The sequence below is a fragment of the Talpa occidentalis genome, unplaced genomic scaffold (assembly GCF_014898055.3).
Source record: "Talpa occidentalis isolate TD23 unplaced genomic scaffold, MPIMG_talOcc4v2.1 talOcc4.17, whole genome shotgun sequence".
Taxonomy (NCBI): Eukaryota; Metazoa; Chordata; class Mammalia; order Eulipotyphla; family Talpidae; genus Talpa; species Talpa occidentalis.
Genome location: NW_023601754.1, coordinates 47,954,452 through 48,164,705, shown reverse-complemented (window position 1 = coordinate 48,164,705; position 210,254 = coordinate 47,954,452). Strand labels below are relative to the sequence as shown.

General features: G+C 56.3%; 11 protein-coding genes, 1 long non-coding RNA gene and 1 pseudogene across 29 annotated transcripts; 9 read left to right on the top strand and 4 right to left on the bottom strand.

Annotated features, from left to right (window-relative positions):
- Nucleotides 1-2,478: 2,478 nt before the first annotated feature.
- LOC119249697 (uncharacterized) lies at nucleotides 2,479-6,012 on the top strand. The gene is made up of 3 exons (XR_005126203.1): nucleotides 2,479-2,545; nucleotides 4,984-5,016; nucleotides 5,841-6,012. It is a non-coding gene; the product is annotated as an uncharacterized LOC119249697 (long non-coding RNA).
- Nucleotides 3,165-61,319, bottom strand: LOC119249630 (zinc finger protein OZF-like). 12 transcript variants are annotated; one of them, XR_005126171.2, is made up of 11 exons: nucleotides 61,215-61,319; nucleotides 46,728-46,818; nucleotides 42,746-42,916; nucleotides 27,855-28,023; nucleotides 26,968-27,094; nucleotides 25,829-25,921; nucleotides 22,531-24,198; nucleotides 20,474-20,582; nucleotides 14,395-14,578; nucleotides 7,083-7,233; nucleotides 3,166-4,027 (listed from the first exon to the last, which is right to left on the bottom strand). XR_005126171.2 is itself a non-coding variant. In XM_037517070.2 (5 exons), the coding sequence occupies exons 2-5, from the start codon at nucleotides 27,858-27,860 to the stop codon at nucleotides 22,781-22,783; spliced, it is 1,644 nt and encodes a 547-aa protein (XP_037372967.1). In that variant the 5' UTR covers nucleotides 27,861-28,023; nucleotides 35,684-35,805; the 3' UTR covers nucleotides 20,589-22,780. The 12 variants fall into 12 exon arrangements, 1 of the variants encoding a protein (XP_037372967.1); XR_008552564.1 differs by lacking the exon at nucleotides 61,215-61,319 and adding an exon at nucleotides 48,092-48,210; XR_005126164.2 differs by lacking the exon at nucleotides 42,746-42,916.
- LOC119249640 (zinc finger protein OZF-like) lies at nucleotides 7,150-10,758 on the top strand. Its single transcript, XM_037517092.2, has 3 exons — nucleotides 7,150-7,282; nucleotides 7,609-7,716; nucleotides 8,394-10,758. Exons 1-3 carry the CDS (start codon nucleotides 7,249-7,251, stop codon nucleotides 9,638-9,640), a joined length of 1,389 nt encoding a protein of 462 aa, XP_037372989.1. The 5' UTR covers nucleotides 7,150-7,248; the 3' UTR covers nucleotides 9,641-10,758.
- LOC119248702 (forkhead box protein J2-like) lies at nucleotides 40,576-42,372 on the top strand (annotated as a pseudogene).
- LOC119249643 (hyaluronan synthase 1-like) lies at nucleotides 53,210-59,858 on the top strand. Its single transcript, XM_037517099.2, has 6 exons — nucleotides 53,210-53,833; nucleotides 55,943-56,168; nucleotides 56,742-56,769; nucleotide 56,885; nucleotides 57,108-57,211; nucleotides 58,962-59,858. Exons 1-6 carry the CDS (start codon nucleotides 53,225-53,227, stop codon nucleotides 59,635-59,637), a joined length of 1,644 nt encoding a protein of 547 aa, XP_037372996.1. The 5' UTR covers nucleotides 53,210-53,224; the 3' UTR covers nucleotides 59,638-59,858.
- A 1,099-nt stretch (nucleotides 61,320-62,418) lies between the features above and the next one.
- On the bottom strand, nucleotides 62,419-68,847 carry LOC129144621 (zinc finger protein OZF-like). The gene is made up of 4 exons (XM_037517065.2): nucleotides 68,809-68,847; nucleotides 67,915-68,041; nucleotides 66,418-66,513; nucleotides 62,419-66,239 (listed from the first exon to the last, which is right to left on the bottom strand). Exons 1-4 carry the CDS (start codon nucleotides 68,812-68,814, stop codon nucleotides 64,819-64,821), a joined length of 1,650 nt encoding a protein of 549 aa, XP_037372962.1. The 5' UTR covers nucleotides 68,815-68,847; the 3' UTR covers nucleotides 62,419-64,818.
- Nucleotides 68,848-68,942: 95 nt separating this feature from the next.
- Nucleotides 68,943-125,834, bottom strand: SPACA6 (sperm acrosome associated 6). Of its 7 annotated transcripts, XM_054697351.1 has the most exons (11): nucleotides 124,742-125,834; nucleotides 124,331-124,408; nucleotides 118,932-119,000; nucleotides 118,433-118,456; nucleotides 118,072-118,149; nucleotides 117,870-117,976; nucleotides 117,530-117,686; nucleotides 117,163-117,373; nucleotides 99,337-99,427; nucleotides 87,344-87,511; nucleotides 85,410-85,442 (listed from the first exon to the last, which is right to left on the bottom strand). In XM_054697351.1, exons 1-10 carry the CDS (start codon nucleotides 124,938-124,940, stop codon nucleotides 87,440-87,442), a joined length of 1,086 nt encoding a protein of 361 aa, XP_054553326.1. In that variant the 5' UTR covers nucleotides 124,941-125,834; the 3' UTR covers nucleotides 85,410-85,442; nucleotides 87,344-87,439. The 7 variants fall into 7 exon arrangements, with proteins under 7 accessions (XP_054553324.1, XP_054553325.1, XP_054553323.1 ...); XM_037517068.2 differs by lacking the exons at nucleotides 85,410-85,442; nucleotides 87,344-87,511; nucleotides 99,337-99,427 and adding an exon at nucleotides 115,430-116,982 and having other exon boundaries at nucleotides 117,870-117,971; XM_037517069.2 differs by lacking the exons at nucleotides 85,410-85,442; nucleotides 87,344-87,511; nucleotides 99,337-99,427 and adding an exon at nucleotides 116,901-116,982.
- LOC119249642 (hyaluronan synthase 1) lies at nucleotides 107,065-112,644 on the top strand. Its single transcript, XM_037517098.2, has 4 exons — nucleotides 107,065-107,688; nucleotides 109,213-109,438; nucleotides 110,012-110,144; nucleotides 111,922-112,644. The coding sequence occupies exons 1-4, from the start codon at nucleotides 107,080-107,082 to the stop codon at nucleotides 112,595-112,597; spliced, it is 1,644 nt and encodes a 547-aa protein (XP_037372995.1). The 5' UTR covers nucleotides 107,065-107,079; the 3' UTR covers nucleotides 112,598-112,644.
- A 23,662-nt stretch (nucleotides 125,835-149,496) lies between the features above and the next one.
- Nucleotides 149,497-150,519, top strand: LOC119248701 (sialic acid-binding Ig-like lectin 14). The gene is made up of 3 exons (XM_037515575.1): nucleotides 149,497-149,548; nucleotides 149,612-149,986; nucleotides 150,137-150,519. The coding sequence occupies exons 1-3, from the start codon at nucleotides 149,497-149,499 to the stop codon at nucleotides 150,517-150,519; spliced, it is 810 nt and encodes a 269-aa protein (XP_037371472.1).
- Nucleotides 150,520-151,335: 816 nt separating this feature from the next.
- On the top strand, nucleotides 151,336-153,253 carry LOC119248700 (sialic acid-binding Ig-like lectin 14). The gene is made up of 7 exons (XM_037515574.1): nucleotides 151,336-151,393; nucleotides 151,456-151,830; nucleotides 151,990-152,265; nucleotides 152,456-152,503; nucleotides 152,658-152,915; nucleotides 152,994-153,129; nucleotides 153,238-153,253. Exons 1-7 carry the CDS (start codon nucleotides 151,336-151,338, stop codon nucleotides 153,251-153,253), a joined length of 1,167 nt encoding a protein of 388 aa, XP_037371471.1.
- Nucleotides 153,254-155,022: 1,769 nt separating this feature from the next.
- Nucleotides 155,023-167,599, top strand: LOC119248698 (sialic acid-binding Ig-like lectin 5). The gene is given in 11 exon segments (XM_037515573.1): nucleotides 155,023-155,598; nucleotides 157,358-157,418; nucleotides 157,483-157,860; nucleotides 158,011-158,190; nucleotides 158,193-158,285; nucleotides 158,474-158,521; nucleotides 158,694-158,951; nucleotides 159,022-159,306; nucleotides 159,474-159,576; nucleotides 160,125-160,200; nucleotides 167,267-167,599. Coding segments are annotated over 11 exon segments (2,391 nt in total).
- A 4,265-nt stretch (nucleotides 167,600-171,864) lies between these two features.
- Nucleotides 171,865-173,807, bottom strand: LOC119248697 (cytoplasmic tRNA 2-thiolation protein 1). Its single transcript, XM_037515572.1, has 2 exons — nucleotides 173,300-173,807; nucleotides 171,865-172,406 (listed from the first exon to the last, which is right to left on the bottom strand). Exons 1-2 carry the CDS (start codon nucleotides 173,805-173,807, stop codon nucleotides 171,865-171,867), a joined length of 1,050 nt encoding a protein of 349 aa, XP_037371469.1.
- A 16,822-nt stretch (nucleotides 173,808-190,629) lies between these two features.
- On the top strand, nucleotides 190,630-194,684 carry LOC119248696 (sialic acid-binding Ig-like lectin 6). Its single transcript, XM_037515571.1, has 9 exons — nucleotides 190,630-190,693; nucleotides 190,765-191,133; nucleotides 191,250-191,528; nucleotides 191,640-191,687; nucleotides 192,161-192,418; nucleotides 192,491-192,784; nucleotides 193,138-193,214; nucleotides 193,447-193,540; nucleotides 194,566-194,684. Exons 1-9 carry the CDS (start codon nucleotides 190,630-190,632, stop codon nucleotides 194,682-194,684), a joined length of 1,602 nt encoding a protein of 533 aa, XP_037371468.1.
- Nucleotides 194,685-210,254: the final 15,570 nt, after the last annotated feature.

Genomic DNA, 210,254 nt, shown 5'->3' with positions numbered 1-210,254 from the left:
TTGAAGCAGCCGGTGAGGGGAGGTGCTAGGGGTTTCTCTGGAGCTCGATGCTCGCCAGCTGATCTAATAAAAGTGCTTATCAAAGACTCGGTCTCTGTCTTTAGCGGTTTTTCGCTTCCTTGGCATGTGGCAGGCAAAGAGCCCAGGATATCCTGGAGCAGAGAGTGGGGCTCGTTCTGGCCACCAGCCTGCTCTCACCCTGACGCTGCCCAGGGCGCCCCGGCCACCACCATCTCGTTCGCATCGAAAGACACGTATCACCCCAAGTATCCCCCCACCCGTATGCCAGGACCAAACAGTTTCCTCACCTCCAACTACAGCGGCTTCGAAGCTTGTAGCAAAACTCTGCACCACCAGGTTCTGTGCTGCCGGTTTATTCAGATTTCCCATCGCATAAGCTAATTAACACCTTTCCTTCCCTCAAGCCAAGCCAAGAGTCGCTTGAAAACGACCCTTACTATTAACACAGTAAAATCGGGGAGAGACAAGATCCTGCTTGAGAGCAGAGCCGCTCGAATTTTCTTGTAAGAACCACCTAGTATGAGAGCCTTGCAGGTAGTAGGGAGCCAAGGGTGGCAAGCAGGGAGGGCAGGGCCAGGGCCCAAACATTTCTTGCCCCCAAGGGGCAGGAGCAATCCATTTATCCATCAGGGACCGTCCTGATAAGAGGTAGTGTTGGGGGAAAAGGCTGTCCTAAAGCTAATCCCATGCAGGCTTTGTGGACTCCACCCCCACCCCAGGCCAAAGCCAAAGACACTGGGAACTCCACATCCCGTCACCACCCAAGGGAAGGTGGCTGGGACCTGAGGGTGGGGTTAAGCAGCCAGGTTGGTGATATAAAGCCAGACACGTGGGCTTCGGGGGTCCCCCATTTTGGCTCTCCACCAGCTCGCAGCGTCCAGTCAGCTCGGAGAGTGCTTTTTGGGTTTCCAGATCATCGGATCGGGTAGGACGCATTAAAGACTTTATTTCCCTATTTTCTCCCTGCGTTGTCCATTTTCCTTCTTTCCTTTTCCCTTGTAAATAAACCTTTTATGAACCTGTTGTGTGCGCCTGCAGTGGAGTATTCATAAGTCCCTTGTAAGCGCGCGGGTGGGGACCCACAGCCGGGCAACCGGTTCCATCTCGGGGCTGCCCTGTAACAGTAAGATGCACGCGCAGTCAGGAGGCAGGCGTCCTTCCATTCAGTCCTTGATTCTGACGCGTGCTGAGTGACCGCGGGCGCGTTACTTCACCTCTCTGAGCCTAGTGTCTGAATCTGTGAAACTGAGGTCTCAGCAAGCGTCTGGACCACCTGAAGGGCTTCTTAAAACTCAGGCTGCTGCTGCCCTGCCGCAGAATTTGTGGATCAGTCTGGGGCCCGGCCTGGCAATCTGCATTTCTACAAGTTCCTAAAGGATGTTGGTGCTGCAGGCTCAGGCCCCCCTGAGTAATGATTCTTGAAGGACCCTCTTCCAGCTGTGCTCCTCCCTAGAAGGGAAGAAGCCTGGGCTCCCAGGGCCGTCCTCCTTGCTCCTTGGCCACACTCTGGGTATGCAGAGTCCCAGGAATCCTTTCCAGGCAGCCAGTTTTCAGGGCCTGCGTGGGGTCTGCTCACACAGAGTGGAGAAGGCGAATGGGGGAATTGGATCTCTAGCTGCAGAGTCTGCACATTCTATGAAATCCTTGAGGGTAATAGGGAGCCAAAGTTGTTAAGGAGGGAGGTCAGGAGCAGGGCTCAAAAATTTTGAGCTTCCAAGTTGCAGGTGGAATTCATTTTACCCCTAATCAAATCAGTCCCTAATTGATTGCACCTGGTCCCGGTACCTAAGAAATTTTTAGGCGCTGGCCCTGACCTCCCTCCTTAACAACCTTGGCTCCCTAGGACCCTCAAGGATCTCATAGAACGTGCGGACTCTGCAGCCAATGAGTGGGCCACAGGGAGTAGGGCGGAGCCGGCGCCCACCACAATGGCGCCGAAGGCAAACGGCACACCACACGCTTCACTGGGGCTGTGATGCAGTGGTGATCTCTGGTTTATTGGCAGTACGTCAGAAGGGCAATATTGGGCAATACTGGGACACGTGAACCCAGCACCCCATAGCAGAGAAGCCAAAAACTATGCGGCCAATGGTACGGATACATGCATCTCTTCCAAAATGGCCGCACCCATTGTACCGTAATGCGCTGCCCAAGGTCGGTGACCTGCAGAGGCGGCCATCTTTGGGCTTGATACGCGTACGGAAAAGGAGACGCCCCAGATCACGTGGGCTCCAGAGAGCGCATGCGCACTGAGCTTTGGGCGGTAAAACAATTGTACGGAAAAATTTTCTAAGATGGTGGCTCCCACGTGACAGCTAACAGGGCGCCGCCATACTTCCTGAGTGTCTTTGTCTAAACCACCGGAAACACAAACGGAGCCTCCACTAGTACGCCCGGGGCGATGGTTGACCGCCTGCATCCTCGGATGCTACAAGGGGCTGAGCTTAACCAGTGAGGTGGAACCGTCGGGTTTGTTAGTCTGAAGTAGAATGATGGACGGTGGTTCTTTCCACCCGCCCAGGCGGTGAGGGCAGTGAAAGGTTCGGCGCGGTAAAGAAAAGGAGAGCCAGGCTACATTTCTCAAAGGGAGGGAAAGTTTATTGCGCCCCGGGTGGACCTCACAGACCCAAGGCGGGGGTCCGTGGAGTCGCGCACGTTGTTAGGGGGAAGCAGGGTTTTATAGGGTGAGGAGAGGTCAGGTGGGTAGTTGGGCTCATACGGCGGGAAAAGTTTGTAGGGCAGGTAGAGGTTCTTTGTCTGAGATGGAGACTCGTAGGGGGAGGGGGGCGGCTCATTGTCTGAGTCCTCCAGGCAGGTATCCGCATTCCGGCCTGCGGCATGGACCTTTCAGGCAGGATGCTTCAAGGGGTCCTAGTTTTGCGTTAGGAAGCGGAATCAGGTTGAGCTGGGTTTGTAGAATTTGGGGGCCTGTGCTAGGGAATGGCTGTGGGAGTGCACGAGGGGAGCAAGCCGCTGTGGGAGGGGGCGTGCCCAGGGCTGGGAGGCCCTGGATTGGGCTCCGTGAGGCCTAGCGGCGTTGGGAGGGGAGGGCGGGCCTGGGAGGCATGGGAGGCAGATCCACCACTGGGTGTCAGTGGTGTTACAGGGCAGGGAGAGAGGCAGCCCAAACCCCTGCAAACTTGCCTATTCTAAATGGGTTCTGCCATCCGCAGACTCAACACAAAACATATGAGACTTTAATGGGAAGGAACTTTAATACAATTTGGAAACAAGACAGGAAAGAAAAAGAATCTAGTTTCTAAATCAAGCACCCAAAGTTACCCATCCCCTCGTGGGTAAAACTCCATCCAAATGGTATTGGCCCAGAGCAAGGCCCCAAAGCCTGCCCCAAGTCTAAAGCATCTTCCAGTGGGGACCCACAGAAAAGGGTTAGAAACAACCAGACAAGCCCGGAAGGAAAAGAGCAAAATTAAAATCAAAATAAAAGCTGCCATTGTCACCTCCCCACGGGTCTCACCCACATCTGTGTCACCCCGTCCACAACCAAAAGACAAGCGCAGTTTCTTCACGAGTCTCTAGGCTCCATGCGCCTCCTCCGGATCTCCTTCTGGCTCCATCCTGCTTCCTTCCTTCCTCAGTCTCCTCTGCAGCTTCTTCTCTCCCTGCTCAGCCCCACCCTCCCCTGGGTGGGGCAGGGAACCTGGAACCTCCCCCTTTCCTGGGGACCACCCTGTTACAGTGGGAGTGGGGGATCAGTGAGTGTGGGATGCTTGGGCATAGCTTAGCATTCTGGTGGAATGATAGCAAGCCAGTGATTGGGGTATGCTTGAAGGATGTCACAAACTGGGGTGTCTGAGCTGGTGTCGGTCCTTCCAAACGTCTTTTGGGGGAAAATCGGCTCTCGAGTGACAGCCCTGGCGGGAGGGATGTCGCCCCATCACGGGAATCCTTGGGCACAAAGCAGCAGCTGGGAGCCTTGAGAGGGATCCTCGATTGGAGTGTCCAGGGGTGGAGGTCAGTGATGGACGGTCCAGTCACAAGGTCCCTGGAAGAACCACAAAAATGAAAATGCTTAGAAAAGATCAAGGTCTAAGAAAATCTGCAGTAGAAGACTTACCATTACCAGCAAAGATGTGGTGTCTGTCTGGCCTCCTAGTCTTCAAATTTCTCTCTCTGGGGTCTTCCCTTTCGGGTCCCTCTGATATTAAGAGACATTTCAATGTATGTTCTTTTCCATACTCTTCTGTGATTACTTTTAAGGCAAAGATGTGATCATGTTGCCTACATAGTTTATAATTTACTTTTTACAGAAACTTAACCTGATATGGATAAAGTTGTTCCAGTAGTACTGACTTTTGGTACAAAATCTTGTTGATGTCTTCATAGTATTTATAATGTCAATTTCCTCGCAGTGCTGGCTAAAGTTACATTCAGTCTTTGCAATAATCTGGGGAGACGTGGCCTATTAAAATATTCATCTAAGTCTGGGCATATTCCTATATCTCGTCTATGTTTGCTACCACTGCAAACAGCTTCTTTTTCCTTTGAACTTTTTTCATTGTTAAGGATTTTCTGGCAGGTATACACGTCACTCATCTTAAAAACAATTTCTCCTTCAGGGCCTCCCCGGTGGCGCAGCGGTTGAGCGCTGGGTTGCGAAGCTGCCCGCGGCCTCTGTGGCGCCGGTTCGATCCCCGGCTGCTCCCCGGCCTCCGGAGGAGGGTCCCACATGGCGCGCAGACCTCTCCTGCCGCCCGCTGCTCCCCTCAGCAGTGTACTTCGGTCCTTCTGCCTGCTCTGCTCCCTGCTCTGGCGCTGGTGAATTCTCTCACCCTCCCGTGCGTCTGACTGTACCCAGTGCATGTATAAACAAAACAAACAAACAAATAAATGAATAAATAAAACATGCCTCTATTAAAAAAAAAAAAAAAAAAAACAATTTCTCCTTCATTTCGTACTGAGCTATTATTATTACTGATGTCTTTCAATTGGCTCTTGTAGGTCTCCCCGGTGAGCTGTGTCAGATCATCTAAGGTAAGCTGGACTGAGGGAAAAGAACATGGACTTTGGACTTGGGTAGACATATGTTTTTATCCATATTCTGCCTCTTACTATGTGGACCTGGGCACGTTTCTCAACCTCTTTGAGATTCTCTTCCCATTCATCTAAAAAAATAAATCACTATGACCTTCTCATATAATTAAAGTACTAGCACTTAGTAGTAACCCAAGATAGCTTAGTAAGCATAAGCAGTACTTACACCTGTGTTCCTGGATATTATAGGCTTTAAAATAATTCTTGTGACTTTTTCCTCTTTTGTTTTATAATTATCTTTCTTTAAATGTACATTTAGTTTGGAGCCTTGACCACAGTTTTGGTAAAATTACAAAAATTGAATGAAAATAGCTTTGTTTTCTGTGTTTATTATAAAATAATGACTGTAAAATAAACCATCAGGTAATACATAGGACTTTTTTATCTTCAGACTACGTATTAACCTACCACCTGAAGAAAATAGTTAAAATTTTCGAGATTTCAGGCATCCCACAGGGAAGGAGGAGGGAGATGAATCAGAGGGAAGGGGGGAAGAGCACAGTGCACTATGGTGATGGTGCACAGGTGCATTAAAGGAAATTCTGTGGGGACTACACTTGAGAGAGTGGCGGGGAAGCAAACACTTTAAAAATGAACAATTATGTGAAAAATATATAAATAAAATTTAAAAATTAAAATTTTTTTTCAATATTTCTATCTGTGGGTCTCCCTCTCACACACACAATCACACACACACACACACACACACACCCCTAAGGACTTGCAGAAAAATCTGTTATGCACGCAGTTACTGTTTATTACAGCAGTGAAATTCTGTAATTGCCTGGCTTCCTGGGACAGAAATGTGGAGACATCAAGATCAACACTTCTTCCTCGCCAGAGACCTCATGCTAGAACTTTCCAGAAGAGCTGGGGTCAACAGAAGAGCAGATGTTAAGAGTGGCTGTATGCCAGGACTCCGGAAAATGTCCAAGTCCCAGGTGAGGGGCTGTTTATGCTTCCCACTGGCTCCCCAATGGATTTGAGGGGCTTTTATAATACATAGACTAGGGCCACCCCGGTGGCACAGCGGGTTGAGTGCAGTGCTGTGAAGCTGTCCACAGCCTCTACAGCACGGGTTCAATTCCCGGCCAGCAGGGGAGATTCCCACATGGTGGAGCAGACCGCTCCTGCCTCGCCCACTGCTCCTCTCAGCAGTGTATTTCGGTCCATCTGCCTGTTCTACTCCCTGCTCTGTCTCTGGTGAGTCCTCTCACCCTCCTGCACCTCTGGCCTATACCCCAGCTTTTGTATAAAAATAAATAAATCTTTCAAAAATAATAATAATAATAATAATACATAGACTAGAAGTATTTGTGAGCGCACTCTATACCAGATCCAACATGAAGAGACAAATATGAGAATTTAGAGGGAAATTCTGATAGCGCCCCATTTCACTAATATACAAATGATTAACAATTTGCATGGACACTTTTACTTTTAGCACATGGGTTAGTATTTCTTGGGAAATACAATTGTTAGGTGGAAGTGAGGGTGTATCCGAAATTGTCCGGTATTGCAATGTTGCTTTCCAAAGTACTTCCACCTCTCACTGTCCTTTTTCAGAAAACTTTATTTATTATAGTGAGGTTGCATAGGTTTAAACCACTGTATCTGATTTTTCCAAATCCTTGCAGGTGATTTTTGCATCACGTGGTATCTTCCAACTTCTTAATTTCTGCCATTCCAGTGACTCTTTGTTCCATCTACCTCATTGCCTTCTATCCTAAATCTTCGTATTGTTTTCTTTTTTAAATTGTTTTCTAATGTAATGCATGCTCATTGCAAAGAATGTGCAAGATACAAATATGCAAAATCATGTTTTCCACTGTCATCCTACCATTGTGTGGGCACATCTGTAATCATGAGGGTTTCTGAAAAGGCTATCATGTGTGTATCGAACGACTGGACAGAAGCACAAATATCTGATATTTTAAGTTAAAAATCAGTTCTTCCTACCAAGCATGATGTAAAACCAGTACACCAAAAGCAGGCAAATGACTTACCGTGGGAAAATTTATTCTAAGGAATTTCCATTTACCAGAGAGAATCTCTGCAGAGGGTGACCTTCTGTTACAGGACGCGCTGTCATTCAAGGATGTGTCTGTGGTTTTCACCTGGGAGGAGTGGCAGCTACTGGACCCCATTCAGAGGAACCTGTACCAAGATGTGATGTGGGAAAATTATAGCAACCTAGTGTCAGTGGGTAAGCAGTTCCCCTGGTGACACAGGCCATCAGGCCATCCACTGCCCATCCTTTCTCAGCAGTGAAGGAGGTGGGGCCTATCAAGTGCCTCAAGTTTTAGCCAGGAGTTTGATACAGCAGAGGTGTCAGCACCCTTCTGCCTCCAACAGTCTTTCGCTCATCTCCAAAGTAAAAAGCCTCTACTTGGCCAAGGTGCAAGCTGTCCAGCAGCCTTTTACGTGTAATATCTTCCCCATCTGTCAGAGGCCCTGCAGACGGGACGGGATGGGACGGGAGGGGGGGGTTGGGGGGGGGGGGGTGTCACATGTCTCTATCTTTTCCTTTAGTAGGGTATCAAGTTACCAAAGCAGACGCTTTCTACCCCGCTTTCTACCCCACGGAGCAGGAAGCATCAAGGACAACAGAGGGGGAAGCCCACAGCCAGATTCATCCAGGTGAGTGAGCAACAACTACTCTACTCGGAGGAAGATGCAAAGACATACCAGCTGCTCAGACACAGGGCGGCACCTCTGAAATGTCAGGGGAAATCTAGAAGTTTTTCAACTCTGAATGTGACACAGAACAGCTGACATCAGTTCCCACTAATGTCGACTCTGTTTTTAATCTCTCCGTATTAGAAATTCTTTGTTTTTTCAAAGAATACATTGCCTTCTCTTATGTAGCTGATCAGATCCCTCCCCAGTTCATCTTAAAACCTGCTCTCTTAATTCATCTTTCTCCTGGCCTTCTCAGTTTTCCTGCTTTCTTCCTGTCCCCAGGCCTCCAGTTCTCTTTTCTTGCATGCTTGGATGTTCATGAATTTTCCCCCCTTCTCATTTTGTACCTCTCATACCTCTGGTAGTTTATTCCATTTTTTTCCTCTCCTTCCACTTATGAATGTCTCAGACTTTTGTTCTATACCCATCATCTTCTTTTCTCTTCTCCCCTTTTCTCTACTCCTTCTGCTACATGGTTATTGTTCATTAATGGGTCTCCTTTCTAGAAGATACCGGGCAAGTTGCTAATCATACAGACTAGCACTCACAAGTCGAAGGCATGCTGGAGAGTCAGCACAAAAATAATATATTTGGAAAAATATCTTATCTGAGCTTAAACCTCTGTGTTTCCTTAGCACAAAGACCTCATGCACTTGGCTCGCTTGGGAAACATCCAGAACCTCACTTAGAATACATTATTCAGAATCAAAGGGATGTCAGAGATGAAGCTGAATTTAATGGACAAGACACATTATTTGTTTATACGAAGGATGAGGACATACATACTGGAGAAAGCCACAGTGAGTATAATGAATGGGTAAAGGCTTTCAACCGGAAGTCACATATTATTAAACACTGGAAAACTCCAACAGGAGAGAAACACTGTGACCACGGCAACTGCAGGGAGGCCTTTCCACAGAAGCCAGACCTCACAAAGAGTCAGAGAACACACACAGGCAAGAGACCCTATGGGTGCGGCAGATGTCAGGAAGGCTTCGGCAGAAAGTCCCACCAGAGAACCCATACAGGAGAGAAACTGGACGAGCGTGACAGAGGTGCGGAGGCTTTTCCAGACAAGCCATGCCTTAATAAACACCAGGGAAGACACACAGGACAGAAAGGGCTTGAGTCCTCTGTGTGTGAGGGGGGATTCAGCAATGAGCCACAACTCACTTCACATCAAAGAACTCACACAGGAGAGAAACGCTACGAATGTGGCGAATGTCACAAAAGCTTCGGCAGTAAGTCACGGCTCATCATGCACCAGCGATCTCACACAGGCGAGAGGCCCTACGGCTGCGATGAGTGTGGGAAAACATTTCCCCTTAAATTTAGCCTCATTTTACATCAAAAAACTCACACAGGAGAAAAGCCTTACCGGTGCAGTGAATGTGGGAAAGCCTTCATCCAAAGATCTGAGCTAAGCAGACACCAGAGGACTCACACTGGAGAGAAACCTTATAAGTGTAGCGAGTGTGGCAAAGGCTTCAGTGTCAAGTCTCTCCTCAATACTCACTGGAGGATGCACACAGGAGAAAAACCCTTTGGGTGCAACGAATGTGGGAAAATGTTCTCCATCAAGTTTAACCTCATCCTCCACCAAAGAACTCACACTGGTGAGAAGCCCTATGAATGCAGCCAGTGTGGGAAAAACTTCACCCAGAAGTCACACCTGACTATCCACCAGCGGTCTCACACTGGAGAGAAACCTTACGAATGCAGTGAGTGTCACAAAGCCTTCAGCCGGAAGTCCTACCTCCTGGTCCACAAGAGGAGTCACTCGGGAGAAAAGCCTTACCAATGCCTAGAATGTGGAAAAACCTTCTCCCACAAGCTTAGCCTCACTATTCACCAGCAAATCCACACAGGAGAGAAAGCCTGAGTGTGATGTGTGCGGGAAACTCTCCCTATTAAATTTAGCCTTGTTTTACACCAGAAAACACATACTGGAGAGAAGCCCCACGAATGCAGCAAATGTCAGAAATCATTTGCCCAGAAGTCCCATCTTATTATCCATCAAAGAATTCACACAGGCGAGAAACCTTATGGATGCAATGAGTGTCAGAAAAGATACTCCCACAAGTTCAGCCTCATTTTACATCAGAAAACCTATGGAGGGGAGAAATGAAGGAAGCTGATATCCAAAAGTTGTCATCGAGGGGGACACACTTTCTTTTCAAACCCACACTTACCAGAGAATGCTGCTGGAAGAATGCTGGACAAGGGGAAACACTTTTTTCAACAGGTTTCCACTGAGTGTGGCCCTGAGGGGGCTGACAGGAAGGGACAGCCTGGCATGTATCGACTGTGGGGTTGTTGGCACGAAATGCAGCTACCTTCGCATCACAGAATTGACACTGAAGGAATTCCTTCAAGGAATCTGGGGGATCTGGCTTTCATGCAGTGTCACTGCTTGAAGGGCATTTTTTTCTGTTACTGTGAAATAATAGATTATGGAAAGCATCAGAGATTACAGACAGTACTAAAGGTGTAAATCCAGGGCCTCCCTGATGGCACAGGCGGTTGAGCGCAGCAGTGTGAAGCTGTCTTCAGCCTCTGTAGTGCGGGTTCGATCCCGGCTGGCCGTGGAGATACCCACCTGGTGTGCAGACCTCTCCTGTCTCGCCTGCTGCTCCCCTCAGCAGTGTATTTCAGTCAGTCTGCCTATTCTGTTCCCCGCTCTGTCTCTGGTGAATCCTCTCGCCCTCCTGCACATCTGGCCTATACCCCAGTTCTTGTATAAATAAATAAATCTTTAGGAAAAAAATAAAGATGGACATCTATACCTCTGTCGGAAGACAAAGCAAATATATCAGAACGATGTGAAAATACTTAACTGTTTTATACCTATTTTTATGATAATGGTTGTTCATATCTGGGAACTGCATGAGCTGGCTTAGCAACTGTCACCCCCAGTCTATGTGCTTAATGTACATGGAGCCTGCCCACAGGATATGTGCACTGAATCTTATGTCACTACGTGATTGAATATGACACAAACCGAAATTGTAATTGAACAATGTGGTTCAATATTTTGATAAGAAATTTAACAAAATGCTGAGACCCCCCTGACAGTCTGTTTACTATCATGCCTGGAAGATTTTGAGCTCTTGAGTAAAACTTGTTTTCCTTCAAAAATGGAAACATTTCTCCCCATATCAACAGTGAAATGAAAATGTGGCATACTTTGGGGCTTGGAAAGCTTGGTACATAAAATAATGGTGCATGACACAAGTTATTTTAGACTGAATGAACTTGAGTGAGGCTATCATCTTTCTAAAGAAGTTGGTTTCTTCTAAACCAGCCAGCTATTTAAGGGTTGAAGAAGACCACATACAGACTTTATACCCCTTGAATCCTAATCATTTTTGAGATGATCCCTCATATAAGAAGATGGAAATTTAAGTATTATTTTGAGCCCTGATACCACTTGATTGGTTAACATGGTTTGTTCCTATGGTCAAAAAAGTGGCCTGCTGCTGTGGTGTTGCTGATGCTACCATGTCTCATACGACCAGTTATTTCATAGACCACAATTTCAAATGTCCACATTTGGTGTTTCCCAAATAGGCCTTGAAACAAAAGGTGTCATTGGATAGGTTACAGGACAACCCCAAGCCAAAAGGGGAAACCTGGCTGTGAGTCCTCACCCGTGGGCTAAGGGCAAGGCACACAGAGAAAACTGACAGGGGAACTCCCTGGTGGTGCAGCGGTTAAAGTTTCAGCACTATCAAGCCATCACCAGCCACTGCAACATGAGTTAGATCCCCAGCCAGGGAGATGACCCACAGTAGACCTCTCCTGTCTCCCCACTGCTCCCCTCGGCAGTGGATTTCAGCCGATCTGCCTGTTCTGCTCCCCACTGTTTGACACCCCCCCACCTCTCACTCCCCACACCTCTGGCCTAAACCCCAGTTCTTGTATGCATAAATTTTTTTTTTTAAAGACGTTCACTTACAAAGGAAATGAGAAGAGGGAGAAAACACACACACACACACACACACAGGTCAATGTGTCCTACCAGTAACACCTTCTGTGCCGAGATCGTGGGTGCTCCCTGAAAACAGGAAAAGCCAAAAAAAAAAAAAGCCAAATCCTACCTGCGTTGGGTTTTTATTCCAAGCGCGGCTGCTGAAATCCACCCTTAGTTCCCAACAGCAGCCCCGGGAGAAGGTCAAGAGTCACAGCAGCTCCACGGCATGCCGGGAGTTGTAGTTCCTGGCACCTGGCGTCTCTTTGGCTTGGAGATGGGGGTGGAGTTCATTCAGGACATACTGTTACCCCAGCAGATTTGAACCTGTTATGTTGACCCTCACTCAGACCTAAATGTAACCTCACAGGCTGAAAGGCAGGGTCTATTCTTTTCCCTTTCTCGGGAGCATTGTTCTCTGCGGTACTCACTCTTGAAATTCCAACTTGGTCTCGGTGGAAGAATGTTTGCCTTGTGTTAGCCACCCCTCCAGCCCCGCCACAGAAGGGTTGAGGTGCTAGGTGAGAGAACCCCTAAGTGTCTCTTCACTACCTGGAGCCATCCTGTTCAGCGGCGCCAAAACACCTCTGCAATCTGCACTGTAAATATTCAAAGATGGCTGCCCCAGGGGAGGGCGCCGCCATATTGTCTCGGGAGGCAAAGCCGCCACCTGGATGTACGGCAGTGCCTGCGGCGCTGGGACGGCCTGGTCCCTCCTCGGCTGCCGTAGGCGGGTGCCTCTGTCTGACTTAAACTGAGGTGAGAGAAATCTCCAAAGGTCAATCAAATCCCCGGGAGAACGCAGCGGGATCGATAGAAAATCAGGTGGCTCGCAGCAGCTCATTACCTATTCTCTAGTTTCTCTTGGATTCCTGAGACTTTTACTGGATTCTGGAGGCTGTATCTGAGCAAAAAAGTTCGATCCATTTATAGAAAGACCCTACAAGTATGTCCTGGGAGGAATAAGTTTGCATCGAGGTTCAGAATCAAGTTTTCAGAGTTAAGACGATAGAGAAATGACTTCTGATGAGTTCAGCGGTCAGTTTTCCAGACTGCGCATGAAGCTTCCCACTCTCAAGCCCCATACTATGGACATAATTTATGTGTGGTGACAAATCTTAAAAGAAACCCCAGAACTCACAGGAAGGGAAGCCTTATGAATGCCGTGAGTGTCCAAAATCCTTCAGGTACAAGTCAAAGTGCGTAACCCACCAGAGAACTCACACAGAGAGAAGCCGAATGGATGTGCGGAATGTCACAGAGCCTTCAGGACAAAGGATCACCTCGTCCTGCACCCCAGGACTCACACAGGAGAGAAACCCTATGAATGCAGAGAATGTGGGAAAGCTTACAGGGAGAAGACAAGCTCAGATTACATCACAGGGAGCATATAGGAGAGAAACTTTCGAGTGCAGGGAATGTGAGAAAGGTTTTATGCACAAATCAAACCTGAACACCCATCAAAGGATTCACACAGGAGAGAAACCCTACGAATGTAGAGAACATGCAAAGGCTTTCTGTGGTCTCAGCTTGTTCATCAGCGAATTCATACAGGAGAAATAGCTTATGCATGTGTGGAATGTGGGGAATTCTTTCGTAAAAACTTACACCTCCTAAGACATCGGAGGAGTCATGTAGGAGAGAAAACTTACGCCCGCAGTGAAAGTGGAAAAGTTTTTGTACACACATCACAGCTCATCCTGCACCAGAGAAATCATACAGTGCAAAGACCTTAAGCATGCAGGGATAATGGGAAAGCCTTTAATAAAAAAATCACACTTCGTAACACATCAGAGAATTTGCACAGGAAAGAAGCCCTATGAGTGCAAAGAATGTGGAAACACTTTTATAGATAACTCCCAGCTTACTGTTCACTGGACAACTCACACAGGAGAGAAACTGTATGAGTGCAGGGACTGTGGAAAAGGTTTTATAGACAAGTCACACCTCACTGTCCATCACAGAACTCATACGGGGGAAAAACCACACGAATGCAAAGAATGTGGGAAAGCTTTCATTCGCAAGGCCATGCCCATCATACATCAAAGAATTCACACAGGGGAGAGGCCCTCTGTATGCCTTGAATGCCAGAATGCCTTTAGCGGTACAGCAGTGCTCAGAAGGTACCAACTGGTTCACATGGAGAGAAGCCCCATGGATCTGATAAATGTGGCGAAGCTTTGCGCCAAAAGAGCCCACCTTATTACCCATCAGCAATGCCACACTGGAGAGAAACCCTACGGGTACATCCCCTGAGGCGAGATCTTCAAACAAAAGTCACAGATAGGGCCTCCCTGGGGGTGCCTATAGTCGCAGCACTATGAAGCTGTCTGCAGCCACTACAGCCTGAGTTCAATCCCTGGCCCACAGGACAGGGAATGACCCACAGGGCACAGCAGACCTCGCCTGTCTCCCCGCTGCACCCCTCAACAGTGTATTTCAGTCAGTCTGCCAGTTCTGCTTCCCACTCTGTCTCTGGTGAATCCTCTTACGCCCACCCCGCACTTCTGGCCTGTACCCCAGTTCTTGTATGCATAAATAAATAAGTAAATCTTTATAAAAAAAAAAAAAAAGAAGTCCAGCTCAATAGACATCAGAGACATCACACGGGAGAGAGTCCCCACAAGAGTGCTCAGTGCAGGAAGGCCTTTTTTGAGAAATCCTACCTCCGCATCCACAAGAGAAGTCATGCAGAGCAGAAAACTTAGCGATGTAGCATGTGTGGGAAAACATTCTCCATCAAGTTCTTTCTTGCTTCCCATCAGAAGATTTACGCAGGCAAGAAGCCTCAGGAGCACAGTGAGTGCTGGGAAGATGCCTGGGCGATGCCCAGTTCTTCCAGGAAAGACCCTGTGAAGACAATGAAAATTAGGGTGATTTCTGTTCATTCTGGGCTCTGTAACTCTCTGTGCATTTACCTAGTAGTGGACCCTCTGAGGTACAGTGAATAAAAGAATGCTGTCCAACCAATGTCATCTCATTTCACAAGAGAAAGGCAATAGGAATGAGTCCAAAAAGTCATCTTTTCTTGAGAAATCCAGATCTATACTAGACAGAAAGGAAAGTTCTGGGGGAACTTTTTCACGGAGGAAAAAACTCCGGGATGTAGGGAACACTGGGATCATTTCCAAACAAATGGGTGTTTGTACTGCATGATACAGGTGACAAGAGCTGTAATAAAGGAGGCCTTTGGGATGACACCTAAACTTACTGTGCAGCAAATAACGTTTTTTTAAAGATTTATTTATCCATGCATACAAGAGCTGAGGTGTAGGCCAGAGGTGTGGGGGTGTGAGGTGTTGAGAGGATTCACCAGAGACAGAGCGGGGAGCAGAGCAGGTGCATCTACTGAAATACACTGCTGAGGGGAGCAACAGGGAGACAGGAGAGGTCTGCTGTGCCATATGGGTCACTTCCCTGGCCAGGGATCGAAGTGGTGCTGCAGTGGCCGCCGATAGCCTCACAGTGCTGAGATTTAATCCCCCACCCCACCAGGGAAGCCCTCAAATACCGTTTTCTAAGGAGAATTAGTAGAGTGCCCAGAAGGTAAGGAAAATGGTTTCCAAACAAACAACTTTATAATAATAAAATTTCTCATCTGGTGCCATTACCACGTGTATGGATCAGGTCTGAAGATAGATCAGTTTCACACACAAAGGATAAAAAGTGTATCATCAGAGCAGGAAATTAAGTTCCCAGATGTTTGTATTTGTTGTATGTTCATAGAATAAATGATTTTCAAATTTCACAAAATAACAATTGCGTACCCAAAAATTCTTGTTCCAGTTTGACATGTTGACATTAAGTTCCTGAATATCATAGATTGCACGGGGAGTGAGTGGGAATAGGATTAAATAAGGATCTGAGAAAACACCATTTGATTGACTGGTTTGTTTTACTGCTTACTGGTGTACATAAGCGCATCTGCTCCTTTAGCATGTTATATTAAAAAAAAAAAAAGTGGGCCTCCCCAGTGGCGCAGGCAGTAAAGCGCAGAGCTGTGAAGCTGTTTGCAGCCTGCGGTTCGATCCCGGCCTGCCGGCGAGGGTCCCACATGGCTAGCAGACGTCTCCTGTCTTGCCCGCTGCTCCCCACAGCAGTATTTCGTCGGTCTGCCTGTCCTGTTCCCTGCTCTGTCTCTGGTGAATCCTCTCCCCTTCCCACGCATCTGGCCTGTACCCCAGTTCTTGAATAGATAAATAAATCTTTAAAAAAAAAAAAAAAAAAACTGGAAGAAAGCACGAAATCTGGCTACAGAACCAAGGCTACCAGAAGGGGCGGCACGGTGGGGGCAGCAGAGGAGGAGGGGGTTCAGTGGTGGGCCTGGTGTAATAACATTCACAGACGGGTGACCCTACACCCCTAAAACAGGGTTGAAGATCAGCGTTACCTCAATAAGCATTTTTTAAAAATCGATGTTAAAGAGCAACGAGGAATCAAGTTTCCTCTTCCTCCAACCGAGCTCTGAAAAAATAAGAGACAGCTACTATTTTGAAAGGCATAAGATGAAAAGGTCCCTTTGATTAGTGCTCTGCCCGCCTTGGAGGGGCGGCTCCCACCTGCGGCCACACGAGGGCGCCACTGCTTCCCAGGGAGGCCAGGGAGCTGAGCCACATGGGGCAGCAGACCTCTCCTGTCTCCCCGCTGCTCCCCTCAGCAGTGGATTTCAGTCAGTCTGCCTGTTCTCTCCCCACTCTGTCTCTGGTGAATCCACTCACCCCACTCCTGTACCTCTGGCCTGCATCCCAACTCTTCTATGCATAAATACATAAATCTGTAAAAAAAAAAAAAAGGAAATGGAAACGCCACTGCCCTGAGGCTGCCACAGCAGTGACAGAAAACCTGGGAGGCCTGAGTAATTCCCAGGAAATGAGGAAAGAGCCGCTGACCACGAGGGGCCCGGGCCCCCACTATCTGAAGGCGCCCTCCAGCAGCCTTCTGCACTGCCACTGTCTCCCTGCTCCCCAAACTCGGCCGGCTCCCTGCTATGCGAGCCCCTAGCAGTAACCCTGTGGTGTCTTCTCGGCCACCCTGGACAGGCGAGGAAGCCGGCCCAGGCCTTCAGCCCAGGCACTTGCACCCAGTGGACAACCCTGCTCTGCAGGTGAGGGGAGGCCGCCCCTCCTGGCTCTGTGAGCCAGACCAGGGCTCCTCCTGCTCCCCCTAGGCTTTCACAGGTGAGGCTCAGGAAGAGATGACTCTCCCCTCAAAGGCCAGGGCTGCTCTCTACTGTGTGGAAGAGCCACCCCTGACTAGCGACAGCCTGCCTCACAGGTAGCGCAGGAGGTGAAGGGGGAAGGAGAGGCCAATGATTGACGGGGTCCTGCCACCCACCGGCTGGACCCTCTTCCACTTGCCCCTCCTCCTCATTTTACCCAGAGGTGCTTCTACTCTTTTTTTTTCTTTTTAAAGATTTATTTATGCATACAAGAGCTGGGCTGCAGGCCAGAGGCGGGGGTGCGTAACAATTCCCAAAGATAGAGTGGGGAGCAGAACAGGCAGATCTAAAATACCCTGCTGGAGGGAGCAGCGGGCGAGTCAGTTAAGATCTGCGCCGTGTGGGCAGCTCCCTGGCCGGGTATAGAACTTGTGCTGCAGTGGCTGCAGATGGCTTCAGAGTGCTGCTGCTTAACCCCTGGCAGCACCAGGGAGGCCATCCTCCCCGAGACGTGTTTCTCCCGTGTAACTACTTCACACTTGCGGTGGAGACACCCGGACTCAAAAGGGGCCTAGGGAGGGGGAGGAGGACGCTAAGGCCAAAGCCCGACGGTGTGGCCAGGCCCCACAGGCGATCACCCTCTACGCCCTCCAGCCCCGTGGGGTCCCTGGGAGCCCCATCCCCGCACACCAGCTTCCGGGACCCCAAAAACCCCTTCAGGCGCCGCCGCCTAAACGCCTCAGGTTCGCTGCCGCCCGACTCCCCCGATCCCACCTCCGGACCAAGCGCGCCCCGGTGTCCGCATCACAACAAAAACCCCCACTGTCAAAAGCCAACTTCAGGCTCCAACCCGCGCACTGACCGACGCCCCAACACCCACCGCCGGGCCGAACTCCACAGTTCCGGGGCTCAGTCAGATGACCAAGAAGACCCTGACGGAGGACGCTCCTACGGTGGCCGGAGAGACCCAAAGGTCCTGTACGGACAGACAAGTGCATGCCCGGACGTCCGCAAGAGGCAATATGTCTGCGTCCAACGCTCGCAGTCATGGGGGTGGCCATGTTGGAGAACGGATGTACGGAACCGCGAGGACAGCTTGGGGGTCAGGGGACGTAAGTGGGCACCGGGGAGAAGGGGCAGCAGTGAGCACCTTTCCCAGCACCCGGGCTCCTGCAGAAAAAGCACCTTTTCAGACTGTCCCGCATCACAAGGTAGACGTGGGAGCTCTATTATTTTCGGCCAGTTCGGCAGAGGATATTGGCAACGCCCCAGAATTCACTTTATGTGTCTACACCTGCGCTCCGCCTCCCCTTCCAGTGACCCAGGACAAATCCCGGGGGAACAGGTTTGACCTGTTCGGTGGGTCCTCACCCTCGGAGGCCTGACTGCGGGACGCGCCCCAGAGCAGACGCTCCTGTGAGAGAGGAATGAGGACGAGGATTCACACAGGGCCCTGGACGGAGACGGAGGGGCGGAGACGGAGGGAGGGGCCCCTGCCCTCCTCCAGACGACGGACTGAGCGGAGACCGAGACCAGGCTGAGGGGCGCCTGGAAAGCGGGCGCCAGGCCCCGGGCACCTGCAGCCAAACGCCCGGAGCCCCACGAGGCCCCACCGCCAGGCGGCGCCAACCCCAGCCCCGCCCCTTCCCGTAAGCCCCGCCCGTGAGGCGGAGTCTGGAAGCCCCGCCCGATTCCCACCAGCTTGGAGCCCCGCCCACTCCCGGCCTCCCCTGGAGCCCCGCCCCTGGGGATGTGTCTCCCCGGGGTCTCTGACACCCAGGCGCTACCAGGGCCTCAGTGGAGCAGATTCCAGGAAATGACGCAGAGATCAGGCGCTCGCCGCGGGCACAAGCTGTCAGTGGAGAAAGGGCAGACTTGCCACCACGGGGTGCGAGGAGCCCGACAGTCCAGACTAAATCCAACCCTGCAGACACCTGTCGCGGGGCCGCGGACCCAGCAGAGGACTAGGACGCCGGGCACTGACTTCCTCGTGCAGTGCGAGCAGGACACAGTCCCAGCCCACCCGCGCTGGGCCGCAGCCCGGGGAAGCAGCTGAGGGTGGTTCCTGTTTGGAAGCTGGTGTTACGGGATGTCCTGTGAGGCCAGGGAGGGCCACTGCGGCCCAGGGGCGGGTGTCACCTCCTCCACAGCCCACCTGCATAGCCCAGCTCCCCCGTATGCCACGAACTGGACGGCGTGGGGGAAGGCTGGGAAGGCAGAGGGAGCAGCCTTGGGAAGGCAGAGGGAGCAGCACAACAGGTTGCCCTACAGGTGTTTCTGGGCTCATCATTTTTTTTTTCTCCCCAGAGTGCCCTGCTCACTGCTCAGCAGAGGCAGGTGGGGACAGCAGGGAGGGGGCTTCTGCGGCTTCACAGCCCACTCCTGCAGCCCTGCCAGCAGCGTCCTTTCCTGGCCAATGTACTCTCCACCTGCCCCTTTATTAAACCCCATTTCCGCTTTCAGGGCTTGTGCTTCGTTCCTGAGTGTGGCGCCAAGGACTCACGTGGAGGGTACTCCCAATTATTTGCAGGTGCCCAGATATACTAAGGCTGGTAGCACCTGGCATACACAGGGGCTACTAGTCCTGGGGTGTCAACTTCTCAATGGTGGATTCCTCACGTGTCCCCAGAGCTCAGGGCAGCCATCACAGGTCTGACCAGTCCCAGCAATTAGCAGGCTGACACCAAAAGCAGGATGAAATGAGACAAGGACAACATGAGACATGAGACCTGCTGGCTGGGGGCACTCAGGACAGACCCCTCCCGGGACAGGACCTGCCTGGGTCATCCTGCTATAAAGTGAGGGTGATGATGGGGGACTTAGGCAGCCATCTTCAAATCTAAGTGGGTACTAGGCTCTCATTTGAAAGAGTGTCCTGGACGTCAGTGCTGACATTCTGGCTTAGAAGTTCTGGGGTGACTCGGGAACCTGCATTCTTTTGTTTTACAGAATACCTGGGACAGGAAGCCTCTACAGAAAATAAAAAATCGTCCTGCCGCATTCTCTGGCTACAGTAATTATAGTGGGAGACCATGTTCTTCATTCTTGTTCAAATTCTAATTCTCCAAAAAAGCGCAGAGGTGGGCACGGTTGTCTGGTGACACGTACCGATCACATTACCATCCATTCCCGGGCGGTGCCTTTTTCACAGAACTTGTCACTCCTTGCACATTAGATTCCTTTTCCTTCACTCTCTCTCAAATTGAGTAGCATGTATAAAGCCATTCTTGGCCTGTTTTATGCAATATCTCCTCACAGTGTGAAGCACACAGATGGTGCACAAAAACAGATAGGCCATTACTCAATCACCCAGGATTTCTGACTGGAGACAGCCACCATATGGTCAGTTTCCAGGTCTTTTCCTACAGGAAGATTTGGACAGGTCTCGTGGGCAGGGAACAAGTAAGGAGAAATAAGCAGAATAGTGACAGGCCCAGGGACGCACTCCCAGGAGACAAGCACTACAGAGAAGGTACGTCTCCCTTCAGGCCTTAACAGTGGAGCTCGAATCCTCTGGAATGGTGGCAGGTTCAAGGGTGACAGGTCTGAGGACAAAAATTTCCCAGAATAACGTTTGGGGATCTCACCTGCAATCTCCTGTTTTCCTCCATTCTCAGGGAGTAGATTCCGGTATCTATGTATTCTGAGGATGCTTTTCCTTTTCTGCTCTGCCCAGTTTATATTCTGTTCTTGAGTCTGAAATCATCAATATGGGGGAGACAGAGTTCTCAAGGAGAACCGCCTTCCCAAGGCCAATTCCATCAGTAATAATAGTTGAGGCCGTGTGCTCATTCATTTTCCAAATCAACGTAAAATTTTGTTGAGAAATAGTCACGGAACCAGCGCTTGCAAAGATACCTTTCAGGGATGACGTAGACAGTTTGGTCAGAACATGCGCTTCAGCCATTTAATTAGCTACAAAGTCTGGCTCCTTGCCTGACTTAGCCACACATGACCCGGGACACTTAGTTTTGAGATGTGACTTAGTGAAACTGAGGAAATGTTTTTGTTTATAAGATATTCAAAGAGCCACAGAAATAAGCAAGGATTTTTTTTTGTAGTCTACTTGGCGAAACAACGTGAAATGAACGAAACACATGAAAAATGAATGAAACATGAAAAAGAACAAAACACGTGACTTTCAGGTGTTCCAAATCCCTTACAGGAAATCCTTCACCCTGGAAATAAGTCCCCCGAACAGGAGATTCTTACTAACTTTTGAAGCAACTTTTCCGTATGTCCCATGAAATCAGTATTTGCTTTCCCCAAAACCCAATGTTGAAAGAATCTCAAATACAATGCATGAGGTGGGACTTGGGAGAGGTAGCCAGGTCAGAGGGTGGAACCCATGTCAGAGGAGTTTTTTCTTCTTGGAAGACACGGCAGACAGCATGCCACACTGTCCCTAGGTGAGGACACTGGGGTGGCTTCCATGAACCAGGAGATAGGACCTGGAAAAAGCCCAAGTCTCTGGGGGTTTTCATAAAAACTTCTCTGCCTGAAAGGGTGAGAAATATACTTGTCCCCAAATCCACCCAGGCTATGGTATTCTCTGGTTGCAATCAAGCTAAGACCAGGCCTCCCTGGTGGCGCAGGGGTTAAGTCTCAGCACTATGAAGCTATCTGCAGCCACTGCAGCACAAGTTCCATTCCCAGCCAGGGAGCTACCCACATGGCACAGCAGACCTCTCCTGTCTCTCCACTGTTCCCCTCAGCAGTATAGATCAGGCTGTTCTATTCCCCACTGAATACTGGTCACTCTATTCGCTTGCTTAGGACCATAGGTTTGTTCTGTTGGTCACCACTGAATTCCATCCTCCTGGAACAGCACCAAGTACAAAGGTAGATTTAATGAAAGAACTGACCAAACTAAGCAGTTTCTACTTTCTTCTCTTTTCCTTTTTTTTTCCAAAGAATTTTGTGGGGTTTTTTTCTTTTCTTTTTTAAATATTTATTATTTCCTTTATGCACAAAGGAGCTGGGGTACAGGGCAGAGATGTGGGAACTGTGAGAGAGAATTCACCAGAGACAGAGTGGGTAGCAAAACAGGCAGACTGAATGAAATACACTGATGAGGGGAGCAGCAGGCCAGACAGGAGAGGTCTGTTGCACCATGTGGGTTGCTCCCTGGCCAACGGGGGATCTAAGTCGTGTTTCAGAGGCTACAGATTGCTTCACAGTGCGGTGCTTAATCCCTTGAGCCACAAAGGATGCCCAGATTATTTTATACAAGACCTGGAGTACAGGCCAGAAGTGCCGGAGAGTGAGAGGATTCACCAGAGACAGAGCGGGAGCAGAACAGGCAAACGAATCAAAGACACTGCTGAGGGGAGCAGCGGGTGAGACAGGAGAGGTCTGCTGCACCATGTGAGTATCTCCCTGGCTGACCAGGAATCGAACACACACTGCAGAGGCTGTGGACAGCCTCACAGCGCTGTGTACAACCTACTGCACCACTGCGGAGGCCCCAAACTAAGCAGTTTCATAAGTTTCTCTGCATGACAGAAACCTGTAAGACTTAAAGGATGTATCTACTTTTCAGTCAACCTTTCACAGATATAAACACAACTTCCAGGCCACAGTTGCAATCATGGCATTTGTGCGGTTTTGCATTTTATAACAGTCCACACACGGATGGCCTTACCTGCTTTAAAAGCTCAACTGCGTCACCTATCACTCAGGCTCCCTTCATTCCAGTGACACATCAGAGCAACTGTGTGCACATTTGGGATAACACCACATGCCACAGGGTGCCAATGCATGTATTTAATAGGGTGAGTACAGAAGGCTTCTCAGGTGCTGCATTTACAGAACTTCTCCGAGTTTATTCTTTTCACATACTGTGACCTAGAACTTTAGCACACCACTTCCCACAAAGAGGTGTGAATTCCTTCTTACTGGTTTTCTACGACATAACATAGGACATAATGGGTCCCTGAAGGCACCATCACATTCACTGCATCCGTGAGGTTTCCGTCCCATGCAACCCAGCTGTTGTCTCCTAAGGATGTGCCACTGGCCACAGGCTGGCCCACTAGGACCACATTCTCATCTGCCAGGAGCCCAAGGACATTTAATGATGTCTCAGGGGCCACAGAAGACACTGGCATAGAAACAGAATTGGCAATGTTTCTTTCCCTCAGGACAAGGCTGGTCTGGGATGTGCCATGCCTCTCAGTGGGGGGATTTTCCATCTTGACCAAATGTACATATTTCTCTCGATGTATTTGCCTATGATAAAAAAGACAAGCCACATAGGCAAAAGCTTTGCCACACTCACTGCAGACACAGGGCTTATCTCCTGGAGGGTTCCGTTGATGCAGGCTGAGCTGCTGCCTACTAGGTAAGGCTTTCCCACACTCACTGCAGGTGTAACGACTCCCTCCTGTATGAGAAATTCGATGGACATTGAGCGTGTACTTTGTAGGGAAGGCTTTCCCACATTCCTTGCACATAAAGCGACTCTCTCCTGTATGAGAAAATCGATGCACATTGAGCTTATAATTTGTAGGGAAGGCTTTCCCACAGTCACTGCACATATAGCGACTCTCTCCTGTATGAGAAATTCGATGGACATTGAGCATATACTTTGTAGTGAAGGCTTTCCCACACTCACTGCACATATGGGGTCTCGCTACTGTATGAACATTTTGATGGACGATGACACGTTGCCTTGTGGTGAAGTATCTCCCACACTCGCTGCATTCATAGGGCTTCTCTGTGTGAATTCTTTCATGTCTAAGGAGACCTGACTTCTGAGAAAAGTATTTTCCACAAATACTGCACAGATATGGAGTCTTTCCTGTGTGAACTCTCTCATGGGCTATGAGGCACATCTTCTGGCTGAAGCCTTTCCCACATTCACTGCATACATAAGGTTTCTCTCCTGTATGAACGCGCCGATGTACAGCGAAATTTCCCTTGTGGTTGAAAGTTTTCCCACAGTCACTGCACTTATACGGTTTCTCCCCTGTATGTGTTTTCTGATGACCTTTGAGCGCTGATATGTGGAAAAAGAATTTACCACAGTCAGTACAGTCATATGTATTTTCTCCAGTATGAAATCTCTGGTGATCAGAGAGCATGGCCTTCCTGCGAAAGGCTATCCCACGCGCACCACACTGATGAGGCTTCTCTCCTGGGGGAAGGCTATAGTGGTCACTAAGCAAAGATTTGCTCCTGAAGGCTTTTCCACATTCCCTGTACACATGAGGTTTCTTTACTTTTTGAGTTTTCTGGCATTGTTCTACTTTGTTCTCCACATTCCCAAGCTGTGACGGCTGTGGCAGATAATCTTCAATTGTTGAGATTTCTGAAAAGAACAATGAATCTCTTCATCATCATGCCTTGGCATAAAGATATTTTGATTTTTGTGTATTTTTTTAAAAGATTTATTTTATTTATTCAAGAACTGGGTACAGGCCAGATGTGCGGGAGGGCAAAAGGACTCACCAGAGAAAGAGTGGGGAACAGAATAGGCAGAAGGACCGAAAGATCTGCTGAGGGAAGCAGTGGGTGCGACAGGAGAGGTCTGCTGTGCCATGTGGGAATCTCCCTAGCTGGCTGGGAATTGAACCCACAATGCAGAGGCTGCGGACAGATTCACAGCACTGCGCTCAACCCACTGTGCCACCAGGGAGGCCCGGCATAAAGGTATTTCTTTTTTTTTTTTTAAATTTATTTATTTAGGGCCTCCCCTGGTGGCGCAGCGGTTGAGCGCTGGTCTGCAAAGCTGCCCGTAGCCTCTGCAGCGCCAGTTCAATCCCCAGCCACCAGGCGAGGATCCCACGTGGTGCAACGACCTCTCCTGCCGCCCGGGGCTCTCTTCAGCAGTGTATTTCGTCAGTCTGCCTGTTCGGTTCCCCGCTCTGGCTCTGGTGAATACTCTCACCCTCCCGCGCTTCTGACTGTACCCAGTGCTTATATGAATAAATAAATAAATCTTTAAAAAAAAAAAAAGATTTATTTATTTATACAAGAACCAGTGTACAGGCCAGATGCGCAGGAGGGTGAGAGGAGTCACCAGAGACAGAGCAGGGTACAGAATAGGCACACTGATGAAATGCACTGCTGAGGGGAGCAGCAGGCGAGACAGGAGAGGTCTGCCGCGCCATGTGGGATTCTTGCCAGCCATTGGGATCGAATTGTAACAGGGTGGTCCCCAGGAAAGGGGGAGGTTCCAGGTTTCCTGCCCCACCCAAGGGAGGGTAGAGCTGAGCAGGGAGAGAAGAAGCTGTAGAGGAGACTGAAGAAGGAAGGAAGCAGGAGGGAGAGCCGGAAGGAGACCTGGAAGAGGCACATGGAGCTGAGAGACACGTGAAGAAACTGCGCTTCCCTTTGGTTCATGAACTGGTTGAAACAGATGTGGGTGAGAGACCCATGGGGAGGTGACAATGGCAGTTTTTGTCTTGATTTTGCTCATTTCCTTCGAGACTTGTCTGGTTGTTTCTGATCCTTTTCCGGGTTCCCCACTGGAACATGCTTTAGACTTGTGGCAAGTTTTGGGGCCTTCTTCTGGGCCAATCCTGCTTGGGTGGACTTTTACCCAGGAAGGGACAGATAACTTTGGGTGCTTGATTTAGAAACTATATTCTTTGCCTTTCTTGTACTGTTTCCTAATTGTATTAAAGTTCCTTCCCATTAAAGTCTCATATGTTTTGTGTTGATGCGGCATACCTATTTAAAGCAGGCAGGTTTGACGGGCATGGGGGGACCCCACTCCCTGCCCTGTAACAGAAACTGCACTGCAAAGGCTGTGGACAGCCTCACAGTGCAGCGCTCAACTGACCACGCCACCTGGGAGGCCCATATAAAGGTATTTTGAAAACCACCATAAAGATCACTTTTTCCTGATGACTCTATGAAATGAATCTAAATAAAACTCGTGGTTCTCTGGCCTCAGGGCGAGGTCTTTATACCTGCCCCAGCTGCTCCTCACTCACCTGAGCCGGGGAACCTCTGCATTTCCGCTTCCGGTGTCCATGACAGTTCTTCTTCCACCCTGGAGAGTGTGTCAGGTTGGCAATCTTGGTAACCTGGTCAAGGGACATGAGAGAGAGACACATTGAGGGGTGTGGGCCGTGGGACCATGGGATGTTTTATGTGAGGACCAAACACTTTTCACATTAGAAAGGGGAAGCAGATTGGGGATCCAGCCCTAACCCTTGCCATGTGGGTTTTTGACACACCCAGGAATTCTGTGACAGCAATGGATGGTGTCAGAATGTGCTACAGTTTACCTCAGTGTGACAATTACCACCCAGAGGAAGCAACAGAAGGGACAGGTTAGGGGTTCAGCCCCACCTCACCCCCAGTTGAGATACTAATCTCAATGAGGCATTTACTAAGCTTCTCATTGACCGGAGGTTCCCATGATGCCCTCTCAGCTCCAATTAATTTGCGGGCAGGGCGTCCAGAACTCAGGAAATGTTTGGTTCCCAGGTGACAGCTTATCATGAAAGAAAACGCTGCAAACGCCCCAGGAAGAGTAACAGTGGAAGTTGTATGGACGGGGCAGAGCATTCGTGGTGACTGGACACCCCACTCTCCCAGCACCTCTCAGGGTTCCAGTGCTCCCAAATTCTGTCATTTGGGTTTTCGGGAGGCTTCACGGAGATCATCATCTGTGGGTGACCAGGCTACTAACTCACCCTCCACCCATTTCCTGTCCACCGAGAGTCTCATCCCCATAAACATGGTGTGTCCCTGGGCAGCAGCTACCAGCCTGAGGTGACCTGAGGCCCTGGAAATCCTCCTACTCATCTCAACCCAGAGGTGGCTAAAAGGGGTTTGCTGTGAATAAGGAAAGACAGCGGTACACCCTCCTCTTCTTATCACATGAGAAAGGTGGTACTGGACCTGTGCCTGACCGGACACGACAGCCACCTGTACACAGAGGCTCCTGATATCAAACACTCACATGCACATAGGAAAGGCTTATCTCCCCAGAGGAGAAGAGAACAGCCCTTCTCAGGAGCAGAAGGGGACTGAGACCCTCCCCCTCACAGCACCCGCACTCCAGAGCCTTCCCAGGTCCAGCAGAAAAGGCCCTGCAGGCCCCCAGGCCAGGCCCCGTCCTCACCCACGGACACCAGGTGGCTGTAGTTCTCCAGCATCACCTCCCAGTACAGGTCCTTCTGCGCGGGGGCCAGGAGCCGCCACTCCTCCGGGGTGAAGCCCACGGCCACGTCGGCGAAGGTCAGCGGGGCCTGCACAGCACAGGGGGCGCGAGAGGCCTTGTGAGGACACGGGCGGAACCTGACACGCTCTCCGCTCTGTGCATTTTATAGGCTCGAATGGATCCCCCAGGCGCATGCACAGGCATCACGTAAAGCAAATGCCCCCTAAGACATTCTGGGCTGAGTCTTCGCGCTCGGACCTGGCGTCCGGTCGGAAGGTTTCCTACTGCGGGAGGAGAGATCTGCCCGGAGGACGTTCTCACGAGCAGCTGCTCTTCAGGGACCCCCCACCCTGTCACCTCCAGGAGGGACACAAACAAGGTCCCAGAGCAGAGACCAGGAGGGACCTACTTCCTCCTCCAACCCGAAATCTCACGAAGGTACGTTACTTGCGGGGCTGACGTCAGAGACATCAGATGCACCCGCAGCGACGACCCCTTACAACCCCACGCTCACCCCCAATCCCGCCTCCCGTCACACGCACCCTGACACGGCGTTAACAACTCGGTTAACTTCTCTCAGGTCCTGCTGTCGCGGTGCCTACTCTTCAGCGCTACCACTTCTCAAGAGGCCTCCAGACTCACGGCCACGCAGCAGGGGAGGCGCCGGGTCCAGAGGGAAGGCCTCTCCCTGCTGCGCCCACCTTGCCGGGGGATGTGGGGCCTTCAACCCTGTGTCCCCGAGTCTGTGCTGGGAACCTTCGTTTCTGTCCTCCCATCTCTGCCCTAGCCCTGGGGACTCAACAAAACAAACATGGAACAAACAAAAGAAGAAAACAAAGCAAAGGCACCTCCATCACACCCAGGCCTCAGAACCCGCCGCGCGAGCTGTTCCCCAGCGTGTGCTCCGGGTCTGCTGCACCTGCTGCCCCGATTCTCAGTCTTCCGTCAAAGGCTAATCTTGGGGTCCTGGGTCTTCTTCCTCCTTCCCTGGATGCTCTTGCTCCCCAGAGTCAGGACCTGTGGGTGCAGGAGAACCCCATGAGTGGCACATTCCCTCCAGCCCAGGCCACCCTGCTCCCCCACTCCACCCTCAGTACCCACGATCCTGCCCAGGACCATGACTCCGTGTCCCAGGACGGGGTCTGCTGGCCTCAAAGCTGAGATCCGGGTGGGGTGCAGGTTGCCTTTACTGTGTGAAGGTTGCTGCACCTCCCCCTGCAGTGACGTCAGGGCTAATGGCTGTTGCCATGGTCCCTGAGGTCCGGCGTGGGCAAGGAACCATGCGCACAGGGGGAGAACAGCAAACTCCCTAAGATGCAGAAAAGCCGAATGCCTGCCAAGAGATAACGACCACCAGAAGCCGCCACAAAGATGATTAAAAGAAATGCTGACCACCTGGAACCTTATCTCGCTTTCTCAAGGCCCACAAACTTTATTCTGCTACAACTGTCTTTCTAAAATCTTTCCTTTTTCTGGTCATTGATTGCTAATTAAAAAACAGACATAATTTAATAAACAGGCTAATGCAAATAAAACATTATTAAACACTGTGTTATAATAGAATTGTTGGTTTAATAATCTTTCTATTATGTGCTTGACTTTAGTACCTTTGATATTAACTGCATTATAATATAAATTCACCCATGATAATTAATTATGAGTAAACATGAGTAGGTAGTAGTAGTAGTAGTTAGTACAACAAGAATATAAAGAGTTAATAGCCTGTCTACTTAGGAATGCGGCTAGGTCCAGATGTATTTTGGACCTAAATCACTGCCCTGTCAATGATAAGCTAAACCTATGAGCAAGCTGATTTCTTTGATGTTCACCGATCCTATGCCTTTAGAAAAAAACATATGTATACTGACCACTGACTCAAATAAAATTGCACTCAGATTTACACTTTCTTGAAGTGTGTCTGTCATTTCTTTAACCGAATCCCTGACCACCCTGCGCAGTCTCTCAACCCTGAGACGGCCTCATCGTCTACTGCTGTGCTGGTCCGCGGCAGAAGGTGAAGTGGGGTGACTGAGAAAGGACACGAGGGCATGAGATGCACCCCAGCCCCAAGCTCAGGAGCAAGTAGACCTCTGGCAGATCGGGTACAAGAGGGACACCGTGAGGAAGGAAGGGTCTGGGCGCTGTCCCCCAACCGTGCGAGCGGCTCTCCTGTTTCAAACAACACGCCCTATGGACACAGGCCCGGCAGCGGGAGAGCCAGGGAGCGCGAAAGCGTGGCCTTAAAGGCAACACTGACTGACATTGTCTGAGGAGGTTTTAACGCACAGTGAACCGAAGTGCACGACACTGTAAGTCAGACGGTCATCGAGGCTGACGTGCTCCTCCCTGCCTGGAGAAGCGGGGAAAGTGCTAGTGAACACAAGAACCGGGCAGGTGAGGCCACATTCTCTGCGCCCCCCTAGTGTCCTGGGCAACAGGAACAAATGTCTTCTGCACACACTGTGCTGCTCAGGGAAGGGAAACACAGCGACGCCGGGACACACAGCCAGCCCGAGACTCAGCCACACAGGGCAAGTGTGGGCTTTACAAAACGGCGCCAGGCCTCCCTGGTGGCGCAGTCAGTTGAGCGCCGCACTATGAAGCAATCCGCAGCCTCTGCAGCGTAGGTTGGATCCCGGCCGGCGGTGAGAATCCCACATGGCTCAGCAGAGCTCTCCTGCCTCGCCCGCTGCTCCCCTCAGCAGTGTATTTCAGTCGTTCTACCTGTTCTGCTCCCTGCTCTGTCTCTGGTGAATCCTCTCACCCACCCGTTGCATCTGGCCTGTACCCCAGTTCTTGTATAGAAATAAATCTTAATAAATAAATAAATAATGGGGCCGAGCCCATGACATGGTGGGCCAAAAGGGAGATGCTGAGCCCCTCCTCACTACCCCCACAAAAATCATTTTGGGGTGCACCTGCCAACCACAGAGGCAAACGCACGGGACTTTCTGAACACAGGAGCATCTCCGCGCCGTCAGGGCATGGCCGGCACAAAGCAAGCGATATTGTGCCGGAGGAACCAGAAACGGCGCAGCCACTCTGGACAGCGTTTGACAGCTGTGTAGGTGGAAGATACATACACCCCGATGAGAGCACCCCCAGGTCCCTCGTAAACCCGCACAACCCGGCGCCAGGGAACCTGAGATAAGCTGAACTAGAGAGAAGCTGACAGCAGTAAACACTCCCGAGACCCCTCTGGCAGTAGGGACGCCCGCCGCACGCGCCCCATAAAGACCCGCTCTCCCCAGTTCAAGGCCCGAGTCTCACTCTGCAGCCACGGAGAATCGCCCCTCACAGGCATTCGTCCAATAAAGCCTGCTTCGATCTGATGCCCTTGGCCTGCTCTCTTCCCAACACACCCTGAGACACAGCAGTTTCGCTTGGGCTCTCTGAAGCTGGTGACCGGGAAAAGCAGCCTGGGGGGTCTTAGTATCGACCTTCTGCTCAGTTCCTGGACGCAACTTGGTTTCTGGTAGGAATCTTGTCAGATGTTAACCATGAGGCAGGATGGACCTGGGGGGTCCCATGACTACTGACTCCTGACTTACTCCTTGGTATACAACTCACTCTTGGAATGCAGCCACGTCCTATCTGACCATGAACAGCTGCCAAGGCAAACCCACCCGGAACCTTGTAGAAACTGAGAGTGTCTATGAGCCCTGACTTCCTATAAAGGGGGCTCAGCCTTGGGATGCGAATCCACCGAGTCAGCACCGGAGCATTAAACCTGCTTCCTCTTGGCCCTGCTGTCCAAGTTTTCTTTGTGCCGAACAACAGTACCTCCAAGCTACATGTCCGCCCCCACCCCCATATAGGCCCATGCGCAGCAGAAGACAAGGGTGAGAGTACTCACATCTGAGTCATCCGTAACTGTCCAAACTGTAAACACTTTTCCTTATACATTGGAAAAGCTGCCATCTACTCCCAACAAAGAGCAAACAGCACCCGTTCCCAAAGCCTGTCCAGCTTTGCAAGCTAAGAACAATTTCTACATGTGGAAGGCTGGTAAGACAAAACACCAAAACCCTAAGCGAGAGGGGGGCTGTGGCCTGCAACGCCCAACACATTTACTCGGAGACACTCAGAGAACAGGCTGCACAGCCCTGGAACAGAGAAAAACGGTCTGTGCAACGATGTGATTCTTGCAAATAATGAACAAAAGAGGAGTCTGCCTTAGGAAAATGCACTATGTTAAATGACACTGGCCTGTGGGGACCAGATGTACTAACCCAGAAGGGGTTCACCCAGCACCACAGGGGAGCTGACAATGAACAGTTTCTTTGTTTAAACATACCCATTTGGGTTTGAGTGGAGCAAAAAAAAAGAACTGGGGTCAACAGACTGTAAGAAATTAAGCCGAGACACCAATGAAGCAGACATTTTTGGGTTTTTTTTTTTTTGGTCTTGAAGGAATAGTCTGAACTTCATGTCACTGAACTTGAAATGCTGGATGAATTCCAAGCCCCAGCACCCTACTCCCTCACACAAACTCCAGGCAACACAGCAGCTGAATTTTATGCGCCCACTAATACCTACCTACTTTCTACCAAGTATTGAGAGTAGAGGCCATACAGTGAGCTCAGAACAAACTTTATTTTTTTTTTTTTAAATAGAGGCATGTTTTATTTATTTATTTATTTATTTGTTTTGTTTATACATGCACTGGGTACAGTCAGAAGCGCGGGAGGGTGAGAGAATTCACCAGAGCCAGAGCGGGGAGCAGAGCAGGCAGAAGGACCCAAGTACACTGCTGAGGGGAGCAGCGGGCGGCAAGAGAGGTCTGCACGCCGTGTGGGACCCTCCTCCAGTGGCCGGGGAGCAGCCGGGGATTGAACCGGCGCCGCAGAGGCCGCGGGCAGCTTTGCAACCCAGCGCTCTACCGCTGCACCACCGGGGAGGCCCTCAGAACAAACTTTAAACAGTAGAAAGTGAACAGAAAAGCAACAACGTTGAGGCAATACCACTGTCTTCATGGAACAAGGATCCCAGTCATTAATGATTTAAGAAGCTAAGCTCCCCCAGAAATCACGAAGGAAATGTGCAGATGCGTACACCTGGCTAGGGCAGCACCACGCCCTTAACTCCAGCACGGGCAGCAGGAGCTGGCACTGATACAGGAAACGCCAGTGTGAGATGGGCTGCTGTTGGGAGCTGCTGCCCTGCAGGGAGCTAGAGTTTTGGAGAGCACCCGTTTACTTTGCATATCAAGTTCCAGGATGTTAGAAGTTTTGCAAACATTACTTCTTCCCAGAACTGACTTCTGTTCTCTGAGGACGTGCTGGCTTCTGCACATGTTTCCCACTAACCAGGAAAACTTGTTTTCAGCAGTAACTTATTCATCAGTATAAGCAAAACATAATTGCGTGCTATTTTCTTGTTTCTTTCTCCATATTTTTTTTTAAAGATACAATAGCTGGGGTACAGGCCAGAGGTGCAGGAGGATGACGCAATTCAACAGAGACAGAGCGGGGAGAACAGGCAGACGGACGGAAAGCACTGCTGAAGGGAGCAGTGGGTCCAAAGGAGAGGTCTGCCACGCCATGTGGGAATCTCCATGGCTGGCTAGGAATCGAACCAGTGCTGCAGAGGCTGCGGACAGCTTCACAGCACTGTGCTCAACCCTCTCGCCAACCACTGGGGAGGCCCTCTTTGTTCTTATCTTTAATAAAAGCTCGGGCTGGGAGAGTAAGAGGCAGAGCTGCTCTAGATGGCTCTCCCCAGCCTTCCCCCCGCTGCAAATTCACTTAGACTCTTGAGTCTTCATTAATGGCAGGGAACTTCCTTGGCTGTCCTGTCTGCAGCAGGCTGCCTGACTGTGGGTCCTCACCCACGCACTTAAAAGGGGCTTAAAATGAGACTCAACTGCAGACGCTCACAAAGGTTCATAAAGGGTTCATTTACCCAAAAAAAAAGGGAAAAGAAGAAATGAGTAACTCAGGGAGATAGAGAGAGAAATAAATGGGTGAATGTGTCCTACCAGTTCTGCTGAGTTGGAACCCCAAGAGCACCCCAAGAGCTGAAAGGCGGAGAAAAACCAAGACCCCCCAAGGCCCATATGTCTGGTTATATACCAAGCCTGGGGGCTTAACTCCACCCTCCATTCCAACCAATCCTCCCTTCGGTGATGAGGGCATTATGGGATTTGTAGTCCTTGGTGTCTTGGATAGCTTTGGTCTGTGGTGGGGTCTGGGAAACCTATTTGTGGAGTTTGCTTTAGACATTCTTTCCCCCCAACAGAGCCACCAGGACATAGTAGGAAACTGGAACATGGGTCACTTTACCAGAGGGAGAAATGCAGCCACTCCCTTTTGTTAGGGGAGATTCTGTTAGCAAAGCCGTAGGAAAGTTTCTCAGGTAGTAAGCGAGTGCTCACCCCTGAATGTTAAGAGGGGCGTGCAGGGACTGGCAAACATTTTCTGCAAAGAAATAGATATGTCACATGTTTTACTTTAAGGCTCAAGGTCTCTGTCAAAGAATTCAGTTCTGTCTTTGCCATAAACTTTGCCTAACATGGGCCTCCCTGGTGGTGCAAGGGTTACGAACCACAATTGAAGCAAACTGCAACCTCAGTGGCACAAGTTCAATCCCAGGCCCGCGAGGGAGCTACCCACATGGCGAGGCAGACCTCTTGTGTCTCACCTGCTGCTCCCTTTAGCAGTGTATTTCAGTCAGTCTGCCTGTTCTGTTCCCCAGTCTGTCTCTGGTGAATTCTCCCCACCCCCATCTCTGACCTGTACCTCAGTTCTTGTATGCATAAATAAATAATCTTTTTTTTTTTTTAGTCCCAGGTCCACCTTTTTTTTTTTTTTTTTTTTTTAAATAGAGGCATGTTTTTATTTATTTATTTATTATATTTGTTTGTTTTGTTTATACATGCACTGGGTACAGTCAGAAGCGCGGGAGGGTGAGAGAATTCACCAGAGCCAGAGTGGGGAGCAGAGCAGGCAGAAGGACTGAAGTACGCTGCTGAGGGGAGCAGCGGGTGGCAGGAGAGGTCTGCGCACCATGTGGGATCCTCCTCCGTGGCTGGTGAGCAGCCGGGGATCCAACCGGCGCCGCAGAGGCCGCGGGCAGCTTTGCAACCCAGCGCTCAACCGCTGCGCCACCGGGGAGGCCCATAAATAAATAATCTTAAAACAAAACAGGAGGCGTGTCTGCATTAGTCAATCAGCCCTTGGAGAAAAGGCTAAAACCCAGAATGCTTCAAATCACGGAATGGGCTGTACCGCCTCAAGCCACACACCAGCCGGGGTCCCAGGCGTCTGCACAAGCCTCTCTGCACCACCCACCAGTCAGAGCGTGGCGTCACCCCCAAATCAACGGCAAAGGGCCCTGAATCCATGAACTGGAGGTACTGGGAACCAAGGTCCGAGTGGGCCCCATGTTGCCCAAGTCACCTCCCTGACTATCCATCTACTTATCAACCCGAATCCCGGGGCGGACACCCCCCTATGACGGTCACCCAACCCCACCCAAACTTCACTGAGCCCCACGTTAAGCCCGAACGGACCCAGGCACACGGTGGCCGTGGATGCGCCCGCTGCCTTACAGGGCGACCCGGTAAGACCTCGCCCCCGGACGTGGGGCAGGGTCGCCGGCGTCTGCCGAACCTCAGTCTTTTTTGCCGACCCCCCAGGCTTTCCCCAACGCGCCAATAATTCCCCCCTCCGGTCGCCAGGCACCCAGTGAAAGACAAAGCCCCATGGAAAAACAGAACAAAACAAAAGCAACAAAAACACTTGCAGGGACAAGAAGAGATACCGACCCGATTTCTCCCCAGGCCCACGAGCGCCTAAAGAGAACACTTCCCGGCCTCCCCCGTGGCGCAGCGGTTGAGCGCTGGGTTGCGAGGCTGCCCGCGGCCTCTGCAGCGCTGGTTCGATCCCCGGCTGCTCCCCGGCCACGGGAGGAGGGTCCCCCATGGCGCGCAGACCTCTCCTGCTGCCCGCTGCTCCCCTCAGCAGTGTCCTTCGGTCCTTCTGCCTGCTCTGCTCCCCACTCTGGCTCTGGTGAATTCTCTCACCCTCCCGCGCTTCTGACTGTACCCAGTGCTTGATGTTTGTTTGTATGTATATGTGTATATATGTATGTACGTATGAATAAATCTTAAAAATATATATTGAAAAAAAATAAAGAGAACACTTGCGTGAACGGCTTCTACGTCGGAAATTGCACGTATTACAGTCAGCGTACGGTGGCCGAAGAGGCGCAAACGCATTTGAAGAAACGCGACAAGCGTCTTCCCCGCTCGGTGTCAGGAGGCAATATGTCTGCGCCCGTGCGCCGTGAGCCCATGGGGGCGGCCATGTTGGCACACCTGACGTACAAAAAGCCAGGGGCTGGTTTGGGAGCCGGTCGCCAGGACGGCGGCGAGGCCGAGGAGCCAGCGGGTTGCTCTCGTGGCCCAGAACTCTCTCTCTTGCGGAAAAGGGCAGCTTCTCAGAGACCCGAGCGTCGCGAGGAAGCGCGGCCGGCGGGACAGAACAGCACCCTGCGGCGCGCGGATTAGCCGCCTGGTACTTGTCAAGTAAAACTGTTCCGGAGCAACCCCGACGTGAGCCGGGCGCCCGCCTGCGGGCCCCCACCGCGCTTAAAAGGGACAGAAGAAGGGGAAGGGAGGAAATGAGTAACTCAGGGAGAGGGGGAGGGAGAGAAGCTCGTGAACGCGTCCTACCGGTGCGCTGACCTGGAACCCCGGTGGCCGCTGAGAGCCTGGAAGAGCCTATGGAGGGACCCCGGCCCACATGGCGGGTCTTATACCCGACATGGCCGCTGAACCCCACCCTCAGGTCCCGGCAGCCCCGCCTTCCTGGTCAAGGGATTCGTAGTTCCCAGTGTCTGGATGGCTTCGGTCTGGAGTGGGGGTGGAGTCCACAAAGCCTGTAGGGAGTTTGCTTTCCCCCAACATCCTTTCCCCCAACAATTCCCTCCTTTCACTTTTTGCCACCCTTTCTTTGGTGCTGAAGATCAAATGTGTGGGTGCTGGGGTGCAGCCTCAGATGAAAATTTTTCAGGGTTCTGTTAGGGGGAAAGGATGTCCTGAGCTAATCCCATACAGGCTTTGTGGACCCCACCCCCACTCCAGACCAAAGCCATCAAGACATTGGGAAAGACAAATCCAGTCACCACCAAAGGGAAGGTGGCTGGGACCTGAGGATGGAGTTAAGCAGCCAGGTTTGGTATAAAAACCAAACACGTGGGCCTTGGGGGGCTTGCTCTGTCGCTGGCCTCCTGGCTTCACAGCTCCTGGCTCGCAGCCAGCTCTCAGAGTGCCATTTGGGATTCCAGATCGGCGGATCAGGTAGGAGGCATGTAAAACTTTGTCTCCCATTTTTCTCCCTGTGCTGTACATTTCCTCATTTCCCCTTCCCTTGTGAATAAACCTTTTATTAACCTTTCGTGTGTGCCTGCAGTAGAGCATTGATAAGTCCTTTTAAGCGGGGACCCACAGTCAGGCACCCTGTTTTGTATCGGGGCTGCCCTGTAACAATTGTAGTTGGAAAGAAAACCAGTCTCTCCGGGTATTGTCCATGCGAAAAACAAAAGTCCTGCATTCTGGGAAAACAGTTCATCAGTCCAAGCCAAAAGAAAAAAAACAACTGGAGGCATTAGCCAAAACAAGACAGCAAATAAATCAAAATCACAGGAAGAAATAAAATCTTAAAATTGGTTCAACTTTTCTAAAAACCAATTCTCTCCATCTTGATCTCAATTTTTTTAACAGTATTGCAAAAATTTGCAACCTCAATTTACTTTCAGACTATTTTACCTATTTTTACATAAAATATAGAGCAGAATAACCAAACAGCAATTTCAGCTGGCTTTGTTGTAACAGTCCATATAGGATTAGAGTGAACTCTTGGCATCCAGTCCAGAAGGCTTCAGGAACAAAGTTGGTCTCGCCAGACTCCACCTTGGCTTTCCTCTTCTCGAGGGTACCAGGACTTTTTCTTTTTCTGGGTTGTCCAGGCCTACCTACCGAGGCAAGCATCCTCGCTTCTTTGGAGGTCTCTGGAACCCTGCAAACAAAGTAGCAGGTCTTCCTCTTCTTGGTTCAGCTCTATTTCAAGTTTTGGGAGGAAGTCCACTCAAAGCCACACAATGAAACACGTCTCAAAGTTATGGAAAAACGGACTCTGACTGTGATTTTGATATATTTGCTGTCTTGTTTTGGCTACCACTGTTTTCATGCTGTGTTGGTATCAAAGGGAGAGAAAATGCAAATAAAAGTTAGCTCTGCTGGGAAAAAAAAAAAAATGCAACATTGCTGCAGGTCCTGGTCAGTCAGAACAAGAAAATGTTCTTTGAATCAGAAGAAAATGCAAAAAATTGCCAGTGTTATGTCAAACAAAACTTAGTAAAAATCAAGTGTATCCCCAGGTCTATTCAGTCCTTTGTAGGAAATTTTTACCATCAAAAGTTCCATCAGGGCCTCCCTGGTAGCGCAGGCAGTTGAGTGCCGCACTGTGAAGCTGTCCGCAGCCTCTGCAGTGCAGGTTCGATCCCGGCCAGCGAGAGTCCCACAGAGCGAAGCAGACCTCTTCTGTCTGCTCCCCTGAGCAGTGTATTTTGTCAGTCTGCCTGTTCTGCTCCCCACTCTGTCTCTGGTGAATCCTCTCACCTTCCAGCACATCTGGTTTGTACCCCGGTTCTTGTATAAATAAAAAACTCTTTAAAAAAAAAAGTTCCATCAATAGGAATCTGTTGTGGCCTCTTCCCCCTGTTTTTCTCCAGAAACAATTTCTGTAGGTATTAAACCACTGAAGTATCCAATATAGCAAGGCAACAATCACCATTGCCAATTTACATACATATCAGATACTGAAAGGTTTTATACACAATTCAGAAAGCAAATGTTAACATTTCTGTACATGCCAAGTTTTACCTTTTTTTAAAAAAAAAAGATTTATCTGTTTACGCCTACAACAGCTGGAGTACAAGCCAGAGATGAGAGGGAGTGAAAGGATTCACCAGAGACAGAGCGGGGAGCAGAACAGGCAGACTGACTGAAACACACTGCTGAGGGGAGCAGCAGGCGAGACAGGAGAGGTCTGCTGCGCCATGTGGGTTTCTCTCTGGCTGGCCAGGAATAGAACTCATGCTGCAGAAGCTGTGGATTGCTTCATAGTGCAGTGTTTAACCCCTTATGCCACCAGGGAGGCCCAGTTTTCCCATTTTCTAAGTAACAATGCTTCCCTTCTAGTTTTACCTGTAGGTATACCAAAGAGGACAAATTCATCTAATGCCTTTCCCAGGAGGAAAGGGAGAAATTTGTGGAGTGTCTCAGGAGCTCTGCTGAGGTTCCACAAAATTTCCTTCTATCGACCAAATGACAGACTACCAAATTTTTCATTGAATTTAGATTTGGGGGAAGCTTTGCCATAAATATTAGAAAACAGCAGCAACAACAATATTCAATCTCTATGAAAGCACCGGCTCAGTTCAGTAGTACAATCGTGACAAACTATAACCTTAGTTTTTTCCTCATAACTGGAGACGTTTTTCAATGTCTACAGTCACCATGGATACCAAGTTTTCCACCTCTAGAGGCCAAGACAAGGACACAGGCAAGGACAGACAGACATACAACACAGAGACACAGAGAGCTCTTTAGTTATCATTTATCACGTGTGGGATATCTCCTACAACTGCAGTTTACCCACAGGCCAAAATAACAATAACAGAAAAAATAAGCAGATAAAAACCCTCAAAGTTAAAAAACAAAAGTTAAGGGCCTCCCCTGGTGGCACAGCAGTTGAGCACTGGGCTGCGAAGCTGCACGCAGCCTCAGCAGCATCGGTTTGTTCCCTGGCCACGGCCACGGGGCGAGGGTCCCACATGGCGCGCAGACCTCTCCTGCCGCCCGCTGCTCCCCTCAGCAGTGTCCTTCGGTCCTTCTGCCTGCTCTGCTCCCCGCTCTGGCTCTGGTGAATTCTCTCACCCTCCCGCGCTGCTGACTGTACCCAGTGCTTGTATAAATAAATAAATAAATCTTTAAAAAAAAAAAAAAAGTTAAAAGGAAATGCCAAAATCAAGATTGAAAGCCTTTCTGTGTAATAAATACTCGAATTATTAAAAAACATACTGCCAGCAAATGCCCGATTCTGCATGGTATTTCACGTCTCCAAAACTCTGAAAGGAAAGAGATTGGGTAGAGCATGTGACTCATCTCAGGGCTTCCTCAGAAAAGTGAATCCCGGGGTGTCCTGCTACAACAGCTGCAGCGGGAGCCAGTAGCATTTAAGTTTTTGTCTTTTTCTTAAATAAATATCTCAGGTCCTCGATGGGTTCACAAGACCAACGGGATTTCATCTCTGGGTCAGTTCCTTCTGGGGCTTTCTTAGCTCGGGAATGAGGTACCCAGGGTCTTATGCCTGCAAGCTAGAAGCAGCATGTGTGCTTAGTAGAACATCATATGGAGAGCGGAGCCGAGCCCGAGCCCAGCCCTGACACCGGCCGCGCGCCTCTGGCGCCTCTGGCTCCCCCGGAGCCCCGACTGGCCGGAGCGCAGAGATGGCAGCGCGGGGAGCATCCCACGGGACGGGATAGCAGGAGGCGCTGGCGCCACAGCAGCCTGAGCCGGGAGTCGGGGAGCCGCGGCCTCCCGGACCCGACTGCCCAGGCCAGCTCCGGGAGCGTGGGGAATACGAAAACCCCACCCTCGGGGGCACCCCAGCAGCGGAGGCGGGAGCGGGGACGGGTGCAGCCTCTCTCCCGCTGGGAGAGAAGACCCTGGTCACGCGGGCGAGGGAAAGGGACCCCTTCCCGGGGACGCTCTTGCCTTCCTAAGGGCGAGGAAGAGCCCCATCCTGGCCCGGGAACAGACCTCCAGAAGTAGAAAGGGGGGGTCCTTCGGAAAGGAAGCAAGAGTGAGCGCGCCCCAGCGTGCCTGCACCCCGCAGGCACACACTCAGGACTTCTGAGGCAAAACGAGAGCTGACCCACATGGCGCGCAGACCTCTCCTGCCACCCGCTGCTCCCCTCAGCAGTGTACTTCGTCCATCTGCCTGTTCTGCGCCCCTGCTCTGGCTCTGGTGAATTCTCTCACCCTCCCGCGCTTCTGACTGTACCCAGTGCTTGTATGAATAAACAAATCTTTAAAAATAAAATATAAAAGAACTAAGCTTGCAAGCTTTTAATTAAAACTAATCACTCTAAGTAAAATATTAACAAAATAATAGTAAAACTAATATAGAAGGCTAGATTTCCAGTAGTAATAATAATTGCACTAGGTCATACATATAACTAGTTAAACAGGTTTGGGCAGGAAATATACTTGAATCACAGAAACTGTAATTCATAATCAATCATTAGTTAAAATGTAACATTTTGAAATACTAAACCTATGTCATGATTATATCTTGTGATTATGTTATGTTGAGAAAAATGTTAATCATTTCTGCGATTATTTCATATGATGTAATGCATTAAGAAAATGTATAAAAATGTACAATGATTTCGAGCACATTACATTCAGATCTTCACTCTTGAAGTGTGTCTGTCATTTCTGCACCGAATCCTTGACCACCCTGCTCAGTCTCTCATCCCTGAGTCGGCCTTGCTAGTCTACCGCTGTGCTGGTTCGCGGCAAGAAGGCACCCTCCAGATGATGATTTATCCCAAGACTCACCAGAACAGGAGGCAAGCAAAAGCCCCCGGGGAGGTGTGCCAGGGAGTGGAGAAGCCTCACTGCCTCCAGAGGGTAATCCTCAGATGTCACTTCAGAACCCCACATCCATCACCAGCTACACCAGAGCACAGGATCTGTGGATGGTGGAGCAGTGGCTGCAGGGGCTCCAGGTCGAGAGCGTGCTGAGGGCCCTCCCCGCTGTATGGCACCAATCACGACTTCAAATTCTCCTACTCAGAGATCAATTTTCAGGACCTGAGCTGGTCCTTCCACAACCTCTATAAATCCATGCTGGAGAAGTCCTCTTCCTCCTCCCAGCCCGGCTTTTCGTCTCTCCTGGGGGACATGTCACCCTCCAACAACTACTACATGTACCAGCATGTACCAGCAGCAGCAGCCGCCACCTCAGCAGTAGCAGCCGCCAGCACAGCCACCACCCCAACAATCACAGCCACAGCAGCAGCCAGCACCAGCCCAGGGCCCCGCAACTGTGGGCAGTGCTCCTCCGCTGCACACAGCAAGCCCAGATGGTTGTACCCCTCCAGGGGGTAAGCAAGCTGGGGCTGAGGACTATGGGCCGCCCCCTGTGAGGGCCATGCATCCGCCCCCACTGCAGCACGGAGGCTACCATCCCCATCAGCACCACCCCTACTCCCACCCTGCCCAGCAGCCGCAGGGCCAGACGCCTATCAACAGCCCTGGTTTTGCCTTCCCACCTGACTGGTGCTCCGATATCGACTCCTTAAAGGAAAGCTTCAAGATGGTCCATCGGCTCAATTGGCCCAGCATCGAGCAGTCACAGTTCTCAGAACTGATGGAGAGTCTGCGGCAGGCAGAGCAGAAGAACTGGAGCCTGGACCAGCACCACAGCGCCAATCTGTGTGACTCCCTCAACCACTTCCTTACTCAGACTGGTCATGTGCCCCCCCAAGGGGGCTCCCACCGGCCCTCAACCCCTGCCCGGATTGCTGACTCCTGTGCCCTCACCAGTGGCAAACAAGAGTCAAGCATGAGGGCCTCCCCTGGTGGCGCAGCGGTTGAGCACTGGGCTGTGAAGCTGCCCGCAGCCTCTGCAGCACTGGTTCGATCCCCAGCCCCCAGAGAGGGTCCCACATGGTGCAACAAGCCTCTCCTGCTGCGCTCGCTGCTCCCCTCAGCAGTGTATTTCGTCGGTCTGCCTGCTCTGCTCCCCGCTCTGGCTCTGGTGAGTTCTCTCACCCTACCGTGCTTCTGACTGTACTCAGTGCTTGTATAAATAAAGAAAGAAATCTTTAAAAATAAATAAAATAAAACCGGAAAGAAAAAAAGAAAGAAAAAAAGAGTCAGGCATGAACCAAGTCAACTCTTACGGGCACCCGCAAGCCCCCCACCTCTGCCCTGGCCCATCACCAATGTACCCGATTCCTACGCAGGACTCAGCAGGATACCATCGCCCCGCACACCATATGGTCCCTCGGCCATCAGTTCCACCTCCTGGCGCCAGGGAGGAGATCCCGGATGACTTCGACTGGGACTCGATCACTTAGTGCGTCATGGAGTGTGACCTCAGCCTCGGGCTGGGTGGTGAAGTCTAGCAGTGGGGAAAGAGGCCCTGGCCCTGCCCTTCCCTTCCCCCCTTGCTGTATATAGATATATATCCTCTTTTTTTCCTTTCTCTATCAGAGAAGCCACCGCAAGATACTGCCGAAGTTAACCCCCTCTTTTCTGGCTCATTCTTCCTCTTCCTTCTTGTTTTTTCCTAATTCTTTTATTGTTATTCTTACATTATTGTTATTATTGATTATTAAAAAAAATCATATGGACCAGTCCATTTTCCTGACAGCTGCTTTTGGGCATCCCCACTCTGCCAGGTCTTGAGTAAGACCCGATCTCCAGGTCTGCAGGGATGTAGTGGTCACTCAGGAGGCACAGAGATCCTCGAGGTTGCAAAACTGTGGATCCCTGCCAGAACCTCCTGGATAGGTTTCACATATTGTGTGATCCTGCAGTCTTGTGCTATTTCAGAACTGAGGGCTGAAAGGGTCTTCTGAACACAATTTCAAAGGGGCTTAATTGTAGCCCACTTTTAGGTGCCACTCTTACCCGGAGGAGGGCGAGGGATAGTACCTGGTCCCATCGCAGTTGTGTTTCTTGGCACAGTTTTGCCAAGGTCTTCTTTAAGGTATGGTCCATTTTTCCAGCTTGTCCCGAAGATCGTGGTGTCCATGCAGCACGCAATCTCCAGCTGCTCTGCAACGCACTGCTTCCGCATGAGTGATGGCTGGGACGATGCCGGCTCTGGATGGAGTCGGGCAACCCAAAGCGAGGGATTATCTCCTTTAGCAGCTGTTTTGCGACCTCGGAAACTTTTTCTGCCTTGGTGGGAAATGCTTCCACCATCCCCAGCACGTGTCCACAAAACCCAGTAGGTATTTGAAACTGCCTGGCTTGTGGCATATTCTCAGTAGGTGAAATAGAACATTTGCCTCTCATAGAACCAAGAATACAGCTGAGATGAGCCCCGCTCTCCATCCACGAAGGTGTCCTGGGTTTCTTGGGGGGGGGGAGGGTTTATTCAGAGGACCCCAGAAAACTCTAGAGAATTGGATGTGGTTGGGGGGTGGAGTCTCCTAGACCAGCTTGAGGTCCAGCAACACCCGGGCTTCCTCCATGGTGTCATAGCTCCAAGCAGCCACTAGGTGGGGCTGAGCCCCAACCTGATGCTCCTTAACTGGGGACCTTCCAGGGGGCCAGAAGCGGGTCCCTATCAGGCTGCAGCAGTTGCTTTACTTTTTGCATATAAATAGGCTGACCTGCTCCAGGCAGCGGGACCCCAGAAGGTGAGCTGCTTTAGTAAAGGGCAAGACAGATTTATTCCAAAAAAATACATTAATCCTTTTGTTGTGAAAGAGAAATATGCCACAGAGGGAGCAAAATGTGAACACACTGCTTATTCTGTTCCTGTGAAAGAAACACAGATGTCCCTGCACAGGCCAGGAAGTAGGAACCTTCCAGCACCTGGACGCTGCTGGCAGCCAACCCAGACAGCTTCTCGCTGCCTCCCCTCTGGGGTCACCGCCTGGCTCCTGTCTAGAAATTTCCATGTCTTGAAACATTTCTCTGAGCACCTAACTCTGCGGACCTAAGGCATTTGCTAATCTTACCTTTTATTTATTTATTTATTTAAAAATTTATTTATTTATGCATACAAGAGTATAAGAGCTGGGGTACAGGCCAGAGATGTGGGGGATGAGAGGATTCACCAGAGAGAGAGTGGGGAGCGGAAGAGGCTCCACAGGGGAGTCTGTGAGGCCTAGCCACACCATTGGGCTTTGACCTTAGCCTCCTCCTCCCCCTCCCCGGGTCCCTCTTGAGTCTGGGTGTCTCCACCACAAGTGTGAAGCACTCTGGGTCGGAAGACTCAGCCTGAGGAGGAGGGACAAGAGGGAGCAGGTCCCGCAGTGGGGGGCAGGACACTATACTGGCCTCTCCTTCCCCCCTTCACCTTCTGCTTCACCGGTGAAGGGGGCTGTCTCTGAGGTGAGAGTCAGCTGCTCCTGAGCCTCACCCCACCCGACTCACCTACACCCCATCTCCAGTCAGGGGTGTCAGCCAGGTAGGGGAGCCGGAGGAACCCTGGTCTGAAATTCAGACTGACTGAAATCCACTGCTGAGGGGAGCAGCGGGGAAACAGGAGAGGTCTGCTGCACCATGTGGGTAGCTCCCTGGCCGGGGATGGAGCTCGTGCGGCAGAGGCTACGATTGCTTCATAGTGCGTTGCTTAGCCCCTTGCACCACCAGGGAGGCCCTAATCTTGCCTTTTAGAAAATGTTCTGGAAATGGGAGGTAACCTGCATTCTGAGGGATGTGACTTTCATGTCCTTGCAGTCAGCGGCCCCCTAGTAAGTAAAAGGCCCCCTGAGTCCTGGGAGCGGCTCTGGCAAATTCACTGAACCCCAGGCAGGGGACCAAACAACCTCTGATTCATCACCAGTGGTGAGAAGCACAGGTGGGTGCTCCCCCCAAGTGAAGCTGGCTTAGGGGTATCCTATCTGGGCTGTTGAGGGGTCAGGAGGGCCCCAGTTCCTGTCACTCAAGAACCCCAGGTCTATTTCTCCTCCTTGTCCCCCTGCTCTGCTCCTTTGGGAACCACTGAACATAGACCCTCCAGGGGTAGGGAGCTGGGCGCTGGCCTCCTGGGGGGCGAGCAGGAGTCCACAGGGCTGGGGGCTGGGACCAAGGCCTCATCTCTCAGGCCTGCTCTTTTCTCCTTTGTCAAACGGAGCAGTGACAGACCACCAGCCCCCACAGGCCTGTCTGCACAGGGAAAACAACCCAGTGTGTTACACAGGGGACAGGGAGGAGGGGGAGGAGGAGGGAGGAAGGAGGAACAGAGAGGGAGAATGGGGGGAGAGAAGAAAAAGGGGAGGGGGAGGGGATGGAGGAAGGAGAAGGGAGGGAGGGAGGGAGGGAGGAAGGGAGGGGGACAGAGGACCTAGAAGGGAGGAAGGAGAGCCCTTTCCTACTGAGCCGACTTTACCCTGAATCTGGGCCTGGGGAGGGAGAAGGGAAATGCTTTCCCTGTGACCCATGCTGGACCCGGCCCCGGGACAGGAAGGCCCACTGAGCTCCCAGGCAAGAGCAGAATCTGGGCCACGCTCTGGGCTGGCCCTAGTTGGCTAGGCCCGAACTCATCCCCACAGCCTGAGGCTCACAGCTCTGGAGGCTGAGACCCTGACCTGTGAAGGTGTGGGCCGGTGGGTCCTTCTGCAGCGAGAGGGATCCCTTCCCTGCTTCCTAGTTGCTGGTGGCTTGAGTGGCGCCCCCCACCAAAGTCCTAAGTTGAAGCCTCAAGCCCCAGGAACCACAAGGGAGCACCGACTGGGAGAGGAGTGTTTGCATGCAGAAGGGCTGAAATTGAGATGAGGCCCCTGTGGGGCAGGGGTGGGGCCATCCCCAGCGACTGGATGCCTCATAAAGAGAAAGATGGGGGCCTCCCTGGTGGCACAAGGCATCAAGACTCAGCGCTATGAAGCTGTCGGCAGCCACTGCAGCAGGGGAACAATCCTGGGCCAGGGAGCTGACCCACAGGGCGCAGCAGACCTCTCCTGTCTCTGGGCTGCTCCCCTCAGCAGTGTGTTTCAGTAGATCTGCCTGTTCTGCTCCCCACTCTGTCTCTGGTGAATCCTCTCACCCCCACACCTCTGGCCTGCACCCCAGCTCTTTATGCATAAATAAATCTGTAAAAAAGGAACTCCACTGCCCTGAGGCTGCCACAGCAGTGACAAAACCTGGGAGGCCTGAGTTGTTCCTAGGAAGTGAGAGAGGAGCCGCTGACCACGAGGGGCCCGGGCCCCCACTATCTGCAGCCTCCAGGCGCCCTCCGGCAGCCTTCTGTGCTGCCACTGTCTCCCTGCTCCCCAAACTCAGCCGGCTTCCTGCTATGCGAGCCCCTAGCAGTAACCCCGTGGTGTCTTCTCAGCCACCCTGGACAGGTGAGGAAGCCGGCCCAGGCCTTCAGCCCAGGCACTTGCACCCACACAGTGGGTGCCCCTGCTCTGCAGGGGAGGGGAGGTCGCCCCTCCTGGCTCTGTGAGCCAGACCAGGGCTCCTCTGGCTCCCCCACCTGGCTGACACCCCTGACTGGAGATGGGGTATAGGTGAGTCGGGTGGGGTGAGGCTCAGGAGCAGCTGACTCTCCCCTCAAAGACAGCCCCCTTCACCAGTGAGGCAGGAGGTGAAGGGGAGAAGGAGAGGCCAGTTCAGGGTCCTGCCCCCCACTGCGGGACCTGCTCCCGTTTGTCCCTCCTCCTCAAGCTGAGTCTTCTGACCCAGAGTGCTTCACACTTGTGGTGGAGACACCCAGATTCAAGAGGGGCCTGGGGAGGGGGAGGAGGAGGCTAAAGTCAAAGCCCAATGGTGTGGCCAGGCCTCACAGACTCCCCTGTGGAGCTCACGGAGGGGGTGGACCTCAGTGGTCAGGGCCCGGCCTCCTCCCACACACAGGGGTGCAGATCCAGGATGCCTTCTCCCTCGGAACCCAACGTCCAGGCCCCAGCCTCCTCCCTCAGGCCCAGCCTGGGCCCTTGACCCCACATGACCCTCTCACCTGGTTCTGAGGCTGCATAACTCTGGCTGGGAAACTGCTCTTCTCAGGCCTCAGTTTCCCTGTCTGGCAGTGAGACGTCTCTCTGGCTTCCCTGAAAGAACATGGAGCTGCTGACAAAGGAGGTTTCTTTCTCCCCCTCTCTGACTCCCTCAGCTCCCTCAGGGGGGAGGGTGGGGCCATGGCGCAGCCTCTGGAGCTGAGGACCAGGCCGTGGCCAGGCCAAGCTACATGGGCCCAGCTTCCTCCCGGACCCAGACAGGGGACATTCAGTCATCGCTCCCTCCTCCCTCCCAGGATTTGCGCAGAATCTTGGAGGCCTCGGCGTTTCCCAGAAATTGGGGTACGGGAGGCAGGGCCCTGGGTGTCTCCTGTCCACCAGCTTGGGTGGGACGCCAGACACATCCCTCTGAGTTCCCGGAAGCCTAGTGGCGTCAGCTGCCAGGCTCAGGGCCCTGTGGCTCCCGGGTGCCCCCTGCTTCCTCGGAGCCCCACATCCTGTCCCTCAGAGGGGCTGCCCGGGGGCTGGGGAGGGGAAGGGTCCGGGCTGCTGGGCTCTGTGCCTCCCACCTCTCTGCCTTTCTCCCTATCCCTTCTCCCCCTCACCTCCATGCATCTCCTCCTCCCTCCCCTCCCTCCTCCCCCCCCTCCAGCCCCTGGTTCCCTCCTCCCTCCCTCCACAGAGCTCCTCCCTCCTTTCCACTTTCTCTTCCCTTCTCCACTGCCCTCCTGCTTCTCCCTCCTGCCTCACTGGTCCATCATCAAAGAGCCTCCCTCTCCAACCCTTCCCTCCTCCCTCTCTCCTCCTCTCCCCCCTCCCTCCCCCCAGGTCTCCCCTATGCTCCCTCCCTCCCCTCTCTTCTCAGTGTCTCCCACAGCACTTCCCTCCTCCCAGGGTGCCCTGCAGAGAACCATCCCCTGGACTCAAGCATTTAACAAAGCACAGGTGGCTTCAAGCCACTTCCTGGCCCCAGGCCCAGGAGGCAGGTCCTCGCTCCTGCCTGAAGTGAGACAGAAGTCCCAGGACCCTGTGGGCTGGCAGCTTGGGGCAGCTCAGGGCCAGGAGACTCTGCTGCTCTGCTGTGCCCTGCCCTGCCCCTGGGGTGTTCTCACACCCCCCAACCCATCCAGGCTCAGCTGCAGCATCATCCCAGCCCAGAGAGAGCCCTGACATGACCCCCACCGCCACCGGACACCCTGACCCCAAGCCTGTCTCTCCACCAGGGTGTCCCTCCTAGGGGCCCCATGGGCCCATCTCCCTGTGCCCAGCCCTCCCTGGCTCCCCAGTGGCCCCAGGACACCAACCTGGCCCTGGAATCTGGCACTTAAATCCCTGCTCCTCCCCAAGCCTTGTGGGGCCTACTTACTGCAAGAAGCTCCTGGAAAGGAGGCTCCCAGCTCTGGCCAGAGGGCAAGGCCTCCTGCAGGCTGAGCCCTCAGACAGCCCAGCCCCTGCAGGAGAGCCACTTCCCCCTCCTGGGCCAAGGGGCCTGAGGAAAGAGATGGGACTCAGCATCCTTGAGACCTTATTTCCAGTTATCCCCCAACCATGCTTCACCCTCTTTGCCTCCACAGCATCCACCTGCCTGTGGTCATGCCCTGCTCCACCATCAGGCCCCTGGGAGGACCCGCAGTCCACACCAGCCCCCCCCCCCACCTTAAATCTGGCTTTACTCCTCATTAGTCACCCTTACTAACTCACCCTGGCTAACTTGTCATCAGTCAGGACTCCCTCGTCTAGACACCATCTCCTCCAGGAAGCCTTCCCTGATTGCCGGTTTGGTTGATGCCTCTGAGCACCAGTCTGTGGTCCTCTGGGTTTTGTTTCTTTTTTTTAAGATTTATTTTATTTATACAAGAGCTGCGGTAAAAGCTAGATGCACAGGAGGGTAAGAGGATTCACCAGAGACAGAGCAGGGAACAGAACAGGCAGACTGACGAAATACACTGCTGAGGGGAGCAGCGGGCGAGACAGGAGAGGTCTGCTGTGCCATGTGGGATTCTCGCCTGCTGGCCTGGATCAAACCCTTGCTGCAGAGGCTGCGGACAGCTTCACAGTACGGAGCTCAACCGCCTGTGCCACCAGGGAGGCCCTGTGGTCCTCTGTTTACACAGCTGTCTCCTCCACCAGATTGGCATCTCCTCAAGGGCAGGTCCAGGTCTGAGTCATCTCTGTGTGCCTGGCACTGCCCAGCCTGGAGGCCAGCCCACCCGCGGAGGGAGGGTCCCCACAGTGAAGAAATGTTCTCTTCCCTGTTTCTGCCTGATTATCTCCTCACTCTTGAGTTCTGTGTCCTAAGTTTTCCTGAAACATACCCTGGGGTTTTCTGATGATAATCAAAATCATACAAAGGCCCCTGTGGGCAGGAGCAGGGGCTGGAGGTGGGGCCCTGGAGTGGAGGGTTCTGGGAGACCTGACTGTGAGTGAGGCTAGCAGGTGCCCCCACCCACTGCCTTGGCCCACCTCCAGCGAGGGATGCCTCTGTGAGGTGCCCTCTCCCTCAGCTCTGGCCTTTCAGTTCCCCTCTGCTCCAGCCTGGAGCACCGCTTCTGTCCTGCACGGGCTTCTGGGGCCCTGGACACAGGTGTGAGGGAGGAGGGGGCTGGGGGCATGGACCCCAGCATCTGAGGGAGGGGGCTGGGGGCCTGGATACCCGGGTCTGAGGGAGGGGCCAGGGGCCTGGACCCCAGGATCTGAGGGTTGGGGCTGGGGGCCTGGATACCCGGGTCTGAGGGAGGGGCCGGGGGCCTGGACCCCAGGGTCCTGGAGGAGGAGACCAGCGGGGCTCAGAGCCCTGTTTCTTCCTCCCTTGTCCACACTCTGGTTTTAGAAACATCTGGTTTTATACAGTTGCTCCACCCTGGCAGGGCGGGGTGGGGGCTGGGCAGCCAACTGCCCAGCTTCTGAGTGGAGCCTGGGCCGCCCCCACCCGCCCTCCTGCTCTGGGCGCAGCCCCCACCCAGGACCCATCATCCTGACACAGCCAGACACCTCCTGGCAACTGCGTCACAGATGCTGCCCCGCCCCGGAGGGCTGGGCAGGGTGCCCCTCGCAGGGTCCCTGAACCCGCCTTCTGCTCCCCGAAGCCCTGGGTCAGCCTGAGGCAAAACCTGACAGGGCCCCCTCCCCCCACCAACGCAGCGGGGAGCCAGGGAGTCAGCACAGCCCCCCCCCACCAAAGCCCCAAGGTAGACTGGGGAGCTGCAGCCTAAGGGGAGGGGACAGCCAGAGAAGAGGGGCCAGGGGGAGGGGGAGAGAACGCAGACGCGGGAGGCCTGGAGAGAGACAGACAGGACAGAGACCCAGACAGACAGAAGGACTGAGGAGCAGCGAGGAGACAGACACCATGGGGGGGGGGTGCAGAGGGAGACACAGCGGGAGTCACCGGGCGGGAGAGCGGAGCAGCCAGAGTGCAGGCCGGGACAGACGCCTTATCCGCTCAGGGGAAATGAGGGAGAAGCCCCTGGACAGATTTTTCCATTTTTAAAAAACTTGAAGAATCAAGGGAAGCAGCTCCCCCTGCCACCCCCCTCCCCGCCCCCCAGCCAGGGTCTCAGCTGTCAGGCTCTCCCAGCACCTGGGCCTGAGGTCAGCCCCGCCAGGGAGGTACCCGCGTGGCCAGGCAGACCCGCCCTGTCCCCCGCTGCTCCCCTCCAAGTGTGCCTCAGCAGAACGGCCTGTTCTGCTCCCCACTCTGTCTGGGGGCATCCTCTCACCCCCACGCTGGCCCACCCCCCACTCCGTGCAGGAATGAATGTGTCCCGGGCTGAGGCCGCCTGCTGGGACCCGCCACCCCTTCCCGGTGGCCCCGGGTCAGGCGACCCCACCTTGATGCCGCTCAGCTCCCGGCGACTCCCTGGGGTGCTGACCAGCCACAGTCAGGCTCACCCCGCCCCGAGACGGCCCCCCGCCCGGCGCAGCACCCCCCACCCAGCGGCCCCCGGCCCCGACCAGCCACTGCCAGCACGTGCGCCCCGACTCCCTCGGCGCCGCCAGCGCGGGAGGGGGACACGGGGTCGGCGAGAGGACCGGGCCGCGGGGAGACGGAGGGAGCCGGGCGGGCAGTGCGGAGCGGGGGAGCAGGCGGGCGGGAAGGGAAGGGGAAGGCGCGCGGCAGGAGGGGAGACGCGGAAGAGGGGTAGAAGAAAGAGCGGGCAAGGCGGGAATGGGGGTGCTGGGGTGCGGGAGGGGGTGGCCGCGGTGCTGGGGTGCGGGAGGGGGCCGTGGGGCTGGCGGGAAGCGGGTGGGGCCGCCGTCGGGGGTGACCTCACGGCCCCTGGCCCCGCTCGGGCCTGACGTCAGCGCCCGGCCCGCCCCCGCCTGCGCGGCCTTCAAATGCCCCCTCCAGCCTCGGGGCGCAGAGCCGGCGGGGCGCGGAGGACGGGCGGCGATGCGGCAGGTGAGCGCGGGCGCGGCCAGGGGCGCGGCCGGCCCGGCCCGAGGCGGCTCTGGGGCCGTGAGGCGTCTGTCCCTCCGGCAGCGGTCCGGGGCGGGGGTGGGGGGCGCTGTACTTGCTTGACAGGCTCCGACTTCTCCCGAGTCCCACCCGCCTGAAGTGGAACCCCCTGAAAGCGCGGAGCCCCCGCTTCTGCCTGTCAGGCGACAGCTCCAGGGACGCGCGTCCCGCTCCTAGTTCTTCCCGCCCGGCCCCCTGGGCGGCAAACATGATGTCCCTGGGCACCGCACTGGGGTTGCGGGTGCTGGAGAGGGGCACGTGTCCCCCAACTTCAGGGCATGGCTGCCAGGCTCCCTGTGGGCTGAGAGCAGGTGCCTGCTCACCTTCTAGAACGTGAGCCTTGGGCCTCCCTGGCGGCACAGGGGTGTAGGCACAGGCTATGGGGCTGTCCATAGACACTACAGCATGAGTTCAATCCCCAGTCGGCAGGGGAGCAATCCACAGGGCACAGCAGACCTCTGCTGCTCCCGCTGCTCCCCTCAGCAGTGTGTTTCAGTCACTCTGCCTGGTCTCCTCCCCACTCTGGCTCTGGTGAATCCTCTCACCCCTTTGCAACTCAGGATTGTACCCCAGCTCTTGTATGCATAAATAAACGAATCTTTAAAAAAAAAGAATGTGAGACTTGCCCTCTGTAGGCGCACCTGCGTGTCACCTGTCATGAATATATGGGTACATGTGTGGCAATGTGGGGTGCATGTGAATTTGTGGGTTTTGATGGGTGGATGCTCCCCAGCATGCATGGGCCACCCCCAGAAACTCACGGTAGGTTTGGGGCCAAGGACCAATGGAAGACAATTCCAGAGGAGCTGGTGATAATTTTTTTTGTAAGATTTATTTATTTATTTATTTATACAAGCACTGGGTACAGTCAGAAGCCTGGGAGGATGAGAGAATTCACCAGAGCCAGAGTGGGGAACAGAACAGGCAGACTGATGAAATACACTGGGAAGGGGAGCAGCAGGCGCATATAGAGAGGTCTGCGCGCCATGTGGGACTGTCACAGGAGGCCGGGGATCGAACCAGCACTGCAGAGGCTGTGGGCAGCTTCGCAGCTCAGCGCTCAAACGCTGCGCCACCAGGGGAGGCCCAGGAGCTGGTGATAATTGTTCAGATCGTGATCACTAGCTCTGGCACAGCTCTGTCCTAGTAAGCAGAAAGTGAGCTCATCCTTGAAGTTTTCTAGTTGTCACATTTTATTTTTTTTATTTTTTCAAAAAAATTATTTTTTAAAGATTTATGTATTTATGCACATAAGAACCGGGGTACGGGCCAGATGTGCGGGAGGGCGATAGGACTCACCAGACAGAGTGGGGAAGAGAACAGGCAGACTGACTGAAACACACTGCTGAGGGGAGCAGCAGAAGAGACAGGAGAGGTCTGCTGCGCCATGTGGGTATCTCGGCTGCTGTCCAGAATTGAACCTGGGCGGTAGAGATTGCAGACAGCTTCACAGCGCTGCGCTCAGACCGCTGCGCCCCCGGGGAGGCCCTCTAGTAGTCACATTTTAATTTATTTTATTTAAGACTTATTTATTTATGCATAGAAGAACCGGGGTACAGGCGAGAGGTGCGGTGGGTGAGAGGACTCCCCAGAGACAGAGTGGGGTGAAGAACAGGCAGACTGATGAAACCCACTGCTGAGGGGAGCAGCAGGAGACAGGAGAGGTCTGCTGCTCCATGTGGTTAGCTCCCTGTTGGGGAGTGGGGGGTGCCCAGGGGTTTCTGAGAGCGGCTAAAATGCGCGGGGAAAATGGCATTAGAATCAACATCCTGGGGCAGGGCTGTCGGCCTCAGCTACTGTCACCGGTGGACATAACTTGACCATACGGCTCGCTCTTCCTTACAACACGGGGGGGGGGGAGATCTCTGAGCGGGGGGCCGGGAGCGCTTACCTGTCCCCAGGGGCCCTCAGGGCCCCTCCCCCTCCGGACCGCCTCTGTCTCCCCCGCAGGACCTGCTCAAGCCCAGGCGGGGCGCGCGCCCCTGCTCCGGCCTGGCCCGCCGGGCGCTCACCGTCGCCTTCGCGCTGCTCATCCTGGGCCTCATGACCTGGGCCTACGCCGCGGGGGTGCCGCTGGCCTCCGACCGCCACGGGCTGCTGGCCTTCGGCCTCTACGGCGCCTTCCTGGCGGCGCACCTGCTGGCGCAGAGCCTCTTCGCCTACCTGGAGCACCGGCGCGTGGCGGCGGCGGCGCGGCGGGCGGCGGCGCGGGGCCCCCCGGACGCGGCCGCGGCGCGCAGCGTGGCGCTGACCATCTCGGCGTTCCAGGAGGACCCGGCCTACCTGCGCCAGTGCCTGGCGTCGGCGCGCGCCCTGCAGTACCCGCGCGCGCGCCTGCGCGTGCTCATGGTGGTGGACGGCAACCGCGCCGAGGACCTGTACATGCTCGACATGTTCCGCGAGGTCTTCGCCGACGAGGACCCCGCCACCTACGTGTGGGACGGCAACTACCACCGGCCCTGGGAGCCCGCGGCGGGCGCGGCGGGCGCGGGCGCCTACCGCGAGGTGGAGGCGGAGGACCCCGGGCGCCTGGCGGTCGAGGCGCTGGTGCGGACGCGCCGCTGCGTGTGCGTGGCGCAGCGCTGGGGCGGCAAGCGCGAGGTCATGTACACCGCCTTCAAGGCGCTCGGCGACGCGGTGGACTACGTGCAGGTGGGTGCGGGCCGCCCCCCGCCCCCGCCCCGGGGCCCCCCGCGCTTCTCGCCCTGAAGGCTTCCTCTCTCTTCTTTTTTTAAGATTAATTTATTTACGCATACAAGAGCTGGAGTGCAGGCCAGAGGTGTGGAGGGTGAGAGGTTCTCCAGAGACAGAGTGGGGGACAGAACAGACTTAAATCCACTGCTGAGGGGAGCAGCGGGGAGACAGGAGAGGTCTGCTGCGCCGTGTGGGCAGCTCCCTGGCCGGGGATCGAACTTGTGCTGTACGGGCTGCAGACAGCTTCATAGTGCTGCATCTTAATCCCTTGGGCACCAAGGAGGCCCCCTTCCTAGTCCCTCTCTCTGCCCATCCAGTCTAGAGCTCACTCCTTCCTTTATTCATTCATTCAGTGTAAGGTCCCTTCTTTTCGGCATCCTGGGGAGAGATGGCTTCCTCCCTCTGCTCACTCACTCACGCAGTCATCTGTCCATCCAGTGTGGCGCTGACTGCCCGGGTTGGTTCACTTCATGACATGTAGAGACACTCACTCTCTACCCGCTCCCCAATGCACTCGCTGCTGAGATTCCTCTGGGCATTCTCCACCCCCTTACCTAGCTTTTCAATACAGAGATTCCTGTGTCCACTTACCCATGCGTCCATTCACTGGAGAGATACATTCCCTAACGGGCTGTGTTCCTTTTCTTTCTTTCTTTCTTTTTTTTTTCAAGATTTATTTTATTTTACAAGTGCTGGAGTACAGGCCAGATGCAATGGAGGTGAGAGGACCCACCAGAGACAGAGCAGGGAACAGAGCAGGCAGACTGACTGAAACGTACTGCTGAGGGGAGCAGTGGGCGAGACAGGAGAGGTCAGCCACACAATGTGGGATTCTCGCCAGGCAGCCAGGATGGAACCCAGGCTGTAGAGGCTGCAAAGAGCTTCACGGTTCCTCTTCTATGGAGGCAAAATAAAGTACTACAAACTTGGCAGCTTGAGGCAAAACACATTCATTATCTCATAGTTTCCCTGGGTGGGGAGTCTGGGCAGAGCCTAACTGGATCCTCTGTTCAAGCCTCCAGGCTGCAACCACAGCTCCTGGAACTGGTTCTTATCTCAGCATCTGTTCTCATCTCCCACGTTTCCATAGTCACTGACAGAATTCATTTTCCAGCAGCCACAGAACTCACGGTAGCCTGTCTCTTGAACAATCAGAGGAAGCCTGACTTATAGGTCCTCTTTTTTTTTTTTTTAAATAATAAATTTTATTTTTATATTCCCCATACAATTGCAGCCCTCCCCCATTCTGACCCCAATCCCTCCCCTCCTGCCCCCGCCCCCCTAAAAATGTCTGGTTCATAGTTTTTTGTTGATTTTGATTTTCACTTTCTTATAGTTATTCATTTTCCTGGTCCCTTATTTAAGTTTTCTAGATTCCTGCTATGAGTGAGACCATCCGGTATTTTTCTTTTTCTTTCTGGCTTATTTCGCTGAGCATGATCCCTTCCAGCGCCATCCATGTTGCTGCAAATTGCATGTGTTTATCTTTTTTGAATGCTGAGTAATATTCCATGGTATATATGTACCACATCTTCTTGATCCAGTCATCTATTTTTGGGCATTTGGGTTGTTTCCAAAGCTTAGCTATTGTAAACAGTGCTGCTATAAACATAGGGGTGCAGGTGTTCTTTGGAATTGATGTTTCTGTGTCCTTTGGGTAAATATATAGGTCCTCTTTTGAAGGACTCACCTGATTAGGCCAGACCCACCTAGGACATCACAACAAATTAGGGACCTTAATGACATTGCAAAACTGTCACCAATTCCATATGAGGTCATATAATTATGGGGGTTACAATCTATTACTTCTACCACATTCTGTTGGATAGAAGCAAGTTATAGGTCTCTCACACACCCCAGGCAGGTATTGTATAAGACTGTAGGGCTTTGCCGGGGGCCATCTTAAAATGTGACTAGACCATTGGAAAAGACTCTAGGATTCAAAGTCATGTTCGGATTGGCTGTGCAGTGCTGCTCTACCCGCTGCTCCCGCCCCTTGCTGGGCTCCCCTCACACACCAGCCCCCAGCAGGGATCTGGCCTGATCCTGCCCCCCTTCACCCTACAGGTCTGCGACTCTGACACAAGACTGGACCCCAGGGCACTGCTGGAATTGGTGCAGGTGCTGGATGAGGACCCCCGGGTCGGGGCTGTTGGCGGGGACGTGAGGATCCTAAACCCTCTGGACTCCTGGGTCAGTTTCCTGAGTAGCCTACGCTACTGGGTGGCCTTCAACGTGGAGCGCGCTTGCCAGAGCTACTTCCACTGTGTGTCCTGCATCAGTGGCCCCCTAGGTGAGCAGGGGGTGCGGCTTGGGGGGCATGGGTGAGGTGGGAGGGAGAAGAGGAGCCAGATGGTTTGAGGATGTGATCAAGATGGGGACAGAGCTGGGGCTGGAGAGAAGGAATTAGGAGGGAATAGACTGCAAGTTGGAGGTGGGGATGGCGTTTGGTGTAGACTGAGGCTGGAGAAACAGCATGGATGCGGGTGGGGCTGTGGGAGGCTTTGAGGGAGGAGGGAGGATGGGGCTGCTGTCCAGAGCAAGGTTGGGGCCAGGTTTGGGGTTGGAGATGAGTGTTTGAATGGAGATGACGAGGGGAGGGGGCTGAGAATGTATTTAATACTGATGGGCTGGGAGTGGTTTGCTGTCAAAGTGGGTTGGGTGAGGGACGGCTTTGGGGCAAGGTTGGGAACGTATGGGGTTAAGAAAAGGCCTGAGTTGTCATGGGAGAGCGCTGGGACCAGGAGTGAGATGGGGAGGATTGGGGTGGAGCTGAGCTGGGTTGGGAGGAGGTAGGGTTGGGTTAGGGTTAGGGTGGTGTTGACGGCAGCACAGGCTGATGCTCCCTGCGCCTGTGTCCACCTAGGACTGTACAGGAACAACCTCCTGCAGCAGTTTCTTTTTTTTTTTTTTTTTTTTTTTTTTTTTATAGAGGCATGTTTTATTTATTTGTTTGTTTGTTCGCTTTTTTGTTTATACATGCACTGGGTACAGTCAGAAGCGCGGGAGGGTGAGAGAATTCACCAGAGCCAGAGCGGGGAGCAGAGCAGGCAGAAGGACCGAAGTACACTGCTGAGGGGAGCAGCGGGCGCCAGGAGAGGTCTGCGCGCCACGTGGGACCCTCCTTCGGTGGCCGGGGAGCAGCCGGGGATCGAACCGGCACCGCAGAGGCCGCGGGCAGCTTCGCAACCCAGCGCTCAACCGCTGCGCCACCGGGGAGGCCCTGCAGCAGTTTCTTGAGGCCTGGTACAACCAGAAGTTCCTGGGCACCCACTGCACCTTCGGGGATGACCGGCACCTCACCAACCGCATGCTCAGCATGGGCTATGCCACCAAGTAAGCCGAGGGGCCCCGGGGTGTCAGATGTATAGAGGTTGTCCGGGATTTGTGTGTGTGTGTGTGTGTGTGTGTGTGTGTGTGTGTGTGTGTGTTTGACTCTCCAAACCCAACATAACCACAGGACAATGGACTCTACTAGGTAAGACCTTAGGGGGAGAGTGGAAGATACCATGGCGTGGGGGGGGGCATCTTCACTGACTCACTCCACCTCTGGACTCCACCTCTGGACTCTACCAAGTGGGGCAGGGCTGGGGACGGGAGTTCCATCTAGAAAATACAAAGGAGATGGGTTGAGATGGCTTTACCACCCGGAGGAGATTACTCAGAGCGAGGTGGGGAGGGAAAGGGAAATAGAGCAGGATCTAACTAGTAAGAGAGGGAGGAGAGTCAACAGAGAGAGGCGGGGGCGCCCAAGCAGTGCTGATAGTGCTTGGGGCAGAAGAGATCTCATTCAGTGAGGCTGGGGAGTAAGGTCTGGACCAGGTGAAGTTCAGGGCAAAATGATGTCTACAAAGCTAGACCCACTGGACTTGGGGTATGTCAAGGGGACCCCTGCATTCATTTGCTCAACAAATACTCATTAAGTGCCTGCAGTGGTTTATGCTCTGGGGGTGCAGCAGTTAACCCGAGAGTCACAAATTCTTGCTGACATTGGATGAGGAGGCAGACAACGGATGCGATAAATAACTTGAACGTACAGTACGTTCGATCATGACATGCTATGGAGAGAAATCAAGCTAGGAGTACAGGATGTGTTAAATAGGGTGCCTGAGGGAAATAGGGAGGAAGCGTTCATGGGGGGACCACTCCTGAAAGGCTTGTAGGCCGGGGTAAGAACTTTAGACTAAGATGAGGGTGCCCTATAAGGGTTTTCAGCAAAGGGTGACATGTTTTAATAAAACCACCTCTGGTAGCTACTTTCAAGTAGACGTGGCAGGAAGCAGAGGCAGAAGTGGAGAAGTCACTGAGATGCCAAGTGACACAGGAGGAGACATGACACTGTCAAGGTTATGGGGATAGAGGGCTTGCCCCCTCCTAACTAAATGAGCCCTGGCGGCTACCTGATGATGCTCCATAAAAGGACTTGTTGGGTGGGCTTGGCTGAACAATGGGCAGGCATTGATTAGTGATGTCTGCCTGCAGATGACTGTAGAGATTGATTAGTGATGCCTGCCAGGGCCACAGGAAGGGAGCGTGATGGTTCGTCTGAGAGGCTGAAACACATGGACACCCTGGGCAGGAACCCTGCCTGGCTTCTTTCTCACCACAGGGTCTGTTAGTAAGAGTAAGCCCAGGAGTATTAGTCATAGATCGTAATCGTAGCAGTAATAATGTCAGTCACTGAAATGATGAGTAAGACAATAGTGTCATTAATCATCGTGGAAATAGCAGCAGCAGCAGCTGACGCTGATTGAGCAGGTACTGCCTCCTCGGGGTAAGCACTCGGCATGTAAGCCTAATTCGACCCTCACACAGCTCCATGAGAGGAGAACCGTTATGGACTCCATTGGACAAGTAAGATAGGGCTGGAGGCTGAATATCATGCAGGGGAGTGTCAGGAGAGCGGTCAGAGAATTGGGGGGTCCTTCTGAAAGGCCTGCAGGCCAGCCTTTGAAGTAAGAGGAAGCCCTGGGAGGCCCAGAGAGGTTAAGAAACCTGGCTCCCTGGCCTTCCAGAAGGGGCCCTGCATCCTGTCCCCACCTGGGCAGCAGGGAGAGCCTCGCTGACTGCCGCTCCCCGCCCCCAGGTACACCCCGCGGTCCCGCTGCTACTCGGAGACGCCCTCGTCCTTCCTGCGCTGGCTGAGTCAGCAGACGCGCTGGTCCAAGTCCTACTTCCGCGAGTGGCTGTACAATGCGCTCTGGTGGCACCGGCACCACGCCTGGATGACCTATGAGGCGGTGGTGTCGGGGCTCTTCCCCTTCTTCGTGGCGGCCACCGTGCTGCGGCTCTTCTACGCCGGCCGCCCGTGGGCGCTGCTGTGGGTGCTGCTGTGCGTGCAGGGCGTGGCGCTGGCCAAGGCGGCCTTCGCGGCCTGGCTGCGGGGCTGCCTGCGCATGGTGCTGCTCTCGCTCTACGCGCCCCTCTACATGTGTGGCCTCCTGCCCGCCAAGTTCCTGGCGCTGGTCACCATGAACCAGAGCGGCTGGGGCAAGTCCGGCCGCCGCCAGCTGGCCGCCAACTACATCCCCCTGCTGCCCTTGGCCCTCTGGGCTTTGCTGCTGCTCGGCGGCCTGGTGCGCAGCGTGGTGCAGGAGGCCCGCGCCGACTGGAGCGGCCCCGCCCGGGCCGCAGAGGCCTACCACCTGGCCATGGGGGCCGGCGCCTACGTGGGGTACTGGGCCATCATGCTGACCCTCTACTGGGTGGGCGTGCGGAGGCTCTGCCGGCGGCGGTCAGGGGGCTACCGCGTCCAGGTGTGAGATCGGCCTGCGGGGGTCCAGCTCAGGGATCTGCAGGGGAGACCAGAAGCAACGTGCCAAAGGTCTCAGGAGCCATGAACGTGCTGCGTGATCTTCTGGGTCTCAGTTTCCCTCCTCTCGGAAGTGAGGGGATGGCCCGGAGAGCCTTCAGCCAGGACTATTTGGGGGCTGGGACCTCTGTGTCCCTGGGGGAGGGGTATTTATTGATCAGGGTGTGGAATTTGGAGGCAGGGAGGTGCAGGGGTCCTGACAGGCTGTGCCATGACCCAGCTTTCTCCCTGTTTTTATTAAATCTCCATTTCTACTGTGTGATTAGGATATAATAAAGTTTATTTATTTTCTCGAGTCACCCACTTTTGTTTAACCGAGGGGGCTGCACAGTTGAGTATTGGGGGTCTCTGATTCAGTGGGTTTTAGCTGTTTGAACAGACAGGGCACTTCCCTTTCTCAGCGCATCCATCCCTTCAAGAACAGGGATGTTAATTCCATGGGTCAGATTCAAGGTGGGGTGCCGGTTACCTTTACTGTGTGAGGGTGTAGTGGGGTGATTGAGAAAGGACACAAGGGTATGAGATGCACCCCAGCTCCAGGCTTCAGGAGCAACAGACGTTAGGCAGCTTGGGTACAAGAGGGACACTGTGAGGAAGAAGGGGATCTGGGTGGTGTCCCCCCAACCCTGTGAGCGGCTCTCCTGCTTCAAACAATGTTCTGTGGGCACAGGCCCGACAGCAGGAGCACCAGGGAGCTGAGATACTACAGCCCTCTCCTAGAGTCATTGCGGATATTTTGGCGGTTATTATACTCCACACAAATTACCCAAATTATAAATGCGCAGTTAACAGGATTAAGCACATAAAGATTCCTGCTACTCATGTTCACCCCTGCTGATGCCACCTCTAAGCATGCTAACTCCGCAGACATCAGGTGAAGGTGCGGCGCGCCAACACTACACCCTGCATGCCCACAGGCAGGCAAAGGCGAGGGGATGTGCTGAGACCCCAGCAAGTCACCAAACCAGAAGGGCAAAGGGTAGGTGACGATCCTTTCCGACAGATCACCCTCCCCGTGGCGGCAGAGCTTCCATAAAGCCCTTAAGTTAGAAAACTCCAGAGGGGTCGCGTCGACTAAGAATCCCCCACTCTGGGAGCCCAGACGAACCCCCAGGGGCGACCATCCGCCGCCTGCCGTCCACTGCCCGCGAGGAGTCCCAACACCGCCCCAGCCAGGGGTGGGGGCGTCCTCCCCGCACCCCTTATCATCCCAGACCCCTCAGCACCAGCCCCGCCCCTAATACCACCCAAGCCCCAGGGAGGCCCCCAAATATAATTCACCGATTATATTCACCCCAAATATGTTTCCCCGGAGACACCACTACACCCCGACGTCGGGACCAGGGCTATGACCCCCTACGCCCTCCAGCGCCGTCGGGAACCCGGGAGCCCCAGTCCCGCACACGAGCGTCAGGGACCCCCAAAACCCCCTTCAGGCGCCGGCGTCCCCGAAACGCCTCCGGCTCGCGGCCGCCGCCGCGCGACTCCTCCGGACCAAGCGCGCCCGCGTGTCCGCATAACACTAACCTCCACCGTCAAAAGCCAACTTCAGGCTCCAATCCGCGCTCCGACTGATGCGCCAGACACCACCGCCGGGGCCGAACTCCACAGTGCTGGGGCTCAGGCAGATGACCCAACGGACCCAGAGGAAAGCAGCGCCTACGGCGGCCGGAGAGATCCAAAAGTCTTGTACGGATCGACAAGTGCATTGCCCGCAGGTGCGGAAAAGGCAATATGTCTGCGTCCATTGCTCGCCGACAAGGGGGTGGCCATGTTGGAGAACGGATGTACGGAACCGCAGGGACAGCTTGGGGGCCAGGCGCCGGAAGTGGGTACAGGGAGAAGGGGCAGCAGTGAGCCCCTTTCCCAGCACCCGGGCTCCTGCAGAAAAAGCACCTTTTCAGACTGTCCCGCATCACAAGGTAGACGTGGGCGCTCTAGTTATCTTCGGCCAGTTCAGCAGAGTACATATATGTCATCCCCCCAGAATTCACTTTTTGTGTCTACACCTGCGCTCCGCCTCCCCTTCCAGTGACCCAGGACAAATCCCGGGGGAACAGGTTTGACCTGTTCGGTGGGTCCTCACCCTCGGAGGCCTGACTGCGGGACGCGCCCCAGAGCAGACGCTCCTGTGAGACAGGAATGAGGACGAGGATTCACACAGGGCCCTGGACGGAGACGGAGGGGCGGAGACGGAGGGAGGGGCCCCTGCCCTCCTCCAGACGACGGACTGAGCGGAGACCGAGACCAGGCTGAGGGGCGCCTGGAAAGCGGGCGCCAGGCCCCGGGCACCTGCAGCCAAAAGCCCGGAGCCCCATGAAGCCGCAGCCCCGCCCCTTTCCCCGCTCGGGGGCGGAGCCTAGAGGCCCCGCCCAATTCTCACCAGCTTGGAGCCCCGCCCACTCCCGGCCTCTCCTGGAGCCCCGCCCCTGGGGATGTGTCTCCCCGGGGTCTCTGACATCCACGCGCTACCAGGGCCTCAGTGGAGCAGATTCCAGGAAATGACGCAGAGATCAGGCGCTCGCCGCCGGCACAAGCTGTCAGTGGAGAAAGGGCAGACTTGCCACCACGGGGTGCGAGGAGCCCGACAGTCCAGACTAAATCCAACCCTGCAGACACCTGTCGCGGGGCCGCGGACCCAGCAGAGGACTAGGACGCCGGGCACTGACTTCCTCGTGCAGTGCGAGCAGGACACAGTCCCAGCCCACCCGCGCTGGGCCGCAGCCCGGGGAAGCAGGTGAGGGTGGTTCCTGTTTGGAAGCTGGTGTTACGGGATGTCCTGTGAGGCCAGGGAGGGCCACTGCGGCCCAGGGGCGGGTGTCACCTCCTCCACAGCCCACCTGCATAGCCCAGCTCCCCCGTATGCCACGAACTGGACGGCGTGGGGGGAGGCTGGGAAGGCAGAGGGAGCAGCCTTGGGTGCTGGATGGGCGCAACAGGTTGCCCTACAGGTGTTTCTGGGCTTATCGTTTTCTTTTTCTCCCCGGAGTGTCCTGCTCATCGCTCAGCAGAGGCAGGTGGGGACAGCAGGGAGGGGGCTTCTGCGGCTTCACAGCCCACTCCTGCAGCCCTGCCAGCAGCGTCCTTTCCTGGCCAATGTACTCTCCACCTGCCCCTTTATTAAACCCCATTTCCGCTTTCAGTGCTTGTGCTTTGCTCCTGAGTGTGGCGCCAAGGACTCACGTGGAGGGTACTCCCCATTATTTGCAGGTGCCCAGATATACTGAGGCTGGTAGCACCTGGCATACACAGGGGCTACTAGTCCTTGGGTGTCAACTTCTCAATGGTGGATTCCGCACGTGCCCCCAGAGCTCCGGGCAGCCATCACAGGTCTGACCAGTCCAGCAACCCGTGGATGACATGAGACCTGCTGGCCAGGGGTACTCAGGACAGACCCCTCACGGGACAGGACCTGCCTGGGTCATCCTGCTATAAAGTGAGGGTGATGATGGGGGACTTAGGCAGCCATCTTCAAATCTAAGTGGGTACTAGGCTCTCATTTGAAAGAGTGTCCTGGACGTCAGTGCTGACATTCTGGCTTAGAAGTTCTGGGGTGACTCGGAAACCTGCATTCTTTTGTTTTACAGAATACCCGGGACAGGAAGCCTCTGCAGAAAATCGAAAATCATCCTGCCGCATTCTCTGGCTACAGTAATTATGGTGGAAGACCATGTTCTTCATTCTTGTTCAAATTCTAATTCTCCAGAAAAGCCCTGGTTGTCTGGTGACACATACTAATCACATTACCATCCATCCCCTTTTCACAGAACTTACCACTCCCTACACATTGGATTCCTTTTCCTTCCTCACTCTCTCAAATTGAGTAGCATGTATAAAGCCATTCTTGGCCTGTTTTATGCAATATCTCCTCACAGTGTGAAGCACACAGATGGTGCACAAAAACAGATAAGCCATTACTCAATCACCCAGGATTTCTGACTGGAGACAGCCACCACATTGTCACTTTCCAGGTCTTTTCCTACAGGAAGATTTGGACAGGTCTTGTGGACAGGGTACAAGTAAGGAGAAATAAGCAGAATAGTGACAGGCCCGGGGCGCACTCCCAGGATACAAGGACTACAGAGGAGAAGGTACGTCTCCCTTCAGCCCCTAACAGTGGAGCTGGAATCTTCTAGAATGGTGGCAGTTTCAAGGGTGACAAGCCTGGGGACAAAAATTTCCCTGGATAACATTTGGAGATCTCACCTGCCATCTCCTGTTTTCCTCCATTCTCAGGGAGTAGATTCCGGTATCTATGTATTCTGAGGATGCTTTTCCTTTTCTCCCCTGCCCAGTTTATATTGTATTCTTGATTCTGTAATCACCAGAGACAGGGGGGAAGAGAACAGGCAGAGTGACTGAAATACACTGCTGAGGGGAGCAGTTGGCGAGACAGGAGAGGTATGCTTTCATGTTGGTTGCTCCCTGGCCAGCCAGGGATCGAACTCGTGCTGTAGAGTCTGCTTAACCCCTTACACCAAGGTGGTCCAGATTTCTTTTATTTTATACAAGTACCAGGGTATAGGCCATAAGCACGTGAGGGTGAGAGGATTCACCAGAAACAGGGCGGGAAGCAGAACAGGCAGATGGACCAAAGACACTGCTGAGGGGAGTAGCGGGCGAGACAGGAGAGGTCTGCTGCGCCATGTGAGTACCTCCGTGGCTGGCCAGGAATCGAACACGCATTGCAGAGGAAGTCTCTCTACATGACAGAAACCTCTAAGAGTTAAAGGATGAATTTACTTTTCAGTCAACATTTCACTTTCAGAAACAGGACGGATATAAAAAGGACGGATATAAACTTCCAGCCCACAGTTGCAATCATGGCCTTTGTGTGGTTTTGCATTTTACAACAGTCCACATACAGATGGTCTTACCTGTTTTAAAAGCTCATCTATGTCACCTACTCACTCAGACTATCTTCATTCAAGTGACACATCAGACCAACTGTGTGCACATTTAGTTAACATCACATGCCACCGAGTACGAACGCATGTATTTAACAGATAGGGTGAGTACAGAAGACTTCTCAGGTGCTGCAGTTACACGACTTCGTGGAGTTTATTCTTTTCACATACTGTGACCTACAACTTCAGCACACCGCTTCCCACAAAGAGGTGTGAGTTCCTTCTTACTGGTTTTCTACGAAATAACATAAGACATAATGGGACCCTGAAGGCACCATCACATTCACTGGATCCGTGAGGATTCCGTCCCATGCAACCCAGCTGTTGTCTGTCAAGGATGGCCCACTGGCCACAGGCTGTTCCACTAGGACCACATTCTCATCTGCCAGGAGCCCAGGGACATTTAATGATGTCTCAGGGGCCATGGAAGACACTGGCATAGAGACAGAATTGGCAATGTTTCTTTCCCTCAGGATGACGCTGGTCTGGGATGTGCCATGCCTCTCAGTGGGAGGATTTTCCACCTTAACCAAATGTACATATTTCTCTCGATGTATTCGCCTATGATAAAAAAGACAAGCCACATAGGCAAAAGCTTTGCCACACTCACTGCAGACACAGGGTTTATCTCCTGTAGGGTTCCGCTGATGCACGCTGAGCTGCTGCTTTGTAGGTAAGGCTTTCCCACACTCGCTGCAGGTGTAACGACTCTCTCCTGTGTGAGAAATTCGATGGACATTGAGCGTATACTTTGTAGGGAAGGCTTTTCCACACTCACTGCAGGTATAAGGACTCTCTCCTGTATGAGATATTCGATGGACATTGAGCTTATAATTTGTAGGGAAGGCTTTCCCACATTCGCTGCAGATATAGCGTCTCTCTCCCGTATGAGAAATTCGATGGACATTGAGCATATACTTTGTAGTGAAGGCTTTCCCACACTCACTGCACATATGGGGTCTATCTCCTGTATGAACACTCTGATGAACGATGACACTTTGCCTTGTGGTGAAGGCTTTCCCACACTCCCTGCATTCATAGGGCTTCTCTCCTGTGTGAATTCTTTCATGTTTAAGGAGACCTGCCTTCTGAGAAAAGTATTTTCCACAAATACTGCACAGATACGGAGTCTTTCCTGTGTGAAATCTCTCATGGGCTATGAGGCATGTCTTGTAGCTGAAGCCTTTCCCACATTCACTGCATACGTAAGGTTTCTCTCCTGTATGAACGCGCCGATGTACAGTGAAATTTCCCTTGTGCTTGAAGCTTTTCCCACAGTCACTGCATTTATATGTGTTCTCCCCTGTATGTGTTTTCTGATGTCTATTGAGTAGTGTTATGTGGAGAAAAAGTTTACCACACTCAGTACATTCATAGGTTTTTTCTCCAGTATGTAATCTCTGATGGTACGAGAGCATGGCCTTCCTGCGAAAAGCTTTCCCACACACACCACACTGATGAGGCTTCTCTCCTGGGGGAAGGTTGTAGTGGTCACTGAGCAGAGATTTGCTCCTGAAGGCTTTTCCACAGTCCCTGTATATGTGAGGTTTCTTTATTTTTTGGGTTCTCTGCCATTGTTCTACTTTGTTCTCCACGTTCCCAAGCTGTGACGGTTGTGGCAGATAATCTTCAATAGCTGAGATTTCTGAAAAGAAAGAATAATGAATCCCTTCATCATCATGCCTTGGCATAAAGGTATTTTGAAAACCACCATGAAGGTCACTGTTTCCTGATGACTCTATGAAATGAATCTAAATAAAACCCGGGGTTCTCTGCCCTCAGGCACAAGGTCTCTGCACCTGCCCCAGCTGTTCCTCACTCACCTGATACCGGGAACCTCTGCATTTCTGCTTCCGGTGTCCATGGCAGTCCGTCTCCTTCCACCCTGGAGAACGTGTCAGGTCGGCAGACTTGGTAACCTGGTCATGGGACATGAGAGAGACACAATGAGGGGTATGGGATGTTATATTGAGGACCAAATACTTTTGACATTACAAAGGGGAAGCAGACTGGGGATCCAGCCCTAACCCTTGCCATGTGGGTTTTTGACACACCCAGGAATTCCGTGACAGCAATGGATGGTGTCAGAGTGTGCTACAGTTTACCTCAGTGTGACAATTACCACCCAGAGGAAGCAAATGAAGGGACAGGTTAGGGATTCAGCCCCACACTGACCCCCAGTTGAGATACTAATCTCAATGAGGCATTCACTAAGCTTCTGATTGAACAGAGGTTCCCATGATGCCCTCTCAGCTCCAATTAATTTGCGGGCAGGGAGTCCAGAACTCAGGAAATGTTTGGTTCCTAGGTGACAGCTTATCTTGAAAGAACACGCTGCAAACACCCGAAGAACAGTCACAGTGGAAGTTGCAGGGACAGGGCAAAGCATTCATGCTGACTGGACACCCCACTCTCACAGCACCTCTCAGGGTTCCAATGCTCCCCAATCCTGTCCTTTGGGTTTTCGGGAGGCTTCACTAAGCAGCCAGGATTGATGAGATCATCATCTGTGGGTGACCAGGCTGCTGACTCACCCTCCATCCTTCTCCTGCCCACCAAGGGTCTCATCCCAGTAAACATGGAGTGTCCCTGGGCAGCAGCTGTTAGCCTGAAGTGAACTGAGGCCCTGGAAATCCTCATTCACCTCATCCCAGAGGTGGCTAAAAGGGGTTTGCTGTGAATAAGGAAAGACAGCGGTACACCCTCCTCTTCTTTTTTTTTTTTTTTAATAATTTTTTTTTTTATATATAGAGGCATGTTTTTTTTTTTCTTTCTTTCTTTCTTTATTTGTTTGTTTTTTTTGTTTATACATGCACTGGGTACAGTCAGAAGCGCGGGAGGGTGAGAGAATTCACCAGAGCCAGAGCGGGGAGCAGAGCAGGCAGAGGGACCGAAGTACACTGCTGAGGGGAGCAGCGGGCGGCAGGAGAGTTCTGCGCGCCATGTGGGACCCTCCTCCGGTGGCCGGGGAGCAGCCGGGGATCGAACCGGCGCCGCAGAGGCCGCGGGCAGCTTTGCAACCCAGCGCTCAACCGCTGCGCCACCGGGGAGGCCCACACCCTCCTCTTCTTATCACACGAGAAAGGTGGTACTGGACCTGTGCCTGACCGGACACGACAGCCACCTGTACACAGACGCTCCTGATATCAAACACTCACATGCACATAGGAAAGGCTTATCTCCCCAGAGGAGAAGAGAACAGCCCTTCTCAGGAGCAGAAGGGGACTGAGAGCCTCCCCCTCACAGCACCCGCACTCCAGAGCCTTCCCAGGCCCAGCAGGAAAGGCCCTGCAGGCCCCCGGGCCAGGGCCCGTCCTCACCCACGGACACCAGGTGGCTGTAGGTCTCCAGCATCACCTCCCGGTACAGGGCCTTCTGCGCGGGGGCCAGGAGCTGCCACTCCTCTGGGGTGAAGTGCACGGTCACGTCGGCAAAGGTCAGCGGGGCCTGCACAGCACAGGGGGCGTGAGAGACCTTGTGAGGACACGGGCGGAACCTAACACGCTCTCCACTCTGTGCATTTTCTAGGCTGGACTGGATCCCCTGGGCACGTGGACAGGCATCATGTAAAGCAAATGCCCCCTAAGACATTCTGGGCTGAGTCTTCGCGCTCGGACCCGGCGTCCAGTCAGAAGGTTTCCTACTACAGGAGGCCAGATCTGCCCGGTGACCTGGAAGGACGTTCTCACAAGCAGCTGCTCTTCAGGTACCCCTGACCCCGTCACCTCCAGGAGGGACACAAAAGTCCCAGAGCAGAGACCAGGAGGGACCTACTTCCCCCTCCAACCCGAAATCCCATGAAGGGACGCTCCTCGCGGGGCTGACGTCAGAGACATCAGATGCACCCGCAGCAACGACCCCCCACGACCCCACGCTCACTCCCAATCCCGCCTCCCGTCACACACGCCCTGACGCCCTGACATGGCGTTAACAACTCGGTTAACTTCTCTCAGGTCCTGCTGTCGCGGTGCCTACTCTTCAGCGCTACCATTTCTCAAGAGGCCTCCAGACTCACGGCCACGCAGCAGGTCAGGTGCCGGGTCCGGAGGGAAGGCCTCTCCCTGCTGCTCCCACCTCGCCGGGGGGCGTGGGGGCTTCAACCCTGTGTCCCCCAGCCTGTGCTGGGAACCTTCGTTTCTCTCCTCCCGTCTCCTCCCTGGGCCTGAGACAAACAAACATGGTACAGACAAAAGAAGAAAACAAAGCAAAGGCACCTCCATCACGCCCAGGCCTCAGAACCCGCCGCGTGAGCTGCTCCCCAGCATGTGCTCCAGGTCTGCTCCACCTGCTGCCCTGAATCTCAGTCTTTGGTCAACGGCTGATCTTGGGGTCCCGGGTCTTCTTCCTCCTTCCCTGGACGTTCTTCCTCCCAGGAGCCAGGATCTGTGGGTGCAGGAGAACCCCATGAGTAGCACATTCCCTCCAGCTGAGGCCACCCCACGCCCTAGTTCTGCCCTCAGCACCCCAGATCCTGCCCAGGGCCGTGACTCCGTGTCCCAGGACGGGGTCTGCTGGGAACAAAGCTGACATTCTAGGTGGGGTGCAGGTTGCCTTTACTGTGTGAAGGTGAAGTGGGGTAACTTAGAAAGGACACGAGGGCATGAGGTGCACCTCAGCCTCAGGCCGCAGGAGCAGGCAGACCTCAGGCAGCTCGGGTACGAGAGGGACGCCATGAGGAAGGAGGGGTTTGTGCGTTGTCCCCCAACCCTGTGAACGCCTCCCCTGATTCAAACGATGCGCCCTATGGGCAAAGGCCTGGCAGCAGGAGAGCCAGGGAGCGCGAAAGCGTGGCCTTAAAGGAAACAGTGACTGACGCTGTCTGTGAGGGGGTTTTAATGCACAGAGAACCGAAGTGCACGACACTGAAAGTCAGATGTCGGTCATCGAGGCTGACGTGCTCCTCCCTGGGTGGAAAAGCGTGGAAAGTGCTAGAGAACACAAGAACTGGTCAGGTGGGGCCGCATTCTCTGTGCCCCCCTAGTGTCCTGGGCAACAGGAAGAGATGTCTTCCGCGCACACTGTGCTGCTCAAGGAAGGGAAACACAGCGACGCAGGGACACACGGCCAGCCCGAGACTCAGCCACACAGCGAAAGGGTGGGCTTTACAAAATGGTGCCAGGGCCCCCCCTGGTGGCACAAGGGGTTAAGCACTGCACTAGGGAGCAATCCGCAGCCTCTGCAGCAAGAGTTCAATCCCCGGCCGGCCAGGGAGCAACCCACATGGCTCACAGACCTCTCTTGCTGTGCCCGCTGCTCCCCTCAGCAGTATATTTCATCAGTCTGCCTGTTCTTTTCCCCATTCTGTCTCTGGTGAATCCTTTCACCTCCCGCACCTCTGGCCAGTACCCCAGCTCTTATATGCATAAATAAATAAATCTTTATAAAAATAAAAAAATATATGGTGCTGAGCCCATGAGATGGTGGGCTGAAGGGGAGAAGGCTGAGCCCCTCCTCACTGCATACACAAAAATCATTTTGGGGTGCACCTGCCAACCACAGAGGCAAACGCACGGGACTTTCTGAACACAGGAGCATCTCCGCGCCGTCAGGGCATGGCCGGCACAAAGCAAGCGATATTGTGCCGGAGGAACCAGAAACGGTGCAGCCACTCTGGACAGCGTTTGACAGCTGTGTAGGTGGAAGATAAATACACCCCGATGAGAGCACCCCCAGGTCCCTCGTAAACCCGCACAACCCGGCGCCAGGGAACCTGAGATAAGCTGAACTAGAGAGAAGCTGACAGCAGTAAACACTCCCGAGACCCCTCTGGCAGTAGGGACGCCCGCCGCACGCGCCCCATAAAGACCCGCTCTCCCCAGTTCAAGTCCCGAGTCTCACTCTGCAGCCACGGAGAATCGCCCCTCACAGGCATTCGTCCAACAAAGCCTGCTTCCATCTGATGCCGTTGGCCTGTTTTCTTTTTTTTTTAGAGGCATGTTTTATTTATTTATTTATTTGTTTGTTTGCTTGTTTTGTTTATACATGCACTGGGTACAGTCAGAAGTGCGGAAGGGTGAGAGAATTCACCAGAGCCAGAGCGGGGAGCAGAGCAGGCAGAAGGACCGAAGTACACTGCTGAGGGGAGCAGCGGGCGGCAGGAGAGGTCTGCGCGCCATGTGGGACCCTCCTCTGGTGGCCGGGGAGCAGCCGGGGATCGAACCGGCACCGCAGAGGCCGCGGGCAGCTTCACAACCCAGTGCTCAACCGCTGCGCCACCGGGGAGGCCCTCTTTTTTTTTTTTTTAATAGAGGCATGTTTTTATTTATTTGTTTGTTTTGTTTATACAAGCACTGGATACGGTCAGAAGCACAGGAGGGTGAGAGAATTCACCAGAGCCAGAGCGGGGAGCAGAGCAGGCAGAAGGACCGAAGGACACTGCTGAGGGGAGCAGCGGGCGGCAGGAGAGGTCTGCGCGCCATGCGGGACCCTCCTCCGGTGGCCGGGGAGCAGCCGGGGATCGAACCGGCGCCGCAGAGGCTGCAGGCAGCTTCGCAACCCAGCGCTCAACCGCTGCGCCACCGGGGAGGCCCTGGCCTGATTTCTTTCTAACACACCCTGAGACACGCAGTTTCTCTCGGGCTTCTGAAGCATGGTGACCGGGATAAGCAGCCTGGGGGTCTTGGTATGGACCTTTTACTCAGTTTTTGGGATGCAAGTTAGTTTCTGGTAAGAATCTTGTCAGGTTTTTTTTTTTCAAAGATTTATTTATATATGCATACAAAAGCTGGGGTACAGGCCAGACGTGTGGTGGGTGAGAGGATTCACCAGAGACAGAGCAGGGAACAGAACAGGAAGAGTAACTGAAGCACACTGCTGAGGGGAGCAGTGGGCGAGGCAGGAGAGGTCTGTCTTGCTATGTAGGTTGCTCCCTGGCAGCTGGGGATCGAACTCATGCTGCAGTGGCTGCGGACTGCTTCATAGGTTGCGTCCCAACCCCTGTGCCATCAGGGAGACCCTGTTTTTGTTTTTGTTTTTTTTTTAAATATTTATTTATTTATACAAGAACCATGTACAGGTCAGATGTTTGGGAGGGTGAGAGGATTCACCAGAGACAGAGTGGGGAGTGGAACAGGCAGGCTGACTGAAATATACTGCTGAGGGGAGCAGCGGGCGAGACAGGAGAGGTCTCCCGCGCTGCATGGTGTCTCCACGGCTGGAAGGGATTGAACCATTACTGCAGAAGCTGCGGACAGCCTCACAGCGCTCCGCTCAACCACCTGCGCCACCAAAGAAGCCCAGGAATCTTGTCAGACGTTAACCATGAGGGAGGTCGGACCTGTGGGGTTCCATGACCACTGACCGCTGACTCACCCCTTGGTGTACAACTCACCTCTTGGAATGCAGCCACCTCCTATCTGACCACGTACAGCTGCCAAGGCAAACCCACCTGGAACTTTGTAGAAACTGAGAGTGTATATGAGCCCTGACTTCCTACAAAGGGGGTCTGCCTTGGGATGTGAATCCGCCAAGTCAGCACCTGAGCCTAAACCTGCTTCCTCTTGGCCCTGCTGTCCAAGATTTCTTTGTGCTGAGTAGCAGTACCTCCAAGCTACCTGTCCGCCCCCACCCCCATATAGGCCCATCCGAAGCAGAAGACAAGGGCGAGAGTACTCACAGCTGAATCTTCCGTAACTGTCCAAATGTAAACACATTTCCTTACATGTCAGAAAAGCTGCCATCTACTCCAACAAGGAGCAAACAGCACGCGTTCCCAAAGCCTGTCCAGCTTTGCAAGCTAAGAACAATTTCTACATGTGGAAGGCTGGTAAGACAAAACACCAAAACCCTAAGCGAGAGGGGGGCTGTGGCCTGCAACGCCCAACACATTTACTTGGAGACACTCAAGACAGAACAGACTTGCCCAGCCCTGGGTAAGAGAAAAAACGTCTGTGCAAAGATGTTACTCTTGCAAATAATGAACAAAAGAAAAGTCTGTCTTAGGAAAATGCACTATGATAAATGACACTGGCCTTTGGGGTTCACCCACCACCCCTGAGGAGCTGACAACGAGCAGTTTAAATACACCCATTTGGGGGCCTCCCTGGTACGCAGGTGGTTGAGCGCAGTGCTGTGAAGCTGTCCGCAGCCTCTGCAGTGCCGGTTCAATCCCCGGTGGCCACGGAGATACCCACATGGCAGGGCAGACCTTTCCTGTCTCCCCGCTGCTCCCCTAAGCCGTGTATTTCAATGGATCTGCCTGTTCTGTTTCCCACTCTGTCTTGGTGACTCCTCTCACCATCCCGCACATTTGGCCTGTATCCCGGTTCTTGTATAAATAAATTAATCTTAAAAAAAAAAAGTGTTTTAAAAAATAAAAAATAAATATACCCGTTTGGGTGGAGCAAAAGAAAAAGAACAGGGGTAAACAGACTGTAAGATATTAAGCCGAGACACCAATGAAACAGACATTTTTGTTTTTTAAGGTCTTGAAGGAATAGTCTGAACTTTATGTTACTGAACTTGAAATGCTGAATGAATTCCAAGCCCCAGCATCCTACCCCGTCACACAAACTCCAGGCAACACAGCAGCTGAATTTTATGTGCCCACCAATACCTACCTACTTTCTACCAAGTATTGAGAGTAGAGCCGATACAGTGAGCTCAGAATAAAGTTTAAACAGTAGAAAGTGAACAGAAAGTAACAACGTTGAGGGAGTATCATTGTGATCATGGAAAAAGGATCCCAGGGCCTTCCTGGTGGCAGAAGGGGTTGGGTGCCGCACTATAAAGCAATCTGCAGCCTCTGCAGTGCCAATTCCATCCCAGCTGGCCGGGGAGGGTCCCACATGGCGCAGCAGACCTCTCCTGTCTCCCAGCTGCTCCCCTCAGCAGTGTATTTCAGTCAGTCTGCCTGTTCTGCTCCCCGCTCTCTCTGGTGAATCCTCTTACCCCCCACACCTCGCACCTCTGGCCTGTACCCCAGCTTTTGTATGCATAAATAAATCTTTTTTAAAAATTTGGCGAAAAAAAAAAAAGAAAGAAAAGAACAAGTATCCCAGTTGATGGAAGACAAGAGTGAAAAACACAGAAAGGAGGCCTCACAAGACAAAAACCTGGGCCTCTCCTGGTGGTGTAGGCGGTTGAGCACTGCGCTGTGAAGCTGTCCGCAGCCTCTACAGTGTCGGTTCGATCCCGGCCGGCAGGGAAGGGTCCCACATGGAGCAGCAGACCTCTCCTGTCGTGCCCACTGCTCCCCTCAGCAGTGTATTTCTTCAGTCTGCCTGTTCTGTTCCCTGCTCTGTCCCTGGTGAATCCTCTCACCCTCCTGCGCATCTGGTCTGTACCCCGGTTCTTGTATAAATAAATAAATAAATAAATCTTTAAAAAAAAAAAAAAAGACTAAAACCTGACTCATACAAGGAGATGGAGGTAGAGGAGATTAACACAACCATTAACCCACCTGTAGAGGTGGGACCCTCAGGTGCCAGTGCCTTATCACAAGGCTGGAGACCCAAGCAGGCTCAGATGCTCTAGGGAGCACAGACCTGAAGGTAAAGATATAGAGATTGGGCACATCCTGGAATCTCTGGTCCCTTTCTAGTGTTGACTGTTAATCAACATCAGCAATAAGCAGGCCACTCCATGGAGAAATGAGCCCCCTGCCAAAGAGAAAAGAACTTTATCAGTGTACTTTCTGCACAGGCTGAGGGCAACACTCCATCTGCCCACCTGTGACTATGCAGGTGCTTCTTTTCACTAACTCTGTCATCTACAGGGCGGCGGCCTCCTGCCTGCCTGTGACCTGCACCTGCCGGGGCTTCTCCTCACGGACCTCCCTCAACGGAGGCCAATCTCTTCAAGGCCACCCGCTGCGACCACGCAGGCCTCTCTCAGCAAACCTGTCCCTTCTGGGGCAGCTTTTCCTACCTGCTTGTGTCTACGCAACTGCCTTTTACTGTCCTACCCATTTCTAATAAACCTGCTTTTCAAATATAAGTACTGTCTCTGTCTCGTGGAGAAATTTGCTGTGTATCGCTGAAACAGGAGCTCTGGTGAAACCTTTCCCAGAGTGAACCCAAGGACCCCACACTCCAAAAACTTTATCACAGTCTTTAGTTATTTAAGAGGCTAAGCTCCCCCAGAAATCACCAAGAAAATGTGCACATGTGCACACCTGGCTAGGATTGCACCACGCTCTTAACTCCAGCACGGGCAGCAGGAGCTGGGACTGTTACAGGCAACCCCAGTGTGAAATGGGCTGCTGCTGGGAGCTGCTGCCTTGCAGGGAGCTGGAGTTTTGGAGAGCACCTGTTCACTCTGCACATGGAGTGCCAGGATGTTAGAAGTTCTGCAAATAGAACTTCTTCCCAGAATTGACTACTGTTCTCTGAGGACGTGCTGGCTTCTATGCATGTTCCCCACTAACCAGGAAATCTTATTTTGAGCAGTAACTCATTCATCTGCATAAGTAAAAACACAATTGTGTGTTATTTCCTTGTTCCTTTGTTCATATCTTTGATGAAAGCTTGTGCTGGGAGAGTGAGAGGCAGAGCTGCTCTCAATGGCTCTCCCTAGCCTCCCCCACCCACTTGCAAATTCATTTAGACTCTGAATCTTCGTTAATGGCTGGGAATTTACTTGGCTGTCCTGTCTGCAGCAGGCTGCCTGACTGTGAGTCCTCACCCGCGCACTTAAAAGGAGCTTAAAATGAGACTCAACTACAGGCACACACAAAGGTTCGTAAAGAGTTCATTAACCAAAAAAAAAGGGAAATGAAGAAATGAGTAACTCAGGGAGAGAGAGATAAATTGGTGAATGTGTCCTACCAGCTCTGCTGAGTTGGAACCCCAAGAGCACGCTGAAAGAGAGAAAAACCAAGGCCCCCAAGGCCCCCATGTCTGGTTATATACCAAGCCTGGGGGCTTAACGCCACCCTCCATTCCTAGCAATCCTCCCCTGGGTGGTGAGGGCATTATGGGATTTGTGGTCCTTGGTGTCTTGGATTGCTTTGGTCTGGGTGAGGGTGGAGTCCATAAAACCTATTTGTTGAGTTTGCTCAGGACATCCTTCTCCTGTAACAGAAACACCAGGACTTACCAGGAAACTGGAACACAAGTCACTTGACCAGAGGGAGAAACAGGAAACAAAAGGGAGATTCTGTTAGCAAAGCTGTGTGAAAGTTCGTCAGGGAGTAAGCGAGAGCTCCCAGCTGAATGTTAAGAAGGGCGAGCAGGGGCTGACAAACATTTTCTGCAAAGGAATAGATATGTCACATGTTTTACTTTGGGGCTCAAGGTCTCAAGCACAGCACTGTGAAGCAATCCTCAACCAGTGTGGCACCAGACTGATCTCCCGCCCACCAGGCAGCTACCCACAAGGCGGACCAGACTTCCACCGTCTTGATTGCTGCTCCCCTCAGCAGTGTATTTCAGTCAGTCTGCCTGTTCTGTGCCCCACTCTGTTTCAGGTGAATCCTCTCACCCCTTCCCCCCCACCTCTGGCCTGTGCGTCAGTTCTTGTATGCATAAGTAAATATATCTTAAAAAAAAAAAAAAAAACTTTGCCTAACAGGAGGCGTGTCTGCATTAGTCAATCAGCCCTTCGAGAAAAGGCTAACCCAGAATGCTTCAAACCACAGAATCGGCTGTACCCCCTCAGGCCACACACCAGCCGGGGTCCCAGGCGTCTGCACAAGCCTCTCTGCACCACCCACCAGTCAGAGCGTGGCGTCACCCCCAAATCAACGGCAAAGGGCCCTGAATCCATGAACTGGAGGTACTGGGAACCAAGGTCCGAGTGGGCCCCATGTTGCCCAAGTCACCTCCCTGACGATCCACCTGCTTATCAACCCGAATCCCGGGGTGGACACTCCCCTATGACGGTCACCCACCCCCACCCCAACTTCACTGAGCCCCACGTTAAGCCCGAACCGGACCCAGGCACACGGTGGCCGGGGATGCGCCCGCTGCCTTACAGGGCGACCCGCGAAGACCTCGCCCCCGGACGTGGGGCAGGGTCGCCGGCGTCTGCCGAACCTCAGTCTTTTTTGCCGACCCCCCAGGCCTTCCCCAACGCGCCAATAATTCCCCCCTCCGGTCGCCAGTGAAAGACAAAGCCCCATGGAAAAACAGAACAAAACCAAAGCAACAAAAACACTTGCAGGGACAAGAGATACTGACCCGATTTCTTCCCAGGCCCACGAGCGCCTAAAGAGAACACTTCCGTGAACGGCTTCTACAGCAGAAGTCGCGCGTATTTACCATCAGCGTACAGTGGCCGAAGAGGCGCAAACGCATTTGAAGAAACGCGACAAACGTCTTCCCCGCACGGTTTCAGGAGCCAATATGTCTGCGCCCGTGCGCCGCGAGCCCTGCGGGCGGCCATGTTGGCACACCTGACGTACAAAAAGCCAGGGGCTGGTTTGGGAGCCGGTCGCCAGGACGGCGGCGAGGACGAGGAGCCAGCGGGTTGCTCTCGTGGCCCAGAACTCTCTCTCTTGCGGGAAAGGGCAGCTTCTCAGAGACCCGAGCGTCACGAGGAAGCGCGGCCGGCGGGACAGAACAGCACCCTGCGGCGCGCGGATTAGCCGCCTAGTGCTTGTCAAGTAAAACTGTTCCGGAGCAACCCCGACGTGAGCCGGGCGCCCGCCTGCGGGCCCCCACCGCGCTTAAAAGGGACAGAAGAAGGGGAAGGGAGGAAATGAGTAACTCAGGGAGAGGAGGAGGGAGAGAAGCTCGTGAACGCGTCCTACCGGTGCGCTGACCTGGAACCCCGGTGGCCGCTGAGAGCCTGGAAGCGCCTATGGAGGGACCCCGGCCCACATGGCGGGTCTTATACCCGACATGGCCGCTGAACCCCACCCTCAGGTCCCGGCAGCCCCGCTTTCCTGGTCATGGGATTCGTAGTTCCCAGTGTCTGGATGGCTTCGGTCTGGAGTGGGGGTGGAGTCCACAAACTGTATGGAGTTTGCTCAGGACATCGTTTCCCCCAACAATTCCCTCCTTTCACTTTTTGCCACCCTTTCTATGGTGCTGAAGATCAAATGTGTGGGTGCTGGGGTGCAGCCTCAGATGAAAATTTTTCAGGGCTTCACCGGTGGAGGGCTCGCAACCAGCGCGATGGACGCACCCACCAGGACTTCCTAACGCGGGGTACAGCCCCCTCCGCATGGGCGGACACCAAGCAAAATGCCCCTTAGAAAGGAGGAAAGTGGGGGTGCAGCTCCTGCCGGGGCACGTTATCCACAGATAGACACGGTGGGACTCTGCGGCCACAGCAGCGTTATCACACGGGCGAAAGCATCCAAACCCCATACGTCGCCGATGAGTCCCCCTCCGGGAGCCCCGATAAAGCTGAAGAGTTGCTTCCTGATGACGCCACGGGGAGCCCCACCTCCGTCCCAGCCGGGGATGCGGGCGTCCTCACGACCCTCACTACACCCCTTATCACCCCAGACCCCCAGTATGCCTCAGCAGCAGCACCGCGCCCCACGACACCCCAGGAACCTCAAGGGGGTCCCCAAACTCGAGTTACTCACGTTTCCCTGGAAACAGCACTGCACCCCAACGCGGAGACCAGGGCGATGACCCTTAGACCTCCACAGGACCCCGGATCCCCAGCCCCGCAAAGGAGCGTCTGGGATCCCGAAAACCCCCAGCAGCCGCCTCCAGCTCGGCGCCACCGTCCGACTCCCCCATCCCAAGACCGGACAGAGCGCGCCCCGTTTCTCCGCGTCACAACACAAATCTCCACTTTGAAAACCGAACTTCAGGCCCCAACCCGCGCCCTGACACCCACCAGCGGGGCCCAATCCCGCTTTCCTGGGGTCTCCTGCTGCCGCAGCGCGGTCCCGGGACCCAGCCCGCGCCTACGGCGGCCGCGGAGGACCAAAGGCCTGGAACGGCCCCCGACTGCGCTTCCCGCGGGGCGCAAGAGCAGTATGTCTGCGCCCAGGGCGCGTGACCCGGCGGCAGCCATGTTGGAAAACGGGTGTACGGAACCGCGGGGACAGCTTGGGGGCCAGGAGCCCGAAGTGGGCAGCGAGAAAGGGCCGCCGTGAGCACCTTTCCCAGCACCCGGCCTCCTGCAGAAAAAGCACCTTTTCAGACTGTCCCGCATCACAAGGTAGACGTGGGCGCTCTAGTTATCTTCGGCCAGTTCAGCAGAGTACATATATGTCATCCCCCAGAATTCACTTTTTGTGTCTACACCTGCGCTCCGCCTCCCCTTCCAGTGACCCAGGACAAATCCCGGGGGAACAGGTTTGACCTGTTCGGTGGGTCCTCACCCTCGGAGGCCTGACTGCGGGACGCGCTCCAGAGCAGAAGCTCGTTTGAGACAGGAATGAGGACGAGGATTCACACAGGGCCCTGGACGGAGACGGAGGGGCGGAGACGGAGGGAGGGGCCCCTGTCCTCCTCCAGACGACGGACTGAGCGGAGACCGAGACCAGACTGAGGGGCGCCTGGAAAGCGGGCGCCAGGCCCCGGGCACCTGCAGCCAAAAGCCCGGAGCCCCATGAAGTCCCACCGCCAGGCGGCGCCAACCTCAGCCCCGCTCGTTCCCCGTAAGCCCCGCCCGTGAGGCGGAGCCTGGAAGCCACGCCCACTTCTCAACAGCTTGGAGCCCCGCCCACTCCCGGCCTCCCCTGGAGCCCCGCCCCTGGGGATGTGTCTCCCCGGGGTCTCTGACACCCAGGCGCTACCAGGGCCTCAGTGGAGCAGATTCCAGGAAATGACGCAGAGATCAGGCGCTCGCCGCCGGCACAAGCTGTCAGTGGAGAAAGGGCAGACTTGCCACCACGGGGTGCGAGGAGCCCGACAGTCCAGACTAAATCCAACCCTGCAGACACCTGTCGCGGGGCCGCGGACCCAGCAGAGGACTAGGACGCTGGGCACTGACTTCCTCGTGCAGTGCGAGCAGGACACAGTCCCAGCCCACCCGCGCTGGGCCGCAGCCCGGGGAAGCAGGTGAGGGTGGTTCCTGTTTGGAAGCTGGTGTTACGGGATGTCCTGTGAGGCCAGGGAGGGCCACTGCGGCCCAGGGGCAGGTGTCACCTCCTCCTCCACAGCCCACCTGCATAGCCCAGCTCCCCCGTATGCCACGAACTGGACGGCGTGGGGGGAGGCTGGGAAGGCAGAGGGAGCAGCCTTGGGAAGGCAGAGGGAGCAGCACAACAGGTTGCCCTACAGTTGTTTCTGGGCTCATCGTTTTCTTTTTCTCCCCAGAGTGCCCTGCTCACTGCTCAGCAGAGGCAGGTGGGGACAGCAGGGAGGGGGCTCCTGTGGCTTCACAGCCCAGTCCTGCAGCCCTACCAGCAGCGTCCTTTCCTGGCCAATGTACTCTCCACCCGTCCCTTTATTAAAATCCATTTCCGCTTTCAGGGCTTGTGCTTCGTTCCTGAGTGTGGCGCCAAGGACTCACGTGGAGGGTACTCCCCATTATTTGCAGGTGTGCCCAGATATACTGAGGCTGGTAGCACCTGGCATACACAGGGGCTACTAGTCCTGGGGTGTCAAATTCTGAATGGTGGATTCCGCACGTGTCCCCCAGAGCTCAGGGCAGCCATCACAGGTCTGACCAGTCCCAGAAATTCGCAGGCTGACACCCGCAGCAGGATGACATGAGACAAGGACAACAGGAGACATAAGACCTGCTGGCCGGGGGTACTCAGGGCAGACCCCTCACGGGACAGGACCTGCCTGGGTCATCCTGCTATAAAGTGAGGGTGATGATGGGGGACTTAGGCAGCCATCTTCAAATCTAAGTGGGTACTAGGCTCTCATTTGAAAGAGTGTCCTGGACGTCAGTGCTGACATTCTGGCTTAGAAGTTCTGGGGTGACTCGGAAACCTGCATTCTTTTGTTTTACAGAATACCCGGGACAGGAAGCCTCTGCAGAAAATCGAAAATCATCCTGCCGCATTCTCTGGCTACAGTAATTATGGTGGGAGACCATGTTCTTCATTCTTGTTCAAATTCTAATTCTCCAGAAAAGTGCAGAGGTGGGCATGGTTGTCTGGTGACACGTACGGATCACATTACCATCCATCCCCGGACTGTGCCTTTTTCACAGAACTTGTCACTCCTTGCACATTAGATTCCTTTTCCTTCACTCTCTCTCAAACTGAGTAGCATGTATAAGGCCATTCTTGGCCTGTTTTATGCAATATCTCCTCACAGTGTAAAGCACACAGATGGTGCACGAAAACAGATAAGCCATTACTCAATCACCCAGGATTTCTGACGAGACAGCCACCAGGTCTTTATCTACAGGAAGATTTGGACAGTTTCCAGGTCTTTTCCCACAGGAAAATTTGGACAGGTCTCATGGACAGGGAACAAGTGAGGAGAAATAAGCAGAATAGTGACAGGCCCAGGGGTGCACTCCCAGGAGACAAGGACTACAGAGGAGAAGGTACGTCTCCCTTCAGGCCCTAACAGTGGAGCTGGAATCCTGGGGACAAAAATTTCCCAGAATAACGTTTGGGGATCTCACCTGCCATCTCCTGTTTTCCTCCATTCTCAGGGAGTAGATTCCGGTATCTATGTATTCTGAGGATGCTTTTCCTTTTCTGCTCTGCCCAGTTTATATTCTGTTCTTGAGTCTGAAATCATCAATATGGGGGAGACAGAGTTCTCAAGGAGAACCGCCTTCCCAAGGCCAATTCCATCAGTAATAATAGTTGAGGCCGTGTGCTCATTCACTTTCCAAATCAACATAAAATTTTGTTGAGAAATAGTCACAGAACCAGCACTTGCAAAGATACCTTTCAGGGATGACGTAAAGGGCAGTTTGGTGAGAACATGCACTTCAACCATTTAATTAGCTACAGACTCTGGCCCCTTGCCTGACTTAGCCACTGTTCCCCGGGACACTCACTTAGTTTTGAGATATGATTACGTGAAGCTAAGGAAATATTTTTGCTTATAAAATATTCAAAGCCATAGAAATAAGCAAGGATTTTTTTTTTTTTTGTAGTCTACTTGGTGAAACAACATGAAAATGAACGAAACACATGAAAATGAATGAAACATGAAAAAGAACGAAACACGTGACTTTCAGGTGTTCCAAATCCCTTACGCGGAATCCCTCACCCTGGAAATAAGTCCCCTGACAGGAGAACTGTATTAAGTCTTGAAGCAACTTTTCTGTATGTCCCATGAAATCAGTATTTGTGTTCCCCAAAACCCAATGTTGTAAGAATCTCAAATCCAATGCATGAGGTGGGGCTTGGGAGAGGTGGCCAGGTCAGCAGATGGAACCCACATCAAGGGAGTATTTTTTTCCTTGGAAGACATGGTACAAAGCATGGCCTAGGGGAGAGAGAGCTGTCCCTAGGTGAGGACACTGGGGGTGTCTTCCATGAACCAGGAGATAGGACCTTGAAAAACCCAAGTATCTGGAGGTTTTGATAAAAACCTCCCTTACTGAAAGGGTGAGAAATATACTTGTCCCCAAATCCACCCAGGCTATGGTATTCTCTGGTTGCAACAAAACTAAGACCAGGCCTCCCTGGTGGCGCAGGGGTTAAGTCTTAGCACTATGAAGCTATCTGCAGCCACTGCAGCACAAGTTCCATCCCCAGCCAGAGTGCTAACCACGTGGCACAGCAGACCACTCCTGTCTCTCCACTGCTCACCTCAGCAGTAGATCAGCCTGTTCTGTTCCCCACCCTGTCCATGGTGAATCCTCTTACCCACTCCCTGCACCTCTGGCCTGTACCCCAATTCTTCTATACATAAATAAATCTTTAAAAAAATAAATTAGGGCCTCCCCGGTTGTGCAATGGTTGAGCACTGGGTTGCGAAGCTGCCCGCAGCCTCTGCAGCGCTGGTTCGATCCCCGACCACTGGGCGAGGGTGCCACATGGCCCACAGATTTCTCCTGCCGCCCACTGCTCCCTCAGCAGTGTACTTCATCACTCTGCCTGTTCTACTCTCTGCTGTCTCTGGTGAATTCTCTCACCCTCCCGTGCCTCTGACTGTACGCAGTGCTTGTACAAATACATAAATAAACCTTTTTAAAAATTAATTAACTAATTAATTAAATTAAAAAAACATGCCTAAGACCACATGTTTCACCTAGAGGAGCAGGAGTGTAAAGCAGTCACTGGAACAACAGCCACTTCATTTCTTTGCTCAGGACAACAGGCTTGTTCTTTTTTGGTCACCACTGAATTCCTTCCTCCTGGAACAGAACCAGGTACAAAGGTAGATTTGAGAAATACTTGGAAAATGAAAGAGCTGACCAAACTAAGCAGTTTCATAAGTCTCTCTGCATGACAGAAACCTAGGAGTTAAAGGATGACTCTACGTTCAGTCAACCTTTCACTTTCAGAAACATGATGGATATAAACACATCATCCAACCCGCAATTGCAATCATGGCCTTTGTGAGGTTTTGCATTTTATAACAGTCCACACATGGATGGTCTTACCTGTTTTAAAAGCTCATCTACATCACCTATCACTCAGACTCCCTTGATTCAACTGACACATCAGAGCAACTGAGTGCACATATGGGTTAACACCACTGGGGCTATGAGTGGGTACCACTGGGTGCCAACGCATGTATTTAATAGATAGGGTGAGTACAGAAGGCTTCTCAGGTGCTGCATTTACACGACTTCGCAGAGTTTATTCTTTTCACATACTGTGACCTAGAACTTTAGCACACCGCTTCCCACAATGAGGTCTGAGTTCCTTTTTTTTTTTTTTTAATTAAAGATTTATTTATTTATTTATGCAAGCACTGGGTACAGTCAGAAGCGCAGGAGGGTGAGAGAATTCACCAGAGCCAGAGCAGGGAGCAGAGCAGGCAGAAGGACCGAAGTACACTGCTGAGAGGAGCAGCGGGCGGCAGGAGAGGTCTGCACGCCATGTGGGACCCTCCTCTGGTGGCCGGGGAGCAGCCAGGGATTGAACCGGTGCTGCAGAGGCTACACGCAGCTTCACAGCCCAGCGCTCAACTGCTGCGCCACCGGGGAGGCCCCTGAGTTCCCTCTTATTGGTTTTCTACAACATAACATAAGACATAATGGACCCCTGAAGGTACTATCACATTCACTGGATCCGTGAGGTTTCCATCCCATGCAACCCAGCTGTTGTCTCCTAAGGATGTGCCACTGGCCACAGGCTGGCCCACTAGGACCACATTCTCATCTGCCAGGAGCCCAGGGACATTTAACGATGTCTCAGGGGCCACGGAAGACACTGGCATAGAGACAGAATTGGCGATATTTCTTTCCCTCAGGACACGGCTGGTCTGGGATGTGGTGTGCCTCTCAGTGGGGAGATTTTCCACCTTGACCAATTGCACATAGTCTTCTTGATGTATTCGCATGTGATGAAAAAGACAAGCCACATAGGCAAAAGATTCGCCACACTCACTACAGACACAGGGTGTCTCTCCTGCAGGGTTCCGCTGATGCACGATGAGCTGCTGCTTTCTAGAGAAGGCTTTCCCACACTCACTGCAGGTGTAACGATTCTTTCCTGTATGAGAACTTCGATGGACATTGAGTGTACACTTTGTAGGGAAGGCTTTTCCACACTCACTGCACGTAAAGGGACTCTCTCCTGGATGAGAACTCCGATGGACATTGAGCGCATACTTTCTACTATAGGCTTTCCCACAGTCACTGCAGATATAGGGTCTCTCTCCTGTATGAACTCTTTGATGGACGATGACACTGCGCCTTGTGGTGAAGGCTTTCCCACACTCCCTGCATTCATAGGGCTTCTCTCCTGTGTGAATTCTTTCATGATTAATGAGACCTGTCTTCTGAGAAAAGTATTTTCCACAAACACTGCACTGAAATGGAGTCTTCCCTGTGTGAAATCTCTCATGGGCTATGAGGCATGGCTTCTGGCTGAAGCCTTTCCCACATTCACTGCATACATAAGGTTTTTCTCCTGTATGAATCCGCTGATGTACAACGAGATTTGCCTTCTGGATGAAACTTTTCCCACAGTCACTGCATTTAAACGGTTTCTCCCCTGTATGTATTTTCTGATGTTTTTTGAAGGCTGATGTGTGGAGAAAGATTTTACCACAGTCAGTACAGTCATAGGTTCTTTTTCTGGTATGTGTTCTCTGGTGGTGAGAGAGCATGGCCTTCCTGCGAAAGGCTTTCCCACACACAGCACACTGATGAGGCTTCTCTCCTGGGGGAAGGTTGTAGTGGTCACTGAGCAGAGATTTCCTCCTGAAGGCTTTTCCACAGTCCCTGTACATGTGAGGTTTCTTTATTTTTTGGGTTTTCTGGCATTGTTCTGATTTGTTCTCCACGTTCCCAAGCTGTGATGGCTGTGGCAGATAATCTTCAATTATCTCATCATCTGTTGAGATTTCTGAAAAGAAAGAACAATGAATCCATCATCATCATATTTTGATTTTTGTATTTTTTTAATTTTTTTTTTATTTATACAAGAATTGGGGTACAGCGACATGGGGGCCAGCGACATGGCAGGGTGAGAGTGTTTACCAGAAACAGAGGGGAAACATAACAGGCAGAAAAAACGAAAGCACTGCTGTGGGTAGCAGGGGGCGAGACAGGAGAGATCTCACGCGTCATGTGGGTATCTCCCTGTCCGGCCGGGAATCAAATCTGCACAGCAGAGGCTGCAGACAGCATCACAGCGCTGTGCTCAACCCGCTGTGCACCCGGGAGGCCCATATAAAGGTATTTTGAAAACCACCACGAAGATCACTTTTTCCTGATGACTCTATGAAATGAATATAAATAAAACTTGGGGTTCTCTGGCCTCGGGGCGAGGTCTCTATACCTGCCCCAGCTGCTCCTCACTCACCTGGGCTAGGGAACATCTGCATTTCCGCTTCCGGTGTCCATGGCAGTTCGTCTCCTTCCACCCTGGAGAACGTGTCAGGTCGGCAATCTTGGTAACCTGGTCATGGGACATGACAGATAGAGACACACTGAGGGGTTTGCGACCATGGGATGTTATAAGTGAGGACCAAACACTTTTGACATTAGAAAGGGGAAGCAGACTGGGGATCCAGCCCTTGTCGTGTGGGTTTTTAACACACCCAGGAATTCCGTGACAGCAATGGATGGTGTCAGAGTGTGCTACAGTTTACCTCAGTGTGACAATTACCACCTGGAGGAAGCAATGGAAGGAACAGGTTAGGGGTTCAGCCCCACCTCACCCCCTGTTGAGATACTAATCTCAATGAGGCATTTACTAAGCTTCTGATTGACCAGAGGTTCCCATGATGCCCTCTCAGCTCCAATTAATTTGCGGGTAGATCGTCCAGAACTCAGGAAATGTTTGGTTCCCAGGTGACAGCTTATCATGAAAGAACACGCTGCAAATGCCCAAGGAAGAGTAACAGTGGAAGTTGCAAGGACAGGGTAGAGCATTCATGCTGACGGGACACCCCACTCTCCCAGCTCTTCTCAGGGTTCCAATGCTCCTCAATCCTGTCCTTTGGGTTTTCGGCAGGTTTCACTAAGCAGCCAGGATTGATGAGATCATCATCTGTGGGTGACCAGGCTGCTGACTCACCCTCCACCCTTCTCCTGCCCACTGAGTGTATCATCCCTGTAAACATGGCGTGCCCCGGGCAGCAGCCACCAGACTAAGGTGAGCTGAGGACCCCGAAATCCTCCTACTCGCCTCAACCCAGAGGTGGCTAAAAAGTTTGCTGTAAATAAGGAAAGATACTGGTACATTCTCTTGTCACTCGAGAAAGGTGGTACAGGGCCTGTGCCTGACCAGACACGAGGGCCACCCATGCACAGACGCTCCTGTTATCAAACACTCACGCCCACACAGGACAGGCTTTTCTCCCAGGAGAAGAGAACAGCCCTTCTCAGGAGCAGAAGGGGACTGAGAGCCTCCCCCTCACAGCACCCGCACTCAAGAGCCTTCCCAGGCCCAGCAGGAAAGGGCCTGCAGGCCCCCGGGCCAGGACCCGTCCTCACCCACGGACACCAGGTGGCTGTAGGTCTCCAGCATCACCTCCCGGTACAGGGCCTTCTGCGCGGGGGCCAGGAGCCGCCACTCCTCTGGGGTGAAGCCCACGGCCACGTCGGCGAAGGTCAGCGGGGCCTGCACAGCACAGGGGGCGTGAGAGGCCTTGTGAGGACACGGGCGGAACCTGACACGCTCTCTGCTCTGTGCATTTTCTAGGCTCGACTGGATCCCCCGGGCGCGTGCACAGGCATCACGTAAAGCAAATGCCCCCTAAGACATTCTGGGCTGAGCCTTCGCGCTCGGACCCGGCATCCAGTAGGAAGGTTTCCTACTGCAGGAGGCGAGATCTGCCCGGTGACCTGGAAGGACGTTCTCACGAGCAGCTGTTCCTCAGGCTCCCACACCCTGTCACCTCCAGGAGGGACACAAACAAGATCCCAAAGCAGAGACCAGGAGGGACCTACCTCCCCCTCCAACCCGAAATCCCACGAAGGGACGCTCCTCACGTGGCTGACATCAGAGACATCAGATGCACCCGCAGCGCCGACCCCCTGCTCACCCCCAATCCCGCCACCCTGACAACTCAGTTAACTTCTCTCAGGTCCTGCTGTCGCGGTGCCTACTCTTCAGCGCTACCACTTCTCAAGAGGCCTCCAGACTCACGGCCATGCGGCAGGGCAGGCACCGAGTCTGGAGGGAAGGCCTCTACCTGCTGCTCCCACCTCGCCAGGGGGCGTGGGGCCTTCAACCCTGTGTCCCCCAGCCTGTGCTGGGAACCTTCGTTTCTGTCCTCTCGTCTCTGCCCTAGTCCTGGGGACTCAACAAAACAAACATGGAACAAACAAAAGAAGAAAACAAAGCAAAGGCACCTCCATCACGCCCAGGCCTCAGAACCCGCCGCACGAGCTGCTCCCCAGCGTGTGCTCCGGGTCTGCTCCACCTGCTGCCCGAATCTCAGTCTTCGGTCAAAGGCTGATCTTGGGGTCCCGGGTCTTCTTCCTCCTTCCCTGGATGCTCTTGCTCCTCAGAGTCAGGACCTGTGGGTGCAGGAGAACCCCATGAGTGGCACATTTCCTCCAGCCAAGGTCACCCTACTCCCCCACTCCACCCTAGGCACTCAAGATCCTGCCCAGGCCCTGACCGTGTCCCAGGACAGGGTCTGCTGGCCTCAAAGCTGAGATCCAGGTGGGGTGCAGGTTGCCTTTACTATGTGAAGGCAAAGTGGGGTGACTGAGAAAGGACATGAGGGCATGAGACGCACCCCAGGCCTCAGGAGCAGGAAACCCTCAGGCAGCTCGGGTACAAGAGGGACGCCGTGAGGAAGGGGGTGGTCTGGGTGCTGTCCTCCAACCTGCTATCTGTCCCCCCACACCCCCCACCACCGTCTGCACCTCTCCTGCTTCAAATAACACGCCCTGTGGTCACAGGCCTGGCAGCGGGAGAGCCAGGGAACGCGAAAGCGTGGCCTTAAAGGCAACACTGACTGACGCTGTCTAAGGGGGTTTTAATGCACGGAGAACCGTGTAAGTTGGTCATTGAGGCTGAAGTGCTCCTCCCCACGCGGAGAAGGGTGGAAAGTGCTAGCGAACATGAGAACTGGGCAGGTGAGGCCGCATTCTCTGCACCCCCCTAGTCTCCTGGGGATCACGAACAAATGTCTTCTGCGCACACTGTGCTGCTCAGGGAAGGGAAACACTGCGATGCCGGGACACACGGCCAGCCCGAGACTCAGCCACACAGGGCAAGTGCGGGCTTTACAAAATGGTGCTGAGGGCCTCCCTGGTGGCGCACGATGGAGCAATTCGCAGCCTCTGCAGCATGGGTTCAATCCCCGCCTGGCCAGGGAGCAACCCACATGGCGCAGCAGACTTCTCCTGCCTCCCCGCTGCTCCCCTCGGCAGTGTACTTCGGTCCGTCTACCTGTTCTGTTCCCTGCTCTGCTTCTGGAGAATCCTCTCACCTCCCGCATCTCTGGCTTTACCTCAGCTCTTGTATGCATAAAGAAATAAATATTAAAAATAAATAAATAAATAAATAAATGGGGCAGAGCCCATGAGACGGTGGGCTGAAGGGGAGAAGGCTGAGCCCCTCCTCACTGCATACACAAAAATCATTTTGGGGTGCACCTGCCAACCACAGAGGCAAGTGCACACGACTTTCTGAACACAGGAGCATCTCCGCGCCGTCAGGGCATGGCCGGCACAAAGCAAGCGATATTGTGCCGGAGGAACCAGAAACGGCGCAGCCACTCTGGACAGCGTTTGACAGCTGTGTAGGTGGAAGATAAATACACCCCGATGAGAGCACCCCCAGGTCCCTCGTAAACCCGCACAACCCGGCGCCAGGGAACCTGTGATAAGCTGAACTAGAGAGAAGCTGACAGCAGTAAACACTCCCGAGACCCCTCTGGCAGTAGGGACGCCCGCCGCACGCGCCCCATAAAGACCCGCTCTCCCCAGTTCAAGTCCCGAGTCTCACTCTGCAGCCACGGAGAATCGCCCCTCACAGGCATTCGTCCAATAAAGCCTGCTTCCATCTGATGCCCTTGGCCTGCTTTCTTCCCAACACACCCTGAGACACAGCAGTTTCGCTTGGGCTCTCTGAAGCTGGTGACCGGGAAAAGCAGCCTGGGGGAGTTAGTATCCACCTTTTGCTCAGTTCTTGGGATGCAAGTTAGTTTCTGGTAGGAATCTTGTCAGATGTTAACCATGAGGCAGGATGGACCTGGGGGGTCCCATGACTACTGACTCCCGACACTCCTTGGTGTACAACTCACCTCTTGGAATGCAGCCACGTCCTATCTGACCATGAACAGCTGCCAATGCAAACCCACCCGGAACCTTGTAGAAACTGAGAGTGTATATGAGCCCTGACTTCCTACAAAGGTGGCTCAGCTTTGGGATGTGAATCCGCCGAGTCAGCACCGGAGCATCAAAGCTGCTTCCTCTTGGCCCTGCTGTCCAAGTTTCCTTTGTGCTGAATAACATTACCTCCAAGCTACCTGTCCTCCCCCACCCCCATATAGGCCCATCCAAAGCAGAAGACAAGGGCAAGAGTACTCACAGCCTAATCCTTAACTATCCAAACGTAAACATGTTTCTTATGTGAAGGAAAAGCTGCCATCTTGCTGCACCTCCCCCTGCAGTGACCTTTAGGGCTAATGGCTTTCACCATGGTCCCTAGGTCCGGCTGGGCAAGGAACCAGCGTGCAGGGGAGTACAGCAAAGTTCCCTGAAAACATAGATAAGACAGATGCTTATCAAAAGATAACGACCACCAGGAACCACTGCAAGAATGCTACTACAAAAAACCTTATCTCGTCTTTCTAGAACTACAAACTTTATTCCCTTATTGTCTTTCTAAACTTCCTTCTTTCTTCTATAAAGGTCATTGGTTGTTAATTAAAAAATCATATGAAATCCTTAACACAAGGCTGACTCAAATGAAACATTACTAAACCCTGTAATAATTAAAATATAGTTTAGGTGAAAAGTAGTTAGTAAAACAAAAAATGCGATTATATAGTTTAAAAACAAAACTAATGGTTTATCTACTTAAGAATGCAGCTAGGTCCAGATGTAAATCACTGCCCTGTCAGTGATAAGCTAAACCCATGAGCAAGCTGATTTCATTGATATTCATTGTTCCTATGCTTTTAGAAAACATATATATACTGGTCACAAACTCAAAGAAAATTACACTCAGATTTTCACTCTCTTGAAGTGTGTCTGTTTGTCATTTATTTGCCGAATCCCTGACCACCCTGCGCAGTCTCTCAACCCTGAGACGGCCTCATCGTCTACTGCTGTGCTGGTCGGCGGCACCATCTACTCCAACAAGGAGCAAACAGCAAGTGTTCCCAGAGCCTGTCCAGCTTTGCAAGCCAAGAACAATTACCTGTCCAGCTTTGCAAGCTAAGTACAATTTCTACATGTGGAAGGCTGGTAAGACAAAACACCAAAACCCCAAGCAAGAGTGGGCCTGAGACCTGCAACGCCCAACACATTTACTCAGAGACACTCAGAGAACAGGCTGCACAGCCCTGGAACAGAGCAAAAAGGTCTGTGCAACAATGTGATTCTTGCAAATAATGAACAAAAGAGGAGTCTGCCTTAGGAAAATGCACTATGTTAAATGACACTGGCCTGTGGGGTCCAGATGTACTAACCGGGAAAGGGTTCACCCAGCACCACAGGGGAGCTGACAATGAGCAGTTTGTTTAAACATACCCCTTTGGAGTAGGGTGGAGCAAAAGAAAAAGAACAGGGGTCAACAGACTGTAAGATATTAAGCCGAGACACCAATGAAACAGACATTTTCGTTGTTTTTGTCTTGAAGGAATATTGTGAACTTTATGTCACTGAAGTGGAAACGTGGGATGAATTCCAAGCCCCAGCATCCTACCCCATCACACAAACTCCAGGCAACACAGCAGCTGAACTTTATGTGCCCACTAATACCTACCTACTTTCTACCAAGTATTGAGAGTAGAGCCGATACAGTGAGCTCAGAACAAATTTTAAACAGTAGAAAGTGACCAGAAAAGCAACAATGCTGAGGCAATACCACTGTCAACATGGAACAAGGATCCCAGTCATTAGTAATTTAACAGGCCAAGCTCCCCCAGAAATCACCAAGCAAATGTGCAGATGTGCACACCTGGCTTGGATGCACCATGCCCTTAACTCCAGCACAGGCAGCAGGAGCTGGGACTCTTACAGGCAATCCCAGTGTGAGATGGGCTGCTGTAGGGAGCTGCTGCCCTGCAGGTGTTGTAGAGCAACCCCGATACAAAACGGGGTGCCTGACTGTGGGTCCTCACCCGCGCGCTTAAAAGGACTTATCAATGCTCTACTGCAGGCACACGTAAAAGGTTAATAAAAGGTTTATTTACAAGGGAAGGGGAAATGAGGAAATGTACAGCTCTGGGAGAAAAGTGGGAGACAAAGTTTTAAATGAGTCCTACCCGATCCGCCGATCAGGAATCCCAAAATGGCGCTCTCAGAGTTGGCCGCCAGCCAGGAGCGGTGAAGCCAGGAGGCGAGCGATCGCGAGCCAGAGAGAGCCCAAGGCCCAAGTGTTTGGTTTTTATATCCTACCTGGCTGCCCAACTCCACCCTCAGGTCCCAGCCACCCTCCCTTTGGTGGTGATAGGATTTGTCTTTCCCAGTGTCCTGATGGCTTTAGTCTGGAGTGGGGGTGGGGTCCACAAAGCCTGTATGGGATTAACTCAGGACATCCTTTCCCCCTAACACAGGGAGCTGGTGTTTTTGGAGAGCACCTATTCACTCTGCATAAGGAGTCCTAGGATGTTACAAGTTCTGCAAACAGAACTTCTTCCCAGAACTGACTCCTGTTCTCTGAGGACGTGCTGGCTTCTGCGTGTGTTCCCTACTAACCAGGAAAACTTGTTTTCAGCAGTAACTTATTCATCTGTATAAGCAAAAACACAATTACGTGCTATTTTCTTGTTTCTTCGTCATATCTTTTTTTTTAAAGACTTATTTTTTTATTTATAAAATAGCTGGGGTACAGGCCAGAGGCACGGGAGGGTGAAAGGATTCACCAGAGACAGAGTGGGGAGCAGAACAGGCAGATGGACTGAAAGCACTGCTGAGGGGAGCACTGGGCGGAACAGGAGTCTGCTGCGCCACATGGGAATCTCCCTGGCTGGCTGGGAATCGAACCCGTGCTGCAGAGGCTGGGGACAGCTTCACAGTGCTGTGCTCAACCCGCTGCGCCACGGGGGAGGTCCTCTTTGCTCTTATTTTCATTTATTTATTTTTTAAAGATTTATTTATTTATACGAAAGCCCAGGTACAGGCCAGATGCATGGGAGAGTGAGAGGATTCACCAGAGACAGAGCCGGCAACCTAACAGGCAGACTGACTGATACACTGTTGAGGGGAGCAGTGGGGAGACAGGAGAGGTCTGCCCCGCCATGTGGGATTCTTGCTGGCCAGCAGGGATCGAACCTGAGCTGCAGAGGATGCAGACAGCTTCACAGCACGGCGCTCAACTGCCTGTGCCACCAGGGAGGCCCACTTTGCTCATATCTTTAATAAAATTTCAGGCTGTCAGTAAGGTACAGCTGCTATCGATGGCTCTCCCCAGCCTCATCCACCCACTGCAAATTCATTTAGACTCTAAGTCCTCATTAATGGCAGGGAACTCCCTCGGCTGTCCTGTCTGCAGCAGGCTGCCTGACTGTGAGTCCTCACCCGCGCACTTAAAAGGGGCTTAAAATGAGACTCAACTGCAGGCACTCACAAAGGTTCATAAAGGGTTCATTTACTCCCCCAAAAAACAAAAAAAAAAAAAAAAAAGGTAAATGAAAAAATGAACAACTCAGGGAGAAAGAGATAAATTGGTGAATGTGACCTACCAGCTCTGCTGAGTTGGAGGCCCAAGAGCACCCCAAGAGCTGAAAGGCGGAGAAAAACCAAGGCCCCCAAAGCCCACATGTCTGGTTATATATCAAGCCTGGAGGCTTAACTCCACCCTCCATTCCAAGCAATCCTCCCTTCGGTGATGAGGGCATTATGGGATTTGTAGTTCTTGGTGTCTCGGATGGCTTTGGTCTGGGTGGGATCCATGAAACCTATTTGTGGAGTTTGCTCTGGACATCTTTTCCCCCCAACAGACCCATCGGGACTTACTAGGAAACTGGAACATGGGTCACATTACCAGAGGGAGAAATGCAGCCACTTCCTTTTGTTACAAAAGGGAGATTGTGTTAGCAAAGCTCTGTGAAAGTTTCTAGGGTAGGTAAGCAAGTGTTCACCCCTGGATGTTAAGAGGGGGGTGTAGGGACTGGCAAACATTTTCTGCTAAGGGATAGATATGTCATTTGTTTTACTTTGAGGCTCAAGGTCTCTGTCGAAGAATTCAGTTCTGTCTTTGCCATAAACTTTGCCTAACATGGGCATCCCAGGTGGCGCAAGGGTTAAGCACAGCACTCTGGGCAACTTCGGTGGCAGAAGTTCAATCCCAGGCTGGCTAGGGTGCACCCACATGGCGCAGCAGACCCCTCCTGTCTCCCCGCTGCTCCCCTCAGCAGTGTGTTTCAGTCAGTCTGCCTGTTCTGCTCCCCACTCTGTCTACGGTGAATAGCCCCCCAAACTCTGCCCTGTACCTCAGTTCTTGTATGCAAAATAACTAAACATTAAAAAAAAAAAAAGAAAAGAAAAAGAAAACTACGTCTAGCAGGAGGCGTGTCTGCATTAGTCAATCAGCCCTTGGAGAAAAGGCTAAAACCCAGAATGCTTCAAACCACAGAACCGGCTGTACCCCCTCAGGCCACACACCAGCCGGGGTCCCGGGCGTCTGCACAAGCCTCTCTGCACCACCCACCAGTCAGAGCGTGGCGTCACCCCCAAATCAACGGCAAAGGGCCCTGAATCCATGAACTGGAGGTACTGAGAACTGGGGTGCACTTGCAGATACAAGAAGAGCTACTGACCCGATTTCTTCCCAGCCCCACGAGAGTGAAGAGAACACTAGCGCAAACGGCTTCTACGTCAGAAGATTGCGCGTATTAACAATCAGCCTACGGTGGCCGATGAGGCTCAAAAACATTTGAAGAATCTCCACAAGCGTCTTCCCCGCTCGGTTTCAGGAGCCAATATGTCTGCGCCCGTGCGCCGTGAGCACTGCGGGCGGCCATGTTGGCACACCTGACGTACAAAAAGCCAGGGGCTGGTTTGGGAGCCGGTCGCCAGGACGGCGGCGAGGACGAGGAGCCAGCGGGTTGCTCTCGTGGCCCAGAACTCTCTCTCTTGCGGGAAAGGGCAGCTTCTCAGAGACCCGAGCGTCGCGAGGAAGCGCGGCAGGCGGGACAGAACAGCACCCTGCGGCGCGCGGATTAGCCGCCTGGTACTTGTCAAGTAAAACTGTTCCGGAGCAACCCCGACGTGAGCCGGGCGCCCGCCTGCGGGCCCCCACCGCGCTTAAAAGGGACAGAAGAAGGGGAAGGGAGGAAATGAGTAACTCAGGGAGAGGGGGAGGGAGAGAAGCTCGTGAACGCGTCCTACCGGTGCGCTGACCTGGAACCCCGGTGGCCGCTGAGAGCCTGGAAGCGCCTATGGAGGGACCCCGGCCCACATGGCGGGTCTTATACCCGACATGGCCGCTGAACCCCACCCTCAGGTCCCGGCAGCCCCGCCTTCCTGGTCATGGGATTCGTAGTTCCCAGTGTCTGGATGGCTTCGGTCTGGAGTGGGGGTGGAGTCCACAAAGCCTGTATGGAGTTTGCTCAGGACATTGTTTCCCCCAACAATTCCCTCCTTTCACTTTTTGCCACCCTTTCTATGGTGCTGAAGATCAAATGTGTGGGTGCTGGGGTGCACCCTCAGATGAAAATTTTTCAGGGTTCCAGTTGGAAAGAAAACCAGTCTCTCCGGGTATTGTCCATGCGAAAAACAAAAGTCCTGCATTCTGGGAAAACAGTTCATCAGTCCAAGCCAAAAGAAAAAAAAACAACTGGAGGCATTAGCCAAAACAAGACAGCAAATAAATCAAAATCACAGGAAGAAATAAAATCTTAAAATTGGTTCAACTTTTCTAAAAACCAATTCTCTCCATCTTGATCTCAATTTTTTAAACAGTATTGCAAAAATTTGCAACCTCAATTTACTTTCAGACTATTTTACCTATTTTTACATAAAATATAGAGCAGAATAACCAAACAGCAATTTCAGCTGGCTTTGTTGTAACAGTCCATATAGGATTAGAGTGAACTCTTGACATCCAGTCCAGAAGGCTTCAGGAACAAAGTTGGTCTCGCCAGACTCCACCTTGGTTTTCCTCTTCTCGAGGGTACCAGGACTTTTTCTTTTTCCGGGTTGTCCAGTCCTACCAATGGAGGCAAGTGTCCTCACCTTCTTTGGAGGTCTCTGGAACCCTGCAAACAAAGTAGCATGTCTTCCTCTTCTTTGTTCAGCTCATATCAAGTTTTTGGGAAGAATTCCACTCAAAGCCACAAAATGAAACACGTCTCCAAGTTATAGTTTGAACAGACAAAATTCCCTATCTAAGTTCTGCAAAAATAGACTCTGATATGAGTAGTAAAAAATTACTACCACTATTTTCATGCTGTGTTGGCATCAAGGGAGAGAAAATGCAAATGCAAGTTAGCTCTGCTATGGAAAAAAATGCAACATTGCTGCAGGTCCTGGTCAGTCAGAACAAGAAAACTTTCTTTGAATCAAAAGAAAATGCAAAAAATTGCCAGTATTACGTCAAACAAAACTTAGTAAAAATCACGTGTATGTCTATTCAGTCCTTTGTAGGAAATTTTTACCATCAAAAGTTCCATCAATAGGAATCTGTTGAGGCCTTTTCCCCCTATTTTCTCCAGAAACAATTTCTGTAGATATCAAGCCATTGAAGTATCCAATATAGCAAGGCAGCAATCACCATGGACAATTTACATACATATCAGATACTGAAAGGTTTTATACATGATTCAGAAAGCCAATGTTAATGTTTCTGTACATGCCAAGTTTTCCCATTTTCTAAGTAACAATGCTTCCCTTCTAGTTTTACCTGTAGGTATACCAAAGAGGACAAATTCATCTAATGCCTTTCCCAGGAGGAAAGGGAGAAATTTGTGGAGTGTCTCAGGAGCTCTGCTGAGGTTCCACAAAATTTCCTTCTATCGACCAAATGACAGACTACCAAATTTTTCATTGAATTTAGATTTGGGGGAAGCTTTGCCATAAATATTAGAAAACAGCAGCAACAACAATATTCAATCTCTATGAAAGCACCGGCTCAGTTCAGTAGTACAATCGTGACAAACTATAACCTTAGCTTTTTCCTCATAACTGGAGACGTTTTTCAATGGTTATGGTCACCATGGATACCAAGTTTTCCACCTCTAGACGCCAAGACAAGGACACAGGCAAGGACAGACAGACATACAACACAGAGACACAGAGAGCTCTTTAGTTATCATTTATCACGTGTGGGATATCTCCTACAACTGCAGTTTACCCATAGGCCAAAATAACAATAACAAGCAGAAAGAAAACCTTCAAAGTTATGAAACAAAAGTTAAAAGGAAATGCCAAAATCAAGAATGAAAGCCTTTCTGTGTAATAAATACTTGAATTATTAAAAAACATACTGCCAGCAAATGCCTGATTCTAAATGGTATTTCATGTCTCCAAAACTTTAAAAGAAAAGAGATTGGGTAGAGCATGTGACTCATCTCAGAAAAGTGAATCGGGGTCTCCCCTGGTGGCGCAGCAGTTGAGCGCTGGGCTGCGAAGCTGACCGCAGCCTCTGCAGCACCGGTTTGATCCCCGGAACCCAGCGAGGGTCCCACATGGTCTGACAGACCTCTCCTGCCAAACCCGCTGCTCCCCTGAGCAGTGTACTTCGTCAGTCTGCCTGTTCTGTTCCCTGCTCTGGCTCTGGTGAATTCTCTCACCCTCCCACGCTTCTGACTGTACCCAGTGCTTGTATAAATAAATAAATAAATCTTAAAAAAAAGAAAGAAAGAAAGAAAAGTGAATCCCGGGTTATCCTGCTACAACAGCTGCAGCGGGAGCCAGTAGCATTTAAGTTTTTGTCTTTTTCTTAAATAAATATCTCAGGTCCTCGATGGGTTCACAAGACCAATGGGATTTCATCTCTGGGTCAGTTCCTTCTGGGGCTTTCTTAAGTCTGGAATGAGGTACCCAGGGTTTTATGCCTGCAAGCTAGAAGAAGTATGTGTGCTTAGTAAAACATCCTATGGACCAGTCCATTTTCCTGACAGCTGCTTTTGGGCATCCCCACTCTGCCAGGTCTTGAGTAAGACCCGATCTCCAGGTCTGCAGGGATGTAGTGGTCACTCAGGAGGCACAGAGATCCTCGAGGTTGCAAAACTGTGGATCCCTGCCAGAACCTCCTGGATAGGTTTCACATATTGTGTGATCCTGCAGTCTCGTGCTATTTCAGAACTGAGGGCTGAAAGGGTCTTCCGAACACAATTTCAAAGGGGCTTAATTGTAGCCCAGTTGTAGGTGCCACTCTTTCCCGGAGGAGGGCGAGGGATAGTACCTGGTCCCATCGCAGTTGTGTTTCTTGGCAGTTTTGCCAAGGTCTTCTTTAAGGTATGGTCCATTTTTCCAGCTTGTCCCGAAGATCGTGGTGTCCATGCAGCACGCAATCTCCAGCTGCTCTGCAACGCACTGCTTCCGCATGAGTGATGGCTGGGACGATGCCGGCTCTGGATGGAGTCGGGCAACCCAAAGCGAGGGATTATCTCCTTTAGCAGCTGTTTTGCGACCTCGGAAACTTTTTCTGCCTTGGTGGGAAATGCTTCCACCATCCCCAGCACGTGTCCACAAAACCCAGTAGGTATTTGAAACTGCCTGGCTTGTGGCATATTCTCAGTAGGTGAAATAGAACATTTGCCTCTCATAGAACCAAGAATACAGCTGAGATGAGCCCCGCTCTCCATCCACGAAGGTGTCCTGGGTTTCTTGAGCGGGGAGGGTTTATTCAGAGGACCCCAGAAAACTCTGGAGAATTGGATGTGGTTGGGGGGTGGGGTCTCCTAGACCAGCTTGAGGTCCAGCAACACCCGGGCTTCCTCCATGGTGTCATAGCTCCAAGCAGCCACTAGGTGGGGCTGAGCCCTAACCTGATGCTCTTTAGCTGGGGACGGTCCAGGGTGGGAGCATGGCCCTATCAGCCACAGCAGTTGCTTTACTTTTCGCATATAAATAGGTTGCCCTGCTCCAGGCTGGGGGACCCCAGAAGGTGAGCTGCTGTAGTCTAAAGGGCAAGCAACACGACAGATTTATTCCAAAAAATGTATTAATCTGGGCCTCCCTAGTGGTGCAAAAAGATGCAACCTATGAAGCTATGCACAGCCACACAGCATGAGTTCCATCCCTGGCCAGGGAGCTACCCTCAGGGCTCAGCAGACCTCTGCTGTCTCCCGCTGCTCCCCTAAGCAGTGTATTTCAGTAGATCCGCCTGTTCTGCTCCCCACTTTCTCTGGTGAATACTCTCACCCCACACAACTCTGGCCTGCACCCCAGCTCTTGTATGCATAAATAAATAAAACTTTAAAAAAGAAAATCCACTGTCAGAGGCAGCCAAAGCAGTGACAGAAAACCTGGGAGACCTGAGTCGTTCCTAGGAAATGAGGGAGGAGCCGCTGACCACAAGGGGCCTGGACCCCCACTATCTGCAGCCTCCAGGTGCCCTTCAGCAGCCTTCTGCATTGCCACTGTCTCCCTGCTCCCCAAACTCAGCCAGCTTCCTGCTAAGCAAGCCCCTAGCAGTAGGCCCATGGGGTCTTCTGGGCCACCCTGGACAGGTGAGGAAGCCAGCCCAGGCCTTCAGCCCAGGCACCTGCACCCACATGGTGGGTGCCCCTGCTCTGCAGGGGAGGGGAGGCCGCCCCTCCTGGCTCTGTGTGCCAGACCAGGGTCCCTCTGGCTCCCCCACCTGGCTGACACCCCTGACTGGAATGGGGTATAGGTGAGTCGGGTGGGGTGAGGCTCAGGAGCAGCTGATTCTCCCCTCAAAGACAGCCCCCTTCACCGGTGAGGCAGGAGGTGAAGGGGGAAAGAGAGGCCTGTGATGGGGGCTGCTTCACGCTGTGGTGGAGACACAGGCTCAGAGGGGACTGGGAGGGGCAGAGGAGGAGGCCAAGGCCAAAGTCCGATGGTGTGGCCAGGCCTCACAGACTCCCCTGTGGAGCTCACGGAGGGGGTGGACCTCAGTGGTCAGGGCCCGGCCTCCTCCCACACACAGGGGTGCAGATCCAGGATGCCTCCTCCCTCTGACCCCAGGGTCTAGGCCCCAGCCTCCTCCCTCAGGCCCAGCCTGGGCCCTTGACCCCACATGACCCTCTCACCTGGTTCTGAGGCTGCATAACTCTGTCTAGGAAACTGCTCTTCTCAGGCCTCAGTTTCCCTGTCTGGCAGTGAGACGTCTCTCTGGCTTCCCTGAAAGAACATGGAGCTGCTGACAAAGGAGGTTTCTTTCTCCCCCTCTCTGACTCCCTCAGCTCCCTCAGGGGGGAGGGTGGGGCCATGGCGCAGCCTCTGGAGCTGAGGACCAGGCCGTGGCCAGGCCAAGCTACATGGGCCCAGCTTCCTCCCGGACCCAGACAGGGGACATTCAGTCATCGCTCCCTCCTCCCGTCCAGGATTTGCGCAGAATCTTGGAGGCCTCGGCGATTCCCAGAAATTGGGGTGCGGGAGGCAGGGCCCTGGGTGTCTCCTGTCCACCAGCTTGGGTGGGACGCCAGACACATCCCTCTGAGTTCCCAGAAGCCTAGTGGCGTCAGCTGCCAGGCTCAGGGTCCTGTGGCTCCCGGGTGCCCCCTGCTTCCTCGGAGCCCCACATCCTGTCCCTCAGAGGGGCTGCCTGGGGGCTGGGGAGGGGAAGGGTCCGGGCTGCTGGGCTCTGTGCCTCCCACCTCTCTGCCTTTCTCCCTATTTCTTCTTCCTCTCCCCACTTCCTCCCTCCCCTCCCTCCCCATCCATCCCCCCACCCCATCCCTCCCTCCCATGTGGATCCTCCCTCCTTTTCTTCCTCTTCTTTCTCTCCCCTTCTCCACAGCCCTCTGCTTCTCCATCCTTCCTCACCATCACTGAACCCCCTTGTCTCCCCTCCTTCCTCTTCCTCTCCCTCCCCTCCTGCTCCCTCCCTCCCCTCTCTTCTCATTGTCTCCCACAGCACTTCCCTCCTCCCAGGGTGCCCTGCAGAGAACCATCCCCTGGACTCAAGCATTTAACAAAGCACAGGTGGCTTCAAGCCACTTCCTGGCCCCAGGCCCAGGAGGCAGGTCCTCGCTCCTGCCTGAAGTGAGACAGAAGTCCCAGGACCCTGTGGGCTGGCAGCTCAGGGCAGCTCAGGGCCAGGAGACTCTGCTGCTCTGCTGTGCCCCGCCCTGCCCCTGGGGTGTACTTACCCCACGCCCATCCAGGCTCAGCTGCAGCATCATCCCTGCCCAGAGAGAGCCCTGACATGACCCCCACCGCCACCAGACACCCTGACCCCAAGCCTGTCTCTCCACCAGGGTGTCCCTCCTAGGGGCCCCATGGGCCCATCTCCCTGTGCCCAGCCCTCCCTGGCTCCCCAGTGACCCCAGGACCCCAACTTGGCCCTGGAATCTGGCACTCAAATTCCTGCTCCTCCCCAAGCCTTGTGGGGCCTACTTACTACAAGAAGCTCCTGGAAAGGAGGCTCCCAGCTCTGGCCAGAGGGCAAGGCCTCCTGCAGGCTGAGCCCTCAGACAGCCCAGCCCCTGCAGGAGAGCCACTTCCCCCTCCTGGGCCAAGGGGCCTGAGGAAAGAGATGGGACTCAGCATCCTTGAGACCTTATTTCCAGTTATCCCCCAACCATGCTTCACCCTCTTTGCCTCCACAGCGTCCACCTGCCTGTCTGTGGTCATGCCCTCCTCCACCATCAGGCCCCTGGGAGGTCCCCCAGTCCACACCAGCCCCCCACCTTTAACCTGCTTTACTCATCAGTCACACTTACTAACTCACCCTGGCTAACTTGTCATCAGTCAGGACTCCCTCGTCTAGACACCATCTCCTCCAGGAAGCCTTCCCTGATTGCCAGTTGGGTTGATGCCTCTGAGCACCAGTCTGTGGTCCTCTGTTTACACAGCTGTCTCCTCCACCGGATTGGCATCTCCTCAAGGGCAGGTCCAGGTCTGAGTCATCTCTGTGTGCCTGGCACTGCCCAGCCTGGAGCCCAGCCCACCCGCGGGGGGAGGGTCCCCACAGTGAAGAAATGTTCTCTTCCCTGTTTCTGCCTGATTATCTCCTCACTCTTGAGTTCTGTGTCCTAAGTTTTCCTGAAACATACCCTGGGGTTTTCTGATGATAATCAAAATCATACAAAGGCCCCTGTGGGCAGGAGCAGGGGCTGGAAGTGGGGCCCTGGAGTGGAGGGTTCTGGGAGACCTGACTGTGAGTGAGGCTAGCAGGTGCCCCCACCCACTGCCTTGGCCCACCTCCAGCGAGGGATGCCTCTGTGAGGTGCCCTCTCCCTCAGCTCTGGCCTTCCAGTTCCCCTCTGCTCCAGCCTGGGGCACCGCTCCTGCATGGGCTTCTGGGGCCCTGGACACAGGTGTGAGGGAGGAGGGGGCTGGGGGCATGGACCCCAGCATCTGAGGGAGGGGGCTGGGGGCCTGGATACCCGGGTCTGAGGGAGGGGCCGGGGGCCTGGACCCCAGGATCTGAGGGTTGGGGCTGGGGGCCTGGATACCCGGGTCTGAGGGAGAGGCCAGGGGCCTGGACCCCAGGGTCCTGGAGGAGGAGACCAGCGGGGCTCAGAGCCCTGTTTCTTCCTCCCTTGTCCACACTCTGGTTTTAGAAACATCTGGTTTTATACAGTTGCTCCACCCTGGCAGGGCGGGGTGGGGGCTGGGCAGCCAACTGCCCAGCTTCTGAGTGGAGCCTGGGCCGCCCCCCACCCGCCCTCCTGCTCTGGGCACAGCCCCCACCCAGGACCCATCATCCTGACACAGCCAGACACCTCCTGGCAACTGCGTCACAGATGCTGCCCCGCCCCGGAGGGCTGGGCAGGGTGCCCCTTGCAGGGTCCCTGAACCCGCCTTCTGCTCCCCGAAGCCCTGGGTCAGCCTGAGGCACAACCTGACAGGGCCCCCTCCTCCCACCTACGCAGCGGGGAGCCGGGGAGTCAGCACAGGGCCCCCCCCCCCACCAAAGCCCCAAGGTAGACTGGGGAGCTGCAGCCTAAGGGGAGGGGAGAGCCAGAGAAGAGGGGCCAGGGGGAGGGGGAGAGAACGCAGCCGCGGGAGGCCTGGAGAGAGACAGACAGGACAGAGACCCAGACAGACAGAAGGACTGAGGAGCAGCGAGGAGACAGACACCATGGGGGGGGGGTGCAGAGGGAGACACAGCGGGAGTCACCGGGCGGGAGAGCGGAGCAGCCAGAGCGCAGGCCGCGGACAGACGCCTTATCCGCTCAGGGGAAATGAGGGAAAAACCCTTGGACAGATTTTTCCATTTTTAAAAATCTTTTTAGGGGCCTCCCTGGTGTCACAAGGGTTTAAGACACAACTTGTGAAGCTGCAGCCTCTGCAGCACGAGTTGGATCCCCAGGCCAGCCAGGGAGCCACCCACATGGCACAGCAGACCTCTCCTGACTGGCCCGCTGCTCCCCTCAGCAGTGTGTTTCGTCAGTCTGCCTGTTCTGCTTCCCGCTCTGTCTCTGGTGAATCCTCTCACCCCTGAACCTGTACCCCAGCCTGTACCCCAGCTCTTGTATGCATAAATAAATAAATCTTTTAAAAAAGAAACTCTTTGGGCCTCCCCGGTGGCGCAGCGGTTGAGCGCTGGGTTGCGAGGCTGCCCGCGGCCTCTGCAGCGCCGGTTCGATCCCCGGCTGCTCCCCGGCCACCGGAGGAGGGTCCCACATGGCGCGCAGACCTCTCCTGCCGCCCGCTGCTCCCCTCAGCAGTGTCCTTCGGTCCTTCTGCCTGCTCTGCTCCCCGCTCTGGCTCTGGTGAATTCTCTCACCCTCCTGTGCTTCTGACTGTACCCAGTGCTTGTATGAATAAAGAAATAAATCTTTAAAAAAAAATTGTGCTTAGTATAAAAACAAACAAACAAACAAAAAATCTAAGAATCCAGGGAAGCAGGCCCCCCTCACCCCACCATGGCGGCGCAGGGGTCTCAGCTGTCAGGTTCTCCCAGAACTGCCCCCTGAGTTCAGCCCCGCCAGGGAGGTACCCGCGTGGCCCGGCAGACCGCCCTGTCCCCCGCTGCTCCCCTCCAAGTGTGCCTCAGCAGAACGGCCTGTTCTGCTCCCCACTCTGTCTGGGGGCATCCTCTCACCCCCACGCTGGCCCACCCCCCACTCCGTGCAGGAATGAATGTGTCCCGGGCTGAGGCCGCCTGCTGGGACCCGCCACCCCTTCCCGGTGGCCCCGGGTCAGGCGACCCCACCTTGATGCCGCTCAGCTCCCGGCGACTCCCTGGGGTGCTGACCAGCCACAGTCAGGCTCACCCCGCCCCGAGACGGCCCCCCGCCCGGCGCAGCACCCCCCACCCAGCGGCCCCCCGCCCCGACAAGCCACTGCCAGCACGTGCGCCCCGACTCCCTCGGCGCCGCCAGCGCGGGAGGGGGACACGGGGTCGGCGAGAGGACCGGGCCGCGGGGAGACGGAGGGAGCCGGGCGGGCAGTGCGGAGCGGGGGAGCAGGCGGGCGGGAAGGGAAGGGGAAGGCGCGCGGCAGGAGGGGAGACGCGGAAGAGGGGTAGAAGAAAGAGCGGGCAAGGCGGGAATGGGGGTGCTGGGGTGCGGGAGGGGGTGGCCGCGGTGCTGGGGTGCGGGAGGGGGCCGTGGGGCTGGCGGGAAGCGGGTGGGGCCGCCGTCGGGGGTGACCTCACGGCCCCTGGCCCCGCTCGGGCCTGACGTCAGCGCCCGGCCCGCCCCCGCCTGCGCGGCCTTCAAATGCCCCCTCCAGCCTCGGGGCGCAGAGCCGGCGGGGCGCGGAGGACGGGCGGCGGCGATGCGGCAGGTGAGCGCGGGGCGCGGCCAGGGGCGCGGCCGGCCCGGCCCGAGGCGGCTCTGGGGCCGTGAGGCGTCTGTCCCTCCGGCAGCGGTCCGGGGCGGGGGTGGGGGGGTGGGGGGCGCTGTACTTGCTTGACAGGCTCCGACTTCTCCCGAGTCCCACCCGCCTGAAGTGGAACCCCCTGAAAGCGCGGAGCCCCCGCTTCTGCCTGTCAGGCGACAGCTCCAGGGACGCCGCGTACCGCTCCTAGTTCTTCCCGCCCGGCCCCCTGGGCGGCAAACATGATGTCCCTGGGCACCGCACTGGGGTTGCGGGTGCTGGAGAGGGGCGCGTGTCCCCCAACTTCAGGGCATGGCTGCCAGGCTCCCTGTGGGCTGAGAGCAGGTGCCTGCTCACCTTCTAGAACGTGAGCCTTGCCCTCTGTGGGTGCACGTGTCATGATCGTGTGAGTACACGTGTGGGGATGTGGGGGGCACGTCAGCTTGTGGGTGTTGGTGGGTGGATGCTCCCCAGCATGCATGGGCCACCCCCAGAAACTCGGGGTAGGTTTGGGGCCAAGGGCCAGTGGAAGAGGATTCCAGAGGAGCTGGTGATAATTGTTAAGCTCGTGGTCACTAGCTCTGGCACAGCTCCGTCTCAGGAAACAGAAAGCGAGCCCCGTCCTTGAAGATTTCTAATTGTCATATTTTAAAATGTTGAAAGGGGAATGGTTGAAACATTTTTTTGATATATTTTAACTCCATGTCAATCTTGTCTGGACAAGGCCAGACAGTCAGAAGTGGAGGTTTCGTGGCTGTGGGAGCGGTGGGCATGCGTGGACCCCGTAGATCATGTCAGGGCGGGGCGCCAGGAGTGTGGTCAGGGGCCGTCAGAGCAGAGACAGTTCATGCCACGTAAATATCCTAATTCTCTTGTGTCAAAATATGTGCTTTGGGCTTCATCCTATTCCTTTTTAGCCTAAAAACTAGCCTTAGGGCCTCCCTGGTGGCACAGGGGTTAGCTGTCAAGCTATCGCCAGCCACTGCGGCCTGAGTTAGATCCTGGCAAGGGAGCTGCCCCACATGGCGCAGCAGACCTCTCCTGTCTCCCCGCTGCTCCCCTCAGCAGTGTATTTCAATCAGTCTGCCTGTTCTGCTCCCCACTCTGTCTCTGGTGATTCCTCTCACCTCCACGCCTCTGGCCTGCACCCTTGTTCTTGTATGCATAAATAAAATAAATCTTAAAATAAAAACTAGTCTTAGCTGATGGGCGGTGGAAGAGCGGCCCTCTGGACAAGGAACCTGGTCAGCCATCAAAGCCATGGCCATTCCAGTATGCAGTCAGCACAGACTGTTTTCTTTTTAAATCTTTCTGTGGCTGGAACAGTGGCTTATGACATTCTGTAGATCTCAGGATTTCACCATCAGAAATCCCATGTGGTGCTGTGTTCATATTCTCTCCGCCAAAGCACACTCCACCCTTCAGCTCCCATTCCCCACCTCCTTTCCCTGGATCAGCCTCCCTATGCAGGCCTCAAATTCCAGATGTGTGAGCACAGCTCAAACAGATGCTACATTTTCACTGGAAATCTGCTACCTGTCCCTGGATGGCGTCTAAATGGCAGTGGAAAGGAAGTTTCCCACATCCTACTGGTTCCAGGTGGATTTTAAAGGTTTCCGATAACCCCATCAGGCATCTGCCTTTACATTTAATTTAAGTGAAATCAGAATCAAATGGGCAGTTCCGTGGTCAGACTGGCCGCACTCCAGATGCGTATGTGGCTGGGACCTTGTGCTGGACAAGGCAGGTCTACACCCGCTGAATACACAGTAAGCCCGTGAGGTGGGCCTGGCAGTAGAGGTGCCATGGGTGACAGAGAGGACTGCACAATTCCTCTACAAACTACCCGAGTGGCCTTGGGTGGGAGAAGTCACCCCCGCACCTCAGGTTCCTTGTCTGTGACAGGAGAGTATTAGGGAGCAGGTCCTGGCTCGCAGAGGGTGCTACACCCCCATCAGAAGTGGAAAAAGCCTAGGCGCCTGCTCCTCTGTTTCTGGGATCTTCCAACCAAACCTGACGGGCACCTGGCCCTGTCAGGGGGCTGCGCAGCGGGAAAGAGGAGCCAGGCTATGACTTTGGGAAGTCACCCTGGGCTTCCTGGCTTTGTGCTGGCCACGTGCCCTGGCTGGCTGACCAGGCCCCTCAGGGGGCAGTGGGCGTGGCCCGCACATAGGGCTCCTGAGGAGGGAAACCAGCTTTAGCGTTGGATGCTAAGGGTTCAAATACCTGCTCCCCCACTTGTGACCTTGGGCAGGTTACTACACCTGTGTGACTCGGTGGCCTCATCTGTAAAATGGGGCTGTTATAATGACCCACCTCCTAGGGGTGGTAAGACATAAAGTCAAATAAGTTGGCCTCTCCAGAAGCTGCCCAGCGCCAGGAACAGAGAGACTGGCCGTCATTCAAATGCACGTTACCATCACATTATAGTTTCAGCACTGAGAAGCGTGGACGGTGAGATGAGTCACTAAGTGGGGGGGGGGGGCTAATTAAACTGAAGGTCCTGGAATGTGACCCTCTAGGATTTTTTTAAAGACTTATTTATTTATGCATAGAAGAACCGGGGTACAGGCGAGAGGTGCGGTGGGTGAGAGGACTCCCCAGAGACAGAGTGGGGTGAAGAACAGGCAGACTGATGAAACCCACTGCTGAGGGGAGCAGCAGGAGACAGGAGAGGTCTGATGCACCATGTGGTTAGCTCCCTGTTGGGGAGTGGGGGGTGCCCAGGGGTTTCTGAGAGCGGCTAAAATGCGCGGGGGGGGAATGGCATTAGAATCAACATCCTGGGGCAGGGCTGTCGGCCTCAGCTACTGTCACCGGTGGACATAACTTGACCATACGGCTCGCTCTTCGTTACAACACGGGGGGGGGGGGGAGATCTCTGAGCGGGGGGCCGGGAGCGCTTACCTGTCCCCAGGGGCCCTCAGGGCCCCTCCCCCTCCGGACCGCCTCTGTCTCCCCCGCAGGACCTGCTCAAGCCCAGGCGGGGCGCGCGCCCCTGCTCCGGCCTGGCCCGCCGGGCGCTCACCGTCGCCTTCGCGCTGCTCATCCTGGGCCTCATGACCTGGGCCTACGCCGCGGGGGTGCCGCTGGCCTCCGACCGCCACGGGCTGCTGGCCTTCGGCCTCTACGGCGCCTTCCTGGCGGCGCACCTGCTGGCGCAGAGCCTCTTCGCCTACCTGGAGCACCGGCGCGTGGCGGCGGCGGCGCGGCGGGCGGCGGCGCGGGGCCCCCCGGACGCGGCCGCGGCGCGCAGCGTGGCGCTGACCATCTCGGCGTTCCAGGAGGACCCGGCCTACCTGCGCCAGTGCCTGGCGTCGGCGCGCGCCCTGCAGTACCCGCGCGCGCGCCTGCGCGTGCTCATGGTGGTGGACGGCAACCGCGCCGAGGACCTGTACATGCTCGACATGTTCCGCGAGGTCTTCGCCGACGAGGACCCCGCCACCTACGTGTGGGACGGCAACTACCACCGGCCCTGGGAGCCCGCGGCGGGCGCGGCGGGCGCGGGCGCCTACCGCGAGGTGGAGGCGGAGGACCCCGGGCGCCTGGCGGTCGAGGCGCTGGTGCGGACGCGCCGCTGCGTGTGCGTGGCGCAGCGCTGGGGCGGCAAGCGCGAGGTCATGTACACCGCCTTCAAGGCGCTCGGCGACGCGGTGGACTACGTGCAGGTGGGTGCGGGCCGCCCCCCCCCCGCCCCGGGGCCCCCTCTACCCCCCCAGGCAAGTGCTTCCTTCTCCATCAGTCCCTGGCCTCCCAGGCTAGAGACTGTTTTGCTCATTCAGATTCTTTCTTCATCCATCCATTGGCGGTTCTTTGCTTCACTCGTTCGTTCACTCGTTCATCCACCTGTCCTAATGCATCCCTCCAGCATCAAATATGTCCTTCCCTCCTTCCCTTTATGCCCCCCCCTTTTAAAAAGTATTTATTTATGCATACAAGAGCTGGGGTACAGGCCAGAGGTGCGGGGGTGAGAGGATACACAAGAGACAGTGGGGTGCAAAACAGGCAAATCTACTGAAATCCACTGCCGAGGGGAGCAGCGGGGAGACAGGAGAGGTCTGCTGCACCGTGTGGGCAGCTCCCTGGCCGGGGATCGAACTTGTGCTGTACGGGCTGCAGACAGATTCTTAGTGCTGCATCTTAATCCCTTGGGCACCAAGGAGGCCCCCTTCCTAGTCCCTCTCTCTGCCCATCCAGTCTAGAGCTCACTCCTTCCTTTATTCATTCAGTGTAAGGTCCCTTCTTTTCGGCGTCCTGGGGAGAGATGGCTTCCTCCCTCTGCTCACTCACTCACGCAGTCATCTGTCCATCCAGTGTGGCGCAGACTGCCCGGGTTGGTTCACTTCATGACATGTAGAGACACTCACTCTCTACCCGCTCCCCAATGCACTCGCTGCTGAGATTCCTCTGGGCATTCTCCACCCCCTTACCTAGCTTTTCAATACAGAGATTCCTGTGTCCACTTACCCATGCGTCCATTCACTGGAGAGATACATTCCCTAATGGGCTGTGTTCCTTTTCTATGGCGGCATAGAAAATTACCACAAACTTGGCAGCTTGAGGCAAAACACATTCATTATCTCAGTTTCCCTGGGTGGGGAGTCTGGGCAGAGCCTAACTGGATCCTCTGTTCAAGCCTCCAGGCTGCAACCACAGCTCCTGGAACTGGTTCTTATCTCAGCATCTGTTCTTATCTCCCAAGTTCCCATGTTCACCAACAGAATTCATTTTCCCGCAGCCACAGAACCCACAGTAGCCTGTCTCCTGAACAGTCAGAGGAAGCCTGACTTATAGGTCCTCTTTTGAAGGACTCACCTGATTAGGCCAGGCCCACCTAGGACATCACAACAAATTAGGGACCTTAATAACATTGCAAAACTGTCACCAATTCCATATGAGGTCATATAATTATGGGGGTTACAATCCATTACTTCTACCACATTCTGTTGGATAGAAGCAAGTTATAGGTCTCTCACACACCCCAGGCAGGTATTGTATAAGACTGTAGGGCTTTGCCGGGGGCCATCTTAAAATGTGACTAGACCATTGGAAAAGACTCTAGGATTCAAAGTCATGTTCGGATTGGCTGTGCAGTGCTGCTCTACCCGCTGCTCCCGCCCCTTGCTGGGCTCCCCTCACACACCAGCCCCCAGCAGGGATCTGGCCTGATCCTGCCCCCCTTCACCCTACAGGTCTGCGACTCTGACACAAGACTGGACCCCAGGGCACTGCTGGAATTGGTGCAGGTGCTGGATGAGGACCCCCGGGTCGGGGCTGTTGGCGGGGACGTGAGGATCCTAAACCCTCTGGACTCCTGGGTCAGTTTCCTGAGTAGCCTACGCTACTGGGTGGCCTTCAACGTGGAGCGCGCTTGCCAGAGCTACTTCCACTGTGTGTCCTGCATCAGTGGCCCCCTAGGTGAGCAGGGGGTGCGGCTTGGGGGGCATGGGTGAGGTGGGAGGGAGAAGAGGAGCCAGATGGTTTGAGGATGTGATCAAGATGGGGACAGAGCTGGGGCTGGAGAGAAGGAATTAGGAGGGAATAGACTGCAAGTTGGAGGTGGGGATGGCGTTTGGTGTAGACTGAGGCTGGAGAAACAGCATGGATGCGGGTGGGGCTGTGGGAGGCTTTGAGGGAGGAGGGAGGATGGGGCTGCTGTCCAGAGCAAGGTTGGGGCCAGGTTTGGGGTTGGAGATGAGTGTTTGAATGGAGATGACGAGGGGAGGGGGCTGAGAATGTATTTAATACTGATGGGCTGGGAGTGGTTTGCTGTCAAAGTGGGTTGGGTGAGGGACGGCTTTGGGGCAAGGTTGGGAACGTATGGGGTTAAGAAAAGGCCTGAGTTGTCATGGGAGAGCGCTGGGACCAGGAGTGAGATGGGGAGGATTGGGGTGGAGCTGAGCTGGGTTGGGAGGAGGTAGGGTTGGGTTAGGGTTAGGGTGGTGTTGACGGCAGCACAGGCTGATGCTCCCTGCGCCTGTGTCCACCTAGGCCTGTACAGGAACAACCTCCTGCAGCAGTTTCTTGAGGCCTGGTACAACCAGAAGTTCCTGGGCACCCACTGCACCTTCGGGGATGACCGGCACCTCACCAACCGCATGCTCAGCATGGGCTATGCCACCAAGTAAGCTGAGGGGTCAGGTGTGTAGAGGCTGACAGGGATCTCAGTCTGTGTGTGTGTGTATGTGTGTGTGTGTAAATCTCCAAACCCAAAGTAACTGCAAGACACTGGACTCTACCAAGTGAGTCCTTAGGGGGAGAGTGGAAGATACCATGGCGTGGGGTGGGGGGGCATCTTCACTGACTCACTCCACCTCTGGACTCCACCTCTGGACTCTACCAAGTGGGGCAGGGCTGGGGACGGGAGTTCCATCTAGAAAATACAAAGGAGATGGGTTGAGATGGCTTTACCACCCGGAGGAGATTACTCAGAGCGAGGTGGGGAGGGAAAGGGAAATAGAGCAGGATCTAACTAGTAAGAGAGGGAGGAGAGTCAGCAGAGAGAGGCGGGGGCGCCCAAGCAGTGCTGGTAGTGCTTGGGGCAGAAGAGATCTCATTCAGTGAGGCTGGGGAGTAAGGTCTAGACCAGGTGAAGTTCAGGGCAAAGTGATGTCTACAAAGCTAGACCCACTGGACTTGGGGTATGTCAAGGGGACCCCTGCATTCATTGCTCAACAAATACTCATTAAGTGCCTGCAGTGGTTTATGCTCTGGGGGTGCAGCAGTTAACCCGAGACACAAATTCCTGCTGACATTGGATGAGGAGGCAGACAACAGATGCGATAAATAACTTGAACGTACAGTACGTTCGATCATGACATGCAATGGAGAGAAATCAAGCTAGGAGTACAGGATGTGTTAAATAGGGTGCCTGAGGGAAACAGGGAGGAAGCGCAACATCCTGTAGGTGGAAGAATAGCAAGGTGGAGTGACTGGAAGGGAGGGAAAGTTCATGGGGTACCACTCCTGAAAGGCTTGTAGGCCAGGACAAGAACTTTGGACTAATATGAAGGTGCCCTGAGAGGATTTACAGCAAAGGATGACATGTTTTAATAAGACTGCCTCTGGCAGCTCCTTTCAAGTAGACGTGGCAGGAAGCAGAGGCAGAAGTGGAGGAGCCCTGAGATGCCAAGTGACACAGGAGGAGACATGACACTGTCAAGGTTATGGGGATAGAGGGCTTGCCCCCTCCTAACTAAATGAGCCCTGGCGGCTACCTGATGATGCTCCATAAAAGGACTTGTTGGGTGGGCTTGGCTGAACAATGGGCAGGCATTGATTAGTGATGTCTGCCTGCAGATGACTGTAGAGATTGATTAGTGATGCCTGCCAGGGCCACAGGAAGGGAGCGTGATGGTTCCTCTGAGAGGCTGAAACACATGGACACCCTGGGCAGGAACCCTGCCTGGCTTCTTTCTCACCACAGGGTCTGTTAGTAAGAGTAAGCCCAGGAGTATTAGTCATAGATCGTAATCGTAGCAGGAATAACGTCAGTCACTGAAATGATGAGTAAGACAATAGTATCATTAATCATCGTGGAAATAGCAGCAGCTGACGCTGATTGAGCAGGTACTGCCTCCTCGGGGTAAGCACTCGGCATGTAAGCCTAATTGGACCCTCACACAGCTCCATGAGAGGAGAACCGTTATGGACTCCATTGGACAAGTAAGATAGGGCTGGAGGCTGAATATCATGCAGGGGAGTGTCAGGAGAGCGGTCAGAGAATTGGGGGGGGGGTCCTTCTGAAAGGCCTGCAGGCCAGCCTTTGAAGTAAGAGGAAGCCCTGGGAGGCCCAGAGAGGTTAAGAAACCTGGCTCCCTGGCCTTCCAGCAGGGGCCCTGCATCCTGTCCCCACCTGGGCAGCAGGGAGAGCCTCGCTGACTGCCGCTCCCCGCCCCCAGGTACACCCCGCGGTCCCGCTGCTACTCGGAGACGCCCTCGTCCTTCCTGCGCTGGCTGAGTCAGCAGACGCGCTGGTCCAAGTCCTACTTCCGCGAGTGGCTGTACAACGCGCTCTGGTGGCACCGGCACCACGCCTGGATGACCTATGAGGCGGTGGTGTCGGGGCTCTTCCCCTTCTTCGTGGCGGCCACCGTGCTGCGGCTCTTCTACGCCGGCCGCCCGTGGGCGCTGCTGTGGGTGCTGCTGTGCGTGCAGGGCGTGGCGCTGGCCAAGGCGGCCTTCGCGGCCTGGCTGCGGGGCTGCCTGCGCATGGTGCTGCTCTCGCTCTACGCGCCCCTCTACATGTGCGGCCTCCTGCCCGCCAAGTTCCTGGCGCTGGTCACCATGAACCAGAGCGGCTGGGGCACGTCCGGCCGCCGCCAGCTGGCCGCCAACTACATCCCCCTGCTGCCCTTGGCCCTCTGGGCTTTGCTGCTGCTCGGCGGCCTGGTGCGCAGCGTGGTGCAGGAGGCCCGCGCCGACTGGAGCGGCCCCGCCCGGGCCGCAGAGGCCTACCACCTGGCCATGGGGGCCGGCGCCTACGTGGGGTACTGGGCCATCATGCTGACCCTCTACTGGGTGGGCGTGCGGAGGCTCTGCCGGCGGCGGTCAGGGGGCTACCGCGTCCAGGTGTGAGATCGGCCTGCGGGGGTCCAGCTCAGGGATCTGCAGGGGAGACCAGAAGCAACGTGCCAAGGGTCCCAGGAGCCATGAACGTGCTGCGTGATCTTCTGGGTCTCAGTTTCCCTCCTCTCGGAAGTGAGGGGATGGCCCGGAGAGCCTTCAGCCGGGACTATTTGGGGGCTGGGACCTCTGTGTCCCTGGGGGAGGGGTATTTATTGATCAGGGTGTGGAATTTGGGAGGCAGGGAGGTGCAGGGGTCCTGACAGGCTGTGCCATGACCCAGCTTTCTCCCTGTTTTTATTTAATCTCCATTTCTACTGTGTGATTAGGATATAATAAAGTTAATTTATTTTCTCGAGTCACCCAACTTCTGTTTAACTGAGGGAACTGCACGGTTGAGAACTGGGGTTTCTGATTCAGTGGGTTTTAGCTGTCTGAAGAGACAGGGTACTTCTCCTCCTCAGCGCCACCATCCCTTCGAGAACAGGGACATTAATTCCACGGGTCAGAATGAAACTTGTCAAATCATTCACGGACTTCGGGAGCACCCACAAATGCCTGAGACCTCTAGGCCCTGCGGCCGTTGTCCTGGCCCACCCACAGGCCTGCTCTCCAAACGGCGACCTCAGTTGTCCACTCAAGCCCCAGCTCACAGTAACTTGCTTCCCCCGGCACGGAGAAAACAGGGGACAAGAAAACAAGAGTCCCCACCCCAGGGCGTCTTCCCTCTGGCCTGCCTCTGTGCCCGGGGTCACCTCCTTGGAGGCCAGCGCCAAGCCCTTCCTTCAGCCGACACGAGACCCCATTCTCTGGTCTCGCAAAGCTCTCACTCCTCGGTGGCTCTTACTGGCTCCCCCATCAGTCCTTGGTTCCTCCGAATCCGGCCTCTCCTAGGTGCACCTATTAGGCATCTCCACCGCCCCTACCTTAAGCCCTTTCTAACAGAATCCGAGTTTTCGCCACACTTCCTCCCCCAAAGTTCACCTGAATGAGTGTCTAGTTCAGTCATTTTTGGTAAGTTTGCAGCTCGTGCAGCCACCCCCATCATCTGATTTTAGAGAATTCCCATCATTCCCCCACCTCCCACCCCAAGGCAGCCGCTGTCTACTTTCTGCTGGGCCTGCACGGCTGGGATACAGGGGCTGCGCAGCCCGCTCCCGACTGGCTGCCTCCACCCGGCCTTCCAAGGCCGCGTCGTGCCGAGTGTTGCAGCTCAGTCCGCTCCTTGCCCAAACAGTCCGTGGAGGGACACATCACATTTTCTTATCCACCAATCGCCTGGCCACTGGAGGTGTTTTTTCACATATTTTGGTTACTGTGAATAACACTACTGGCTCCTGTGGGTGGGACTGTCCAGGAGTGGAACTGCTGGATAAATGGACTTTGGACCCAATTGCTGCACGCATGTACCTGCGTGTGTGTGTTTGTGTGAGTGAGAGAGAGAGAGAGAGAGAGAGAGAGAGAGAGAGAGAGAGAGAGAGAAAACGCTTCCCTACAACAAGCCATCTTGTCTCCTGTTGTCTGAGAACGTAATTCAGAAACAGTCTACCTGGCGATGGCATCTGCCCCGTGCCCCCCACATGCCAGCTGCAAGCCCAGGTTGTCACGGAGCTTCTGAGGGGCTGCTAACCTGACTCAGCGGGGTCCGCAATCCTGTACTTGGGTTCAGTTACTTGGCCAGAGACATTCACAGAACTCAAACATTTTACATACTAGACCACTGGTTTACTATAATAGGATCTGACAAAGGATACAGATGAACTTCCAGACGGGAGAGGAGACCAGGGCTGGAGAAAGGGCACGGAGTCCATCCCCTTGCCAAGCACGTGCTCCCCAAATCTCCATGGGTTCACCAACCCGAGGGTCTGTGACGCATGTCTTTTGGGTTTCTATGGCGGCTTCATTACACAGGCATGACATCATAGACCCCCAAGGCTGGCCCTCTCCCAGCGCACGTCCGGTGTCCCTGCTCTGTTTCCTCCACTGCACATCTTACTCATGTCTGGGTACATTTAATTTTGCTCAGGCTTCTCGCCTACTGGCTGGCCGTGCGTTAGCATGTGAACGCGGTGAGGGTGTAGACTTTTGTCTGCTCTGATTTCTTCCCAGCTCTCTCTACAACGCCCTGAAAACTCCTGGCACGCAGAAAGTGCTCAGCAAGTGTTGGCTCAATGCATCAATGAATCAGTGAACAGACATGACTACAGGCCCAGCAGCTCCTCTTCTAGACACAAAAGCAAATTAGGAACATTAACTCAGGGGCCTCCCTGATGGCGCAAGGGGGTAAGTCTCAGCACTATGAAGCTACCCACAGCCACTGTGGCATGAGTATTTCCCCAGCGAGGGAGCTGACTCACATGGCGCAGCAGACCTCTCCTGTCTCCCTGCTGCTCCCCTCGGCAGTGGATTTCAGTCAGTCTGCCTGTTCTGCTCTCCACTCTGTCTCTGTTGGATCCTCTCACCCCCTGCCCCTGGCACATCTGGCTTACCTCCCAGGTCTTCTATGCATAAATAAATAAAATAAATCTTAAAAAAAAAGAATACAGGGCCTCCCCCGGTGGTGCAGCGGTTGAGCAATGGGCTGCAAAGTTGCCTGCAGCTTCTGCAGCGCCGATTTGATCCCCGGCCGCCAGCGAGGGTCCCACATGGCGAGTGTCCCACATGGCGCACAGACCTCTCCTGCTGTGTCTGTTGCTCCCCTCAGCAGTGTCCTCTGTCAGTCTGCCTGTTCTGTTCCCTGCTCTGGCTCTGGTGAATTCTCTCACCCTCCCGCGCTTCTGACTGTACCCAGTGCTTGTATAAATAAATAAATAAATCTTTAAAAAAAAAAAAAAAAGAATACAAGCTCATATTCAGTCTGGATGCCCATCAGGGATGTCCAAGGTGGGGGAAAGGGAGTAACCCCGAGCTGGGGCCTGAGAGTGAGGTGGCTCCCTACGGTTCAGAGTACAGACTTCAAGTTCAAAGAATAGCCTGTGAGCAGGCCCAGAGATGGGACTGAGCTTTGCATGTCTAAGGGACAAAACGAGAACTAGAGAGCCGAGGGGTGGAGTCAGTCATAAACACAGTGCTAACTCGGAGTGTGGGGATAAATGGGCCAATGCATGTAAGGTGGTCAGGGGAAATCATAAGCAGATCAAAACCCCCCCAGGCAGGGAGTGACAGGTACCAAGGTCCTGGGGAAGGTGAGAAGAAACATGATGAATAGGGCCTCCTTGGTGGCGCAAGAGGGTAAGCACCACACTGTGAAGCAATCCGCAGCAGGAAGAAACCCACCTGGCGTAGCAGACCTCTCCTGCCTTGCCTGCTGCTCCCCTCAGCAGTGTGTTTCAGTCAGTCTGTCCTGTTCTGTTCCTTACTCTGTCTCTGGTGAATCCTTGCACCCCCCCGCATCTCTGGCCTGTACCCCAGCTGTTGTATGCATAAATAAATCTTTAAAAAAAAAAACAAACACACATGACAAATACCAGGAGTGAGCAAAGCCAGACAAACTGCAAGACAGAAAGACCCATAGGGGTGGCCTCCCTGGTGGCGCCAGCACTTTCAAGCTATTGGCAGCCACTGTGGCCTGCGTTCGATCCCCAGCCAGGAATCTGACCCACGTGGCACAGCAGACCTCTCCTGTCTCACCCGCTGCTCCCCTCAGCAGTGTATTTCAGTAGATCCGCCTGTTCTGTTCCCCACTCTGTCTCGGGTGAATCCTTTCACCCCACGTACCTCTGGCCTGTACTCCAGCTCTTGTATGCATAAATAAATAAATCTTAAAAAAAAAATCCAGGGGGAGGTGGGGAGGGAATAAGGCTGGTGAAGTCAGCAAGGGCCAGAACCTCAAGAACTTGGGGGGCCTTGACAAGGAATTGCATGTTGTTCAATGGGGAGCCACTGGGCGTCTCAATGGGGAGTTTTGAGCAGGGGAGGGACGCAACCTGAGACACTTCTAGATATTATTCGGCAGCTATGGAAAAAGGACTGTAGAGGAGCAAGGCCAAGCCGAGGGAGGGAGGCCAGGGGGAGGCCCGGTGGAGGGCAATGCCTTGTGACGGAGAGCCGCGGGCTGCAACAGGCTTTCGGGGACACCAGGGTTCTGTGTGAGGGTGTCTGCTGTAGGTGCAAGTGTCAAGGAGCCTGCCAAAACCTGGGGAGGGGCACGGGCTGGCCCCTTGTGCCCTGGGCACGAAGCCTCACTGTGAATCTGTCCACACGGGCAGAGTCGGCTGGGCCGGTCTGGGAGGCGCCGCCCGCCTTCAGTTAGAGCAATCAGCTGCCAAGACGCACGCGAGAGGCTCTACAGCTACAGCTGAAACGCACTGTTTATTTTAGGGCTAGAAACAAGGTGGGAAGGAAGAAAAAGTCACCTCTGTTGGCTGCTGCCGCTGCAGTACCATCGAAAGAACACCCTGGGGGACCGAGAAAGTGGGTGTGTGCGCGCGCGCCCGCGCCGGGGTGGGGGGCGCTGGGTCCCAGACGCCTGAGGCTCCGAGGAGGCTCTCGGGTCTGCGGGAGGCGGTCGGGGACCTGGAACGGGGCCGAGGGGAGGGCGGGGCCGCGGGGAGGGGGCGTCGCAGGCCGGGACTCACCACGCCAGCAGCGTCGCGCTCGCTGACGCCAGGGCGGCGACGGCCGCGAGCAGCCCCTTGTTTCCGGGCGTCAGGGCGTCGGGCCTGGCCAGCAGCTCGCCGAGGCTCGGGTTCCAGGGCTTCACCAAGTCCGCGTCGCGCGGGCCCCACTGCAGCACCTCCCGAAAGGTCCCCTGGAGCTCGGTCTCCCCGCGCGGTGGCGGGCCCGTCACTGCGGGGGCGCGCGCGTCAGCCGGCGGGGACGCGCACGCCAGCCAGCAGCGGGCCCGTCACTGCGGGGACGCGCGCGTCAGCCGGCAGCGGGCCCGTCGCGGCGGGGACGCGCACGCCAGCCGGCGGGGCCGCGCGGGAGGCCCCGCCCCCGCACCGTTGAGGTAGAAGTAGAGCCGCGCCACGGGGAAGTCGTCGTGCTGGATCACGCAGCAGAAGGTCCCGCGGTGCGTGGGCTGCACCGGCCGCACCCGCGCCACGTGGCCGACGGCGCGCGGCAAGTCCCGGAAGAACGACTGGTCCTGAGTCCGGATCTGCAGGACGCTCGGGCTGCGGCGGCTCAGCCGGGCCCGGCCGGCCCCCCCGCCCCGTGAGGCCCCGGGCACGAGCCACCCGCGGCGCCCGGGCTCGACTGGCGAAGCCGCGACCCCCGCCCGTAGCCCCAGGACCCTCCCGCCGCAGGAAGCCCGAACCCACACGGCCCCCCCCCCACTCACCCCCACTGCGAACTTCCAGGAGTAGGCGACGCCCCCCGGGGGCAGCAGGAAGTTCACGGAGCAGGAGAACATGGCCTGCTCGCCCCGAATCACCGTCACGTCCTGCACTGAGGACGCGGCCGCGTCACCACCCGGGCCCGGCCGGCCGGGCTCTCCTTCCTCGCGGCCGGGGGCCCATCGCCCTCCAGGCCCGCCGCCTCACCTGGGCAGTCCAGCGGGTAGTCGCAGATGTAGGAGTAGCACCCGCTGCAGCGGAATCGCCGGGCCAACTCCTGGAACCCTGCGGGGCGCGGACGCCTGCCTGGGCTGCAGCTGCCTCTCCCCGCCAGGGCCAGGAACCCTCCCCGGGCCTCTCTCGGGTCCCTGTTACTTTGCTTTGGTCTCTGCAGCCACCTCCCAGGTGGTGTTGGGCCAACACCTGGTTTACTTACTTTCCTCCAGGGCTCTTACAGGTCTCTTGGGCTCTGAGAGGCCCACCCTTACCCCTCCAGACGCTGTCCCTGGGTCCGTCCCGACCACCTCCCTACTCCCAGCAATCCGTGGGGTTCGAACGATGCCCTTACCACAGGGAGGGACGCAGTCCTGGGCTGCAGGGGGAGAGAGCGCATTATTACCTGGGAAGTCGCGGAGGCGCCCACATTGAGGTGACTGGGGGAGGAGAAGCCAGGCCGGCAGCACCACCAGAAGAGGTTAGGCAGGTGGGCTGCCAGCCCAGTATCCCACCTGAGGGGCGGGGTAGTTCCCAGGTGATCCTGGGGACAACAGGGCCCAATGGTGAGTACTAGCAAGAAAGGACCCCCTTTGCCCCAGTGCTCAGGATCTGACCCAGAGATCCAGGAAGAAACCCAGGCTGATCTGACAGGAACATGGGGGAAGGGTCCTGGATGGAGAGGACTTCCAAGCCTTCCCTGGGAGGAGCAGGGTAGGCCCAGGACACTCCCCCTTCCTTCCCAAAGCAGCTCAGAGATGGAGCCAGGGCTTGGGACTGAAAGAGGAGCACCAGAGCTCCGGAGCAGAAGTTCTCTGGGTATGCACGCAGGGTGAGGGATGGCATCTACTTACGTGGTTTAAGCTCTGCAATGGCCTCCAGTGCTTTCTCCTTAGCGCTAAGGAAGGCCATGATAAAGCCCCCTGGAGGGTGGAGGGGGGCCTTGTCTTAAAATTGTGGCCCCAAAGTTGGACATCGTTGTCATGGCGTCCAGGCCCTTCCTCAGGCCCCCTCTACCTGGCATGGGTCTTTAAGATGCACCTCTTCCATTCCCACTCACCCCCCCTCCCCACCTACCAGGAAGAGGCCTTCTGCTCCCTGACCCACTCTGGAGGAACCTCCCCCACTTCCCTATTTGTCTTGAGGGAAAAGGGGAAGGTAAAGCTCTAATTCCTAGCCAAGGCCTCCAAGGCCCTCCATTTCCTCTCCCCGCTCCATCCCTAGTGCCTCTTTCATTCCCCCCATATGAAAACCTCATCTCCATCACCTCAGGGCCTTTGCACAGGGCCTTCACACCACCTCAGGGCCTTTACTCTTCTGACACCTCCCCCAGCTCCTCCCCAGCCGTCCTGTCCTAGCTCATGTCTGTCACTCTTTAGAGGTTTGCCCTGACTGCAGCTCTCATCCCATAGCTCTTCTTGCCTCTCGCAGTGCTCCATTCAACACTCTCACCAATTTGCAATTGTAGATACTTCTAGAGCGCGCGATGGATGTGAAGTCAGTCTCCTAAGTATCAAACAGGTCCTCTTTTAGTGCTGCGTCCTTAGAGCCCAGGAGGGGACCCAGAGACTTAGAAAATGCTTAGAGAGCGATGTGGAACCAATTCCAGAATCCAACTGGAAAGAAGACCCAAGTGGAGGACTAAACCCACCCCTTGGAATTGTGCTGTTCGCCCTGGGGATTATTTAAAAAACAGTTGCTATCACATAAAATTTGCCAAAGTCACTTGGCATTTCCACGAGGTAGCCATTTGCTGGAGCTTCCTAGCAGTCACCCCTTTAGATAGGACACCCCCACTATGTCTCTAGAGCCCCCAGTTTCTTTAAGATTTATTTATGCATACAAAAACTGGGGTGCAGGCCAGAGGTGCGGGGGGTGAGAAAATTCATCAGAGACAGAGTGGGGAGCAGCGGGGAGACAGGAGAGGTCTGCTGCGCCATGAGGGTCAGCTCCCCGGCCTGGGACGAAACTCATGTTGCAATGGCTGCAGATAGCTTCATAGTGCTGCATCTTAAACCTTGCACCACCAGGGAGGCCCCTGGAGCCCCCAGTTTCTATTCACAGCTCCTCTTTTTATGTTCTCTATCCTGATGGGAGTTTGAGTTTTGACCATGGTAATGGCCACTATTCTGGAAGGTCCTGTGGTCTTTTCAAATGGAGCTTTGTGCAGAAAGTGGTGGAGGTGGTTTTGGAAATTAGAGATGAGACAGGGCATTATGGGGTGAATTGCACCCCTGCCCCCCAATTCTGATGTTGAAGGCCTAATCTCCAGGAACTCAGAAATCAACTGTACTGGGAGAGAGTCTTAAAGAAGTAATTAAGTTCAATGAGGTCATCAGGGTGGATCTTAACCCAGTATGACTGCTTTCCTGGCAAGAGAAAATCTGGACAGACCCACAGAGGGAAGACCAGGGGAAGGCAGAGGAGAGAGAAGATGGTCATTAGGAGGCCTCAGGCAAAACCAACCCTGCTAACATCTACACCTTGACCTTCGATTTCTATTTTGTTTTCCTTTCCTCAGCCACCCAATCTGTGGCCTTTTGTTACAGCAACCCTAGCTAACCAATACACAGGGATTTCCAGCAGCCTCCAAGTATTTATTTTCTCTTTGGTAACAAAACACTGCCTTTCAGTTGGGAGACCTCGGTTTCCCGCCCCACCAGCTACAAGACTAATTTCCCAGCCTTCCTTGCAGCTAGTGTGGTCACGTAACCTAGTTGGGATCATGTGACCAAATCCTGGCCATTGATTCGTAAGTGGAAATGTCATGTGTGAGTCACAGGAAGTAACTTCCGAAGTGGTGATCCATTCCCCTTCCTCCACCCTCCTGTCTGAAACTCGGACTTGATAGCTGGTGCTCCAGCAGTCACCTTGCACCATGAGGACAAGGGCTCTTCTCCAGGAGAGCAGGTCCTCAAGATAATGCTGCTGCATACTAGCCTTAAGAGCTTACACCTCAAGTCTTATTTTATATGGGAGAAATAAACTTTCAGCCTCAGAGAGTCCTCTGTGATTTAAAACCCTACAAAAAAGGGAGGGCATGGAGGATTCTGTCAAGAACATGACTCCAGTGATGATTACTGGGTATGAGCTGGGGAGAGGGGCATTAAAGCCAGAAGGTGGGTTCAGAATGAAGGGTCAGGCCTAGGAGGTATCTCCTTGGCCACTGAACAGCTGTGTGGTATAGAGATGGCAGGGTGGTAAGGAGGCTGTGGGCAGAGCAGCCTGATCAAATGAAAAGCCAGGATGTTGGAGTCATCATCCTAGAGACATCTATGGGCGGAACCAATGACTTACCGGGAGGGGAGTGTGGTGTGTACCAAGTGAGTCCTGGAGGGGGGAAGGGTGTCAGAGATTTAGTAAAACAGTGGGTAAGGTAGGGATGGAGTGTAATGCCCCAAAAGGCTGAGGGTCTAAGTAAATCACAAGGGGGTGCATGTTGACAAGTGGCCTCCAAGCAAGTGCTATCTTAGGAGCTTCCACTGTTTCTGTTCATTTGGGTTTGAGTCCTGGCTCCTTCCTGCATCTGAGCACCCCTACCTCACACCAGACACGGCCACCTCAAGTCTCCTTCCCATGTGACCTTGGCAAATCAATTCCTGCTCCTGTTTCCTCCTTCATATAACAGGGTTGAGGGCACATCTGCTGCACCGGGTTGGGGGAGGGATGTACCTGCACACAACAGGAAAACACCCCATCCCAAACTACACACCAGGCTCAGTCTGACGATGGCATGAGATAATGTGTGTGTGCTGAGAAGTGGTGCCTGGCACAGAGAGTGTTCTAGAAGGGTCAGAGACTAGTATTATCATCCCCAAGTTTGAGGTGGGGAAACTGAGCCATAGAGAGGTTACGAAGGGGGACCAAGGTTGCAAAGCTACATTGTCCAGAGGAGTCGCAGCTTCACCCTCCATCCGGAAAACGGGGCTATAAAACCTACCTCTAGGGCTGGAACGAGGACTTCCTTTAGGGGAACAGACACCTTCCTCCCACACACGGGGCAGGTCTGGCAGAGTCAGGTCCTGCCACCCTCACACCCACCCCCCCCCTCAGCTCAGAGCTCATCTTGTCTCACCTGGACCACAGTGACTGGTCCAAGCCACCGTCTCCTCCCTGCCTCTGCCCTTGTCCCCCAACGATTTAGTCAGACCCAGTCAGACCCTCCATCACTCTTTCCTTAAATCCTCTCCAGTGGCTTCCTCGGCTCAAGAGCAAAGGCCGAGGTCAGTCCGAGAACCCACAGTAGCCATTCTCAAAGTACGCTCCGGGGCAGCACCGGCTGGGGATGAATTAAGAATGTTCCTTTTAAAAAAGGTTCCTGAAGGCCTCTGCCTTGCTACCTGCCTCCCAGCTGCTCCCAGGGATCGGAGCGGCCCAGGAGCCAGTTCTCAACCAGAAAGGACTAAATTCCAGGAAAAAGACAAGGTCAGGGCCTCCCCTGGCGGCGCAGATGATTGAGCGCCGTGCTGTGAAGCTGTCCGCGGCTTCTACAACGCCGGTTCTATCCCGGCCAGCCGGCGAGGGTCCCACATGGCCCGCAGACCTCTCCTGCTGCGTCAGCTGCTCCCCTCAGCAGTGTCCTCCGTCCGTCTGCCTGTTCTGCTCCCCGCTCTGGCTCTGGTGAATCCTCTCACCCTCCTGCGCATCTGGCCTGTACCCCGGTTCTTGTATAAATAAATAAATCTTTAAAAAAAAAATTAAGACGAGGTCGTGGGCTGATCCGTGATCCGAGTCTTGCAGCAGGGGAGGAGCGGCAGTGATGGGGCCAGGGGAGGGGCATGGGGAGCAGGGTGGTGGTATGTGGGTGCATAATTGGTGCAAGGGCTGCACCTAAGGGGAGCAGTAACTGTAGAAAGATGACCCAGGAGGTGAGAAGTTAAATATATTTAAAAAAATAAAAAAGTTCCTCTCCCTGTGCTACCCAGACCCACTGGTCTGAGAGGAAAAGGGAGGCCCAGGAATTTGCATTCCAGCAAGCTCCCTGGAGCTGATGACACACACACAGGCATGGCCCCCGGCAGCGCCTCTGATATAATTTCCTTTCACTTTCTGTGACGCTGCTCTGGTCCCACTGGCCCCGGGGCCTTTGCACTGCTCCTGCTCCCTGCTGTCTCCTTCAGGTCTTCACGCCGCGGACTTTCTCATCTGTCCCTCCCCCGACCAACCTATTTAAAATGACCACCCGGCTAGCCACCCCCTCCCGTCACTTCTAGCACGGGCCACCCACAGACACGCACTATTTCACCAATGATTATTTACTATCTGCCCCAACCCCAACACAAGCAACCTGAGGGGATAGGTGGTTTGCCGTCTGGGGTACAGCTGTGCCTCCACATTTGTTCCCGGCACATTCAATAAATCATCTGTCCATCATATTGCACCAGCTTCTCCCGGCCTCCAGTCTCCCTCCACAGGGTCCCAGAGGATCCTCCTACACCTGGAGCTGACCCTTCGGGACAGGCTTAAGTCCACTGACCTCAGCCAAACCTATAGGTCCAGCTCTGGATGCCTCCTGGGGAGTCCCGTGGACTCTGGTCCTCGCATCCTAGCCCAGCTGACCATCGGCCCCTGCCCCTGCTTTCTCCCCTGCACCTCATCTCAGGGTGATGACACCCCCTGGGTAGAGCAGAACCTCCCCACCGTTGGGATCCTTGTCAAAAAGCTTGGCGGGCAAGAGAGAAACCACAGACGACTGTGGACGAGGACACAGCTCTGCGCCCGGGTGGCGGAAGTCGGTGCTCGCTGCAACCGTGCTTGCCCACCGTCCATGCCAACAGCTCTGGCCTCTGGCACCTTTGGGGGATCAGGGGACCATGATGACCTGGTGTGGTCGCTCCCCCCAGCCCTGAGGGGGCTCCACGCCACGCCCGTGTGTATGCCTCTGCGCTGAGCTCCCCCTTCTGGCCCAAACCAAACTCTCGCTGTTCCCACCAGTTTTCCAGCTGAAGAGCCCCACGTGTCAAAAACGCTGAGTCACTTTATTAACTACAAGGAATCCGGCCACACTTTACCCTCCGGAGAGACCTGGGCCCTGTGGCCGTCCTGGCAGACACCCTCACAGGCGGGCAGGTCGCCTGGCCAGAACCTCACCAGCGACACGGCCGAGAACTCACCTACCGGATCCCAAATGGGCTTCGGGCTCTAGCTATTTCCGTAAAGCCCCTTCACCCCCCCATGCCCGCTCCTCCTCCCCCACAGCGCCCCCATCCAGACCCACGGGCCCCCACACCTGCCACCCCTCCCCCACACTCACTGCTGTAGCTGGCTATATCCTCCAGCTTGAGGACTATCTGGGTGAAGTTATCGTGCAGGCGGCTTAGCTCATGGTAGTCTGCGGGTGCGGTAGGGGCTTGGGGTAAGCAATTCCTCCCAACACTGCTCCCCAAGGTTTACGTTCTGTCTCCCTAGGACATCCTGTCTCTGGATCTCCGCCCTACCCCATCCCTCCCCTCCCCAAGTCTCGACCCGCCCCCACCCCCTGCATGTCACCCCATCACCACCCCTCCTCTGGTCTCCCCCAGTTTCCATCCTCCCGCTGAGCTAGCGCCTGCTCTCTGCCTTCCCTCTCCGATTCAGGCCCTCATCCCTGTCCACCCTGGTGTGCCTGTCTCTGGGACTTCCCACGCCTCTCTGGCCCCAGGACCTTGGGGGGGGGGGGGCTCACTGATTTCCGCTTTCTCCGTGGGCTTAAAGGTGTTCAGCAGCCTCCGATAGCAGTTGTCCGTCACCTTGGCGTTCCACCCCGAGAAAATCTGGCAGATGCGGAGCCGGTCTTGGTGGGTGGTGAGGCAGAAGAAACAGGCCCAGGCTGGGGTCCCGAGGGCGGCCAGGGCCACCAGGGCAGCTGGGGCCATCGGGGCCATCGTGGAGGATCATGGAGGGAAGTTGGTGACCTTTGTGAGGTCACTGTGGGAGGAGGGGCAGGGGCCTGGGGTCAGAGGTCATCTCAGCTGAGGTCAAATGTGAGGCAGCAGCTGGGTTTTCAGGGAGAAAGGGGGGTGGGGGTTAGGGGTCAGGCCGGCTCTCCCCAGGCAGGTGGTCAGGCCGGACGCCAGGCTCCCAAGAACCTCACCTGTGACCCTGGACATCCTCACAGGTTAAAGGGTCTCAGGGACCCAGAGGCTGGCAGTGCTGTGTGGGGTGGCCCCACGGGCCCTGAGGTGTGGGGGGTGGGGGGGGCAGGGAGAACGTGAAGTGGCAGGAAGAGAGAAGCTGCGTTAGGGGGGAGATGGGAGGGCCAGAGCCCCAGAAGAGCGAGGTGGGGACAGTGCGCTGAGCGTCCCCGGGCAGGGACATGGAGTGGACAGAGGCAGCAATTGAGATTCCTGGGCGTGGGGGAAGCTCTTAGGGCAAGAGGACGGGGTAGTGCAGGACAGGGCACAAGAGATGCCAACGCCCCGTCTGTGCAGCCTCCCTGGGTCAGGGTGCAGGACGGCAGTCAGGGGCTGGGGGACCCCACCGGGCGTCCCGTGCAGGGCGCAGCCTGGGGAAAGCTAGGAGGCCGTATAGTGATCTCCGTGGGTGTCCTCCTCAACTATACAACCTCCTACCTCAGCCCGGGGGGCGCGGCAGGTGGACAGACACACAGACAGACCAACAGGTGGGGGGCTAGGAGGGCGGGGAGGCCCCAGCCGCGATGGTGAGCCCCCGACACGGACCCACAGACACGAGCTTGTGTGTGGCGAAGGCCCCGCAAGGTCGGTTCTACGGGTGGGTGCCAAGACCCAGGAATCGGGCCCCCGGCCTCCTCCCCCAGACCAGGAGCCCCGGCGCTGGCCTCCCCCTCAGACCAAGATCTCAGGTCCCCGGCCTCCCGCCCCCCAGACCAGGAGCCCAGGCCCCCAGCCTCCCCCTCAGACCAGGAGCCCAGGCCCCCGGCCTCCCGCCCCCCAGACCAGGAGCCCAGGCCCCCGGCCTCCCGCCCCCCAGACCAGGAGCCCAGGCCCCCGGCCTCCCGCCCCCCAGACCAGGAGCCCAGGCCCCCGGCCTTCCCCTCAGACCAGGAGCCCAGGCCCCGGCCTCCCGCCCCCCAGACCAGGAGCCCAGGCCCCCAGCCTCCCCCTCAGACCAGGAGTCCAGGCCCCGGCCTCCCCCTCAGACCAGGAGTCCAGGCCCCCGCTTCTCCCCCAGACCCAGAGGCCCAGGCCCCCAGCCTCCCCCTCAGACCCAAGTCTCTGGCTCCCTGGGGAAGGCATAGCCTGGCTTCCCGGATGCCCAGCTGGAGAGAACCTCACCCATTTTGGAGTTGGGGCCCTGGGGCAAGACAGCTCGCCACCTACCTGGCAGAGGCTCTGGGCCCAAGTGACACCCCTGGGGCCCGGGGGCGCTCTCTCCTGCCCCTTCTTTTGGCCTCTCCTCATTTGTAACGACAAGAGCTCCCAGCACCGCCCGAGGCCTCTCCACCTGGAAGGCCTCGCCAGGTGCCACCCACAGCCCCACTTCGCAGGTGGGAAGGCTGCGCCCCAGGGGGCCAGGGCCGGGGCCAAAGTCAGCCCGGGGCAGCGCGAGGCCCCCGGGCACCCCCGCCCCGCGGGCCAGCAGCCCGGGGTCTCTCTCCTCTCCAGCCGGCCCGCTCCGTCGCCCTGGGCTCCCCGGGGCGCGCCCCGCCAGCCTCCCCGCGCCGGGCCCGCGGCCGCGCTCCCGCAGGGCCGTCCCGGCTCCCGGCCGCGGCGCAGTCCCTCCCCGGCCCGGCCCGGCCCCCGTCCGCGTCCTCTCCCGCCACCTCCGTCTCTCGCCGCCCGCGCCTCCCTCTTTGTCTCTCCTCCCCGCGCCCGGCCTCCGGCTCCCCGCCGCCCCCGCCCGTCTCCGCATCGCGCCCCCGGCTCCCGCGCGCCGCGCCGGCCGCTCCCCCGCGCCGCGGCCTCCGGCCTCCCGGCGCCGCCTCCTCCCTCTCCCCGCGGGGCCGGGGCCGGGGCCGGGGCCGGGGCCGGGGCGGGGGCGGCTGCGAGGGGCCCGGGGCCGGGGGAGCGGCCCGAGGGGAGGGGCGGGGCGGGGCGGGCGGGGGCCGGGCCGGGGCCTCCGCGCCGCGCTCTCCCGCCCGCCCGCTCCCGACCCGGGGGGCGCGGGCCGGCAAGGTGGGGAGGAAGGGGAAGGGAGGCGCCGCCCCCGCCCCCCGACCTGGCCCGCGGCCGCGCTCCCGGCATGCCCCGGGGCGGCGGCGGGAGGGGCGCGGGCCCGGCCGGCTCCGACCGCCGCGGCCCGCGGCCCCGCGCCCGGCCCTCCGGGGAAACTGAGGCCCGACAAAGGGGCCCGGCCTCGTTCAAGGTCGCCGGGCCGGCCGGGCGGGGCGCGCTCCCGGCCCAGGGCCGAGGCGAGGCCGGGCGGGCGCCGGCGTCCAGGGCGGCCCCTCCCCCTCCCTCCCGCAGACCCCGGGGAGCCCCCGAGGGTCAGGGAGCAGACCCAAACAGTCTGGCACCATGGCAACGGCGGCCCCGCCCCTTAACCCCCGGAGGGCTGGACTCCAGCCGGGGTCGAGGCGGAGGTGGGGGCGCGGGGCCGGGGGGGCAGGGCCGGGGCCGGGGCCCGGGGGGCCGGCAGGGCGGGGCCGCGGCGCGGACGAGCGGGCTGGGGACGGGGGGCTGCGGCCGCCCGCCGGGGCCGCGGGCCGGGAGAGGGGCGCGGACCCTGGAATTCCGCGGGGGGGCCGTGGACGCCCGGGTCTCAGGGGGAGGGGGCTGGGCAGGAATCCCGGGTCCCCAGGGGCGCCGGGCCCGGGCCTCTCCGCGCCAGACAGCCCCTGCCCCCGCCGCTGACCCCGGCCTGTCTGGCGGCCCAGACGGCCGCCCCCGCCCCTCCCCCGGGCCCGGCTCACCCTTGACCCCTCGGAGCCCCGCAGCCGCAGCCCCTTCCCCGCCCCTCCCCCTCCCCCAGACGTTAACCCCTGCGCGGCCGGAGGCGCCGCCGCGGGCTCGCCCCCCGCGTTCCCGAGGCTCGGCGGGCCCCGCGCCCGCCCCCGGCCGGGCGACCGGCCCCCTCGCGCCTCCGCGCGGCACCCGGGCCCCCGCCGCCCCTCGGCCGGCTCCGGAGTCGGGGTGGCCGGCCGCCCCCGCGCGGCCCGGCCCGCCCGGCCCAGAACCGCGGCCCCGCGGCCGCCCCGGCCGGCGCCCCTTCCCGCAGACTCACGGCTCCGCGGCTCCCGCGTCGCGGCCCGGGGGCTCGGGCGCCGCCCGCGGCTCCATCCTCGCCGCCTCCGCGCGGCCGCTCCCGCCTCCGCCCGCGCCCGCGCCCGCGCCGCCCGGCTCTGCGGCCGGCCCTCCGGGACCCCGCGGCCGGCGCGCCCCCGCCCGGCCCGGCCCGGCCCGGCCCCTCCCCGCGCGGCCCCGCCGCCCGGCCTCCCCCTGCCCCGAGCTGGCCCCGGTCCAGGGGAAAAAATTCCATCCAGCCCCGGGGAGGCGCGGGCGGGGGCGGCGCGGGCGGGAGGCCGGCGGGAGCGTGACGCAGGGCGGGGAAGGACAAAGGGGAGGGAGGCGGCCGCGCTCCGCGCTCCGCTCGGCCCGGCCCGGCCCGGCCCGGCCCGCCGCCCCGCCCCGCCCCCCCCGGGCCGGCGCCCCGCGCCCCCCCAGCCCCCCGCTCGCCCGCCGCCTCGGCCGCCCCGTCGCCGGCCCCCGCCCCGGGACCCGCGGGGAATCCGACCCAAACCGCCCGCGCGGACCGCGGAGCCCGGCGGGGGCGGCGGCCCCCGGACCGGGCAGCCGGGGGCAGGGGCCCGCGGCCGGGGGAGTGGGAGCTGCGCGGCCGCCGGGGCGACTCCGGGGGGCGGCGGCGCGGTCGGGTCGGGCCGGGCCGGGCCGGGCCGGGCCGGGCGGAGAGCGGCCGCGGCCGCCGAGCGGGGAAGGGGAGGCGGGGGCGGGGCGGGTCGCCGCGCCGGCGAGGCCCGCCTGGGAACCTTCTCCCGCGGGGGTGCGCGCGGGGAGCGGCGGCGGCTCGCGGGCCGGACACCCCGGGGGCCCGTGGGGTCCGGCCCGCGGGGAGAGACCCCGGCGGTGGGGAGGCCGGGCGCGAGGGGGCGGGAGAGCAGGACGCCCGAGCTGGGGTCGGGACCTTGGGGGCCGAGGACGTGAAGAGTTGGGGGGACTGACCCTGACACACCGGGGGGTGGCGACAGGAGCGGAGAGGCGAGCAGCGCGGGGAGTCTGGGCGAGGAAATGGTACCGGGTGGGCGGGAGCCGCGCCGGGGGCGGCAGGGGGAGAAGCCCGGGGCCTGGAGGCTGTGCGCCCTGGGCGCCGGCGGTCATTAGGAAAGACGCTCACAACTGCGTTTCCTTCCCCCCTGCCGCCCAGCCACCCCCCTCTCTACTGGGGGCCCCCCATGCTCCCTCTTTTCTTGCGTATGTTCCCAGAGGAATCCTGTATTTCTCTGCACACCTGTTATAGTAAGAATCACATCTTCTACACTTTGCTTTTCAAAGGTGGGGGATCCGAAGATCCCCCCATCAACGGGCTTATGGAGCTACCACGTCCATTTTAGTGGCTGTATAGTATTCCCTAGATCTTTCATACTTATTCAGCCCATTGAGGGTTTTTTTTTTTTTTACGTAAAGAAACTAGTGCTTATCCACATGCAAATTACTGTGGGGTTTCTTTTTAATGCTTTCTTTCAATGCTCTCAAGGCTATGAATCCATGTGTTTCATAACTACTGACTTCGAGGGCTTTTAAAAATCCATTGTGGGGCCTCCCTGGTGGCGCAGCGGTTGAGCGCTGGGTTGCGAAGCTGCCCGCAGCCTCTGCAGCGCCGGTTCGATCCCCGGCCGCCTGCGAGGGTCCCACATGGCGCACAGACCTCTCCTGCCGCCCGCTGCTCCCCTCAGCAGTGTATTTCGCCAGTCTGCCTGTTCTGTTCCCCGCTCTGGCTCTGGTGAATTCTCTCACCCTCCCGCGCTTCTGACTGTACCCAGTGCTTGTATAAATAGTAATAAATCAATCAATCAATCAACCAATCAATCTTTAAAAAAAAATCCATTGTGGATTCCCAGTGATGGGAATAATACTGACAACACACACCTTTTAGAAAGGTCCAGGTGGGGCAGGCTGTAGGCTGGGAATTTGTTCAACAGTGTACTACATCTGTCATTCATGATAGGTTTATTATTAGGAGCTGCTGTTATCTCCTTGCAAGGACCAGGCAACTGCGCTTCTTAACAGTGAGTTGCCCAAGTTCACTGAGTAGTAGGACAGCCCCCTGGCTCCACATTCCATGCTTGTTCTTTGGAGGGGGCGCACCTGGGTGACAATGCAGTGCCTTGGGATTGCAGACTTGTCTGCACGCAGTTCCACGTGCTGTCAGCTCACAAATGACACAAAGGGCCTTTCCTCGGACGCTGCGCCTTGACTCGGTGTCTGAGTCGCCGTCACTGGTCACTGCAGGGTCTGGACGAGAGCCGCACCTCCTGCGGCCTCCTCACCCTGGCCCGGGCCGTGGTGTTGCGACACAGGTGTCTGGGTGGGCTCTGGGAACGCACTGGGGCTCAGTCTAGGCCTGAGTCATCGCTGGCCTCAGCGCAGCCCAGCAGAGCCCAGCCAGAGCGGGGGCTGGAGAACGTTTGCTGAATGAATGGAGGGGTGAATAACAAATGGCTTGTGGGTGAGGCTGGGCTTGCTTAAACCTCTGAGGGGACAGAACACAGTCCCGTTAAGTCCTGAAGCACAAGGCCTCGGTGCCCATCGGTGAGCAATTCTGAAGGACAATCGTTTCCATCATTCTCTGATACCCAGGTCCCTGCGTCCCAAACACTTGGGTGCCGCAGCTTGCGCAAATCACCAATCCCATCAGCCCCGGGGACTCAGGATGATGGTTCCCACGAGGCCCTGGCGCTCAGGCTCCACCATTCCCTTGAACTCTGGAGACACAGGCTCCTGCAGCACTGAGTGCTGCAGTTCTCCTCAACCCCTGCGCCCCAACATCTGTAACCCACACTCTGAGATAATCTGGAAGGAGCCACCAGGCCTATAGTCCCAGACTTGCACGTGAATGGGAAGCAGAGGCCTCGGTGCTCACGAGGCCGCATTGTGTGCACAGCAGAGCCTGGGGGTGGGGGGGTGGGGAACCAGGGCCCGTGGCGGGTCTAGAGCTGGGGTCCACATGAAGGCTGCAGGGCCCCGGGACCCGCCCACGTGAAGTTAAGTCTCAGAGATAGTCCTGCCTGCCAGGTAGCCCCCAGGTGTGGCAACCCTCAGGCTGGCTTTCCCACTGACCCGGTGCCAGCGGGGTGTCTGCTCGCCATCGAGTTGGCCCCAATGGTCACTCACCCGAGCAAGGCAGCGGGAGAGCCACGTGATTGTTTCGTTGGAGGTGGGGTAGCTCACAGCCCTCTCTCCCCTTGGGGCAGGTCCTCCAGGTGACTGGATGAAGAGGGTCTTCACCTCCTCATTGAGCAGAAGGTAGGTGAGGTGGTTGTGACCACCGACCGAGCACCCCAGGGTGCTTAGGTAGTTTTGCAGGTCTGTCAGCTGCACCCCTGTGCCCTTCCTTTCCCCAGCGAACATTTGTGTGCACATACTGTTATTGCTTTCCAGGAAGAGTCATCTTGCACAGACAAGGTGAAGAGCTTGCAGACTCTGAAGGAAGCTGGGGATCTGTCCTGGCTCAGCGGGTCCACCAGCTGTGTCCCCAGGCCTCAGTTTGGTCCTCAGGTCAACAGGTGTGATAATAAAGACATCTCCGGGCCTCCCCGGTGGCGCAGCGGTTGAGCGCTGGGTTGCGAAGCTGCTCGCAGCCTCTGCAGCGCCGGTTCGATCCTCGCCCCTGGCGAGGGTCCCACATGGTGCGCAGACCTCTCCTGCCGCCCGCTGCTCTCTTCAGCAGTGCATTTCGTAGTCTGCCTGTTCTGCTCTCCGCTCTGGCTCTGGTGAATTCTCTCACCCTCCCACGCTTCTGACTGTACCCAGTGCTTGTATAAATAAATAAATACAATTAAATCTTAAAAAAAAAATAAAGATATTTCCACACACGTAGAGCTACAAAGACTAAAGGAATTAATACATGGGACTTGCTTTAAACCTTCCCCTGCAGGCACAGTAACCACATAGAAGGATTATCTGTTGCTTATTGCTACAAATTAACAGTTCTGCACATTCCCCGAATTTTATAGACAGGGCAGATCTTCTCTACTGCGAACTTCCTCCCCCTACCTACCACTTTTCCTTTGCTTGCCTTTTTTGGACTCCTACCTGCTTATCCACTCCCCCAGGTAGCTCCCCACTCTGTGTCTGCTGCGGGTTGGTGACCCACAAAACACATGATGAAATTCTAATCCCCCGAATTTATGACTGTGATCTAAGCTGGGGGCCTTTACAGATGTCATCAATTGAAGAGGAAATGATGCTAGATTAAGCAACCCTTAAATCCCAAGATGGTGCCCTGTGGAGATCTGGGGGTACAGAGGAGACACGTAGGGAGCTAGGATGGCTGGGCATCCCCAGAAGCTGGGAGGGGCAAGGAAGGAGTCCTCCAGGGGAACACAACACCCCGCCCCCCATACCTCGATTTTTCAACTTCTTGCCTCCACATGGGTGAGAGAATAAAAGTTTGTTATTGGAGCCTCCCTGGTAGTGCAAGGGGTTAAGTGTCAACACTATGAAGCAATCCCCAGCTACTGACCCACAGGCCTCAGCAGACCTCTCCTGTCTCTTGGCTGCTCCCCTCAGCACTGGATTTCAGTCAATCCTCCTGTTGTGTTCCCCACTCTGCCTCTGGTGAATCCTCTCACACCTCACAACTCTGTCCGTTACCCCCAGCTCTTGTATGTAAAAATAAATAAATCTTTTGAAAAAAAAAGTCTGTTGTCTAAAGCTACCCGTTTGTGCTAGTTTTTTATAGACGTTCCAGAAAAGCAGTGCAATATCCATGTTTGCCCTGTGTTTCCTTACTTGACTTCAGATGAAAGTAAACTCCGCCCCATACATCTCTTTGATTAGCAGTAAAATTCAGCTTCAGTCTCAGTATTTGTTACATTTTTTTCTATTTGACCTCAGCCTCCCCTCAGTCTTTGGAAAGAGGAAACACCCAAGGCCACCTTGACTGTCATTTCCAGAATCCCTGAACCCTGTGGGCTCAGTGAGCATGGGGTCCGTCGGGTTGCCATCACATCTGTCCAGTGTAACGACAGTCGCAGTAGGCCGTTCCTACCTTCTGTGAAGATCTGAACAGTCGGGCCTCCCCGGTGGCGCAGCGGTTGAGCACTGGGTTGCGAAGCTGCCCGCAGCCTCTGCGGCGCCGGTTCGATCCCCGGCTGCTCCCCGGCCACCGGAGGAGGGTCCCACATGGCGCGCAGACCTCTCCTGCCGCCCGCTGCTCCCCTCAGCAGTGTACTTCGGTCCTTCTGCCTGCTCTGCTCCCTGCTCTGGCTCTGGTGAATTCTCTCACCCTCCCGCGCTTCTAACTGTACCCAGTGCTTGTATAAACAAAAACAAAGAAAGAAAGAAAGAAAGAAAACATGCCTCTATAAAAAAAAAAAAAAAAAAAAAAAAAAGATCTGAACAGTCACACCCAAATGGCAGCATCTTAGTGTAACTGGAAAGGCAAATCTCATGTATGCCTCAAGATCAAACCTTTATCATTCAGTTGATCTCCATATGTGGTGTGTGTTGGTGTAATTATACACTTACAGGAGTGAGAGGCTGCAATAATGATGGCTAAGAAAGCCTGTGGGCTACAGGTTGGCCTTTCAGGAAAGGGATTCTCAAAAACCTCTTTTTGAGGGGAGCTGGGGAGTGTGGTAGGGCTTTACACCTGTAGGGGAGTAGAGGAAGCAAGATTAGAGAGCATGCAAGTTTGGAATATTATACAGCCATAACAAAGGCCTTGGCCAGTTCCACCAGGAGCCCTGGAACCAGATGGCCTCAGACACACATCTCAGATTGGGGACAGGGAACCAGGACTTTACAATACACAGTGGCCAGTCCTTGAATGTGGGCTGCTCAGGAAGAGCCCATGACTGTGAGGGAGGTGGTTCCCCTCCTCTGAAGGCCATCTCGAGGAGGGGCACTTAGCTTCAAGCTTCAAAACTTGCAGTATCTGAAGGTATGGGTGATCCGTCAGTCCTGAGGGGACCACAATTTCCAAGCTTCAAAACGACTTTTGATAACTCCCATATAAAGGTACAAATCAACTATGAATTATTAAGGGCACTTTTAATTAGATACAACGAGGAACAACATTCTTCTCTTCTTGGAAGTGGTGACCGCTTGTAAAAATGTAAGTAACAGCAAGAGACAAAACAACAAACCTGGGCCTCCCCGGTGGTGCAGCAGGTTGAGTGCAGCGCTGTGAAGCTGTTTCTGCAGTGCGGGTTCGATTCCCAGCCAGCCAGGGAGAAATCCATACGGGTGGCAGACCTCTCTTGTTGTGCCCGCTGCTACCCACATCAGTGCTTTCGGTCCATCTGCCTGTTCTTCTCCCCACTCTGTCTCTTCTGAATTCTCTCACCCTCCCACGCCTCTGGCCTGTAACCCAGCTCTTGTATAAAAAATAAATATTTAAAGCAACAACAACAACAAACCTCAGGTTAGAAGGAACTGCAAGGGTCATATTCACGTCAGGTAGCTGCCTCTGTAGCATGTTTGGCTTCCTACCATTCAAATTATTAAAGGCAATCATTGTTAGTAACTGTATTTGATGATTGTTGTGTGACTTCATTCCATTTAAGTCAGGCACCTCAAAAGAAAAAGCATTACCTGAACATTCTTCACATTGGAGAGGATGAATTAGACAAGACTGACAACTTTGCTGACTTAAATTTCTTGAAATAGAAACGAAACCTTCTAAAATCATGTAGAACAACTTCTTGGATAAGTCTTCTTTGATCCAGACATCATAATAAAGGCAAAGAGCATGAAAAAAATAGGAGAGTGTCAGAAATGAGGTGCCCCAAACACATTTTGTTCTCACTAATCAAACTTCAAAACAACATATTTTATAGGAATTCTTTAAGTTTTTTTTTTTTTTTTTAGCTTTTGGTCTATTGAAGGCAGAGCCTTAAATCAAAGCTGTCAAATTGACTGCAAAATACTGTCAACCATTTCAAGCAGGAAAGATGAATGAATGATTTTCAAAATTTGCCCAAGTTATTCTTCCTAAAATATCCTTCTAGAAAACACATTGCGATTATATTAAACTGTGCGCAGAATCATTGTATTACCCCTTCCTCTGTCTTTTGTGCATGAAACATTTAGACATGAAGGAATAATCAGATATCTCTTAATCTGGTTTGTAATAAATTTAGCTATATTTCCACTTGGTTGCTGAGATTTTTCTGAGTCATACACAAACTAACAAAATAGTGAGCATGGTTTATAAAATGTATGTACTATGTTTATAAAATGTATGTACGTAGTTATTGCTAATAGGGCATGCATGAAATAGAAATTACAAGCATGTGATCACTTCACATTCTCCAGTGTTCAAAAATAAGGGGAGCTCAGTGCTGGGTAAGTAGAAGGATGAGCTCCATGTCCACTGTTCTTCAGCTCAAATCAAACCCGTGACATGAGTTTCTGGAACTGTGTTCAAGCAAAATGCAAGAAGCTCTTTCAGTTCCAAGGGCTACTTGGATCAAAAAAAAAAAAAATTACATTGTACTTTGAATAGCACAGGACTAGCATCTCAGGGCTTACTGACAACAGAGAATTCCTTACAGAGAGGTAGTTTGTCTGGCAAATCTCTGGGAGAAGCAGCAGCCAAACTCTCAAAGCAGTGTCTTGAGAGTGGAAGTATTTCATACATGAAACATGTGATAAACACTTTTCCATCATTCTGCCCCCACTGAGGAGGCTACTGAAAGCTGAGGGAGAGGGGAAATGATGCAGACATCATTTTTGTCTGAACACAGACACCCCTCTAAAATCACTGCCTTCTAGAATGTTCCACTTCCTCATATCCACAGCTCTCCGTAACCCGACTCCCTCTGCGGGTGGACTGGACCTAGTGACTTGCTTATAATCAGCGGGACGTGGCAAAAGTGATGCATGTTTCTTCATTTCCACGATGAGTAGGCAAAGCATTGGGACGTCTATCTTGCCAGCACACTCTCTCTTGCCTGTATTAATGACACCAGCGCTATCTTGTGAGCTGCCATTTTGGAAAGGCCCAGTGGGAGCAACCCGAGGGAATCCCCTGACGAAGGACTGGCAAGAAGCTGAGGCCCTCATCCAGCACGGAATCAGTGAAGGAGCTTGGAAGTGGGTTATTCTCCAGGAGAAGCTTCAGAGGAGACTGCAGACCGTGGGCCAACGCGTTGGTTACAGCCAGTGAGAAACTGTAAGACAAGAGAAGCTGTGCTCACCCATAGGAAGGAAGAGATCATAAAAGTGTGCTGTTTTAAGCTTCTCAGTTTTGTTGCGTGCTGGTAGGTAGCCAACACCACCACATTGCTATCTTGAAAATCAAGCGCCTGATCTCATGGTCAGATTTCTCATTCAAGATTTAAGGCAGGTTCTTCCAAGTGACTATGAGAAACAGCAAGTGACTGCAAAACTCTTAGGAAAAAGGGGCCTTTCTGGTGGTGCACGGGTTAAGTCTCAGCACTATGAAGCTGACCCCAGACTGAGTTCGATCCCAGCCAGGTTGCGACCCACATGGCAAAGCAGACCATTCCTGTCTCCCCTCGGATCCCCTCAGCAGTGGATTTCCATCAATCCACCTGTTTAGCTCCCCACTCTGTCTCTGGTGAATTCTCTCAGCCCCACGGATCTCTGGCCTACACCCCAGTTCTTGTATGCATAAATAAATAAATCCTGCTAGTGCCTCCCTTGGACCCCAGAAAAGGCCTCTCCTGGGGCACAGAGCTGAGCGGAGGCACTAGTGCTGTGTCCTGGTGGCCGGTCACCTGGCACCCACGAATGGTCTCTGTTGAAATGAACAACGCACACTTCTAACCGAGAAGCCCAAGGTCCCAGGAGCGCTCTCCTCACAGCAGCTTACACTTGCCCTTCTGTGCCCGAAGGCTGCCCTGTGCTTGCACACATCCCCAAGGCGGCAGGTGGATGATCTATGCAAATATGTTTTCTTTTGAATAATGAAACATGGAGACTTTGGAAAGATCTGCAGGACTCATGGGACAATGTCAGAGGAAGCCAACATAGCTTAGGGCTTCAGATTCCACTGGGCGACTAAACTTTTCTGTTGCTGAATCTAAGAAAAATATCTAGGATTACCTGAGAAGGCTGTGAAAACAGAGCTTCTTCCAACTGTCATCTAAACCACACACCACAGCAGACTGCGTGAACAGACACACCCTCAGCTATACTGCATGAATTCAGACCTTACGAATATTTGCCAACTATTAAACCAAAGCCCTCGTCTCCATGACTGTTGTTGTGAAAATACAGGTAGTTTTCATGAAGTGTGCTATTTGTGTTAACATGGTAATTTTTAAAAAAGATTTATTTATGCATACCAGAGCTGGGCTACAGGCCAGAGATACGGGGGGCAAGAGGATTCACCAGAGACAGAGTGAGGAACAGACAGGCAGATTGACCAACATATACTGCTGAGGGGAGCAGCGGGCGAGTCGGGAGAGGTCTGCTGCACCATGTGGGTATCTCCCTGGCCGGCTGGGGATCGAACTCGCGCTTCAGTGGCTGCAGATTGCTTCATAGGTCACGTCTTAACCTCCTGCGCCACCAGGGAGGCCCTTAACATGGTAATTTTTAAATGTCACTTCAAAATGAGTTAACACAAACATTTTCACATTTTTTCCACTTTACTTTCTCATAAGGCAAAATACTGAGAAATATGACTGGCATAAGCAAAAGCTCCTTGGGGGAACTCAGTGCTTAAAAAAAAATAGCATAAAGGGGTTCCTGCAGCCAGAGCCTGAGACCTGCCACCCTCGAGAGACTCATGCACAATTATACCAGTTACATGTGCAGGAAGGTTCACAGCAGCATCATGTGTCACGGCCCCATTGGGGAAGCAATCCAAACATCCACTTAAAGGCAACAGATAACGTGTTATAGCTGCATGACAGAATACTATGCAGCAAAGAAAAAGGAATAGACTGGAACTATACATCAGCAGGGAGACTCTCACACACCAATTGAGACGAAAACACAGAAGAAAATCTGGTGTGAACTCCTTTGCAGTGCGTTCTTTTTTTTTTTTTAAAGATTTATTTATGCATACAAGAACTGGGGTACAGGTCAGAGGTGTTGGGGGTGAGAGGTTTCACCAGAGACAGAGTGGGGAGCAGAACAGACAGACTGACTGACTGAAATACACTGCTGAGGGGAGCAGCGGGGAGACAGGAGAGGTCTGCTGCACCATGTGGGTTGCTCCCTGACTGGGGACCGAACTTGTGCTGCAGCAGCTGCGGACAGCTTCATAGGTTACGTCTTAACGCCTTGCGTCACCAGGGAGGCCCCTGCAGTTGCCTTCTACTTGCTAGATGGGGAGTTGCCTGATTCCTGAATTGTTTAATAAATCCAGTTAGGTCTCTAAAGGACTAAAAAATACATAAAACTTGCTCTACATGTATATATACATATATATTTAATCTTAAAAAAAGAAGAAAATACATAAAATGGATAGACCCCAAAAAGAAGAGTTAGAGCAAGCTTACGAAAAAGTTGGGATGTTTCTTATTTCTGGAGGGACTGAAGATTTATTTATTTACTGATAGATTTTTTTAATGCATACAAGAACTGGGGTTCTAGGTCAGAGGTGCAGGGGGTGAGGGGATTCCCCAGAGACAGAGTGGGGAACAGAACAGGCGGATCTACTGAAATCCACTGCTGAGGGGAGCAGCGGGCAGACAGGAGAGGTCTGCTGTGCCATGTGGGTCACCTTCCTGGCCAGGGATTGAACTCATGCCTCAGTGGCTGCCGATAGCTTGATACTGCTGAGACTTAACCCACTGTGCCACCAGGGAGGCCTGGGACTGAAAATTTATTATTGGGGAAACCACAAGGAAAAGATTCTAAACGCCTGTGTCTATTTCACCTCCAAACCTACAGGACAATAGCGTTCACTTTAAATTGATTCATGACGTGTATATGAATACATTTCTTTGATGCATCTTCTCCATGTATGTTCTAGTTCACTCAAATATAACAGAAGCAACCATTTTGCATCTGCTTCTGGAACTACCGAGAAAGCAGCAAACAAAGACGGTCTGTGATATCCCTTTAATGAAGTGACATCATCATTTCTGAACAAATCTTCCCCAGGCAGACATAATCCTCCCCTTTGGCCAGTTTCTATTAGGGAGGAAGGAGCGCTTGCTACCTTGGTGGCAGCACCCTTATTCCTAGATCCTTTGCTGGCAAAGTGAGCATCAGAACTGTGTAGTGGGGCCTCCCTGGTGGCACAAGGGGTTACAGTTTCAGCACTAGGAAGCTATCCACAGCCACTGCAGCACGAGTTTGATCCCCACGCAGGGAGCTACCCACATGGCGCAGCAGACCTCTCCTGTCTCCCCGCTGCTCCCCTCAGCAGTGGATTTTAGTCGATCTGCCTGCTCTGCTCCCCACTCTGCCTCTGGTGAATCCTCTCCCCCCCACCTCTGGCCTGTACTTGTATGCATAAATACATAAATCTTTTTTTTTTTTTTTTTTTATAGAGGCATGCTTTATTTATTTGTTTGCTGGTTTGTTTGTTTGTTTTGTTTATACATGCACTGGGTACAGTCAGAAGCGCGGGAGGGTGAGAGAATTCACCAGAGCCAGAGCGGGGAGCAGAGCAGGCAGAAGGACCGAAGTACACTGCTGAGGGGAGCAGCGGGCGGCAGGAGAGGTCTGCGCGCCATGTGGGACCCTCCTCTGGTGGCCGGGGAGCAGCCGGGGATCGAACCGGCGCCGCAGAAGCCGCGGGCAGCTTCACAACCCAGCGCTCAACCGCTGCGCCACCGGGGAGGCCCAAATACATAAATCTTTAAAGAAAAAAAAAAACTGGCATAGGGAAGGGGAATAACAGCTAGGGGACTGAGCGATCACTGTTCCCGTATCGGAATGTTAAAACATTAAAATGAGACTGTTATGCAGCTTGAACTCTTTCTGCTGTACTCATTTTAGCGTTGCAAAAGTTGCAAAAACAGTGGGGAAAGGAAGGACTAGAGTCAAAATAAGGGGGTGGGTGCAATTGTATGGGGAATATAACCAAAATGAAAATGCATACATTGTGCAAAGATGAAAAAGGATGTAAGAATTATATAAAATAAAATATTAAAAAAATAAAAATATGGAGAGATTTCCAAAAAAAAAAAAAAAATTGCAAAAACAGGACTGAGAATTCCTGCCTACGCTTCTCCCAACGCCCCCTAACGCTGACCTCTTGTAACTGGTGCCAAGAATTACACAATGGGGAAAGGATAATCTCTTCAACAAATGCTGTTGGGAAAATTAGATATGCACATGCAAAGGAATGAAATTGGACCCTTATCTTACGCCTCGCACACAAATCAGATGGATGGGAGAATTAACATGATCCAAAGCGGTCAAAGGCGCGCAGGAGGCACTGAGAAAAGCTTCTTCATGTTGACTTTGCTGATGGGCTGTGGGAGCAACAGGAAAAGCACAGGCAACAAAATAAAGTTAAGTGTTTTTGTTTTTTTTTAAAGATTTATTTATGCATGCATACAAGAGCTGGGGTATAGGCCAGAGATGCAGGGGGTGAAAGGACTCACCAGAGACAGAGCGGGGAGCAGAACTGGCAGATCAACTGAGGACACTACTGAGGGGAGCAACAGGCAAGTCAGGAGAGGTGTGCTGTGCCATGTGGGTTCCTCCTGGCCGGCTGGGGATCAAACTCGTGCTGCAGAGGCTGCGGATTGCATCACAGTGTGATGCTTAACCCCTTACACCACCAGAGAGGCCCCTAAACTAAGTGTTTTTCAAACTGCAAAGTAGTCAGGGTGAAAGCACAACCTACGGGATGGGACAAAATATTTGCAGATCATATAGCTGACAGGGAGTTCGTCTCCAAGGTATACATGGCACTTGTACAATTCAACAGTAAAAAAACCTAATAATCTGTTTTGAAAATGGGCTGAGGACTTGACTAGACATTTCTTCAAAGCAGGTATACAAATGGCCAATGGTTATATAAAAAATCGCTCAGGATCACTGATCCCCAGGGAAATGCAAAGCAAAACCAAAATGAGACCTCATCTCACACCTGTCAGGATGGCTAATATCTCTGTATAAAGAAATATAACAATTATATAATGCATGTGTAAAAGACAAGTGTTGGTGAGGATGTGGAGAAACTAGAATCTGGGCACACTATGGGTGGGAATGCAAAACAGTTGCTATGGAAAATAGTATGGAACTTCCTTGACAAATTAAGAATGTAGCTACCATATAATACAGCAACCCCACTTCTGGATACTTATCCAAAATAATTGAAAGGGGGACCTCAAAGAGGTATTTGTGCCCCCATGTTCCCCACAGCACAATTAACAATAGCTAAAATGTGGAAACAACCTAAACGATCACTGCCAGATGAACGGCTGGAACAATGTGGTACATACATTGGGTGGAATATTATACAGCCTTAAAAAGGAATTCCCGCGGTATGCAAACACAGGATGAAGCTTGAGGCCATCACGCTAACTGAAATCAGCAACGCACAGAGCAACATATACTGAATATTCAAGTTCATAGAATCTGAGAGTGGGATGGTGGTTGCTGGGGGCTGGAAGGAGGATAGGAGGAGTTACTAATCAACCAACATAAAGATCAATTAAGCAAGATGATTAAGTTCCAGAGCTCTGGAGAGTCAGCACCGTAGGACCTCTGACTAGCAAGGAATTATAGCGAGCTTTTTTCTAGACAGTAAAAAAGAAAAAAAAATTAACGATCACATCAGATCACACAGTAAAACCCAACTACCTCTTGCGAATATAAAGGATATGCTAAAATGAATTAAGTCCAAAATTTTAAAAAGGAAAAGGTATATCGGACAAATAGTAAGAAAAAGAGGGGAGAGCTTTAATTTTGATATACCTACAAGGTTGAATTTAGGGCTAACAGGAGGAAGAAACATACTTCAGGGCCTCCCTGGTGGCCTAGGGGTGAAGTCTCAGCACTTTCACCGCGAAGGCCTGAGTTCCAGCCCTGGCCAGGGAGCTGACCCACACAGGCAGACCTCTCCTCTGTCCCTGTTGCTCCGCTTAGCAGTGTGTTTCAGTAGATTTGACTGTTCTGCTCACCACTCTGTCTCTGGGGAATCCTCTCCTTCCCCGCACTCTGGTCTACCCCCCAATTCTTACACACACACACACACACACACACACACACACACACACACACACACACGTGTGAAACATATTTCATAAAGATCAAAGATGTATCACACGAGGAACCAAAAGCCACAATTATCTACACACCAAATAATTCATCATCAAAATTCAATCAACAGAGCCCCTGTAACATGAGAAGAAATGCAGAAATATTTGCCTGTGCTAAGAGATTTTAACTCACCTCTCAGGGCAGAGGCAATACAAAAAAAATTAAGTAAAATCTTTGAGCTGTGCGGTTTCATTCTGCAGCCACTGTTTACACACGGCCTAAGTCTTAATAATTTGCAAAATGTGGGGGGGGGGGCGGAATTTCGAGGGATTTTCCAGACCCTGGACTCTATGGCATTGATTTTAAATTTGTGTGTGCCAAATGTCGTATTTTCTGTTTTTTTTTTAAGATTTATTTATTTATGCATACAAGAGCTGGGGTGCAGGCCAGAGGTGTGGGGGTGAGAGGATTCACCAGAGACAGAGTGGGGAGCAGAACAGGCAGATCTACTGAAATCCACTGCTGAGGGGAGCAGCAGGCAAGTCAGGAGAGGTCTGCTGCTCCATGTGTGTAACTCCCTAGCCAGGGACCGAACTTGTGCTGCAGTGGCTGTGGACAGCTTCACAGTGCTGTGCTTAACTCCTTAACCAGGGAGGCCCTATTTTCTGTTTCTAATGCCACATAAATTAGTCTTTGTCATTATTTGCTCCCTAATTATTTCCCTTAGATTTTCGAATTCCATTTTATTTTCTTATCATTTCTCACATCTGACGAGTTTTCTTTAATTTCCTTGCAAGTGAGAGGTTGCTACCGCCTACCATCTTTAAATTTTCATACAGTTAATTAAAACGCCCTTTGAAATTTTTTCAGGCTATGTTCTTTTAGTTCTTTGTCATTTATGAAAATTTTGCAGGAAGAGCACTGCGGCTGGGAGGCCTTGTTTTCTGCAGGATCAACCACCCAACGTGCTGAGCGCGCCTTGTCCAGCAGGGGGCGCGCTTGGCCTTTGTTTGCCTCCCAGTCTCGCGTTCAGCAAGATGAGAAAAATTAAGCGAGAGAGTAAACTTCTGGTTAGAGCAATTTTTGTTCGATGTCCGTGAATCTATGTCCTCAGGAGATACAAAATCAAGAGAGGGAGGTAGAGAAACGAGTGCAGCAGAGCTGGGGTAAGAAAAACAACGAGGCAAGACTACTGATAAATGCGGCCTCCCTGGTGGTGCAGCGGGTTGAGCGCAGCGCTGTGAAGCTGTCCGCAGCCTCTGCAGCGCGGGTTCAATTCCCGGCTGGCCAGGGAGATACCTACACGGCACGGCAGACCTCTCCTGTCACACCCACTGCTCCCTTCAGCAGGGTATTTCAGTCATTCTGCCTGTTCTGCTCCCCACTCTGTCTCTGGTGAATCCTCTCACCCCCCACACCTCTGGCCTGTACCCTAGTTCTTGTATGCATAAATAAATCAATCTTGAAAAAAAAAAAGAGTACTGATAAATGGTACCAGGGACCTGGTACTTGGGAGGGGAGACTTGGGAGGACTCAGAAAAAAAAAAAATCAGCTCTACTGATTTCAAATGAAAGGTTGTCTATACTCACCACTTCTGTTCAGCGCTGTAATGAAGTCACCAGAGGGGGCAAGAAGCAGAAGAAAGAATAAAGGGCATAGTGATTGGAAGGAAAGCGGTAACTCTCCACGGATGACACTGATTTAACGCTGTAATGCAATGGCCATTCAGTTTTTTAAAAAGTGAAATATTGCTGTGTTTAAAGACAGCATAGGGACCTCCCTGGTGGTGCAACTGGTTAAGTCTCAGCTCTGTGAAGAAGCTATGCGTAACCACTGCAGCATGGTATGAGTTCAATCACTGGCCAAGGAGCTGACCCACATGCCGCGGCAGACCTCTCCTGTCTCCCTGCTGCTCCCCTCAGCAGTGGATTTCAGTAGATCTGCCTGTTCTGCTCCCCACTCTGTCACTGGTGAATCCTCTCATCCCCCGCACCGCTGGCCTGTACCTCAGCTCCTGCATGCATAAATAAATCAATCTTAAAAAAATTAAGACAGGGTAGTGTACACAGAAATTTTTTTTAAATCCTAGCAGCAAACTATTGCAATTAATATGTGAATTTAGCCAAGTAGCTTTCCTGCAACAGCAACATACAGGAATAATTTCCAGTGCTATATCTGTATAAGCAACATCAGAAATAATAAGACAGTGTCATATAAAAGGATATCCCCAAAACACCACATACCTAAAAGTAAAACTGAGAGAAAAATTTCAAGACCTCTGTGCTATAAACTAGAAAAGTATTACTGGGAGAAATTAAAGAAGCCCGAAATAAGAGATGTATCTTTTTTTTTTAAAGATTTATTTATTTCTAGAGACCGAGCAGGGAACAGAACAGGCAGACTGACTGAAACACACTGCTGAGGGGAGCAGCGGGCAAGTCAGGAGAGGTCTGCTGTACCATGTGGGTATCTCTGTGGCCGGCAGGGATCGAACCTGCACTGCAGAGGCTGCAGACAGCTTCACAGCGCTGCGCTCAACCGCCTGTGCCCCAAGAGATGTATCTTCATGAATTAGCACGTGCAATATTTAAGTCAATCCTTCCCCAAACCAGGACCTCAAGTTCTGAAGTTTCCCTCTCACATCCAGCTCAGCATGGCAGGGAGGGTTTTCCTGTCATCAGACAAACCAGGCAGCCTGTCTTTCCATTAGTGATGGTTATTTCTGGCACATTCCTTTTGATTCGTAGAACTGTCCATTTCCCTGGCAGTGTTTCCAGATGCTCATGCCATCTGTTCGTAATGTCATCACTTCTTCCTTTAGGGCCTCAGCATTGGCGTCAGAGACGCTTTAAATTGCTTCTGTGGTCATTTCACCACCTGTGTCCTGTCCAACTCTGGTTCGGAGGTTTGTCTTGTTCTTCTCACTGGGGTGGAGGTTTTTTTTTTAAGTTTTTTTTTTTAAGATTTTTTTTTTTTATGCATAGAAGAACTGGGGTGTAGGCCAGAGGTGTGTGTGGGGGGTGGGTGAGAGGACTCACCAGAGACAGAGTGGGGAGCAGAACAGGGGGATCTACTGAAATCCACTGCTGAAGGGAGCAGCAGGGAGACAGGAGAGGTCTGCTGCGTCATGTGGGTAGCTCCCTGGCCGGGGATCGAACTCAGGCCAAGGGGGGGTGATAGCCTGAGACTTAATTCCTAGGCCACCAGGGAGGCCCTGGGGTGGTTGTGCTTTAATAGACTTTTTTTTTTTTTTACAGCAGTTTTTGAGTCACAGCAAAATTCAGCAGAAAGTATAGGGTCCCCATATAGCTTCCCTGTGGCTTGTGGTTATTTTCTCTTGCTTTGTTTTATCTTCTACCATTTTAATTGCAATCCAGACATGACATATGGCAGGACAGGAACTGAGGAAACACATCTTTTGTGTACTTTATGTTCATGTGAGCAGGAGCCAGGCTGTGTTGGGTGGCTTCTCTGGCGGTAAAATGCTTCAAATTCCTCTGGCATTTCTCCCGTTGCACTGAGGACTTCCCCAATAGCGTTCTCTGGTAAAGTCTGTGTCTGGAGCTCATCCAGCTGCAACCCACTGGAAATTTGCAGGTGTGGCCTAGGGCAGCATTCTATAACCTCGCATATTAACTTCCTAAGGTGGTTGTAACAGGACCACACACCTTGTTGCTCCAGGGGGGAGCACACATGTCTAAAACCAGCCCCACCTGGGCTAAGTCAAGATGTCAGCAGGGCTGGTTCTTTCTGGACACTCAAGGGGACACAGAGTGTCCCCTTTTCCAGTTTCTAGTGGCCCAGTTTTTTCGGTCTTCCTTCTTGTAAGAACGAGAGCGACCATGTCTACACTCTTGGTGTACTTGAGCTGAAACCAGAAGTCTCCCGCTATGCAATTTTTAAAAAAGATTTATTTATTTATGCATACAAGAGTTGGGGTACAGGCCAGAGAGGCGGGAGGTGAGAGTATTCACCAGAGACAGAGTGGGGTGAAGAACAGGCAGAATGACTGAAATACACCGCTGAGGGGAGCAGTGGGTGAGTCAGGAAAGGTCTGCTGCACCACGTGGGTAGCTCCCTGGCAGGGGATAGAACTTGCGCTGCAGTGGCTGCCGATAGCTTCACAGTGCTGATACTTAACCCCTGCGCCACCAAGGAGGCCCTCTTTTTTTTTTTTTTAATAGGGTTTCTGTGTATTTGACTTTCACAAGGGGAAACTTCCTTTACTGTCAATCAGAGTCCTTATGTTTACATGATGTGGCTTCTGGGTGCAACTTCCTTCCGACTCACAGATTTCGTCTGGGTTCCCACACCAGCTGGCCCTTCCCCAGGAAGATATGTGTGACCACAGAGCCCCAAAGTCTCCTCCCCTGCCTGACTTACCGTCTGACTTTAACTCTCAGGTCCATGAGCCCCAGATTCAGGCTTGCCACGCCCCCCAGCCTGGTGCTCTGCTCCCCCTCTAGGCCCTCATCCTTTTCTAGATTTTGCTTTGAAATTCTTCTCTCTTGCACCCTTTCATGGTTTTAAGATTTACGATGCTACCCCCTTGGATGCTGAGCAGGAGGCTAGGTCTGACATCCAGCTTATGGAAGCCCGGGAGGTGTCTTGTCTCTTTGCCACTTAAACTCATGCCCTTTGTGACCTCATCCGGGCCCTGCGTCTAGACACCACCTGTACGGGGACGCTGCAAGCTCGTGTGCCTGGCCAGACCTCTTTCTTAAACTCCAGACTCGTAGGTTTGACACCATCGGCTGACACGTATAAAATGCCCCTCAAGGTCTCCCTGGTGGCGCAAGGGGTTAGTCTCAGCACTATTAAACTATCCGCAGCCACCGCAGCAGAGTTCAATCCCCGGCCAGGGAGCTGACCCACATGGTGCAGCAGACCTCTCCTGTCTCCCTGCTGCTCCCCTCAGCAGCGGATTTAAGTGGATCCACTTGCTCTGCTCCCCACTCTGTCTCTGGTGAATCCTCTCACCCCCCGCACCTCTGGCCTACACCCCAGCTCTTGTATGCATGAAAAATAAATCTTTAAAAAAAATAAAATGCCCCTCACACCCCACCACCCACATTGAGCTCCCACCCCCAGACCTGTGGGCAGGAAAGAGAGGCTAACAGATGGCAAATCAAGGATGACTCAATGGTGATCAGCCAATGAGTGAATCAATCACAACCACGGATCAAAGTCTCTACAAAAGTCCAAAAGGGATGGACGAGAGAGAACTTGCAGGTTGGGGAACCACAGCCCTTCCCTGGGCGCCTTGCTGGACCCCAATCTCCACCAAGACAGAAGCCCCTTTATGCGGGACTACTGTGTTAGTGTGTACATGCTCCTGGGTCCTGTGAACTCTTTCAGCAAATGAATCCAAGCTCATCAGGGGCCCAGGACCCTCTGGTTTGCAGCCAGCTGGCCTGAAGCACAGATATTGGTCTGGGCATGCACCAGGCATCCTGGGTGCGGAGGGTGGTTTCGGGAAACTGAGCCCTTGACCGGAAGACCCTGAGGCTTGTCTGCAGGTAGGTAAGTGTCAGAACTGAGAAGAATTGTGGGGAAGCCTCAGACTCACGGCTGGTGACCCAGAATTGCTTGTGTGGGGTCTCCCCTGGTGGTGCAGCGGTTGAGTACTGGGCTGTGAAGCTGCCCGCAGCCTCTGCAGCGCCGGTTCGATCCCCGGCCTCCAGGGAGGGTCCCACATGGCGCGCAGACCTCTCCTGCCACCCGCTGCTCCCCTCAGCAGTGTACTTCTGTCCTTCTGCCTGCTCTGCTCCCGATCTGGCTCTGGTGAATTCTCTCACCCTCCTGTGCTTCTGACTGTACCCAGTGCTTGCATAAATAAATAAATAAATCTTAAAAAAAAAAAAAAAAAAAAAAAAAGGAAACTGCTGCCAAGTCCACTTTAAAAAAAAAAAGAAAAGAAAAAGAATGGCTTGTGTGTGTGCAGAAGCCTCCAAACGCCCTACAGGAATTGGGCCCAGGAACCCTATACGTTTAGAACGTATCATTTTCTAAGAGACGAGGGCTTTCAACTTCCTTATTGAATGTTTGGTGACCAGGGTCTTTGGACGGCTTTTCCCATCTCCAGAGCTTATCCTCTGCTGCTTCTCCAGCCCCAGCAGAGCCTGGCGCAGTGCGTCCACGACGCGTGGGCTGAATGAGCGAATCCTCAGGACCAGTCACGTCCTCAGCATTCGTGACATGTGAACCCACTTAATCCTCATGCAGCTTTTCCAGTTTTCAGAAGAGCAGATGGCAGCACGGAGAGGCCAGGTAGCTCGGGAAAAGCTGGACAGACAGGAGGTGAGGGGTCTGGGTTCCTGCACTCCACACGCTGGCCTGCAGGCCTGCTCTGGGCATCCACGCTGACCTGCCTGAGGTGAGCAGGGCGACGGAAACAGGGCCCACCTCATGGGGTATAGGGCCTCAAGACTCCCGTGGGGCTCTCAGACACCTGTGGGCCAAGTCCTGACCGTGTGGCATCTGTCCCTGAGACGGCCCTCCCCCTGGACAGAGGGCAGACCATGGCTGCCGAGTCCAGCCTGGCCTTTGCGCGTCACAGCTGCCAGCGCGGGATGAGGAATCCAGTCTGTGATCCCCAGAGGGCCCAGAGGCTCTGCTGCCCATTAGCTGGCAGGGGTGCACCCCTGTCTGTGCAGACAAGAGTGTGTGGGCGTGAGCAGCTGGGTGGGTGGAGGGACCCCAGGTCCGGGCAAGCAGAAAGCTACCAAGAGAGAAAAAGAAAAAGTGGGGGGGGGTGGGCAGAAGTGGCAAAACAGCTCGTCTCTGCCCGCAGTAGTCTGCACCCTTCCTGAGCGAGAAGGGGAAGCAGGGGTGTGGCAGGGACGACCACAGCGCCACAGCTCGGGGGACTCAGCTTCCCAGCAGTCAGCCTAAGGACCGCGGCTTGGACTGGCTAGCGGCAGCCCCTGAGCCCCACTCCCCCTCCACCCCCCGCCGCCGCCCCGTGCAGGGAGCTCTTTCCATCCTAAGCAGCCCTCGAAGGTGTAACGTGAGGGGTGCCTGCACCCCACCCAGCCTCCCCATCGCCACCCAGAGGGGACAAGCAGTGAGACTCAGGGATTCCTCACCCCCACCCTGTGGTGTCCAAGTTCCCCTTTCTCCAGCCCCACCCCATGATCCGGCCCGTCCCCCCTGACAGCGGCTCCTGCGTGCTGGGCCCTGGCGCAGGCAGACATGGGGCTCCTGCCCTCGGCCCTGCTGCTGCTGCTGCCCCTGCTGCGGGGGGGTGAGTGGGGCTGGGGGGGCCGGGTGGGGGCTGGAGCAGCAGCTGAGACCCGTGGCCCCCCAGGGTCCCCCCAGGAGAACGCAGGGTTCGCGCTTCGAGTGCAGAGCTCCGTGCAGGTGCAGGAGGGGCTGTGCGTCTCCGTGTCCTGCTCCTTCTCCTTGCCCGGGACCCCCGGGAGCTCCCCTACACCCCACATCTACTGGTTCCGAGAGGGGGACAGGGAAAATAAGGCTCCTGTGGCCACAAGCGACAGAACCAGACCAGTGAGGGCGGAGACCAGGGGCCGGTTCCTCCTGCCCGGGGACCCCGGCGCCAACCACTGCTCCCTGAGCATCAGACACGCCAGGAGGACAGACGCGGGCGCCTACTACCTGCGCGTGGAGAGAGGGCCCGTGAAATACAGCTACGTGGACAAGAAGCTGACCCTGTGGGTGACAGGTAGGTCCTGGGTCGCGGGGAGGACTCGGGAGGGGCGACTCCGTAGGACGATGGGAACCGACCCTGGGGCGGGGGCCAGAGCAGGATGGGGGGACTCGGGCCGGGCACTGGCTCCCCCGGGTCACCTTCTGGGTCCCCTTCCCTGCTCAGCGCTGACACAGAGACCCGACATCCACTTGGGGGAGCCCCTGCGCGTGGGGCGCCCCGCGAAGCTGGCCTGCCGCCTGCCGGGACTCTGCGAGGGGCACAGTCTCAGCTTCTCCTGGGCGGGGGAGGCTCTCGCCTCGATGGACCCCAACAAACTCCGGTCCCCAGAGCTCACCCTCACCCCGAGGCCCCAGGACCACGGCTCCCTCCTCACCTGCCGGGTGGCGCTGCCTGGGCCGGGAGCCGGCACAGAGAGGACCGTCCTGCTCGCCGTGGCCTGTGCGTGGGGTCGCCGGGGGGGCCGGGGGAGCCACGGGACTGTCCTGTCTGGGGACCTTCCCAGAGGAGGCTGGGGGGAGGCCCAAAGCCCTGGCTCCTCCATTTAGGGAGCCCCAGGGCAAAGGGCGCGCGCCCCTGCCTCTCACCATGTCTCCCCTTCCTAGATGCTCCGCCCGTGACCGCCCCCAGCCGCCCCCAGGGCCCCGTCACAGGTAGGGACAGTGGATACTGGGCTGTGTGGGGAGGGGGCGCTGCCAGCTCTGCGAGATCCCCCCCAGGCCAGGGTCTCCCCCCGCCTCGCCCTAGCCAGTGTCTCCCCTCCAGGGACCCCGTATTGCTTTGGTTGCCCCGGTTTCTTTCCTGTCCTGTTGATTTGCGCTCCCCGCAGCCCGGGGGGCCTCAGCACTGACCCCGCCGCAGCCTGCAGGGCGTGGCTGTCACAGGCGCCTTCTGTCCCGGGCGGGGCCGTGGACCCGAGACCCCTCTAGGCACCTCCAGGCAACCTGCCAACCCCGTCCCGGCTGCCAGAGCCCAACCCCCCACCGCTCATGCCTTCGCGTGTCTGGCTCCCCCACGCCAGCCCACCCCCTCCGCGACTCAGAACGTGCTGGCCAGCGGCCTCGGAGCCCCCGTCCGCCCCCACCAGAGTTGGGGGTCAGAACAAGCGCTTGAGCACCGGGTGCCGTGGGGCTGCCCACGTCTGGACGGTCATCCCTTCCGCATTCACGCTGCAGCCTCGGCCCCTCTGGGGGTGCCACACTCAGCCTGGGACACGTGATGGCCGAGGGGCAGGCGACCATCAGCCCCACCCACTGGGGCAGCCCAGGGTCCAGTTCCCCTTAGTGGGGCTGCCAGGTCTCGGCCCTCCTGGGCCCGCCCCCCTGACAGTGGCTCCTGCGTGCTGGGCCCTGGAGCAGGCAGACATGGGGCTCCTGCCCTCGGCCCTGCTGCTGCTGCTGCCCCTGCTACGGGGAGAGGGGGGTGAGTGGGGTGGGGGGTCTGGGTGGGGGCTGGAGCAGCAGCTGAGCCTCGTGTCCCCCCAGGGCCCCCCCAGGAGACCCCGGGGTTCGAGCTTCGAGTGCAGAGCTTCGTGCGGGTGCAGGAGGGGGACTGTGTCTCTGTGTCCTGCTCCTTCTCCTTCCCCCGGAACCCCAGGGGATTCCCTACACCCCACATCTACTGGTTCCGGGACGGGGACAGAGAATACGATGCTCCTGTGGCAACAAGCGACAGATGGAGACCAGTGAGGGCGGAGACCAGGGATCGATTCCTCCTGCCCGGGGACCCCGGCGCCAACAACTGCTCCCTGAGCATCAGACCCGCCAGGAGGGCAGACGCGGGCACCTACTACCTGCAGGTGGAGACAGGACATGACACATACAGCTTCAGAAAAACAAAGCTGCAACTGGATGTGACAGGTAGGACCCCAAGACCCCCGGGCTCTCGGCGGGGGGGGACCATACAGGAGGGCAGCTGACCCTGGGTCTCGGCTGGGGCGGGGGCCAGAGCAGGATCTGGGGACTGGGGCCGGGCACCGGCTCCCAGGGGTCACCTTCTGGGTCCCCTTCCCTGCTCAGCGCTGACACAGAAACCCGACATCCACTTTGGGGAGCCCCTGCGCGCGGGGCGCCCCGCGAAGCTGGCCTGCCGCCTGCCGGGACTCTGCAAGGGGCACAGTCTCAGCTTCTCCTGGGCGGGGGAGGCTCTCGCCTCGATGGACCTCAACAAACTCCGGTCCCCAGAGCTCACCCTCACCCCGAGGCCCCAGGACCACGGCTCCCTCCTCACCTGCCGGGTGGCGCCGCCTGGGCCGGGAGCCGGCACAGAGAGGACCGTCCGGCTCGACGTGGCCTGTGCGTGGGCTCGCGGGCGGGTGGGGGTGTGCCCGTGCGTGTGTGAGGGCCCGGAGCAGACACTGAGTGCAAGGGGCTGACCTGGGGGGTTCCAGGGGGGCTGGGCCTCAGGACAGCCACCCCCACCCTGCTCCCCCACCTCTGGGAGCTGCTGAGCCCCCTGAGGCCTGAGTGCCCCCTCTCTGCCCAGACGCCCCGCAGACGGTCACCGTCAGCATCGCCCACGGCAACGGCTCAGGTAGGCCCGAGCTCGCTCGCTTGCAGGGGCCCCGGCACAGTGGGAGGCGGGTGTCTGGCCTGATGTGGAGGGCAGGACCCAGAGATGCCTCCAGGCAGTGTGTGTCGCACCCCCCTTCCCTCGGCCGCCCCCCACTCCCTTTTCTACCCCAAAGCCTTCAGGAACCCGCAAAACGCCTCCTCCGTGCCCGTCCCGGAGGGCCAGTCCCTGCACCTGGTCTGTGAGGCCCCCAGCAACCCCCCTGCCAGCCTGAGCTGGTTCCGGGAGGGGAGAGCCCTGAGCCCCTCGGGATCCTCAGCCCCGGGCGTCCTGGAGCTGCCCCGCGTGGGGGCCGGGGCCGGAGGGGTGCTCACCTGCCTGGCCCAGCACCCCCTGGGCTCCCACCACGTCTCCTTCAGCCTCTCTGTGCAGAACGCTCCGGGGCTGGGCAGGGGCCATGGCGGGGCGGGAGAGGCCCCCGGCCTGGACTCAGCGTCCCCCCCTCCCGCAGGGAGCCCCGGTGACTGCAGCTGTGACCCTGAGGAGCCGCGAGGCTCCTGGCCGCTGGTGCTCACCCTGATCCGCGGGGCCCTCATGGGGGCCGGCTTCCTCCTCACCTACGGCCTCACCTGGCTCTACTACACCAGGTGCCCGCCTGGCGCTCCGGAGCCCGCTCACTGGCTGACGGCCCGGGGGGCTCCCCTGCCCCCACCTGGAGCTGCGGTGGCGACGCTCACCCCGCGCTGTCTCGGCAGGTGCGGGGGCACCTGAGGGTGACGCCCTGGGGCCCAGTGGAGCCTCGCCCACCCCCAGTGCACACAGAACGGAGCTGCAGACCTGGAACGCAGAGTGAAGAGGGGGCGCCGTGCCAGCTTCTCCCCAAAACCTTCCAGCTCAACCCTGCCTGTGCACCCCGGACATCGTTCATGGGGGTGACTGGACGACCTCCCGGGTGAAGTCACGGAGGACACATCTCGACTTGGGGTCCCCGAGAAGGCGGGGGTCACTCCACGCCCTCCTCGGGAGCTCCAGGTTGCTGGAGGGCAGAAGCTGACGGGGGGAGCTTAGGTCAGAGCTGTGACGGGGAAAGGCACGCCCGGAAAACGGAGCGTTTCAGGGTCCAGCTGCTCCCCGCACCGGCTCGGGGTCCGCGTGGCCTCGGGTGCACTGGGGTGGGGGAGGCGGGGGAGAGGGGCGGTGGGGGGTGAGGGTGACAGAGGGAGAGGGCAGGCGGGCAGGGCTGAGGGCTGTGCAGGCGAGAGCCTCCTCCTCTGTTCTCTCCGGGGACGGGCTGGTCCTGGGGGGGGGACTCCCCACAGCAAGCTCCAATAAACCAAAGCATAAGAGGCCACAGGTCCTGACGAACCCCCTCTCCACGGACACGCCCCGGGCCGCTGTGCTCCCCACCTGCCCGAACACCCGTGCTGGTCCTCAGCTCCTGCCAGCCATCCCTGCTCCTCCCTCCATCCCCTGCTCCTCCCTCCATCCCCTGCTCCTCCCTCCATCCCCTGCTCCTCCCTCCATCCCCTGCTCCTCCCTCCATCCCCTGCTCCTCCCTCCATCCCCTGCTCCTCCCTCCATCTCCTGCTCCTCCCTCCATCCCTGCTCCTCCCTCCATCCCCTGCTCCTCCCTCCATCTCCTGCTCCTCCCTCCATCCCTGGCTCCTCCCTCCATCCCCTGCTCCTCCCTCCATCCCCTGCTCCTCAGGCTCCATCCCTTGCTCTGCTCACCCATCCGCCACCCTGAGAGCCTCACCCTCCCGTGACCCTGAGCCTCACCCTCCCGTCCCGGGCTGCCTGGACAGCACCTGAGTGTGTCTCCAGCCCATCCGCGGACGTGGCTGTCGGTGGCGTCCGCTCAGGGCTCCCCTTTCCTCGGGTGTCTCCTACTCAGGGGGTCACCTGCAGGCCCCCCAACATGACTGTGGGGGGCACTCAGCCCTGCGGGTCGGTGGGGCTGGGGTGCAGAACAGCGGCAGGTGCTCAGAACCCACGCGGGGGGACACGGCGCGACCCGCATGACTGGGGTGCGCGCGCGCAGGCGGAACAGCGTCCCCGGGGGCGGCGCACACCCGCGTTCACAGCCGGGCCAGACCCGCGCGCAGGGCCCGCCTGCCCGGCCGGCTCCACCGCAGGAACGTGGGGACAGAGACTCCAGCCCCTCCGGGCCGCCATCTCCGGCCCCGCCGTCTGCGAGGCGGCCTCGCTGCGCGGCCCCGGGCTGCACGTGTCCTTCTGTCCACGTCGCGCGTCCTGCTGTCGGGGACCCGAGCCCCAGAGGCAGGAGGAGCCCGCGCGGGGAGAGGATGCGACGACCTGCGGGGACTGGGGAGACAGCAACGCTGGGCCGGGAGCCCTGGGACCAGGTCTGGGCCAGAGCAGGCAGAGGCTGCGGCCCCCAGGGGGAGCCGGAGTCGGAGCAGAGCCCAGAGGGCGCCCGCGGGGCGGGGCTGGGGAGGAGGATTCGGGGGTGTATTACTGGGGGCGGCTTCACTCATGGAACAGGAGTTGGGGAGAGCCTGGGGGCAGCACCACGGTCAATGCACTTGATGCCACTGGATGGAGGACAAGCGTGGAACAACGGGAAAGGAGGTGCCCAGGACCAGAACCCCCTCACGCGGGAGGTGGGTCGAGGGGACCCACGTGACACTAACCCGGCTGGAGACACCAAGACCCTCAGGTGCCAGCGCCCGACCTCAAGGCTGGAGGCCCCGCGGGCTCAGGGCGGCAGGGCGGGCACGGCCGAGGGGACAGACATGAAGACGAGTCCCCCCGGGATCGGGTCCCTTTCCAGCGTCCCCGTCGCCGACATCAGCCCCCAGCAGCCTCTCCACGGGGGCGCGACCCCCAGGGAGGAGAGGACCGTGTCCTGCCGTCTCCGCCGGCCTCGGGCCGCCGCCCCTCCGCCCCCCGTGCCCGTGCCGGGCCTCATCACCCCCGCTCTCCCCCAGGGCAACGGCCGCCTGCCTGCCCGGGCCCTGCCCCTGCCGGGGCTGCTCCTCACGGACCCTCCGCGGAGGCCGCTCTCCTCAGGCCGCCCGCGGCGACCTCGCCGGCCTCTCGGCGACCCTGTCCCTTCCGGGCCGCTCCTCCCGCCCGCTGGGGTCTCCGCGAGTGTCTGTCACTCTTCTGGCCCTGCCCCTAACACACCTGCCCCTTATTCATTCATTCATTCATTCATTCATTCATTCATGCAAGAAGATTTATTTATTTACACAAGAACCAGGGCACAGGCCAGAGGCGCGGGAGGGTGAGAGGATCCACCAGAGACAGAGCGGGGAGCACAACAGGCAGACTGACGAAGTACACTGCTGAGGGAGCAGCGGGGAGACAGGAGGGGTCTGCACGCCACGTGGGTAGCTCCCGGGCCTGCGGGGATCAAACCCGCGCTGCAGAGGCTGCGGACAGCTCCACAGGGCTGCGCTCAACCACCTGCGCCACCGGGGAGGCCCTAAACCTGCTCTTGAAATATAACTGAAGTCTCTGCCTGCTGGGAAACTCGCCTGGGAACGCCCCGCGAGCCGCAGAAACGGGGGGCTCGGGGGACCCCTTTCCCAGCGGGACCCCACGGACCCCGCGCTCCAAACCCAGCGCCTCCAAGACGACATCACCACAGCCCTGGCGCTGCCGGGCCCAGGGGCTAACGCGGCGTCTGCGCGTGTCTTCTCCGGGGAGAACCTTCCTCCCGGCTTTGGCTCGGGAGCAAGAAACAGGCCCCAGCCCTGCCCGAGCAGGAGCCACGTCCCGGAGCAGCCTCGCAGCCCCAGCTCCTCTCCCCGCCCCCCGCTGAGTCCCAAGGGCCCGCACAGCCTCCCGTCCCCCAGACCCCCCACGCTGGGCCCCAGGCTGCGGACCTCACCCCTGTCCCGCCCTCGTACTTCACGCCGAGCTGGGCCCCGGGTGTCATCAGGGCGGGTGGATCCCCGGAGCCCACGGCCGAGCCCCCCAGGCAGAGGCACAGCAGGGACCTGCGCGTCCCATGCTCAGCCATGACAGAGACGCCCAGGCCGCCCCCAGCGCAGAGCTGTGGAGCCCCAGGCCAGCCCTGCCTGTCCCTGCAGCTGACAGCACCCCCACGAGGAAAGCAGCCTCGGCCGCCTCCGGCGCACACAGCAGTGTTTCCCAGAACACCCTCACTGGGGCCAGCGGGAGGGACGGTCCTCTCAGCTCGGGGTGCTCCCGCAGACAGGCCCCTCCCCACCCAGGGCGCCCAGCTCCCTCCAGCTGCCTGTTCCCGGGGCTGAGTCGCCTGCCCACTGTCACGGGGCCTGGAACATTCTGCGCTCTGTCTCCTGCAGGGCCGAGGCTCAGGGCAACACCGCGGTAGCTTCCTCTGCACCCCGCTGCCCCCCAAGTCGGCACACCCAGTCTGGGCTCTCCCTCAGCTCTGTGACCTCCCGACCCTGCTGGTGGCTTCTCCCCCAGTGGAACTTTCAGGGCCTTCTCTAGGGAGGGCGGGTCCCTGAGGGGGCAGCGCCCCCGGGGGACCCCGCTCTGGGCGCAGGTGATGGGGAAATGTCCCCTCATGGCCCCAGGGCCGCTTCCTGTCTGCAGCCTCCAGGGTTTCTCCCGCCTCAGGGCGACAGTGTGGGGCGGGTGGGCGGACAGTGGTGCCCGGGCCTCCCTGGCAGCCCCTGCTGAGAGAGGCAGCACCTATGGGGGGTGAGTGTGTGAGAAGGCCGGGGAGCTGGGGTTCGGGAGCAGGCAATGGGCAGGGGATCTCAGCCCCTGCCCCGCTTGGGCCACACAGGCGTCCAAGTTCCCCTTCCTCCAGGGCTGGGGCTCCCACCGAGGCTTCCTGTGGGGTTGCCGGCCCCACCCCTCCAGGGCGCTTCCCTCCTGACAGCGGCTTCCGCGTGCTGGGCCCTGGCACAGGCAGACATGGGGCTCCTGCCCTCGGAGCTGCTGCTGCTGCTGCTGCCCCTGCTGCCGGGGGGTGAGTGGGGTGAGGGGGGGCGGGTGGGGGGTGGAGCAGTAGCTGAGACTCTGTGTCCCCGCAGGATCCCCCCAGGAGAGCTCAGGGTTCGAGGTCCAAATGCAGAGGAACGTGAGGACGCAGGAGGGGCTGTGCATCTTCCTGCCCTGCTCCTTCCGGCACTCGTGGCAGCGGGCGAGCCCCGCGGAGACAACCTACATGCACTGGTTCCGAGCTGGGGACAGTGAATGGGATGCCCCTGTGGCCACCAACCACCGAACCAGAGCAGTGAGGGCGGAGACCAGGGGCCGGTTCCTCCTCCCCGGGGACCCCGGCGCCAACAACTGCTCCCTGAGCATCAGACACGCCAGGAGGACAGACGCGGGCGCCTACTACCTGCGCGTGTTCAGAGCAGGGAACCCATACAGCTACAAGAACAGCAAGCTGCACCTGGAAGTGACAGGCAGGCCAGCCCCGGGCTCTCAGGAGGGGGGACCTACGGGACAGCAGCTGACCCTGGGTCTGGCTGGGGCGGGGGCCAGAGCAGGATCTGGGGACTGGGGCTGGGCACCGGCTCCCAGGGGTCACCTTCTGGGTCCCCTTCCCTGTTCAGCACTGACAGAGGAACCCGACATCCACTTTGGGGAACCCCTGCGCGCGGGGCGCCCCGTGAAGCTGGCCTGCCACCTGCCGGGACTCTGCGAGGGGCACAGTCTCAGCTTCTCCTGGGCGGGGGAGGCTCTCGCCTCGATGGACCCCAACAAACTCCGGTCCCCAGAGCTCACCCTCACCCCGAGCCCCAGGACCACGGCTCCCTCCTCACCTGCCGGGTGGCGCTGCCTGGGCCGGGAGCCGGCACAGAGAGGACCGTCCGGCTCGACGTGGCCTGTGCGTGGGCTCGCGGGCGGGTGGGGGTGTGCCCGTGCGTGTGTGAGGGCCCGGAGCAGACACTGAGTGCAAGGGGCTGACTTGGGGGTTCCAGGGGGCTGGGCCTCAGGACAGCCACCCCCACCCTGCTCCCCCACCTCCGGGAGCCGCAGAGCCTCCTGAGGCCTGAGTGCCCCCTCTCTGCCCAGACGCCCCGCAGACGGTCACCGTCAGCATCGCCCACGGCAACGGCTCAGGTAGGCCCGAGCTCGCTCACGCGGGCCGCCCCACCGGGCCCAGGGGAGGCTGGTGTCTGGATTGACACCTGGTTGCGGGGCCCAGTGCTGCTTCCGGCGGGGGTGGTGTGTGTGTGTCAGGAAGCACCTTCTCCCTCTCTCTCCCTACCCCGCTCCCATTTCTCCCCCGAAGCCTTTAGGATCCTGGAAAACGCCTCCTCCATTCCCATCCCGAAGTGCCAGTCCCTGCGCCTGGTCTGTGAGGCCCCCAGCAACCCCCCTGCTAGCCTGAGCTGGTTCCGGGGGTCCCCGTGTCTGAACACCACCCGCATCTCCAATTCTACAACCCTGGAGCTTCCTCCCACAGGGACCCCAGAAGAAGGGGAGCTCACCTGCCTGGCCCAGCACCCCCTGGGCTCCCAGCACGTCTCCCTGAGCCTGCGTGTGCAATGTGAGCGGGGGTGGGGACCCCTGGGTCCTGGGGAGGGAAGGCACCCCTGACGGGCCCCACTTCCTCACAGACCCCCCGCAGCTGCTGGACCCCTCCTGCTCCCTGGAGGATGAGGGTCTGCTCTGCCGCTGCTCCGCCCGAGCCTGGCCGGCCCCCTCCCTGCGCTGGCGGCTGGGGGAGCGGCTGCTGGAGGGGAACAGCAGCAACACCTCCGTGGAGGTCACCTTCAGCCCCTCGGGGCTCTGGGCCAACAGCTCCCTGCGCCTCAGCGGGGGGCTCAGCTCTGACCTCACACTCAGCTGCGAGGCCAGGAATGATCAAGGGACCTCGAGGGCCGTCCTCCTGCTGCTGCCAGGTGGGGGCCACTGTGGGGTTCAGGAGAAAGTTATACAGAACCGAGGAGGCTTTGGGAGGAGGGGAGAGTCTGGGAGGAGGGGGGGACTCAGCTGGGGCCTGAACAAGCCCTGGGGCGGGTCCAGAGGGGCGGGAGGGCTGAGGGAGCCGGCCCCCCTCTCTCTGCAGGGAAGCCGGAGGCCCCCTGGGCGGCGCTGGTCCAGGGAGCGCTGGGCGGCGCCGGGGCCATGGCGGTGCTGTCGCTGGGCCTGTGCCTCCTCGTCTACGGCATGTAAGCGGCGCCGCGCCGGGCCTGAGGTGGGAGCCGCGGGCCTGAGGGGCTCCACTCGCTGGGGGTGGGCCCTGCACTGGCCTCCACGGTCTCCCCAGTTGTGTCCCCCAGAAGGTTTGCATGGACCCGACACGCAGCGGGAACACGGCGCTCCATCGCCATCCGGCCCCCAACCCTGGCCCCCTGTGTCTCCCCGGGGCCGTGCTTACAAGGGTCTCCTCGGGGCCTCGCGGCCGAACCCGCCACTTCCCCGCGTGCCCAGGCCCGGGCCCGCCGCAGCCGCCTCAGCCTCCTCCCGCTTCCTGAATGAGCCCTGCCGGCTGGCCCGCGTCTGGGCCTCAAGGCGCGGGGGCAGAGAGAGGGGCCGTCCCTGTCGGCCATCACCGCCCCCCCAGGGCGGGGGTCTCGAGCGAGGGCAGCGCATCTCAGGCTGCGGGGCTGTCGGGGTGACTCACGTGCGCGTCGGGACGTCCCCGTCGGGTCTCAGGCCTGGGCTCTGCCCCCCGGCCGCGGGGCCGCCTGGCCGCAGCGCTGCTCTCCTCCCGCAGAGCCAAGGCCCGCAAGGACCGAGGGAGGCTGGCGGCCCGGGACGACGAGGAGCCCGTCATGGGCACTGTGGCCTGGGTGAGTGGCCTGGGCTTCCTCACGCCGGGGCCGGAAGAGGCCACGCTGGGCCTTTCCCAAACCCGCGCCTCCCGGCCGTGAGGCAGACACCTGCTCTCCCCCCCCCTCCCGGAAGCCCTCCCGCCCCAGCCCTGGCCGCGGGGAGTCCTGGGCCCCGGGGTGGACACGCGCGCTGCTCAGACTCGAGGCCGTCTCTTGCACGGATATCTGAAGTCCTTGGGGTCGCCCGATGGGCACTCGGCCTCCGGCCTCGCCCCGCGGTCCAGCCCAGGGCGGCTCCCTCGCCACACAGGCTCCCCCTATTCCTGGGACCTGTGCACCAGAGGCGGCCACCCGACGCCCCTCCCTCCCCCCTGCCAACAGCCCGTCTTGCCCGACCCCCCAGTCCCGTCTAAAGACGTCCTGGCCCTGGTCAACCGCAGGCCTCGGCCTCCACAGCCCGCAGCCCCCTGTCCACCCCGGCCCGGAATGGGGTGCTGGCCTCGCTGCCCGTCCCGCTTCCGCCCTCTCTTCTCTGTGGTCCTGGGGGACAGAGGCGCCACCCGCGCTCCCCCGTCCCGGGTTATGCGCCAGGCCCGTGTTACAGTGGAGTCACCCAAGGCGCCTCGGTGGTGGCCACGCCGCTGGCAGAGCTGCAGCCACCCCTCTCACTGCGCCTTTTTATTCTAACATGAGCCACTGCGGACCCGCTGGCCAAGCCAACACTTTGGTGGGTGGCGACGACCTACGCCTGCCGCCCGGCCCACGGGGTGAGGGGGCTACACAGTGGGGCTCGGCGCAAAGCCACGTCCACGTCTGTCATCCGCCACTGAGCGCAGATCCGTCAGCACCGGGGCCCCTCGCTGGTGCTGCCATTGCTTAGCATCCTTAAGGGTTTAATGACCGGGTCCCGGGTGTGGGGTTCGCATTGAGGGGTCCCCTCCACCCTCCCATTTTGGAGTGAGGTTCTGGGGCCCACAGCCCTCCCGGCTCTCAGGGTTCCCGCCTCTGTTGGGGGCGCTGCCCGGAGGCCCCTCGGCTATCTGCGAGAATGGGGGCTCCGGAATGCTTGGCCCCCCTCCCGCAGCCGTTTTCCTGTCGAGTGTTGCTGCCGTCCTGTTGAACCCCTTGTCTGTCCACATTTTTGCAGTCTCTTGGGTTGTGAGTTGTAAGCCCCTCACCCCCCACTCCTGTCCCCCTCCTGGCGGGCAGCCTCTCCTTTCGCAAAGCGGCTTCGGGGAACTGCCTTCTGCCTCGTGGCGCAACGCGGCCCCGACTTCCCCTTCCTCTTGAGCGCCCCTAGGTCTCTCCTGACCTGCAGGTAGAAGGGTACTCCAGTATGGTTTCTAGGAAACATGTTCCCCTGTGGCAGGGAAAGACTTCACAGAGGTGCTGCTCCTCTGCTCATCTACAGACAGGTTTCCTGACTTTCCTCCGCCTGCTGAGCATGAGGCGAAGGCGCAACCACTGTTGATTTCTATGGAAAACCTTTTTAAATTTATTTTTATTTATTTTTACAATTTTTATTTATTTTTAAAAAGATTTATTTATGCATACAAGAGCTGGGGTACGGGCCAGAGATGCGGGGGTGAGAGGATCCACCAGAGACAGAGCGGGGAACAGAACAGGCACTGACTGCAATACACTGCTGAGGGGAGCAGCGGGCGAGGCAGGGGAGGTCTGCCGCGCCATGTGGAATGCTCCCTGGCCGGCCAGGAATCGAACCTATGCCGCAGAGGCTGCGGACAGCTTCACAGCACGGCGCTCAACCCGCTGTGCCACCAGGGAGGTCCTGTCAGAGCATTTTTAAGAGGTTTGCGTTCCATTCAAAAAATACCAGACTGGACTTGGGCGGCACCTGGAATCTTCGGGTATTTCAGATGAGATGCTTGCGCCTCTGCGAAATTAGTAACAGCTTATTTCTCCCCATCCTGCCAAGGCACTTCCTTCCACTCCTTGGGGTGCGCCCTTTGTTCTGCAGGACTCCCCCGTTCTCAGGCCCCCATCCTGGCCACTGGTGACCATGGGCAGTCTCTGTTACCCCTGCCCAGTCTCTCTTACCTCACAGTGTCTGCTACCTCTGCGCAGTCTCTGTTACTCCTGGCTTAGGAGGCAATGTACTCAATGTCCTGCCATTTAAGTTGGTTTTGTTGTTGTTTTTTGACTTCTGGTCTAGAAAACCTTCACCAAGACAAGGACGCTTCTTTCTCTCACTACATGACTAACTTCTTTAATCATCAATTTCTGTTAACTTTCCCAAGTGTAACCACAGAGAGGGATTTTTCCTCCTAATCTGTTACCATGGTGATTTCCTAATATGAAGCTACTTTAGCTTCTCTGAGAAACAACTGAGTGTTGGTGGCACCGCGGCCCTGAGAGTAGATGTGTCAGGGCGACACGCCAGGGCGACACGCCAGGGCGACACACCAGGGCGACAAGGCCGCCAGTGCAGGGTGCCGAGGGCGACGTGTCAGGGTGCGAGGTGGATCCTTGGGCGGGCCTGCTCGCCCTGGGAACACGTCCTCACAGGCCTGCTCTTTCTTTCTCCCCCTGCCTTTGGCTTGTTTGGGTTTTGAGGTGATCATGAGGAATTGGGGGTACTCCCGCTTTTTCCATTACTTGGCAGAAAGGGGATAAAATCAGAAAGACCTGCTTCTTCAGTGATTCATCGGTGTCGCTTGTAGAACCACCTGGGTCTGGTCTGGATGTGCCTCTTGTCGAATTCAGTCATTTTATATGTTCTTTTGTGAGCTTTTTCTTCTTTTTTTTTTTCGAGGAATTTACTAGTTTCACTGAAGTTTTATAGTGTTTTGACCAAAGCTCTCACTTTTACACTGGAAGAAGAGGAAGAGGAAGAAATACTTCCTCTTCTACATTCCAGACAGTGGTCATTTGTGACTTCTCTTTTTTTCTTTACCTGATTGCGTTTCTTATGATTATTTCAAAAAGCCAGCTCTGGGGGTGGTTTATTTTCTGTTATTTTTACTTTCTCTTTTATTTTTACTCTCATTTTCTTATCACCTTCCTTCTACTCGCTACGACTTAGTCTGGTGTTCTTTTACTAACTTTCCAAAGCTTTGGAAGCTTTCTTTAAAACTTAGCTTATACACTCATAACACCCCGCCCCCATCAAAAAAGTATTTAAGGAAATATTTGTCTCAAAACACCATTTTAATTTGGCGTGTGTCTTTTTTTTTTTTTTTTAAGATTTATTTACTTATTTATACAAACACTGGGTACAGTCAGAAGCCCGGGAGGGTGAGAGAATTCACCAGAGCCAGAGCAGGGAACAGAACAGGCAGACTGATGAAATACACTGCTGAGGGGAGCAGCGGGCGGCAGGAGAGGTCTGCGCGCCATGTGGGACCCTCGCCGGTGAATGCGGATCGAACCGGCGCTGCAGAGGCTGCGGGCAGCTTTGCAGCCCAGTGCTCAACCGCTGCGCTACCAGGGGAGGCCCTGGCATGTGTCATTTTAATACCATTCAGTTTTAAGTGTTTTCCAAGCTCCTCCATGATTTCTTTTTGGAATCTTAAGTTATTTGGAATGAAAAATAACTCCATATGTATGGGGATTTTTTTTTTTGTATGTGTGTGTAGAAGAACTGGGTTGCAGGCCAGAGGTGCAGGGGATGAAATGATTCAGCAGACAGAGTGGGGAGCCAGAACAGGCGGATCCACTGAAATACACTGCTGAGAGGAGCAGCAGGCGAGACAGGAGAGGTCTCTGGGGATCGAACTCAGGCAACAGAGACTTAACCCCTAGGCCACCAGGGAAGCCCTGCTGTGTAGTGATTCTTTTAGACATCTTTTCATCATTAAATTCTAACTGAATGGCATTTTGTTTACAATACACAGTTTTTATGACACTGATTTTTTAAATTTGTTGAGACTTGACATGTGGCCTGGCATGTGGTGGGCTTTTGTAAACATTTCCTGAGTGCTTCAGATGCACGGATATTTTCTATTTTTTTAATTCTATATAAGACCGATGGAAGAGTGTGCTCACTGTATTGTTTAATCCAGATCTTTACTAATAGGCTTTCCCGAAATATCAATATTGGAGAGGGGCTTACTGATAACTGTGTTAGGATATTTGCCAAATTTTCACTGCCCCTTATATCTGATGCACTTTTAAATTAAAACCATATATTTGAGGAGCAGTGTCTCTTCTCAGAGAGCACGTCTTCTCCCTCAGGCAAGAAGTCCTTTCTGTGCCTTGATTCCTCTCTGTCCCTCTGATGCTGCGTAAGACTATTTGGTGAGACCCAGAAGATTTGTCATTTCTTGGTAAGACGCTTTCCCCTCATATTCATTTACGCGTTAGCCGTGATTTTTGTAAGCAGGACATAACCAGGTTTTTAAAACTCCAATTTGACACCCTCTGTTGAAAGCACTATTTGCACTTCTTGTGATTACCAATGCCGGGGTCCGCTCTGATCTTAATTTTTCCTTTTACTTGGTTTCATTTGTTCCAACATTTCACAGTTTCTCCTTTTTCACCTAAAAGTGTGTGTCTCTGAATGATACCAGTAAAAAAGAGGTTGGTTGCTTTGATTTTTTCGTCTCTCCTCCCTGCACCTTTGGCGCCGTCCATGCTTGTTCTAGAATCTGAGCTTTATTCTGGGTTATCATGAACGTCTGGGACATTCTCTAGTCTTTGGACTTTTCCACAAAATACACGGCTAAACATTTTTTGAACGTTTTCATTTTCAAGGGGACATTTCAAATCGCCCTTCCAGCTCATGAAAGAGCCTTCGTTGTGTTCATCCTATTCTTAACCCCACCTGCGGGGATCTTCAGATTCTGTTTTTCAGAGTATTTCTGCTTTTTGCGCAGCCACAGACACACTTCCTTTGCACATAGGTGACACAGTTAAATTATTTCTTATGTGCATTGTGTAATCTCTGATGCACACAATGTCTTCTTTGTTTCCATGCTGGTGACATCGCCGCTTCCTCTCCGGGCGCACTGGGCCACGGGCTTCAATTCTCAGTGGTTCCCCCTTGCGCGGGGGGTGGCAGCAGCGAGGTTCTGCGGGCCGCTGGTTTTCGTCTGGTCTGTCCGCGCCGCCAGGCTTCCCCACTGAGCGCATGGTCCCCGTGGATTTTCCCTGCTCTGCCTGGTGGAGGTGACCGGGTGAGGGGTGGCGCAGGGCAGACCTGGTCTGTGCCAGACTCACTGAGTTCAAGGGAGCAAAGGGGACGCCCCCAGGATGCAGTAGCTCCTTCCCCCAAAACCACACTGGTCCATCCCCCTGCCTGTCTCGCCAGGAAACAGCCCCAGCCACCCTTTACCTTTGGGGCCTCAGGTAGGGATGCCCCTGGGTGGTTAACCCCGAAAGGAGAACATGGAGACAGAACAGCTGCCACTTGTGGCCAAGTGGACGGAGCTGGAGGGTGACACTCCGCGGGCCAAGCCAGAGAAGGACAAATGGTGGTTGGTGTTGCTTATGTGAGGAACAGAGGCCCCGCGGGTGGGGAGCACAGAGGGCTGCGGGGGAAGACAGCGGGGTGCTTTGGAGACGGCACGCCAGGGGAAGCCCATGCTTCCAAAACTCCAGTAAGGGTATGAAACGAAGGGGCTTAAATTAAAACAGAAAAGGAGGCCAGACTCCCACGACTGGCGGCTCGGCCTGGCTCTCCTCTGGGGCCCCAGGACGAGCCTCCACCTGCCTGCTGCAGTCCTTTCCTTGTTCCCCATTCGGAAGCAAGGGCGCAGGCAACACCCCCACTCCCACCCCGTGACAAGGGTGGGCGGAGGGGAGCAAGGAGCAGGACCTAAGCATATTGGGGGCAGCCCATCACCCCCATGAACACGCCAGCCTCCCAGCCTGGGCAACAGCACCCCACTTCCCCACCCCACTCCTCCTAGCCGCCTTGACCTTCCGCAGGGACCTTGGGGGATGCACTGGCCGACAGGCCGACTGTCTGCCCTACACATTGTGATGCCCTCGCAGCCTAGGCGCCCACCCCCGGTAGATCTCGGCGCAGAAACCATCCGCGGGGTCCTCCTTTGACCAGAACAAGGCAGGAGGGGGGGGGCTGTTTTCCCCTTATTTTCCTCTCCCTTCCCGGACCTCCGCACGCTGGCGGGAGGACGGTAAAGCGCGTGGCCCCCGCCGGCTGACTCCCGGGGTTCGAGTCCCGGGTCACTCGCTCCCAAGCTGGGCGACCTCGGCCGGGGAAGGACCCTCTCTGTTTCCTCCTCTGGGCGAGGGGCCAGCGCGGGCGAGGACCTGTCACTCTGGGTTGGTCTAAGATGTGCTGCGCTTCGTCGTTACCTGGGGTTGCTGCGCCCCCTCTGAAAGGACCCCAGTGAGGGCCGAGCTCCAGGGCCCGGTCCCCCCAGCACCCCAGCCGGGGCCAGGGCGCCCAGGCGCTGCGGGGGAGCAGCGCTGCTCTCTCTGCTCATCCATCTGACCCACTGCGGCGCTCCCGGGCTGCTCCCCGTGCACATGCTTGACCCCCTCCCCGGGTGGGCCCCACCACCCGCCGCTTCCTTCCGCCTGCTGCCCCTCACCTGGGCAGCTCTCCCCACTGTCTCATTTCTTTTTCCTGACCGGGTGAGCCCATCTTTCCTAACCTGGAATTCTTTCCTTTCCGAGCTAGTGTTGCTTTCCAAACACGGCTCCGCAGGGCGCGGGCAGGGGCGTGGCAGACGCAGAGGGAAGGGGGTGCTCACCAGCAGCAGGGCGCCCTCTCTGTCAAGGACTTGGGTGCTGCTCTCGTCTGGTGTCTGTGTTATGGAACCTGGGCCGGGATCTGGTTTCTGGGGGGAAAGATACTTGTGGGGGGGGCACCCCAGCCCTCCGAGCACATCTGGGACGTGGCCCAGGACCAGGTGTGCTGCCGGCTCTGCCCTCTCCCAGCGGCTCCAGCTCTCCCTGCTTCCCCTTCCCAGAGTTTGAGATCAACTGCAGCGGGCTCAGCCCCCCGAGGGGCCCAAGTTCTGACTGAATGAGCAAGGCGCAGGTCAGAGGGTATTATGGTCTGCGGGGACCAATGAGAAAGCCCCTCAGCCCAGCCTCCCCTGGGGGTCACGCCTGCCCCGTTCCTGCCCTGACTCCCTGTCTCCCGCTGGCGCAGAGTTCCGGGCAAATGTCCTTGCGAGACAGCCTCTCCGGGCCTGCTCAAGACAGCCTCTCCGGGCCTGCTCAAGACAGCCTCTCCGGGCCTGCTCAAGACAGCCTCTCCGGGCCTGCTCAAGACAGCCTCTCCGGGCCTGCGCCCGCCGCCGAGGAGCCCCAGGAGATCCACTACGCCTCCCTCAGCTTCCACAGGGCAAAGGCGCAGGAGCCCCAGGGCCCAGAGGCCTCGGCGACCACCGAGTACTCAGAGATCAGGACCAAGCCCCAAAGCCCCAAGCCCGTCCCGGCCACAGGCATCCCGGAGTCTCTGGGCAGCAAGAACTCGGGGTGAATGGACCCAGCACAAGGATCCCCGGGGCCATATTAACACGGACCACTGGCTGAGGGACCCCAGGGGAGCAGAAGGAAGACAGCTAGGGGTCAGAGAGACCTGAGCCCAGGCTCCCCCCAGGCTGTGACCCAGCAATTCGCCTTGTGACTCTGTGCCTCAGTTTCCCAGCCTGTCACTCAGATACCGCATCCCACCTCAGAGCGTTGAAGAAACGGACACATGGGCATCAGCCAGCGGAAGTGCCGTCACACAGCGGGTCCTGAGGCTGGGGGGCCGGCATGAGGACGGAGGCGGCGGCTAGGGGAGTCTTTCTCCTTCTCAGAACTCCGAAGCCTCCCAGGGACGGCTGCCCTCGCCATGCTGTCGTCACTCCAGCTCAGCTCTCTCCCCACTGGGGGCCTCCAGCCCTTCTCTCTGTTGTGAACGGCCCCCTGGGGTCCCTTGGCACAAACCCACACCTGGCCCCCGGTCCTGGGTGAGGCACTGTAGCAAGCACCTGGCCCTGGTGTCGAGGTCCCTCAGGGCCTCATGTGTGTCTGCTCATCTGTGCTCCCTCTTGGCCTTCGGTGCTCCCGTCCTGGATATCCTTCCTTAACCCTCCAGGTCGCTCCAGGCTACCCACCCTCACCATCTGTGCTCCCTCTTCCTCCCATGCCGCCCTGCTTCCCATGGCTCACCCCATCTCTCCTTCAAATCTCGGTTCTTGGGTAGATTGGGGGAGGGGCACACTGAAGAAAGAGCTTTACTCTCCTCTGAAGTTGAACTCAGTTAAAAAATTTTTAGTTAGGGGGCCTCCCCTGGTGACGCAGCGGTTGAGCGCTGGGCTACGAGGCTGCCTGCAGCCTCGGCAGTGCCAGTTCAATCCCCGGCCCCCGGCGAGGGTCCCACATGGTACAGCAGACCTCTCCTGCCGCGCCCGCTGCTCCCCTCAGCAGTGTACTTCGGTCCTTCTGCCTGCTCTGCTCCCCGCTCTGGCTCTGGTGAATTCGTTCACCCTCCCGCGCTTCTGACTGTACCCAGTGCTTGTACAAATAAATAAATAAATAAATAAACAAACAAACAAAGCAAGCAAGCTTAAATTTTTTTTTTTTTTTTTTTTTTTTTTTTTTTTAGTTAGGGTCTCCCTGATGGCGCAAGAGGGTTAAGATGCAACCTATGAAGCTATCCACAGCCACTGCAGCACGAGTTTGATCCCCGGCCAGGGAGCTACCCCCATGGTGCAGCAGACCTCTCCTGTCTCTCAGCTGCTCCCCTCAGCAGTGGATTTCAGTCGATCCTCCTGTTCTGTTCCCCGCTCTGTCTGTGATGAATCCTCTCACCTCCCCCCACACCTCTGGCCTGCACCCCAGTTCATATGTGCATAAATAAATCTTTTAAAATGTTTTAGCTAATTTTAATAAGCAAGTGGTCACTAAAGCAAACAAAGGCAAAAATGCACCGGCAGCAGCTTAAGTATCTGGCAAGGAGCCCTGGACTGCTGTCTATTCCAGGGACACGCTCCAGGGTGCGGGCACAGGAAAAGGCTGGGCCCTCCAGGACGGTCGCTCCTCCCCAGCCCCAGGTGAGAGAGAACTGACCACTTCCCCAACTCCGCACTTCCCGTCTGTGCCCTGATTCCTGCCCTGCTGTACTACCCCGAGGAACAGCGGGCCCATGAGACCCCAGGCCCTCCGCCTGTGCCGCCCCAAGAAGGCTAAACCCCGGATCTTGCTCTGTCCCTCTCTCCCTCACGTGTGGCCACAGGAGCAATAAACCTGGTTTCCCCAAAGCTCCCTGTGCCTATTTCCGAGGTGTGTCCCAGGGGAACGGCAAGAACCCTGAGGACTGATCCAGCCTTGACATTGCCCGCGGGTTGGGAGTGTCTGTGGGGCCCGCGAGGGCGGCTCCAAGCCCACAGCATCGCTCTGATGGGCCAAGGCTGACGCAACAGGGCGGCCGCGCGCCCCTCCACGCGCGCCTAACTCTTCACACCTAGCACAGCATCCCAGCCGGGCTAGGTATTTCCAAAACTCTAGAAAGTGGTCACCAGCAAAGAAGCGGGCCATTCCCGTGGGGTTCTGAGAGGACGCTGGTTCCCAGCAGCCACTGCCCAACCCCCATCTGCAGTACAGTATGAAGTGAAGGAGAGCTCCTGGGGCTGGGGGAGGAGGGGCTGGGAGTCTGCACCCCAAGGTCTGAGGGAGGGGCCAGGGACCTGGACCCCCAGGTCTGAGGGAAGGGCGGGGTCTGGACCCCAAGTCTGAGCAGGCAGGTTTGTCTTGTTTCGGTCCTGGCAGGCAAGACCATTCGTACCAGGCTTCAAGCTGAGAATAACAAAATCTTTGGGAATAAAAGAACGTGTGTGTGGGGGGTGGGGTGGGGGTGGGGGGATTCTTCACTTTAATAGTATGCCTAAAAGAAAAATGGAAAAAACTAACCAGGCGAGGATTTGGGGTAAGTCCTGGCCTCGAGGAATTGGCAGAACAACTCGGTCCAAATCCCCAAGCTCCCGGCAGCACTGGCGGCCCAACCTGTGGGCTCCGGCCCCGGGACATGCAGCCCCACAGGCGACAACCCCACGCCTGCCGGCCTTTTCTCTGGTCCGCTGGGCACATCCCTGCCTCACCGGCCCCGCGTCTTTCCCACCCCCTGCCTCTCCACCTGCCATTTTCTTAAAAACTACCGTCTTGGCAGGTCACGCCCAGATCTTAATTCCCGGTGGAGGCCCAGCTGGGCTGGCAGCTCCCCCAGGACCTGGGCAGATTCACTGGGGGGCCTTTTGTCAGCGCAAAGGCTGACCGGAGTCCTCTTCTTCACTAGCCACTGGCGGGGCTGTCTGCTAGTGTTGGGGGACAGTCCTTGCAGCCCAGGCCTTGCTCCCTTTGGAGCCCCTTCCCGCGGGGCCCCTCCTGCTCCCGCCCCGACTTTGTGACTAGACAGAAAAGCTCCCCAGTGAGTGCTGGCGCGAGCTGGCTCAGGGCGCCTCTAGGGTCAGTCCCGAAGCGGAGTCATCGCAAGCGACCAGGGGCGGGGAGGTTGGGGGGAAGCCACCAGCCCCCCCCAGGCTGCTTGCGAGGATGAAACAGGGACACGCAGAGAAGGGCACAGCCCTGAGCCTGGCACACAGGAGCCCCCTGGGGCCCGGCGCGCCTGCTCACCTATCCCGCATCCAGCCCGAGGCCAGATGTGACTTTCTACCTGCAGTGTGGCCCGGGCGCCTGGAAGGAAGCCTGGAGCCTCGGGAGACGCGCTGACTCCCCACCCCTCCGGCAAGCTGGTGCCCCGAGTTCAGAGGAAGACCCTCGGGGCAGCAGGGGGGTGAGGGGAGCAAAGAGCCCAGTCCACTCCCCCCTCCCCGGCTCCCCGCTCCGAGAGGCGGCGGCTCCGGGTCTCCCGAGCTCACGCGCCGCGCCGGGACCTTGGACAGCGCAGCCCGGCAGGAGCCGGCCCGGGGGCGCAGCGCCGCCTGGTGGCGGAGCCCGACGCGCGCGGGGGCGGCGAGGGCCGGGCGCGGGGCCACCGTCCCCTGCACCGCGGGGGTGACAGCCCGCCCGGAGGCGGCCAGACCCTCCTCGGCCTCGCCCTCCCCCGCCCAGGAGACCTTGTGCCAGGCGCCTGCCCCCCTCAGGTGAGCGGACGCGCTGCTCCTGCTGCTCTCCCACTCCCGCGGCGCCCCGCGTGACCGCCTCGGCCGCGCCGCGCCACGTCCCGACGGGGCTCCAGGACGAGAGAGAGGACACAGGGATGAGGGGCCAGAAGTCTGGCTGCTGCCGTCTGGAGCTAACAAGCCCCACGCCGGCCGCCACTCCAGCGCGGTCGGCAGCCGCGGGAGCGTCCGGCCCACGGGGCGCAGCGGGCGGGCGTGGTGCGCGGCGGAGCAGCCGGCGCGGGGATGCGGCGGGGCACGGACGCGAGGCCCTTCCGAGCCCCGGACAGCCGCCGCGCCTCAGGCACAGAGACGCCCAGCCGGGGCCCGCGCTCGCGGGGGTCGAGGGGCCGTTGCCGCGCTGGCGGGACGACGGGGGGGGGGGCCCAGGGCAGGGCCGCGTGAGGACTCGGAAACACCCGTGGGCGACGGGACCCAAGGCCCCCTCGGACCCCGAGCCCGGACCCCCAGCCTCCTCCCTCGGACCCCGAGTCCAGCCCCCGGCTGCCGCAGGGTCACCGCTGGGAGCGCCCCACGTCCTTCCAAGCTCGCCCGGAAGCCCCGGCAACGGTAACCCCGGTTTATTCGCAGTGCCGCTTACAGGCAGCCCCTCACCCCGGTCAGATGCCCGCTGGGCTCACTAGAAGGTGGGCACGGCCTGGGAGGAGGCCGGGGCCGGGCCCCCCTCGGGCTCCCGGGCCCGCGGCGCCTCCTCGTCCAGCCCCCGGCGGCCCTTGCCGATGGCCAGGCGGGGCCGGCCGCGGTTCAGGCCGTCCAGGAGCGCGCAGGCCTGGCAGAGCGCGCGGCTGGCCAGCGCCCCGCAGCGGGAGCAGGCGCCGGGGGGCGGGGGCCGCGCGGCGGGGGCCAGCGCCAGGCGCTCGGCCGAGTGCACCAGGTCCAGCACGGCCGACGGGCGCGCCGCCTCCAGCCGCTTGAGCAGGTCGCGCGCGTGGCCGCGGAAGGCCTCGGGCGCGTACGCGCACTCCTCGGAGAAGTAGTCGAGGCGGCGGAAGTGCGCGTACAGCACCACCTCCTTCTGCGAGGCCAGCTGCAGCGGGCGGCAGCGCGGCAGGGCGCCCCCCTCGCCCGGCGAGCCCAGGCCCCCGCCGCGCGCCAGCCGGCCCGCGTCGCCGCGCAGGAAGTTCATGAGCACCGTCTCCGCCATGTCGTCCGCGTTGTGGCCTGCGGGGGGCGGGGGGGGCGGTGAGCCGCGGGCGCCGCACCCCGCGCCGCCGGGGCCGCGCCGGGAGTCAGGGGCTCCGGGCCGAGGCCGTCGCCCTCGCTGAGCGCGCGCCTGCCCCTGGCACGAGCCAGAGGCCTTTCGAGGAGACGGTCAAGGGAGTTGGGGGTGCAGAGGCTCTGGGGGCGCGTAGGGGGAGCAGGGAGTAAGGAGGCGGGTGTCGCCACCTCCACCTACTCTATGTCCCGTCCTCGGCGCTTCTCCGGGCGCTCCCGGCGTCCCCAGGGCCTTTGCACGAGCCCTTCCCTCTGCTCAGACACCCAGCGCCCTCTTTGTCCTCCCCCCAGGGACCCGCTGCACTCAGGAGGCTTCTCGTCCCCACCCACCGGCCCCCACCCCCAGGCCGGGCTTCTGCCGAGCCTCCCCGAACGGCAAACGCTGCCCACGCTGTTCTGCCAGGCTCCGGCCTGAGCGCCCCACTCCCAGCTCATCGGGACTCTGGGACCCGGGGTGGTTTCTCTCCAGGCTGCCGGAGCTGGTGTTTGTGGCGGTGAGGAATGGGGAGCCGGCGAGGAGGCGCCTCGGAGAAAGGCGTCAACAGTCGCCTATAGGGCCCTGGTGGGGGACCCCCTCCCCTCGGCAAGGGAACCCAGGAATGTCATTTCTTTAAAGGCCGAGAGCGCTGTCCTGGCCCCTGGAGGGCACCCCCGCCCCCCTCTACCCGCCAGTGCGTGCGCGGAGCCGCAGGCAGGACTCAAGGCTGGCCAGCCCCGTGGGGGCACAAGCACCGCGCCCGGGTGTGGGGGGGGGTTGGCAGGCCCATCCCTCCCGCAGGCCCGGGGTCTCCGAGGCCACACCCCGGGCCGGCCCGGCCCCTCTCAGCGCCCGCGCTCACCCGTCACGATGTGCGTGGCTCCCACGAGGCGCGCCCCTTCCTCCAGCGCCCGGCGCCGCAGCACCCCGCAGAAGGTGCAGCAGGCGCGGCTGCGGCCCGAGCCGGCGGTGCTGCGGGCCACGGCGTCCATCGTCCAGCCCCCGAAGAGGTCGGCGTAGGCCACCACGGTGAGCGGGAGCCCCCAGCGCGCCGCCTGGCGCCGCACGGCCGCGAGCGCCGCGTCGCGGTAGCCGCCGATGCCCTCGTCCACCGCCACCAGGCGCAGCGCGACGCCCAGGCGCGGGGCCAGCTCGCGCAGCACGTGCGCCAGCACCGTGGAGTCCTTGCCGCCCGACGCGCCCACGGCCACCACGGCGCCGCGCGGCAGCAGGCGGCCCGCCTCCACCGTGTGCAGCACCTCGGCCTCGAAGGCGGCGCAGAAGCAGGCGCCGCACAGCGCGCGGCCCGAGCGCGGGCGGCGGAGCGCGGCGCGGGCCTTCTGGCAGGAGGCGCAGGGCGGGGCCGGCATCGCGGGGTCCGCCCAGAGGGTGGCCTTCTCCGGGGTGGGGGGGACACGGAGAGGCGGGTGACACGTGCATTCTGAATTGGGGGTCGATGCCTCCAGGGAGGCTGCCAGGGTAGCGCGGGCTGCCTGACGCTTCCATCGGCTCCTTCATTTTTTGCGTTCACCCGACGAACAGCCCCCGGGGCTTCCCATGAGCTCAACACGCACTAGGCCACTGGGCACCGCGGTGAACCGGGCAGGCTCAGGCACTAAGCTCCCGAGGGGAATCCCCCACGGACACGTAAGTAACCGAGGCATTTTCCAGACACGAGGAGAGAGAACGGAATCATCCTGGACGCCGAGGCGGAAGGTCAAGACGGGCATCTGGGGGGTGAGAAGGCTCCAGCCAGTCGCCAGCACGCGCCAGGGCCCCGAGGCGCGGCCCGGCTGTGCTCACCTAGCGGGGAGCGGGAAGGGCGGGGCGGAGGCCGGCAGGATGAGGAGCGCGGAGTGAATCCGAATGGGGGTCACGGGCAGTTTCAAGCCCCGGAGGGAAAGGATCTGCTTTCTATTTTAACAGGACCCCTGGGGTGCAGCGCGGCGGCCCGGAGCAGACGGAGGTGGAGGGGCGGGGACGGGGTCTGCGCCCTCTGCGGGGAGAGCTCGGGGCTTGCTTGCGGGAGGGGTGGGGCACGGAGACCGGGGTACAGAGACAGGGCGGCCGCCGACCCCCAGGTTTTGGCTTGGGCATTTGCAAGTACAGTGGGTCGACCTGGTGGGGAGCAGGCGGGGAGGCGGGGAGGCGGGTAAGTATTGTGAGGCAGGTTTAGGGCGGAGAACCCGAAATTTCATTTGGCGATGGCAGCTCTGGGTCCTCTGCTCGGGAAGTCTTTCCCGAGCCCTGGGCTGGCTCTGGCGCTGCCTCCGGCCTCCACTGCGGCCGGATCGGCCCCGGCTCTAGGTGAAAACCCGGGGGAGAGCGGGGTGCGCTCGCATCGCACCCGAGTTGGGGGTGGGAACCGGCCACTGAGCAGGTCAGTTGGGAAACCAGCTGCTTCGGACGAGTCAGGACGCGTGGCACCTCTCCAGGGATGGCCCCCGGAATCCGTGGAAGAGAAAAATGGAGACCCTCAGGCCACCGGCCGCCTGAGGGAGCACACACCTGGGCGGCACAGGTGCGGGGCAGTCCAGGCTCCCGGGAAAACGCGGAAGCAGACAGGACCACGACTCCCAGGGGCCTCTGCGGCACTTGGGCTCAAAGAGCTTACGACCTGGGGCAAGCCGCGCCTACAACTCCCGTCGGCCCTCGCGGGACGTCACGTGACCAGCCCACGGCTCCCACTGGGCGCTCGGTGTGTCCGGCCTGTTTCCCGTCTGCGCCTGCGCAGGGGGCGGGGTGCAATTTCCCCCCCAGGTTAGGCGGTTCTCCGCGCGCTCGTGGGACTCTGGCAGAGCTTGTGGCGCGGGTGGAGAGGCGTCGGGATCGCGGGGAGCAAAGGGAGTGAAGGGAGAGGCAGAGCGTGGCCAGGACCGCCCGGTTCCGCGGAGGGTCGGGCGGGGCTTGCGCGCGCCCAGGGAGCCTTCGCTGGCGGCGCCCGGAGCCGAAGGCACAGCTCGGGAGGCGCCAGGCCGAGGGTCCCGGGGCGCAAGCCGCTGAGGCCTGTCCACGCCCCTGTGAGCACCGCCGTCGGGAGGACTGCGCGGGAAGGGTGATTCGGGCTGGTCGGCTTTCTGAATCGGGCGTGAGGCTCGCAGTTAAAACGGGCTAAGATGTGAACTAAATGAGTTACCATGTGAAAATAGCAGAGCATTAAGTCCAGGGCTTGGTGTTCAGTAAGTGATGTAGAAAGTGCTGGGGGGGTGGGGGGTGGCGGCAATATTCTGGTTTCTGAGCCGACTGGAGAGCCAGTCACGCTTGAAGCCAGTTCCCTGGGCAGGGCCAGCAACAAACTGGCACCCTTTGGACAGGAGATTCTTGTGGGTGCTTTGCCAACACTTTGTTTCATTTACTGCAAAAACGTTAATATTCTAAAGGGAAGGTGGAGTTGGCCACACGGGCTGTCCCTCAGCTTGTCTGCATGCGCTCCCCCACCTCCCCATCCCCAGCTTCTCATCCCTGCCCAGGCTGCCACTGGAGGTGCTTCCTGCGGGAAACCTGCAGGTCCCCTCCCCCTGCACTGGATCAATAAGCCACCGCTGGGCTCCTAGACCCCCTAGCCGCTCCTAGACCCTCTGGCCCTCTGCCAGAGGCCCTCCCAACCTGGACTGAAGCCGTCTCTCTTTTAGCATCTCTTTGGGTTGGGAGCTCCGGGGAGATTAGCATCTGGGCCCCCGCCACTGCTGGGGACAGGCCTGATACAGAGCAGGCCAGGTAGGTGGTTCTACAAGGCCCACCCAGCAGTTTCTGGCTCGACTCCTGCTGTTACCTTCACCCCATTGAACACAAAGCTCAGGCAGGAAAGCCACCATGAGGTACAGGTGAAGGACACAGGCTGCCCGGGTCAGGTCCGGGGACTGCCCCCCTAGCTGGCAACCAGGGCAGGCCGCATCTCCTCACCTCTAAGGTGGAGATAGTGGCAGCATAGCTCTCGTGGGTAAGGGTGGCGGGTCTCAACCAGCACAGTCTGAAGCCCAGGGGACAACCTTGGTTGTCACAGCTGGGGTTGGAGGTGCTGGCATCCGTGGCGTCCAGGAATGCCACCCAATTTATTAACACAGGACAGCGTTCAACCAGGAACTGACCTGCCCAAAATATAGCACTGAGGCTGAGATGGAACTTGTGGGGTAGATGGAACTTGTGGGGTAGTGCGCTAAATGCTCTGTCTGTACAAGCTGCCAAACTGCCAGGGGCACTATGAACTCACAGGGCTCCTGGCTGCTCCCCAAGGAACTGTGAGCATCAACCTCCCAGCCCCAGGGCCCCAGTGCCAAGCTGCAAGAGGGCCACACGGAAGCCCTGAGAGCAGAGTGCCAGGACTGCCCACCCACCACCCCACCTGGTTCCATCCTTTCATTTTCATTCATTCATTCATCCACGTCCGTCCACTGAAATTCCCAGCGCTCACCACGCCTGCGCCCGGTAACTTCGCATGCCAGACTCGGGGTGACCACTACTAGTCTCCCTGTGGAAAACAAATACAGAAAGGCAGATGCAGCATCAACATGGGAACTTGGCTGCTGGACCTGTAAGAGAGAAGCTACTCTGCTGCTTTCTCAGGGCCAAACAGGCGATGGGAGGGAGTAATAAAAGACAGGAGGACAACTGAATAACAGCAGCGCGCCCGCACTCTGGGACACCACACGACCCTCATAGCAAGAAAAGAACAAGTTGCACACACCGCGTGACAGGCCACAATCAAGAACAGTCCCACAGGCACGTGACCATCGTAAGAGCAGGGCAAGTGTCGGCAAATGTCTGTAAAGGGCTCAGTAGCAAATCGGCTCCCAGGCCACATGGTCTTTGCCACAAGTCCTCGCTGCAGCATGGAAGCAGCTGCAGGCACTGCATAAGCAAGAGAACATCACTGCATGTCAATAAAACTTTATTAAAAAAAAAAAGGTGCCAGGCACTCTTTGGCTGATGGGCAGTTTGCAGTTTGGTGTGTATGGTGATATGCCTACATGAGAACATGGAGGTGGCCATGGTTACCTGCAAAGGGGAGGGGCCAAAAGACGTACACTCACAGGCCTGTGTACATACATTTAAGAGTGTGCAGCCCTACGAGATGAGTACTCAACAGGGAATACACCCGAGAAATACAATTACATTAGACTCTAGAAAAACATGTAGCCTTTCCACATCTCCTGTTAGACAATGAATTCAGTAACATAACAAAACTGAAGGCATAGTGTGTGTGTGCAAGCGCGTGTGTGTATGTACCAAATCGTATATAAGTTCACACGCACCTAACACAGTCGGGTGCCATGTAACCTTCTAGATAACGACCACCTGCTTATACAAGGTGGTCCCTCGGTAGAGCGTAGGGGTGCAGCAGGCTGAGTGGCTGAGGTTTGTGGGCATACACTAGCATGTCTGCACAATGCTACAACTGCCTAACGACGCATTTCCCAGAATGCATCTCTTGTTAAGCGACACCTGGGTGTATGTCTGGTCATCACGCAGTTTGCTGGCACTTAAAATACTGCTATACCGCAATAAACAGGGTTATCATTAACACCCTTCCCCATCAGCTCTCCTGTAAATAATCCGCCAACCATCCGTCTCATACCGCTTTCTACAGAAACACGTCGGTCAGGGTTTCTACCCTGTTCATGACACCTAAAGAGGCTGTGCAGGTAGGACCTTCCCGCTGGTTCTTAAAAGGTCTGCGTAATTCCCCTCACTTAAAATGCAAACTTTGTGGTGTGCAGTACATTCCCAGACTGTTTCTGAAGCATGAATTCCAGAACAGAAAATTAGCCTGGAGATATTTTTCTTCAAGAAATTCAGAGTTTGTTTCATTTACGTATATGCCGGTATAAACGAGGCACTGATTTCTGGGTAAGGGCTTCTGCAGAATAAGTGCTTTTGAAACCTGTGTCTCTGGTATGAGTTGTCTGGTGTTTATTAAAATTTGATCTGTGGGGCCTCCCTGGTGGCACAGCGGGTTGAGCACCGAGCGCTATGAAGCTGTCTGCAGCCTTTGCAGCGCCAGTTTGGTCGGATTCCCGGCTGGCCAGGGAGATTCCCGCATGCCACAGCAGACCTCTCCTGTGCTCCCCTCAGCAGTGTATTTCGGTCATCTGCTGCGGCAGCCTCTGCCGCTGAACGCCAGTGAATTTACTGGAAAGAGGGAGGCTTTCACTCAGACACATCCGAGTGAATAAGACCCCCTTCCCCTGTGCGCTGGACTGGACAGTCAATGACGGGTAAGATCGGGGGCAGACTAAAGAAGGCACTGGCCAGCCTCATGTCTGTGACTCCTGACGACCTAAGACAGGCGCAGTCCCCGAGGGGCTTCATCATGATAAACTTTGGCGTTCCAGTTCAAACAAGGTCTACAAGCCTATAAGCCTAATTTAGGCAACAAGCCCGCAGTAAATAACCCCTCCTTTGATGGAAACAAGGCTGCTAAGAACGTCACCTGCAAACAAGCCTGATGGAATTACCTACAAAGCAGTTTAACCATCAATCAGATAGTCATTGTTTCAGAATAAGTAGCAACCTAGCAACCTGTCTATAATCATACTACTTTTTCGCTTACTTTGCTTTTTCTTTATATGTATACAATCAGTTTCAGGAAATGCATGATAAAGAAAATAGTGTGTGGCAATAGTAGTTTTATAATAATCATAATACTTCTCACATGAGACAACACCATAAAAATCAAAATGCTTACGTAGAGAATATATTGCTCGTGATCACTAAAAGTAGAAGGTGCCAGTAGGTAAATATCAATCATTGTGGTTTTGGGATACGAATCAAGAAAAGCTAGCCTAAAGAATGCTGTTCTGTGTAAACAAAACTGATTGTGTAGATTCAGTACTTTGAGATTGTTTGCTGTGCCATGCCATGGAACATCGATCACATGAACATGAATAACAAAGTAGATGTCTTATGCTGAGAAAGAATTAAATTGTATGTAATCATCTATTGTTAAAAAAGGTATAAAAGTCTATGATGATTTTGAGCACATTACATTCAGATCTTCACTCTTGAAGTGTGTCTGTCTGTCATTTATGCGCCGATTCCTTGAGCATCCTCACAGTTTCTCAATCCTGAGACAGTCCTGCAAGTCTACCGCTGCGCTGGTCCGCGGCAATCTGCCTGTTCTGTTCCCCGCTCTGTCTCTGGTGAATCCTCTCATCCTCCTGTGCCTCTGTACCCCAGCTCCTGGGCCTGTACCCCAGCTCTTATATAAAAACAAATAAATCTTTAAAGAAAAATAAAATAAAATTTGATCTGTGATTGAAGGTCTTCACGCATTTCCCACACTCTTAGGGCCTTTCTCCTGTGTGGATTCGGTGATGCACCTTGAGTTGTGGTTTCTTCCTGAAGGATTTCCCAGTCGCGGCATTCATACGGTTTCTCTCCAGCATGTGTTCTCTGATGTGTCATCAGCTCCGATTTCTGCACGAAGGCCTTCCCACATCTGTGACAGGCAATGTCCTCCCTCTGGTGTGAATCGTCTGATGTTTATGGAGATGTAACCTGCCACTGAAAGCCTTCCCACACGCAGTGCACACGTGGGGTTTCTCTCCGGTGTGAACTCACTGATGCTGTTTGAACTGTGACTTGGAACTGAAGGTTTTGCCACAGACGCTGCGTTTGTCGGGCTTCTCCCCCGTGCAAATCCTCTGGTGCGTGCTGAGTATGGCCTTCGGGTTGAAGGCTTTCCCACACTCCTCACGCTGATGGTGCCTTTCTGCGGTGTGAATCTCCCTGTGTATGCTGAGGTGTGACTTTTGGGTGAAGGCTTTCCCGCAGTCACTACATTCATAAGGCTTCTCTCCCCAGTGTGAATCTGAAGATGTGTATCAAGCTGTGACTTGGAGATGAAGGATTTCTCACAGATGCGGCACTGGTAAGGCTTCTCTCCAGTGTGACTTCTCTGATGCACGACCCGGTGGGCCTTCTGGGTGAAGGCCTGCCCACACTCGCTGCATGTGTACTGCCACGCACCGTATGAATTTTCTGGTGTGTGCTGTAGGCTGAATTCTGGGAGCAACCGTTCCCATTTTCCCTGCATTCATCGAATGTTTCTCTGGAATGAATTCTCTGATGTCTGAGCAGAGACAGCATCTGGAAAAAGGCCTTTCCACATTCATGGCACTTATGGGGCTTCTCCTAGTCTGTGATTTCTGGGGTGTAATCAGTTCCGACCTCTGAACGAAGACCTGCCCACACGCCTCACGTGCATGAGGTGCACGACCTGTGTGCACTGCCGGATACACGCCTGGTTTTGGTTGTGGGGTGAGGACTTTCCCGCATGTGCTGCATTCCTGGAGGTTGTCCACACTGTGGAATCGCAGTCGGGCGGGGAGCTGTGGCTTCTGGGTGGAGTCCCTCCCGCGCTCGGGACATCTGCCTGGCTTCTCCTGAGCATAGGTGTGAGGGGCGGGAGCAGCTACATGTGACCGAGGACTCTTCTGCCTTGATTCCCTCCACAGAGCCTCTCTCCTATCTGAATACGCTCGCATTTCGCGCTGGAAGGGCCGGGGGTGAAGAGCTGGCCAGAGCCCACCATCTCAGCAAGCGCTGCTGGGGGATGGCTCCGATCCTGCCAGCTCACTTCTAAGTCGGGCTTCACAGCTTTTGCACATAAGCCACAGCGAAGAGGTCTTTTTTGTGAAGAAGCACAATGGAGCTTCACGTGACGGACTTTTCCAGGGTCCTTACACTCACGGTCCCTCTCCGTAGCCAGTGCTTCCTCAGTGAGGAAAGTCCCGCGTCGCGAACATTTGTTTTGCCTTTGCTGGCCTCTCCTGGAGTCGGCATCCCGGCACCGTTCTTCTCACGTGGCACACCGGGCACCAGCCCCGGGGCCTCACCCACCAGAGGACCGTGAAATGAGGTGTTTTCGGAAGTTCCCTGCCGCGGAGCTTCAAGTCCAAGCTCACCTTCTAGGAGAGAAAGATGACGGGCAGGTGAAACAGACACAATGAGCAGGCAGGACGGGAGGAGGGACCGGGACGGAGCTGTCAGGACCGAACACAAGGAAAGTCACGTACCAGTGACAGGGCGACGAGTCCCGCCGCCCCCGGGTATCAGGCTCTCACCTACACGGCACTGGCGCATGCGGGCAATCCCGTCCCGGGGAGCCGCCCCCGAGAAACTCCTAGGACACCCCCCCGAAACAGTCACGGTCATGCAGGCAGAATCAGCTGCAGAAACGGGGCGCATCAGGCGGCGGGCTGAGGGTCCCCATGGGGAACGGAGCGATGTGGTGGCTGAGTAACGGCGGAGACGAGCCTGCCAGGCCCCACTCACTCACCCGGACACCCCTGTTGCGGGGTTTCTGCTCCCCCTGTCCGTGGCGCCTTTCCTCTTCCCGCGCTGAAAAAGCTCCCTGGGCCGGGAAGGCGGTGCCCTGTTCACAAGGGGGGGCGTGGGGCTTGGATGTGGTGCTGGCTCTCGAGGCCCAGGGACTCCTCACAAAGGTCAGATCTTTCACTAGAACCAGGCAGTGCTCAAAGACGCCCCCCCGGGGCTGGCCGGCCAGGACACCCCGAGGTGACCCTGCGACATGTCAGATGCCCTGCTGCACCCCACAAGGCAGTGCACGACGCCAAGGCCGCATGCGCTCAGCCACGGAGAAGAGGTGGCTGTAATCTCGGGCATCGCGTCCCGGACAGGAGTCTCTGGGCGGGGGCCAGGCACCACCACTCCTCGCGGCCGAAGTCCACGGCCACGTCCTCCCGGGACACCGCCCTTTGTGACCACGCGCCCCAGCGCGGCCTGGGTGGTCCCCATGCGAGCTGTGTGTCCGGGTGTATTTTCAGTGGTTTCCCCCCGAGGGCTCCCCACCACGTCATACTGTATTTTGGGGGATCAGAGAGGAAATGATGCATGACCCGGCACCCACTAGGGGCACCCGGGGCCCTGCGGTGGGCTGTGATTTCAAACAAGAAATACATGTTGGGCCTGGCTCAGGCTGCGCTCCTGAAACCCCTGCGGGTTGAGAGGTCAAGTCTCTCGTCATGAATGGCTTTGGGGGGACACTGGGGAAGGCAGGGCTGGCAGAAAAAGCAACCAAATGACAAGGGGGTTGGAACTTGGGCTCCGCCGCCTGCCCTCTGGGGAGAGAACGGGACTGGGGGCCAGTGACAGCCCACGCCGGTGATGTGATCCCCCTGGAGTCTGTACTGAAGCCTCCACAGAGACCCCAAAGGACAGGCGTTAGGAAGGGGGTTTGGAGCCTTCGGTCAGCAACCGGATCACTCCCAGGCCAGGCCCAAACTCCCCGGGGGCAGAAGCTCCTTTGTTGGGGTCTCTAGCTATGGCTCTCTTCTTCTGGCTGTAGATTCGGATCCTTTGTAATAAACCAGTGATCTAGTGAGTCAAGGGACTCCCCGAGTTCTGTCAGTCGCTCGAGCCCATCAATCAGCCCTGAGGAGGGGGCTGTGTGACCCTCGAATGGACACAGAGCCTGGGGGTCAGGGCAGGGTGGCACCAGGGACTGTTCGGGGACAGTCGGCTTCAGGGTGGCCTCAGAAGCGGGGCGAGAGGGCGTCTGGTGGGACTCGTGGCTGTGGGGTCTGGTAGCTATTTTAGTGAAATTGTGGGACACCCAGGTGGTGTCTGGGAGAAGCGCTTGGTGGGGGGCAAACCCCTACACTGGGTGCCGAGAGTGCGGCATGTGAAACCCTCTGTACGGGCAGTGAGGGGGCGCCGGGAGAGGTCCTTGCGGCAGGGAACTCTGCTGTGGTCAAATGTGGCCCAGAAGAAAGGCTACCCCAGAGCCGGAAACAGCCGCGGCGCGCACGCCCCATCAGGAGGTGCACCCCAATACTCGGTTGAAAGGGTGAAAACTGCCTCTGAGGAGGTGGTGGCGGAAGCTTAGAGCAGAAAGTGCAGGAACAAGGATTAAACTCTGACCCCTGAGCTGCTTTCCCTGTGCCCCCTTCTCAGGATCAACCAATAATGGGCTCCACCCGCATTCCCGGAAAGTCAACCTGTGACACCCCAGCAGAGCGTGGGCCGTCCCCAGGACCCCGGACACCGGCCTCCCGCGCCAGCCCCAGCGACCAGGGGCGGTGGGCACAGCCCACGGCTCTCGGGTCAGCAGGTCGAGCCGGGCCCGGTGGGGAGACGGTGAGTCTCGGCAAACCAGTCTCCCTGCAGAGGGAGACCCCCACCGCCAACAGGAGAACCCCACTTAAGACCTCCGGATAGAGCGCCCCAGGGCGCAAGCGAGCGGCAGGTCCCGCCGGAGACTCGGTCTCCGCGGGCTCATTTTTCCAAACCTGCCCGTGAAAATGCTGCTCTCTGGCCCCGAGTGCCCGCGCCGGCCTCTCTCTTTCGCCCTTTCACAACACGTGCGCCGGGGCCGCCCTGGGCTGCGAGGAGGCTGTCCCGGCCGCTCACCCCCGTGACCCGCCCTGGCGCTCTGGACGCAGGCTGGGGCCACACCCGCGGGTGTACCTCCTCTGGGCTTCCATTCTGCGCCCCCCTGCCGACCCCTCCCTTCCTCCGGGAGCCCCAGCTGGGGGGCATCTGGAATGTTCCTGCAGGAGATCAGGCTGGGCTGGGGTCCAGGGCCCATGGCAGGGTGTCACCGCAGGCCACACTGGAACTGACGGGCTCCGGAGAACCTGACTGCAGTGACTGGGAGAGAGCAAACAAGAGCACGAGGCTGGACTAAATGCAGTGACCTTCAGGGCCGGTCTCGCTGAGGAGACGAGGGGGCTCTTCGGGTGCTGCTTCCCCAGTGAGCCTGATCTCCAGGCCCATCTCGTGGATAGGGACTGAGGCGAGCGGCGGCCGGAATGTGCCCCCCAACCGTCCCCCACTTGCCCTGCCAAGGAAAGAGCGCTAGGCCCACCCTGCGCATTCGAAAGCTCCCGTGATCCCTACAGGGCCAGCTTCTGTACCAGCGCGATCCCCCCAAAGGGGAGGGTCCAGGTTCCAGCCCACTCAGGAGGGGTGCGGCCGAGCAGCCAGGGGAGCCAGAAAGGCCCGGGCCAGAGGACTGGAGGAGGCACGCGGAGCAGAGTCACCTGAGGAAGGCGCACGGGTCCTCGGCCTTGGACTTGCACCAGGGACTTGGGGGGCAAGGAAGGCCACTTGGAGGAGACAGAGACGTGGGTGATAGCCCAGTGGGGAGGCCGGCCATGGCAGCCTTTACCTGGATTTGTGTTTTGTTTCTGTTCTTTTCCTTCCAGACTTTCCTGGCCCCCTGTGCCCCTTTTCTCTGGTCCCCCAGAAGGCGTCTTAGACTCCAGTGGCAGGCTGTGGGGCCTTGGGGGCCCCGCCTTGGGCCAGCACTGTTTGACTGGACATTTACCCAGCAGGGGATGGGAAACTTCGGGTGCTTCCCTTGGAAACTATTCTTTCTCGTCTCCTCGTCTACTGCATAGACAGACTGAATTAAAGTTATTTTCTCTGGAAGGTCTTATTCACTAAGGGTGTTTTGTCTTTCCGTGGCGGACAGCAGAACCCACTTAGACTGTGCAAAGTTTGGGTGACTGGGGTGCCCCTCATGTTGCCCGCTCACACTTGCAGAAATACCACCTCCACTCCCTACCTGTAGCCTCCAGAGAGCTGAGGCCCCACCTGGCCGTGTCGGATACATGAAAACCAGCTTCTGGGCATCTCAGTGCCCCCGACGACACCGAGACAGCCCAGCCTTTTCTGACACATTCACCGTATTCAACCCTCACCTCGACCCAGAAAACCTGCAGCATGCACCGGGACCCCCACTCACTGTCTCTCTCCTGCCCACAATGCGTTGCCCCCAACCCACACCCAATGCAGTCTCGGAGGGCAGTGACCTCCAGGCACCCCACTGAGTGGCCACAGGCCTTCTGGGACAGTCACAGGGGCTGCCCAGTCACTGACCCCGCCCGGCTCCTGAAAGCACTACTGCCCTGAATGCCCGAAACTGTTCCCCAGGGCGCCTGGCTTCCAGGGGACCCCCAATAACCCCCAACACGGGGCTCCACTTAGAGAGCCCCAAGAAAGGGCCTCCCTCCTGGCACAAAGGGTTAAGACACAACCTAGGAAGCTGTCGGCAGCCTCTGCAGCAAGAGTCCGACCCCCGGCCAGGGAGCAACCCACACGGCGCAGCAGACCTCTCCTGACTCGCCCGCTGCTGCCCTCAGCAGTGGATTTCGTCAGTCTGCCTGTTCTGTTCCCCGCTGTCTCTGGTGAGTCCTCTCACCCCCCACACCTCTGCCCTGCACCCCAGCTCTTGTGTGGGGCGCGGTCCAAAGCAACACTGTCCCCCCTTCACTCACAAAGGGCCCTGACGTTCACTCGCCGCCCTGAAAGCCACGCGCTCGCCCTCACTACGCCCCTCGGCGACCCCCTTGGGTCCCACATGCCGCCGTCCGCACCCGACTGACCGATCTCAGAGGTCGACAATCACTGTCCCCCGTGTTGCAGGACCCTCAAATCGTCCAAACCCTGAAGCTCCCGAGTAGTCACTGCCCCTCAGGGGATCAACGCCCCCAACGCCCCGGGCCACCTTGCACGCGCGCTCCCTGACCCCAAACGAGCGTGTCGCCCGCACCACGAGGCCCACATCACGCCCGCGGCCGGCTGACCGGGGACCGGAGTCGCCGGCGTCCTCGCGCCTCACACCACGCGGGAAGCGAGGATCCCCGCCGGCGGGAGAAGCCCGCAGCCCACAGCCCTCCTCCCCAGCGCCCCGCCCGCCCACAGACCGCCGCTCACCCTGCCCACGCTCCCTCAGCACTCACCCCAGGCCGACTCCGCCTCACAGACCCCGCAGAGCCGCCGCCGCTCGCGCTCAGCGTCGCCTCCGCCCGCCGCCGACCGCCGGCAACACCCGCGAGGCGGCGCCACTTCCGGTTTGGGTTGCACTCCTGGCCGCGTTTCCCAGGCGGCGGGCTTGAGCGGCGCGCATGCTCACTAGGCGCTTTGAAGCTTAGAACGCTGCCAATAGTTATCATGGCGAACCAGTCTCTACTCTCGCGAGATTTATCTTCTTTCCGTTACTGTAGCAACAAATAACATGGCTGCATCCATAAAATAGGAGGCCGCCATTTTCAAAGAGTGGCTATTCCGTACAGATATATACAATCTCACAGAATAAAGTTGTCCCACATTAACACGGGGCCTTTTCAGCATTTGTGTGTGTGTGTGTGTGTGTGTGCATCTAAGCTAAACTGACATTGAATGTTCTGAAAATACTCTAGTTTTTCACATCTACTTAAAAAGACTTTCCTTTTTCCTGAACTGCTGAAGAATTGTCTCTGATAGTGCCTTTTTTAAAAGATTTAAGGCCAGAGGCGCGGGGAGTGAGAGGATCCACCAGAGGCAGAGTGGGGAGCAGAACAGGCAGATTGACTGAAACACGCTGCCGAGGGGAGCAGCAGGGCAGACAGGAGAGGTCTGCTGCACCATGTGGGTATCTCCCTGGCCGGGGATCGAACTCGTGATGCAGTGGCTGCGGATAGCTTCATAGGTTGCGTCTTAGCCCCCTGTGCCACCAGGTAGGCCCTCTAATAGTGCTTTTTGAAAAATGTAATGTTTTGAGAAAGTTTTTCCTTGTACTGCTGAACTTGCTAAGAGGTAATCTGAAAAGACATTTTGGGCTGTTGGGACACTTCACTTTAGAGAGGGGAAATACAGACAAGTTGAAGGCAAAACCAGCTATTCCAGACAATCCCAGCAAGTCACACAGAATTATCAAGAAGAGATTTTCACTCATCAAATAGGCAGGAGGCGAGCTGTGGAAATACGATTCATAATCACACCACCATAATCACACCGAGGAAAGGCAGGATGTAATGCTGTTTCTCTAATCTTGAGTTAGCAAAAGTGAAGAAACAAAACCATTGCAGGCATTTACGCGTTGTTGGGAGACTTAAACGCTTTTGTTGGTGGTTTTCGAGCGGCACGGGAGGTCATCTCCACCCTGCCTATCACCAGTGCGCAATGCGTTTTGCTCTAAGGTACAGAAAAGACTGACTTTTGGGAACTTAGTTTTCCCCCCAAACATGAAGCGCAGCGCTGAGCTGCTGCGGCCTTCCCCGAGCCCACGGCCCCGGAGGGCAGAGAGGCAGAGGGCTGCAGGGGGAGCTCAGACCCCAGACCCCGGACCCGAGGGGCGGCGTCTCTTGGATGTTCTCCCTCTCGCTGCTTTTCTGCCCTGCGAGCCCAGGTCAGGGCCGGGGCCGGTCTGGTCACTCGCTCTGCAGCGCCCCGTCATTCCTAGCTGGGGACCCAGCCCCGCGTCAGCACCACGGACAGCGGGGGCCCTGGGGCCCAGGGCCTGGGCAAGTGGGTGTAAGTCCAGCTCTGCCCTCCTCGGACCCCTGCCGCCTCCAGGGCACAGCTGAAGTGGAGAGGGGCAGCAGGGTCATGCTCAGTCTCTGGCCTCTCATGGCGGGCTCCACCCGCAGTCCCCAGAAACGCCTCCCTGCCCATGCCCTTCTCCTCCGCAGCCTCTCCCCAAACCATTGCTCCCCTCACACCCCGCCCTCCATCTCTCCCTCTCATTCTCCCTCTCCCCCCTTTTATTTTCCCCCTTAGGCCCCCTGTCTACCCTCTCTCCCTCCAGTCTTTGTTTTCCTCCCCTCCCGCTCTGCTCCCTGTCTCCACCCCTCTCCTCCCGTTTCTCTTGTCCAGTCTCTGCCTGAGACCTAATGGAGCTCTGGAGGACAGGCCTTTACTGTCTCAAGCGCTGAGCCCAATCTGTCGTATCAATGAAGGAACTGAACTGTCAGGAGGATGACAGCGTCTTTCCCCTGGAATCAGTGGAAACATTCAGAGGCGTCAGGCACAAGTTCATGCTCAGGCTGGGGAGAGCCCTGCGGCCTCAGAGGCTGACAGCTGGCGGTGGGAGACCCCAAGGCTACAGAGGCAGGGAGGTGAGGAGAAGAAAATCAGGCAGTCCCTGTGGAGAGAGAACAGTGGAGGCTGGAGGAGCCGCGGAGGTGGGGACAGGGGTCTGTGAGTGCATGTGCGGGGTCACAAAAAGTGAGGAGGTGCCAGGGTGGACCTGGTCACGAGGTCTGTCTCACCTTGAACCCAAACAGATCACCCGGATCTCTTCCAGGCTCAGACCCAGCGCCTGCCCACTGGCTTACTCCCTGCAGGTGGACTCGAGCCTCCCCAATGCGTCCCTGAGGCTCTAGTCTCCACCCTGAGGTTGGTCCAATATGGAGCAGGAGATTCCTGGCCTCCTAGAACTCTGCCCCTGGGAGACTCTAACAAACCGGACAGGGGAAGAAGGACCCCAAAGGTCATGTCTGTCTTGGGGAGAGAGGGGTTTGGTCTGCAGGAGGTGGGTTAAATATAGAGGAGGAAGGAAGGAGGGTTCAGCTTTCACTTCCCCTGCGAGGCCCAAGGGGGAGCGGGGCGGCCCCTTTGAAGGATGTTTGGGACAGAAACCATACATTTTGATCCAGGCTCACCCCAGCTCCGTGAGCAGCCGGCCTCCACACCGAGGAGTCTAATCCCATGGCGTCAAGGAAATCTCAATGCGCCTCAAAGTTACGAGATGCTGCCACCGCCGTGGCCACCAGGGTGAGGACCACAGAGCTCAGAGGAAGAGGCCTGAGGGCTGCTGGCCACAGCTGTCCCAGGGGGCGATGCAGGTGCAACTCACTCCTGCACTAGCCAGAGGAGGGTGGGCATCTCACCCTGTTCTAGACGGGTCTAAGCCCACTGCACCCCGCCTTCAGGTCCCGGGAGAAGTCACAGACCCCATCACAACCCGGAAGAGACATGTGGACCAAGAGCTCCTCGGGGAGCCTGGTGGGGACTTCTGCTGCCCAGCAAGGGAGAGGCTTCGCTGATGCCCCTTCTTTCCCTCCTCCATTGCCCACCTCCCCCCACAGCTGCTGGGCCCTGGTGCTCCCAGGAGGATGAGCGTCTTCCCTCTGGGCATCACATCCAAGATGCAGGAAAGCGGGGATATAGCGGTTGCATGCTGGACAGTCTCTGAGTGTGGTAAGAGTCCCCAGGGAGCATTGCGGACCCAGAAACACAGCTGCTCCCCATCTGGGAGGTGGTGGGAGGGCAGCCAGGACCCAGGCTCTTTGCTTTTTTGTTTTTTTTTCAAAGATGTATTTATTTATGCATACAGAGCTGGGGTGCAGGCCAGAAGTATGGGGGGTGAGAGGATTCACCAGAGACAGAGTGGGGAGCAGAACAGGCGGATCCAGTGAAATCCACTGCTGAGGGGAGCAGCAAGGAAACAGGAGAGGTCTGCTGCCATGTGGGTAGCTCCCTGGCAGGGGAATGAACTCGTGCTGCAGTGGCTGCGCACAGCTTCATAGTGCTGAGACTTAAGCCCTGTGCCACAAGGGAGGCCCCAGGACCCAGGCTCTGGACCCCACCCTGGGCTCCCACTCTGCTAGTTCCTCTACCCCAGGGTCCAGGCTGCTCTGGGGGGTGGCACTCCCAGCCAGGTCACTGCCAAGGCTCTAGGAGACACTCTCCTTGTCCCTCCCTCCCCCACCAAAGCTCCCCTCAAGCTCCCTACCTCAAAGTGTCTCAGTCCCTTCCCTGCTCCTCTCCCGGGGCTGCCCGCTCCACACAGGCCTGCTTCTCCCCTCCAGAACCAACACCGCACGTTCCTGTCTGGCCTCTTGGCCTCCGGTCACTCCCTTCCAGTTCTTCCTTGCACTGGCCACAGAGGGGTCATGTTGGTCCTTACAGGACCTGCCCCTCTCCTGCGCAAGCACCTTCTGTGGCTCCCACTGGCCTCAAGGAGAGCTCAACAGGGCCTGGCCTGCCCCATTGCTTGAGCGTGTGTAGGGGGTGGGGGTGGGGCTGGGGGTGGGGGTGGGGGTAGGCCCGATCTGACTTTCTTATCCCCGTGAAGGAATGAGCACGTGCAGGGAGTGAAGGGGGTGACTTTCCCACCTCACTTGTACCCCATATGCATGTGCTGCCCACCAGGGTCCCGGGGGGGGAGGGGGCAGCACATGGCCGGGCAGAATGGGGAGGGGGTCTTCCCAGGCGGAGCGGGGCAGTCCCAGCTTCCTCTCCGCCTCAGGGCCTCGCTGCATATGCAGCGAAGGGGCTGCCATGACGTGTGCACACCTGCCTCTGCGGGGAGGAAGTTCCCTCTTCAGGACCCAGGCCCTGCCCTTGCCCTTTGCTGTCTGTCACCACAGCTTTCCTGTCTGCACTTTCTGCCCTCCCAGAGCTCCGGGCCCCTTGCACTTCAGAGGGACCCAGGAAGCTGCTGTGGGGCCTGAGGCAGGGATGCCTCCGACATTCCTGCTGCTGCCGCCATTGCTGCTGCTGCTGCTGCTGCCACTGTGGGGAGGTGAGCAGGAGGGGCCCCCACTCCACAGGGAGGGCCGCAGTCCTGGGCTGACTTTCTCCCTCTCTCTCCAGCCCCCCAGGCTCTGGCTCAGAGGCGCCAGCAGCAGCCCGTGACAGCTCAGGAGGGGCTGTGTGCCCTTGTGCCCTGCAGCTTCTCGAACCCTTACAGCCTCTATGTGGGAAAGAGATACGGGTTCTGGTTCCAGAAAGGGGCAGATGTAAACCAGGACCCTCCAGTGGCCACGAACAAAGCACAGGTGACGCTGCAGGAGAGGACCCGGGGCCGGTTCTCCCTCATCGGGGACCCCCAGGGTGGCAACTGCTCCCTGAGCATCAGGGACGTGACCATGGGGGACAGGGGGACGTATATCTTTGCAACGGACAAGTTCAGCGGTGGTAAACACATCTACGCAGAGAAGCAGTTCTCCCTGAAGGTGATAGGTAAGGAGGGGCCGGGTGTGGGCCTGGACTAGGGAAAAAGGTCTGCTCTCAGGGGCTGCGGTGGGGCAGCTGACAACACCCCATGAAGCCGCAGGCTCCTTCTCTGCCCCCCCCAGCGCTGACCCATAAGCCCCACATCTACATCCCGGGGGCCCTGGAGTCCGGCCGCCCCAGGAACCTGACCTGCTCTGTGCCCTGGGCCTGTGAGCGGGGCACGCCCCCCATCTTCTCCTGGACATCAGCCGCCCTCGCCTCCCTGGGCCCCAGGACCCTCCTCTCCTCGGCGCTCAGCCTCACCCCCCGGCCCCAGGACCACGGCACCCCCCTCACCTGCCAGGTGACCTTCCCCGGAGCGGGCGTCACTGTGGAGACGACCGTGCGGCTCAACGTGACCTGTGAGTGAGCTCTGGGCGCTTGTGGGCAGGGTCCTGCATGCCCTGCGCCCGGGGGGAGGGTCCAGGCCCACCCCTCCCCTGGATGTTAAGGCCGCCACACCCTCTGTGCAGATGCGCCTCAGCACGCAGCCATCAACGTCTTCCAAGGGAACAGCACCGGTAGGAGAGGGCCGCCTCTCCAGGAATGGGGTGCATGCAGGTGCCCCTGGAGGGAGCCCGGGTGGGTGGGAGCACTGTTGAGGAGTAAGTGGGCTACACAGGAGCAGACAGTCGCCGCAGACATGGCGCACACAGGGGGAGCCCCCTGAGGTCACCCCAAGGCTGGTCTTGCCCACCCACAGCTCCCTCTGGTCAGCGCAATGGGAGGGGCAGCCCCCCCAACCCCCAACTCTCAGCCCCTCCTGCCTCCAGCTCTTCTTCAGCTCACACCTGCACTTCCTCCACATCCCTGTCCTGGCCCCTCTGCGCTCCTGCAGGGCAGTGTGGGCGGCTCCAGGGGAATCATGGGGAGCTTCTGCTGAGGGCTGGGGCCCAGGTCCTGTTCAGCGCTCCGGGGGACTCCCGGGAGACGGGCACAGGCCCCACCTCATCTCTGCATCTTCCTCTCTCTTTTTCCACTTCTCTCCCCAAAGCCCCGGAGATCTTGCCAAATGCTTCCTCCCTCACCATCCTGGAGGGCCAGGCTGTGCGGCTACGCTGTGTGGCCGAGGGCAACCCGCCGGCCAAGCTGAGCTGGTTCTGGGGCTCCCCAGGTCTGAACGCCACCCCCATCTCCAGCTCCTCAACCCTGGAGCTGCTTCCAGGGGGGACCCCAGAAGAAGGGGAGCTCACCTGCCTGGTCCAGCACCCCCTGGGCTCCCAGCGCATCTCCCTGAGCCTGCGTGTGCAATGTGAGTGGGGGTGGGGACCCCTGGGTCCTGGGGAGGGGACAGGCACCGCTGACCCCCCTCCTCCTCCCACAGCACCCCCGCGGCTGCTCGGCCCCTCCTGCTCCCCGGAGGATGAGGGTCTGCTCTGCCTCTGCTCTGTCCGAGCCCGGCCGGCCCCCTCCCTGCGCTGGCGGCTGGGGGAGCAGCTGCTGGAGGGGAACAGCAGCAACGCCTCCGTGGAGGTCACCTTCAGCCCCTCGGGGCTCTGGGCCAACAGCTCCCTGCGCCTCAGCGGGGGGCTCAGCACCGCCCTCAGACTCAGCTGTGAGGCCCAGAACCCCCAGGGGACCCGCAGCGCCGCCCTCTTGCTGCTGCCAGGGAGAGCAGGTCAGGGGCGCCGGGATCATGTGGTGTGTGTTTCCCCGCTGCAGCCGCCACAAAACCCTCAAGCTGTGCAGCCGGACGCAGTGGCTCAGACGCCCCCAACTGCTCAGATGCTATACCACGGTGGGGGGGGGGGGGGCCAGAGAGGGCCGTGCTGAGTCCTGAATAATGGGGCAGCCTCCCTCCGGGGACACAGAGCAGCTCCCCTCGAGAGGATGCTGAGTTTGGTGTGGAGATGAGACAAACCTCCAATCATCCACAGGGAGAGCAGAGCCCAGGGCGCGCAGGGTCCGGGACGCATTGGGGGGAGCTGGCGGCGCGGCCCTGCTGGCTCTCTGCCTCTCCCTCCTCTTCAGGTGAGGACGTGGGCTTGGAGGGAGAGGCCGGCCTGGAAGGGCAGAGCCACAAGTCTCAGCTGGGGGGACCTGGGCTGGTTGGAAAGCCAGGAGCGGGGAAGGGAGGCTGAGGGGTCGGGAGGCTCAGACTCGACCCACTGGTCAGAGCACAGGGTCCCCACCTGCTCCTGCTCTCGATCATGGGCGCCCCGCCAGCCAGCCTCCCTCTCACCCCTTCACCACACGGGTGCCGGGGGTGGGAGGGGGAAGGACTGCTGGTGCCTTCGGACCAGGCCCCCCCCCCCCCCCCCCCCCCCCCCGTTTCCTTAGGGTGAAGGCAGGGACCTGCAGGGAGAGAGCAGCGCAGCCGGCAGGGAGGGGGAGCTCGCGCACAGAGAACACAGCCCAGGAGGCAGGTTCCGGGGTGAGTGACCGCGTGGGGGGGGGGGGGGGGGGCTCCCATCCCAGCCCCAGGGTGGTGGGTTTAATTTCCTGAGGGCCCCAGTTCTGCTTCAGACAGGACAACACAATGACTGTTGGTCTGTGGGGGCTACTGATGCTTCATCGGTCAGACCAGCCTGGCCCCCTGGAAGTATCAGCCTTTCCTTCTGGCTTGTGCGCTGGGCATTTCTTGCTGGGAATTTAGGGTCAGACCCACTGAGTGCCAGGATGCTGTGGACAACAGCCTGAGGCCCCCAAGGTCACAACTCCCCCCCAGGTCACAGCTCCCCCCCCAGGTCACAGCTCAGCCCCCCAGGTCACAGCTCCCCCCCAGGTCACAGCTTAGCCCCCCAGGTCACAGCTCCCCCCCCCAGGTCACAGCTTAGCCCCCCAGGTCACAGCTCCCCCCCCTGGTCACAGCTCAGCCCCCCCAGGTCACAGCTCAACCCCCCAGGTCACAGCTCCCCCCCAGGTCACAGCTCACCCCCCAGCTCACAACTCCCCTGAGGTCACAGCTCATTACTCCCTTTATGTACTTCACAAATCTAGCACCATGTTTGCTTAACATGAATTTTACTGGCCTATACGTTACCTGTAATAAAATACACCAATTTTAACTTCAGTTAAGTGAATGTTGACAAATGCATTCACTCTGTAACCACATCCCGGGTCACGATGGGGGACATTTCCATCACATCCCCAAATTCCCATGTTCCCCTCCCCACTCAACGACCCCTTTTTACAATCACTGATTTCCGTCTCTACAGATCCGTCTAGTCAGTTCTGAAACACGCACTTAGGGCTGACCAAGCATAATTACTACATATTTTGAGTAAATGAATGGGTAATTGATCTAACTTCCATCAGTCCCAGTCCTGACCTGGTCTTGGCTGCTTTCTCCCACCCGCCACTGCCCAGCTCTTGAACCCTCCCTCCCTTCCTCACAGGTCCATCAGCACCAGTTCTGGACAGACCCCTCTTCAGGCCCCTCAATTCCTCCTGGGACAGGCGCGGTCTCCAGAGAGAGCCAGGAGCTGCACTACGCCTTCCTCAGGTTTCACAAGCTGGAGAATCAGAGGCGGGAAGACAGTGACACTGTGTACTCAGAGATCAAGACAGACAAGTGAGGAATTGCCCGAGCCACAGCCTTGGAGAAAGAGAGAGCACTTGGTCTCTATGGGGCTATTCACCTGCCAGGCTGCCATGGATTAGGGAGCTAAAGTGGCAGAAGTGGCAGACCAACATGGACTTGATTTCAGAGTTGATTCTGAGCCTGCTCTCCCTGACCTGGAGGTGGCGGTCATCTCCCTGTGTCTTCCCTGGTGCTCCACAAATGCCTGTGTGTCCTCATGTTATAAAGACGCCAGGTACAATGGATTAGGAGCCAATCTAAGAACTTCTAACTGAAATAGCTCTTTAAAGACCGTGTCTCCAAATAAACTTGCCGCCTGAAATCCTGGGGTTTAGCACTCCCACTTACACTCAGTCTCTAATTGCTATCAGATTAGTGGCCATCTTGGGATGTGATGCATCGCTAGGACATGAGGAATCCACAGGACTTGTGGCCAAAGAAACTGAATTCAAATCCATCCAACCTCTTGCTGAACACATCACTTTATCCATCCAATTCACTTAATTGTCCTGCGGAGGAGGAAATGACTCATCTCATCAGATCCTATGAAAGATCAAGGCTTACAGAACCTGACCTTCCATCAGGACTGTGGTGAGCTGTGATAACAAGTTTCTGCCAACAATATCTCGTGAACAGAGGACCAGAACACCAGAAGTTTATGTGAATCCCTACTCAAAACCCTTCATGATAGCCCAAAATAAAGTTTACTTCTCTCATCTTTCTGTTCAAAGCTCAATATGCCCTTGTCCGCGCAGAATTCTCCTACCTCATTCATTATGTGTTCAGACCCAGGGTGCCTGGCTGTCAAATTGTATCATGCACTCAAGAAAGAAGCAATACTGACTCTACACAAGCTCTTTTAAAATATAGGAGAAGGCCTCCCTGGTAGCATCAGGGGTTAAGTCTCAGCATTATGAAATTATCCACAGCCAGTGCAGCATGAGTTCCATCCCCAGCCAGGGAGCTACCCTCATGGCACACCAGATCTCTTCCTGTCTCACCTGATGCTCCCCTCAGCAGTGTATTTCAGTAGATCTGCCTGTTCTGCTCCCCACTCTGTCTCTGGTGAATCCTCTCACTTCCCACACCTCTGGCCTGTACCCCAGTTCTTGTGTGCATAAATAAATAAATATTTAAAAAATAAAATAGAGGGGAGAAGGGAACATTTCCTGACTCTTCTCACGAGGCTAGTACCACCCTATAATCACAACCAGATAAAGACATTGCAAGCAAGGAAAACCTAAGACTTGAATATTTCTCCTGTCCATGGAGCATAAGTCACAGCTAAAGGCGAGGAAAGTAAATACAGCCATATGAAAAATGATCAGTACCTCATGACCGAGGGCGTCCCCACTCTCAGGGTGGTCCAGCCTCCAGGTGCTTTGTTCAGCTCTCCACTGGACAGTAAGTAGCATGTCCTGGTGTGTCCATTTCACCTTGTGATCTCCAGGATCAGGACTCATCCCTGTATGTTTGGAGGATTAAGGACAGAATAAACAAATGAAAGACCACCTCTCCACAGTGCCAAGATGCATAGCTAAGGACAAAATGTCAAAGATACACCAAGTAAGCACTAAGCAAATGAAAACTGGGGTCTCTACCCTAAAATCTAAGGACAGAGACAGACAGCAGGGAGGGTGGGCACTTCATAAAGATCAAAAATCACTTTTAAATTCTAAGTGTGTGTGCACCTGCCAGTGGAGTCTCACAATACACTAAGTACTGATATTTACAGAATTGAAACTCCTGTGGCAGCAGCCCCAGGGGCGGGACACAGAGTGTCTCCCCAAAGGACAGAGAACTGGGGGCAGGTATGTGAGCTCCTGCACAGAGAGGGGCCTCCCCCAGCTTCCCAAGTTCCCCCATGCTGTACCCACTTCCTCGAACATCCACAGCCTGTCTCGGGGTCTGGCCAAGAGGGGCCCACTTTCACTTTGCAGAGTGACTCCCCAGGGAAGGACACTGACCAGGCTGGGCCTGCTGGGCTGGGGTGGCGTGAGGCCCAGGGCCCCAGGGTAGGACCCAGTTCCCCTCTGAGGAGGCTCCTGCTGTGACCTCACCCTCCTTTTCCTGCGGCGCCTCCCCTGAAGCCTGCAACTTCTATTTCGTGAGAAGAACAAGCCTGGAGAAGCACTTTCCTGCAGCGGCCACACCACCCGGACATGCCGCTGTGGCTGCTCTGGCACAAGGGAGGGGCCACTGCACCAAAAAAGAGAAACCAATGACAAATAAGTAATGAAAATACGCTCAACATCGCTCATCCTTAGGAGATTACAGATGAGTCATTTTTATTTTATGGAAACCATAAAGTGACTTAAAGAAACATAATGAAAACTCAAAACCTTCTAATCCATGAACATGGTCTACCTTTCTTTACTGTAAAAACAACTGTGTTTGGTTTCCTTTATGTGCTCCATTCTTACTTTTTTTTTTTTTCTAATGATTTATTTATTTATATAAGAACCAGGGTACAGTCGGAGGCAAGGGATGGTGAGAGAATTCACCAGAGACAGAGCAGGGAGCAGAACAGGCAGACAGACCGAAGACACTGCTGAGGAGAGCAGCAGGTGAGACAGGAGAGGTCTGCCGTGCCATGTGGGGTTCTCCCTGGCCGACCGGGAATCGAACCCATGCTGCAGAGGCTACGGACAGCTTCACAGTGCAGCGTTCAACCCGCTGCTCCACGGGGGAGGCCCCATTCTCACTTTTTTTTTACTAACCTAGAACAAAGGGTTCTTCTACTCTGGAGACTGAGTTCCTTCTGTAAGGGTGCGCGAATCCATTTAAGCCCCACTGAAGGAATACATATGTCGGGTTCACTGTATTTGAAAGATTTTGCCAATACTGGCAACTGCTATGATGTGGTCATGTCAGGAATTTGCCAGACACAGACTAATCAGAGTAGATGAACCACAGAAGCTCCCCTCTAATGATCACTGTAAAATGCATCCTCCAGTCCTGCTCACTGGAATTGCCCTTGAGCCACAGATGACTTTAAGAAGCAGATTATTACATGACACGAAATGCTCCCTGTATGATGAGGAATTGAAACAGCACCTCCTCCACACTCCTGTCCTGGTGGAGGCCACGGAGGGCCTAGGCCTGGGCCGGCGCTGGCTGGGCTGCGGTCTGGGGTCGCACGGCTTGGGTCCCAAAGTGGGGGGGCTGGACAAACCCTCCACCCCCCCATTCCCCCTTCTAGAACAGGAGTTCTCCATGATGATGCTACATAGTTATTATTTTGCATGATCATTATATTTAAAATTCTGACTTTGCAAGCTAGAAGGGAAAAGAAAATCCCACGGTCCCATTTTAGAAAACACCCAGGTAATGGGCGGGCTCAGCTCTAAAGCCCACAGAGCTGAGTGTTTGGGGAAGCAGGGAGGCCACTGGGGCTGCCCCTGGGGTGGAGACTGGACCAGTCTTGCCCTTGTGGTCTCCAGCCACCAGCACGCAACTGCTCCTAAGAGTGGGGGAATGAATGAATGAGTGAATGAATGCTGCCTTCACTTCCCCAGGACCCCGCTGTCTTCTTCTGCCCCGCTGCTCACGCAGACCCCAAAGTAAGGCCCCCAAGGGTCTAGATGGGGCTGGGGCCCTCCAGGTCAGGGGGGAGCGACCAGTCCCTGGTGTGGACATAGGCTCAGGGGAGCCCTCGGGGGACTTGCCGTGGCTCAGAGGTGCAGGTCCAGGCTCTGGTGCTGGAGGGAGGTCCTGAGGAGGGCAGGACACGGGTCAGTCCTTGTCTGCAGACCCTTGGTGCTCTCCGGGCCCTGCTGTGGGGTGTCGGCCCTGCTGTGCAGGTGCAGAGCTAAGGCTCAGAGTTCCTCTTCTCTGAATGGCCACAGTCACATGCTCCCCTACTTCCTGCAGATCCCACTCACTTCCCACAGAGGCAGTGCTGGAGATCCTGCCACTGCTGCTGCCCCTGCTGTGGGTGGCTGAATGGACAGATGGGGGAGGGGCAGTGGGTGGGGCTGAGGTTGACCCTCCTGCCCCCACACGGTCCTTGGCAGGAAACTCTGGCTGCTGGTGCAGGAGGGCCTGTGCCTGTGGGTGCTCTGCTTCCTCTCCTGCCTCTGCCTCAGCTCTTGGCTACTGGTTCCGGGAAGGGGTCAGTGCAGACAGGGGTGTTCCCGTGGCCACGAGCAGACCAGAGGGTAATGTGGAGGCGGAGACCTGGGGCTGATTCCACCTCCTCCGGGACCCCCGGACCTACAACTGCTCCCTGGACATCAGAGACGCCAGGAGGGGGGACGCGGGGAAATACTTCTGCAGTGTGGAGCGAGGACGTGCTACAAAACACTCCTTCACACGGGACAGCCTCTCTGTGCGCGTGGCGGGTGAGCAGCGGCTCCTGCGGAGGCCACGGAGGGCCTGGGCCTGGGCCGGCGCTGGCTGGGCTGCGGTCTGGGGTCGCACGGCTTGGGTCCCAAAGGGGTGGGGCTGGACAAACCTGAGGTTCTCTCAGAGCCCCCCCCGATCCCAGCTCTCCCCGCTGCCCCCCAGCGCTGACTCACAGGCCCCACATCCGCATCGCGGGGACCCTGGAGTCCGGCCGCCCCGGGAACCTGACCTGCTCTGTGCCCTGGGCCTGTGAGCGGGGCACGCCCCCCATCTTCTCCTGGACGTCAGCCGCCCTTGCCTCCCTGGGCCCCAGGACCCTCCTCTCGGCACTCAGCCTCACCCCCCGGCCCCAGGACCATGGCACCCCCCTCACCTGCCAGGTGACCTTCCCCGGAGCGGGCGTCACCGGGGAGACGCTCGTGCTGCTCAGCATGGCCTGGGTTTCCTTTACGGTCTGGGGGAAGGGAGGGCCAGGAGGGGCTGGACCCGAGCTTTTGTCCTGGAGGACGCCCGCCCTGCTACGGGGGGAGCTTCAGAGGTGAGCGAAATGTTCAGCCCTTCCTGCCCCACTGCAGGGAGAAGGGCTGGGGATGGAGGGAATGAGCCCCAAGCCCCAGGGTCCAGGGTTCCCAGATTTCCAGGCAGGTGATGGGTGAGCTGGGAGTGGGGCCCCAGGAGGCGTGGTGCCCTACCCACCCCACACACCCTGCCCTGTGCGTCTGCAATGGGTGCTCATGGAGGCTGGGAGGAGGTGGGGGACCCTCAGAAGCACAGGCAACAACCTGGACTTGAGGGGGGTCTGGTGCGGGAGGTGGTCCTGTGGGACTGATCTATGGACCTGTGTCCAGTTAGAAAGTGACCCATGGGGTCTCCCCGGTGGCGCAGCGGTTGAGCGCTGGGTTGTGAAGCTGCCCGCAGCCTCTGCAGCGCCAGTTCGATCCCCGGCTGCTCCCCAGCCACGGGAGGAGGGTCCCACATGGCGCGCAGACCTCTCCTGCCGCCCGCTGCTCCCCTCAGCAGTGTGCTTCGGTCCTTCTGCCTGCTCTGCTCCCCGCTCTGGCGAATTCTCTCGCCCTCCCGCGCTTCTGACTGTACCCACTGCTTGTATAAATAAATAAATAAATCTTAAAAAAATAAAAAAAAGAAAGTGACCCACGGAGTCCAGCTCAGGCCCAGTGGAGTTGGGTCCTGCTGGGGAAGGGAAGGCACCCACTTCACATGTGGTTAGTGCAGGGGGGCAGGCAGCGGGAAGCGCCCAAGGGCACCAGCGGAGCCAGCACTGCAGCTCTGACCACAGGGCAGCCCCGGTCACGCGGGGACGCAGCTGCCTTGCCTGGAAGGGGTTCAGGAGGGAAGGGGGAGCGTGAGCAGTGAGATGCAGAGGGAGGGACCCACAGAGGAAGGTCGCGCCCTCCTCGGAGTCCGCGCGGTGCCCAGAGACTCAGGCCCCACGGCTGTTGAGCCAGGCCATCGCCACCGCCCAGCTGGGCTTCTCCCTCTCAAGTGACTGTGTTTCCACGTGGGTCTGACGCATGTCATAGACTGGGGGGGGGGGGGACAAGAGCCGGGTGTGCTGGACAACTGAAGAGACCGGACCGAAGCGAGTATGTGATCCAAGAACGGAAGTGCGGGCTGATGACCCTTCGCCATCTCCCTATGTCCCCACGGCCCTGCTCTGACCTCCTTCTTGGCTCTCCACAGGGTCTCCAGCAGGAGCCCACATTAGGGGGTGACCCCACAGTCTCTGCAGGGGCACCCCACCTCAGAGCTGCAGCAGGAGATGTATGATGCCTCCCTCGTCTTTCACGCAAGAATCCTTCGGGGGGCACCCAGGGGACACAGCGAGGTGCAGAAGCACCAGCCTCATACCCCGCTGTGGCCGGGGGACCCAGAGGCTGACGTGGAGAGTTTACAGGCCTGCAAACCACGGTGTGAATTTCCTGCAATCAGAGACCCGGTGTCACCTGTCACCTCCGTGCCCTTTCATTTCCTGAGAGCCCGTCTGTGTCGGCCCTGACGACGGGTGTGAGAAGTCTCTCGCAGAGCGGGGATGTGAGGGTGAAATAAAAGCACGTGGGAGGCAGCGGTCCTCCCTGGTTCCTTCTTCCCGGAACACAAAGGTGTAGGTGACATTACACCGGGGCAGGGTGTTCCTGTCCCAGACACCACATCAGACACCTGTGGGTTCTCTCTGCACGAAACATCCTCCCATACGGTACTGTGCCCCTCACTCGTGCACAGCGGTGTATGGCGATTATCCGCCACGAAGCTGGCATGGAAACCACAGAAGCAGATCTACCATGCAATGAGAATAATGTTGGAAAGAAAAGACCCTGCACGGACCCCTCCCTTAACTTGTCCCGAAGCCTATTCTCCCCCAACTCCCGATGTCCCTTTCTATCCGCCTGCCCCCGCTACTAGATTCTGTAAGAAAATAGCTGATGAACATTTAGAAAAATTCCTAGGCCTCAGTGGCCTCTGGATCTCCTCAGCCCAAAAGAACAATTTACAAACGCCTCAACTTGACATTCTAGAACAGGGACCGGGGAACTAGTCTTGCAACAGACAGCTCATGTCTTAAGCTTTGTATGATGTGGTCTCTTTGCAACTATTCATTTTTATTTGCAACACAAAGGCAGCCGCAGGCAGTCTGCAAATGAATTATCTTGCCTGTGTCCGGATAAAAACTTATTTGCAAAAGCAGGCAGCTCTGGGGCTGCGCGTGTGGGCTGTCGAGTTTGTTCTTAATCTCACCCAGGCTGCGTCTCCATCACCGCGTCCTAACCCATCATTCCTCAGCCGCAGTCCAGGGCCCCTGCGAGGGCTCCTTGGCTGTGCACCCACGTCCCCCCTCCAGGAGGCCAACTGCAGGTCGGCATCAACTGACCTTGTATTCTTCAGAATGGTCTCAGGAAGAGATGTCTGGTTGACATGGTGAAGGCAACCAGGAACTCGGAGTCTTCCTCCTGGAAAATTTAAAATTTTACTTTTAGTTCAAAATCAACTTAAAAGCACCCCGAAACTCTCCAGAGGCACCCAGACCACGACAGGCACAAAGCAGGGCTCTTGGTTGATGACGGGACCTGGAAGTAAACACAGGAGGCTTGACCTGTGGAGGAAGAAACGATGCTATGACTCGTCCCCATGCCCGGGGGCAGCTGGGCCCCGCGCATCACTGAGCCCGCATGCCAACGCGCACCCGTCCAATGAAAATACTGAAAGTTGATGGTGAGATGCCAGGCAAGGCAAAATCTTCAATCATTTCTCCCTGCTCCTCCCCTCTGCCCACAGCAACAAGCTTGTACATGGTGCAAGAGACCCCGCGGGGGGATTCTGGGATGTGGTAAGAACAGTGGGATTGGGGTCTCCCTGGTGGCGCAAGGGGTTGAGACGCAGCCTATGAAGCAATCTGCAGCCACTGCAGCACAAGTTCGATCCCCGGCCTGCCAGGGAGCTGGCCACATGGCACAGCAGACCTCGCCTGACTCGCCCACTGCTCCCATTAGCAGTGTGTTTCAGTTGCTTTGCCTGTTCAGTTCTCTACTCTGTCCTGGTGAATTCTTCCACTTCCCCACACCTCTGGCCTGTACCCCAGTTCTTGTATGCAAAAATAAATAAATCTTAAAAAAAAAAAGAAGAGTGGGGTTGGTTTGGGCCCCAGGACAGGAGGAACAGTACAGTGCAGGGCCCTGTGACCACCTCGACAACAGTGGAAGGACACGCAGCCCGTCCATCAGTGTGACTCTGAGAAGCGGTCAGCCGGGCGGTGCCTCCCCCCCCCGCCATGGAAGGGGAGCTGGCGGACGATGTCACATGAGCCCAGTACCACACAAAGGCGGGGTTGGAGCCAGAAAGGTGTCCCTCTCCGGAGACTATCCTCTCCTGCCCAGAGGCGCGGGGGGGAGGGGGGGTTGGAGCTGGAGACAGGGATCCAGGGACAGCAGATCCCTTGACCTCAGTTTCCTCCTTTGTCAGATATGAAGACTATCCTCTCTCTGTCTCTCCCTGTCTGTCTCCCCCTAATGAATAGAGCAAGCTGTATAAAGGAGAGCAGCACACTAGGAGAGGGCATGAGAGAGAAGGCTCAGCCGGGTGGGGCAGACGCAGAGTGCGGGGTGAGAGCAGGAGCCGTGGGAGAGGACCTGACTGTCTGTTTCTCTGGTGACGCCAACCGACCAACCCCTGTGTCCTCCTGCCTCTAACTGGGACACTGGCCTCTGGCCTCAGGCCTTGTGCTGAGCTGGGTGGCGCCCGAGCCCAGGCAGGACGCTGGTTCAGCACCTCGGACAGCGCCCCGGCCTGGGCTCTGGGGCAGGACAGCCGGTGCCCGCGGAGGTGCAGCCTCTGCCAGCCTCTGTGACACCGGCCAGGGGGGACTGCGCTGGAGCCAGCCTCGGCATCTGCGGGAAGCTCTTTCCGTTTCCATCTCAGCTGATCTCGCTTATTCAGTTGGCATCCGTTTTTCCCTATTTCTGTGTTTTCTCACCCTTCGCCCTGAAGTCTTGTGCTCCCGCCAGCTAGTCCCAACACTGCAGGTCTCCCAGCCACTTCCAGCGGGACGTCATGAGGGGGGGTGGTCTGGGTGCTGCTCTCTTCATGGCTCCCCCCATCCCCTGGCCCTGCACAGGAGGCCTACCTGCACAGGAGGTAGGCCCTGCACAGGAGGCTTCCTCCTGCTCTGCGGCTTCTCCTGCTATCTCAAGTGATCAAAGGACACCCCAGAGGACGCTTTATCTGTCCCCCAAACACTGGCACAGGTTTCATCCTCGTGAGTGCACAGCCAGCATTCTGGACGCTGACCTCAAGAGAAAAACACGAGCTCTGTTGTCCCGGGACAGGGGAAGTCCTGGACATGAAATCGGGATGGGACGGGTGGACAGGGGGACACGGTGACCTCTGTCTCCCAAAAGCTCTTCCGAAAATTCACCCGCCTGTGCGCAGGAGGGAAGCCCGCCGCTGGCAGAGCCCTGGGCCTGCACAGGAAACCAGTCAACACCTGTCGCTCCCCACATGGGACCTGAAGACACAGTTTAGGAGATGCGTCTTCTCACCTGGCCTCGCCCCTCTCCACCTGTCCAGCGGGAGAAGCCACAGAGAACTCTAAGCCCCGGACCCTGCATCTGTGGGGCTCTAACTGTGAGAGATGCGGGTCCCCAGAGGGAAGGGAGCCTCCCTCAGCATAAGCACGAGCAGTTACAGGGTCTGACTGTGGCAGAGACGCTGCAGGGCCCAGACACACCAACCCACAGCCTTCGGGGCTTGAGGGAAGGGCAGGATTGACCCTGACCCCAGGAAGACACCCCGAGTCTTCGGGAAGCACCACCTCACCCTCATGTGGGACTGTCCCTAGGCCAGGGGAGAACTGAGATTCTCCTGTGACGGCTGAGGACACTGAGGCCTGGCGAGGACAAGGGCCCGGCCCTCCTGACTCAAGAGCCCCGTCCCCATCATCACGCTTCATGTTGATGACGATGATGACTGAGCCTCAGGCCTAGTCGGCCCATCACACCAGGGTCCTCGGACAGAGCACCCAGGTCAGGAGGCCCCAGGACCACCAGGTCCCTATCGGAATTCAAACCCCGGACTATCCAGCCTGTCCCTCCCAGGGCCCCACCTTGGAGCTCACAGAGCAGTGGGGTCCCTACAGGCCCTGCCTGGACAGCCTCCTCCACTTAAAGCCACAGCAGCTGCAATGGCCTCTGAGCCCCTCAGGCATCAGGGGCCTTCTCAAGCACAGAGGCAAGGCCACCCCCAGGTACCCCCTTTTCTGAAAGAAGCAGATGCCCCCCAAGGCCGGAGGTCTTCATCAACCCTCCTCCCTCACCAGGACAACACTATCTCTAACGCCTGCAGGCGGCCCCTCCTGAGCCCACACCAAGGGGTCCGCCCCTCAGGACCCCCTGCAGGGCCTTCCCTCCACTGTGAGGGAGCCGAGAGCTGCAGGCGGGTCCTCCTGCCCATGAGCCCTCAGTGACCCAGGAGAAGTGTCTACACAGCTCAGGCCTGGCGCACAGTGTGGGAAGCTCCTCCCTGTGGTCAGCTCATTTCTAACTACCCCATCTGGGCTTCCATCAGGGCTTCGTCAGCCTGTGACACTCAGACCCGGAACTTTCCCCTTGATGTTGCCGCCACCACTGCCCCTGCCCCTGCTGTGGGCAGGTGAGTGGGGGAGGGGAGGGCCCGGGACAGGGGCTGCACTGACCATCCTCTTCCCGCAGGGGCCCTGGCTCAGGACTGGGGCTTCTGATTGCGCCTGCAGGAGCGGGTGACGGTGCAGGAGGGCCAGGGCGTCCTCGTGCCCTGCGACATTGCCTACCCCAGCCCAGGTCACACTGAGGGAAGCCCAGCTTACGGCCACTGGTTCAGGAACAGGAGAGGGTCTCGGGGTACCGAGGTTGCTCCGGTGGCCACAAACCGCCCAGGTTATGAGGAGCAGAAGGAGACCCGGGGCTGCTTCTACCTTCTGGGGGAGCCCCAGAAATACAACTGCACCCTGGACATCAGAGACGCGCGGAGAGGGGCACGGGGACCGACTACTTCAGGGTGGAGAGAGGTCCTGTGAAACAGTTACATGAATCACCAGCTCTCTGTAACCGTGACAGGTAAGGACTGGGTGCAGGAGGGACCCCAGGTCTTCATCTTGTGAGGGACGCTAAGATCCATGAGGAGAGGACCCTGGGCGGGTGGCCTGACACAGGCTGCCCCTGGGGACATCAGGTCCTGCTCCAGGCCGTGTCTGTCCCCCCAGTGCTGACCCACAGGCCGGACATCCACCTCCAGGGGCCCCTCCAGTCCAGCCGGCCCAGGAACATCACCTGTGTGGCGCCCTGGGCCTGTGAGAGGGGCACGCCCCACCTTCTCCTGGACGGGGGTCGGCCTCAGAGCCACAGGCACCGACTCCCCAGTGCTCACCCTCAGCCCGGGGCCCCAGCACCACAGCTCCAGCCTCACCTGCCGGGTGACCTTCCCCGCAGCGGGCGTGAGCACAGAGACCACCGTCCGGCTCAGCGTGGCCTGTGAGTGTGGGGCCCGGACGCCCGGCCTGAGGGGTCCCCAGGGCAGCAGATGTAAGAAGCAGAGACGCGGGGTCTAGGGTGTGGGCCCGCAGAACCTGCTGGGAGGAGGGAAAGAGGCCCCTGGCTGTATCCTCCATGTCTCATGTTCCTGGGGGAAAGGCCTAGTGAAGGACAACAATTCTGTCTGTCTGTCCAGATGCGCCCCAGAACCTGACCATCCAGGTGATCAGGAAAGAAGGTTCAGGTAGGGAGCAATGTCACCTCTCTCCCCCAGTGGGGGAACTGGGGTCTGTCCCACCTTTCAAATCAGAGCTGGGGTCTGAGAACACACATGGGAGAAAGGCCTGAATCTACTGGCGGACAGCGGAGATGAGAATCCCTACAGCTTTCCAGCTCACACAAGGGCTCCCCAACCAGATCCTGCTCCATGGGGTGTCCGATGGTCCTTCCCTTGTCTGAAGAAGAGCATGTCCCCAGTGTGAGGACTCCATCCTCCTCCCCATTTCTGCCCTCATGCTTCTTATGATCTATCCACCTCCTCAGGATCTTCTTCCTTCTACAAATTACTCTTTAATGGGGCCTCCCCGGTGGCGCAGCGGTTGAGCGCTGGGTTGCGAAGCTGCGCGCGGCCTCTGCGGTGCCGGCTCGATCCCCGGCTGCTCCCCGGCCACCGGAGGAGGGTCCCACATGGCGCGCAGCCCTCTCCTGCCGCCCGCTGCTCCCCTCAGCAGTGTCCTTCGGTCCTTCTGCCTGCTCTGCTCCCCGCTCTGGCTCTGGTGAATTCTCTCACCCTCCCGCGCTTCTGACTGTACCCAGTGCATGTATAAACAAAACAAACAAACAAACCAGCAAACAAATAAATAAAGCATGCCTCTATAAAAAAAAAAAAAAAAAAAAAAAAAGAATGACTTCTGTTTAAAAAAAAAAAAAAATAAAATAAAATAAAATAATGACCACAAAGTTGGCCTCAGTCAGCAGGGGCTGCAGAACACAATGCCACAGAGGGGGTGATCAAACCTCAGGGTGACCCTGAGTCAGAGCCTGGACTTACCTTCTCTCTCCCCAGGACCTGAAGCCCTGGGCAATGGCTCCTCTCCTGGTGCAGGAGGGCCAGTCCCTGCGCCTGGCCTGTGTGGTCCACAGCCGCCCTCCCGCCAGGCTGACCTGGGTCGGGGGGAGCCTGACGGTGAAGTCCTCTCCAAGCCTACACACCTTAGGTGCGGGAGGTGCATGGGAGCACCCCCAGACCCTGGAGCTGGAGCTGGCCAGGGTGCGCCTGGAGGACCACGGGAAACTCCTCTGCCTCGCTCCGAACCCCCTGGGCTCCCAGGAGGCCTCCCTGAGTCTCTCTGTGGAGAGTGAGTCAGCAACCGCGGGGCTTCTGCTGCACAGAGAGGGGAGAGGCTGCCCTGATGCCCCCTCATCCCCACAGCACCCCCATGCCCTGAGCTGGACTTTCCCTGCGCTTCCTGAGTCCTGGGCACACCGAGGGAAGGGTCTGCCTGTGCGAGGGGTCACCAGTCTTCAGGGCCTCTGTAGGTTCTGGGGTGGGGCATAGGCTGTTCCCTAGAGGTGGGGGACAGAGGACAAGTCCTGGATGTCTCTATCAATTTAAAACCCAAACCCACTTCCTTGCCCATGTAGTTTGAAAGGATAAGGGGAGTGGTTAGGGCTGCCCTGGTATCAGGACACGGGGCGGCTGATCTTCCAGGACCATCATCTCCAGGGGGCACCCCAGGACCAGTCACCCCAACAGGCCATGATGTCTGGAGCACAACAGAGCCTCGAGTCACGTTCTGCCTGCAGTCCCCCCATGTCGCCTCCCCTCTCTCAGCAAGTGCATTTCCATGAGCCCAGCTTTTCTGCTCTCACCCGGTCTCTGGAGAATTCCCTCACCCGGGCCCCTCTGGTCTGACCCGATTCTCCCCCAGACCCTGGAGAGAAGCGGGTGCTCCCGGGCCTGGGAGAGGAGCAGCCTGGGGGCCTGGTGTCTGCTCAGGGCAGGAGTCACCCAGGCCTCTGTCTGCAGGCGCAGCGGGAGCGAGGACAGGGGGGCTTCTGGGGCCCTTGGTGGGACTGGGCGCCAAAGCCTTCATCTTGCTCGGCCTCGTCTTCCTCATGTGAGTCGGGGTCCCCTGAAGCCCTCACAGGCAGTGAGGGGGCTGGGGTGGGGGGCAAGGAGGGGCACACTCCAAAGCTCTCCGCCAGGGATGAGGGCGAGTCTGACCCCTGGGGTCTGTGCCCAGAGCAGCCTCCCCAGTACCCGTGGGAGCAGCTGGCTGAAGGGCCTGGTCTCCCCCGCAGAATGAAGAGAAACAGGAAGAAAAGCACTCACAGAAGCAGGAGGGAGCAGGCCAGGCCCCCAAGCCTCAGGGAGAACCCCCGGGGTGAGTGACTCAGGGTCTTCTGCAGACTTAGGTCAGCCTGACCTCTGGGGCTGTGCCTGGGGCTCTGCTCCAGGGCAAAAAGGGTTCCCTGGTCACACCCTGTTCCTCCCCTGGCCTCCCTGAGCTCTTGACCCAGAGACTGAGCCTCCCTCACCCCCTCCCGGGAGCCAAGTCCAGGTCAGGCCCCCTCTTTGCAAAGATTTTCCCACCCCACCTCATCCCCCCTGAGCCCTCTGCGCCCCAGGTTCTCTCTGGGTCCCTGGCCTCTCCCCCCTCAGACCCCCTCCCTGAACAAGCTCTTGCAAGCAGCTCCCCAACAGCTGTCACTCAGCCCCAGCCCTGCCGCCCCCACATCTGGGTGGGGCAGAAATACCCAGAGCCTCCTGCAGGGCTATCACTGTCCCGCGGGCACACTGCCCAGGAGGACAGACAGACAGACGCACGGATGTGGGGTCAGAGAGCCGGGTCCTCGGGTCCTGTGAGGAGAGTCTCCCCAGAGCTCCCCTTTCAGCAGCTGCGGGGAGTTCCCCCAGGCAGAGAGGCTGGGCACCCCCACAGGGCAGGGCATCAGATCACAGGGCCAGGGCGGAGGCGGCGCAGAGAAGGGCGGGCGCTGCCTCTCCAGGGCCTCGGCCTCGGGCTCCTCCGTGTGCAGCATGAGCTCCTGCTCCTCCCGTGCTCCCTGGGCCGGGCCTCGGGGTGGTTTCTATGTTGGGGCTGCCCGGGTAGATCTGAGGGGCCCGGGACTGTCCGGTGACCCCAGGCTCGGGGTCCCCCCGGGGCTGCGCCTCCGCACACGTCCCTCTGCAGCTCGTTCCCGCCTGTGCTCCTGCCCCTGGGACCCTCCCCGGGGTGTCACCAGGAGCCGCCATCAGTGTCCCCCAGAAGGGAGGTGGGGGTTCAGACCAGGGACAGGAGATCATGGGGATATGTTAAGGTGTGAGTGTGAGTGAGTATGTGAGTGAGTGTCTGAGTGTGAGTGAGTGTGTGCGTGTGAAGGACCCTCAGGCGTGGGTGTGACTGGACACGGGAACAGACACCCCTGAGCCCAGGTCCCTTCTCCAGACCCCGAGCCTTATCTCGTCCCTCTCAGGAGCACCAGGGCGGACCCTGGGCTGACAGCCCCCCGCACCTCCAAGGCCAGGTGTTGTCCCCCTCAGAGGAGGAGCAGGAGCTGCATTACGCCTCCCTCGGGCTCCCCAAGGCGAGCCCCAGGGTCTTTCTGTTCCAGGCCTCTGAGTACACCCAGGTCAACCCCAACATAGACCCTCTCCCCTCCCCCTCCCGATGCCGGAGCCCCAAAAAGGCCTCTCTGAGGACAGCGGGTCCTGCGCTCCCTGCAGAGCTGCTGCCTCAGCGAGGTCACAAAGGTCACAAAGGCAAGCTCGGGGCTCCTGGGACAGATGGAGCCGGAGCTCCCGGGTCACGCCCAGCCCAGCCGCTTAGACACGCGTCCCCGTCACTCTCCGGCCTCAGCTCCCTCCGCTGTAAAGTGGGCGCATGTGCACAAGGCGGGCAATGCACCCCGAGTTGCTGACTGGTCAACTCCCCTTCCCCCGGCCCTTCTGCTTGGCTATATTAGGAATGTGATGGATTTCACAATGTGAAACTATTTCTATTTTTTTGTGTGTGTTTAGAAGAACTGGGCTGTAGGCCAGAGATGGGGGGGGCCGGGTGTGGAGGACTCATCAGAGACAGAGTGGGGAGCAGAACAGGCGGATACACTGAAATCCACTGCTGAGGGGAGCAGCGGGGAGACAGGCGAGGTCTGTGTCATGTGGGGATCAAACTCAGGCCCAGGCCGTCACAGTGGGC

Coding starts and splice junctions, on each gene's coding strand:
- LOC119248697 (XM_037515572.1), bottom strand. CDS start 173,807: ATGCCGGCCCCGCCCTGCGCCTCCTGCCAGAAGGCCCGCGCCGCGCTC. Junction 172,407..173,299: donor AGCCACGCACATCGTGACGG/GTGAGCGCGGGC, acceptor CGCCCCCCGCAG/GCCACAACGCGGACGACATG.
- SPACA6 (XM_054697348.1), bottom strand. Junction 85,443..86,482: donor CAGCCACCTGGTGTCCGTGG/GTGAGGACGGGT, acceptor TCCCATGACCAG/GTTACCAAGATTGCCGACCT. Junction 84,888..85,346: donor GCAGATGTTCCCTAGCCCAG/GTGAGTGAGGAG, acceptor CTTTCTTTTCAG/AAATCTCAACAGATGATGAG.
- LOC129144621 (XM_037517065.2), bottom strand. Junction 66,514..67,914: donor CAGCCACCTGGTGTCCGTGG/GTGAGGACGGGC, acceptor TCCCATGACCAG/GTTACCAAGTCTGCCGACCT. Junction 66,240..66,417: donor GCAGAGGTTCCCGGTATCAG/GTGAGTGAGGAA, acceptor CTTTCTTTTCAG/AAATCTCAGCTATTGAAGAT.
- LOC119249630 (XM_037517070.2), bottom strand. Junction 25,922..26,967: donor CAGCCACCTGGTGTCCGTGG/GTGAGGACGGGG, acceptor TCCCTTGACCAG/GTTACCAAGATTGCCAACCT. Junction 24,199..25,828: donor GCAGAGGTTCCCCGGCTCAG/GTGAGTGAGGAG, acceptor TGTTCTTTTCAG/AAATCTCAACAATTGAAGAT.
- LOC119249642 (XM_037517098.2), top strand. CDS start 107,080: ATGACCTGGGCCTACGCCGCGGGGGTGCCGCTGGCCTCCGACCGCCAC. Junction 107,689..109,212: donor ACGCGGTGGACTACGTGCAG/GTGGGTGCGGGC, acceptor TTCACCCTACAG/GTCTGCGACTCTGACACAAG. Junction 109,439..110,011: donor CTGCATCAGTGGCCCCCTAG/GTGAGCAGGGGG, acceptor GTGTCCACCTAG/GCCTGTACAGGAACAACCTC.
- LOC119249643 (XM_037517099.2), top strand. CDS start 53,225: ATGACCTGGGCCTACGCCGCGGGGGTGCCGCTGGCCTCCGACCGCCAC. Junction 53,834..55,942: donor ACGCGGTGGACTACGTGCAG/GTGGGTGCGGGC, acceptor TTCACCCTACAG/GTCTGCGACTCTGACACAAG. Junction 57,212..58,961: donor AGCATGGGCTATGCCACCAA/GTAAGCCGAGGG, acceptor CCCCGCCCCCAG/GTACACCCCGCGGTCCCGCT.
- LOC119248701 (XM_037515575.1), top strand. CDS start 149,497: ATGGGGCTCCTGCCCTCGGCCCTGCTGCTGCTGCTGCCCCTGCTGCGG. Junction 149,549..149,611: donor GCTGCCCCTGCTGCGGGGGG/GTGAGTGGGGCT, acceptor GTGGCCCCCCAG/GGTCCCCCCAGGAGAACGCA. Junction 149,987..150,136: donor GCTGACCCTGTGGGTGACAG/GTAGGTCCTGGG, acceptor TTCCCTGCTCAG/CGCTGACACAGAGACCCGAC.
- LOC119248700 (XM_037515574.1), top strand. CDS start 151,336: ATGGGGCTCCTGCCCTCGGCCCTGCTGCTGCTGCTGCCCCTGCTACGG. Junction 151,394..151,455: donor CCTGCTACGGGGAGAGGGGG/GTGAGTGGGGTG, acceptor GTGTCCCCCCAG/GGCCCCCCCAGGAGACCCCG. Junction 152,916..152,993: donor CTTCAGCCTCTCTGTGCAGA/ACGCTCCGGGGC, acceptor CCCCTCCCGCAG/GGAGCCCCGGTGACTGCAGC.
- LOC119248696 (XM_037515571.1), top strand. CDS start 190,630: ATGCCTCCGACATTCCTGCTGCTGCCGCCATTGCTGCTGCTGCTGCTG. Junction 191,688..192,160: donor CTTCCAAGGGAACAGCACCG/GTAGGAGAGGGC, acceptor CTCTCCCCAAAG/CCCCGGAGATCTTGCCAAAT. Junction 192,785..193,137: donor GCTGCTGCCAGGGAGAGCAG/GTCAGGGGCGCC, acceptor CCTCCTCTTCAG/GTGAGGACGTGGGCTTGGAG.
- LOC119249640 (XM_037517092.2), top strand. CDS start 7,249: ATGTGGGAAAATTATAGCAACCTAGTGTCAGTGG. Junction 7,283..7,608: donor TAGCAACCTAGTGTCAGTGG/GTAAGCAGTTCC, acceptor CTTTTCCTTTAG/TAGGGTATCAAGTTACCAAA. Junction 7,717..8,393: donor CCACAGCCAGATTCATCCAG/GTGAGTGAGCAA, acceptor GTGTTTCCTTAG/CACAAAGACCTCATGCACTT.